Raw genomic sequence first — 233,375 nt, 5'->3', positions numbered from 1 at the left:
CACTGGGCCAAAGGGTGTCACTGCAGTCCAATTCAAACAGATCCCCACAGATCAAGGAAGTCCATCTCTAACTTAATCACATTTATTAACACTTCATCAGCCTCCTATCAGTACAGTGACAAAACTGAACACATTAACAAAGTTTTATACTAAGTTTAATACTGGCCAACAGGACACATACACATGTAAACTACAGACACAAACACAGAGCTAGAAAAGCACTCCAAGAGCGCAGACCTCCACCAAGCATATTGTGATTGTCACCAACACTTTAGTCCTACTTTAATGTTATACTCCCACTGTCTTCTACAATTTGGTGTTAGCTGCAGGTTTGTACGATCATGATGATGACCCAGTACATATTTCATATTCTAGATCTTAGTATCCAGAATATTGCCAGGATCTGGATTGTACTTTTACATCTGTCAGAAATTATGGTGACCTTGTCTTGTATTGTTTTGCAAAACAATCCAACCATTTATGGTGGAGTTATATACACATATGGTGAAAACGGCCCTATCTCACAATGATAAAGAATCCTTTAAAAAAGTCCTGGCTCCAGACAGTGATCCGGATCACCTCCAAAATTTAATCACTTCTTCCTTATCTCATTTTGAACATTTCCTGAAAATTTCATCAAGATACGTTCGTTAGTTTTTGATTTATGTTGTTCACAGACAAATAGACAAACTCTCCCAAAGCTGAAACGATCAGCTGGAGAAACAGTCAACTAAGATCTGCTGAAGTTTCAGCTTGAGGTGGTGAGTGGAGTCAAAGTTGAAAGTTTGAGGGTGTTTTTTTTAAAGTATATTCCATGTATTTAATATTTGACTTTCCATATTAATAAAGGGGTGTAGTCTCTGTTTGGTTGAGATCTTTAACATTCCCCTCAGCTCTGAGTGTTTGTGTTTTTATACCCTGCAGATTTGCTTCTATCACTCTGTTTCTGACTGATGTGAGTAATCCCACTTTCTGTAACATATTGAAACCATGCACCCCGCCTCTCCTGCCACTCACCGTGGATTTTTAATCTATTATTAATTATCGGCTTAATTGCACCATCGAGTGCTGTGATGTGATCAAAGGGCAGATCATCACCCAGGATTCATTACGCTCGGTTAAACATGGACTCATTGGAGTCTCTGTTTATCAGTGGTTTGTCTGAGGGCGGGTCTGATTAGCTTAATTTATTTATGAGGTTAGAAAGAAGAAAGACACGTCCTGTGACGGCAACCTGGAACTGTGGAGGGTGAGTTTCCAAAGGTGTCCACTAGATGGCAGCAGCTCTCTATGTGTGGAAAAGTCAACACTGTAAGAGGGAAGAGGTGAAAAGAGTGGTCAGGATCTTTATAGAAACATAAATATCACAACACAGATATAAAAACAATTAAATCAAATGGAGGATTTCTTCATTAGTTCATATTTAAAGTAAAAAAGAGCACTGTTTCTGCAGAAAACCGGTACAAGACTTGGGCTTTATTACTTAAATAAGAAAAATGTTATTCCATCTTTAACGCAAATAAGTCTGAACTATTTTTTTTCCAAACAAGGATCAACCTCTGAAAGTGTCATAATGTAAATCAAAGGGTTAAAAGATGATCATTAAAGCAGAAAGTCATCAAAAATTCAATTTGGATGCAGAAATCTGAGTTTTCACACTTTTCACTTTTATAATTATAATTGGACAAAAAAAATGTAGACAGAGAATTAGGTTTTATTAGCTCGTCCCATCCACTACATATCAGATGCTAATGTGAAAAGAAGTTAAAGCCATAAAAGAGCTTTGACGTGGCTGGTCGGATAATATATTCCTTTAAATTGCCGTGAAATAGAAGTATAAAGTAGCAGGAAAGAGAAACACTCAAGAACCACAAGTATCTCAAAATTGTTCTTAAACCCAGTCCAACTTTTAATGCTCTGGGTTCTGCTGGTCACTGTGTTCGGCTCCACTGTGGTTTGGATCAGAAACGCTCCCCTGTGGTAGAAAAGATATTACTGCCTGCTCTTTTTTTTTTCTGGATTTGGCTTTGTGTGCTGGTTGTCAGGGGTCTCAATGAGCCCAGCACTTTAAGAGTAAAGAATTAAGATAATCAGTGAACACCCTGCTGGGTTTCTTTACGTTTGATCCCAGGAGGAGCTAAATGAGAGACAGTTTCAGTAATAATGAATGGAAAATCTACAAAATCTCAGCTGGGTGAGTGTTACATGGAAAAATAATCAGGAAAGATGCACAATTGATTAAATTATATGTGATGTTTTTAGAAATTAGAAGGCGCCACATGTTGGCGAGACACTACAGGGTGATAAATGAGCCTGATCTATGTTTTCATAACTATCAACAGATGTTTGTGTAAAGTGAATGAGTACAGTATCATATTTATATACAATAAGGTCAATCCATCAGTTAGACCTCTTATCATCAGTGTTTTAAATCCTGTAAACAGAAACGGACGAGATTTTATCTTCTCCAAACTCCACTTCTTCTGATTCACTCCTTAAATATCAAAACAATCTTATATAACAGGTGTGCTCTTACTGAGAATATGTAAGCATCATCCTTCTCCCAAAACAATATATTATATATCTAACAATATGATAAATATCAATGGAGTAGTAATAGTATGCTGCCCAGATGTGATTGTGTTTTCTGTACACGTTAAAGTGAAATGCAAAAGAAGTGATGCGATACGATAAAATACAATACAATGTGAAGCAATGTGAAGTGATGACATGCAATACAGTGTGTTACAAAATGGTACTATTCATTACAATATGTTACAATATGATACAGAATGAGGAAGCATAATGCAGCTTATTGAGAAATAAGATGGTATGATGAAATACAATCTGATATGATTACATGTGCTATAACGAGATACAATAAAATACATTAACATATGACATGATACAAAAATTGAAAAGGGTATTCTGCCATTTAATATCATACCATTTTATATGATACAATATGATCTGATATTTAACAGTATAAGACGATATGACAAGATATGATATATGTTATGATATAACGTATGATGTGATACATACGATGCAATACAGTCTGACATATAATAATATAAAATAAAAATGTTACAGTAGATTTCATGATACAGTATGGTACTATGCAATATGTTGGGATATGGTAAAATTATTTTTTGTGATAGAATAATGTAAAATATATGAGATAAATACAATATGATATGATGAAATTTAATATGAAACAATGTGTTATGATACAATATCTTGATATTTTGTGATACGCTATGATACGATACAATATGTCGTGATATGATAAGATATGTAACGGGATGTTATGGTATGAAATGATGTAAAAATGATATGATATGATATGATATGATATGATATGATATGATATGATATGATATGATATATGTTGTGATATGATATGATATGATATGATATGATATGATATGATATGATATGATATGATATGATATGATTGATAAGATATGTCACGGGATGTTATGGTATGATATGATATAAAAATGATATGATATGATATGATATGATATGATATGATATGATATGATATATGTTGTGATATGATATGATATGATATGATATGATATGATATGATACGTCAAGATATGATATGATATGACATGATATGACATGATATGATATGATTTAAAAATGATATGATATGATATGATATGATATAATATAATATGTCAAGATATGATATGATATGATATGATATGATATGATATGATATGATATGATATGATAAGATATTATATGATATGATACGATATGAAACGACACAACACGATCAAATGAAATGGTATGAAATGATATGATTTGCAGTGATATATGATATGATATGATATGATGTAATATGATTTGATATACGATACGATACGATACGATACGATACGATACGATACAACACGTAATGACACAACATGATTCGATTGAACAAATTTTTGATTCAATATAATAAGATGAGATTTAATACAATGATGATACGATATGATAAATCATAAAATATGATAAGATAAAAGGGAACACAAGCAAAGTGATTGAATACGTTGTGAAACAAATATAAGGTACAAGATACAACTTTTAACAATTAGATACAGATACATATTACAAACTGTGTTTTTAGATGAGATATTATAGAGTGTTGGGTAACATGACCTGATACTTAAGATACAATTAACAATAAAATAACATACAATTCTGTACCATATTGTCTGAAGTGATAGTGTTTATGATACAGTATAAAATGATATGATTGAAATCAAACAGATTCCTTTTACAACAGTGTTGCAGCCTGCACATTTCAAGCTGCTTTAACAATATCATAAAAAATTAAAACCTTTAAAACCTTACAGTCTACAAACAAATACAAAAAGAGAGTTACATTTCTTTTAATTTATGTGTTAGCTGATAATTATTTTTTCTGGCAGTAAGAGTTGAAGCTGTTGACAATAAATGCATGACATTCAAATGATATATTTTTTCTAACTGCATCATAGAGCAAGATAAATCATCCATTTAATATTAATATTCCTGCTCATAAAAACAAAAGTGTTACCTGGAAAGAACCTGAAGCAACAGAATTAAATTAGGAGTATGACTGTGTGTGTGTTCATCTCTATGTGTGTGGGTGTGGGAGGGGGTCTGACAGAGTCCAGAGTGTCTCATGTACTCTCATGTGTTTGCCTTCACACCAGGCGTCAGGAGCCACCCATAAAAACCTCTTTCCTCTGCAACTAAACAAAAAGCCAAACAGCCGTAAAGGCTACTCTCTTTATTACCCCTTTCGTATTGATTGAGAGAAAAGCGAGCAGCCCGGTGCCAGGTCGTATAAAAGTGCAGACCCAACGGGTGAAGCAACGTAAATCCTTTAGTCCCTTGTAAATAGCTTTAATACACCCGAGGCGCCAAATCACTTGACCTGCGTTAGCCCTGCTGTTCGGGGGCTTTCTGGCTGACTGAGCAGTGTGGAGCCAGCCCTTCTCCTCCCATTCTCTGCCTGTCAGTCCAGGTAATAGTCAAGGCCTTATTAGTGACACACATGCCCTGCCTCTGCTTCAAACGCTCATGGCATTTTCTGTATTAAATCAGCTGCTTGGAGTCATTTTTTCTGAACCCCAACGTCTCATTCCCCACACGTCTTTCTGATCTTTTCCTCTCGCTGCAAGAATTCACAGCGAAGACTTCTTCTTTTTCCATGCAAGTGCTGGATCTGTGTGTTTGTGTTGTTGGCCGCATAATCTCGGAAAGCTGACGGCTTAGTGCAACTTTTGGGAAGATCCACGGCGGAGCATCAGTGAGTCATATAACTACCAGGAATTGTGAAATGGTTTGAGGTGTGAGCTGTGATCCAAGCCAGATTCCAACAAGGTATGCATTAAGTACACATATCAAGCACACACACAGTGCAACACACAGAGCACAGGTGTGTCTTTTTTAATTCCCAGCAAACAGAGCCTCCTTCAGAAAGAGTGTTTCTTTGACATGATATCTAAATCTGTCCGTGCTCTGTAATGAAAACTGTCTCTCAGCCCGAGTGTTGATTCCTGGCTGCCCTGACAGCAGACGTGCACTTGTTTGGAGCTGCAGAGCAGAAAACCAGGGAGACTGAGGGGCTGTGGACAGCTGCTGAGGGGTAAAAGTCTTCACAAAAGCTGCATTTATCCACGGTGGGCGCTGCATGAGAGCTTGACCGCTGGAAATAAAGACACAGTATGTGAGAGAATATCCAAGGAAATGCCGTCACACAGCCAGTTGTCCCTGGACGGGAGCGCACAGCTGTTAGCCACAGTGTGGACGCTGCTCTCTGCTGTGCTGCAGAATGATGTTAAACACACAAAAACACACATATCTGATCGTCCACTAACACAAGTAGTGGGTAAAAAGTAACAAATTCCTTTCTTTTGTGTCATTTGCAAAGCGTCACATGCAAGAAAACTAGTCTAAGGAAACTCTTTGAATCAGCTTTAAACTGGTTTTACATCTTAAAGAGAGTTTCTCCAACAAGCTAGCATACCTGTGGTGCTAAGTGTGTCACTTAAAGGTAGGGTCTGCAGGACCAGGTCTGCAGTGCACACCCACCGCCTCTGACTACGTTACTGGCTTAGCATCACGTTTTTACCTGGAAGAGACTCGAGAGCCGTGCACCTGACTTGGCATGTTAGCACAAGCTAATCACTGGAATTTGAAATATACTTGGTTAGCAGAAAGCTAACTCACGTCACTCTTCGGCCGAGCAGCGCTCCAAGTTCCTGAAAGCAGGTGAAAGTCGAGACAAACTTCACACTCATTTAGTTAAAAGCTTAATCTGTTTGGTGTTTTGTTTCATTTTGGTTGTTCAGTCAAGACGACTTTGTCAAAATAATCTTTATTAACTTGCACAGTTTTATTTGGCGGTATGGTTCTGGCAGGAAGAGCACACCTTCATGCCCATCACGAGCCATCATGAACTGCATAAGCAGGGAGTGCAGCAGCAAAAGAAAAACCCAGACAGAGCAGAGCAATCGATACAAATACATTGACAGGAGGATATGGGTTGTAAAATGCCATCAGAGGAAGCAGGAAGGATGCTGGGCTAGAGCTGTTTAAATAGTCTGCTCTAAATGCAATTTCCCATTAGGAAGGGGACACGGGAGTCAGCTGAGCAATCAGCTGATCTGCACTGATGATGACAGCTAAGCTGTTAGAGCTTGATGTCGTGGCCTGCCTGAACTAACGCTACGCTTGATTTTTTCTTGTTCCGGGCTACGTCCATTATCGTAGCCGCTCAAGCTAGCTTCTCCCCCTTGCTAATCAACACGCAAAGTCACTTGTGCATTGTGCGTGTTATGATTGGCTGACGTAACCCCGCTTACTCTCCGCCCAGAAACGTCCGAATACAGCCAAGACATCAACATAAAGGTAGAGGAGGGGATTGAGGTAGACACAGACACTGACACATAGGCCCAGAAGTGAGCGCTGCTCTTTACGGAAGATTAGGGCCAATAAAAAAGTTTAATATATATATATATATGTCAAAAAAAAAAAATTATAACTATTTTTGTCTGAGAAAGAAAGACAGAATTCTGAGATCAATGTCTGAATTCAGTCTTTTTTTTTTTCTTTTTTTTTTTTAGAAAAAACATAGTAATCAGAAATTTGGACATATTTTTTTAATTATTATTATTTTAATCTCAGAATTTTTTACTTTTTTCCCTCAGAACAAAAATAGATACTATAAAAAAAATGGACTTTTTTAAAATTCTGACTGAAGTCTCAAAATTCCGGGTTTTCTCAATAAATAATAGTAATCAAAAAATTTGGATGTATTTTTCATTTATTCCGACTTTTTTTCTCAGAATTCTGATATTAGTCAGAAAAATAATATTAAAAAAATGTTGGACTTTTTTTTTGGAGGTTTGATTATAATCTCAAAATTCTGTTTTTTTTTTCCTCAATGGATAATAGTAATTTAAAAAATGGATGTATTTTTCCTTTATTCTGACTTTTATCTCAGAATTCTGAGATCAAAGTCAGAAAAATAATAATTTAAAAAAAATATACGACTTTTTTTTCAGTGACCCTTGTCTTATTCTGTTGGTACGTCCACACATCTCCACTTGGAAGTTATACGTTTTTGAGGTGGAAATTTTCCACGTCAATATGACCACATGGGGGGGTCAAAGCCCCTTCACCCTCTATGGTGTCATTTTTGCATTAAAATAATAATTAAAAAAAAAAAAGCCTTGTTGTTTTATTGCCCTCCACTGGTCTGGTGGTGTATTGCAGTTACCTTTTCTTTTGTTTGTTTGTTTGTTTTTTTTTGCTTCATCATTACTGGCCTTCATTCACATAATCTACCTTGGTCTTTGGCCCTTGGTGGAAAAACAAACACTTGGCTCTATAACAACCAATTGGAGCCCTGTAGTTCCTGGTAATGTTACACCTGGAACTACAAGTTCTTGGAACCTTCTGATCCAGAAACACCCCATGTGTCTCATGGTACCAAAAGCACTCTTTAAGATAATTACTCTACTGTAAGAAATGAGGACTGTGTACTCTGCAAGACAGAAAGCAATGCATCAATGTCCGTTTATATGAAAAATGATGAAAGCAAGTGAAAAGGATCATAATAAACCCACAGTCTCAGATATTTGTGTAAGCCAGACGTGAAAAATTGAGACTTTTTCCTGCAATTAATTCAAGCTGTAAAACTGTGCTGCAGACGTCAGGTGCAGTGGAGCTCCACGGCTGTCAAGAGCACTTGAGTTTCAGTCAATGCAACACAATCCCGCGCCGTGTAGCGATGATTACACCGCCTGAAGACACTGCCAACCACTCCTCAAGCGCCTCGTACGAGTGCGTCTCGAGCTTGTCTACATGACAAGTTTCAGCATTGTTCTTGTTGCTGTTTCTGCCTCTGGAGCTGAGTGAGGAAACATAGCGGGAGGTGGGCCTGTGCATACCATTATCTCCACAAAGCACTCATTACAGGAGTATCTCCCGTATCCTCTATACCAGCAGAACATGTCACCTCACGCTCTCCCCGGCTCACTCCGAGCGCCGCAGCACTCAAACCCAACACCTCTTTGGCACCGCGCTCCACTCTAACCATGACTCACTTGAGTAAAATGCCTCAAACATCACGGCTGCCAAATTATGAAGTGAACAGAAATGTATGCCCAGGGCCCGGCCTCCTCTTCTCGTAAGCAGGAGGTGGGAGGTGGGGGGCGCGGACGAATTTGCAAACCACCTGTGAGCCCCTTTTTGTGCAAAACAAACCCACCATGTTTTGCCTGCATACATCATGAGGACATATATTTTATTTTACTGTCAACACCAGCGCGAGAGAAATGAGGTAAGAGTCTGCAGACAGACATTAAATTACAACCATAATTGCTGAGGTTCATTATGGAGGCTCTGAAAAACATGCTCCAGCTCTGATTGGTGCATAAACAGCAGCTCTGGGTAGTTATCTGGGTATAAAATCACCACATTATCTGCCCTTACATTCTGATGAGTGATCTCAGCGCATGTAAATGGGGCATACTTCTTTTATAAGGTAATTACACGTTTAGTGGCTCCATGTCTGGATTAGTGAAAGTATGAAAGCCTCCTACTCTGAGATTTATCTATATCTGCTCTGTAATTACAGCCCAGCTTGTAAAAAACACTCGATATGTCGACGATGACGTCCTTTACATCACGTTATGTTTAACCTGGGATCACTTTCCTATGGAGTCCCGAATCAAACGCAGCAGGAAGCCTGTGAGGTATTTCGTAATCGCGCTGTCATCTTGAGGTATGTCCCCGGAGTACTTTACCTGAAAACCAGTGTCACAATCAGAGCATCGCGGCAGACCGGAGCAGGGCTGAGCAGAGATGGGCCTGTCAGCAGCTGTTTCAGTCTGTTGCACAGTGTGGAAAAGCTCTGTCATGGCCTACCTAATGGTAATTGTTCGGGGCGGTGAGAGGCCACCGTCTTGTCTGCGGGCTGTTGTCTCTGGGGTTGGAGGGAAGGCGACAGAAGAGATAGGGGAGAGTTTTTTAGGGGCTGCTGTGATAAAAACAGACATCGATTTTTCTCAGAGATTTCTCTGGAATAAGTTTTTTCACTACACAAATAAAAATATGTTTCCCAAAGACGTGCATTTGTTTTGGAGGGCAGATCTTTCTAGCTCTACTCTTCTTTGTTCAAAACAACTTTTCCCAGGATGCAAAGCAACAAGGTAATGCAATTATTTATAGAGGGATTATCAGTCTACGTCATCATAAAGATGCGCGCGCATCTTGACGGCAGAAGCAGCGTTTAGCTCCATTCATTCAGACGAGTTTGAGTTTTATAAACACTAAATCCAACCTGTGATCAGCATAAAAATGTGCGGTTGTACTGTGGTCAGTTTGTAGAAACGATACTAAACAACAGAGGCAACGTCTATCAACTTTTAACCGTCACAGAGCAACCAGCGACCATGCTAACTGGTGACTCTCAGCTAGTTAGTTATCAGTGATTATTGTATGTATCAAGACATCATTCTAGTTTCATGTAACTTTTCTTGTGTTCCATTGGCAGATTTTTTTTAACTTGTTAAAAGCAATTCAGACCTCATTTTTGTTTATAAACCACTTGAAACAAGACATTTTTCTGGACTGATAAGTTTCATGTGGCTTATATTGAGTGTAACAAGTCATTTTTTACTTAAAATAAGACAAAACACTTAAGAAGATGTCAGTTTTTTTGCAGTGTGAGTTTATGGAGCTCCACAGATTGACGAAAACATTTCTTTAATGAATTAATTCATTTATTCATTTATTTATTTATTTTATCATTGTTGACAAAAGTTGGCAAGGGGTCCCATTGTATTGATTAGCCGGGGACTCAAGCCAAGACCTCTTTTAGGAGGCTCTACTAGTAAAATGACACGCTCAAATTGAAAAGAGTACATCTCTGCATCTACAGGGTCTTTCTGAATCATTTTGGCGTCACGATAAAGAGATAATTTGTTCAGAGATGTCAGTATTTTTTTTCTTTTTTTTTTCTTTTTGTTACAGAGTGATCTCAATATCCCCCAATTGGGGGACCTTAGTGTTAAAATGGTTAAGAAAGCTCTGGTACAGATAACATGAATAATCAAAGAATAATATCATCTCGTTATAGTCAGCAAAACTCAGAATAATAACCAAAAAAAGTGATAGCTTCAACTGTGTTGAAACAAAAATCATAAATCAAAAATGTAGTGAGAAAGAAGAATATCATCTGAATCCAAAGTAACTTGTTGCAACAGTTCAGACCTCATTTTTGTCTTAAAATAACTTGAAACAAGTCATTTTTCTGGACCGGTGAATGTGGCTCATGTTAAGTCTAAAAAAAAACATCAGACAAAAACACTCTATGAGATTTAAGTTTTTTTCAGTGCACTCCAAAAAAAATCCAATAAAACCTTTTCTGTACGAAAAAGGATGGGTCTTACCCCTAAAAAGTAATAACTAGAGGTCGACCAATATGGGTTTTTGGGGGGCCGATGCCGATGCCGATGCTTTCCAAATTTGGGCAGCAGATGCCGATATGCATAGCCGATTTTTCCAATTTGATATTCAGGCCGATTGTTAAATAAATATATATTTATCACATTTTTGTGAAACGCAGTAATTTCTGAACAACTACAAGAAATCTATTACAACAAGTCGTGTCCAGTCCTCTGAACATTTATTCAGCTTTCAAAACAATGAAATATTTTGTCTGAGTAAACACACAATGTAACGAGCAGCAGTAAACATTCACACTCTTCTTAAAATGTCAAAAAAGAAATTTAAACGTATTAATATAATTTGAACAAAAGTATGTAATGTATCCAAGTGGTTCCACAAGTTTGAGGTGCTCATCTTTTTTGTGCCTGATCAAAAATTGCGTCATTTTATACAATGGATCAAAAATCGGCTTTTTAAAAGAAAATACGGCCGATGGCCGATAGAGACAAATGTCCAAATATCGACCGGCCGATATATCGGTCTACCTCTAGTAATAACCCCTAACCCTAAAAAGTAATAACGGGCAAACTTTGCCGACCGTTGTTGTGTTGTCATATGACTTTCTGTCTACGTGGCATGAATGGATTTGTGTTTTCCTGGGAAAATTGAATCCAGATACTGAAAAGTAGCATTTAGAAACAACTCTGCACTGCAAAACAATGAAATCTTATCAAGCGTTTTTGTTGTTTTTTTAGTAGAAAATGTGTTATATTACTCGATATGAGCCACATTTAACTTATCAGTCCAGAAAAATGTCTTGTTTTAAGTAATTCAAAGACAAAAATAAGGTCTGAATCATAGACTCTATATGTCAGTCATCGTTAAACGTAGCGTAAAGCCTTGTTTTTAACCTCTTATAACTAATGAAAACGAAACTTGTCACCTGAATACAAGACAGCCAAATTATATCTTCAAATCACCACAACAATCAGACGTGAGAAACATTTCTACGAGCAGTATTCATTTTTATAAAGTTTGACCACAGCCCATCTGGAATGACTGGAGAGCTGGATTTTTTGACCTATAAAACAGCCAGCCACCAGGGGGAGCAGTTTTTGTGGGGACCTCACTTCAAGCCAGGCAAGATTGCGTCCTTTTTTTTTTTTTAACAGTCTATGGTTTGAATTGCTTGTAACAAGTATAAAAACTGACAATGGAAAAAGAAAACAAATGCTTGAAACTAGAAAAACGTCTTAATGCAAGTAACTTTTCTCTTGTTCCATTAGCAGATTTTTGAACTTGTTATAAGCAGACTTGTTTTTGTCTTTAAATAACTTGAAATGTGATATTTTCTGGACTGGTCTGCTGAATGTGGCTCATATTAACTCTAAAAACACATTTCTGCTGAAAATAAGACAAAAACACTTGATAAATTTCAGTTTCTTTGCAGTGTGGAGCTGATAATCTCGAATCATGGTGGATTATTTAAAGATCTCTTAGAAAACCCTCACAGGGCCTTTAGGGAAGAAACAAAGTTTCAGCGCTGATCCTCACCCTAATTATTTTCATACAGCCCCTTAAATGGCAAGAAAAGGTGAAGAAAGAGGAAAAAGTGTGAGACGGAGGGAGAGAAAGGGGGAGAAAAAGTGTCGGGAGGAGAGGGAGAGATGGCGTCTCAGTCAGACTGTCTGGCTGCGGCGGGATCTCCAGCACTCAGCGTCATATGATTCTGGGGTCAGAGGTTATCCCCACTGATGAATATCGGGCCGAAGCCTCGTCTCCCTCACAAAAGAAAGGGAGTTGTTTTCACTCCCCGAGTCTGGAAAGTTTATTTCAGGAATCCATCCTGCCAGCGCGGGACTGTAAACCTGTCTCAAGGCAGAAGAGTTACGTCCACAAATATTACACTTTTTTTTTTACAGTTTCATCGAGCTGCCAAGATGTCTAAAGATGCTTTTTCTCATTTAAAGGCTGAGAAACTAAAGTCTTCATGTGTATTACTTCGTGAAATCTCATGGATGAGCAACAGCTGAATGCTTTATTACATCCAGATCTTATTTCCTTCTTCTTTCGGGTTGTTCTGTGTTTGCACATCTTCGGAGACCTTCCCACAATCGTGCAGACTCGTGATAACGAATAATCACAGGGCATTTCAAATAACACTGTCAGATGGATTTCTACTAAAAGCTTCTGGGAGATTATAGCTGCCCAGGAGTGACAAGTGTGATATATGAGATCACACGTGAACAAATGGATTGCGTTTATGAGCCTTCAGGATCAGCCTGCCCCCCCCCCCGGATATACACAATCCTCTGACAGGTCTGATTTGAGGAATGAAAAACCACACGGACGGTCTTAACAGAGGGTCATGACGACCAAATACACGGCACTTTTAGCGGGGTGTGGCTCCATTAGAAGCTCATTAACAAACAAACAAGGAGAGTGAATCCAGAGTCAGACAGAGAGGGAAAGGGATGACATACATCGCTCCACAAATATGTTTAAACTGGTTCATTATTTGCTTACACAGACAGAGTTTAAGTCTTACTCAAGAGATTCCAAACTTAAACATTCGTCTCCACCGCAGCATCGTAACGCTAAGCAAAGATAAGCCTCATGAGATGAAACTGTCCTGACAAGTCTTTACATTATTCCAGCGAGTGGGTGGTGCTGGTGCATGGAAAAAAAAGGCAATCAATCATAATTTTGTTATGTAAACATCATATGTTATCATGCAACTGGCTTATCAGATAGAACAACACAACTTTTCATTGATGTGATGTAAAAGGTGCAGTTTTGAACATGACTTGGCGAATACTGAATATAATATTAATAAGAATGTTTAAATTAGTGTAAAGTCACCAAAATACAAAAAATAATTCTTAGTATGACACTTTGATAGCGACAAAAGGAGCGAGTCTGCTTCAATTTGGGTCGACATCTTGCACCAGTGTGTTCCTACTGAGAGCGTAAACTTGGAACTGATGTTGTTTTGCAGAAAATGAAGTACAGAGTAGTTTTTGTTCTGTGTGCAAAGGAAATGTTAGGTACGGTGGCCCTAAAGTGCAAAACACAACTTACATAACATAAATAAATACAAAAACAAATAACAAAGAACCACAAAAACAAAAAGAGATGCAAAAGCCAAGAGACTAAAAAAACTAAAAGAGAAAAAAAGCAAAACTCAAAACAGATAATGCAAAAAGAAAAAAGAAAGCAGAAAAGTAAAAAGTAAAGCAAACACAATTTAAAAAAAAAAAAAAAGAAAAAAAAGAAAAGAAAAAAAAACAGTAAAAAAAGTGAAAACTCAAAAGGGAAAAACCAAAAAATAAAAAGAAAATGTAAAAACCCACAAGGTTAGAAAACAAAACACAAAATAGAAAATGCAAAAACAGAAACAGAAAAAGGGTAAACAGAAAATCAAAATGTAATGAAAACAAAAAGGAAAACAAAAACAACTGAAGATAAAAGGAAAAACATAAAAACCATGAGAGGTTTTCCTGCAAAAAGTTAAAAAAGGGGGGAAAAAAAGGAAAGAAAAGAAAAAAATCTGAACAACAAAAGTGAAAATGCAACAATACTACAAGAGAAAACGCAAAAACTACAAAGATAAAAAAAAAAACAATAGAAAGGGGAAAATGCAAAAATATTAAAAGAGCAAACATCAAAGCAAGAAAGAGGAAAAAGCAAAACAAAAAAGGAGAAAATGCAAAAGAACAAAAGAAAAAATGCAAAAGAACTAAGAGAGCAAATTCAAAAACTAAAGAGAGAGAAAAAATACAAATGAGAAAATGCAAAAAAACTAAAAAGAGAGAAAAACAAAAGAACAAAGTAGAGGAAACAAAAGAACAAAAGAGCAAATGCAAAAGAACTGAGAGAGAAAATGCAAAAACTCAAGAGAATAAGGTAAAAACCAAAGCAATAAAAGGGAAAGTTCAGACAAAAAAAGAAAATACCACTTTTTTAAAAATCAAAATGAGAGATGGGTTTTGTCCAACCAGTGGTGATCCCTGTCAGAACAGGTACCTTCGTTTTTTCATTTTCTCTTTTGTTGTATTTTTCTCCTCAGGGCCACCATATTTGACATGTTTCTCTTGGTAAAACAGTGACAGTCTTTACTCATGTTATTCTCTAATGATTCTGATCACGTACCGCCCGTCTCATCACTCTGCGCCCCTTCAGCCTTTCATAACCAATCACTGACCCTTCTCACTGGCAGGCCTTATCTTATCCACACCATCAGCCTCAGACATGAGCTACCGAGCCACAACCAGACCGTTTCTGCTGCTTCTCCTCCCAGGAGCCCCACGCCTGAGCCCCCTCACCTGCTCCCCCCTCTCTGTCCTCTGCTATCGCTGCAGGGAAAGATAATGAGGGATATTTTCTCTAATTAGGGACAACAGAGCTATTTAAGGCCTAATCACCTGTCATACAAAGGTGGGTGAACTACACTGATGTCTGACATGTTTTTCATAACAGCTGATCTTAGCGCTGCTGTTGCATAAAGGAGCCTGGGAACATTCTGCTGTATCTGGACGTTAGAGGAGCTGTAAGTGCAGTATACACTTTAAGAGATTAGTTCAAGCACACACATTGTTTTCTTTACCATATAAATACACAACCCTGATGTAGAGACACATGGTATCAGTAAATGGAAAGTCAGGAAACTAGAATTAAAACTGAAGCTTATAAACTTTAAAGTTTTACAAATATAACAAAGCTGAAATGACCTTTAATGGCACAAGAGTTTTTAGATGTTCCTTTCTTCCATGACTGAGGATATTTTCTGACAACTTTCAGACTTGTTTGACTTAGAAATAATAATCAGTGGATTCATTATAATTGGTTAATTCAAACAAAGAAACAGCAGGTGCTGATTCAATATTTATTTGTACCTGCTTTTTCCAAAAGGTACCATCAGGTAACATTTGATGAATGGATGCTAAACAAGTATGAACTGGATAGGTAATTGATTAATTAGTTAGTGAAATAATTGTTAGGTAGGTTGGTTGGTTAATTGGTTGTTTGGTTGGTCAGTTGGTTAATTGGTTGTTTGATGTGCTGGCTGGTTGATTTGTTTGCTATAGCTGGTTGGTCTGCTGTCTGACTGGCTGGTTGGTTGGTTGGTTGGTTGGTTGGTCAGTTGGTTCGGGGTTTTGCTGGATGGTTAATTAGTTGGATGGTTGGATGGTTGATAGCTGGTTGGATGGAAGGTTAGCTGTTCTGCTGGCTTGGTGGCTGGTTGTTTTGTTTTGTTTTGTTTTGTTTTGTTTTGTTTTGTTTTGTTTTGTTTTGTTTTGTTTTTAGCTGAATGGTAGGTAGGTTGAATGGTTTTCTGATTGGTTGGTTAGTCGGTTGGTTGGTTGGTTGGTTGGTTGGCTGGTTGGTTGGTTGGTTGGTTGTCTGACTGGTTAATTGGCTGGTTGGCGGGCTAGCTTGCTGATTAGTTGATTGTTTGGTTGATTGAATAGTTGACTGGATGGCCAGTTGGTTTATTTGTGGTTGGATGATTGGTTAGCTTTCCGGTTGGTTTTTGGTCGATTGGTTGGTTAAGTGGTTGAATAGATGGTTAGTGGGTGAATGGATGGTCGGTTGGTTGATTAGTTGGTTGTTCGATTGGTTGGTTGATTAGTTAGTTATTTTGTTAGTTGACCTGTTGGTTGATTGGATGGCTGGTTGGTTGGTTGGTTCATTGAATGGATGGTTGGTTGGATAGTTTATTATATAGTTAGTCGGCAGTCTGATTGGTTAGTTGACTGGTTAATTGATTGGATGGCTGGTTGGTTTGTTTTTGGTTGGTTGATTGGTTTGTTGGCTGGTTGATTGATTGGCTAGCTGGTTGGTTAGATAAGTGGTTGAATGGATGGTTGGCAGGCTGGTTGGTTGGTTGGTTGATCAATTGTCTTTTTCCCTGTAATCTAGTCATTACCTTCTCACATAGCCAGCACTCTGACACTGATTAAGTCCACACATTGTTGCTGTTTGAAGTTACACGGTGTTTGTGTACTTCTGTTCGGTAACATTTCCTTTAAGCTCATTTTGTCAACATGTCCTGCTGAGTTCTGCAACGTTTTCAAAATTCTACTTCAAGTTATTATCTGATGCTACTGGAGAATACCATTTTAACCAGCTGTAGAAAGATGTGAAATCACAGCCAGTATCCTGGGTAATGAGAGAGGTGTTGTTTTCTAGTTTGTTTTTGGCTCAGTCTGAAATAGTCTCGTTCTGTTTTTCACAGTGTCTAATTTGGACGTATAAACAGACCAAAGCCTGCGTGTTAGAGTGACCTGTGAAGAAGAGCTGAGCTGTTTCTCTTTGTTCAGAGCTTCCTGTTACTGTCTCCTGGCTTTCATGTCTCATTACGTCCAGGCATTACAGCGGCACCAATCATTTCATCAGACTGACTAAAAAAGAAGTAAATAAACACAACCCACCACATGTTAAACTATTCCTCTAACACTGACAAACATCCAGACACAAACAACTTAATGAGTCATGACAGGAGTCAGACAAAACAGGTTCCAAATGAGCACAATGGGTCTCGAGTCTGCATGTGCAATTGTCCCTAATTATGACAATGATTCAAGCGAGCTCCACATTCCAGTGCCTCTTATGGTTTTGCTGCTATGTATCTTGGAGCCTGTGGAGCCATTAACACGATACCAATCTCACCAATGGCTCCAGTTTGGGCCTCCCATGGGCTCCTGAATGCAACCTGTCCAGCTCCAGGGAATCCAAACATGCAGCTCCCCCTCCAGACTCACACACTTTTCTCCGCTGAGGAGGTGGGCATCAGGACAAACAATCAATGCCAATGACAGATCCATGTCAGACACAGCCTCATTATGGGAACACAGCTCGGAGGAGAGATGTTGGGACATTTAAACCCTCTGACTCCACGCTGACGCTCTCCTACTGCTTGGACTCGTGTTTCTATTCTTGTCCTCATGTAACTTTTCATGTGATTGCTGCTAAGATTGCTGCAAAGATTGCTGAGTGAGCCTGCAAAGGTACATAGACACCCAACATCTTTCGAGGCCATGCATGACTGAGGGAAGCCTAAGACGCTCTTGACAGCTGCAATTTGAGAACTAAATTGCTGAAAATACTTACATAGCTGCTGTCTGATTCTGAAACCATTCTCGTCCAGACACCGTAAATGTTTACTCAGAGGATGGTTTGACACATTCAGTTCACAAAGACTACAGAAAAGTGGTCTTGGCACCTCAATTGGACAGGTCTGTCAGCTTAATGACCTGCAGGCAAGTTACAAAGACGTGAGCCGTGTTTGTGTTTCTTGTCTTCTGCTAGGCAATAAATTAAAAGTTGCGTCAATCTAGAAATCATGTTCCCCCGCAGGCGAAACAAAACCCTGCAACAAATAAATGTCAATTATCAATTGTCAATCAATAATTATTATCTGTTTCAATTTGAAGCCCAGTGACACATCAGTGAGTGATGAAATACAACGTGAATCATAGGCTAACGCTAGCTGTAGGCTATCAGAGTTATTTTTCCCTCTTGGCAGTGAAATACCATCCTTAACCAGAGTTCAGTGACTAAATGTCTGTTCAGAGCTTATTAATGAGAATGAAATGTGCAGTCTTAAATACAGGTTTAAAAAAAAACAGTGAAAACATAAGCTAAACGTGACTAGTTGGATGAGTTACCCCAAGAAAACTGCAGCCAGAGCAGATTTACATCAAATTTAATTCTTGAATTTGATGTTTAGCTTATTATGTTGCTTCACAGCCGTGCAGCAGCTCCTCTAAATGTGGTGAAAAATGTGTCCTACTTTTCCTGGCTTCTGAGGACACAATCATAGGGTGTGCTCTGTGTGTCAGTTGAAACAAAATGCTAACACAACGTTAGCTGATTGTATTCAGTTTCAGCACAGTAACAAGAGGTACAAATGTCAGATATAAATTCCAACTCGTTGATCCTTTTGATTTTTTTTGAAAATGTTGGTTCTGATTGTATTTGTTGTATAGTTAGTCTAATTTCAATTAGATTATTTTCCAAAAATTTTAAAAATATTTACAGTTCAAAATAGTATTTCAGACCAATATTGTGATTGCGAAGAAGCATGCATTATTATTTATTTTTATTTATTTATTCATTTTAATGGGGGTGTCTATCTAATGCATTTGTCCCTGAACACAATAAATAAATAATTCTACAGTTTTACTAACTCGACAAAGGATTATATTTTGTTTATTTAACCTTTATTTAACCAGGTTGGTTTCATTGAGATTAAAAACCTATTTTTCATAGGGAGACCTGGCCAAGACAGGCAGTAAAGCCAGAAAAACAGCTGATTGACTTTTGCTGGTCTTAAGGAAGAACTGCAAGTTACTATATTCCCTCCATGTCTGTGTACAAAACCCCTTTTTTAAATTGCACTCTTTGGGATTTAAAAATTGCATTCTTCTTAAAAAAATAACAAAAATAAATAAATAAATAAAAATTGCATTCTTCTAAATTGCAATGTTGGTTACAATTTGATTAATAATTCAGCTCTTTTAGCCACATTAGACAGCTAGCTACCTAGTGCTAAGCAACAGGATTGCTGCTATGTGGCACCAACGTTTGGGCAACAATGGATGTAAACAGATCCTTCTTCTCTGTTCAGTTTGGCGTTTATTGTCCACGCAAGGTCTCTGACACAGTATAAAACTAGCCATGCTAGTCTGGTAAATTAGCAATAACTCTACTATGGACATGTAACCTCATAAGAATTTTTTCTTGTTGGGCAGCATTTGGCTTAGCCATTTAAGCACCCATCTCATGTATGGAGGCAATAGTCCTTGTCTCAGTGGTCCCTGGTTAAATATCAAGACATGACTATTGCTGATTTTTTGATAAAAGCATTCCAAATTCCCACAAACCAATTTTTCATTTTTTTTATGTATGTATCCATCAACTTATTTAATTACTTATTTGATTGTTTGTTTATTTTATATATTTTATTTAATCATTTTCTTTTTTTATTAAACTTTCCATCTACATATTTATTTATTTATTTATTTATTTATTTAATGTATTTATTTTGTTGTTTATTTATTTATTTATTTATTTATTTAGTCTATCATCTACCCATTTATTTAATTAATTAACTTCTTTTACTTTATCTATATATCCTTTTATCTTTTTATCTATTTATTTATGTATTTTTTATTTTATTTTATTTTATTTTATTTTATTATGGTCTGATTTGGTTGTAAAAGAGTTACATAGTTAAATACCTTTTTACAAAAACTGCAGCCAAAAGATATTGTATCATTTTGAACCCTGTTTTTTGTTTTTTTGTTTTTTTGTTTAAACATTGTAGCCGTCATACAAATGATTAAATCCCTTGCATGCTTATCATTCTTCAATAATTCAGTGATTTTGCATTGGGGACTTTTTGAATTTGGTGGCCACAACAAGCGCTAGTCTGTGACTTTTACCTGTTAACCATCTAAGCTAAGATTCTAAACAAAAACAGCAATAAGCTGGTTACACATCCAAAAGATAGTGATGAACATTATTGTTTATTTAAAGTGTTATTTATATGCTTCTAGTGAATAAAATGTCTTGTATTTACCATATATTCCATTTTTGGTCACCCCACCCCCCCCCCCCCCCCCCCCCCCCCCCAAAAACACATATTTCATCTTTTAGCTGTTGGATTCTGACCCATGCTCAGCTGCTAAATGCTAACCGTGGTTAACTGTAACCATAAGCCTCACAGGGCCGTGCAGTTACAGTGTGCGACTGTGTTTTTTTTAGAGGTTTCCACTGAAAACAGCTGCCTGCAGGAGCCATAAACAACAATATGACAGGGTTGAGTGAGAACCAAAACAATGAAGTTGTGGGCCAGAAAACCAAAACAATGATCTAACAGCACAATAAAGCTCAGTACAGCTTTGGGGAATTTCTGAGTCTGGTGATAATTTTCTGAAGCTTTGTCACAATGAGGAACATATTTGATTTGTAGTGATGTGATCTATAATTAGGCTGAAAAAATCCAGAGATTTTTCTTATTTATGGCCTAAAGGAGCAATAAAATATGAGTTAGTGATTCATTTGACATGAAAAAGCACATTTTTCACCGTCTGTGTGGATGCTTAATGAAAGTGACTTATTTGAGAGTGTACCAGGATAACTAATATGTGAAGATCAGCGTGTAGGCCCCCCTGCATCGCACTTCTCTTTCATCTTCCTCCCCTCTTGGACGACAGCGGGGTCGGTATCACAGCAACAGGTTTGTTTGGGGCAGCCTGGGTATCAGCAGGACTTGGACTGCTCGGCTCTGTTTGGAGTAACTCGGGCTGCTGAGAAAAAATCTGAGGCATGCTAAAAACATAATATACAGGAGCCTGGCATCCCTAAGAGAGAGTCTGACTGTCTGTTCCTCTCTGCAGGTAGCCATGTTTGGAAGTGCTGACAAACACAGAAGAAAGACAGAATGCACGGGGTCCAGGACTTAGACTGGCTTCCCGCCAAAATGTCACCTCCTCCTCGTATTTGGGCTCCAACTATGGTCACAATAGTCGTAATGTTGCTTTATTGTGTGTTTGGATTCAACTTCAGCACTTTAATTAAAGCTCTGTCAGGGGGTTTTAGCTGAAACTAATACTGATACCATTACATAATCTACGACTGCAAATAAGACCATCAATAAGAGGACGGTTATTTCTACTCTGCTAACCCTCAGAGGTCTCCACCTGTTTGGGTCATTTTTAGGCACTTTGATTTAGCATTTGTTTTATTAAAGCATTTTATGTATTATCTTGCCATTATTTCTCCATTTTGACTCAAACAACGAACTAGAACAAAAAAGATGCTGATGTTACACTTTCTTATTTGACCATATTATTTATCCAACTTTTATTTTATATTGTTACATTGTTTTATTTATGTATTTAAACATGTACTTATCTTACCCTGTAGTATTTTTGAGTATTTTCTTATTTTTATTTTATTCATTTATTTATTTATTTTTATTAATTAATTGCTATATTAGTTTTAGCTCCTGTGTTTCCTCATTTTAATTCAAGACGGCGTTTTCTCAGTCCTCTAATTCTGATTCTGTTTACTGTCAGAATTTCCCTAATATCTTTGTGTGTGTATATTAAATGTTTGTTTGTTTGTTTGTTTGTTTGGGGGGGGGGGGGGGGGGGGGGGTCTTATGTTTTCACTTTATTCAATTATGCAATTTTCTGCTTTTTATTCCACTTCTTTTTATTTTATTTTATTTTATTTCATTTTATCTTGTTTAATTTTATCTTATTCTATTTTATTATTTGTAAAGTACTTTGTATTAAACATTCCTTTATGAAAAGTGTTATACAACTAAAGTTTGATTGATTGATTAATTCATAAAATCAGATTTGAAAATGTATCTATTTATTTGAGAAAAAAAGAATGCTTAACAAAGAACGATTTTGTTGCCTACAGCTTAAAAAATTGTCACACAAAGCAATAAACTACCTACCAAAATAAAAACAGCCTCCATTCACATATTTCATTAAAAATTAAAAAATTAAGTCCATAGGGGGCGCCAAAAGCAGCAAAAACTTAAGCTTTCGCAGTGCCCCAAAGGCCAAGAAAATATTTCTATGGTTTCCTGTTTCATGTGATTTTGAATTTTTTTTTAGAAAAGTAAGTTTTGTAGTTTGAAGCCACAAACTCACATCAGATGAATCTGATGTTAATGTTAAAAGTTACGATTTCAAAATTAAGCTTTAAACTTGTATTTCGACACCACTCCTATGATAATGAACCCTAACCCCATCTTTTTATCCTCCTGACAACTTTTAATCTGTTTCCAAGTTTGCGTAAGACATTTTTTTCCCATACCTTGAAGGATTTATACTGGTGGGTTAGCTAAAATTAGAAAATAATGCCACCCGTACAGTTTTAGAGGCCTCATAGAGACAACTATCTTCAAAGGTGGCGTCTGCAGGATTTTCTTTAGAAAATTAAATTCAAACTTTTACAGATATAATCCTACTCAATAATCACTTCTGGGCCTCTGTGCGTGTGTGTCAGTGTCTGTGTCTGCCTTGAACCCTCTCTTCTGCCTATATGTTAATGTTTTGGTTGTATCAGGAAGTTTCTGAGAAGTGAGTTAACGTGGTTACATCAGCCAGTCAGAGTGCTCAAGTGACTTTGCGTGATGATGATAGCAAGTGGAAGAAGCTATCCTTAGCGGCTATGCTAGTGGGTGTAGCAAGGAGCAAGACAAACAATCAAAGTAAAACAAAACACCAAACAGATGAAGCTTTTTCCTAGATAAGGGTGAAGCTTGGCTCAGCAATGCCAGTTAGCTTAATGCTAACCAGGTATGTGTCCAATACTCATGATTAGCTTGTGCTAACATGCCAAGTCAGGCACACAGCTCTCGAGTCTCTCCCACATAGAAATGCAATGCTACAAGTGGTTGCTGGGCTAGTTAGCGTGTTCACATAGTTACAGTTGGAGGCTGTTGGTGTGTGCTGCTGCTGGCACTGAGCCAAGGAGGAGCCCAGTTTGAGTTTGTTGTTGTTTGACCCTACGGTTAAGGTAAAACTGCCATGTTTAGTGTTTTTATCTGTTTGTATCAACATAACTCTTCTGAAGTAGTGGATAACTACAAGCTAGCAGCAGCAAAGCTAGCACCCGTTAGCAACTTCTGTTTCTGCCACAGAGTCTTATCCAGATTTTATGTTGCCTTATGTAATTCAAATACATCAGTTTGTTATTTCTTAAAAAGGGAATCTCTGTAGAGAAATTTGTTTTCAGAAATTATAAACTGAACTGCAAAACAAGCTAGCTAGCAACAGTTAGCTTGCAGTGTTTCTCAACATCCCGTGTCTTCTGGAAGAAATGTGGGAACCTGAAACTGGACGACTTCTTTATTCAGTGTTTCTTTTGCTTTTGAAACACAGGCAGAGTTGTTTTGAAGAGGAAGTATGTGTTTTAATTTTTTTTTCGGATTAGCTCGGCCACAGAAGACAAATCACTGAGGAACAAAATGCGAGTCTCCTCTACCGACGATTCCAACCGTTGACTTTGACGGAGCAGAATTAATGGTCACATTAAGTCCCCGTCTCCCTTTTTGTAAAGGATGTCTGTACCCAGGAGAATTTGTTTAGCCGTCACCCCAATGAGTCAGACACTAAGTCTCATAATTAAGGCCTCATTAGAGCTACACAGCTGAAATATGTTGGTTTACAGCGCAGACAGCAAACTCAGGGATCCACAAAGGGGCCATTCATAATACCTCACTCCTCCGAAGGAAAAGAGAAGGAGCAGTTGCTCTTAGCATTTGGGCAGATGTAATTGCAATCACTCAGCTTGTCTGATGCTGATAATGGGGCGATGGGAAATTCCTGTCAGAGTCGTGGCTCAGGGTGGTTTCGCAACCGCTTTGGCAGGCTGCATGTTCCACTGCAGGGCAGCGAATGCGTTACGGCATGCTCACATAGCTGTCATTAAACACATTTTGAAGAAAAAAAAAAAAAAAACACAAGACAATATAAACTCACAAGTGTAACATTTTGTCCTGCTTTTGGAGAAACGCAGAGACGAATGAAGTGTGTTAGTGATCCTCTCACCTTATACACACGCCGCTCTGTCTGAAGTATTTTCAACATATTTGTTTTCATTTGTCATTGTCAAAACACTTCTCTCCACCAGTGGTTTGTGTGAAAATCAAGCTGCTGGGAAATAAGAACACACACTAGCTGGAGCCTATAAATGCTGGGCAAAAATAAAATAAGGTAATGTTTGTTTTCAAAATTTAGGGCGTGCTTTCCTGCGAGCAGCCCACTCCTGTCTGAAATGTGTGCTACAGTGGGTGGCTGAAATAGCACGTGGGTGCAACGTTCTTGTGGTTGGTCACTGGGTACAGTATGTGACACCTGGCATCCCAGCAATGCCTCCATGAGAAGCCTCTATTATAAGGCATTCATGCAACGATGCTAACAAGCTCTTTTTACTGGCTGGACGAGCATTGGTGCAATAATGCTCGGGACGTTTTTATTACCAATTTGAGAGACCACCCAGGAGACAATAAAGAGATATTTAGAGGTTTTCTAATAATCCCCAGAGAGCCTCACTGACTGACCTGCAGTCTGCATGATGGACAACAGCTATTGGTTTTAAATTAAACTGGAAATACGTACACAGTGTCTCCTTTCAAGACGTTTCCTTGATATTTTACAGGTAGATAACTGCAGACATGAATTAACTTGGCAGGCTTCCAGGGTTTGCAAAGGTATTTGAGGTATTTTACAATCCAAATGACGCCGCAGAGAAATGTTGAGTATCCATGAACTCCGGATGATGCTTTCAAACGTAGCAGAGAAGCTAAATCACAGTGAAGGATGGAAGGAGATATTTGGGTTTATCCTCCCGTGAGCTGCTCGAGATAAGACTCAGAATGATCGAGCGTCAACATTTAATAAAAAGTTTAATTTCAATATAGAGCATAATATGTTTTTAAAAAATGCAGAAAAGGCATAAATTTATTCTTGAAATCTAGAGTTTGAAAGATGAAGTGAATCATATATTTCCTCAGACATAAATACCATATCAAAACATCAATGCTTTCCAATGTTACTGGAGTTTCAGGTATGATAAATTACAAACATCTACATAAAACAGATAAAAATACGCAAAAACAACAACAAAGATTGTAAATATAGTACTAGTATACTACAAAAATGTGTCTGAATGTCCAAAACATTGGAAATCACAGCCAAAGCCATGTTTTTAATGATGTCACTGGACATTATAGAGCTGTAAACACTGTGCTAACCACACAGCGCTAGCACTGTTCATTGTGCTAATGCTAGCTTCCTCGTATTTCTATGTATGTTGGCTTTTTTACATTAATTAAGGGCACTATAAGGAGTTTTTTTTACTGATTCTGAAATAGTGTCAACTGTTTTCAGGTCAGATTTACACCAACTAAAGTCATCTCTGCTGGTAATGTTTGGTAGCAAAGATAAAGTTAGCAAGTTTTTTATTACTTTGGATAGTTTCCTTTTGGTTTAATGTTTTGCCCTCATGTCTGATACTGGTTGATGCAGGATTAGCAAAATTTGAAGTACATTTTCCGCTGAAGTTTTGTTTTAGACAGAGAAACTCCACAACCAGAGCTTTGTAAGAGCTAATTGGTTATAAACAAGGATTGAATGCTAATGCATGTATGGTAATGGTTCAGATCAGGGGTCTAAAATTCATGGCCTGGCACAGCAATTATGGTTGTAGGGACAGGGAAAGAAATTTCAAAGTTGACCCTAAATGCAGCATAATAACCAAACATTTGGCTAATGTCCCCAAATGTTGTCAAAGCAAGAGGTCTCTTTCAAAGGCCAAAAGAAAGGTTGATGTCAGGCAAAGAGTGTTTCAGGAGAAGTGGCAGAATGATTACTTCTGTGGAGTTTAAGGGGAATTACACAGCACTCTCAGGTGTCCGGCAACAAGCATTCAGCAAGAAAAAAAATGTTTACATGTAAAATCAGCTGTTAGCAGCCTGTAGCATGTCACTGCTAACTGGTGCAAGGCCTGATGTTTCCCACAAGGTGAGGAGAAGGAGGTGAGAACAACGTGCTGGTTCTCAGGTGTGAGCTAAGAAGTGACGACATGGACCTGTCCTTCCATCCATCGTTATTGGGAACGTAAGATCTATCTCCAATAAGATGGACGAGCTAGCTGTGCTAACCCAGCAACAGAGGGAATACCAGAAGGCAGAGTAGCATCATGCTATTCACAGACATGGCTAACAGAGCTAACACCAGACACCAGGGCCACATTGGAAGAGCTTCACCTGCTGTGAGCAGACAGGATCCAGGAGACAGAGACTGAACAGACTGCTGAAGAAGCTCAGTCCTGGACCCTGTGGAGGTGGAGGCTGGTTGAACTGGACAATGATGGACAAGCTGTCAGCAAAGTTTTCTTTATGGAATTTATTGCTTTTTTTACTCATGTAACTTTTATGTACAGGAGGTCCTCAACTTAAGTTGTTTTGACTTTACGACACCAATAAATATATATATATATGTAAGAAAATAGAGAAGGTTTCGAAGTTGTTCGTAAGCTCCTACAATGGGTGTTAGTTTTTGACACAAATGAATACACAGCTACGCAGTGCTGTGTGGTCATCAGCATCATCTACTTTGTCTCGAGTCGCGTCATAGTGTAGATTGTCTGTGTTTGTGTTCCGAAATTTTCTCAGTCTCCTCACCTTTTTCGAATCATAGACACAAAAAAAAGCGGGATCTGTTTTCCCATGAATATAAAGTATAATACATGTATTTGGATAGTTATGTAGAGATCTGGGGTGTATTTAGTGTAAAAATCCGACTTGCGCAAAAATTCAGGGAAATGTCATCAGAACTTGTTTGTAAGTCAAGGACCGCCTGTATTTGTGAATTTATTCAAAGTTCCCTTTAAAAAAACTTTGGATAGGGAATCAAATAAAATATTTCACTGTTTTTTAAAGACTAAAAAGTTCAACTTTTTGTGTGTTTACATAATTCTGATACTTATAAGGACATCAGCTTTAATAGGTAAGCCTCAACCAGTCCAATTGGTCACCATTTGTGAGCCAACGAACAGTTGGTGTGGGTCAGTATTGTTGTTGTTACGTTAAATTTTATAATTTTACAGATCTCCTCATTCTGCATCCTGTTTAACGTAGCCTTTTGCTCTGACAACAAACTCAAACTTTGGCAAGAAATGCATCTTAAGATAAGCTGGAACTGACGTCTGCATCCCAAAACAATCACTACCATTTTTAACCAGAGGGGTCGCCAGAGTCTACACAACATGAAAACTCCTTACAGTGCCTTTAAAATCCTGTCTGAGGGGAGTGAATGTGAGTGACATATTTCATTACCTCCTTTCAATAGTTGTTTAACATAAATGTTAACCTCTTGGTGGCGCTAGATCAAAATGCAGATGATTTAGGATCGTGGAAATTTCTACACGATCCATTTGAGACCAGTTGAGAGAACTGCAGCTTTAGCTTACACATGTTTGACACCACATCCTGTACTCTGAGCATGTCTTCACTGTCCAGTGTACTCGCAGTCTATGTACCATATAACACATATAAAGATATATAACTACAGTTCATGATACAGAAAATATCGACAAAAAACAGCGTACATTTAACGCATAAATGTATCTTTTACATCACTGATATTTGGTTTACCCCGAAGGTCCTCCATAACCTTTGGGGTATACAGAGACAGGCATGTTCACCGCTTTGTTTTAACGGTGTGTAGCGACAGTCGTTAAAGTTCGTCAGGGAAGTGGCAGCCCACTGTGAAAAAGTTCTTCACTCTGTCCTTTTCAACAAGCAGTCAAGTCAAAGTCCTTCAAACCTCCCCGTGGTTTGGATCTGTGGTGGCGCTCATTAGCAAGTCCTCTGAAAAGTGAGAAAAAGGCAGCGGCGTGTCGCTCAGGTGACGTCGCCCAGATGACGTCACTCATCGTCACCTGTGAGGCTATACGCCGAGCAGCATGCCCATGAAATCTGAACCGTTCTGTATTGTGATGGAAGCGCCTGCTGCGTTATCCACGAATATGGAGGTGTACTGCCCGGCCTGCAGAGGGAGAAGGACAACAGTGATGCAGAAACCGGACACTTCTACATGTTTTATGTTAGTGCGTCTGTGTGATTCTTACTTGAAGCTCAAGCAGGCCTTGGACGCTGACAGTGAAAATCTTGCTGTTGCTTTCTAATCCAACAATCATCTCCAATGAGCTGTGATCATAAAGAAGAGACATTTCTGGATTAAATTGTGTTTGAAACAAGAAAAGTCTGGGTTTGAAGACTTCAGAGGGAAGATCTCGACCCAGAAATGGATGATCCACTATTGACATCTTTAAACATTGTTGAACTCTGAAAGTCTTCAATCTGATATTAGCTACATCCAAATAAAGAGAGTTCGATGCTCTCCATAAAGTGAAAACCAAAGGCAGAAGCCAGTGAAACCAAGTGGAACATCAAGACCCTGGCTCTCTACAGCTTCTTCCTGTTTCCAGTCTTTATGTGGCACCAATAAATACTGCAGAGGCGTGTTCCTACCTGTGACAAAACAACAGCCTACCACTCACTCTGGACAGGAGCTGGCCCCGTAGAGCTACAAACTGACCGCCGACTCTCACCGCTCCACCTGGCCTCAGATTCTGCCTGAAAGAGTTATGTTTCTTTTTTTTCCCAACATTTCCAATCCCCTTTCTCCTGCCCAAATACTTCTTCTATTACATCTAGAGAACTTGAGGGAAAACATGTTCTCAAAAACCGTCCTCCAAGCCAGTTTTAGGACAGGTATTACACTACTAGGTTGATTTACAGGTGATTTTCAGGAGTCTGCCAACATTCCCTGATCTGCCTCCCCCTTAAGGACAACAGGTTTACTCTGAACTTGGAAAATCTGCTTTTAACACTCTGTGTGATTGCAGTGACACCACCCAATACACTCGGACGTTCTCTGCCTGTATGTCCATTGACATACAAAGCAGAAGGTTGACGGTGTTCATGAGGTACATGCAACTCTGACACAAAGTATCACGCAAGGTTAGGCGATGGGGTCTATTTTTTTACCCTTTCCTAAGCCACATCTCAACAGAGAGAAGTCTATTCTGTGGATAAAGTTGTACAGTAGACCACAACATCAACTCAACATGAATAAAATAAAGAAGGATATCTCTATCTGTTCTAAGGCAAGCTGAGGCAGCAAATTGTGACTTTCTTGGAAAGGAATTTATGATTATCTCTAACCCTAGAACCCCCGCTGCAGTCTGACGGACTGTTGGGGTTCTCTATCTAGCATAAGCTAAGTTAGCTTAGCAGTTGTGTTTTTGGGAGACTCAAAAAGTAACAAACAGATCTTGATGAAATTTTCAGGAAATGTTCAAAATGGGATAAGGAAGAAGTTATTAAATTTTGGAGGTGATCCGGATCACCGTCTGGATCCAGGACTTTTTTAAAGGATTCTTTATCATTGTGAGATAGGGCCGTTTTCACCATATGTGTTTATAACTGCACCATAAATGGGCGGATTGCTTTGCAAAACAACAGAAGACAAGGTCACCATAATTTCTGACAGATGTTAGAGTACGATCCAGATCCTGGCAATATTCTGGATACTAAGATCTGGAATATGAAATATGTACTGGGTCATCGTCATTTTCAATACAGTCAGAAAACAAATTATCATACAAACCTGCAACTAACTCCAAACTGTAGCCGATAGTCTGCTGAAAGGGAGTATAACATTAAAGTAGGACTAAAGCATTGCTTGAAGGAGGTCTGCGCTCTCTGAGTGCTTTTCTAGTCTACTAGTGATTGTCCAAAGGGCCAACTAACATTAGCTTCTGGAGCTTAGCTTTATTAGCTTATCTGTAACTCTTGCTAAAGATGGTAAAAAGGATGTTATCATTTTCTCATGACCAATGCTGATCCTCTATCTCGCTGTCTGAGATGCTGAAGCTAACCAGAAGCTGTTTATCACGTTTGCTAACGTTAGGATCTGTACATTTTGGCTTATAAGTGAAGCTTTTTATTGACTCTCTGATCAATAACATGATAAATACATCCCTTTTGGTGACTTCTAGATGGTATGTGATATTTCTGTCTCAAGAAATCATCAAAAGCATCCTGTGAAATGTCTCCTACTGTGACACCTGCCATTGCGCCTCTTACTGAATGTTCACTGTTTGTCTGAGTGAGTGAAAGGGGCGTAACTAAGTCATAGGTCAATTGGTAGTTTTTCCAGAATAAAGACTTCCTCGTTTTGACTCTATATTATAGAGTAGTATTTATCACTACCAGCTTAGCCTGTGTTTTAGCCCATGCTCTATCACTCTCTATTTTAGCTTTCTTCTGCTCTAACGTCCTTTTGCTTTAGTGTCCGACATTACTACAAAATAAATCAAAAAATCCTTTTCACCAGAGAAAGGAAAGATCCTACTTTTTCACTGCTGAACTTTGTCAGCCAGCATAGTTTCATAAAAGGGACTTTTGGTCCTCGTGAAGTAAATGGATCCGTGTACTTTAGTGTAACCTGAGTCTGAAAATAACCAATATTGACGCTGATAATGTCATTTTAAATTGTGGAATACGATCAGGCAAATATATAAAAGTGAGAGTATTTCAGGTTCATTTTTAAAATCCTCACATGGCCTTTCAATAAGGGTTCGTGATGATTTACACTTATAGAGCTCTAAAACGGTTAAAAGTTGCTTTATAAGCCTTGCAGAAGACATCGAAACACAAGCCAGAGAACATTTTCTCCTCCTAATGATATTCAGTTTCAGTAAAAGCAGTTATTAAGTTGTGTTTTTGCACAGGACCCCAAAAAAATCCCACCTCCCCTGTGGCGTCCATTACCACACACGGGCCAGTGACAACATAACTGTGTTAACAAGTTATTCAGTAGCTCTTTAACCATGACTGTGCACACAAACGCCGGCCAGGCTTGGTGATTTCATACCTTTGTCACTCGCTGTGTGAACAGCCAGTTAGCATATTTTCCCAAACGTCAGGCTGTCTTAAAACAGCCGCTGCTCTCGGAGCGCACAGAGATGGTTTTAGCATGGCTGCAGGCTGTAACCGCACAGTGTGAGCGCTGGCTCCTGTTAAGTGGAAAATGCTACATTTTTTATGGCGAATCAATCATGTTTGTCTTCACTCCAACTGCCATCACAATGAGCCTCATTGCACATTCTCTGCATTTTCATGTGTGGGAGAGTGAGACTGGCTGGGGTTTTGGCTCCGAAAAGACAGAGCCAAGGACTCATTTGGGTTAGAAAACCCATCATAATAATATTATTTATATGCTCCCTTTATAGTACCCTGCTCGGAAGACTCTGAGAAGTCTGAGAGGAGACTTTAGGGAGCAATTCATATAAAGATTTCAGTGACTTTATGTAAATAGTAATTTTTAAAATATTCAAAAAAGAGTTCCCGACTGGATTTTTTAGGTTTTTCTGTCATGTGGATGAATACTGATACTTCATTATCTGTCTCCCACGTCCCAAACAAGGAGATTTCACTGCTGGCAGTCTGCAGGGGTCAAAGGTCAGCCTATAAAGATCAGTCAGAGGACAGGACTCTGAGGGAGACGACGTTTCCTTTAAAGAGCTGCTCTGCTTTTATTCAGGAAATGCCACACTGCACCTTTAACAGCCCGTAAATTCTGCACAAAGTTGAAGCAGCATTTAACACCAATGAAACATAACTGCTACACAACCAAAGTCAACGATTAGTTAATAGAAAGAATTTTAAGAATGTGAAGTGTGGTTATATTTGAACGAATAACTCTGGATCAGATTTATGCTTTAATCCTGATATGATCAGAGCGTGTGATAGCCGAAACAAATGCTAACCATAAAGATATAATCTAATAACGTTACAAAAAGTGAGAGTAATTTGATTGGGATTGAATTTGTGAGTTTCCAGCATATTTCACACATAATGTGTTCACATTTGTTCTGGTTTTGTCATGGTTATGGGTTTTAAAAGTGATCAAAACCAGCAGGAGACTCAGAATCCAGACGCTACTTGGCGTAAAAACACTTCATGGTACATGATACCTACGTGTATCTGTGGCAGAGCGATTCAATGCAGATCAGCACCCGGACGTTATCCCTGGCCTTGAGTTGACTCTTGCTCCTCTTCACCTCGTTGTGGTCTGTAAAGTTTCAAAAACAACGGTATAAAAATGCAGGTTCATCCCGGGTTCAGGAAAAAAAAAAACATAAAAAGTATAAGAAGTAAATCTCCTTGAAGTGGCTGCTCGTTAAAAAACCGTGGACCGTGATTGTCCAGTTCAATCTGAAAAACTGTAGCTACACACAGCAGGCCTGTCATGCTCTGTTTACATGGAGCTGGAGTAATAAAGATCCTCTGTTCATGAAGAATTTGGTATGGTGTTTCTTTTAAGTCTCTCCAAAACCAGAAAGCAGCAAAGCAAAAACAATGAGGGATAAATAACCTTTTTTTATCGTCTGTTCCATCATAATTAGCAGTTTATGTCCAGCTAACTAGCGGCCAACTGGCTGAGTTGTGACTTATATGTTGCATAAAAAATAAAATAAGCACATCAGAGTAGAGTACAGGCTGTTTAAGAGCAGGTCAGACATGCTGTCATAGTTTGGGCTAACATTAGCAGTTCAGCACAATTAGATGTCAAATGTGAGGTAGCTAGCATCATTTAAGATAGCAAAACATTTGCCAAAAAGTCTATCTGCTTCTCCTCAACCCTGTGTTTCTTTTGACATAAGACATAACTGTTTAAAAAAAGTAGTTTAAGACGTCAGGGTTTGGTCTCTTCCCTTCTTTACTCTCAATGTATTTAGCTTAGCATTTTTAGCTAAACCCTGTTTGGGGTAAATTGTTGTCAAGAAAATGATTAAGACACAGACAATAAAAAAACACAAGCTGCAAGATTAAAATGTGTTTCAAAAATTGCTATTCAGTCAATGAGCTAAGGTTAGCTTCTTTAGCTAGCTAAATAAGACTAAGGAGCATGTAGAGCTTAGCTAACACTACACATAACAAGTGTTTAATTGCAAAAAATATATATATATATATATTGGTCAATGTAATTTCATGTCTTACTGTATGTATAGGATGGTGTGTAGATGATATGTAAGTTTGTTTTACCGATGTGGACGTTAGCAGAGAATTGGTAGATCCCCGTAATTGGAGCCGTGAACCTCCCAGTAGACTGGTCCATTCCTGATCCTCTGAGGAAGGCTCCTTTCGCTGGAGGCTGAAAGCACAGAAACATTTGTTAAAAGTTTTAACAGTTTACAAAAACCTGAAGTGTTTTTTTCTCAAGTATGCTACAGGCAACAAGGACAACTGGTATGCTAAAGCACCAGGAGAAAGTTCAGTAGCTTAGGGGCCGTTCACACGACGACAGTTTTAGGGTGAAACGCAAACGTTTTGTTGTGTTTCAGCCTTGTGTTTACACGGAAACAGCGTTTCAGCCGACCTAAAATGCAAACTTTTGAAAACGGCCTCAAGAGTGGGATTTTTCTGAAACGCTGCCGACACCGTTGCCGTGTAAACAGTAAGCCGGCGTTTTCAGTGGAAACACTGACGTCACACTCCACTTCGCGCAAACGCGCACACAACAGGACAACCGTAACGATCGTCGCGGACTACCGTATTGTGTTTGTGCTGCTCAGTCTGCTGTATTTGCTGACCGTCTTTCAACAAAATGAGCATCTGTTGCTTCACTCCCCAATACACCAGATGATTGGCTCAACTTTACTTAGGTGGAGATCTACCAAAAGCTACTTCTGGACAATACAGTTATAGCACCAATTACAGGCCTGGCATGCTTACTACAGTGTTTTCAGTCCATCAGCGTTGCCGTGTAAACACAGATTTTTTACACAGTGTTTTAGCGTGTTTAGATGAAACATTGTCGTGTAAAAGGGCCTCAGAAAGGGCTGCTTTATTTCTCTTATAGATTTAGATATATTTAAATAAAAAGTAAAATGTTTTGGAAGAACATCAGAGAAACATCAGCAGCCATAATAACAACTAAAAACTTCTTTGAAATATAAAGGAAGGGGGTATGGCTAACCTCGCTGGCTAGCATGTTAGCCATAGACTGTATAAAATGTGAACATTGTCTCTGTGACCATTTCACTGTTCCTGATACTGTGAAATGAAGCCAATCTGTGGACGCAGCCATATGAGATATGACTCAGGCTTTGAGCTTCACTTTCTAACAGCTATAGGGCGGCCATCAGTGAAGTGAGCTGAGCTGTGTCTCTGATTGGACAGTATGTGCTAATTGCAAAATCAGGGTTTCAGACCCAAGCTGTTCGTGAACTATGTTTATTAGCGCTGTAAAAGTCTGTTTTTATAAGAAGGGCTGGGATGATATGCTATTCTTGGAATTTGATTCAACTACGATTTTTGGGGTGCCAATTCGATATAAATTGCGATTTTTGCAATATTTACGATATTTGCGTTTTTCAGTTTGCCTTTTTAACACCAGACCATGTGAGAAAGTTAAATGATGATGATAATGTCTACAGACTAAATCAGGTGCCATATTTTCCTGTATAATGTATATCACCAGCCAGAGGGAAACATTTCGCCCTCTGCTGGAGAAAAGTGGTAACTTTTTTCCCATCCAGTTTATAAACAAAGACTGAAATGAAGAATTTGAATTTGAAAATAATAGTGTATCGATTTTTTCTCCCAGCCCTCCATATAAGACTAATTTTTCTAATTTTTCAGATGTTGCCCCTTGGTGTTAGCTGCTGGCCTTCAACTGTGATGTGCTGAGTCTCCAAGTCTTAAAACAACAAACTGTGGGAAAGTATCTCTTTTCATGATGTTATGTTTGTTTTCTTATCATTTCCACCAGTGCTTATGTGTAAATGTGGATTTTTGTTTGTTTTGTTATGCTTTTAATCACCAATACAGCCGTCAATGTAGTTGGCTTTGTGTAGCTCCTGAGTCTAAGATGAGTTTTCTGAGGGATAGATACAGTGTATCATTTGTATTGCATCATATCCTATCCTATTGTATCTTATTATATCTCCTCAGTCATTTTGTTTAGAGAAGACCTCAGACTTTGAGTCCCCTCTTTGTCTTTTTTCAGTACCTGACTCTTCATACACAAAATATAATTTCATAAGTAATCTCATGCCCACTCTGACATTTGTGCTGTGTTAGCATGTTAAATAATTTAGCACAGCCCAATCCCCCCCTCCGGCCTCCAGTCCATCCCAACAAGGCATAGTTCTTCCACTACAGCATGCTGCTTTAAACAGTGTCTATTTCTGTCCTCTCCACACTTTATTCCAGCTCACAGACAGAGTGCCTTTTGTATGCCGCCCAGAGACTAATGTGTAGAATTGAAAAAGTAGGTATTTTTGACCGGAGAGCCAGCCTGAGTCTGAGAGTGGCAGTGCGGGCTTTGCCAGTGCCAGTTACCAGAGAGGGGATGATCCTCTTATAATACCCCCTCATGCAAACCAAGCGATGATTACCAAACACTCCCTCTTTCAAACACAGTTAAGACAGAGAAGCAAATGGGTCAGAAACAAAGCATGTAACCACGCAGAGGAGGATAAGCCAAACTTTTCTTCTTCTTCAGGCATGCACAGGCACCAAAGCTGAACCAGTTCATAAACATTTACTTGGTTTTAAACAAACATACTGTCTGAAAGTTCTGGAGCTCCACCAGCGTCTTCTTGTCGACCACTACGGGTCCCTTGAGCTTGCAGTGGAACGCCTCCTCGATTCGCCGGTAGGATGTCATCCCCTCCAGGGTGAGGAGGGCTGTCGGTAGCTGGCTGGGGCTGGCGGTTCTGTCCAGGGCTGCTGCTCTCCTCTCAGTTGCCTCTGATGGAAACAAAACCAAGCTATTACAGAGCAGAATTTGAAACATCCAGGATGGGATGAAACAAAAAAACTGTGCAACACTCATTTGAAAATATAATCCAAAGAGATGTCCTGAAAATGATCCTGTTTCTACCTTTAATCATGTCTTTAAACTCCTGAAGAAGAACTTCCTGGGTCACTTCAGCCCCAGGAGAGCCTGGAGGTCCCTGGGGGCCGGGAGGACCAGGAGGACCAGGTGGGCCCGGCTGGTGGGAGATAAATGTAAAACAGATTGTCAAGCTTCAAACTTGAATTAATTTAAAGCTTCATTGAGACTTTTATTTTGAAAAGCTGTAAGGCAAAGGGTGTGTCGGTTGGGTTTACCAGGGGTCGTTTGCGTTTGCGACACTTTCCAGGGAAGTTGCCACCAGGTCTTTTGACAAAGTCCATCCATGATCCCAGAGGATCCACTCTCTGGTTGTCAGAAACCTGCGTTAAACAGAAACAGGAGAGATTTCCTTATGAATCTTCAAAGTGATACTCCTGGATGGAACAAGTTGGGTCCTATCACAAGGTTTAGGGCAGAAATTACCCCTACAGCAGTGTTTTTGTGCAGCAGAAGCCCAGAGCGCTCACACCAAACACCCCCTCCCTGCTCCTCTGCAGGTTTCCTCTGCGCTCAGACGGGGCCATATTCTACTTGACCAAAAACACAAATAAACGGACTCCCACTGAAAAAATCTGATATCCGTCTGCATTCACGCTTTATTTAGAGAATTTTCAGCGCATTAGTTTCACACAAAAACACCACTAAATAAGGTTCTAGTTCTCATCGTGTCGTGAAATGGCGCTACCTCCGCTGCAGAGTCACAGCTGGCTACGAGCTGGCTACAGTCCCTGCGTGCGGCGTGCCAGATATAAACAAACGCAGGTAGTCTTCCAGGACTAGAACCTTATTTAGCTGTGTTTTTGTGTGAAAGTAACGCGCTGAAAATTCTCTAAATAAAGCGTGAATTCAGACCGATATCAGACTTTTTCGGTGGGAGTCCATTTATTTGTGTTTTTGGTCAAGTAAAATATGGCCCCGTCTGAGTGCAGAGGAAACCGGCAGAGGAGCAGGGAGGGGGTGTTTGGTGTGAGCGCTCTGGGCTTCTGCTGCACAAAATCACTGCTGTAGGGGTAATTTTTGCCCTAAAACTTGTGATAGGACCCAACTTGTTCCATCCCGGAGTATCACTTTAAGCTAATATGAGACATCTGGGTTGAGAAAAAATGATTATGCTGTTGTGCATTTGCTGTGAAGGGTAAAAGAGGAGCTGAAAGTCTTATTGAAATAAATAAAACAGGGTACCATCCCTTTGTTTACAGCTTTAAAGAATAAAATTTACTAGATTAATCTTAAGTTTCAAAGAATCATAACCTCTGCCTTCGAACCATCACTGGAAAATATTGTCTTAAGATACACTTAAATGGTGCCAGACACCAAAGAGGGTCACACAAGGAAAACCTCTCCCTGTGTCCCGATCAGTCCCGGGCTTACATTCCTCATGAAGTCATCGCTCCCCTCTAAAAGCTTCACCTCCTGCTTATTTCTCCATTCCCTTGTAATTCACTCAGGTGCCACGTCAGGTCTGATTTGCTCAATAGACTCGGATGAATGTAAACAAACCGCGTTGAGCGATGTCTCTTTTTTTTTTTTCAGCACATTAAAATTTCCATGAGCAGCGTGGTGAAAAATGAGTCTGCTCATGGTGGTGTGATGCAGATTCTGCGGATCGCAGACCTCAATTACTGTATTTTATAACAACATGTCAGAGAGGTCGACGCGTCCTCCCTCTGCAGAAGACATACGGGTGTTTTCCTTTATTAAATCTGCTCGCTCCAGTGATGTTTTGATGGGAAATTCAATAAACAAGGTAGAAAAATGTAAATGTAATGTGTAGACAGGAGAGGGTGTATGATTTAGGATTGTTAGTCTGTTTCCTTATCATGTGTATGCTCCATCTTCTTATCTGTACTAACATATTCATAATAAATTACCGTATAGGACGCTGTGGAGATAAGAAACGCACTCCCAGATGACCTCTGGAGGCAATATTTTTGTGCTACAACTGGCATGTTTTCATTTCGGTAAACTGAATGAAGTCCAATCACACAAAGGTTGAATCTAACCCCGCTCCAAAATGTCAAGTGCCTCCAGTTGAGATGGAAGAGGAGATAAAGACGAGCCGCAGAGGTGAGCTGCCTGAGATGGAATTTGTTTAGGTTTGGCAGCAGGACACGGATCACTTATCTGCAAAACCAACACGCGCCTTTCTTCGCCGTGGAAGCCTCGCCTCTTGTTCCGCCGCAACAAAGTGACTCCTTGTTTGTCTTTGCGTTACACTGGAATAAAAAAAGCTGTCCTTATATATTTGGGATTTCAGCAGCCTCCGTCTCTGCGAGTCTCTCCTCTCTGACAGCAGACAAAATAAACAACTTAACAGGCGCTGGGCTGGCTGCGCGTTGGATCACTCTGTGTTTTTGTTGTGATTTTGAGGCTTGGAGAGAGATAAAAGAGAGGCTGATTTGGTCAAGACAAGAGTACTTTACTGTGCTAAATACTGTTTCCATAAGACTGGGAGGTTGTGGGATAAACTGCTTTTTCCTTCGCCGTGTCAATTTTTCATAACCCATCAACATGTCAGTCCTGGGAGCTTTACAGGAAGACTTCAAAGTGCTTTAAACTGTTATTAACTCATTTGTCTGGCAAATTGAGGGCAGAGGAAAAACAGGAAGTGAGTATGACACTGATGATAAATCAATTAAAGCTAATACAAATTATTAAGAGTAAAAATTAACATGTTTTTAAGAGAATGGCCTTTTCTGTTTTGTAAAAAACATTTTTGATTGATGAAAGGAAGTGCCAGATTTCTCATTTCAGTGAGCTACAAGCAAAATGATCCTACTTGTGTTTGGCAAGTAGAGTCTGAGCTGAGATGTGTGCCACTTCAACATTTAGCTCTCTATATTTACAAAATTTAAAAACTCAATATCCAATTCAAGTTTGCACAAAGCAAAAACTCCTTTACTCTGTTTGGTCTGTGGATATCCTCGTCAACTGACCTGAGCATGACCATAGAGGAGTTTTTGCAGATGTGAATGGGACAGTGACAAATAAGGGTTGGTACCATGCTTTAAACTAATTAAAACAACATGTTAGATGATTGTTTGAATGTTTAGTTCACATTTTTGTTGGTCTCACTGTATTTTATATGACGTTTTTACCATTTTTAACCAATAAGAGAATCAGTCCCATTAAATTGTCAAATGGTGTAAACACCAAGACAAGTATTAAATATTTCACATTCCTAGATATCATGCAAGTGTTCTGGTGAAATTATTTGTTATGAAACATCATCTCAAAGTATATTCTGAATATTTAATTTAGTCTTGTCTGCATATACATGCAGAAAAGGCATTAGGACTTCTGGCCGAGAACATCTCACTCCCTTTCAATAGGAGGCGCTGTGTCTTTTTCAGGTAAGAGAAGCTGCATGTGTATCAATCTAGTTTTGGTTTACCCTAAGAGGAAGCAACTTTCTTATGACAGTGGCCAAGATGAATACATCTGCAGCTCTTTATGTTTTCATTAATGTATGTGTACATGGATGCTAGGTGTTGCAGCATTTTTTTATTTGCTGGTCGTGGACAACAAACTGGTTGTTTCTTCAGTGATTTTTTTTTTTTCTTTTTTTGCTCCTGTGTTTGTCTGGAGATCCTACATGTAACCATGGCTGCATTGTTTACATGTGAAATCAGCTGTTAGCAGCCTGTAGCATGTCAATGCTAAATGTTGCAAGGCCGGATGTCTTCCCCCAAGGTGAGGAGAAGGAGGTGAGGACGACGTGCTGGTTCTCAGGTGTGAGCTAAGTAGTGACGACATGGACCTGTCCTTCCATCCATCGTTATTGGGAACGTACGATCTATCTCCAATAAGATGGACAAGCTAGCTGTGCCAACTCAGCAACAGAGGGAATACCAGAAGGTAGAGTAGCATAATGCTATTAACAGACATGGCTAACAGAGCTAACATCAGACACCAACACCACATTGGAAGAGCTTCACCTGCTGTAAGCAGACAGGATCCAGGAGACAGAGACTGAACAGACTGCTGAAGAAGCCCAGTCCTGGACCCTGTGGAGGTGGAGGCTGGCTGACTGGACAATGACGGACAAGCTGTCAGCATCTATTTTGTATTCTTGATTGCTGCTTTGACTCCTCCTGAATTTCCCCTCAGGGATAAATAAAGTATTTTCTATTCTACTTCTATTTCTAATCTATCTATGTGCCATGGTTTTTTTTTGATGTGTTGGAGCCATAGACTGTATGTCCCTATTTATCATGGTTGTCTACTTCCTGTGTACCGAAACCTGTCGAGTCCAACTGCAGTCTAACAGCAATCACATTATCTGGGTGTGTTAACTAAGCTGTGCTCAGTCAGTTCTTGGTCTGACGAAGCTGTTCACATGCAACTTGATAGTCAGATCTTGAGCTGACTAAGCTCATAGTCTGATTTCTGAAGCTGCGTGTAAATGCACTGTTTTCTCTATATTTTTAGGGTCAGTTGGTTTACACTGTAGTAGACTACTAAAATCATATTCATGGAAACTTTTTGCAATGTTTCAGTTGTTTTATGAGAAAGACTGGTCACACCAATTGTCATTAACCAGTTTCACCAACTGACCACGTCTTTCACCTGAATAGTCTGTTCCTTGAATCTGTAGTGTGTCTTGCTGGACTGAAATTGAATTTTGAATTTTAGAAATATGAAGTCTTGAATGTTTATGTAGGTTACCATACAACCCCAAAGCAAATGTATTCACTTTCAAAATGTTGAATTCAGTTTCAGGCAGAGAGAAAAATACAACATACTGAGAATGTATAAGTTAATGGTTAAACTGAATATTGTGGTTAAAAACTGCTGATATTTATGAGCTACAAACAAAAAAAAGACCTGAATTACTTTATGTAATGTTTCACAAATATATAAAATTATTTCAAAGTTTACCTTTTTGAATTAAAATTAACTTTTTTGTTGGTGTTCTGATATTTGGGAGAGTGCAAAACTGTCAATAATCACATCAACACTCTTAGATTCTTCATAATAACGTCTATATGAGACGTCTGTCTGATTGGTCCAAAGAAATCCAGACCCTAACGTTTGTTCTTGTGTTTATAAAAGAGTCAAAGATCATCAGCTTTCATTCTCTGAGACAGAAAACAGCACAAGTTCGACCACACATGACTTATAATCACACATCTCGGCTCTTTCTTACGTCATAATAAAAAAAGACAGCAGATTACTGCCAGGAAATCAGCCACACTCTGAGCCTGTTATTCTCTTTAACACACGCCAGTGTAATTAACCCATTAAAAGTCTGCCCTGGAGGGCTCTCTGTGCTCAAGGTAGAAAGGCTGTGACCAAAGTAATTATAACCTTGATTCCTGGGCTTAAAAATAACAGCATATCTCGTATAAATAGATTTATAATCAGCCTACAGAGCTTGAAAGTCTTTCTATTGAAGATACTTTGCTATTGTTTGGCCTCACTCTCCACAGACCTGACAGCCGGGATGGCTCACACAACCTGCCAAAGAACTTTACTGATTCATTGTAAACAGGTGAGTCTCCGTCTCCACCGAGAACTTCAAAGCCTCCACACATGCAGACATGAAAACCATATAACAGGACGACGCAGAAAAAAACATCAGAGATGTTGAGTCTCCCTCTCTGCCTTAGACGATGGTGTAAAATAAACTACAGACTCTTTCACATAGCTCCGTATCAGCACAGAACAAAGTGTGAGGGGAGCAGATCCAGGTATCAGTCTGTGAGCTGATGAAGAACACCAGGGCTCAGGCTTTGATCAACGCTGATGTGTGAGTGCCTCAAAGTGGCCTCGTCTGTCAGCAGGTGTGAGCACACACTTCTCCAGCGAGCACCGACAGAGAACGTGTCAGGTATTCTGTCAAAAGGTGAGAAACTTTAAGTCCTCCAGACAGTGTTTATCCTCGCTGATGAGGCTCTAAATCATGACACACTGCAGAGGCTCCAATCTGAAGAATGGGATGCTTTGTGACCAGAGTTTGGGGAATTTATATCCTAGAAACTAAGAGAACCAACAAAACAGAGCCAAAGATGTTCCATTACAAGGAAAGCCCTGTATTCAGAGTTGTACGTCAGAAAAGTAAAACACAGTATCATCAGCAAACAAGCTTATACGTATGAAAGCAAAGGTACCTGGCTGATGGTTTGTGTTAAATTTTGGATCATGTTTGTGAGCTATTTCTAAAGGAAAACTTAAAAGATGCTTATTTTTGTCATATATGGATTGGAGGTTTAATAGTCCAACCAAAATCCAACGTCTTAGCAAAGCACAAAGACCAAAACTGGACAATAGTTAGCCGAAACCATCTGCACAGTTGCAAGACAGGAGATTTGAGGAAGTAACTACCCCCCTACCAAGAAATATCCTGATGCAAAACTGCCAATAAAAAAACAACTAAATGTAAATGTAAGTTAAAGTAGATGCTACCAAATAAGATTTTGCACAAGCCTGACTTTTTGTAAACAGTTGCTGCAAGAGCTTGGCTACCTGTTCTGCCTCATCTCCTGTCAAAGTTTTAGGTTTTAGTTGTTTTGGGGGCTTTTTCTGTCATCAATTGGAGTGGGCAGGACAGTAGACAGAGCAGGAAACAGGGCAAGAGTGGGAAGTGACATGTAGGAAAGATGCCATAAGTTGAATTTAAGCCCAGGCCACCAGCTTGAGAGCATGCAACCTGGACTGCTAGGCTGTACTGACGCTAGTGCTGCACGATTTGGGGAAAAGGTGTGATTTGCGATCAGGTGGACAATATTGCGATTGCGATTGTGCTTGCGATTTAATAAAAAAAGTTGTGTCATGATGAGTCTACAGACTTGCTTGGTTATCATGGAGAAAAATCTGAATTGCATGTGCTGACATTGGGATTGCGATTGCGATTGCGATAATCATGAAGCCCTAACTGACGCCCCATCACTTAAGGCCCACTCAGCTCGTGGGGGCAGTGTTGCTTTTACTACTCAATACAAAGCTTTAGTGAGACACAAAGAAGAAATAACAATGGCTGTTTAACTGCCTTGCCAACCATCACCTCCTATAACAAAGCCTCTTTTTTGTCTTTTATGCAAGTGACACATTTGCAATACTGCCTCCACAGCTGCGATGTTTGTATTTGAGTTTTGTTGTCATAAACTTTTAACTCTGGGCTGCTCCCCCTGGTGGATGTATTGGTTAACAGCAATGCCAAAGTAAAGGACGTATGGAAGCATGAGAGCAGTGATCGTAACATCATTTGAAAAGGAAGGATACATTTTCACATGTAAAGTGAGTATAAATGGGCTTTTAAGCCATCCCACTCCTTGGGACCCTTCTGTTGGGGTGCCAAAGTAAACCAATCTGATCCCAGAAGGTCAAGCTACAACACTGCAGACCATTGATTGGTCGAAAGAATCATCACGTACCGTGCGACAGCAGCCAACCCGTACCAAACTGTACTGATCTAAACTGGACTGCTTGATGAAAATGGAGCTTTAGCTTTTAATGGAATAGACAGACATGTAACTGATGTCCAGTATCTCATTTAGCTCTTGGCAAGAGATTAAGGTGCCAATACCATTAGGGCCTGTGTCCACTGGCAGCATATTTTTGCAGTAGCAGTGCCCACAAACAAAATTTCTTTAGCACTTCTTTACTGCTTAGCATGATTTTAATTTTCATTAAAGGATATTTTCCTTTATAACAAATGAAAGAGATTGTGTCCTGATGTTAGAAGCAGCCCCAGACCTGGTTTTTACGACCCACTGAGAGCAAGTGGTTGGACCCTCTCCTATCAATGCCAAAGCTGAGATTGTGGATTCAGCCCCATCTTCATTTTGATTGGTTAGTGAAGGAGAGGGTGTCCAGAAGCAACAAGAATCAACTGATACCAAGGGCATTATTGCTCTTAGGATGCTTGGCATTGTAGACGACTGCATTTGTTTTATAAAGAACCTACAATGCAAAAACTCAAGTAGTGGACACAGGCCTTTAATTTGCCAAAGAGTGTCTTACTATAATCAGTTTGTAGAAACTAAAACAGAGACAGAGATAAGTTATTTCTTGGTCATACGTGCACTATCTTAAATGCAAATGTGCAGATTTATTGATATATGTCAAAGTATTCCTTTGACTTCCTTTTGGGGTCTAAATAGTTTGAATCAAAGTTTGTGCCCTTCAGGGGATAGCAAGCTGAATCTAAGAGGTCAATTCAGTCAATCAGTTTTGTATTCAAATCATAAATAATGTCCCCTCAAGACCATTTTAATGAGTTTTTAGGTGATCAATGTGACAAGAAACTGGAAAAACAATGTTCCCTAACACATACCTAACACTGCTCAAGATGTTTTAAAAGTAGAAAGACTGCATCATGAAGTCTTAAGCAGTTGATGTAAAAACAAGCATTAGATGGTGAGAGTGAAGACCTAAAAATAGTGCAACTCCAGCTTTTTACTAGCCAACCTCCTCTAATGATTGTAGAACACAATAAAAGTGAGCAGAGTTTATTTTTATCAGCCGGTAACACAGTGAGTCGTGAGTTCTGGATCAATTAGTGGATCAGTTCTAATCATTTCTGAGATTTCACAGAGGCCTTATGAGGTTTTATTACCCAGAAAAGAGGGATTTGGGCCTGCATGAATAATCGTCTATGTGCACAGCTTTAAGTGTGTTTGTCATGTAGTTTGGGGAAAATTAGGTTGAATTTATTTGAAGCAATAAAAAGGGAAAATATTTCCCTGGGGCAGCATGCCACCAAAAACACAAACACAACTGTTAAAACACGTCTCTGGGGCCGCGAGCAGATACTGAAACTCTACTCCAGCTCCTGAACACTTCCATGTGCACCGCTGAACTTATCTTGTTTTCTTTAACACGTTATCTGTTTTTCTACCTGTCTCTAAACTCCGGCAACATGAAACTTTTTTCCTGCTGATAAAAAATGTTGCACAGGCAAGTTTAAGGTTTAGACAGGATGATGGAGAGCTTTCTATAATCCCTTGTTTTTACATCCAGGGACTGCTCCCTGTGCAGTCATCCATGCATGGGTGGACAGGTCTAACAGCGGGCCCCTCCCACCCCTGGAGGCAGGGATCCCTGGGTTGTGTGGGACGAGGGGATCCTGGTTACCTGCGTGCATCCCGGGTGTCGTGCACCCTCCCTGTGTTCCCCGCCGCTGCGCTTCAGAGACACACACTGCCTCCAGGATTTAACACTGCAGAGCTAAACACCGCCAGGCATGCGATGTTGTCTCTGTTCTCTTCTCACTGTGTCATTACTCAATTGGCGAGCACTGTGTGCAAAACATAATTACTCTATCACACCACGAGGACGCTGCTATTAGCTCAACAAATGTCGAAGTGGCACCATTGAAAGTGTAAATAAAACAGTGTTATTATACTGTGACAGAGTGGAACATGCTTTCATTAGGTGGCCTGAATTAAACCTCACTGTTGTCCCAACAAACATCTCCTGTACGCATTCATTACCAGCGAGAGAAAGTGGATAAATTTATGTTTACGCTTGAGGAATCACTCCTGGCGTCCTCTTGATTTGAAGAGGCAATATAAGCTGAAAGAAACCTTGAGCGTCGTGTAACATCTGTTTTGTGTACGAATTATAGCTTTGAAATTGAAGTGAGTGCTCATTTTCCCTGTGGTAGGTAAAACGAGCTGTTGAAAAGCGGCAGTGATCCTGATCCATCTCAGGTAGACGGGACTGTAGACAGGTTTGTACTGAGGTTTGACGATCCCTCTCCTGTAACATGCTTCGTTCTGTATTTTGTTACATAAGTACAGACTGTCAATTTCTCATTTTTATTTTCTTTTGATTATGCAACTGAGTGGTTTCTGAGCTGCTGGGTTTGCAGAAGTTTGTGGTGTATTGGTACACCAGTCCTACCAATATACCAGAATACAATGCAGAAATGGATATTTCACTGTGCTGCTAATTTATTTGGTATTTATTGGGACTAAATCACTTTGAAGATGCCACTCAAAGATGCAAGCAGCTGCTTCAATCTGCAAGGCATTCTGGATACAAAGAGAGTCTAGCAGCACCACTTTTCAACTCTTTCCTCCCTCATCAGGTTATAATCATGCTTTGAAATAAATTGCTGATATATCAGCAAGTAAATAAACCATATGGAGTGCTTGTTTTATCCAAAAGATTTCCCAGTTTTAGACAGCAGTTGACCAGTAGAGCAGCGGGACGCTGACAAATATAAGTTGCCAGCGGAGGACTGAACTCAACTTCTGCTTAGGTAGCAGGCATGGTAGCAATAACTAGTTAAATTAGCAAGAAAGGCTAACACATATGGGTAGAAACTTTGTGTTACAGAATGCGATTGAAGTCAGAAAACGAGTCTTAACGTTTTTCCTCTGGGGCACCCTTCTGAAAAAAGACAGCATCTTCTACTATATGACAGATGTAGACCATAGACTGAGTAATATAAGGACCTAGTCTCCATGGTGCCTCTGATACAGAGTTTTGAAGCTAACTGTCATTAACTGCATTTCCATTATACCGAGGATTGTGCAAACCGTAAATATCGCAATAAAGAAATGGTAATGGATACACCACATTTTCAAAAAACTTCTCAAATTTCGATGAAAATTTTTAATGCTCTCTTGAGGTGGTTTTTCAGAAGTTTAGATATTGAAGTTTCTCGCAAAAGTGCAATGAAAACAACTTTTTCAAAAGCATGTCATGTTGACATAACAACACACTTCACCCAACTCCTCAGACGTGTCCGCTGCCACACATATTTGGAGTGATAATGAGCACAGCGCCCGGACGGACGTTACGTTTTCCTTTACTCAAGTTGGGCACAATTCTAGTTGTAATGGAAACAACGGTAAGGTGCAATTGTTCTTCATCGAAACTTCAGAAATATTGCTTTTATTTTGCACAAAAAGTGTAATGGAAACGCAGCTATTGGAGTCATATAAGAAAATATGAACTCAAAGTAACTTTGTTCAAGTTTGGATGGAGTAAAAGAGTGGGCCTTTAGCCTCTTTATAGACAGCTACAGGGTCACCAATCAAGTCACCCATGTCCTTAATATGGGCACAACTCGCAAGTTATATTAATAAATCACCCCCGCACAGTGTGTGTCGACCATAGATTGTATAAAACATGGATGTAGGCTCAACGACATCATCAATCTGTTCCTGATACAGTGAAATGAAGCCAATCTGCGGAGGCAGCCACATTTGATATGATGCCGGCTTTGGGCTTCATGTCTAACAGCTACAGGGCACCTGTCAGTCACATGAGCTGAGCTGTGTCTCTGATTGGACAATCAAATAATCCTAATAACTTCTAAACCACAGAGTTATAAAATAATTCACCCTGAAATCAGCAAACCTAGCGTTGCAAACCCAAGCTGTTTTTGAACCAGGCTGTGAATATGCTTTTTAACACTGTAGAAGTCTGTTTTGTTTTTGTTTTTTGGTTGGTTGTGTACAAGACTTCCAGTCTTTCAGCAGCCAGCCTCAAGTGGACACTCAAAGTACTGCAGTTTTTAACCCTTTGCATGGGCTTCATTTCCCGCAGACACTAAAAACGGGAACTGCTATACATTTTTAAAATAATAATTTGATATTTTTAGACATATTTTTCTTGGTAGTTTTAAGGTGGGACAACTGAGTCTACTCTCTGATTTCAAGGGTAAGTAATGAGCACAAACCTAACGATGATTAGCTTAGCTTTGTATATGGCACTTCAAAAGATAGCACCATCTGGCCTGGTCCTGTTTGAAGATAAAACATCTATCTATCAGTAACTCTAACTTTATCCAATTATGTTATATTTTGGTTGTTTACGTTAGTTATTTTCTCCATAAAGACCAAATTTATCCCAAAAATGAGTTGCAAAAAGAACAATAAGCTCTTTAAAAAATCTGTTATTTTGGCTGTTGTATGACTTTATCAAGACCATGCAGGCGTTGCATGCCTGCTTACTTACATGTACTTTGCATGTTAACATATTTTGCAAAGGGAAGTTTTCCAAGAGCTAAAAGCTAGCAAGCTAACAGCACAAGAGCAGCAGAGGAACAATAACTTGCTAACTTGCCCTTGCTAAGCTAGACGAACTACAGACAGATACTCTCAGCAGAAAAGTGAAGTGTCTACTTTTGTTTTATATATTCTATTATATAACTTTTTTTGGCGTCTATTGCATATTCCATACGAACTCCTTCCTACATTTGTCTTCACTGAAACATTATACGTGTCAACACTCTCTAAAACACTTTTATTTGATTTTTCTCCACAAATGGCAGCAGATTATAAATCATAGAGAACACCAGGACTGTTATGTTGTCTCGTCAGCGTCAGACTTGTTTTTACTTGAAGCCACAGGCGACCAATGCTCTGTTAAGTGCAGCTATAATTCTTAAATCATGGTTTCAGGAACATGACCAGCACATGATAAGAATCAGGCGAGATTAAAGGATTTCTATAAATCTGACATCAATCTGGAGCTATTATAAATGTAACGAAATCCAAATAAAACAGTCCCTCTGTGTCTGCGAGAAGAAAAGACAACACTGGGGTTTGTTTGACTTTCAGATTTCAGACGGTACAACAAAAGAGTGTTTATTATTTGTTTCCCTTTCAGATGACTTCATTAGTTAATTAAATGTTAAATAAGCATGACCCTGAAGTCGTCCGTCATGTGAAAGCAGAGTCAGCTTACGACACCGATTAATGTTGGTTCACACCATCAGCAGAGTACAAAGGTGTGTGCCCTCCCTGTGGTTCTGTTTCCTTTGGGACCTGGTCTCGTCTCCCATGTGTGTGTTGATCCAAAAGGTCCCACACACTGCTGCATTAATCATCGCCAGGGATGAGAGAGAGGAAACAAAAACCCTCGCCTGGGGCTCAACCCAGCCATTACTCAACACGCCAGGCGTGATGTTTGACTTGACTCTCTCAATTACAGCCATCACAGATCCCTCTGCGCTCTCAGCACTGACAGATCCCTCTCATCTTCACAGCGCGCAGCAATAAGGTTTATATACGGGACGCTGAGCTGTACTGTACAGATCCCACACTCGTCTGAAACGTTACTGTGTCATAAAAACTGAAATTCCTCTCGCTGCACAACTCCACACCTCACTATTGTGATCACTTTCAAATGGAAAAAAAATCTCCTGAGGAATGCGGAGTACGACTGCGTGGTGCCAGCAGCCCACACACAGGATTGGTGAGATAGAGAGCGAATGCCATCATCAGAGCAGTTTCCACTGTTTCCACCGGGCACAAGGGAAAAACATGTAAATGTGGAGTGTAAATATTTGGCTTGTTTGAGAGCACAAATTTCTTGCCAAGACGGCTCCAACGGACGTGTTGTTTTCTGTGGGAGCTAACAGATGTGAAAGAAAAAACTGACAACCTACCCAAGAAAAGCAACTCTCTCCTTCTGTGGTTTGGTTTCTGTTTTTAAACAAGGAACCTGGAGAAGGTGGCACCTACAAACACGATCACTTCTGCACAGTGGTGTAAAGGAACAAAGTAAAAGTACTTTGTTACAGTTCTAAAGACTTTTTGGGAGGATCCACACTAACCGGCCACTTTATTGAGTAGACCTCATGGCATAGATTCTACAAGGTCCTGGAAACATTCCTCAGAGAGTTTGCTCCATATTGACATGATAACATCACACAGTTGCTGCAGATTTGTCGGCTGAACATCCATGATGAGAATCTCCCGTTCCACCACATCCCAAAGGTGCTCTATTGGATTGAGATCTGGGGACTGTGGAGGACATTTGAGTACAGGGAACTCATTGTCATGTTGAAGAAAGCAGTCTGAGATGATTCCAGCTTTATGACATGGAGCGTTATCCTGCTGGAAGTAGCCATCAGAAGATGGGTACACTGTGCTCATAAAGGGATGGACATGATCAGCAACAATACTCAGGTAGGCTGTGGACTTTAAACCATGCTCAGTTGGTACTAAGGGGCCCAAAGTGAGCCAAGAAAATATCCCCCACACCATTACACCAGCAGCAGCAGCCTGAACCGTTGATACAAGGCAGGATGGATCCATGCTTTCATGTTGTTGAGGCCAAATTCTGACCCTACCATCTGAATGTGGAGCAGAAATCCAGACTCATCAGACCAGGCAACGTTTTTCCAATCTTCTATTGTCCAGTTTTGGTGTTGCTGTGTGAATTGTAGCCTCAGTTTCCTGTTCTTAGCTGACAGGAGGGTCACCTGGTGTGTTCTTCTGCTGCTGTAGTCCATCTGCCTCAAGGTTGGACGTGTTGTGTGTTCAGAGATGCTCTTCTGAAGACCTCGGTTGTAACCAGTGGTTATTTGAGTTACTGTTGCCTTTCTATCAGCTCCAACCAGTCCGTCCATTCTCCTCTGACCTCTGGCATCAACAAGGCATTTTGTCCCACAGAACTGCTGCTCACTGGATATTTTCTCTTTTTGGGACCATTCTCTGTAAACCCTAGAGATGGTTGTGGGTTAAAATCCCAGTAGATCAGCAGTTTCTGAAATACTCAGACCAACAACCATGTCATGTTCAAAGTCCCTTAAATCAACTTTCTTCCTCATTCTGATGCTCGCTTTGAACTGCAGCAGATCGTCTTGACCATGTCTACATGACCAAATGCATTGAGTTGCTGCCATGTGATTGGCTGATTAGAAGTTTGCGTTAACAAGCAGTTGAACAGATGTTTACAACTACCAATGTCTGCATGTTACTTTAAAACAGTACATACAGACTCATATTATTATTTATTCTAATTGCATCGCACAATTTTGCTTAAGTATGCAGGTGCAGGTGTTGACAGCAACTCCTGAAAGTAACTGATAAAGTAACTTGTAATCTAACTTAGTTGCTTCTAAAATCAAGCAGTCAGTAAAGTAACTAAGTTATTTTTTAAAGCAGTAATCAGTTATTGGATTACTTTTTCAAAGTAACTGTGGCAACACTGACAGGAAGGCATGAATTAAGTGAGCCCAATCAAAAGCATTATCTTTGAATTATTTGTACGTACATTACAGGATTATCAGACCACAACTTTTACTACTACAACAACTACTGCTACTATTACTACTACTAATAATATTAATCTACTTTTACTTTGTGGAGACTGCTTACATGTCATTGTTAATTATTCCCCTATTCTACTCTACCCCCTGACATATTTTACAATCCCCAACAAAAATACACAAGAAGAGCAGCTGTCAATAGTCATTAAACGTGACGTAAAACCTTGTTTTTAACCTCTTATAACAAATTAAAACAATTTTTTTCTGAAAAAAGAGAACTTGAATACAAGGCAGCCAAATGATATCTTCAAATCACTACAAAAATTGGATGTGAGAAACATTTCTACCAGCTAAATTATTTTTTTAAAGTTTGACCACAGCCCATCTGGAATGACTGGGGAGACAGTTTTTGACCTATACTGCAGCCAGCCACCAGGGGGAGCAGTTTCCATGGCGATTTCACTTAAAGCCGAGCAAGATGACATCCATTTTTTTTTACAGTTTCTGGTTTAAGCTTACAAGCTTTATTACTATTAGTTTTCAGAGGAACAACTATTACTTGTGATACTTAAGTACATTTAATTTGTGTTACTTAAAGACTTTTACGCAAGTGTTTTTTATTTTTGTGGGTGACTTTCACTTTTACAGGAGTAGATTTCAAGTGATATATCTGTACTTTTACTCAAGTATGGCTTTCAGGTACTTTATACACCACTGCTCCTGCACATGTTGATCCTGACGCTCAGGTTTTCATCAGAGGTGACAACGCTCACTATCTGGCACAACACAGCGTCTTAGGAGTGATTATGTCATTACCCTGTGATTGTGGGAGATGAGATGAAAAGAATGTTAGAAAGAGAGGCACAGGGGGCTAATCCTCGCCGAGGTGTTCTCTTTCAGGACCCTTTCTATGGGGCTTTGTGAGGGGCTTACACGGCATGCTGCCCCAGTTTTCGGGGCCGCACCGCCCCTATCGGATGTCCCAGACACAGCGGAGTCAGACTGGGGCCTGTGAGTGACAGAATCAATGGGCTGGGAACAACATCGCCATAGGTCTTTAAATATCTGCCCACCTCACTTTCCCAGGAGTTACATCACGGCAGCCGGCCTGTAAAGGGGGAAGTTTGCGAAGACACCCGGCTCCCTGTGGGACGAGACGAAGGAGTGAAATCCCAGCGGGGTGCAGACTTCAGCCGGCTTCAGGGTTGACACAAGGTCATCCCTCATAGCCTCTGCTTTTACAGGGCGAACCAAGTCAAATAAACACCACCAGACCGCAACCACCTACAATGTGTTCTTAAAGATACAAAGGAGACCTCACCGCTTGGTGAGCAGAGGAGGGGAAAAGCAGTGAAGGCTGCTGGTCAGAGCTGCAGGCTGGTATATAGGGCAGGGAGAGTTATATGAGAATGCCAACATAATGGGTGGGCTGAAAGCAAAACAAATATCCCGTTGGAAACCCTCACAAATATGCAACACCAGCAATAAACCAATAAATAACAAAGTCAGGGGCCAACTGTTGCTCCTGGAAATGGAACTGTACCACTGGAAAGACGTTTTGCAAGACAAAAACAACACTGGTCTGCAGTTACAGATGCTAGTTCTTCTCTTTTTTCACCCAAGCTGATGGATATTCATTTTTTACTCTCATGAAACAAAGTCGAGGTATTTTCAAACCTCTCCAACTCCCCTCCGTCCTGATGTTTTCACACAGGCTGGAAAATTTTGGTGGCAGACACCCGCAGCGCGCGCTAATTGATGCATTGATCAGCCTTTGGACGTTCACATTCCTGACATACCTCCGGAAGTCATCCATTCAGTGTTTCACACATTTTTGGTCCTCCTCGCTGTCTGAGGCTTGACCTGGAAGGGCACACCTGTCCTGCCTGCCGCTGCTTTTACCTCTGCAGCAGTTCGTATGAGTGTGCTGACACGAAATGTGCACAACACATGCTTTGCTTTGTTATTTCATCTTATATTCCTGCGTCAAAGCTGAGAGTTAGAATGGGTTTTTATCAGAGTTGTATGAATGTGTTGACACAAAATGAGCTGTGATTTCTGAATAGTGAATGATTTGAGAGACTGAGCTGCCTTAAAGTTAATCTGAGCTTCCAAAAGTTCATAAATCAGCAAAAACTTCACATGAATCCTTTTTATACAAGTTGTAAAAAGGTAAAAAAGCACAATCCGGGAAAACAGCACCGAATCTGCAACCTTTACCTTTTCTATATAGGTAGCTTGAACTCAAAAAATAATATTCAGGGTTTGTGACTCTACCTTGATGCTCCCGCCGACCTCCTCGCTGTTGGACAAAGTTGCGTTTAAGGTCTCTGTGTGCTGCGGTGTGGCCTCCTTTGGCCTCTTTCTCTCCTTCTTGGCGTCCACCCCATCCAGAAGAACACACTGAGTCCAAAACACTACAGCCACCACGGCCAGAGGCCCAGCAGCACACCACATCTTCACACTGAATCAATCCCTGCAGCAGCAGCAGCAGCAGCAACCTGAATCTTCTGCAGAGGCTGAGAGACTGAGGGATGCCCACGAGGCTCAGGAAGGAGACCAGAGGAATTGCAGCTTCAGGGACTCCCTGTCCAAGAGACTGTCAGACTGACTGCTGCCGCCGTCGCTCCCCTCCTTGATGAGCTCTCAGGCAGCGCAACGTTGCAGGGGCACTGTTAACTCTAGCCAGAAAGCTAGAGGAGGCTTACTCAACTATGAAATGTGTCAAGCAGAATGGTGCAAGGGAATGACAGATCGGCGCAGATCTGACAGCAAATAAACCCATTAGTGAGATTTTTCACGCTTTCTGCTCTGTTGGGGGGTGAGGTGTAGAGGAGGGGATGAGGAGGGGTTGGGTAGGGGGGTACAGGGGGCAGAAGAAGACAGGCAGAGAGGAGGGGCGCGTCCAAAGCTGAGGGTGGGCCAGAGATGGATGGCAGTTTTCTCTTTTTGCACCCGCTGTCCCGCTGCTTCGCACGCTGAGCGCCGGTCTCCGGGGAAGTTGATGCAAGATCCACAGAAGTTCACAAGAAGATGCAGTTCAACACAATTTCCCAACAAGTCATTAAGTCCAACGCCACGTGCAGCCCTCACACGGGACACTGAGAGTGATTTGTTGAGTTGATACAGCTCCTGCTTGCCTCTCTGTCCCTCCGCTCTCAGCTGCTCTCTGCTCAGACTGAGCTCACAGGAGGGCTCACACTGGAGTTTTATCATCACCCTTTTCTCCCTCCCGCTTCCCCCTCTCCACCTCTCCTTGTTTCTCTCCTCCCTTGGCTCTATTGGCAACCTTACTCGCTAACTCTGCTCTGTTTTATCTCATAGATGAAATGCTCAAGCTCTCTGGCAGACAAATAATGTGCTATGAGTGTGTAAAGTCGTGTATCTGTCGGAGAGTTTTGAAAATTTTGGCTCAATATTATCAGACTCTTAAAAGTTTAGATTTTATTCCTGGACTTTTTGTGGGGATTTATCGCTTTGGTCAACCCTTTGTCTAAACACTGTAAAAGAAAAACACCCGAGCTGTTCTCCTGTGTGTCAGTTAATGTCTCACTTTCCTGAATGGCATATTATGGTAGCGTAAATTGAAGGTGTCAGTAAATAACACATAGCTCCTAGAACAAATTGTCTCTCTGGGTATTTATGTTTTAAGGTCACTGTTGTAAAAGGAGTTCAGCCGTCTCACTCTCTTATTAGGAATAATAACATGTCATCTCATGAGTGCCCTAAAAGAACTCCACAACTAACATTTCAGCCCCCTGTCTTGGTCGGATTCGATAAAACATGTTACACAGTGCCACCCAGAGGCGGGAGCATGCAGTGCAAATAACTCACCTGTCTGTACCTTTCCAATATGGCGCCACACTAGTGCCACCAAGGTTCCTGGTTCCTCTGATATGACAGATGAAAAACGTAGCAGGAAGTTGTGTCAGCCAAAATACATCAAGTAAACCAGAGGGAGGCAGAGCTGAGCCGGAAATGGACACGTTTTCCCTTCAAAATAAAGGTGAGAAAATGAAATTTCTGTTAAAATAACTGAAAAAGTTATGGATTAAACCAGGCATACTTTTTTAAATTTGCTGTAAGTTTGTAAGGACAACATTTTAGACGATTAAAATTTTTGACAGTATCAAACTTAAAGTATCACTTACAATTCTTTGTGTAGCTTTTTGTTTCAATTTATACTCCTAGCTATTTTGGAAAATTGTGTAATTTTTTAAGTTTGCAAACATTTACTACTTACTTATCCATTTCATGAGTAATTTAAAAAAGTTAGCCATTACTTCTACTCTTGTTTCTCAAGTGCTAGCATGGTGCAGTGTTAGCTAGGCTACTCTAAATCAACTTTACACATTATATTAAGATTTCAATTTGTAAAATTTAAAACAAGCTGCTACCTGTGTCAAGCTTTAAACCTATAGTTGTTTCTTTTAAGGTAAATTAAACCAAATGTTTGAAACTTAGCTTAGCTAGCTGCACGTTTCTCACTATTTAGTTTGGTGTGACTATGCTAACCAATACTAGTCAGTAAGCTAAAATTCTACAAATGAAATTTGACATTACTATTAATAGATATAAAGAAAATGGGGACTTACCATGCAGGAATTCGGTAGAATTACTTGTTCCGCTGTCAAATCATTCATGGAAATTAAAAAAATCGAGAGATGTGAACAAGACGCATGGAAGGTGCATCCAATGCTAGCGGTTTGAAAAGAAAAGTCATCCCACGATGAGTATAAATGTATGAAACAGCCTTATTTCGCCTGTATTAATAGGCCATATCTTTACACGCACCTATTTACAGTTTCATTGATATGTTGAGATTTTTTATATTCGTATAGCCTACTTCTTCCAAATTTATTGGTAGATATTCAATTATCTAAAAACTTTAAATTGTTTAATAAGAGTTCCTAATGCTGCTCAGGTGAGCTATGTGGTTACACTTATGTGGAAAAGTGTTGTCTCAATCCTAGATGACCCATTTGAAGTTTCCCATAAGAAAAAATACTTTGCTTTATTTTGAAAGTCTCACCCGGATGCTGTACGTGTAAGCTCCACAGGCTTTTCATTACAGTATTGAGCCAGTAACCAGTTGGACAGACATCCTGAGTGAATTAGGGTTTACTGGAACACCGTCAGGAACTTAACAGCCTGTGTTTTTAAGTCTGAGCCGTCCCACGTCTCACAGTGGGAGTGTTGTGGAGAAGCCACGTGTACAGGAACTGTAATCTGACAGCTACCCTGACTGGAGCTAAAGCAGGTCTGTCTGAATAGCAGGTCCAGCTAACAGGAGCTAGCAGCTAGCCCACTCTGGTTACAGAAGTGGTTCGAACTTCCTTGTAGTGACAACGCATCTGGCAGGTAGGTGGATTTCTGCGAGTTTTATCCTGTTTTACAGCTTATATTTCACAAAAACACTTACCTTAATCTGAAATGCTGAAATAACTTCAACCTTGCTTTCCCTCTCAGCTAGCATGTCAACGGCGATATCATCTAATGCGTTTGAAGTGATGTTTAAACTTCAGGCACGAGCTGACCGTTGAGACGCATTCAGTTACCCTCTAAACTCGTAATTCAGCACTTTAAATAGCTTTAAAGTGGATAATGCGAACATGAATAGCTTCATATGACGACGTTAGAGTTTGACAGCTCAACCATGCCGTTATAAAATTATGTAACACATCATAATTAGTTAACTCAACATTGAATTAAGTTGTTTAAATAACCATTGGCTTAGTTTTGTTTAACTAGCTGAAATTAAAAACACTTTCAGTATTCATGTACCCTGCATATTGTTTCTTAACTGCCTTATTTTGATATTTACGTCTTGTTTTCTTTATTAGATATGTTTTTTATTTTAAATTGACTCATTTTACTCGATCCTGTAGAGAAGTAGGTTATCATGAGGTCAGCATGAACGGGAATTTCCAGTGGGCGTGTGTCAATCATGGCAAATCCGATAAAACTAGAACGTATCATTCAAGCTAAGCGTTAAACTGTGGAGTCTTTCTTTTTCTACAGTTACTTAGCCTTGCAAACCAGAGCTCAGGATTTGGGACTTTTTTTTAACATGACAGGGAAGGTTTGGACAGAAAAACTGATTATCAGCAGTGGCTTTTCATCAGACAGCTTTGCAGTCAGGAATGTTGATCATCTGGACAAGGGTTTCAATTTCATGAATGGCTGAAGGAGTCATAATTAACAGGAACATGGTAAGAACTCAGCTAGGGTGTGCCACATCTAGAAGACAAAAACTAAAAATCTAAATCTGAAAACATCAAAAGATAAGATTAAAATATATAGCATTTAAATGCAGAAATGTCTGGATTTTAAAGGAAAAATGCATCACAAACTGCCCCATCCCCAGGTTAAACAGTGAGTGCAGTGGTGAGCAATATTTACAGAAGCTGTGATGATGGGAACAAGACCAGGTGCAAAACTGCAAACATAATAAAGCATACTACTGATAAAGAAAAGAAGCAAAACAAAAGCTCCTCTAACCAAAGTCTTCTTTTTCACATTTTTTACAGGCAATCATGGCTGTTTGTCACAGGAACTTCCTCTCCGTGACCCTGCTTTGCTGTATCCTACTCCACGCCATGGATGTCCACGCACGTCCAGCCAACATGTCCTCTTCTAAAGACAAAGCTCCAACCTCAAAGGATGAGAACGAGATCCTCCCCCCAGACCACCTGAACGGGGTGAAGATGGAGATGGACGGCCACCTCAACAAGGATTTCCACCAGGAGGTTTTCCTGGGTAAAGAGATGGAGGAGTTTGATGAAGACTCAGAGCCGCGGAGGAACAGGAAGAAGCTTATTGAGATTTTCACAAAGTAAGATTTTTTTTATTTTCTCATTCTAAATCTATGTCAGGACACACAGCATTCCTGAACTTCATCATTTTGTCATAGAAGCTGCTGATCAGGTTTCAGAAACCACCAACTGGTACACCAAGTTCTGGTGCAGGATTTTAATTGTAAAGCACTTGAACACTACACTAGAAGAGAGGTGTAAGTCTTTGAAAATCCTCTGCATACTTTGATTACTATGTTTATCACTTTTATGAGAAGATTATGGTGTGTTCGGTTGTGTTATCGCTTGGGTGTGCCTCAGCAAGACGCTATTACACAACACAGTAAAATACATGAAACAACGGTTATGAGACTCGTAACTGTCAGATTGTGTCAGGACAAAATCATATTGGAAGAAAATAAAGACAAGTGAAAAAACAAGCTTTTTTCCTGCATAGGATTTTGTTTACCATTTAAAGCAAAGTGTTTGTCAAAGGTCATTGTGCTTTGATTTTGTAAACAAAGATTCACAATCCAGACAGACACAGCAAAGCAAAGCAGTCAAAATGTCAGTCTTACTCTGGAGCGATTTTATCTAATTGCTGTTTTTGCAATTGATCTTTTTCAGAGTTGATTTCAACAAAGACAGGAGCGTAAGCGCTAAAGAGATGCAGCGCTGGATTATGGAGAAAACAGAGGAGCACTTCCAGGAGGCCATGGTGGAAAACAAGAACAGCTTCCGAGCTGTCGACCCAGACAAAGACGGTGAGAGGAAACACTCAAAACTTCATTGTTTGACATCCTGCAGGAGTGTTTTGCAACTTTTCAATATTTCATAATTTGTCTGTAGGTCATGTGACATGGGATGAATACAGAATCAAGTTCCTGGCCAGCAAAGGTTTCAACGAAAAGGAAATCGCTGAGAAGATAAAAAATAACGAAGACCTGAAACTGGATGAGGAAAGTAAGTACAGAGTAATTATTGGAGCAAATGCTTGAGCAGAATCACACAGAGTCTTGTGTTGATAAGTGAGTTGATTGTCTTTATGTTTGCAGCACAAGAAGTTTTAGAAAGCCTGAAGGACCGCTGGTTTCAGGCCGACAACCCTCCAGCGGATCAGCTGCTGAACGAGGAGGAGTTCCTGTCTTTCCTTCACCCTGAGCACAGCAGAGGCATGCTCAAATACATGGTCAAGGAGATTGTACGAGACTTAGGTACGTCTATCTTCCCTCTTTTGTCTTCAAAAATAACATTGAACCACCTGTTTGTAAAGGTAGCGCGCCGTAAACACAACAGACATGTCACATCCTTATACGGTGAATGGGCTTGTTGGCACTGAGACGGTTATTTACACATCCAGCGGATAGAAAGCAAATAAAGTCATGTGATGAACTGAGGCCAATGTTGGTTCTCCGCTTATCACTGTTTGCGTTTCCAACAATCCAAGAATCTGTTTCCTCAGCTGCCAAATGCTCCACCTTGTCCACAAAGCAAAGTGTGTGGTCAGTATGGGTGGGTGATATAGCCTCAAAATTATATCACAATATTTTAAGGAAATTTGTGATAACGATTTTTATGACAATATAAAACAAAAAAACAAACAACGTATTGTTAGTGGTTGCTGCTTCTGATAAACAGCATTTTTATTGCACACACAGTATAGAAGCCACTTTTCCAATCATTCACTACAACGCACAAGCTTGAAATGTAAACATAGTAAGTAGGTCAGATCAAGAGGAAATCTGACGTTTTGTTGTAGAGACAGACTAGTATGTATCTTTATAGGCCGATACCGATATTTGAAGCTGGTATTTATTTGCAGTCAAAGTGTAAATATTGGTGTCAAAATTTTGAACAATACAAACTCCAACACTTAACTTAATTCAAATACCTTTAAGCTTGTGTTTATTAAAGAGCCCCCAGGCTCAGCAGCATGTCTTATCAAGTTAAATGAAACTTTTAAAAATAAATAGCCTAAGTTTTCTACAGTAAATAAAGTTTTCCAAAATTTCAATGTAACTGCAACAACTGTAATAACTACACTGCTGATTGGCTGTTTCCCAAACCATGGCTCTGCTTGTAACCAATCAGATGGTACTGTGGGTGGGACAGTATTGGGGACTGAAAGAGAGTGGAGCGGCTGCATCAGGGCCGCAACAACACAGTTTTAAATTTGTTTCTTATCAGCCGTCTGATTAAAAAAAAGAGGCAGATGCCAATATGCTTCAAAATGGCAAAAATCGGCCCCGTAGATAATCGGTCCATCCCTATCTTGGAGGAGGAGGAAAAGTTAATCTTGCAGGCAAAAACTTCAGAATTCTATACGACACAACACATTCTTTCTATTCTATCTAGGAGAAGGCATGGACTGAAGCTGCTGAAGTTTTGGGAGGGCCACATGAGCTTAACATGCTAATTAATTACCATAAAAGTGCGTTGTCATGGGTGGGATTCCTGCAGGAACATGTGGTCTTCCTGTGATCTTGTGATCTCAGGTATTCAGCTGCCATGGGCGCCGCCCTGCGTGGTGCTCCAGAGACGCATCCAGTATGAATTGGCATATGCCCACAATTTGCTGAACTGTGTGTGAATTAGGGGTAAAGCTGATATAGGGTTCAGATGTTCGTCTCGACCACACGTCCGTCGTAGAAGCAAAAAACTCCACTGATAATAACGTATCTTTCACGTCCTCCTCCCGTGTCTTCATAGCCTGGTTGTATTCGGTGTGTTTCAGCTTTTGGTGGTGGAACATGTCTGTAGTGTTGCCACCCTTCTCGGTAATAGTTCTCCTGCACATTTTGCATTTAATGTGTTTTTCTGCGTGTCTGATCTTAGGCCAGCCAAACCACCTCCACATCACTGAGGTAGCTCCTCTTTTAGGCTCTAAATCCTCATGTGAGAACAAAGTTGATGCTGCTGTGCTACTTTCACTCTTGGCCATTATTGTTTTGTACACAGCAGGGAGCTGGTATATACTGGTTATACTGGTATTATCGTAGAGGGTATGATATGGCACACCCCTAGTGGTCAGTTTTCAGTTTTTTCATCAAACTAAATGATAATGGACAGAAAGTTACTGGGATATTCAAACATTGGCATCCTCCCTCTGTAAACAGCACAGCAGTAACTATCAGTGCAGGTTGGCTTTTTGCCCACGGGCCGCACAGTACAAAGTGCAGTCTGCGGGCTTATCTGTGGGCAACATTTAAAACAGGTTGTTAAATAAGTTCAATACAATGTCTGACAATATCAGAACTCCAACATGCTAAAGAAGAATTTCCAGGCTTTAAAATAGCCACAAACAAAATAAAAAGCTTACAGTTACGTAGGAAACAAGTTGTCCGAAACATCACTTCACAGTCTCATTAAAATAAAATGTAGTTCTTTCCGTATGTCATGTACAAATGGCAAAAGAGACACCACTAATTGACTTGTTATCCCTTTTAAACTCCGACCTCATGGACATTTTTCTTGACATTTTAAAACAAAATTTTTGACATATTTGTTGTTCTTTTCTGGTGTGGATCAAAACCATGATTCTAATTAGGACTTGAATTTTTTGTTCAGATTCAGATTCAGACAAATAATTATTTACTGATATAAAAGCATCAGTAAAAGAACTACACAAGAGTTAAAAGTTGAGATCATAAAAACTAATGATGATGATGTCACTGGGCAAGGTTAAAAGTCAGTCTGACTGAATAAATACAAGTTCCAATAAATAAATAAGACAAAAGATAAGGGATAAGCACCGCCAAGATAAAAGATCGTAAAGAAACATTTAATGATGGTAATTTTATGAATAATTTGTTAAGTAATGTCCCTGAAATATATAGGCTAATTACCTGTTTTTTTGTCTTTGTTTGCAGACCAGGATGGTGATAAGAAGCTGACGCTGTCTGAGTTCATCTCACTTCCTGTCGGCACCGTGGAGAACCAGCAGGCTCAGGACATCGACGACGACTGGGTGAAAGAGAGGAAGAAGGAGTTTGAGGAAGTCATTGATTCAAACCGTGACGGCATCGTTACCATGGATGAACTGGAGGTAAGTAAGGTTCAAGATTCAAGGTTATTATTCGCCATTTGTACAAGAGTGATTCTATGATTAGGGAAACATTTCAGGTTTTCAGAGGCACTGGTGTGACCAACTTTCTCAGTTGGTCACACCAGCACAAGATTTGGTCACACCAAACTTACTTATTTGGGGCGAGGGAGTAACTCTAGCTATGATTTTGCTAAATATTTTATTGTATATATGAAGTTTGCAACAAGCACTAGTTGACAAAACAGGTTATTTGTTTTATGTAACTTTAAGGAAGACAACGAAACATGCAGGGTTATTTTGGTTAACAAAACATTTTTGTTGAAATGAAAAATTAAAACGAGGCTTTTCATAAAACAATAACTAAAATTCTTCAGTGAATTTACTAAAATAACCTAAAATGATGGATAAAATGTCTTTAGTCTTTGTCAGTCTGTGTCAGACATAAGCTCACTTTACCGACCGAGAGTGCTGGCAGGCTGCCAACACAACAACCCTTCGATCCTTTCCATGATCTCTGTCGTCTTTTCTCGTGATGACGCCGCTCTTTCTCTCTGAACTACCACAACTCATCCTCAGTTGGAGCGTGAGCTGCCTGAACTTTTCTGACTTGCAGCGTCTCCCAATGCCTCAGTCTTCTCACATCTTCTCCTCATATCCATGCTGAGCTCTCATCATCCAAAGAGCACACCGCTCTCACCCACAGTAGTTTATGAGAAGGATTTTGATTGACAAGCTCTGCCAAAAAAATGTGGGGTTATAAATCTTCCCCTTTTTGTGTATTCATTTGATTAGTCATGGCTCTACAGTTTTGTAATGTCCTAGAATTCAGATTCTTTATTTAGGGACCTTAAGCAGATACAAGATAAAATTTGCGACTAATTTGATTAATTAATTACAAATCCTGTAATTAATTTGATTAATTTTTTTAATCGCCTGACAGAACCAGTTTTCAGTCATGTCTGACTATTAAAATCAATTAAAACTGCACTTTAAACTTTTTTTCCTCTCGTACAGGAGTACATGGACCCCATGAACGAGCACAACGCCTTGAACGAGGCCAAGCAGATGATCGCTGTCGCAGATGAAAACCAGAATCACAGCTTGGAGCTCGACGAGATCCTCAAATACAGCGAATACTTCACGGGCAGCAAGCTCATGGATTACGCCAGAAATGTTCACGAGGAGTTCTGAAGAAATAATCTCCCGCCCCCTGCATCCTACATGTGCCCCAGGGACAAGCCTGAGAGGGGAAAACCAAGTGGATAGGATGATCTAGTGTGCAATCGTGTGTTTAAAGCCTAGCCTCAACGGCCTCTTTCACTGCTGACTAAAGTTTAACTCCTCTCCTTTAGCCCCAGATTGTCTGCCTGTTCAACTCCAACATCACCTGCCTTGTGTGTGCCTCTGGATGTTTTTGGACTTTTAAATGTCAGCACTACAGCACCCCCTAAATTTTTCTTGTGTTATCTCGTGAAATGTGTGTATATGAGGAATATAATCGAGCGAAACTGTTTCTGTTGCAGTGGTGAAAGAGACTGCACACGCTAGGTGAGGTGTTTGTTCTGCAGAATGATTTTTAGCTGGTGTGTTTGTATAGTGTAAATATTGTCTCAGACCAATTCCTCCGACAGAAAGAAAAATAGTGCTGCTGAAAGGATGAACCCTCTAGTTTTGAACAGATTAACTGCTTTAAATACCACTTAGTTCCTCCAGATTCACGGGGGGATTTCTGTCATTTGTGACTTTGGATTTCAGCAAAAGTTAAATCCGTCCTTTTACTTTAAACAAACTTTGTAAAAAAAAAAAACTTAAATAGAAATAACTTTTAAAAAATCTGTTTACAATTTACTCTAATCTCTATGTAGCAGACTTTCATAACTTGGAGTACAAAACGCTTAAAGTGTAGACAGATTAATATATGATTTGTTTGTATTTTATTGAAGGAAAAGCATCGGTGTCTCTGAAATCACTAAATCTCAGCCCTTGTTGCTCTTGACTTAAAGCTCATCTTATTCACGCTCTTGTAAAATCTTGTAAAAGTGGAGAAGAATTTATTTATTTGATGAAGGTAACTTGGATCATATGAATCTTGCATCATCACCATCACAGGTTTGTGCTTATTTACATCTTTTATTCAGCTCTGCTGAAAATAAGGAAGCTAACTTTGTTGAGCTGTCTCGGTTCACATATGACGAATTTCTCACTTGTCACATTTTCCAGACAAATTTTGAATGCGCTGGTTTCATTTGTCCTATCTCAACTGTATCTTGTTAAAAAATGCATGAACCAACAGTTTTTTTTGTTGAGAGTTTCAATGACCTGTGGTGTGTTTTTGGATCCTGCTGCAGGCTTCTCTGTCCTTGCCCTGTTTGGATTGTAATATAAGATTTATGATGACAGAATGTTACACAGCTTTATATGATGTATTGCAAGAAATACTGATAAACAATAAATATTTCTTATAAATAGCAGCTGTGTTTGAGGACTTGGCTGATCAATCATCTACTCAGCAAATATTACACATGTATATTTAAAAGACCAAACAATTGATATTTTGGAGGAATAAAGCCCAAACTGTCTTAAAACTTTAAATCCGTATGATGTAAACTGTCTATTTCCGAGTTTTATAGCAAATTCATCGACAATATGTTTTTTCTGCTGTAAAAGAAAAAGGTCTCATTCAGCTTGGTGCGTACAGTGTTGTGTGTAGTCTGCAAACCATAACACAGGGGTCCGCAGTATTATTTAAAAATGATTGTCAAAGTGTGCTACATCACTGGAAAACATATCAACAAACTGGGATCTCTTGCACCAATAAAGTCACCTATTTTTCCAATACTACAGCCCAATTTAGTTTTGTGCCAAGATCAATTCTGATATAATTGTGACATGTCATTGCAAGAACAACACAGTACTTAATTTCACAGTACTAAAATATGCCAATCTATTTTACGGTAATGAGGGGGTCATTGGAAAAACGTCTCACCTGAAAGGGGTCCTTGGTTTAAAAAAGTTTGAGAACCACTGGTTTGAACCATATTAAAATTAAACCCATGATCATAATCACATTAATACTGTTTAAAACCCATAGGAACGCCCACTCCTCTTTTAATATTGCTCTTTTAATTAGAGTAACTCCTTAACCGGAAGTACCGGAAGTCATACACACACACACCAAGCCAACAACAACAACAAAAAATACTCCCTTCAGAGCACAAATAAACCTATTTAAAGCCTGGTTCAAATAACGTCTCCTATCTGAGTCACTAATTTCACTATCAGCACACATTACACAGGGGTAAATATTTTTCTAACTCGGCAGTTTAGAGGATATTAAGATCGCGAGTCCACCCAATCAGAAACAAAGCCCAGCTCACGTGACTGACGAGTGCCCAATGACTGTACTCGAAGCCCCTGCCACTTCCAATATGACCGCGAAAGTTCGTCGAAAGTACGTTTTAGAAACAAACGGGTGACGGCGGGAAGACTGCGTCCAATAATTATGGAGTCTTTGATCCTAAAAGAAGAAAATAGCAGCAATATGTTACGGTACTTCATAGGAATCTACGTGTAACGACCTATGGTAACGACCTAACGACGTTCGGATCCCAGGCCATCATTAGTGCGAGGTGTTCTCCTTACCGTAACTCCTCTACCAAATGGGCAAGGGTAAGTTTGGCATTCACGGTTTGTGACTCTTTAAGGCCACAATAACACGCACACACACAAAAAGTACTGTGTCTAACAACTGACTTGCTTTTTCAGGACATCTCTTGAGTTGGGAAAGGTTTTATGCAACATTAACACAGCTCTGAATTCTGTTTTGAGAAGATTTTATTGCATTTACAAGGATTACGGTTCATTTTGTGTCCTTTGTAATGTCGCACTTCACAATACAGCAGGATTGTAAAAACAACCATTTCACCAAACCAATGATTTTAAAAGCAGGTACATACTGAACATCAATTGATATCTTTATAAATCATCTTTGTTTCGGTTTAATTATCCACCAATCAAAGCACATTACTGTGAGTTACAACCTAAAAGGCTCTGATTTTAAACGACAGATTCTGTGTGTGTGCACGCTTTACTCCACAAACATCACCTCACAAGACAAGAGCTTTTTTTGTTGTTTTCAAAATCAATGTGTCTCTAGTACAAATTAAAGAGTACATGTTTTTAGCTTAGCTCGAGTTAATGAACCTGTCCAGAATGCTACTCCATGTCAGACACATGCAGCCTAAAGACCAAATCTGTGAAATATAAAAAAAACAGGCTAATCTCCTGAAATTACAACACCCTAATCTTCAACATACTGAACATATAAATATAATCCAAGAAAATTAAAAAAAGAATCAACATGGGAAACATCTGGAGAACACAGTGACACGTCATTATACAGTACAGTACATAGCTTACCTTCTCCATGTTTTCATAGCACGGATAAAACACACACACACACACACACACGTTACATTCAAACACAACATAATCTCAATGACCACAACATCCTAAAAGTTTCAAATAAAAGACAGTAGTACTACAAAGAAGTAAGGCGGTTGTGAAAATGTAAATGCAACTTTTAAACAATTATTTGATAGTAGTAATAATAATTAATGTGAGAAGTATAACGAAGAGCAGCAAGTTCCAGTTCACACAGTTTCGTTTTAAGTTTGAAGAAATCAACCTAACATTGCAGCTTTAAGTCTGAGAACTTAAATTACAGGACTACGCACAAAAACATCTGCAGTTCCTTCATATCCCATCAGATGTAGCTGAAACCATGTTTAAATTAAGCTGTAAGTCAGACTTTTTTTTAGTTTTAAACATGGTAGAAGTATGATTTAAAGAGATAAAGCACAGGACCGAAAAAAAAGAGGTGTGTCGATGTTAAAGTATCTCCTGTCTGCGCTGTTTGCCACTTTTAACATGCTGTAATCCAACTTAATTCAGAACAGATTAAAAGAAAACACTGCGCATGATAAAAACATAAATACATTCAGTGTAAGCGGAGGAAAAAGACCCCTCCTGTAAAGAAAGTCTGATCACAGTCAGTCGCGTTGAGCGTGTGCTCCTCTCTAGTGTCGGTCTCCTTTTGGTCGTCAGTTTGTCACAGGTAGGGGTACTGGTTGAGTTTCCGTGGGTAAGAAGCACTGGAGTGGTGGTAAGGCTGCCCCCCCAGCTGCTGCTGCTGCTGTTGGTGGTGGTTTCCGTACTGTCCTGGAGCTGACCCCCCCAGAGCCAGACCGCCGTTCTTCTGCAGCAGCGCCAGTGAGGAGTAAGCTCCTCCCGCTCGGCCGTGACGGGACGATCCGCTCTGCATCTGATCCACGGCTTGGGACACGGAGGCCAGGGCGGCTGAGGCTGGGTAGGCGTAAAGGTTTGGGGTGGAGCTGAAGAGAGGGTTCTCGTGAAGCCGGTAGGAGGAGTGGGAGGAGACGGGAGGAGGGTATGTGGGCTGACGTCTCAGGGAGCTGCTGCTTCCTGTTTGGTCGTGTGATGACGACATCACAGACTGTTGTACCTGGAACGGCAGAATATGTTTGACTTCACAGGGTCTGACCTGGGAATGGAACGGTTCACAAATTCAAATTCTTCATTTCACTCATAGTTTATAAACTGGACTGAAAAAAAGTTCCCACTTTTCTCCAGCAGAGGGCGAAATGTTTCTCTCTGACTCACGTGATGTGCATTTTATGGGAAACATTTTCTTTCCTAACCATTTAAATAACATGAGCTTAACAGAGCCCAGTGATCGTGCAAGTTACGGGACAGTTTTGCAAATCTTGCATATCCCAAACACACTTTGAGTTGAAACAGACACTGAAGCTTTACCTGGCTCAGGTTTAGAGGCTGGGACCTGCTGGATGCCGCTCGTTGATGCCGATCAGCCGTGGAGTCTCCTGAGCGGCTCGACTGCTGAGTTGAGGCCTTCTTGGACTTTCCAGAGCCACTTGTGGTTTGATCTACCCATGAAAAGTCACAGAATACGCATTAAGCTTCATAGTGAGTTTGAAAACATGATGATTTAGTTATTCTAATGAGACATCATCAGTGACTCAGTGTGGACTGAGTCTGACTCTGCCTGGAGGACCTGGAGCTGCCGGGGCTTTGTGCGTTGTGGTCTCCCCTGGCTGGCTCTTCACAGAGGGCATGATGATGGCCAGAGACTTGGTGGGCTGCGAGGTGGTCTTGGGGCTCAGGGGGCTGCTGGTGGAGGAGTCGGAGTCGTGGGAGTCGTGTACCGTAACGCAACTGATCACATTTGGCCTCTGGCTTGTTCCAGAGCTGTGGGAGAGCGTGTAAACAAACCTTTAAAACAAACTCAACATTTAACAGGAAGTGGTGAAATTTGGTAGAATCATTGTACCAGGCAGCAGGGAACTTCCTGTCGTCCTCGTCCTCTGAGTCGCTGTGGATGGTGATGATGCTCACAGCAGGACTGGGCGTGTCAGAGATGACGATGGGCTGGGATTGGTCGCCAGCGTAAGAGGAAGTGTTGTGGACGACAGTGGAGGCTGAGTGGACTGAGGACACAGGTCTGCAGGAGAAAAGAGATTTTATATCAAAAAATATACCATAAAACCAACAAAACTTGATATTTTTTATAATAATCAAGATCTTGAACAATCCTCAATCCTTGAAGTATACAACACACATTGGGGCACCAGTTTGGCTGAGGTCACATGGGTCCCAGCACAGGTTCACTACAAAAAACTGGAATTTAAACAAGTGTTTGTGTCTTATTTTGGGTACAAACTGTGGTACTACACTTGATATGAGCAACTTTCACACAACAGGTCTAGAAAAATATTTTTTAAAGATATTATAAAAAGGAGATGCCAAAATTGCACGTAGTTAGCAAAAAAGAAATCTACCAATAGGGTCAGGAAAATTTACTTGAGAAGTTTCTTCAATAAGAACAACTTAATACAAGTAACTAAACAAGTACATTTTTTACTCTTAAGAGCAGTTTTGGGGACATTTTGTCTTGTAATATCTTGAAACACTTCGATTTCAGTTTTTGCAGTGTACGCTTTGCAGCCTATCCTTTGCTCTCTGAATCTCCTCTCTGAATAAAGCTATACCAGCCAAAAAGTATAAAACTTGGTTATATAAATGAAAATATATACACAACTTAAAGATGCTGTGAGGAGGATCTGTTTTAATTGGACTGCAGCGCCACCTTCTGGCCCGGAGTCTCATACACACTGTCGTAAAGATATGACTTTTAACCAGGTGTGTTCATTTTGAAACAAATGTTCTTTGTTCAACTTTTTACCGGATACAACGCGACGAGGTCAATGACTTATCAGTACAGTTATGTAGTGCTCTTGTTTAAAACGTGACAACAAGCTAACACTGTTAGTTTGTACTGTACGTCAGTAGCAGTTGAATGTGGCGCTACTAGCAGCCTGGTACTAAGGGATGGGTACCTTTTACATTTAAAAAAATACAGTACCTTTGCCAGGGTACCTGGTATTGGTACTCAACGGAACCAATTTTGGGAATTTTTTTGTGTGTTAATGTAGTAATACATATTAATTTGTTTAATTATAAAATCTCAAAGTTTTCAATTCAACATATTTATTCTTCAGTTTATAACCTTGCAATGCTGTGTTCATGTTCAGTATGGAAAATCACCTTCTCTTCCTCTCCCTCAAAGTCACAAGGATGTGTTTAGGTACCTAAACATGGTGCCGTTTAATTTTATGTGAATCGTGGACTTTGAAAAAAAAATGGACGTCATTTTGCCCAGCACAAAAACTGCTCCCCCTGGTGGCTGGCTGCAGTATAGGTCAAAAATCTTTCTCCCCAGTCATTCCAGATGGACTGTGGTCAAACTTCAAAAAATTAATACACCTCGTAGAAATGTTTCTCACGTCCGATTGTTGTGGTGATATGAAGATATTATTTGGCTGCCTTGTATTCAGGTTCTCTTTTTTCTGAAAAGTTTAGTTGTCATTAGTTATAAGAGGTTAAAAACGAGGTTTTACGTCATGTTTAACGATGATTGACAGTGGCTGTTCTCGTGTATTTTTTCGGGGATTGTAAAATATGTCAGGAAGTAGAGTCAAGAAGACATTAGACTCTCAAAAGAAAAAAACATATTTTTATTTTTGTCACCCCGTCCACTTGCAGTCTCTACTGCGCAGACTCTGGCTGCACTACTGAGACAATGGCTGCACCTGTGACGGGGGAATTTTGGCTTCAAAACCTAGTTCAGTGGTAAAAAGCGGAGCCACGCTGTCCACTCTATGGTCGGTACCAGTAAAAGTACCTAATTCAGTACCCATCCCTACCAGTGCTACAACGTATCCGCAGGCTAACGTGACAACAAGCTAACTGTCAGTTGATACCATACCCTTTAATTCTAAGGCAACTTTATTTAATTATAATCTTTTAGCGACAGTGTGTGTGACTGGGTACCTGACTCTGCTCTCTGCATGTCGAGCCTTCGACCTCTTGCTCTGTTGAGATCTCGTGTGAGCCGCTCCTGAGTTGTGACTCTGCGAGGCGGCATGACGACCGACTCCAGACTCCTGCTGACCGGCTGCATCGTACTGGTTTCCATGGCGACCCCTGTTGAAAGGCGCAAACGGTAGAGGATGACCCGAAGCTGTGCTTCCAAACGGAGGAGGAAGAAGCTCGGTCACGCTGCAGTGAACTCACCTCCAGCCTGAGGCCTGCTGGCTGTCAGAGATGGGAGCACCCATGGGTGAGTCGGACACCACGGCCTGCCCCGGGTTATGGATGGCCATGCCGGGCATCTGCTGCCACGTGGAGGGGATGAGGATCTGCTGTGTGCCTGCAGGCCAGCCCTGCTGTATGCAAACACACACACACAGGTGGAAAAACACAATTTAGAGCCTTGGCTAAAACCTTTCACTTCCTGAGAGGACAGCATGTCGCTCTTTGACCACAGAGGAAGTTATTTTCTGTTAACAGCTACAAATTTCTCATCTCTATCCTGTGCACAGAAAACCAACAGATGTCACATTTAACACCAGATCCAGAGACATGTCCACCATCTGCACCTCGCCTCAGAGCGGCTTTTGTTTCTGCTCAGACAGAAATGTGCAGAGTGAAGCAGTAAATACCAAACTAAGACTGAGAAAACAAACTATTCAGAGAGGATGCCAAACATACACGTGATGGTGTTCCAAAGAAAGAGCACAGCCCTTATGGAAGAGACAGACAAGACAAAATCCATCAAACTGCAGCTGAAATGTGCTGCAAAAGATCTGATATCTCAGCCTTCATCCACGTTTTTTGGCTGCCATTCGTCCACGTCTGACTGCTCTCAGATTTCCCTCCGCTGCAGCGAGCCAGAGACACAATGGATCCTACCCAAGAACAGAATGTGGCGCATTTCATTTCCAGAGTTATTTCTGTGCAGAGAGAGCGGCTTTGAGAAAAGTGCTGAGAGAAGCAGTAAACACCAAACTAAGCTTGGAAAGGGACAGAAAAACATTCATTCAGGTGGTGACGCCAGCCAATGTGTCATCCGGTCCTAAGCTGTGAGAGGAAAAGAGCCCAAAAGGAAAGAGAAGGAAGAAACAAAGGTGCAAACACTGATTTTAATGCAAGAATGAAGCCTATGAAGGCGATTTGATTTGATTCCCGATACTGGGTTAACAACGCAACTGTCTCACATTTTTTTAACATAATGAGGCCCCGTTTACAGAGTAACATTTCATCTAAAAACATTAAAACAAAGAGAAAAAAAAATCAGTGTTTACACGGACGGACTGCAAACGCTGTAGTAAGCATGTCAGACCTGTGGGTGGCGCTATAACTGTCTTGTCCAGAAGCAGCTTTTGGTAGATCTACCCTGAAGTAGAGTTGAGCAGATCATCTGGTGTATTGGTGAATGCTAAGAGCAGAAGTGAAGCAACAGATGCACATTTTGTTGGAGGGCTGTTTTCAAAATTTGCGATTTAGGTCGCTTAAAACACTGTTATCGTGTAAACATACATATTTTTAAATGTATAAAAACTACAACATACATTTTTTCCTATTTTTAATAAATTAAAGAGAAATCCCCTTTTAATTCTCTGAGGTAAAACATAGCTAGAGAAATTATATCATATATCAGACGAAAAAATTACTAATAAACATTTTTAAACAAATCTCACATCAAAATAACTAAAGAATAATACAAATAAACAAAATCTCTTCAAATTAACAATCTCAGGTTTGCTTGTATTTCTAGTTTAGGATTTACATGTTTATTTGTAAGGAAAAACAGCCCTCTGCTGTTTAGATAGGGCATCACGATTTTCTTTTTTTCTCAACCAATTTGATTTTCACACATTTGTATCGATTGCTAACTGTGATGTGATGCATCTTTACATCCCTAGTCTTTGTGTATCTTCAGAGTTTAAAGCTTTAAGGCGACAAGGCGAAAGGCAAAAGCATAAAACCAGACGTGAAAATCAGCTGCTGCATCCTTTTGACATTTCTGTGCACTCACAGGAAGAAGAGAAAAATTTGATGATGATGACGATGATCATGGAAACACTCTGATCCAGTAACCTGCATAGACTTTCGCTACTACAGCCAAGTGGATCTAAAGGAGGTGCCCCTGTTACTGAGGCGTACAGGCTGCTCACCAGCAGGGTGTCCAGGGAGGCCTGAGTGGAGGCGTGAGAGTGGAGGGGAGGAGGGGTTGAGGGGTGTTAAGGCATTAAGATAAATAGAGGACACATGTGGAACCTGTAAGAAAGAGGGTGGTTAAGAGATGACACCAGAAGGAGAATAAGGAGAGCAAATATGGAGACAGATTCTGAGGGATTAAATCAAATAAACACACAAATGATAAAAATGCATCACCAAACGCATGCAAATCAACTAAATTAAATGAGCAAATTTACAGGAATTAACTGATGATTAGTCATAAAAGCCAGCTTGATTCTGGACATGAATTCACCAAAGCCTCACAGTTAACAGATCTCCTCTTTTCCCGTTTTCACTCCTTTTTACCTGCAATAAGTCCATTGTTTTTCCATTATGAATTTCATCTCTCACCATCTGTAAATTAACTCTATTTTAACACGCATATTCTTAATATTGTGCATGAGTTATGGTTTTACCCTGACATGAAGAGGCTTGCTAAAATTTAAATGTAATGTTATTTTATAACAGGTGTGTTATTGTAAATTGCTGTGGATGTGTGAATGAATGATGAATTGACTGAGCAGCACTGCACTTATGTTCATGACAAATTTCCCTCCAAGGAAAATAAAGTTTATCTTTACTTATCTTATAAATACATGGACATGTGAACTTCTTTACTATAACATGAATTAATGAAGGTTAAAAATCAAACGTTTTGGTTTGGTTTTGAAAAAAGTGTCAGAGTGAGCGCTCTGCGTTCTTCTCTACTTCTTTCTCTTTTTTTTTTTTTGTTTGGATAAAAGCGTCAGAGTGAGCGCTCTTCCCGCTGTTAGCTTATCTTTGACGTTTTTACGTTCTCAAGCTAGCAACGTAGCTAGCTTGAGAAAAACGAAGCGCAGACGCCTAATAGAGCTGAAATCACGCTGTTGTTCAAACTGTTGCTCAAAAAATTACATAGAAAGCAAAAAAAAATAATTAAACATTGAAAGATAAATAATTTATACATCACATTATTATGCTGTTCATTAATTTAGAAGCTGTATTTTACTGTTTAAGCAGGTGGAGTAAGGGGTTGTTTAGCTAGCTTAGCTCTTCATGAAAGGTCACAACCCTTTCACAGAGCCTGGGGATGAATGTTTGAGGTTATGAGATGATAAATGAGGCAGGAAAGGATCAAAACAAAGCTCTGCCACACAAACATTTGTCTTTACCTGTCACTCTATCTTAACATTTTTAAAGTCATTAAACCACAAAAAGAACAATCATTAACAATCATTGACATGGAAAAAAAAAATCAGAAGAGTTAGGAAAGGGTCCTACCTGAGTCAGCATGCTGGGCTGGATGTGAAGAGACTGGGACGATTGGTTCTGAGGAACTAAGGGGACTGAGTTTTCCATGCGGACTGGATAACCAGACGGTTTACTGGACGTTTGAAGACCTGAAAGAAGAAAGAAGGAGATTTAAAAATGCACTTTTTAAAATCATACACTTAATTATGTTAATAAATCTGCCCTCCTCACCCTGGATGGTCGGCGGGCAGACAATGAGTGTCTGCTGAAAAGGCTCAGTCTGGGTGCAGAGCTGGGTGGGTCTGGTCTGCAGAGGGACGCCCTGCTGGGTCAGACCCGGGATGTTTATGGTGGCCTGCTGGTAGAGGCCGGGCTGGTAGTTCAGGAGAGGGACGTTGCTGCTGAGGGACAGGGACTGACCTCCCGTGGATGTCATCTGAGACAGAAAGACGGACAGAGCTCAGGAAGAAAGTCATGGAGGACAAGCTCTACATGTGCAACATGTAAAAGTGATGAAGAATCACTCCTTAAACCGCGCCTCTCTCTGAAAACTTAAGACCTATCCCCCTTTCCCCCTTTCTATTTCTTTCTATACCAGTTAGAGCTGAACAAGTAATTGAATTAAAACCCTCATTGCATTGTAACTGGATTCAGTTTTTAAATCGCAAAGACTGCAGTTAAAAAAAGTTTTAAAGTGAATTTATTTCAGTGTTGAGCTCTAACTTTGTTTTTATTTATATTCCAGCACTTTACTATGTGTTTTGTTACAAATGACCAATCAGTAAGACTTTTAAACATTTGCTATGTATGGTCAAACAATGCTTCTTTTTCATTTTATTTAAAAAGTGCACTCCAGATGTTGACATATTTCAGTGGTTGAGCCAAAGATTTGGTCTGATTCACATATTTTGTGATTAATTTTGTGTGAGATTCAGAGAAGAGAGGATTCATATTTATTTTTCAGATTATTGTTCATACCAGGCCTGTTGTTCTGTAGTGCTTTGTTCCTTTCTCTGATTTTATTGAAGGCAATTAATGATAAAATTTATGGCTGTCACTTAAATGCATTAATTAGTTCAATTAATCACACTGCAGATTAATAGGTTATAAAAATTAACGTGATTAACTCATTAGCTGCCAGCCATTTTCTGAACATGTGGAATGATCTTTTAAGACCCAAATAATCTTGTTTTCTCTGACTATGTAAACACCAAAACTCCCTAAGAAGAGTGGACTCTCTTCTTTTATGTCTCTCTTCCTGTTTTTGATCCTAAAAACAGAAAAAACAATTTTTTTGGATAGCGTTCATCTAAGTTTGGGTGCTCCATCCTTTGATACACGACACATCCTCAGTTGGAGCGTGAGCTGGCAAAACTTTTCTGACGTGCAGCGTCACACTATGCCTCTGTCATCTCACATCTTCTCCTCATATCCATGCTGAGCTCTCATCCAAAGAGCGCACCACTCTCACCCACAGTAGTTTACGAGCAGGATTTTCAATGACAAGCTCCATCAGACCCCCCCCCCCCCCCCCCCCCCCCCCCCCGCAGAAAAACATAATTTACTTCTATAGACGCAGTAAACGGTTGCACAACATCAATAGCAGCCAACACGGACGTTTTAATATTGGTCAGTTGAGAAAAATGTGGATTTTCAAATCTTTTCCTTCTTTGTGTATACATTTGATTTGTCATGCTCTATAATTTCGTAATATCCTAGAATTCAGATTCTTTATTTGGGGATCTTAAGCAGATATGAGATTAAAATGTGATTAATTAGATTAATTAATTACAAATTCTACAATTAATAAGATTAATTTTTTTAATCGCCTGACAGCACTAATAATATTATGACACACTACAAGGTTTGAAGTTAAATCACTCAGTAATAGTTGTAAAAGTAAAATAAAGATACATTATTTGTATCAATTCATGCATCAGTTCTTCTACTTTCATCATAACATGTAGGCCTGGCCAACAGGAAAGTAGGGATTGGTACCGAATTAGGTACTTTTATAGGTACCCAGTACCAAGTGTCAAAAGTACCAAGTACCAATTCATGTAATCATATGGTACCATGTTTAGGTACCTAAATGCATCCTTGTGACTGCAAGGGAGTGGAAGAGTAGGTAATTTTCCAGGCCGGACATGAACACAACATTGCAATGTTGTATACTGAAGATCAAATATGTTAAAACTGGAATAAAAATACAATTTATTATCATACAAATTTTTTTTTTTTCCACATAAACACAAAAAAAGTACCGAAAATTGGTACCGTTAAGTACCGTTACAGATTGCCAGGTATCAAGTATTGGTACCATATCATTTCAAATGTGAAAGGTGCCCATCCCTACTGGAAAGGACTGTTTATATGTTGACAGTATCCTTTGTTGTGTTGGTCAAACTATAGAACAGCTTATTGCTTGTGTTTATTGAATAATGTAGAAGATAAACATCCCCTTCAAAAATTGCAATTACAATATTGTTCCAAAAAATCCCAACTAGATTTTTTTCCAAAATCGTTCATCCTAATAACAGTCATAAACAGAAATCAGGAGTGTATGTTATGATGTTAAATTCAAAAATGACATTGTGTGCATGTTGACCTACAGCTCCCACCTGGTTGTGCTGGTTGAGCTGGCTGCTGAACGTGACCGTGAGGTTGGTGGCTGCACTCGGCGTGTTGTTACTCGCGAACATGTTTTTCCCGTTCTCGAAGGCGCTGCATCTGCGTTTACAGATGTCCATATTCTGGAAGCAGGACTTCACGCTGCGACAAAATGAAGAGGAAATAATCAAACCAGAGCCCAAACCAACTCCTACCATCACTCCTCTGCAGGTGTGGTCTTACTGTGAGCTGTGAGGGAAGTGCAGCAGGTGCGTCATGGTGACAAACGGGTGGTTCAGCGTCTTCATCGGCGTGATGCGTTTGTCTGCGTCCAGCGTCAGCATCTTCTTCAGCAGGTCGATGAACTCACGCCTGTCGGCCTTCTCTGCCAGGATGTCGGTGCCCTCCAGGTTTGTCATGTTCACCTGCAGCGAGGTGAGGAGTCAGTTTGTATCACAACTTCTCCCAGAGAAAGAAGTAAAAGAGCAAGAAACAACCTGAAACCTCCTCCTCCTCCTCCTCCTCCTCCTCCTCCTCACCTGCATCATATCATCCAGACAGTTGAAGATGTACTTCCTCGCCTCCTTTGACTTGATGCCCATCTCTGCCTCATGCTCTGCAGGCGTCTGAGAAAAACAACAGCAGCAGAGCAGCAGTGAGTTTGCTGTGCTCATGTTTGTCACAGTCTGTCTCTTACAGTCAGTTTCTCTCAGAGGAGTGACTCACTTTGAGTCTCCAGAGGGGGTAACTCGAGTCAGGGCCCCTGTTGAAGAAGCGGCTGGTCTTTGTTCCTGCACTCAGCAGATACTCTGCCGGGAGGCCCTGAGTCTGGGAAATGTAACGAATCTGAGAGAGACGACAGAGAAATGTAAACAACATGAAGCAGAGTTGAAGTTAAAAAAAAAAAAAGCCCCAACTTTTCATTTTTTATTGAAATTCAAGCAGCTCAAGTCCAATAAAAAGCTTTCCTATAGGTGTACCAGGTTTTTCTGCTTCCTTCCAACCATCTCTGTGTATAACAGTAGAGCTGAACACACTGTGGTACCAGACCCTCATGGGTAGAGGTGTGAAAGAATATCAATAAGGCACTTTGACCTGTGATAAAATTTCAATATTTCAACTCTTATTACAAATATTTTTGTTAAAATAAAAATTCATATTTTAGCTTGGTTGGAAGTACACTATGTCTTCTGCACCTCCACTGAGGTAGATGGCGCCAAAGAGCTATTACGCTGTATGTTGCCTATAAACTGTATGATAATATAACCTCAAAGTATTTAAAATACTTTATTCTTAAACTTGTTTGATTTTCTTGCAATTAGCAAATTTGCTATGTCATGAGGTGTTAATCTCTCCTCGTTACCCCACGTTTACTACACGAAGCTTGACACATGATTGAGCTGAAATTCGGCCCGATCCAAAAATTGGTCTCAAGAGTGTCAAATTGGCTCAAATCTGCAGAGCCTGTCATGCAGTTTATCCCCCAAATTACATTTTTGGATACACACCCACCAGCCACTTTATTAGGTACACCTTGCTAGTACCGGGTTGGATCCCTTTTGCTTTAAGAGCTGCTTTAATTTAACATGGTATAGTTCAACAAGGTCCTGGAAACATTCCTCAAAGAGTTTGGTCCATATTGACATGATAGCATCACACAGTTGCTGCAGATTTGTCGGCTGAACATCCATGATGAGAATCTCCCGTTCCACCACATCCCAAAGGTGCTCTATTGGATTGAGATCTGGGGACTGTGGAGAACATTTGAGTACAGGGAACTCATTGTCATGTTGAAGAAAGCAGTCTGAGATGATTCCAGCTTTATGACATGGAGCGTTATCCTGCTGGAAGTAGCCATCAGAAGATGGGTACACTGTGCTCATAAAGGGATGGACATGGTCAGCAACAATACTCAGGTAGGCTGTGGACTTTAAACCATGCTCAGTTGGTACTAAGGGGCCCAAAGTGAGCCAAGAAAATCTCCCCCACACCATTACACCAGCAGCAGCAGCCTGAACCGTTGATACAAGGCAGGATGGATCCATGCTTTCATGTTGTTGAGGCCAAATTCTGACCCTACCATCTGAATGTGGAGCAGAAATCCAGACTCATCAGACCAGGCAACGTTTTTCCAATCTTCTATTGTCCAGTTTTGGTGTTGCTGTGTGAATTGTAGCCTCAGTTTCCTGTTCTTAGCTGACAGGAGGGTCACCCGGTGTGGTCTTCTGCTGCTGTAGCCCATCTGCCTCAAGGTTGGACGTGTTGTGTGTTCAGAGATGCTCTTCTGCAGACCTCGGTTGTAACCAGTGGTTATTTGAGTTACTGTTGTCTTTCTGTCAGCTCCAACCAGTCTGTCCATTCTCCTCTGACCTCCGGCATCAACAAGGCATTTTGTCCCACAGAACTGCTGCTCACTGGATATTTTCTCTTTTTGGGACCATTCTCTGTAAACCCTAGAGATGGTTGTGGGTTAAAATCCCAGTAGATCAGCAGTTACTGAAATACTCAGACCAACAACCATGCAACGTTCAAAGTCCCTTAAATCACCTTTCTTCCCCATTCTGATGCTCGCTTTGACCATGTCTACATGCCTGTATGCATTGAGTTGCTGCCATGTGATTGGCTGAATAGAAATCTGTGTTTACGAGTAGTTGGACAGGTGTGCCTAACAAAGTGGAATTGGAAAGTAAAAATCTGCAGCTGACCTGATCGTACTCAGAAGCTCCAGGATACAGAGGCCATCCCAGGAAGAGCTCAGCGATCACACAGCCCAGAGACCACATGTCGATGGCTTCACAGAAAGGAAGGCCCAGGATGATTTCTGGAGCTCTAAAAGAACATAAAATGTGAGACTTGACAAAAACGAGCCTTTAATAAACAGTTAAGGTGAACACACTCACCTGTAGTAGCGTGACTGCAGGTAGGTCGAACACACAGCTTTGGACACGTGGCTAGCAGAGCCAAAGTCGATCACTTTCACCCTGTACGGCTGCCTCAGAGGATCCACCAGCATTATGTTCTCGGGTTTCAGGTCAGCGTGGATCAGACCGAGGCTCTTCAGCTTCATCAGCGCCGTGGCGACCTGCTGGAGTATGGGTCGGATGCACTTGAGCATCAGAGGGCTGAACTTGCTGTGCTTCAGGAAGTCGTAGAGATTCTGCTCCAGCATCTCGAACACAAGGCACGTGTGGTTCTTGTGCTGGAAACACTCGTAGGAGCGCACAAAGTTGAACTCGTCGGCATTCTCGGTGCTCAGCCGGCTGAGGATGCTCACCTGAGGAGGAAGAAGAGGGAGGACGGTAACATGAAGCAGCAGCTGCTTGGCGTTTTTTTGCTTCGACACTCACCTCAATCTGACCCTGTCGAGCGTAAGACGGGTGATTCTTCAGGATTTTGATTGCCACTATCTCGTTTGTGCCTCTCTTCCAACATTTTGCGACCTGACCAAAAGTCCCCCGTCCCAGGAACTCCAGCACCTCATAGCTGTTGGACATGGAGCACAGGATCTCGTGCTGGACCAGCTGATAGTCGCCCTCGCTGTGGGAGTTGCTGCTCTTGGTGGTTGAAGTTGAGTGTGCTATGGACTGAGCTGTGGTGGTTCCTCCTCCACCAGCTGTGCGGTTGGAGACGACGGGAGCAGACAGCTCCTCCAGGATCTGGACGCTGTCGCTGCTGTCCACTTCCTCGCTCTTCCTCTTCAGGCTGTACTGTTTGTGGTAAAGGTTGCACGGCTGAGATGAGGACTCGGCATCCTTCACGCGCCTGCTGGAGGAGGAGGATGAAGACGAGGAGGAGGGGGGTCCGCGGAGGCTGCCTGTGCTGTCTGCTGCTCGTACCACCGTCTGCTCCCTGGAGCTGGCTGCAGGCGGGGGCGCCTGGTTGGAGTTGTACACCGGGTTGAAGTTGGAGTCGGAAGTGGAGGGTGCAGCTGCCTGGGAGGGACTGTGCTGGTAGTAACCGTTGTCTCCCAGCTGGTTGGAGTTGTCCCAGGCAGGGTTCTCCACTTTCAGCCTCTTTGAGCGAGAGTAGGCACTGGAGGAGACGGAGGGAGAGGAGAAGGCCTGGAGCTGAGACGACATGTCTGCGGGCAGAAATGAAAGAAAACATCAAGACCTCTTTAAATATAGAACTCAAAATGCCATGTCTGTGAATAGCATGATGCTACTCTGCCTTCTGGTATTCCCTCTGTTGCTGGGTTAGCACAGCTAGCTTGTCCATCTTATTGGAGATAGATCTTACGTTCCCAATAACGATGGATGGAAGGACAGGTCCATGTCATCACTTCTTAGCTCACACGTCCTCACCTCCTTCTCCTCACCTTGTAGGTAAACATCCGGCCTTGCACCAGTTAGCATTGACACGCTACAGGCTGCTAACAGCTGATTTCACTTGTAAACAATGCAGCTATGGTTACATGTAGGATCTCCAGACAAACACAGGAGAAAAAATAGTAAAAATATCACTGAAGACAAAACCAGTTTGGTGTCCACAACCAACAAATGAGCCATACAAAGTAATGATCCACTCCAAATGTGAAGATGACGAAAAAGAGACGAAAAAATTACAAGAAACTGACAAAGAAGAGAGAGCTGCTGTACTAGGCATCCTCAAAGGGGCGGTGCTTGCAACAACAATACTTAAGGTTAATGTTATATTTAGTAGGGCCTGATTGATATGGATTTTTTGAGGCTGAAGCTGATTCTGATATATGGCAGAATAAAAGTCAACAACCGATTAATCGGTTATTGACTTTGAAAATATATACTGAATAAAATGACTTGGTTTTTGGTCCCTTATTTCTTACCAGAACAAAGATATAAATCACAGGCAGAGCATTTTACTGCTTCACAATACTTTGTCCTTTATATTTGTTTAAGTTTACAACAGAGAGAAATTTTGAAGTACAAAAGCGTTAAAAAAAAATAAGGATTAAACCAAACAACTCATAGCAATACTTTGAGTTGTTTGGAACGCATTAAGAGTTTTCAACATTGAGTAACAAAAGAGTAATTGTGATTTTTTTTTTTTTAATGAAAGTTCACATTTTGTTTAACATCTAAGTGCATCAATACGATTTCCAGTGTACATTAGCATCAAGCTAGTGCTAGGTCATTGTTATTTCACAACTTTGTAATAAAGCTACCTGTTAGCAAGCTCTGCTCAGCCCACTCCTGTAATGTTGCCTGGCTGTCGCTCACTCCTGTTGGTGGGGGCTGGTGTCCATGTAATAGACATGTGGCACAAGGACATGAGTCTGCGTAACCCGACACTTAACAGCATTTACTGTTTTGTGAGAAATTAAAAATTTATTGTTGTTTAATCAGCAAAACTCCAGCTGATGATGATTGTTTTGAAAGGGCTAAAATTGACCAATTAAATCAGTTGGGGGCTAACAGTAAATGCAATTTCAATTGCTATGTAAATATCTGGGTTTCTAAGTGATGATTCTCCATCTTTTAAGCCTCAAGTTCAGCAACTTGCACAGAAGTTGCAGTAAGTCTTCTATTTTAGAAATAAAGAAAAAGAAAAGACTTGTTGGCTTTGATTGATTTTGTTGATGTTTCATCTCAGAGCCTTTATTCTCTAGATCAGTGTTTGGGAGGTAGTCAAAGAAAAGCAAAGTGGTGAACTCAAAGCTGTACAGGGAAAGCTATCTTTCATTTAGATTTACTTTTACCAGGATGAAATGACACCGACTCCAGTGTGCTTGGATGCTTCAAAACAAGCAGGTGGAGGATCTTGTTTTCCTGTGTGAAAATGTGGTGAAACAACCAACTTTTGTGGGAAAAAAAAAAAAAAACCAAGGAGCAAGCCCTCAAAGCTAGCAACCACGTTGCTGAACTTGTTGCTGAATCAAGAAAGGTTGCACACTGTAACAGAGTCATTATTACCACCTGCCTGCAGAGCTATTGCTAAGGGGGTGCTCAGCTCTGACGTGGTAAAAGAAGTCAAGGTATCAGCTTTGTGTTCATCTAAACAGGCCCAGGATTTGCAGTGCACAAGTGTAAGAGACTATATTGTTTTTTAGGCTAAAGACTGTTGTTTTTTAATACTTTTGGTTGGTGGTGTGCCATAGGACTTTTTCAATGTTAAAAATGTGCTGTGGCTCAAAAAAGGTTGGAAAACACTGCTCTAGATACTGTCCACTGTGGAGCTCTGGAGTTCATCACATGCTTTTTTATTTGTTAAGATGTCTGTGGTGTATTTTTGATACACTACTTAAGATCTTTTTTTTTCTTTATTCTTTTTTGTGCTAAATACAAAATATTTAAGCTAATAACTTAACTGTTTCAATATGATTTCATGGTTAAAACTGCTCAACAACACAAACCATATGATTTTTAAAAGAGGAAGCTGGAAATGCTGAACACACCGAGAAAATACCGTTTTTTTCTGCAACTTGAATTTTTGCCTAAAGCATGAAATATTTTTTTGTTATGAAATTGATTTTCTTTTAATGTATCTTTAATTAAGCACAGTTCAACATTATATCAGTGAGTACAAAGAGACGTGCATTTACACCTGCAGCCTTTTCTTCCTCATTGTGCCCTCACTCCCAGGTATCCTCATCTTTATCACACCTCAGGGTCAAGATTTGGGCTCCTGAGCCTCAAACCTGTAGCCTGACATTCTCCACCTTCCATTGATGACAGTACCTGTATCTGATGACTGAACACACCGGCGCTGATCTGACATCTAAGGCCTCTTCATCATCTCTCCTCTCCGGGCTGTGAGTGCTGCTGCAGCCGATCAGCTGAGCGTGTTGGCCGCCTGCTGCAGCTGCTGATGCTCTGGAGCTCTGGAGCTCTGGAGCTGATGCTTTGCAGCTCTGGAGCTGATGCTCTGGAGCTCGGCTGCAGGATGGATGAGGGCTCAGGGCTCAGCTAACAGCTTTCTTGCAAGCTGCGAGCGACCGGGTCATACCGGACTCCAACACGTCACATCTCGAGTCAAGCGGAGACGTGGAGCAGCGAGTCCGTGGAGGTGTCAGACAGCGGCATAGTGAGCGCTGTGGTCCAGACGGAGCTCCATCATCGTCTTCTTCTTCATCATCATCATCGTCATCATCGCAGTCTGACTGCTCGGCGTACTTCCTGTTCTCGCGACGCAACGGAGTGACGCATCGAACGCAACGGAGCGGAACGTCGAACTGTAGACCCAGACATCCCTTTAATTCATTTAATATTTTATTTAATAATCAATTATTATTGTTAATATAATTTTTTACATATGTTAATAATGTGTTTTTGCGAATTTTAATAATATTTTTTAGAAATCTCAGATTGAATATCAATAATAGAGATTTTTTAAAAAGTTAAAAAAAAAAAACAATTAAATTAAACAACCTTTAATGAGTTTGTATTTAATAATTTTTTAATATATTTTTTTAATGTATCTGTTTTTTGTTACTTTGTTTTCCTTTACTTTTTAACTTTTAACACGTTTTTTTAGTATACCATTTATATTTTTTATACAATATCTGCGCCATCAAATAAAAGGCTTAAAACAATCACATCGAATAACTTACCATAGCCTGTAATATACACATTTTTCAGAGACACATTTTTTATCTGCAGTATGTCAGAATTGTAAGACTTATTTTGATATTCTGATTATATCCCAAGAAATCAGACACTTTGAAAGAAATTCAGGTAATCTTGCCACTGGCCTAAGGCCAATAATATTTTTCACTCCCTTTTAATCGATTTTTGCTGTTCTAATGTGTAAAAATATCACCAATTTATACACTAAACCGGGACATCAGCTGATATGTAATTTAATTGTTGCCTTATCTGTTGCTTAATGACAAGAGTAATCATTCAGATTGTAAAATCTCTTAATAATAATCAAATAAAATGTTTAAAAAAATATATAAATTCAATAGAATAAAAAAGTAAATATAAAAAAATCATAAATAAAATTAAATTATAAATAAATTAAACTAAACCATAAATAAAATAAGTTGTAAATAAAATTGAACAAAATTATAGATATATTAAATTAAACCAAACATAAAATTAATGTATAAATGAAATTAAATTAAATTAATGTATGAATAAAATTGAATTATAAATAAATTAAATTATTCAAAAAATATCTGTTTTACCAAATAACAGAGGCTAAATTGTTGGACTTATTTAAAAGCTTAGTATCATGCATCTGCTGGATGCTGTTCATTTATTTAACAAAGATGTAAAACTTAATCGCATCCATTTAATATCAATGTTAAACTGTTTTATTCACATTAATTAGCATGATCTCAAACATATTTTACACACTTAACTGCATGTGCTGAGGATGTAAACATGACTTTAATAACTAACGTGTTATAGTTGTAGGTTTTCATTCTATAGTTGTAAAAACAGGTGGTTAAACCATCTTTGGCAATGCAAACAGACTGGAATTAGTCTCATATTTCCCCACCAGAGGGCCCTGTTGTTCCAACTAAACAGAGTTGTGGCTGATTACTACAAAGATGATTCAGTTCACATTTTTCAACACAGACAATGTTTATTCTCCATCCATGTTTTATCAGCATCCTCTTCATTCTGATATATTAGCATTTGATGCTTCTACAGCTTGTAAACAGTAACAGAAGCATTTCATAGTGGTACTGCAGGGGGACATTACACAACACACAGAATAACAAAGACTACAGACCAGCATAGTCAACATTTGACAAAAAAACATGAAGAAAAGTAACACTGCGACTTCAGGATGTTGGATTGTTGATGATGATATGACGCGTAGCTGAGTTCAAGTTTAATATGAAATAATATGGGAGTAAATGCATGCAATACAAACAGGGCAGTTATGCAGTTTGGATGAATTTCCTTCAATAATCAAACATAATGATACAAATGCAGCAAAAAAATTACGCTTAAAATAAAAAAGAAATGATCGTAACAAGTGCTTTATCAAAAGTTTCATCTAACATTGTACAAAAGTTTAATTTTATGTACATTTAGGAGGAAAAGACCAGCAATTCCACATTTCAAAATAAAAGCTTGATCTAAGAACAGCACATGACTAAGTTTTAAAAACATTTCCTCTATTTCTTCACTTTGTTCTACTTTGACGAGTTTATTTTCTGCAGAACAAACACAGGGATGGGTTCGTATAAAAGTGAAATATAATGTGTGGTTCAAACTCAAAGCTCGGGCTAAGTTATGATGTTTTGTTTTTAAGGTTTCAAGTTTCTGATTCCGCCCTCTTCCTGGTCGACTACCTGAAGGAGTGTCTGAAGTGCACACTCCTCCTCTTCAGCTTCTCCGGGTTGTGTGAAGCCATGTGGGAAAACTCTCGGAAGATGTCGAGGTATGTGGCGTCTCCTGGTGGAATAAAAAACAACAACAGAGGGAAACAAGGATGAAAATGAGGCACAAACTAGTGTGACATCCTATTTTAGAGAGTCAAAACATGTCTTGTGAATGAGCGCAGTGATGGAAACAGAAAGCAGAGGATCTGTGTGAATGAAAGGGCAAAAACAGGCAGAGGCACCGTGAAGCTCGACCTCTTTCAGCTCTGCAAATTCTGAGCCTTTACTTTTCTGGTGTCCATGGCAGCAGCTGAATCTAGCAGAACAACAAAAGCAGTTGAACTCTTTTGTGTCCTCTGAGAGCTCCCAGGCTTGGCTAATTAAAAAAAGAGGAATGAGCATTCCTGCTTTTCCCTGTTTCTGAGTGTGTGTGAGTGTGAGAGAAAGAAGCAAAGAGGTCAGAGAATCAAAGTTTATCTGCTTCTCACATTCAGCTAAACTTATCTTATCTCATATAAACCCAACATAAGCAAGATGATAATTAAGAACAGCACTTAATATTTATTTTGCTAGTAGCCGTAGAGCACAGCTAGCACATTCCCTAATGTGCTAATAAGTCCAACAATTTAGCTTCTGTTATTTGGTAAAACAGATTTTTTTTTTTAATTATTTAATTTATTTATAATTAAATTCTATTCATACATTAATTAAATTTAATTTTATTTATACATTAATTTTTATCTTTGGTTTAATTTAATTTATTTATAATTTTGTTTAATTTGATTTTATTTTCTATTTATTTTATTTCCTATTATTATTTTATATCATTATTACATTTACAATTATTATTTTTTATTTGTATTATTTTTTTTAATTTTTTATTATTTTTATTGTTTTTTTATTTTTTTATTTTTTTTCTTATTTTCTTGTTAATTAAACCATCCATAAACTCTCAAGCTAGAACAGCTTAATCATCTGTAAACTCTATAAAAAGCTAATGAAACTAAATAGAGCTCATTTCAGTGAGTAATTTTTTTTTTAATATTTTATGGTTTTAGCTGCTAAAAATGAGAATTTACCTCCACTTGCCAAATAATTGTGATGATTGAAACATGCTTTTGAAAGCTTATCAAAAACTTTGACACTTTAAAGGTTACATGTCAATTTTTAGGTTTTTTCTTTCAACTATTACCCAACACTTCTTCATAATTCATGGCTAAGGTAAGTTTTATTTGCCCAATACATATTCAAACTTTTTGTCTAGTGTGCATTCTTTATGTCTCCTTACTATTTGGGATAAGAGCTACTAAGTACAGAAACTAAACTTAGTCTTTGTACAGGAAGTTATCGGTTATTAGTGTTATGAATTTGCTATTAGTTATTTGTGTTATTTGTGTAATTGTACATTAGTACTTTCTTCTTTTCTTTAATGAAATGGGTGTAATGTTGTAATATCTCCAATAGATGATGTGGGCAGTGTCATTAAATGTGGCTAGAAGATGAAGTATCATTGGTCTGAAAGGCAGAAATGTAATGTTACTATATGTGTATGCAGAGTCTCTTTTAATAATTTGACTTTTAAAAAAGAGTACCATGACTGAATAAAAACAAACAAAAATTAAAACATTTAGGCCTCAAAAGAGACAGCACAGAGTGACATGGGATCCTGACCCTGGCCTTTCTGACTGTGAGACAACAAACTGTCCCATTAAGTCCCAAAACCAAATCAAAATGTGTTTCATTGGCAAACTAAAAGCGTTGCAGCCATTTTTTTTTCTTTTTGAGCTGAAGCTAAATAAACAAATCTCACTGAGGGACTTAATGGTGCTGTGGTACAATCTTAAAGACAAGATATCAGGCTGCAGGTGATCTGCTGGCAACAGCAGGTGCTGGACTTTTTTTTTTTTCTTTTACACTTCTGGAATCTCTTAAGGTGTTAGTTTGACTTTGGGAAAGTAATTTGAATTTTATAATTAAAAAAAATGTCAAAAACAAATAAATAAATGAATAATTCAAAAATTGTATTATTATTATTATTATTATTATTATTATAAAATGAATTAAATAATTCAAAATAATCTGTGAGGATCTATTTTGTCCTGTGTTTGTGTGTATGACTGTTCTTTGTCTGAAACTTTGAAAAATGTGCTGCTGCATAGCTTGGCCATGAAACCATTTTAAAAGAAAAAGATCTTGAAAAGTAAATTTTGCTGGTTAAAAAAAATAGTAACACAAGTCACAACTCTGATAAGACATCCAATCAAAATTAAGAATTTTGAGCTGGCCAATCAGAATTTAAGGGGGGCATAGTCAACCAAGCAGACTGCACCAGGCCTTGTCAGACAAACAGGGGACCTAACCCTTTAAGTGATCTTCTGTTTTGTCTTGGCTGCTGTCTGAACCAACTCAACAAACTTTAACAGATTCATCTCATATGTGACAAAAACTATCATCTAATCCAGTTAAAAATCTAACAAGCAGGAATTTTGGTCAGTCATCCATTTCTGGGATCGAGGATTGACCTCAGTGCTACTAAATTTCTGGCTTTGAAAATACTGACAAGAACAACTCCTGTCTACCTGGGGTCCCTAGTCCAGGTCTAGACTCTTTCTGGCCCAGTGCGGCTCCGAATCACTAGCCAGACTCTTCTCCTCTGTTGTTTCCAAATGATGGAATGAATTACCTAACTCTATACGATTCACAGAGTCTCTTTCTACTTTAAGAGATGTCTGAAGACTCATCTGTTCAGGGAACACTTAGATCCTTAATCTGAGCCTTCTCCTCTTTGTCCTCAGGGGTAGAATGAGTCAGTAGGTCTCAGACCAAGCTTTTAGTGGATTTTTCAGCACTAATTACGGGATGTCGTTGAAGGTTGAAGTATATTGTTGCAGCAATTGATTGTGGTTTGTTGGCTACATTATTCTACATTATTAAAAAGAAAATCCTGCACTTAATGGCATCACCTGGAGCCAAATAACTTGTTGTGTAATGTTTGCAAATTCATTAATCTTCAGGATTTTAGGGTGTAATCGCATAAAATTGCAGTTATCATATAATGTTTTACAATAAATTGAAATGTAAACTGGAAAATGCTAATCAGACAGTTGGAGCATTTTCAAAGACGTTATTCTCTTTCTTTCACACAAAGTTTTATAAAATCATGCAGCTTAACTCAGAGGTTTGTTAATGCAGTTAGACACAGAGACGGGTTGTAAAAAAGAGAGAGGGAAGGAATGAAATCAAGTAAAGAAGCAGAGAGAGAGGTTAGTTTCAGTCACATGTTCCATTTATTTTCAGTAGCATTTTAAAGACACAGGGAGGAGTTATAAACAGAAAGGATACGGAGTGTTAATAAGCACAGGCGTCATCAGAGACTCAGCGTCTCACACAATATCCAAAGAAACCAAACAGGTAACAGTCAGAGACGGAAAATACCAGAAAGATAAAAATCGCATGTTAGAAGCAGGCAGTTAAAGTGTTAATAGTTTATTTACACAACAGTCAAATTAATGACCCACACACACACACACACACACACACACACACACTGTACAACGTGTAATCCCTCAATGGCGTGATGCGAATCAGTGTTTCATTTCTCAAAAACCTGCTTCCTGTTCGGAGACGGTGCGATCACACCGAGTACTGCACAAAGTAAGAGAAGGCTGTGTTTTCAAAGTGCTGTGAATGCATCACCGAGGGGACAGGAAGAGACAGGAGAGCTGACCCTTCAAAATAAAAGTATCTCAAAACGCTCTGCAGACTAAAGTTAGGGACCGTGTGAAAATTAACTCAAAACTTTGGTTTGTATTCAACCCCTGGGGAAAGTATTTCCCATCATGCCTCGGGGACTAACAGTCTACACTTTCTGGATCACTGCGGCTCTCTGAGAGCAGCTGAAGGGTCAAACAGAGTGTGCTCGTGAGGCCGAACGTAATCCAGAGCATTAAGGGATCAATAAACACCGTTTTCAGCCGCATCCTTCATTGTCATCGAGCTTTTTGCATCAACATCGTCCAGCTAATGGAAGACTGTCCGTCTGTTTGCATCGTTAATGTCTTTTCATGCACTGGAGTCATGATTTGGCAGTAGATAAAATCGACATCACTTAAACTAAATGTCAAATACTCACATCCACCGGGAAGTAAACAGAGGCAAAACAGCCGACCATGCATTAGAGACATCATCGTGAAACGTTGACCATAAACAAACGTACAAACTGTACAAACAGCAACAGCTCAATGTGTTTTATCAAAAACGGTTAAACATGATTGTCATTATGAGTTCTGTCCGTCGTCCCCATAACGAGAATAAAATACTGTTCCTGTGTGTGAGAGTGCTCAAAATAAAGTCTAACAAAATATCTCCAGCTTAAAAAAATACACCATCTGCGTCACTGTCGAACTCAATACAAAAAATACTCTGTGCTGACGGCGGCGTCGCACTATTGCTCTGGACGTTTCCTCACAAATAAAAAACAAAATCAGCTCATTTGTTTAAAAAAAAAAAAAAAAAAAAAGGAATGTAAGTTTGATAAAAACTGGAATGATGTCACTGTCTGAGGGAAAAGTGCAAACTTTTGCTTTTGATTGCTCAGTCAAAGAGAAATGATTCGTCCTCTGTCACAGATTCACAGCCTCTCGTTGTCTGATTATCTAAGAAACACAATCTGCTCAGATTAAACGAACCCTGCATAGTTAATCCATGATGTCACTTCCTGGAATGTGCTAAAATAATTTACAGTTTTGAAGACATGCAAGTTCATGCACAAAGAGTCATTTCTGGTCATCTTTGTTGCAGTGTAGGTTTGTTTTATGAGTCTGGACAGCTAACAGCTTCAAATACTACAATACCCATGATCCTTTACTGCTGTTGTAACTCTACCCTGGTGGAGAATTCCCTGTCGCTCTAACAAAACTTGGCACAATACTTCACCAAATTCAATCATGACAAACAATTAAATATAAGATTTATATCGTCATATGAACACTTCACTTCTTTTATTTATTTTAAAATCTGACACAGCTACCTTTCTTTTTCATTTCAAAATGAAGTTTGTTTTTGTAGTTCTTTCGGCCTTGCGTTTACACGGAAACTGCGTTTCAGCCGACCTAAAACACAAACTTTTGAAAACGGCCTCCAGAGTGGAATTTTTCGGAAACGCTGCCGACACCGTTGCCGTGAAAACAGTAAGCCGGTGTTTTTAGTAGAAATGATGATGTCACACTCTGATTTGCACACACGCATACAACAGGACAACAGTACCGTTGTCACGATTGTCACAGAGTACCGTGTTTTGCTGCTGAATCTGTGACTGACTTTAACAAAATGAACATCTGTTGCTCCACTTTTGCTCTTAGTATTCCCCAATACACCAGATGATCGGCTCAACTCTACCTCGGTGGAGATCTCCGAAAAGCGGTTTTTGGACAAGACAGTTATAGCTCCACCTACAGGCCTGGCATGCTTACTACAGCGTTTTCAGTTCCTCACCGTTTTCGTGTAAACGCAGATTTTTTTTCACTGCGTTTTAGCGTTTTCAGATGAAACGTTGTGTAAATGGGGCCTTAATGCGCAAGCTGTGTCTTGTAGATTTTACATCATGACGTGTCACTTCCATGCACACTGGATCAAGTTCCCAATACACTCCCTGTGAATCACCCTGCACTGGTTTCGATCTAAAATAAAACATGTTCCCAGCTCCTTTTTCTCTGAGGAATTTCATGTTTTTCCACCAAAATCTGCATTTTGGTGTCTGAGGCTTTTACCTTTCTTTTTTTGTGTCGGTGGGCGGAGGTAAGGCGGACGCAGGTAACACAGTTGATGAACTCCTGACGTCACACGTACGTTTATATTGACTGACAGCGGACACAGGCAATAGCGATTGTCCTCTTTCAGCTTTTGGATAAAAAATCATGCTTTCAGAAAGGAGGGCAAGAGCCAATCAAATGCGAGACATCAAAAGTGATTAAAATGCTGTGAGGTCCCACACAAAGCGGGACACCTGGAGATATTTGTGGATTTTTACCTCATCTGCGATTTATTCATTTTTTGGTTTATTTATTTCTTTTGACTCTTCTTTAAGGAAAAGTGCAAATAAACAAAACTAAATTCACTGATTTCTCAAGAAGCTAGGAATCGATTACCGACCGCCGCAAGGTGCTTCCATTGTCAAAATGCGCAAGCAGCTGTAACTGTCTACAGACCACAAAGAGGTTTATAACTTAGATTTTAATAATACTTTTTGATTATACTTTTTTTTTCAGGTGTTGATGCTGTTTCAACTTTTCCCGAATAATAATTCAACCAGATCATTTTCACACTGAGCTGTTATGTTAGAAAAATGAATGTGGCACTGTTTTCTAAAATAAAGGATGCTTTATATAACTTTCCAAAGTAAAAGCATCAAATAAATGAAGCTTACTGGCTCAAACCAGCTGTTTTACAAAGCTGTACCCAGAATCCCTTGCTGATGTCGTTATCATAGGTCTCTCATTAGCTTTAGCACAGTGCTGCTGGGTTATCTCTACAAACTCATCCCTGGCAGTGATTTCCTCACTCTGCAGGAGGCTGAGCGAGTGTGGGGCTGATTTTTGGCGGCTGTTAGACGTGACATCGTTAAAGAGCGAGCTCCTGTGAGATCCTGAGCGACGGGCTGGAGTCTTAAGGCTGTGATCTGATAAAAGGACGCAGAGAAGACGTGGATCTGGTGGGGGAAAGTGAGTTGTGTTTCTAACGGCGCCCCCTGCAGGGTAACTTCTCAGTACTCTGCGATAGTGAGACAGATAAACTCCTGAATGCAGCGTTTGTACTGCTGCTCAGTCGGGCTGCTGGTTGGGTATTGACCTGGCTGTCCGAACGGTCCCTCCGACTCCCGCATCTCCTCGTTCATCCGCGCCAAACGGAGCCTGAAGAGAACAAGGAGGAGGACGTTAAAAACATGAATCAAAGCTGGGAGATAAAAACGTCTTAATGAGGATAAAAACTGAACGCACAGCGTGACGATGTCTGCGTTAGCTTGTTGGACAGCTATACTCAAAGGATCCTGTCCGTCCTCGTCCTCGTCGTTCTGCGTCGCTCCTCTCTTCAGGAACAAACACACCTGCCTGGATTTAAAAAGAAACATCTACATGTAAGTCAAATAAAACACCGGTTTATTATTCAGCAGCTTAAAAACCAGAGAGAAAACTCTGACCCCAGACTGTCACAGCTGAAATATTCATCTGAATCTGCAGCTTCACTCTGACGGAGCTCGTCCTCCTGACAGTGAAACGCCATGAGCCGTGCTCACACGTGTCACAGATCCAGCCTGGAGTTCAGAGCCGCTCTCTGACTCATGACTCACCCCGTGTGTCCCAGATATGTGGCATGATGCAGCGGGCCCCTCCCTCTCGCGTCTCTTTGGTTGACGTCAGCGGCGTTCTGCAGCAGGAACTCGCAGGCGATGAGGGAACCCTGAAACCACAGAGAGGACTCAGGAATGACTGAAAGTTGGTGCTTATCATCAGAAAACATTAGAAAAGAGTTTCTCGTACTGACAGCCCCCTGATAAACCAGTTACCTTAAACTGATTTAACTCATTCACATGAAATCTTTGGAAATCTTTGTCTTAAAATTTAAATTCAAAGCAGGTAATTGACACAAATCCGCACTTTGACATCCATCTCACAAAATGTCTCACTCTGAGACTTATTGGTCTCTGACTTCCAGTAATGCTGGTATGAGACTAAACTACAGTTAAACAGAGTGAATCATGTGAAAGCCCAATTTCTGCCAGATTAAAAATAAAAAAAAGTCAGAAGGATAAGATTGGAAAACAGATTTATGAGATAAAAAGTTAGAAATTAAGAAACAGCTTGTTTAAATTTGTTGATAACATGTTCAAAGTATGAGTAATAAAAAATGGAAATTATGAGATAAGATGTCGAAATTAAGATTTAAGTTTGAAAATATGTGATATGATGTCAAAATTATGAGATAAGATTTCGAAATTATGAGTTAAGATGTCAAAATAAAAAGATAAGAAGTCCAAAATGAGAAAAAAAATACAATTATAAGAAAAGATGTCAAAATTAAGATTGCAGTTTGAATTATGTGATATGACGTCAAAATTATGAGATAAGATTTAAAAATTATGAGATAAGATGTCAAAATTAAGATAAAAAGACTGAAAGTATGAGATAGAATGTCAAAATTGTGTAATAAAATTTCAAAATTAAGATTACAGTTTGAAATCAAGAGATATGATGTTGAAATTATGAGATAAAATTTCAAAATTAAGAGATACAATGTCAAAATAAACAGATAAGAAGTCCAAAATGAGATAAAGTGTGAAATAGTGAGATTATATGTTATAATAATGGTGAAAGTTTGAAATTATGAGATTTGATGTCAAAATTATGAGATAAAATGTCATGATATCAAGATTAAAAGTCCCAAAATTAAGTTGGAAAGTCAAAATCAAGATAAAGGAGTACAATGTTAGGGAAAAAGGTCAAGATTTCAAAATTAGGCTACAATCAGTAAAAAAAAAACTGAAATTGAGATAAGATGTCAAAATAAAAAGAATGGTTGTCGAAATTGAGATAAAAGTTTGAAATTATGAAATTCTGATTTCAAAAATATGAGATACAGTGTCAAAATTGAGATAACAGATTGAAATTTTGAGATAATATGTCAAAATGTATGATAAAGTCTCAAATTTGAGCTTAAAAGTCAAAATCAAGATAAAAGATGAAAATGTTGAATGTCCATGAAAATGAAAAAACGGTCAAGATTTCAAAATGAAGCCACAATAAGGAGAAAAAATGTAGAGTATGTGCTTAAAGTTAAAATTAAGGGATACAAAGTCCTAAATGTCAGTTCAAAAGTCAAAATCTTTAGTTGAAATTAAGTGATATGTTTTTAAAATTAAGACATGACAAGTCAGAATCATTGGTTAAAAAGAAAGAAAGAAAAAATAGATACAAATCTGAAATTTAGGGAAACAAAGGCAAAAAATATTAGTCAAAAGAGTTGCTTTTAAGAGTTATCAGATCATTTTTATCAGAAACTCAATCAGGGACAATAAAGGGTCAATATTCAGAGAACACAAACAGAACGTGTTTTAGTCAGGACCACACTAATGAAGTTATAACTTTATTTTGGTGGAACAGCTCTGTTCCTCTCTACATACTCATGTGGAACGCCAAAGCTTGAGGCGGGGAGAGCACACCTCCCCTCTTTTTTATGTGCATACATGAAGAGCCATGGCAGGCAGAGCAACAGCAAATACGACATGTATGTGACGCATGTTCCCAGAAACTGCTGGTTCCACAGACTCACCCCGATCACGGCCTGTATGAGCGGAGACTTTCCTTCATCCTCATCGTTCACTGAGTTGACGTCAGCGCCGTGGGCGAGAGCTTCAGCCATGACGGGGAGGTTTCGGGCTTTGGAGGCTTTGTAGAGAAGCACCCCGGGATGAAGGTCTCTGATGTCCTCGGGGTCTGACGTCTCTGGTTCTGCCTCCAGCTCGGCTTCTCCGCTCGAGTCCTCCGACACCTCGCACTCTGAGGGCGAGGAGGAGGAGGGCGTGAGAAACAGGAACGGAAAATAAATCACACCGTCCACCTTCCTGGAGTCAAACTCACCCTCTGTGACGCTGTTCACCACTGAGCCGAACACCAGGATGTCTGTGCTGCCGTCTGTGCTGCCCCCCAACCCGCTGTCGCTGCTCAGACCTGCCGGACCGGGAGACGCCAGGACAAGGACACGTTAGTTACTGCTGTCTCTGTCCGCCTCACTGACCCAAAACTTAAACCTTTAGACTTTAAAGCTTTTCTGGGAGCAGGTAAAGTAGTGAGTCTCTTACTTCGAGGTCCAGATCCAGTGTCGAAGTAGGAGAAGAGCGAGTCCAGCTCATCGGGACAGAAGAGGGAGTCTCGCCTGAACTTAGCAGCTGCTGCGAGGAAAGAAAAGTGGAGTTGACACGAGATAACGTCCATTTTTTACGTAGAAACAGAATAAAGTAGTATATTTGTTGCCTTCTGAGAATAAAATAATCCAACCTGCTGCTCCTCTGGGCAGAAAATCCACATATATGCAGATTATGTTGTGAGAAAACGCGACTGATTCAGAGAGTAAAAGTTGTAATCTAATCCTAAAGTTGGGCTCACTGAGCGAGGAGAACAGTCTGTCATTCCTGGCTCCATCTTTGCTCTTTTTTTTTTTCCCCCTTTGGGTTTCTCAAAAATGGAAAAGTGCTGCGGGCTGTGCATGAATTATTCAGACCTCAAACCGGGGCTGAAGAGGCTAAAAGTTTGGGGACTGACCTACATCTCAAAGTCCAAACCGTGTGAGTACCTGCAGAGAGCGTGGACGGCGACGTGCTTCCAGCGTCCTGTCGGTATCTCCGCCGTGTTTTAGGAACAGTCGTGGCGCTGTTGTGTCGCCGACATTTCTTCACGCTCCACCTCCGCTCTGACTTCCTCTCCCCGTTGATGAGGATCTCTGTGGAGCCGAGCTTCTTCAGGAACTTCTTCTCGACGTACTTCGCTTTTATCCAAGCCTCCTTCTCCTGCCTGTACGGGAACAAAAACAGCGTTAACACAGTAAATAAAACACAAAAATCACGTCTCGTTCCTACAGTCAGGGTGTCTTTATTGGACTCTTACCTGGAACTGGACGGTAGTGGTTTCTTCAGACCCTGTTCTTGGTACGAGCCTTCATAGATGTGGTTGATGACACTGTTTCCGAGCTCACACATCAACTGCGAAGCAAACACAGAAGACATACACCTGTAAAACCAAAGCTTCAGCCTCACAGAGCTTAAAGAGCTCAAACAGGGAACAGTAGCTCTGTCTCAAGCTTCATTTGACCAAGAAACAACATTTGTTGGAAAAAAAACTCTTAAAGCGCTGAAAACAACACTCGAGTCGTTTTTCTTGATGTGATGCAGAAAACTCTGAAAATGTTGAGCTCCTTAATGAGCTTTCTTCTTTGAGAATCTCTTGGTTTTTGGTGCCTAAATGCATCTTTGTGACTGTGAGGGAGTGGAAGAGAAGGAGATTTTCCATGCTGGACATGAACACAAAATTACAAGTTTATATATTGAGAAATAAAAAGAAGTTAAATTGAAAAACTTTGAGATTTTATTACTAAACAAGTTTATATAACCTCAAGAACACACACAAAAGTACTGAAAAATGGTACTGTTGAATGGCGGTACCAGTTGCCAGGAACCAGGCACTGGTACCGTATCATTTCAAATGTGAAAGGTTCCCATGCCTGAATCTGGAAACTGTAGGAACCTTTCCCATTTTGTAGCTTCCCCAGTGCAGGAACTATGAGGTACTCTAGCTCCAACAACCTTATTTAGAGGAACCTTTCCAGTTCCTGCTCCAAAAGCGATGATAATGATAATGATAAGAAGAAAAAGAAGAAGAAGAATATATAAATGAAGCACATCTAAAAATACTGGTTCACAAAGTGCCTCATTAATTGAGCAAAAAAATACTGTAAATCCCAAACAGAAAAGTCGAAGAAGTGTTGTTGCTTTAATGTTTTTAACAACCAGCATCATGATGGTGCAAATGCAGAGTCCCCAAAATATGGAGCTCTCCATAGAGAGAAAAGTTTCTCTTCAAAAAGATCCCAGAATTGCTTGGTCCAATTTTCGTAATGTGTACAAAAGTTTCTACTCAGTGTAATTTTTTTTGCATCAATTAAATCAAACAAATCTTTTGCATTTTTTTTTCTTTTTTTTTAAATTTCACTATGCCAGTATACCATCACTATTAGGGATGCATGATATATCAGTATCAATATTAGTTTCGGATGATGTTGGTCATTATTTTAACATATCGGTATTGGCTGATATTTACTCATAAGCTAATGACATTTTCAGAGCATTTTGAACGAACTTTCAAGACCAAAATAATCTTGTTTTCTCTGACCGTGTAAACATCAAAACCACCTAAAAAGAGTGGACTCTCTTCTTTTATGCCTCTCTTACTGTATTTGACCTAAAAAACAGACAAAACATACTTCTTGATCACGTTTATCCCGGGCGCTCCATCCTTTGAGGCCCTCCATGATCGTCTTTTCTCATGATCCCGCCGCTCTTTCTCTTTGAACTACCTCGACACATCAACTCAGATTGTTTGTTTGTTTTTTTTACCAATATTGATATCAGTAGATATTGGTTATTGGCCATTGCAACAATATTAATATCAGATATCGGTATCGGCCAAAACTTCCATACCGGTGCATCCGTAGTCATTATGTTAAATTGAGTTCAGTTATCTCTATGTCTTAGCATTAGCTTTTCTAAAAAATATTTATCCTTTGAAGCATTAACAGCTGCTAAAGGACTCAGCATTGCTAAGACAGACAACAACAAAAATAACATAAATAATAATTTATATGGCACTTTTGGAAAACTAGGTTATGAAATACTTTGTGAAGGCGGTATAGAGCTACATAGAGCAATATTGGGAGAAATGAATATATATATATATATATATATATATATATATATATATATATTTATATATATATATATATATATATATTTATATATATATATATATATATATACATATATATATATATATATATTTATATATATATATATACATATATATATATATATATATATATATATATATATATATATATATATATACATACATACATACATACATATATATATATATATATATATATATATATATATATATATATATATATATATACATATATATATATATATACATATATATATATATACATATATATATATATACATATATATATATATATATATATATATATATACATATATATATATATATATATATATATATATATATATATATATATATATATATATATATATATATATATATATATATATATATATGTATGTATGTATTTTGCGATATTTTCTTAAGTTTACTGCTTCACTGTGTTCAGCTGAATTCTCCCTGAAATGATAACAGACTCTCACCTTATTGCTTCTGTGAATGCTATCTATGCTAGCAAAGAGTCTTAATAATGTTGATATCTGTTAATTATTGATACTGACCTATAATATTTCCTGCAAGTGACTTTTTTACATCAGGTCAGACTTTTTAATAATGAGCTCCTGCACAGAGACTCCATCTTTTAAGTCTCTGTCCACGACCAAATAACATTACACGGGTATTTTTAAGATATGCAGTAGCTCACAAATTTGTCCTCCTACTGCATTTTACCTTTTTTTTAGGCTTGAATATTTTCCTGGTGATATGAATCAATAAAAAGTAATGTTGAGATAATAACACACATATAACGCACAGCCTTTGGGTAAGAATATTGCACAAACATGTTGTGATGATGATACTGAAACCATATGTTGTGTTGTCCTAAGGCAGCAGAATTAAAAGCTAGCCATAAACTCACAGATCATAAAAGACTGAAAACATATTTGCTTCTGTAGACATTTTCCAAACAGTTGAACTCAAGTAGGGAATAATTAATGACGGACTGTACCTTTAAAAGCTCTGGTTCCCATGAGTCCAGTGTGAGTGATCGGACTTTTGAACAGTGAACCCCGAGACTCCTGCAACGCAAACAGAAACAGTTTCAATCCTGAGAAAAAGGTTTTTACATCTTTAAAGGTGAAAGACAAAGTTTTGACTTTATTAAAACTTTAAGGTGACAGAGGTTTAAAAAAAAATAAGAGCAGATCACGTCTTTAAAAACTGTTTTCTAAATGATTCAAACACTGGAAGTTGTGTTTGGTGACCTAAAACCAGAGGAGGGGAATGAGAGCGCGAGCTAATGTCATGCTAATCAGCGAGTTCCTGAATGAAACGGTCTGGAGTCCCGGCAACTGTGATACTGTTTCTCCTCGGCTTTGAGCGGCCACGTATGATCTCATCCAGAGAGGACATGAATATTCAACAGGTGGACACACACACACACACACCAAACACGGGGGGGTGTATTGTGATTACATAAGCTGGCAGAATTGAAACTTTAAAAACACAAACAGAAAAACAGAGATGCGTTCAGGAGCCTCGGTTCAGTGATGTAACAGGACGTTACCCTGCAGCTCTGATCTGAACGATGAGCGGACGCGTTCGTCTTCATTCATCGACGTTACATCACATCCACTCCTCAATGAAACCCTTCAATGCTCGCTCAGTGTGTCCCCTTTCTCTTCTCACTTCACCTCCATCAATGAGCCTCTCAGTCAGAGCCAGGAGCAGCACACGGGGCTTTAATCCCCTCAGCGGTGTGCGGGGCCTTCAGCGGCTCAAAGCGAGGCTGGAGTCAAAGGAAACTGGCGGAAAGTAACGTCTGCGGTGCCAGAGCCGGACACAGCAGATCGTGGAAGTGTTGGAGGTTTATACAGATCATTTAAAGAGACTTTTTTTAAAACTTCACTTTATGTTTTGGCTTCATTTTCCAAAGCGATGACCAGCCTCTTTCTGTGTTTCAAATAAACCAACACTTCACTTCATTTGTCCATTTCTAACTTTATTTTTAATCTTATTTTTGGTCTAAAGTGTGAGGAAAACATCTGCAGAGGTTGCAAACTTTGGGATTTTGCTGCAGCTTCAATTTGATTCAGGCTCCTTGGTGAACTACAGACTGATATCTAAACCTCACTTTATTTAAAATAAATCTAGGGGGAGTATTTGACATTTAAAAAAGGTTTTAGGAGGAAAAACTAGTCAAAAAAACTTTCTTTCAGAGGACTTTCAAAATGTCCGAATTTGGGGAAAAGATCAGAAATAAGTCCAAATTTTGACTTTTTTTAACAAAATAATAATATTTAAGTTAAAATTCTGACTGAAAAAAGTCACAATAATCACTGATACTCAATGTGACTTTAAAGGGAGAGTCCGCAGAATTTTCCTAAAAAATAAAATGATAACTTTTACAGAAATACTCATACATAATCATCTCCTATAGGCCTTAATACATGTGTGTCAGTGTCTGTGTCTGCCCTGAACCCTCTCCTCTGCCTGGATGTTGGTCTTTCTGGATGGAGACTAAGCCTGGCTAGCTATGCCGAGCAGCTACGATAGTGGACGTTGCCCCTAAACGAGGGTGAAGCCTGGCTAGGCCTTCACTCGCTTTCACTTGCGAGTTAGCTTTCTGCTAACCAGGTATGTGTCAAACACTCGCGATTAGCTTGTGCTAACATACCAAGCAAGGTGCACGGCCCTCGAGTTTCTTCCATGAAAGACAAAAACTCGATGAACCCGGTTGTGAAGTGGTTGAATCGTCTGATTGGTCAGCCTCAGCTCTATCCAGCGTCCCTGTGTACCAAGTAGTTGCAGAGGATTGCTAACTCTGTCTTGAATGAAGACTCCCACCCTCTGCAGCGCTACAAAATCAGCTTTGTGCTGCTATTGCTGAACTGAACAAGCGGCATCCTTATTTTACACATGTATCTTTATTTAGGCACTTGTGTATTTATTCCTTTATTTCTTATATCTCTCTTAAATTTGGTTTTATCCTTAGCTCTTACAGAGCTACTGCTGCATCCCTGCTCCGGCAGGTTGCAGCAGAGACAAAAGCCTCCTGTTTTTGCTGGATGACAGAGCTGTGACAACAATTTACAAAATGCAGATCGAGCTGGACAGGAAGCTGTTCATGAAAACCACAAAAAGACAGCCAGTGGCTTTTTAAAATAAAACAAACCTTGCCAAAACCAGATCGTATGTAGCTTGACTTTGACGACAAATGGACACAATGAGCAGAGCCAGACCAGGAGTCAACAGGTTTGAGGTTTTACAGCCCAACATGACTGAAGAGAGGATCATTAATGGAGTGGTGGTGACTGGCGTGAGCTGACTGATGAGAAACCAGACTCAGAGACATTTCTGTGTCCTCTACCTGTGGATCCCCGAGCACTCAATGCACAGCAGGATGCCCAGGTTGATGGACGCCCAGCGAGGGTCGGCCTGGCCACAGTCGCAGCACTGCTCATTCCCTGGCAGACACTGGATCCTCTGCAGGATGGTCTCTCCCCGCACGGAGCGCTCCCGAGGCTCGCTGGCTGAGTCGATGCTGCTGGTGGACGGAGACGCTGTTCTGTCCAGGTGCTAGAGAACAAACCCAAAATACACAATCAAGATCATGAAATGCTCTACTTCAAGACTGTTTTTGATTCTTGTCTTATTGACTTCTTAAAATATCATGTTTTAGCAGCTTCTTATGAAACATACGAGTCTCTCACCTCTATGTAATACGTGTCTGGGCTCTCTCTGTAGGCCGAGGCGATGCTGGCCTGAACGGCCTGAATCCAGGCCTGTCTGAGTTTCTCAGAGTCAGCCTGAAGCATGCAGCTCCTGAAACACAGATAATCAAACATTTTACTTAAAACATGCTCAAACAGAATAATGAATTATGGCTGCAACAATGACTCGCTAAAATTAATAAAAATCAATAAAAATCGATTAGTAAAAGCGTCGACAACGTTTTTCCATAATCGATGCACTGTGCTGCATCATTACTGTATTAGTTTCTTTCCAGTTTGTCTTCTTCATTTTTGTCGGATTATTTAGCAGTTGGCAACTACCAGAAGTGCATTACCGCCACCTACTGGACTGGAGTGTAGATTACCTGGGATGTGGGGCTGTATGCATCACATGTAAACAGATCAGCGTGGCGGAGGAGAAGCCGAGCCGGCAGGTGAGGGAAACAAGTAAACACGCAAATAATGACAGAGCTGGAGAAGCTGTACGTCCAACAAACTCCAGAGTTTGGGAGTATTACATGCCGAGTAAAAGCACACAGCACTACATACACTCCTTTATACATTGTAAAATTCATGATATGTCTTTTAGGGCTCGTTTTGTCTTCCTCTGAAATCGTAACCATGTTTGAAAACCATGAGGTGTTCATTAAACCAACGTTAGCATTAGCGCTAGCTGCTACAGATAGTGGTAGGGCAGAGGGGGTGAACTGTTTGACCTGCAGGTGAAAAGACTGAGGACACATTTTTATTTATTTGCCTTTTTGGCCCACTAAGTTCTTAGTCTGACGACATAAAAATATATTTTCTGTTATTTTGCCCAAACTGTTGATTCTTTAAGCGACAAAACATTCATATCACTTTTTAAACTTTAAAAATGTAACATCTGGTCAGTTTAATTATGTTCAAATATGTTGTTTCTTTCTACATATATTTAAGCAAACAATAGTCATCAACTAAAATAACAATGCATGTTTAGCTTTGTGAATTTTACTATTGTGCATTTCATCCTTTTTTTTCTGATTAATTGATTAATCGATTAATCGTAACTATAATCGTCAGAGTAATTGATAACTGAAATAATCGTTAGTCGACAGTGTAATTGATGACTGACATCATCGTAAGTCAACAGAGTAATTGTTACTAAAATAATCGTTAGTCATCAGAGTAATCGATATCAAAAATAATCGTTAGTTGTTAGAGTAATCAATATCTAAAATAACTGTTAGTCATCAGAGTAATCGATATCAAAAATAATCGTTAGTTGTTAGAGTAATCAATATCTAAAATAATCATTAGTCGTCAGAGTAATCGATATCTAAAATAATTGTTAGTTGTCAGAGTTATCAATATTTGAAATAATCGTTAGACGTCAGAGTAATCGATATTTAAAATAATCATTTGTCGTCAGAGTAATAGATATCTAAAATAATCATTAGTTGTCAGAGTAATTGATTACTAAAATAATCGTTAGATGTCAGAGTAATTGATTACTAGAATAATTATAAGTTGTCAGAGTAATTGATTACTAAAATAATCATTAGTTGTCAGAGTAATTGATTACTAAAATAATTGTTAGTCGACAGAGTTATTGATTTCTGACAAAAAAGTTGTCAGAGTAATCGATTACTAAAAAAGTCATTAGTCTACAGAGTAATAGATTACTAAAATAATCGTATGTTGTCAGATTCATCAATATATGAAATAATCATTAGTCGTCAGAGTAATCAATCACATTAAATAATCATTAGTTGTCAGAGTAATTGTTTACTAGAATAATCATTAGTTGTCAGAGTAATTGATTACTTAAGAAATCGTTAGTCGTCAGAGTAATCGATTACTAAAGTGATCATTAGTTGCAGCCCTATGATGAATATCTGCATGTTTGATGCTTGGTTTAATAAAAGCATGCCACACAAAAACAGCTTAATCTGGAGGTATTAACATTTAACTAGAAGATGTTTGTTCAACAACAGAAGCATTGATCAAACTAGAGTTTAAATCAAGACTTAAAAAAGAAAAATGAGGAAATAACCCTAAAAATACTGAAACTCATGATGTGTGGGGTTGTAAAGTCTTACTTGAAGGGGGACACGACCTCGAAGCAGAACCTCCTCTCGATGTCCTCACACGGTTTAACAGAGCACAGCCGCAGGTCCTCCACCACCACCGTCAGAGAATCCTGCAAACACACAAACACACTCTCATTCCTCTGCTTATCCGGCAACACACACACACTACACACACACGACACGACAGCTGTTTCTGGTTGATAAGACGTCTCATCCTGGAAGCCTCCGAGAGGTGAAACATTAGATATTAACGACACAGCAATGCGTGACCCTGAGAGCAGAGTCGGACCCAGAACGAGCACTCATGGAGTCGGTTGGCGAAGATCCCCACAACATCAGAAAAGACGCCGCTTAAAGTGCACTTAACCTCTGAGAGCCCACTTCACCCCCCGGGACGCTGAGAGCTGCATGTATGGAGCGTGAACTTACCTTGAGCTTCTTCTGGTAGACCAGCTGACTGTTCTGTATGGAGAACCACCGTCTGCACAGAGACACGGAGAAACGGAGGAGGAGAGAAACAAAATGTGGGTTAGATAAAGTCTCCCATGATGCTTCAGGGTCAGTGCTGAGGAAAGAGGAGATCACAAAGGATAAAAGTATCGACTGGAAGAAGTTCAGATCCAGGAAACACGAAATCAAAACCACGTGAGACCAGAAGCATCTGTTAACTGTTAAAGTAACTTCTTTAAGTGATTTCTGTAAAATTTTAGTCTTTAAGTGTCTTTAAACAGACTGATGAACTCAAACCTCACCTGTCCTTCAGGTGTCTCTGTTCCCAGGTGATCAGTGATCAGTTTTCTGTAGAGTTACATGCTGCGTAAACATCAGCGAACTCTGATTCTGACCAAGGAACATGATCTCCACTAGGGGGCAATGTGGGGAAAATATGTCAGGGTGTTTTTATGACAGGATCAGGATCTGGATAAACAGTTTTAGGGTGAAATGCAAAAGTATTGTTTTTTCCCCCTGGTGGCTGGCTGCAGTATAGGTCAAAAAATCCATCTCCCCAGTCATTCCAGATGGGCTGTGGTCAAACTTCAAAAAATTAATACACCTGGTAGAAATGTTTCTCGCATCCAATTGTTGTGGTGATTTGAAGATATCATTTGGCTGTCTTGTATTCAAGTCCTCTTTTACTGAAAGTTGTGTTTTCATTAGTTATAAGAGGTAAAAATGAGGCTTTACGCAACTTTTAATGATGATTGACAGCTGAAGTTCTTGTATATTTTTTGCGGGTATTGTAAAATATGTCTGGAGGTAGACTCAATAAGTGATCGGACTCTCGAAAGAAAAAAAAAATCATTATTTTTGTCTCCCGGCTCCACTCAGATTCTCCCAGAATCCCTCATTGTCTCTACTGTACCGACTCTGGCTGCAAACTGCTACAATGGCTGCGCCTGTGGCGGGGGTATTTTGGCTTCAAAACCTAGTTCAGTGGGACGTTACTGGATGGACTTTGGTTTAGTTTTCCTGCACTTGACATAAATTGTATGAAACGTGATTCATTTTGGAGCCATAATTCATATATTGTGAGGTGAAAGCTGGGAGCCGTATGGAAATGGACCTCAGGCCTGTCTCTGCAGTTTGTTTATCAGACTGGATTAAGACTTCAAGAAGCAGTTGAAGTGAATTCTGAAGTGATATAAAATCTGTATCCTTATTTTCCAGAGGGGTATCTCTACATTAAATATTTAACTCCCACTTTATCTATACGTATATCCAACTCCAGTTTTTATATATATTTTATTGACCTGCATTATTAATGTACAGCCGCAGCTTTTAAAGTCTGACACTATGGACCGTGGAAGATGAAACTGAGACAGACTGACCCCCTTTTAGCTTGACCTCTTTTTCATTTCAGGATGTAAAGCCATGTTATGGAAGCAGGGAGCAGGAGGAGAGGAGGTTTTGTGAACTGCGTTGGTGTTTGAGAAGTATGCCAAAGATGCTATTAGCTGTTTCTGTTTCAGATCATTTCAGAAAACTCTTGCTGACAAGCTACGATACCAGAGAAGACTTCAGATTACGATGTTTTTGATACAGGTTCGGGACTTATTAGGGCTGGGACGATCTGCCTTTCTTTTAGATTTTTTTTTATTTTTTTAGTTTGCTTCTTTAAAGGGGCTGTGAGGAGTTTAAAAGTGATCTTGGAAAAGTCTCCCCTCTAGACATATGCAGAGATCTGTGATTTTCTCTGCGATTTCTGTGATTAATTTTGTAGTGATGGTTGATACAGAAGCCTAACTGTTGGACAGAAAAAAGACAGAAGAGCAGAAGAAAGATAAACAGGAGAGTGATAGAGCATGAGCTAAAGGTTAAGACAGGGGCTAATCTGTTTGTGCTAATGTTGATTCCAACCCACAGTCAGCAGTTATTCTGCAGTGGTCTGTTCAAACTTGAGAGTCTATCAATAAAATGAAGAGTGAGGTTACGTTAGCTCTGATTGGTAGATGACTGACAGGACATAACCAGGATTCACTAACGTTACACATTACAGACATGTCTTAGAGCACCGGGCTGCTAGCTGCGCTAAATATAAACAGTGACTAGACTACTTACAAACTGACAGTGTTTACTTGTTGTCAAGTTAGCCTACAGTCTGCTGTCAGCTGCTACAACGTTAGCTCAATAAACTGTAGCGCTACGTAACTGTACTGATAAGTCCCTCACCTTGACACATCGTATCTGGAAAAAGTTGTCTTGAACAGAGAAAATTTATTTTGATCTGATCTCCATTTAATTCCAAAACAAACACACACCTCACTAAAAGTAATTTATGACAGTGTGCGGAGACTCAGGGCCGCAGCTTATAAACAAAGACTAAAATGAAGGAAAAAAAAAACATTTGAACAAAAAAATCTAAGACTTATCAGATGTCTTTTTCTTCTATGTGCATTCCACTGCAAAAAAAAATGAAATTTTATCAAACTTTTTTTGTCTTATTTTAAGTAAAACTTGTCTTATTACACTTGATGTGAGCCACATTCAACTTATCAGTCCAGAAAATGTCTTGTTTCAAGTTACATAAAGACTAAAACGAGGTCTGAATTGCTTGAAGCAATTAAAAAAATCTGCCAATGGAACAAGAAAAATTTGCTTGAAACTAGAAAAACATCTCAATACGAATAACTTTTCTCTCGTCCATTGGCAGAATTTTTTTACTTGTTTCAAGCAATTCAGACCTCGTTTAGTCTTTAAATAACTTGAAACAAGACATTTTTCTGGACTAGTCAGATGAATGTGGCTCATGTTAAGTCTAAAAAGACATTTTCTACTGAAATTAAGACAAAAACACTTGATAAGATTTCAGTTTTTGCAGTGTTTTCAGAGATGAGAGAGATATTACTTGGAGAACTACTTATCGTTACATTTGCATAATAAACCCATGTATACCTCTTTTTAATGTCTTGTAGAATGAACACTAAAAGATGATGCTATTAAAACCTCAACATGAGGTAGAAACAAAGGTCACAAAGGAAAAAACAACGAATATCAACAAAATAAATAAAGAGGAACTTTTTTCTCTCCATCATCTCAAGATTCTTTAATCTGATTGGCTGAATGTGCTGTATCAGAGCCAGAAAAGGTGTTTTTGTGGTCTTATTTACCTGTTCCAGGTCTTGAAGGCGTTGCTGGCCCTCTTGAACAAGTAGCCCTCCATCACCACACCATTCGGAGCGTCTACGTTGAACTCCACCTTCGAGTCGTCATATGAAAAGTCCTGAAGAAGAGAGGAGAGACACCAGAGTCAACCCAGACCGTTCGAACAGTGGCGCTCACTCCTGCTCCTTCACAGAGAAGATACATGTGAGATGTTCCTGGAGGACTGGAGGCTGCGCTCAGCGCTCGGCGCCCGCTCCACTGTTCTGTACATCCAGCATCATCGTACAGCGTGTGCGTGTTTATAGTGCAATCATGTAGAAACAGTCACATGTTGTATGTAGAGGAGTTGCACGACATGTAACTGTGTGGGACACGGAGACATTTCATAATCAACAGATGTGAGTGTGACGCAAACTCTTACGTAACAGGAGAGTGTGATTCATGTGAAATTAGCCTCTGAGCTTCACAGGATTTACAATAAAACACCAAACACTTCAACATTTGGAGTCTGGAGGAGTTTGAGGAGCTCATGGAGGATCCTGGAAGTTCAGGGGTTTGAAACTGATTCAGTTTGTCTTAACAAAGTCGACTTTAGAGGAAATGTAATAATCAGCAGGGACAGAACATTCGATTATCCAGATTGGATTTAAACTTTGAATACAAGCCGCTCTGAGGAGAGACAAGCAGACCTTTTTTTTTATCCTGCACGCTTAAAACACAAAGATGCAACAGACACTGTATTGTTCTGAGTATCAGACAATGTGCTTCCCTTTGAAAAAGTGGGTCATCTCATATTCAGATCAATACGGTAATTGGGCAACATCTAAAAGAGAAGTAAACGGACTCTTTATTTAAACCCTGCACAAAAAGGTCAAAAATCTGTGTTTCATGGATTATTTCTTTGTTGTTATTACACTTCTTGGCAATAAATCTCATTTGTTGAAAATCTGCCAGCTCCTTAACTTTAACAACTGATTCACTTGTTTGTTTTGCTTTGTTTTGATAAAGAAATAATCCAACAAACACACATCTTCTTACTTTTTGTGCTGGAGTAACCAAACCACAGACCTTCTTTACTTCATTTACAGCTCAGAGCACAACGTTATCTACATCCTGCATGTTTGAAAAACACAACGACAAACGTCTCCCCAAGTCTCGGCCTGTTTAATTCAGGTGGTTGAATTTGAGAACAATAAGAGGAAACTTTAATCCATAGGCTGCAGATTTATCGAGAGAAACCTTATTAGACTATTTCTTTGTTGTGACAATGCTTCAGGTCAATAAGTCCTATATGTTGTGGAAAGCTGTTTTTTTCAACTTTAAATGGGACATAAATTTGTGGGTTGAGCCTAAGAAATATTTGCCAACGCCAAGAACGCCAAAGATCTTATTCTGCTGTTGACTCTGGTTTTAAGTTTATAAAAATAAAATCTTGTTTTTCCCTTTTTCGTCAGCCTCTAGTATAATGTTTACCTCACATCTATTTAAATTGCACCTCAAATGTTTGCACCATCTTCTTTTTCTTCATAACTCCAGAATTTCGTTTTTATCCTGAACAAGTTTTTTTTTCCTCAGCTGTTTATAGGTTTGTGTTTAAAATGACTCAGATTTTTAGCTTTTGTACTTTTCTTTTACAAGACTCTTTTTCTAATTGATAAACAGGCTTGAGAGAAGAAGGGCATCAGCTTACGGGGTTACTTTGTCACAATGTCAAATGTTATGTACGTATTTGTAACCTGCTATTGGATGCCTTGATTTTCCCTCAGAAACATATTTATGTACGTATGATGGGTTCCTTTCACATTTGAAATGATACGATACAGATGCAATCAGTCCCAGTACTCAATGGTACCATTTTTTTTTTGTGTTAATGTGGAAAAAATATCAATTTGTTTAAAAATAAAATGTAAAAAATTTTCAATTTAATAAATGTATTCTTTAATTTATAACCTTGCAATGCTGTGTTCATGTCCAGCATGGAAAATCACCTTCTCTCCCACTCCCTCACAGTCACAAGGATGTGTTTAGGTACCTATCTTTCTATCTATCTATCTAACTGTCCATCTATCAAGCACATCAATGAGGATGGGTACTTTTATAGGTACCACCAGAATTCTGTCTGTGGTACCGTGTACCAATTCACCTAAAATGAAATGGTACTGGTACCTAAATGCATCCTTGTGACTGTGAGGAAGTGGAAGAGTAGGCAAATTTCCACGCTGGCCATGAACACAGCACTGCAAGTTTATTTACTGAAAAACAAATGTGTTAAATTGAAAAACTTTGATTTTATTTAAATAAATTAATATTAATTACCACATAAGCACACAAAAGTACCATAAAATTGATACTGGTTAGCACTGATACCAATTGCCAGGTACTGGGCGTTGATACTGTACCAGTTCAAACGTGAAAGGAACCCATCCCTACACATGAGTGATTAAAAAAGAAAGCCAAAAACCAGAAACCTTGCAAAGAGCAAGATAATAAAAATGGATTTCTGAAATTACAAAATCAATATCTTGTAGTTTATTTGCTTGTTCAGTTTTATTATCATGGGAAACAGTCTTACTTATAATCTAACAGTTTATTCATTGGTTTAATTTGTTCATTGATGCATTGATATAGTTTATTAATGTGGAACATCATCTATATCCAGCTCTTTTCATTCACTCTCATTTATTCATCTTGTTTTTAAAGGCCCCATGTTTCTGCATTTCTCTTTAACATCTTTTACTATTTAATTAAACACTGGCTTTGTACTTGTAAATTATTTGTTATTTACTTACTAACAGTTTGCATTTTTAACGTCACTAACTTTGTATTTTTTCCTGTAGCAAAACATGTGTTTTCAGGATCAGTGTATCTCACCTCGTCTTGTTTTCTCTTAAAAGTAGATTTTTCTTCTTAGCTATAACTTGACTGTAGCAGCCATGCCAGCAAACCGTGAGACAATCTCAAATAGAGACACTTTCAGAGGCAATAAAATGCACAAACTTCACAGATTATCTGTAAAAATTCTACAAATTAAAAGAAGAAAAAGGTGAAGCAGAAACAGAAAAATGAAGGAAAGCATTCCACTGAGAGAGAAGTGTAAAATATGCATGAAGCTCTCTGTGTTCACTCTCATAACTTCACAATGAAACCATGCAGCAGTCATGAAAACATGTTATTTACAGATACACCTTCAGTGTCATGTCAAGCAGGTATTAAAAGGAGAAAAGGTGACTCCAACAAACTGTAAAATGTTAGAAACCACAGAAACAAGCTGCATTAGATGCTGAGAGACCAGGATTTGCAGAGTGACCCACCAAGCTGTGGTCCCAGCGGCACAGGATCTTCATTTTCAAACGCTTGGTTCGCTCCAGCAACATTAAAAATCCCAAAAATGAAACAAAAACGATGAGAAATCCACTTTTCAAATCCAGATCAGAGCAGACACATCCTCACTGCCTCTCAGCGCCACTTACGCGCTGCTGTGCGTAATTCCAGCACTGACATGTGTGCCACCTGCGCGCTGCCCTGAGAGCCTCCGGATTAGCACTAATTAGCATACAGCTGCCAATTCCCCACACAGGGCTCCTGTGGAGGACTACAGGACTACCCTGACTCAGTAACTGTAGCAGCTCCTGACCCTGAGTCTCAGTTTTACAGCTCCCTAAACACACGTCCCTCCTCCCTGGAGAAAGTGGGAGTTACAGCGCACTGCTGACCCCGGAGGAATCTGCTGGAAGGCTGCCCGACGTCCCTGAACAAATACTCCTCTGGGATTTATTCACCACGGCTGTAAAGCATCGATATCATCCACAACAAGCTGGAGCATCTTACCTTTTCCTGTCAGTCGTCTTGCACTGAGCTGGAGTTGCACAGGGTGGTGGTACTCTGTGTGCAATCTCTGAGGCAGCCCTCAACAAAGATCATCTATTTTTAATGAAGCAGCGTCACTCAGAGAGAAAACTGAACATGAGTGAATTATTGAAGGAGCAGAGAAACAGAGACTTCAATCCAAACGTCGCCGGGTTTGTGCAGAGCGCAGGTTGGAGTGACGCTGCTCACACACCTGCTGCAGCGTCAGGACGTACGGCAGGTCAGACGATGCTAAGCTCTGATGCTAAGCTCTGATGCTAACATCTGACACCAAATGTTTAACAGTTGGTGACTCTGATTGCTCAGTCTGCTGCTTAACTCATAACTCAGTGTAACAGATTTGTTTGTGAAGGAACAGATTTGTTACGTATTACGTACACACGTACGTACCTGATGGACATCTGCTGCTAAAGCTAATCCTCAACACACCGGGTCTCCTGCTACACAGTCACACACACCGACCAAGTCCAGTCTTTAAAACCATATCCCAACATAAAAACTGATCAATAAAGTTGAAACTAAGGATCAACTGTATTCTTTAGTTGTTTTACTTTGATACTAAGCAGAAACAGGGAGCAACAACAACCGCTCTGTCCGTCAGACAGGCTAATGCTAATGCTAACGCTAATGCTTAAATTAGCAAATGAGATTCAGTGTCCACAGGTCAACGTCTGCTCTGTTTCCTCACAGCCCAACAACAAAACTTTTCTTTCTGCTACATTTCTCACACATGCAAATGCAAAAATAAGAATTTTAGGACAAAAAGCTGTGGTATAAAGTTAGCTGTGACTTTGTGTGACCAAGCCTAACGAGAGAAGCTAATGTGTCAAAGCAGAAATGTGTCCAAAGCTATTTTAAAGGATGGGTAGTGACAAGATTTTATTGATACCAGTGCCCTTATCGATCCAATTCTTTATCAATTCATGTTGTGGATTTTCTTGGTGCAAAAAGTAGCTTTACAGGTTTTCTGTGTCAACAACATTTAATTGAGTGTATACTGTTAGTGAATAAAATGTAATTGGTCCCTGAGTCTGGATATTTATGGGCATAATTATACAAAAACAAGTAAAATTGCACACAATATGATGCTGATGGACTGTGTTGTAATTAAAGCAGGCCATCTAGTGTCTCAAAGTGGTTATAGCAATGGTTTAAGTTGTTTGGAACCTTTCCGTAGTCAAGAAGTCAGCCATGAGCCTTTCATTAGCCTGTTAGCTTTTGACATTTGAAATTCTCTGTATATATTACAAAGAGTTGATGTGATATGTGTCTGTGATGAAAGTTTAAATTCTATTGTGAAGCTGAAGTTATACCGATATATGCTAATGGCTGGCATATCAATGCGAATTCCCATATATGTTAGCATCAGGCTTGCGCTAGTTTGTTATTTTGGTAAATAAGGTGATTTGTACCATTTAGAAACATTTCTTATCGATTCTTAGCAGGAACTTTTTTGATTCCCATCCTTATACAGAAATAAGTAAAACTTGCACATCATGTGACAATGATGTACTGTTTAGTAAACATGTTATTGACTCAAGTAGGCCATCTAGTGTCTCGAAGTTGTAGTAGGATTATTTTAAGTTGTTCGGAACCTTGCCATAGTTTTTGAAGCTAGCTGTCTACACGTAACTTTTCTTCAGTTTGGAGTTTTCAGTATCATATACAAAGACTATGTGTTTCTACAAGTTGAATTCTAAGCCAAAGTTATACCGATGTATGCTAACTGCTAGCATATCAATGCAATTTCCTATATAATATACAATTAATATTATTATAAAAAATATCAATATATCAATATTATGATTATAAATATAATTTCTTATATGCAATTTTGTTGTACTTTGTTGCAATGACAAATAACATTCTATTCTATATGTTAGCATCTAGCTAGCGCTACTTTGTCTATACCAGTTTTTGGTAGATAAGGGGATTTATACCATGTTGAATGTATTGGATATGAATCCCCTGTTCTTCAGTGAAACTTGAAGCTGAAAACCCTGAATCAGAGTTTTCTTGGGAAACTGTTATCCAACGACTAAGCTAAGCTAGCTGCGGCAGACTAGTTGATGTAAGGTCCCGCAGCTCCGGTGTAACATAAAGAATCATTAAGGGAATCGTTAAGCGAAAAAGCTAACGATATCGATGGATTGAAACATTTTTATCCATTCCTTACAGGAACTAGTTTTCAATTCTCACCCAAAGAAACATTTCACCCTCTGCTGGAGAAAAGTGGAAACTTTTTTACAATCCAGCTCACAAAAAAAGCCTGAAATGAAAAATTAAAATTTGAAAAATAAAAATAAAAAATAATTTATTTATTTATTTTTTTACCAAAGAATCCTGATTTTAATATTGTTAGACAAAGAATCCCAATATTTAAATAGATCAATTTTTTTCCCAGCCCTACCAACTCCAGGCTGAGAGCTACAGCTGCATCAGAGCCAAAATAACACATTTTTCAATTATATTCTGCCGGATTAAAAAACGATGCTGGTATGCTGATATCAGTGCCAATAATAAACCATTTTACCAGCCCCAGATTTGAATGTGATATCACTACGTACGCATGATATATCAGTATCGATATCGGTATCCCCAGAAGTTGGCCTTTTTTTTACATATCAGTATCGGCAGATATTTACTCATTAGTTGCCAGCATTTTCAGAGTATCTTAAACGATCTTTCAAGACCCAAATAATCTTGTTTTCTCTGATTATGTAAACACCAAAACTACCTAAGAAGAGTGGACTCTCCCATTTTATGTTTCTCTTCCTGTTTTGATCCAAAAAACAGACAAAATGTAATTTTTTGACTGAGTTCATCTCGGGCGCTCCATCCTTTGATCCTCTCCATGGTCGTCTTTTCTCACAATTGCGCCGCTCTTTCTCTCTGAACTACCTCGACACATCCTCTCAGATTGTTTTTCTTTTTTTTTTTTTACTAATATCCATATCGGTAAATATCAGTTACCGGCCATAATAACAACAATATTAGTATTGGATATCAGTATCGGACAATATTTTCATATCAGTGCCGTGGTTGTAGGGCATCTGAAAGCTGTTCCCTTTTTAACCATTAAATGAAAAAAAAACATCCCTTTAACATACGAAGTTTTACAAATAACTGCATCAAAGAAGTCATTTAAGTTTGATTCTTTGTGGAAAAACTTGTAAATAATGTTTTATATGAAGCCTAAAATAAACAGATAAAAAACCGTGTACCGTATGAACCCTTTGTCTTTGGCTTTATGATTTGTTTATGAATAAAAAGCATCACACAACAATAACATCAGCTGTGTTTTTCCCCCCACAGCGTGGAGTAAAAATAGCCGCGGTGACGCACAGAGGCAGCAAACGTAGAGACCAGCAGGAGGAGCCGGCCGCCGCCGACAGAACTTCTCCATTAAACCTGCGGTTAAAAATGAATGTCTGCTCTTCTCCATGCTCTCCATGCTCGGAGCACTTTGACTCACTTTCTGCTCTCCTGGTTTCATCTCTTGCTCTGAGTAAAGGCCTCTCTGTGTCTCTCTGTGTGCGCTGTGTAAGTTTACACAAGGCTTATTGCACATGCTCGATGCAGCGAGGAAGAAAGCGAACAAGCGGGGAAAGATCTCGGAGACAAAGTAGGGCAGGACTACAAAACACGATCCTGCTCCTGAGAACATGTTCGATCTCATGTTTTACGTTTCAATCCTGGAAGATTTCACATGTGGAGGGAAGAAAACAACCAGGGAGGCAGAAACAGGAAAACAAATCTGCTCATTTGTTGCAGGAAAAGCATCTTTAGCGGTCAGCAGCTTCACAGTTTACTGAATCTGGGTTACTCCAATTACCTCGCTGCAAAAAATGATGTAACAGATATTTCTTCATGCAGGCCGCTCAAACCAAGTTCAGTGTTTCTAATTGTTTAGTATAAATGATTCAGGATGCACTCCAGCTCGCCCTCCAGGCTCCTGGAGTCTGGCTACAGCGTGAGGAAAACTTCAAAGGGGCTTGTTAATGCTGTGCAGCGACCAAACATGCTGTTTTTCACCTCGAGGTGGAGCTTCAGAGGAAAACAAGTAAAGAAAACTCACCTGAAGGAGCGTCTGAGAGGAGACGGAGGCATCAGGAGCATGTAGGAAGAAGAAGAAGAAGAAGAAATATTAGGAAGGTTTAGGTGAGATAATGTCACATCATCCTCCAGCAGGACAAACTCCCACCTGTCGCTCAGGATCTACATCCTGCTGCAGCTCTAACGCAGATTTAACTCCTGACTGCTACATAACATGTCCCACATGAAGCTTAGTGTCTCCCAGCTCTGACACAAACAGATCAATAACCAGCCCCACATGTGACCCGGCCCTCAGCGGAGAGCGCAGACCGCAGCGCCCGGAGGGACAGCGCTGACCGGAGCGCCCTGACAGATGGTCACTGATCCCGGGGTACGGAGGAGCCAGACTCTGGCCCCGCTGAAAAGAGGGCTTTCTGAATTATTCAACAACAACAAGATGCCAGAGAGGAGGACACCCTACATTTAGAGACTCCATTACTGGAGCAGAGAGGAGGATACACGAGCTATTCAGAGAGACGACGTGAAAAAGAAGTCAGGAAAGCCTGCGGGAATCTAAACTTAAATCTAAAAAATCAAAGTGAGATTTAAGTTGGAAACTGAAAAAGAAGTTAAAACCTTGAAATATTCTGATGCTCACTATTTTCTAAAGTCAAAATGTTGCTCTTTGTTGATTCTGAAACATTTTCATGATTTTTTTTTTATTTTTAATTTCAAAAAGTTTGCCTAGTCTCAGATTTTACAGTATTTTTTTCACAATTTTCTCTTTTTTTCTTCTATTTGTTATTTTTATTTATTTATTATTATTTTTATATATATATTGTTTTTTTTCACAATTTTTTCTATAAAAATATCTTAAAATTTGGCTCAGAATTTTCTTTTTTTTTCATTTATTTGATTTTTTTTTAGCTATAAATAATTATTTAAAATTACCGTTAATCTTAATCTTCAAAAAGCAAAGCTTACACAGGTGATATTTTTATCGTTAATAATAAATTACTTCGCTATTACAGACAAGGTGATTTGAGACTTTCTGAATTTTGTGGCTGCATTCTTTTAATGGCCAGCAGGGGGACACATGACTGGTTTTCAGAAAAAAAAGTCTCAAGCATTTACAGCTACATCGATAATCAACCCCTTTAAGTGTTTTAATTGTCCAATATTGATATCGGTAAATTTTGGTTATCGGCCAAAACAGCAATACTATTATCGGAAATCGGTGTTATCCAAAATTTTCATATCAGTGCATCCCTAAAATAAAGCCAGTGGAAATATATCTAAATAGATTATATTATTGTTACTAAAAATATATAAACCTATACAAAGATATTAACCTCAGCCCTGAAATATGGATGCTGCTGAGTAGGGATGGGTACCAAATCAGGTACTTTTATAGGTACCAACTGAATTCTGTCAAAAGTACTGGGTACCAATTTATGTAAAATCAAAATGTACCATGTTTAGGTTCCTAAATGTATCCTTGTTAGGGATGGGAACCTTTCAAATTTCAAACAATATGGTACCAATGCCCGGTACCTGGCAATCGGTATCGGTACTCAACGGTACCAATTTTCGGTACTTTTGTGTTTATGTGGTAAAAAATATCAATTTGTTTCATAATAAAATGTAAATTCTTTTTAATTTATCATATTTATTCCTGAATATATAACATTACAATGCTGTGTTCATGTCCAGCATGGAAAATTACCTACTCTTCCACTCCCTCACAGTCACAAGGAAATGTTTAGGTACTTAAACATGGTACCTTTTGATTTTACATGAATCGGTACCCCGTACTTTTGACAGAATTTGGTCGGTACCTATAAAAGTACCTAATTTGGTGCCCATCCCTAATCCTTGTGACTGTGAGAGAGTGGAAGAGTAGGCAATTTTCCATGCTGGACATGAACACAACCTAATTGATATTTTTTACCACTTAAACACAAAAAAGTACCAAAAAATTGGTACCGTTGAGTACCAGTACCCGATACAGTACCGGGCATCCGTACCGTATCGTTTCAAATGTGAAAGGTACCCATCCCTACTGCTGAGAAGCTGCTTTTCTGAGGAAAAAGTATCGATATCAGCCGTATTGGTTCTGTGTTTACTTGGTATCAGATCAATACCACACTTTTCAGTATCGCCACTCCAACTGCCACAATGGCTAAATCCCACGGGACACACAATATTGGGCAAGTCACAACAAGCAAAATCTTTAGGATTCAAACCCTGGTGATCATAAAAAGTTAAAAATATTAATAAAAAATGTATCCAACAGTATTGAGTCATTTAGGTGAGAGCTGCAGTGTCTGACCCACAAACAGACGTCAAGTTTCAATCACAACAAACTCAGTGTCCACAGTGTTAAAGCCATAAAGCATCAAAATAAAAACACACATGGACCTGACTCTAGCGTGCCTGAAAATACCTTTAAAAAATGTACCATCAGCGTTTTGTGCTGTGCTGTGAGTGCTGAGCATTTCCTGCAGACAACAGTTGGATAAAGACGTCTTAAAAACACTTAGCTGGACCTGCTCTAATGCTTAAATCGATGCCTGGACCTGGTTAGAGGGATTAATCAAACACTTCCCAGCTGCCCAGGTCTAATCCCGGCCCAGTCACAACAGATGTACGAGGATAAGTGGCAGACTGGAGCCTGGAGGTGAGACGGGAACACGATTACACCCAGAGGGGATCTCTGATAACAGCTGATATAACCATTTAACAAAACATGGATGCAGAAAATATATTTTTCATCTTTTAAAAGCTCAGCAAGTTAAATTCAGGAGCCTCTGACGTCCTGCATGTTTCTCTCAAAGTGTTTGGAGATAAAACCGGCACTCACCCTCTGCTGAATGGTTGCATGTTTGTGCTCCATCTCCCTCTTCTCCATGGCTGAATCAATCACCAGCTGATCCAGCTGATCCGGTCACACGGACAGAAAATATGAAAAACAAGTTCAGGTACATGCCAGGAGGAGAAATTACTCAAACATGTCAACAAGTATTCAGAGAGGCTGACGGCGACGTTCTCCAGAGACGGGGTAGACCTCTGATGTCAGGGTCGGGTCAGGTCAGAGCGTTTCGTCACGCAGCATCGATCCACCCGCGCTGTGACACCCCACTGACCCCGAAATCAGACGATGTGTGTGTGAAAAGAGGAGGCTTTTAATTTCAGAGTGTGCGCAGATTATAAACACGTCAGTCGCCTCGCCTGAACCCACACGCTGGATTACACAACAGCTCCTCATCGATAGTTCAAACCAGGATCAAATCGATTCAGATCGGCACAGCGCTCACCTCAGCAGCCAGCTTCTTCATGTACGGGTCGATCTCATCCAGGAGGTTGTAGCCCTGCTGGAAGAGGGAGTACTGGGCGTGCATGAAGGACAGCATCTGGACCAAACAGAGGAAAAAAAAACAGGTTTGATTTCTGAGAGGACGCAAAAACAAAAACAAAAACAGAGCGTCTGTTTGAGCTGCACGTGCGTCTGTGTGGATTCACTCACAGCGTCCAGGATCTCAAACTTCTTCTTCGCCTGGAGGACGTTGATCTGGAAAAAACAAAGATGTGGTTTCTAAAAGAGGATAAAAGTGTCAGACTTAGATTTTTCTAAAGAGAACAAATAATTTAAACCCTCCAGAAACTGGGATAGCTCCCTCTAGTGGCCATCCTGTGCATTTCTGATCGTCTAATCAGGACAACTTCACACACTGCCTCTGGCTCATCTTCCCATTGTAAACCCTAAATGACATTTTGTGCTACATTTAAGAGGTCACTCATACACGCCGCACATCTCCGACCTTTTCTGCCTCCAGACGCTTTCAATTAAGACTGAAAAGACGTCTGGGAGCGGAGAGAAAGAGGCTGGAATAGAAAGAGGACACAGGCGTGACAGCGATCGCACTGAATCAGCGTCTCTGCTCCTGCAGGCGGCTCGTGTAGGAGGAGACGACTTGTGGGCAAAACAAACGCACGCCGCACATGAAGAGAGGAGTCAGAGATGGGAAGTGTCACACGGGAGGACGAAGAGATGACGCTGCAGGCTAAGAGTCAGTCCTCCAACTGTACAAAACAGATTAATCCTTAAGGTGGGAATAAATACATGAAGCAAGAAATTTTTTTTTATTTGATTCATTTATCTATTTTAAGTTTATTATTTGGGATATTCTGGCAGAGAGACAGGAAATGATGTGGAACCAAAGGCCACAGGTTGGACCACCTGCTCTGTTTGCCCTCATTACAGCTCTACAAATAAATGTAATGTTCTTGTATTTTTTTGTTCGCCGTCTCCTCGCTCCGTTGACTGCTTCTTCTTCCTGTTTTTGACTGTGCATGCTCATGACGTACTTCTTCTGTGGTTTTCACATTTTGCTAACCTGACACTTATGGGCCAGGCCTGGCATTGCAAGCTTCAGAGGCGATCGTTTTCAGTTTTGCCTCTTTGTACGGACAGAGATATTAATGTCAATCGATCAAGGACACCAAACTGGTTTTGTCTTCAGTGATATTTTTACTATTTTTGCTCCTGTGTTGATCCTTTATGTGACCATGTCTGCATTGTTTACATGTGAATTCAGCTAATAGCAGCTTGTAGCATGTCAATGCTAACTGGTGCTAGGCCGGATGTTTACCACAAGGTGAGGAGAAGGAGGTGAGGACGACGTGCTGGTTCTCAGGTGTGAGCTAAGAAGTGACGACATGGACCTGTCCTTCCATCCATCGTTATCAGGAACGTAAGATCTATCTCCAATAAGAGCTAGCTAGCTGTGCTAACCCAGAAACAGAGGGAATACCAGAGGGCAGAGTAGCATCATGCTATTCACAGACATGGCTAACAGAGCTAACACCAGACACCAGGGCCACATTGGAGGAACTTCACCTGCTGTGAGCAGACAGGATCCAGGATTTCTCGGTTGCAAAAACAATGTTTTCTGAAAACTCTGGGACCAAGTGTAGTTTTTGAAAACCTCCAGCTTGATGGTTTCATGTGAACGCCAGGAAATTAAGTCTTTTGTTTACAACCGTCACGTCTGATTCTCTGATTAAAACGCGTCCAAAGTTTTAGGACCCACTCACCTGTAGCACGTAGTCCAGAGCCAGGTGTCTGAAGCACTTGCGCGTGATGCTGAGCGTGCCGGCGGCCTCCTCCACCTCGTGCGGTTTGTTCCTGGGAGCCTGAGCGTTCTTCACCTGTGCGATCTCCATGTCCTCTCGCACCCTGTCGAAGTGCTTCTTCGTCTCCTTAAACTTTCGAACATCCCTGAAAAGAAGAAAAAGAAGATCGTTCAAATCCAGAGTCCTCGAAAATCCACCGTGACTCCACAGGTAACCCACTTTGTCTGCACGGCTCATGATACGTCTGCGACAAAGTGTCTCAGCGGCGAAATGGTTGTACTCTTTAATATTTCAACTCTCCAAAAAGGTTTTTAAAGAGGTTACAGGGGTGAGTCTCCTCTTTAAAAGGTTGTGCACTTTGGCTTTTTGTCTACCTGTGGTGAATAATTCATGAAGCTGAACAGTCAGGTGACTCACTCTTTCACAAAGTTGTGCAACTGCTGCTTCACAGAGCGCTGGGCTTGATCGAACAGGATCTGAAAGACACGGAAACAAGAGACATTAAAGTTAATTAATCATGTGTTTGAAAAGCATTAAGATTTCTGCACATAACACCTGTATGTACCATCGTAAAGGAAGAAGAAATAGTGTGTTTTCAGAAACTGAGAGAGGCCTCCAGTTAAAAAACTATTACAGTACAAAAATCAAAAAGAAACAGATGGGAGAGGCCAGTAAACATTTTGTCCAGATATTGGCCACTTTATTAGGCACACCTGTCCAACTGCTCCTTAATGCAAATTTCTAATCAGCCAATCACATGGCAGCAACTCAATGCATTTAGTCATGTAGACATGTAGACACGGGCAAGACGATCCGCTACAGTTCAAAGCGAGCATCAGAATGGGGAAGAAAGGTGATTTAAGGGACTTTGAACGTGGCATGGTTGTTGGTCTGAGTATTTCAGAAACTGCTGATCTACTGGGATTTTAACCCACAACCATCTCTAGGGTTTACAGAGAATGGTCCCAAAAAGAGAAAATATCCAGTGAGCAGCAGTTCTGTGGGACAAAATGCCTTGTTGATGCCAGAGGTCAGAGGAGAATGGACAGACTGGTTGGAGCTGATAGAAAGGCAACAGTAACTCAAATAACCACTGGTTACAACCGAGGTCTGCAGAAGAGCATCTCTGAACACACAACACGTCCAACCTTGAGGCAGATGGGCTACAGCAGCAGAAGACCACACCGGGTGACCCTCCTGTCAGCAAAGAACAGGAAACTGAGGCTACAATTCACACAGCAACACCAAAACTGGACAATAGAAGATTGGAGAAACGTTGCCTGGTCTGATGAGTCTGGATTTCTGCTCCACATTCAGATGGTAGGGTCAGAATTTGGCCTCAACAACATGAAAGCATGGATCCATCCTGCCTTGTATCAACGGTTCAGGCTGCTGCTGGTGTAATGGTGTGGGGGATATTTTCTTGGCTCACTTTGGGCCCCTTAGTACCAACTGAGCATGGTTTGAAGTCCACAGGAAAAAAAAGACAAAAAGGAAAAAAAAGAAAAAAGGGGGACAAAAAAAATGAAAGAAAACAACGAAAAGAAAGGGGGGGAATAAAAAAAGAGAAAAAGAAGAAAGAGAAAAAACAGAAAAAAGAGAAAAAAGAAAAAAGTGGAAAAGGGAAAAAGGGAAAAAAGAAAGAAAAAGAAAAAAGAAAAAAGAAAGGAAAAGAGATAAAAGAAAAAAGAAAAAAAGAGAAAAAAGAAAAAAAAGAGAAAAAAGAAAAAAGAATAAAGAGAAAAAAGAAAAAAAAAGAGAAAAAAGAAAAAAAAGAAAAAAGAGAAAAAAGAAAAAAGAGAGAAAAGAAAAGAAAAATAAGAAAAATTGGAAAAAAGGGAAAAAAAGAACAAAAAGAAAGAAAAAGAGAAAAAAGAAAAAAAAAGAAAGAAAAAGAGAAAAAAGAAAAAAAAAAGAAAAAAGAGAGAAAAGAAAAGAAAAAAGAAAAATTGGAAAAAAGGGGAAAAAAGAAAAAAAGAGAGTAAAAGGAAAAAAGAAAAAAAAGAGAAAAAAAAGAGAAAAAAGAAGAAAAAACTGAAAAAAGAGAAAAAAGAAAAAAGTGGAAAAAGAGAAAAAGGGAAAAAAGAAAGAAAAAGAAAAAAGAAAGGAAAAGAGAAAAGAATGGAAAAGAGAAAAAAGAAAAAAAAAGAAAAAAATTCCACAGTCTACCTGAGTATTGTTGCTGACCATGTCCATCCCTTTATGAGCACAGTGTACCCATCTTCTGATGGCTACTTCCAGCAGGATAACGCTCCATGTCATAAAGCTGGAATCATCTCAGACTGCTTTCTTCAACATGACAATGAGTTCCCTGTACTCAAATGTCCTCCACAGTCCCCAGATCTCAGTCCAATAGAGCACCTTTGGGATGTGGTGGAACTGGAGATTCTCATCATGGATGTTCAGCCGACAAATCTGCAGCAACTGTGTGATGCTTTCATGTCAATATGGAGCAAACTCTCTGAGGAATGTTTCCAGGATCTTGTTGAATTTATGCCACATGGAGTCTCGATTAGAGGCCAATAAAAAACACTTTTCTGAGCTTATAAATCCATCAAACTCTGTTTTTTCTGTGTTATTCAAAATATTCTGAGGTTTCAGTTCATCAGTGTAGTAGTTTTATGTAGAGATAATGATGCTCTTGAGGATTTGGACTGATAATCTATAAAAAAAAAAAAGCAGCCGAAGAAGATCAGGAAAGATGAGAAAATAGTGGCAGAGAGCTGAAAAATGTTTATTTTTTCGAACAGACAAGACAAAAAAATAAAGTCTCTTCTTTCAACTTTGCCAAATGAAGCCCCAAAATAGAGAAATAACACATTTTTCTGCACATTTGTACTCATGCAAAGAAGAAATAATCAAATGCAGGAAGATTTTTGGAGGGAAAACAACAAAGAGCTTCTTTAAATTCTGTTTTTGGCCAACAGAGGGCGACAGAGCTCATCTTTTCCTCCACATGCAAATCATGCAAATCAGCCTGTGGAGAAATGAACGGTGCAGGAATGTCACCCTGCCTCGAACACACCCGCCTGAACACAATAACACCGCGCCTTTGGTTAGGTGTTTAACATTCGAGAACCCTCCTCCTCTGTTTCACCCTCTGAGCACATCATCTGTGATCACTGCTGCTAAATAGGTCACTCGGGCAGGGAGGGAGGGAGGAGGGAGGAAGCGAGGAGAGGAGAGGAGGGTGACACTGCAGAGGAAACACAGGGTGCACACACAAACTGTCAGAGAACCATGTGCTCTCGCCACAACTGAGCAACGGGATCGGTTAAAGCGTTTGCATCCTCATCCTGCCCGAATAATTGGATCTACGGCTGCATGAGGGGATTGGGAGATTCTGCAGGGCTGTTCAAAACTCAGCTTACGGCTGTTTTAACTCAGGGATTACTGGCACAGAATCACGATGAGTAAGACACTTTTCTTCTGACGCAGTCGTAAGCGTTGAACACTCGCCATAAAAAATAAGTATACATGACTCTGAGCTGACCAGGCCTCAGAATAAAAAACAAGCAGACAGGGAAGCGGTCAGCGTGTACTTTTAGAGCGGCGTGTTTGTCTCAATGGCGGGTTATGGCCTCATTTTACGGCTCTATAAACTCAGAGTCTGAATGAGCGTAAGACAGGATCAACAAGCCGCCCTCACTTCCTGTTTGTTTGTTATGAAACCACAGAGCTGGACCAGAGGCAGATTCATGCCAGCTGAAGCCAGACCTCTCAGAGCTCCCCCTGCTGACCGAGCCAGGCTGTGCAACAGTTTCCTGTTTAAAGTCCACCCAGTCCAGCTTTGTTTGGGCACGTGCGGTGAATCTGTTTTTCTGGCTGCAGTTTAACAACCTCCAAGAAAAGCACAAACCCCACAAACATGCAAAGACTGAAAACAGGATCCACAGCCGTAAACACACGGGTGTAAGATTAGCTCAGAACTGCCATCTTTAAATGCCATCAACAAGTCAACGGGCAAACCTCGGTGTTTGTGAGCCGCTGTGGGGAGAGCGGCCTGCGGCATTCCTGAGCTGCTTTGTGGGAAGTTGACACCCCACTTTGAAGGGACGACATGCAGCAGGTTGTTTCTCTGTGGGGTGTGAAGCAGCGTGAGCAGTTTGACTTTACAGAAACCATGAGAAAACCTGAGAAATACTGTGAAATACCTGAATGTTTTAACATTAAATAAGAAGATTCAGGGTCTCCACTGGTTCATCTGTGGTGTTTTTAATCCCCTAACCAGACAGCAGCTCCACCAACAGGTTACAGTCTACATGAGATTAGGATGAATTCACACATTTACTGTGAGATTAAACTGTAGTTTGAGTTAATTGTAGAAGTAACTTCAGAAAATGAGTGGTCAGTCCTTTGCAGTCCTGACTCACTTCTGTGGAAAGAAGCGTTTACTTTTAGCGATGTCAGCCTGCATCATTCATGGGTTTAATTTTAGCGCATCTTCATATGTACTGAATTGCTGGAATTTTTTTTTGCAAAACTTAAGGTTTTGCAAAAAAAAAAAAAAAAAAAAAAAAAAAAAAAAAAAAAAAGGAACCCAAGCATTACTTTCCCTGGTAATTGCACTTATTACATATTTTAATAAATTATTTAATTTATTTATTTATTTTTAATTAATTTTTTTATATATTTTTTATTTTTGTATTGAGATGTGTTTCATGTTGAAAGGAAAAAAAAAAAAAAAAAAAAAAAAAAGGAACCCAAGCATTACTTTCCCTGGTAATTACACTAATTACATTTTTTAATAAATTATTTAATTTATTTATTTATTTTTAATTATTTTTTTATATATTTTTTTAATTTTTGTATTGAGATGTGTTTCATGTTGAAAGGAAAAAAAAAAAAAACAGAAAAAAGGAAAAAAATCAGAAAAAAGGAAAAACTAATATATATATATATATATATATATATATATATATATATATATATATATATATATATATATATATATATATATATTTAAAAAAACAGGAATTATCAATTACTAAATTACTGAATAAATTATATGCAACTTATAACAGGTCAACCTGATTTAGAAGAAAAAGAAAAAAAACTGTGCAGCAGTCTATAAGACTTTAAAAAGCCACCTGTACCACAAATCCTGCATCCTGTACAGGCAGGGGTGAGACAAACTGAATAAATGCAGAGATGCAAATTCACACACATATATACATAGCAAAATCTAATACACAAGTATTTATGAACTAATTACATTTATGAATGTATTGCCTAAAAGTGAATCTAATAGCTGCCTTTGCTTTTGGAAGCCATGGATTGGTTGCTATAATACAGCTCTGTGTTTCTGTGCTGACTGAAAGGATGTTGTCATGCTAACTCTTTAATGCCAGCTTGAACCATAGGAGGATCCTTTTCCCAGAGGGCTCCTGTGCTGACTCAACAGACTTTCACTCCTCTTTGAATAATGACCCATATTCCTCTTTGTTTGGATTAGAAATCTTTCCTGAACCATCCCGACACTTTAATCTCACGTTTAACCGCTGCGTAAACACACACCACAGAGCTGGAATGTGAAGGACAAAGGAAACTCTGTTGGAGATTTTGAAGAGCTCAGTCAGAGGGTGAGTGATATCTGGCACATCATCAATGAGCTGATATCAGAGCAGAGGAATGAGACGGCTTTAAGATCGCTCACAATGAACTACTGTGAGATTACTAATCTCCCTCTTATTGCAGCGTGTCGGGGCACAAACTGATGTCATGAAACCGATCCAGTCATTATGTTGAGTTTTAAATAAACACCTTTAAAGCTTTTCCGTCAAATCAGAAAGGAAGATGTCGAGCTGGGGCAAGAGGAAGATTTGTTTTAAGACTGTTCAGAAAGTTTGGCAGACGTTTCAGGGAGTCTGTGGGGTGTAGATGTTGGTTTTGACCTATATATGCTCACAAAACTACATTTATCATTAGGGATGGGAATCAAAAACCAGTTCCTGTTGAGAATTGATAAATGTTTCAACCCATCAATACTTAACAATTCCCTTATTGATTCTTTACATTATGCCAGAGCTGCGGGAATTTAGGTTGAATAGTATTCCAGAGCTATCTTAGCTTAGCAGTTAGATAACGTTTCCCAAGAAAACTCTGATTCAGAATTTTCAGCTTCAAGTTTTACTGAACTCAAAAAGAAATGTACATTAATCTCTCACACCACATCACTTTTCAACAAATTCAACATGGTTTAGATCTCCTTATTTACCAAAAACGATATTGACAAAAAAGCGCTAGCTTGGTGCTAATGTATAAGGGAAATTGCACTGATATGCTAGCGGTAAGCATACATTAGTATAACTTTGGCTTCAGAATAGAATTTCAACTTCTGTGAGAAACATATCACAGTTAGTCTTTGTAAAGAAAATACTGAAAGCTCCGAATGTTAAAAAACTCACAGGCAAACTAAAGAAAAGTTACATACAGGCCCATGGCTAGCTTCATAACACTGGCAAGGTTCCAAACAGCTTAGAATAATACTGTAACCACTCCAAGGCACTAGATGGCCCACTTGAGCCAATAATATATTACAAAACAGTACATTGACATCACATAACATTACATTTTTACTAATTTTCATTTATTTATATCCAGATCCAGGGACGAGTTGTTAACCTGTTTTTATTAGGCGCCACCCAATTGTGGCTGCCTGCTTCAGCAGCTTTATCTTCTTTGTCCGTTTCTTGTTTTTTTTTTTTTATCTCTTTTACATCATTTTTGAATTTTGTGTGGATCATTACTTTGTACAGCTTGTACTGTCTTTAGTGATATTTTAACTATTTTTTTCTCCTGTGTTTGTCTGGAGATCCTACATGTAACCATGGCTGCTTTGTTTACATGTGAACTCAGTTGTTAGCAGCCTGTAGCATGCCAATGCTAACTGGTGCAAGGCCTGATGTCTTCCCACAAGGTGAGGAGAAGGAGGTGAGGACGACTTGCTGGTTCTCAGGTGTGAGCTAAGTGTCATTGAATCAATTATGTCAACTTTTAAGGAAAGTTGACATTGTTTGGGAATATCTTTGTTATGACACCTTGACATTTACAAATGCAACCTAACCCACCACTGTCTTTGGAAATGTTGTTTCTAGGCGCCGCCCCATTGTGGGTGCCTGTTGCAGCAGCTCTGTCTCCTTTGTCCGTATGTTGTCATTTTTTCATCTAAATTTCGTCATCTTTGCATTTGGTTATTTTGTTGGTTGTGGACAACAAACTTTTTGTGTCTTCAGTGATATTTTTACTATTTTTACTCCTGTGTTTGTCTGGAGATCCTACATGTAACCATGGCTGCATTTATTGAAATGAGAACTCAGCTGTTAGCAGCCTTCAGCATGTCAATGCTAACTGGTGCAAGGCCGGATGTCTTCCCACAAGGTGAGGAGAAGGAGGTGAGGACGACGTGCTGGTTCTCAGGTGTGAGCTAAGTCCAGGCCTAAGTGTCATTGAATCAATTGTGTCAACTTTTAAGGAAAGTTGACATTGTTTGGGAATATCATTGTTATGACACCTTGACATTTACAAATGCAACCTAACCCACCACTGTCTTTGGAAATGTTGTTTCTAGGCGCCGCCCCATTGTGGGTGCCTGTTGCAACAGCTCTGTCTTCTTTGTACGTTTGTTGTAATTTTTTTATCTCTATTTTGTCATCTTTGTTAGCAGCCTGTAGCATGTCAATGCTAAGTGGTGCTAGGCCTGATGTTTCCCACAAGGTGAGATGAAGGAGGAGAGGACGACCTGTCCTTCCATCCATCGTTATTGGGAACGTAAGATCTATCTCCAATAAGATGGACCAGCTAGCCGTGCTAACCCACCAACAGAGGGAATACCACAGGGCAGAGTAGCATCATGCTATTCACAGACATGGCTAACAGAGCTAACACCAGACACCAACGCCACATTGGAAGAGCTTCACCTGCTGTGAGCAGACAGGATCCAGGAGACAGAGACTGAACAGACTGCTGAAGAAGCTCAGTCCTGGACCCTGTGGAGGTGGAGACTGGCTGAACTGGACAATGATGGACAAGCTGTCAGCATCTATTTTCTTATTTCTATACACTTTCTTACTTTTGTTTTCTTGATTGCTGCTGTGACTCCTCCTGAATTTCCCCTCAGGGATAAATAAATCATTTTCTATTCTATTCTATTCTATATGAAAGAAGAAATCAGGGGTCATGAAGCACAGACACAAACTGCAGTTTTTGTCCGTCTGCGTCCCTGTCCATCTCCTACGCTCCATTTGAAGACACATTTCCACATATTTCACCTTTTCAAACAAAGGATTCAGTTACAGTCTGAGAGGAATGGGAACAACTGCAGATGCAGACAGAAGAAAAAAACTTCCTGCTTTGTTTTCCAGTTTCCAAATATAACTGAGAGACACCAGCGTTAGCATACCACAGGGGAATACAGTCATTCAGCATGCACACAGACACAGCCTCTATTATTACGCCCTTTCTTTCATTTAATATGACTGTTGTCACCTCTGGAGCAGATTCACCATTTTTCTTCTTGTATCTGTTGCATTATTTCTCTAATTTTTGTGATTTCTTTTGATAATGAAGTCCACATTCATGTTTCTAATCTTCCTATAGTCTGGATGTTTTGGGTGCATGAGGAGAGAAACATCAAAAAATCATGATGCATGCATTTAACCGTAAACGATATGTGTTTATGACCTAAATCCACGTCTCCTCTCTCCATACTGTGAGCTCCATCCGTCCTTTATGTGAACGCCGCTCTGACTTCTTTAAGACTTGGCAGCGGAGCCGTTCGTCTCTCTTTCAGCCTCCTCTCCTCATTTCTAATGGATGCTGCGAGAGTCAAACGCGAGTCAATAATTGATGGAGTATTCATATGGAGTTTCATGCCTGAATTAAACACAGAGTGTTAAAAACCTTGGCCTGATTCTGTTCGTGCTCCAGCTCGGCTTTAAGAGAGACGTGTTGTGAAATCTTTGGAAAAAGGGAAAGACTCAACTTGGCGTGTGTTTGACGTTCACACAAACACAGTCTGCTTGTTCCGCTGTGCGCTGGTACCGGACCGGCAAAGAGAGCCAGGACACCAGGAAATGGAGGGAAGCGAGCGCCAAGAGTCTTTTCTACTTTTCTACTTTTCTTGGATGTGAGCGCTCGCTTGTCTGAGTTCCCGTCCGTGTGTTCGCTCAAACACATGTGGAGCCGTCTGTGTTTGTGTTTTCAGAGCTGACTGATAGGTTGTTATTCAGAGTGATACCAGAAAGTGATTTAAGAGGAGAAGAATCCACAGATATGAGCTCGAGAGGACGGATGGAGTTCACGTTTGGCCTTCAGGGGAAACAGACTTCACTTATAGTTCAGCAGCTTCAGTTTAGCATGTGGCTAAAGTTAGCAGAGCTAGCACCACAGGTCTTCAGTCCTCCCTGCAGGTTAACGTCCACACGTCTGAGCTTTCTACACACCTCTCCAGTCGACTGGTTAGGGAAAGAGAAATTCTTTTAATTTTCCTCCTCCTGCTCCTCCTTTTTCTCCTCTCTGCTCCTCTTTCTTCTCCTCTCTGCTCCTCAGACAGAGCGCTGACTTCCTGTCTGAGCTCTGACCTGCTGGGTTCATCAAAACAAAGATTACACAACCAGAAAAAACTGAGCGATGGATCAAAACTACCAAAATAAAAGCCTGGGACCTCCATCTCCTTCCTCCCCCTGCTCCTGTTTCCTTTTCTCCTTGGATCAAAGTACCAAAATAAAAGCCACGGACCTTTATCCTCTTCTTCCTCTTTCTGCTTCTACTGCTTCTATTTCTCCTGTTTCTCCTTCACTTGCTTAACCTCCACCTTCTCCTTCTCCTCCTTCTCCTTCTGCCATTTCCTTTTCTTCTTGAATAAAATTACCAAAATAAAAGTATTGTATCTCCATCTTTTTGTCCTTCTCCTCCTTTTTCTGCTGTTTTGTTTCCCGTTTTCCTCTCATCCCTCTTCTCCCTCTCTTTTTTGTCCTTCTGCTCCTTCACCTGCTTCTCCTTCTCCCTCTTCTGCTTTCTATATCTCCTTCTTCTATTTCTACCTCTCATCCTTCTTCTTCTTCTTCTCCTGCTTCCTTTCCTCCTTCCCCTGCTTCTCCTTAACTTGCCTCCTCTTTCTCCTTCTACTGTTTCTCCTTCTCATGTTTCCTTTTCTCCTTCTATGACCTCTCCTACCGCTCCTGCATCGGATTTGCCTTTGCATACGCCTTTTGTCCTCACCTCCTTCTCCTGCTTCCTTTTCTCCTTCCCCTGCTTCTCTACCGGCTTCTTTTTCTCCTACTCCTCCTTTTATCTCTTCCTTCCACAGTGTCTCCTTCTCCCTCTCCCTCTCCTGTCCTCCTCCTTCTTCTCCAGTGTCTCCCTTAACTGCTCCCTCTTCTCCTGCTTCCTTTTCTCAGTCCCCCTGCTTCTCCCCTTTCCCCTGCAAACTGCTCCTTCTGCCTCTCCTGCTTCCTTTTTTCCTTCTTCCTTGTATCCTACTACTCCTGCTTCTCTTTCTCCTGCTTTCTTTTCACTCCTTCGCCTGCTTCTCCTCCTTCGTCTACTGTTTCTCCTTCTTCCTGTCATGCTTCCTTTTCTCTTTCTCCTGCTTCCTTTCTCCTTCTCATGCTTCCTTTTCTCTTTCTCCTGCTTCCTTTCTCCATCTCATGCTTCCTTTTCTCTTTCTCCTGCTTCCTTTCTCCTTCTCATGCTTCCTTTTCTCTTTCTCCTGCTTCCTTTCTCCTTCTCATGCTTCCTTTTCTCTTTCTCCTGCTTCCTTTCTCCCTCTAATGCTTCTTTTTCTCTTTCTCCTGCTTCGTTTCTCCTTCTCATGCTTCCTTTTCTCTTTCTCCTGCTTCCTTTCTCCTTCTCATGCTTCTTTTTCTCTTTCTCCTGCTTCCTTTCTCCTTCTCATGCTTCCTTTTCTCTTTCTCCTGCTTCCTTTCTCCTTCTCATGCTTCCTTTTCTCTTTCTCCTGCTTCCTTTCTCCCTCTAATGCTTCCTTTTCTCTTTCTCCCGCTTCCTTTCTCCTTCTCATGCTTCCTTTTCTCTTTCTCCTGCTTCCTTCTTCCCTCTAATGCTTCCTTGTCTCTTTCTCCTGCTTCCTTTCTCCTTCTCATGCTTCCTTTTCTCTTTCTCCTGCTTCCTTTCTCCTTCTCATGCTTCCTTTTCTCTTTCTCCTGCTTCCTTTCTCCTTCTCATGCTTCCTTTTCTCTTTCTCCCGCTTCCTTTCTCCTTCTCATGCTTCCTTTTCTCTTTCTCCTGCTTCCTCTCTCCCTCTAATGCTTCCTTGTCTCTTTCTCCTGCTTCCTTTCTCCTTCTCATGCTTCCTTTTCTCTTTCTCCTGCTTCCTTTCTCCTTCTCATGCTTCCTTTCTCCTTCTCATGCTTCCTTTCTCCCTCTCATGCTCCCTTATCTTTTTCTCCTACTTCCATTTCTCCTTCTTCTGCTTCCTTTTTTCTCCTTTACCTGCTTCTCCTCTTTTCGCTTCTACTGATTTTCTTCTCCCTCTCATGCCTCCTTTTTTCCTTATCCTGCTTTTTTTTCTCCCTCCCCTGCTTCCTTTTCGCCTCCTTTTTGTCTCCTACTACTCTAGCTTTGCCTTCTCCTGCTTCCTTTTTTCTCCTGCCTCTGCTTCTCCTTCTCCTCCTTCTTCTGTCTTCTTCTCCCTTTCATGCTTCCTTTTTCCGTTTCTTCTGCCTTCTATTTTCTGTCCTCCACTTCTCCTTTTTTCTCCTTTAAACTGCTCTTTCTCCCTCCCCTGCTTCCTTTTCTCCTTCTTCCTTGTCTCCTACCACTCTAGCTTCCCCTTCTCTTTCTTCCTTGTGTCCTGCTACTTCTGCTTCTCCTTTTCCTGCTTCCTTCCTTCTTCCTTCTTCTTCTTCTGTTCCTCCTTTCCCCTCTCATGCTTCCTTTTCTCTCTCTCTTGCTTCCTTATTTCCTTCCCATGCTTCCTTTTCTCCTTCTTCTGCATCTCTCACTACTCCTACTTCTCCTTTTCCTTCTTCTCCTCCTTCCTCTCCTTCTCCTGCTTCTCCTTCCCATCACATGATAATGGAGCTGGTTGTAGATGAACCTAAAGATAATCAAACCTAAGTTTCCTGCGCTGTGAGGTTTCCTGAAGGTCAGGATGAAGTCTGTGCGACCTTGAGAAGTTTCTGGTTCAGAGGATGAGGACTGCCTGACCCTCTGGTCTCACTCTTTCAGCTCTTGTTGAGGTTTTAAGGATCTTTGGATGGACGTTAGATGTGAGAGCAGATACCAGGGTTAGTGTGTGTTATTTCGTATTCCTGAGTGTGTGCGGCGGGCTGAGCAGTGGCAGCTGTACGGCGCAGCGCGCACACAGAGGGACGTCCGTCACGAGTGGCAGATATAACCATCATCATGTCTTATTCATGGCGGCGCTGCTGCGGTCCCTGAGCTACAGGAGCGCTGCTCACTCTAATGCACAGCGTGTCCTCTCTGATTTAAACACCGACATGTAAAAGATGTCAACAGAGAATGTTCTGGAGTCAGCTAAAAGTGTTTCATGGAAGTGAATCACGAGGCTCTTCATGCTGCTGCTTCAAAATTAAATCTGATCTCAGGAGATTTTCTCTCATCGCTTCAGTCTCGCACTTCTCCCCCCTCCTCCTCCTCCTCCTCCTCCTCTTCCTCTTCACATCGTCGGCGAGCTTTAACATGAATGTCACAAAGAAAACCTTTGAGAGCCAATCAAACTCATGTCCGGTCACGGTCTTGGCTCTAATGGATGGAGGGGGAAAGAGGAGGCTGCAGCTGAGCTTCCAGGAGATGAGGCCAGCTGGTCTGAGGCCAGAGAGCGCTCCCTAACGCTCGCTGACATGTGACATATTGAGGCTGACAAACAGAGAATCTGTCAGTCTGACGGACACACCAAGACGCCCTGAAACCCTGACGCTCTGAGCTGAAACAAGCAGGAAGAAACATTTCCATCCACAGAAAAATCAGTTTTGATATTTTGATCTACACGCTAACTGAGACTCATCTAATACTTAGTGGAGAAGCCTTTGTTTGCAATGACAGCTTCCAGAAGCTTCTTGTATGTTTGAACTAATGGCCCACACTGCTCAGGTGTGATTTTGGCCCATTCCTCTGCACAGATTGTCTTTAAATCTGGAATATTCTTTGGTGCAGATTGATTTTCTTTGAGAGTCAACTTTGCCGTGTGCTTTGGATGGTTGTCCTGCTGGAAGGTCCAGCCACGTCTCATCTTCATCATCCTGGTGGATGGCAGCAGATTCAGATCAAGAATTTCCCCATACATGGCTCCATTCATTGCTCCGTCAGTTATATGAAGTTTGCCAACACCATGAGATGAGAAACAACCCCATGCCATGATGCTTCCACCTCCAAACTTCACTGTTGGTGTAGTGTTTTTTGGCTGATGTGCAGAGCCATTTCTCCTCCAAACATGGTCTGTAGTATGACAGCCCAAAAGTTCAGTTTTGGTCTCATCTGACCAGACAACATTCTCCCAGTATTCTACAGGCTTGTCAAGATGTTGTTCAGCAAACTTTAAACCAGCTTCAACATGCCTTTTCTTGAGGAATGGAGTCTTGCGGGCTGAGCGTCCATAGAGGCCATGGCAGTGGAGTGCATTGCCTGTTGTTTTCTCTGTAACAATTATACCTGCTGCCTCCAAGTCTTTCTGGAGCACTTTCAGGGTGGTCCTTGGCTCGTTGAGTACTCTTCTGACTATCTTTCTGACTCCCTGGTCAGAAATCTTCAAGGAGCTCCTGTGTGTGGCCTGTTGGTGGTAAGGTGGTGCTTCTTCCACTTGTGAATAATGGTCCCAACGGTGCTGACTGGAATATTCAGGTGCTTTGATATAAGTCTGTAACCAGTTCCATTCTGATGCTGAGCAACAATCAGGTTGTGAATGTCTTCAGAGAGCTCTTTGCCTTTACCCATCATGAGGTGTGTCATATTTAACTGCTTGGTGAAAAAAACACATTTTTTTTAGGACCATCAATTTGCTCTAGCCCAGCTGATGTTGGTTTGCACTAATTGGAAGTTCAAGTAATAATTACTGACAGATTTCAGGTGGTATGGTGCATTTCCTTGCCAAAGTATACAGCCTTTCCATGGTGTGTTCAATACTTTTTTCCTGTGTTATCGTACTTAATTCACCATAATCATTATTTATGGACCTGAACGTTGTGATTTCTTTTCATGTGTGGATTATTTGAGCTAATACCAATGTCTGGTAGAAATTTAGTTTGAATTGCAGCTTTGGAAATAAATGTAATGAGAAAAAAGTTGACGCTTTCAATACTTATATCCCCCACTGTATTTGCTCCTCTTTTACCTCCGTTTTGGTCTCCACCTCCTTGTAATTGTGATATTCAGCTACTTAATAATCCACTGTTTTAATCTCATTAAAGATGTGTTAATCTAAAATTAACGACAACACTGTCAGAATTATCTGTTTGCTTAATTTAAGCTAATTTTTTATACGCAGCCCTGGTTTGATTTGACCGCCAGGCGCCCCATGTACGACAGCTTGATGCGTTGTGTTTGTTTACTACACCCAGTTTATCCACACAGGATTCAGCCTCCATCCCCCACACACACATCCTACAGTATACATACTGTACACACATACACACACACACACATCTCCTGGCCATATGTTAACACACTGTGACATGTCAAGGTTAGCACTGTCTAAAGGCTAAAGCTAATCCACGGCTGGCTGAGCGACCCCGACCATTAACCCTCCATCTGTAACCCTGACCCCTCTCTGCCTATAGACTCTGAGTGCACGTGTGTGTGAATGTGTGTGTGTGTGTGTGTGTGTGTGAGGGGACACATCTTTGTTGCAGCTTCAGAGAGGAATGCAATCGACACACATGCTCAGCACGTTACGGCTTTATTAAACACACATCGGGTCCAAGCTAATGGGCTTCAAAGGGTCTCTGAGGACCAGGATGGGGGGCAGGGGGGGCATGGGGGGCCGGGGTCTTCAAGAAGAACAGAATCTCCTCTGCTGATGCCAAACAGCTCATTCTGATTTCCACTTTTCAGTTTTCATCCTTGTTTCTGTTTCTGTCCTTTGAGCGACCTCCTCAGACGCACTGCAGCTCTGACTGACACGTCCTGCTACTTCTCCCTTTCCTGCTTCCTTGTCTCCTTCTTCCTTGTCTCCTACTGCTACTGCTTTTCTTTCTCTTCCCCTGCTTTTCCACCTTCTCCTTTGACTGCTCTTTTTCTCTTGCCTGCTTCCTTTTCTCCTTCTTCCTTGTCTCCTCCTACTCCTGCTGATCCCTTTACTCCTTCCCCCAGTTCTTCTCCTTCTCCTTTAACTGCTCTTTCTTTGTCTCCCCTTTCCTTTTCTTCCCCTACTGCTTCCTTTTCTCTCTCTCCTGCTTCCTTTTTTTCCACCTTCCTTGTCTCCTACTACTCCTGCTTCTCCTTCTCCTGCTTCCTTTTCTCCTTCACCACTTCTTCTTCTCATATGACTGCTTTTTCCCCCTCTCCTGCTTCCTTTTCTCCCTTTCCTGTTTCCTTTTCTCCCTCTCCTGTTTCCTTTTCTACCCTCCTGCTTCCCGTCCTCCCTTTTATGCTTCCTTTTTTCCACCTTCCTTGTCTCCTACTACTCCAGCTTCCTTTTCGCCTTCACCACTTCTCCTTCTCCTCCTTTAACCACTCCTTTTCTCCTTCCTCTGCTTCCTTTTCTTCTTCTACTGTTTCCTTTAATTTCTTTCCTTCTTCCATTCCTCCTTCTTCCTTGTCTCCTACCTCTCCTGCTTCTCCCCCCTTCTTCTTCTCCTCCTTCCTCATCTACTGTTTCTCCTTCTCCCTCTCCTGCTTCCTTTACGTTCTTCTACTGCTTCCTTTCTTCCCTTTCCTACTTCCTTTACTCCTTCTTCCTTGTCTTCTACTACTCCTGCTTCCTTTTCTCCTTCACCACTTCTCCTGCTTCTCCTTCAACCGCTCTTTTTCTCTCTCCTGCTTCCTTTTCTCCTTCTTCCTTGTCTCCATCTACTTCTGCTTTTCCTCCTTCCTCTTCTACTACTCCCTACTCCTACTCCCTGTCGTGCTTCCTTTTCTCCCTCTCCTGCTTCCTTTCCTCCTTCTCCTATCTCTCCTTCTACTCCTGCTTCTCTGTCACACCCTTCTTCTCCTCCTCCTTCCTCACCTTCTCCTGCTTTTCCCTCCCATCACATGATAATGGATCTCTGGTCCCTCGCTCTTTCAGACGTGCTGCGGCTCTGACTGACAGGTACGGGACTGACAGCTACACGGTGATGAACAAAAAGATGAAATCATGTGTGAGGAAGAAAACGTCCACTGGGGACGCCTTCAAACGCAGCTTGACCTCCACGTGGTTCTTGTGGGAATAACGGAGGCTCGCGAGGACAATAAATGCAGCTTAATGTTTCATCTAACGACAGGATGAAATCCCCGTCTCTCTCTCTCTGCTGTGTGAGGGGCGCGTGAGGACAGTCTGAAACTCTTACCATGTGGTAGTTGATGATTTCCTGAAGGCTTTCACCGCACTTCTCCAGGCACTCCTGGAACAAAGAGGAAATATCACAAAAGAGTTTCAGCACATTTTTCAAATCAAATACAACTTTTTTTACAACACAAAACAAAAATAAATGAAAGCCAGTTTGGCAGTTAACAAAAAACAAAATGTGAGACATATTTCACCAAGTTTCTCATGCTTTAAAGCTGATTGGAGTATCTAACAGTGATACTCCAATTTTTTGAGAAAGTGGTGTCACAGCAGGCCATCCAAAGCGTGCCGTCTCATTACCAGAGTCAGCACAATGAGACACAGAGAGCTCTGCTAAGACTTTTGTGACTTTTTGGTTAATTTTAAGTGGTCGACAGCCCTTTAACGCCCCCGCTATTGTTAAAAACTGGCTAAACGAAACAGACTTTAGGGTTGAAGCATGCTTGGGCATGGTACAGATAAATCGAGATGGATTATTGGGTTTTTCAACCACACAGTTGTTAAATCCTGGTAGAAATAAATTCCAGGAACCGCATAGTTCCTGTAGAGACCTGGTTGGATTGCGTAAATCAGGCTAGTGATGTTAGAAGTAGGGATCAGTACCGATCCAGGTATCGAGTATCGGTGGATTAGTGCCCCTCAAGCTGGATTGGTATTGGTGGGAATGGGCCGACCCATGGTGCTGATCCAGGCAAACAGCTTTCTCCCTTTTCTATTTTACCGGTGCTCTTGGATACTTAATTTGGAATGCTGAATTATCAGTCCACAAGGTAAAATATTTTACAGTTGAAAATTAATTTCTGCACATTTTGAAACTTTGTTTTTACCAAACTTCTGGTAAACATTTGAATATTTTATAATTAAATATTAACTTCAGTATTCCATCTATTTATTTTGTGCCTTTTACCTAAAACATTACCAGTCTTATCCCTCAGTAGGGCATGCAGGTTATTATCAAACATGGTATCACATCAGTATCGGTCGATACCCAAAGCCCAGGTATCAGTATCAGTATCAGAACCAGAAAAGTTGGATCAGTGCATCCCTTGTTAGGGGACAAAAAATAAAGGTAGTTGCAAAACACTACCAGACCAGTAGGGGGCAGTAAGACAACAACAAAGGCCTTAATCCTGTGTTATTTCACAGATAGTTGAAGCCATTTCAAAAAGCCTAAAATAGCTTAAATCTGTGAAACACTGGACAAATCTGTCGTGAAAAGCTTGGGGACAGAGCATCCTTCTCAAACAGCTTTAGATCACCATTAAATCCTGATCCTGATAAACTAGGATGTGTTCCTGAGAACTTCTTCTGTGTTTGAACCCCTGCTGTAAACTGGATATCCACTGACACGTTCAGCTGAAGGTCTCCAGTTTACAGGGTCACTCTTTAAACTGGAACACCGAGAGCTGACAGAGACATTCACACTAACAGGCTCTAAGAAGACCATTGGTTAGGAGGTACTAAACCAAGACCATCACAGCTGGGGGTCATCTGATTGTTGATCGAGGGAGGGGGAAATAAAGAAATAAAAACACTGTAGCTGCTCCACCAATCAGAAACAATCAGTGTGCAGGCTCCGCCCCCAAAAGTTCCCTGACATCTGGAAAGTACTACTCAGGCAGCGCTGTTTTCAAGGGTTAATTTAGTTCCTGGAACTAAATTTAGATGCTAGTTCTGGCGGTTGAAAAGAACCTTAGCTTACGAGTCGGACTTGACTTTGTGCTGTTTCTCCCTGCAGCTCAAAAATGCTGGAATATCCCTTTAAGTCTCTGCATCATCATAGTATGACTCTACTAGGTATTTCCTTTACTTTTCATCTAAAAATAGTGTCTTTAAAGTTGCATTTTACCATTTTCTTCTCCTTTTTCTTGCTCGCTATTCATGCTAATGAGACAATGTCCGTTGGATAAAGTATTAAGACAGGCCTCGGTCAAAAAGCCTGCTTAAATTTAAGACCTTAAAAAAAGTTAAAATGTTAAAAAAGGTTTAACAAAAAAGTCTTTTTCAGTTGTAGAACCTCAAATTTTAAAGATCTCTGACAAAATGAAGAATTCACAGGAAGAAATCCAACAAAACATCCCTCTGTGCCTCAGTATTATTAACAAACTCTCCCAGAACTGCTGCTGTCATTTCTTATGAGAGCAAAAAAAAGCTCATAAAATCATGAAAATACAACCATCAATTATTTCCGTCAAAGTTTGGTGCGTTTCTGTCCTTTCCTGGATTCTTTCCTCTGAACTTTGCCCGCGCAGAGGAACTTTAATTGCGGGGTTAATCCTATTCTTCTGTTTTTTACAATGGAAACTACTAAAACGAACAAGACTTTAATAAGAAACACACAATTAGTCATACGGCCGGGGCCAAGAAGGCTTTTAATAGAGCTCAGTGTCAGCAGCAGTGAAAACAGTCAGAGAGGTTTGTGCTGCGAGCAGAGCCAGAGGAAAGTTTCCAGACGTGCAGTGATGCTGGTTCACTGATCCGTTAGTCACCAGGTTTACTCACACACCCAGAAACACACCTCTGCCCACCAACTCAAGGAGGAACTCAGTGTCACCTCACATTATGACACAAAAACAGAGATTTAGGCCTCACCGAAATCATCTCGTCCTTCTTGCACTGCTGGGACAGATCCCGGATCCCGTTCACGAAGAGCTTGTTGGCGCTGATGTACGCCTTCCCCGCCTCGATCATCCCGCTGCATAGCTTCACCAGCTGTGAGGAAAGAAGGACGATGAGAGGGCGATTAATGAGGGTATCACTTTCACCACACATTAAGAGAAGCTGTTATTTTTCAATGAAGCTCCTCCGACGTCTTTACAGCGTCTAATTACAGGGTTCAGGCCGAGCAGCATGAGGGAATTCAGACACACGGCTTTAGTGCGTCTGAAAAATGAGTTTAGATAGTTTCTCTTCTTCATATGGAAGGTATGATGATATCCCTCATGCCGGTTTCACCTCCACTGTCAAGATTTCATCCCTTTCTGACCCTCTTAGAGGTACCACAGTTGATACCATGTATTATTTCCTCTGCTTGGTCACATGACCAGCTGCACGGAACTCCTAATCAGTGTGTGACATCATCACCAACTGCTGCTGATCTGCGAGAAGTGAAATCTAAAAATTTTTTACAAACAACTCCTTGTAGAGGCCACAATTTTGACCAAATCTTTCTAAAAACAAAATATTCTTGTAGTAAATTTTGTCAGTAATCCATCCATGTCATTGTTAAAGCTGTGCGACTTTTACTTTTTTGCCCAGAGGCCCAAATGCAGCAGCCTGTGTGGAGCAGTTTCTTCTGCTCCCATTCATTCTAATAGGGGGCTCTAATGAAAGGGCTTCTTTGGGGTTCAGCGACTTTAAGGGCTTGTCATTTGAAAACCAGGTCTGACATGCCAAAATCCTGCACAAAATTTGTAAAGCAGGGTCCAATCTGTCATCTCACCGATTTTCAAGCCGATACCACTTATGGTTTCAGAGGAGATCATTTTTTTAGACAGGGCAAAAATGTGGAAAAGTCTTAATTGCCGACTTCATGTGTAAGATAGGGCTTTTGGGCCCCGATGGTAACTTTTGCGTCTCAATGAGATGTACGTTTTCGACATTCTTACTGCCCATGAGAAATGATGGGATGTTGGGGGTCAAGTTTGGAGTTTTTAACATTTTCAAATTAGGGTTTTCGCGTAGAAGTGAGGATGAGAAAGTAACAAACAAATAATAATAGGGTCCTCGCACTGTAGGAGAAGACCCTAATAATGATTCCCACGGGCCAATCAGCAATCAGCATGACATGCTACAGAAACTTTAAAGTTAATGGTAGCTCTTCTGAAAACTGAATATTGTAGCTAGCATTCTCTTCGTTTCTTCCTAAAAGTTCTTAAAGGGAATTTTTTTTGATTCATTCTTACAATAATTCACCAATTATTTAAGAAAGAAGAGCTGTAAGCATTCACACGCAGATTTTTTTTCTCAACTTTCTCTTTTTTTGGTGAAAATTGAAAAGTAAAAGGCTAAACCTGTGAATATCTGACAAAAATATGCTATAAAACTCTTAAGTCTCAAAAACTGCATAGACTTACATTAAATGCCTTGTTTTACAAGGGGATTAATGAAGGTACTGTAAAATCTCACCATCGTTGCTAGGCACCGCCCTGTTGGTTGTGGCTGCCTGTTGCAGCAGCTTTGTCTTCTTTGTCTGTTTCTTGTAATTTTTTCGACACTTTTTCATCATCTTCGTATTTGGAGTGGGTCATTACTTTGTATGGCTCATTTGTTGGTCGTGGATACCAAACTGTTTTTGTCTTATTTTTACTATTTTTGCTCCTGTGTTTGTCTGGAGATCCTACATGTAACCATGACCGCATTGTTTACATGTGAAATCAGCTGTTAGCAGCCTGTAGCATGTCAATGCTAACTGGTGCAAGGCCTGATGTTTCCCACATGGTGAGGAGAAGGAGGTGAGGATGTCGTGCTGGTTCTCAGGTGTGAGCTAAGAAGTGACAACATCAACCTGTCTCCAATAAGATGGACGAGCTAGCTGTGCTAACCCAGCAACAGAGGGATTACCAGAGGGCAGAGTAGCATCATGCTATTCACAGACATGGCTAACAGAGCTAACACCAGACACCAACACCTCACTGGAAGAACTAACTGCAACTATGACGACTTCACATCATGTTTCAACCACAACAATCAAACTTATTAAAGCTTTAAAGCACAAACCACATGAAGACAGAGCTGTGTGTCCCACAGCTGGGTGTTGGTTGTCGAGTTATCACCTGTGGGAAGCTAAAGAAGTGGTCGCGTGCACAGGTGCTGCCCATATGTTAGCCCCTGATGTTAGCATCACGCTCCAGACACATGGAGATGTTTGAGAGGGTTAACGCCAACCACCACACAGATGAGTCAGCATGAGTGGGTTTTCTTTATTGGGTCACTTTGGTTTGGCCATGTAGACACAGATATACAGTGATCATGCTACATGCTGCATTTTTAGATTTTGACTTTCTCTTTCTTTTGAAGCATGATTAGAAAATGTTGCCTTTTAGGAGCTGTACCTTTCTGGAGAAATTTCTGTATTTTCCACAAGAAGTTTGTCTTCCAGCAACATTGCATATAAGAAATCATCATACACTGCAAAAAACTGAAATCTTGGAGGTCTTTTGGTCTTATTTTCAGTAGAAAATTCACCTTACTAGTCCAGAAAAATGTCTTATTTCAAGTTATTTAAAGACAAATTTTTTGGTTTATATTTTTTTGTACTTGTTACAAGCAATTCAGACCTGATTTTAGTCTTTAAACAACTTGAAACAAGACATTTTTCTGGACTGATCAGTTGAATGTGGCTCATACCAAGTGTAATAAGACAATTTTAACTTAAAATAAGACAAAAACACTTGGTAAGATTTCAGTTTCTGCGGTGTATATTTCCTCTGCCTGGAGTCTGAACCTCACCACAGGTTTCCAGCGCCGATAGCAGGGAAGTAAAAGTGTCTCTCCTGACTCTGACTAATCCTGGCTCTCCCCGTTACTCAGTGTCAGGAGGAGCAGATGGAGCAGTGACACGAGCATTACTGTCGAAGCATCTGGACACCTCATTACGAGAAACTGGATGTGATGCGGTCTAATGTTGCCACGTCACGTTCCAGCCAACCCGTGCTGAACTGTTGTCCAGGCCTGAGAAACATCCCTGACCGAGCGCCACCAGAGGAGGCTCGCAGCGTTCGCACTTTGGGATAACGCTGTGCAGAGTATTTATGACGCTGGAGGGAGAGCAGCTGAGGGAAATGAGCACGCTGTGTTTAATGTCGACTGAAACGGGATACCCTGTGACAGAAAGTGGAGAACAACATACCAACATTCCTCAGTTTTAATCCAGGGTTACTCCAGCGACAGCCTGTCCAAGTCTGCTTCCCAGAAATGAAATACAACCTGAGAGTTCCTCTAAATCATTTCAAGACCTGATAATTCAAGTCCTGGAGACTGAACGTACCGAACACGTCCAACACTGGCTGCCGGTTCTGGAAAAGGAGACTGAAGCTTCGAGCCCGGGGGTTGTGTGATACATCACACATGTGGGAAATAACGAGAGGTTACAAATAGACATCTCTGAAGATTTCATGCTGTGGGAAGCTATTTTGAGTGTTTCGATCAAGAACCACAGTCTGGTATAAGTCATAACAGGATCTCCACCATCTAAACCCCGTAATTACACTCATTAACCACAACCATCCTCACCATCCTCTCAGATATTACACTGATATAATCCCAAATCTTAGATCTACTGTTCCCTTGCACCTGGGAATGTCCCAAAATCACAACTTCTAGTACAACTCTCGTGGGAAACACAACAAATGTAAAATTTGTCAGCATATTTCTTGATATTTCTAGAATATACATGAAAACATGACTTCTTCTCTACATCGAAATGGATCGCAGAGATGTTAAAATAAATACGGTTCTGTAAAACTATTCATGTCCTGAGTAGCAATATTGTTTGAACAGAAATTTAAAAACTGATGAGCCAACCCGTCCAACGGTAAAAACATAACTTGAGTGTGAGTATGTTGCTAGTGTTAGCAGAGCTTTGCTGGCTACAAACCACTCTGATTGAGTTCTAATAAATCGTTTCAACCAAACACAGATTACACACAATTTAACTTCCATTTACTGGATCATATTACTGACAAACCACACTACACTGCGCCAGCTGTCATCTGTGCTTGTTTACATCCGGGTTGTAGAGCACTAAAGAATAATGACAGTGGCTATTAATTGGGGCAACAGCACCAATTAGTGGCTGGTAGGACACAGCATATCAGCAACTAGTTGAATCTACCAGCAGTTCTTAACATTTATTGTAAATACAGAAACATAACCTGCTGCAGCTGGGACTTCTGTTAGATTAGCTTTTAACTAGCATTTAGGTATCATGTATGAGCGGTAGTGTAAACAGCCCACATAATGTGATAATTAATGACAAAACCTGTACTTAGTAGAGCTTGTGAATGTAAAATCCTGACCTAAAATGAGCTGTTTGGAATTTGGGGGTTTGCCGACGTCAGCAATTCCCTTTTTTGACCAATCAGGAGCAAGTCTGACTTGATTGGTCCACAGCCATCACTGCCATCACTGCTCTGTTTTTGGCTGTAAACAGCCACATAGTTCCATGCGCAAACTTCCCATCTCTGAAGAAGACAAGACTAAGTGGCTAGAGTTCATTTATCAAGGAAATGTTCCAGCTACACTCAGTAAAACTGTGCATGTGTGTGCTAGTTACTTCATGGCCGACTGCTTTTCCAGCTTTGGACAGTCCAACAGAGGGCTAGCCAATAGACTGGTCCTGAATCCAGACGCATTACCAACCATCCTCCAACAAACCTGGGACCCTGGAAATGTGAGTATTTTAAATGCTGTGTGGAGCAGATGTAGGAGCTTTTCCTCAGTGTCCCCCCTGTCTCTGTGTTAGCTTCAGGATGCTAACTTTAGCTGCGGTTAGCCTGTTGTTTTAGCCTGTAATGTAACAGTAAACGAGCTTTGCTGTTTTCTAAACATTGTGCACTCGGAGCTCGTGGCGCCGCTCTCAGTGACATGGAAGAGCGGGGCGGTATCAGCGGTGGCTCATTTACATATGAAGGCCACGCCCACTAAATCAGAACGTTCTGAACAGAGGGGCTATGAGAGCCTGGAAACAATGCTGCTGTGCTTGATTTATTGTCTTTTTGGACCAAAACATGTTACTACCATTTCATGAAGACATCAATGATCCAGATTAAACTGCAGAAAAGGAGCAGAATATGGGACCTTTAAAGGGAGCCAGTCCATCATTTTCAGTGTTCCTTTTTTCTCCTTATGGTGGCTTTATTCTATAGGGTATAGCGCATCATGATGACTTTAGATGTTTCATTTGTTTGATGGGAACTTTAATACCCACAATCCATGCATGTTTTTGATGTATTACTTTGTCAGACCTCTAGGCTGTAAAATGCAAACTGTCTTCCTATACTTTATTCTTTTTTCAGGGGAAGATGTTTCATTGTTTCCTTTTATCATACAAGAACTAAGGATGCACGATATATCAGAATCGGGCAAAATTTTTATATCAGTGTGTCCCTAATAAAAACATAAACAAACCTTCCTAACTGACATTTATATTGCAGTGGAGCTGATTTAACAAGCTGTTAAGTTTCTCTGAGAAAAAAAAAACTATTTCAAGTCTTATTTCTTGGTAGAATAAACAAGCCCTAATGATTTACTCTGGTATTTGGGATTAGAAATCATAAATAATGAAATGCTGATGCTGGATTTAGTTTCACAAATACAAGTTAATACATTAAATCTTTTGTTTGTGCTCCTGTGTGGATCCAAACCTCACAAACTTCCTGCCAAACGAACATCAATGATGTCACGGGGTTAAGTACGCCAGGCTGGCACAGGGTTGTAGCCCACGGGCACGGTTTCCATTCAGTTTACACAGTGGTTAGAAAAACAGATGATACTCGACCTGATCTCACCTGACAGCTTGTAGAGAAACTTTCTGCACTCGCCAACAGATACAGAAAAGGGCTTTTATTTTGGTAAAAGACGAAGAAGAAAGAGACAAAACCCACAAATTAAAAGTCGTCGGACTATCTGAGACGTGGACGGATTGGGTTTATGCTGAGACGGGATGATTAGAAGCTGAGAGCAACTCAGTGCAACATCTGCCGCCTGCCCTCCTCTTGAAGTGGGTTTCGCTGACTTCAACATGTGGCGTGCAAAGAAAGATGATGCAGACATCCGCTTTGATGTCCAAATTTGAGGTGTGGAAAGAAGAACATGAACATTTTGGAGAGCAGCACAGGTGTCATAAGTCTTACCTTGTCCAGCTTCGCCTCAATCTCCACCACGTCATTCTCCACCTCGTCGATATTTGCCCTGAAACACAAAGAGAAAGAGGAGTTATTGATGCATGTGTGGTAACTTGTTAAAGTCGTCAGTCTTGTTGGAAAGCAGCCGCTCTGCAATCTGCTCCAGATTTCCCACGCTCTCAGAAAGCACCAGCGCACTCCATAAATCTGCAACGCGACAGATGGATTTCTGCAGAGCCAAACCTCGACATGTTTCAGCAGCAACACGGCGAGACGTTCGGGGTGTGCTTTAAGTGAGCCAGACGCCGTCCTGGGAGCGGTTCAGCTCTGTCAAAACAAAGTAACAGACCGAGTCTCTGCACGGTGAGGAGGACACGGCTGAGAAGAGGAATCCAAAACCCCCAAATCCCCCAAACGGATGTCAACACCACCGCCGCTAATGCCACACCCGAACGCACCAGGACGAGGGTGTGATTTACACCCAGAGGCTAACAGCTGCAGGATGGAGCCCCTGAGAGACCACGAACCAGCTTCTTCACAATCTGATGTCACTGAGAGCACGACCCTGTGTCTTTACTGATCAGATCACAAGAAGACAACACCGAACAAACCTAATTTCAACAACCACCAACTAAAAGCACACATTAACCACTCTGTCCACTCGATTTCAGCTGCTTATTAACCCGTTTATCTAATCAGCCAATCACATGGCAGCAACTCCAACCATCTAGGAATGTAGACATGAAGACGACAAGCTGCTGAAGTTCAAACCGAGCATCAAAATGGGGAAAAACTGTGATTTAAGAGACTTCGAATGTGCCATAATTGTTTGTCTGAGTATTTCAGAAACTGCTGATCTGGGTTTTTAACCCACAACCATCTCAAGGGTTTACAAAGAATGGTCCCAAAAAGAGAAAATATCAAAAAAGAATGGACAGACTGGTTGGAGATCATCTTCGCAAACGAGGTCTGCAGAAGAGCATCTCTGAACACAGAACACGTCCAACTTTGAAGCAGATCGGCAACAGCAGGAGAAGACCACATCAGGTGACCCTCATGTAACCCAGGAACAGGAAACTGAGCCTACAATCCACACCAACTCACCAAACCTGGACCATGGAAGACTAAAGACTGATTTATGTTGGGTGCGGCTTCGTACAGACAAATGGCGTCACTTTCGCACCTACACCCACTTGCGCAGTCGCTTTCATGTGTACAATTTCTGCCGCCGAGTGGTAAATAGCTGTGGTGTGAAATAGAGCTGAAGAATTCATCAAATTTAAAAAGACATTGCTATATAATAGAGTGCAATTTTCAAATCACAAAAGCTACAATTAAAAATAAAAAATAAAAAATTAAGAGCATTGACTTTGGTTTGTGTTTCCATACTGATGAGAGATAGAGGTAGACCGATATATCGGCCGGCTGATATATCGGGCCGATATTTGGACATTTGTCTCTATCAGCCATCGGCCGTATTTTCTTTTAAAAAGCCGATTTTTGATCCGTTGTATAAAATGATGCAATTTTTGATCAGGCACAAAAAAGATGAGCACCTCAAACTTGTGGAACCACTTGGATACATTACATACCTTTGTTCAAATTATATTAATAAGTTTAAATTTCTTTTTTGATATTTTAAGAAGAGTGTGAATGTTTACTACTGCTTGTTACATTGTGTGTTTACTCAGACAAAATATGTCATTGTTTTGAAAGCTGAATAAATGTTCAGAGGACTGGACACGACTTGTTGTAATAGATTTCTTTTAGTTGCTCAGAAATTGCTGCGTTTCACAAAAATGTGATAGATATATATTTATTTAACAATCGGCCTGAATATCAAATTGGAAAAATCGGCTATGCATATCGGCATCGGCTGCCCAAATTTGGAAAGCATCGGCCCCCAAAAAACCCATATCGGTCGACCTCTAGAGATCAGTAACATTTTTATACAATAAATGGATAAATTTATGTTCACACAGTGTTTTTTTTTCATTTTATAAAACATTGCATTCCACATGTTGACATATTTCAGTGGTTGAGCCAGAGATTTGGTCTTTTACACATTTCTGCATTTCATTTAGTGTGGGATCCATAGAGAAGAGGATTCATATTTATTTATTATTGTTATTCATTTCAATATCCGGTGTAATAGTTAAATCAAGATACGGTATTCGAATCAATTCATGCTTCAATTTATCTCATTTTATCATAACATTTAGGCCTGGCCTACAGGAAAGGGTTGTTTATATGTTGACAGTATCATTTGTTGTGTTGGTCTAGAACGGTTTATTGCTTGTGTGTTGGTCAAAAAAAATTGCAATTAGATTATTTTTACAAAATTGTTTAGCCCTAGCGTGAAATTGCGGCCACTCTCAGCAGAGAAGAGAAATTGGTTAAAATAAACTGGAAAAAAACTCTAGGACAGATTTGTTATGTTGTAAATAAAGGCAAACTAAACTCTTGTTTAGTTCTCTAGTAGACAAATGTTTGTGATTCACCGCCCCCTGCAGTTTGGGGATGGACACCAATGGACGGCGCACATGGTGTCAAAAACAGGGCCGTAGCCAGGAATTTGGAATAGGTGAGGTCCATGATGCGCACAAAAAAAACAACTTTTTACATCAAAGGCTAGCTGAATCCTCCTGTGACCAGACGCATCCCACCATCAAAGGATATACTTCCGCTTCACCTCCATGCATCATCGCCAGGCCTGTCAGTCTGTCCTTAGACATGGTAGATCTAAGCCATGCTTTAAGACTTAAGACTTTGGATGGCTGAGAATACGTCATGTGACTCGAGCTCCTCGAGTAGTCGCATCATCGTGACAGGTGCTCGGCCAACTGGTGAGCCAGGTGCTCAAAAAAAAAAAAAAAAAAGCGCCAGGCATGCTATCTGCTGTGGATAATAGTAAATAAACTGGCTTTGATCACATGATTTGAAAGGCCAAACTAGTGCCGAATTATCTAAAAGAATATATTCGATCTGTATATACAGGATCTGGATCATACTTAAACATCTGTCAGGAATTATGGTGGCCTTGTCTTGTGTTGTTTTGCAAAGCAGTCTGACCATTTATGGTGGAGTTATATACACATACGGTGAAAACAGCCCTATCTCACAATGATAAAGAATCCTTTAAAAATGTCCTTGATCGAGACAATGATCCAGATCACCTCCAAAACTTAATCACTTCTTCCTTATCCTATTTTGAACATTTCCTGAAATCTAATAATAAATCTTCAACGGATCAACGAACAGCAGTGTTTCTAACTCCATTATCTGGGGTTGGATCAGTAGGACTGGCACCCCAACAGAGAGGTACCAAAAAGTGGGACGGTACGGGTTGGTAATTTGGGGACCTGTGTGGTTTTAGTCAAAGGAAATGCCACAAAATGCGTGCCATGAACCCATTTTCTGATAGATACTCCTGGTTTCAAACTGGTTTCTTGAACATGACAATGAGCTCACTATACTCCATTGCCTCCACAGTGTTTATCAAACTGTTTCAGACCAAGACCAACCAAGACGTGATGATGTTTCTCAGATAATTCTTTGTGTTCAGGTCAAATTTCACATATTGGTTGAGAATTGTTGCATGACAAAGACAAACTAGCACTGACGTTAGCTTCCGCGCCGTCTACAATTCTCACTGCAGCTAAATTATCTTGCTGTCGCATCTCCTTCTCTTCCTCATCTGATTGTCTTCCTACTTTCCTCATCTTCAGCCAGTATAAATCTCTTTCCCCAGTCAGCATCTTTATAAAAATCACAACAAAATTTCACATCTTCAGCAGAAGTCTCTGTTCCTCTCAGGAAGGAAATGTCGGACAGTGGTCAAGAGTCTGTTTTATTTAGCTTCATTCATAAACTTATTGTAACCAGAGGATAAATTCGGCATGGTTTTATTCCTCGACAGCAACTTATATTTAGATCTACTTTTGATTTCCTCCTCGAAAACAGCCACACCAGCAGCTGTGCTCCTGCTCTCTGGTTTCCCACGTGAGGAGAAAGTGTAAAGACCCACAGCAGCTCTGTGACAAGAGTATCTGTGGCATATATCGGCCACGGCTGGCAGGATATAAAACTTGTATCTGTGCCTCATCGTCTCCTCTCTAGCCTTGGGTGAATTCGCCCGCTTGGCCGAGGGATGAAGGATTGCACGTGTTCTCTTCCTCCTCCTCTTCTTCCCCTCTCCTCTCCTCAGGATCTGAGGAAGTGTGGCAGAGGCGGGTGGGAATTCTCCGGAGAGGAAATATCCGTCTAAAGGCTAAGTCCCGTGCAAAATTAAGCACATGGTTTAAATAATCAATACCGTGTTATTCCACATGTGGACGTGTGTTGTTGTAACCTTAACTGATCTCCTGAACGGCCTTCAGCCGCGCGGACACACCTCTGGGATAATCCCCCTGTTTTCACTGCTGATGTCACTCCTGAAGCTTTTTTTATGAGGTGGTGTTGGCCAAAGCCCCAAAAATAGTCTGGAGTAGAAAAAAGTGCGAAATGGAACTGTAACATCATCAAAAACACAAAGTTTAGCCGTGGCGCTGCAGCCTCTGTTGCTCATTATCTCCTCTGCAGCCTCCGACGCCGCTCCATGAAGTGACAGCGCGGCCCAGCTGCTCCAGATGTGCACAAACTCAGCCTCGTGGGACAGCTGCTCCCTCTGAAGCTCCTCCAGGCTCTAACCCGCCACGGCCCTCGTCTCGCTGCACATGACTCCCATAATGGATGCACATGTTGCCCCGGGCCTGTCGCCACAGCAACCAACTCCTAAGTGGGCCGCAGAGGTCCCCTCCATGCGCTTCGAGCTGACCCTTATTCACACCACGGGGGGGGAGGCCGAGTGGATAATAATAACATGACTCTCAGCACGGATGCTGAGACGGGAGGTGACGTTCACGCTCTGTTGGGAGCTCATCAGGAGGTCGTTAAAGAGCAGTTCAGGCTCCTGATGCAAACAAATCTAAAGTATGAGTCTCTCTGTGTGAATCTTTGAAATCTGAAGTGAAAGTGCATTTCCTCTGACTAGGTCCCCAAAGTACTGACCTCCTGATACCACACGAATCACAACACTTGGGTCACAATAAGATAGTATCATGATGTATCACAATATGGTGATATATTGTGATACTCTACACAGTCAACTAAGAAATATTTAAATAGACTTCAGATTGTACAATCTATTGGCAACGTACTAGGTAGGGATAGACCGATTATTGGCCGGGCCGATATTTGGCATTTTGAAGCATATCGGCATCTGCCTTTTTTTTTTTATCCGACTGCCGATAAGAAACAAATTTAAAACTGCGTTGTGGCGGCTCTGATGCAGCTGCTCGCTGTCTGCGGTCACTACTCTGTCCCCAGCACCGTCCCACCCACAGTACTATCTGATTGGTTACAAGCAGAGCCATGGCTTGGGTAACAGCCAATCAGCAGTGCAGTTATTACAGTTATTTCAGTAACATTGAAATTTTGGAAAACTTTGTTCACTGTAGAAAACTTTAGCTATTTATTTTTTAAAGTTTTCATTAGACTTTATAAAACGTGCTGCTAAGGCTGGGAACTGTTTAATAAACTCATGCTTAAAGGTATTTGAATGAAGCTAAGTGTTGGAGTTTGGATTGTTTAAAATTTTGGCACCAAAATTTGCACTTTGACTGCAAATTAATATCAGCTTTAAATATCGGTTATCGGCCTTCTTTACTACAAATAATCCATATCAGCCCAGAAAACTCCATATTGGTCTATCTCTAATACGGGGTAGTAGCTCTTTGGCGCCATCTACCGCAGTGGAAGTGCAGAAGTTGTATTTTCTTCCACCTCGGCTAAAATATAAATTTTTATTTTTGCAAAAATATTGATATTAGAATAGAACAGAATAGAATAGAATAATCTTTTATTGATCCCCCATGGGGGATTTTATTTGTCACAGCAGCTCAAAGAGAAGTGCAATAAATGCAATAACACTAAAAAATATAATAATAACAAGAATATGAAATTTGAAATTTGAAGGAAGAAAGAAAAGTAGAAAATATTACTATTTACATTAGGGGTGCATCAATCACAATTTTCTGGCTGATCACTGATCTTTAAAAAGCCTGACCTGCCCATACCAATTTTTATTTTTTTTTATAACTGACAGCATATACCTTCAATGTTTTAAATCTTATTTTATTGAAAATCATTTAACGATACCTGTGAAACAATAAAATCTTTGTTTTAACATAAACAACCAATAAAGTGTCCTGAGTTTTAGGTCTCAGAGCAAAAAGCAGCAATCGGCACTGATTGATCAGTTGACGAATTGATCGGTGTATGTCTAATTTACATATTTACATATTTACATTACGGCAAATGAGTAAAAATATTAAAAGTTGAAATATTAATTTTGTACCGAAGGTCAAAGTATCATTATATATTGCCATATTGATGGGGTTTTTTACACCTCTACAACCCGTACTGTCCCCCCCTTTTTGGGACCCTTCTGCTGGAGTGTCAGACATAGCAACTCGACCCCAGAAGGTGGAGCTAGAAACACTGCAGACAGCAGCAATAAAGACCAGTCCACATTCCGACAAATTGCTGGATGTCTCTCATCGTTGCTCTTTGTTTACCGTCACATTTTTCTTCTCTGTTGGATTAATTAGCGGGATACACTGCTGTTTTGTCACGCTATTTTGTAGCTTATGCCGCTATCAGCACCAGTCTTACACGCCGCCTACCACGAAGGGGCACGGTTGGCTGTGAACACAAACAGGATCGGGCTTTACCAATCTGACCTGTACTAAACTGTACTGATCCAAAAGCGGACCGCTAGGTGGAAACTCGGCTGACAGAACATCAGCAGCTCAGTAAAATACATCAATACATCTGATCAGTAAATAACAAAATAATCCAGCTCCTCTATTTGCGCTGTGTCTGAGTTTACCAGTGTCATCGTACTCTCGCTGATGTTCACTGTGTTCTGCACTCTGGAGGTCTTTGCTGATGCTCTCCCTGCCTTGGCTTTCAATAATAATAATACTTGATTTGTCTCAGAGGGGTCCTGACTGAATTCTTAAATTCTTTATCAGATAAAATCCAGAATTTGAACTTTTTTCAAAACCCCAAATTCTTTAAATTTTCCACTTTGAATTCTGGGAAAAAGCAAGATCCCTTTTGACAAACAGAGTCTGCATTACAGTTCTCTTTTCCTGCAGGCTGTTGCAGGAAGAAACCTCTTCTCGTTCTGGACTTTAACCATCAAAAACAGACATTTCTTGAGCAAAATTAGACGATTTCTCATTGTCATGACAAATTTTGCAGCTACTAAGTCACATGTCCTCTCCTCTGGCAGGAAACCTTGCAGTTTTTTCCTGACATTTTGAGTATATTTAAAAGATTCAAGGTTAATTCTCCTTTCTTAAATTCTGGTATTCAGAGTTTGTGGTGAGTATCTGCAGCTCTGAGTGTTACATAGAGAGCAGAGTCTCCTTTTAAAGCCTGATTAAGACGTCTTAATAACAACGCACTAAGTTTATTCCCCGTCTGGGCAAACTGCGGCCCTCGCGCCTGTTTGTGTGCAGGATTAGTCTGGGATCGTTTATCTGACTGAGAACAGAGCCGTGGTGTAAAAACATAATAAACACACACAGATTTGTGCTGAGTGAGCTGCAGCTCTGCTGGTTTCTGGCCTGTGACGTGCTGACGGGGCGTCCTGGAGACGGGCTGAGGGGATGTTTACTGGACTGAGAAAAAAAAATCTCTGAGTTTCCCTTTAAGTCATGAGACTCTTTATCTCCAGGTTTCATTTGATGCTGAGATATAAAATAATCATTCTATGGTAGTTTTTTGTTCTGTGGTGGTGAGACGTGAGTTTTTGGAGGCTCTCAAGGACGTCTCAGAGAAAAAAAACTACTGCTGCAACTAAAAGTTATTTTTGATGTCGATTGATCTGTGGATTATTTTTGTATCTCGCTGATTAATCACATTTATTTTGTGTTTCAACCTAATCTGGCCTTTGAAATGGGGCTGGAAATACTGGGGCTTGCTTTGCTCTCTGAATGATCCTGCCTGACTCTCCCAGGTCTCCATGACAACATGTTAAAGGAGAGGTTATTGCAGGGTAAAGACAAATGTGAAGAAATTGATAGGAAAATAACTTAAAAATTATATCCTTAAAAAAATCCTCCATGAATAAAGCACAGATACTCCTGGAGATGTTATAGTACAGGTTTTTGTACATCTGCGTTAGAAACCGTCATTTGAAGGTGACGTCACAGAGGGGAGTCCCTCTGCTTCTGCCTCAGTTTAACATTAATAAACATGGATCAGACCGTCACTCCTGTTAATGAGGGGGAAGAAAATCTGTGTTCCTATCCATATGATGGTCCTCAGGGTTATAATTATGGGTCGGTTAGGAAAGATGGAGAGAAGGAGGAATAACGGCCGTAGGAGAGCAGTGGAGTTGTGGTGTGAGGAGAACGGAGCAGGTGTCGCGGTGAGTGAGGGCTGTTAGCGCTGTTAGCTAGTGATATGTAGCTTAACGCTGTGTTCACATCAGTGTATGTAAAGTTTGAAATCAGATACACTGACTTCAAAAATGAGTAGTATGTGTAAGAGCTGATCGTAAAGCAACGCGCTTAGAGCCGTCATGATAAAGCCCAAGACAGAGAGGTCTATCAGAGGTCTATCCACTGATCTAGAGTCAGAAAACCAAGACTTAGCTACGGTGCTCGGCTCACGTTTCCGTCAGGTTGAATCTCAGGTTGAATCTCTGACAATCCTTCTTTACGTCTGTCACCGGGATGCTGCTGAGCAGGAGTTGTCTGGCAGGTCAGCAGCCACATCAGTCTCACCTGGCTCTGGCTTCCCATCCTGAACTCCATCCATAGACTATATAAAAGAGGCTCCATCACATCAATCTTCCTGTCAAAAAATGGGCGCCACCTACGACTGCATTTTTTGTAACCGATGCAGAAATAAAGTCCCGTCTTGTCAGCTGCACAAAAGGAATCCGAGCACGAAAGCTAACTCACTGAGTCCGAAAAAGTGGACTTGATGTCCTGTTGAGCTAATATTTCTGCATCCATCCATCCAAACACATTTTAATCATCCTAATGGATGGTCAAATTGAATAATACTTTGGAAGAAACACAATAAACACGGCTTAACATGCCCGATCTCAACCTGTTAATTACATTAGCTCAAAGAGGAGTAAGGAGAGGGGGGCCCTTTTGTTACATAGAGACTGTGACTTCTTCTGTGATCAGTCTGTAAATTAAAAACAGTTTTTAAAGGAGCTGCTTGGTGTTGATAGCAGTGACTAGAGGTAGACCGATATATCGGCCATCGGCCGTATTTTCTTTTAAAAAGCCGATTTTTGATCCGTTGTATAAAATGATGCAATTTTTGATCAGGCACAAAAAAGATGAGCACCTCAAACTTGTGGAACCACTTGGATACATTACATACTTTTGTTCAAATGATATTAATAAGTTTAAATTTCTTTTTTGACATTTTAAGAAGAGTGTGAATGTTTACTACTGCTTGTTACATTGTGTGTTTACTCAGACAAAATATTTCATTGTTTTGAAAGCTGAATACATGTTCAGAGGACTGGACACGACTTGTTGTAATAGATTTCTTTTAGTTGCTCAGAAATTGCTGCGTTTCACAAAAATGTGATAAATATATATTTATTTAACAATCGGCCTGAATATCAAATTGGAAAAATCGGCTATGCATATCGGCATCGGCTGCCCAAATTTGGAAAGCATCGGCATCGGCATCGGCCCCCAAAAAACCCATATCGGTCGACCTCTAGCAGTGACACCTTTTTCCAGGAAAAAGACTATTTCAAAATCACCTAACAAGTCTTCACTGTCCTTAAATAAAAGTCGGACATGGACGCCTCAGGAGGAATCAAAGCAGAGCAGCCTGGTGGTCTGTTTTTAGGAATAGCAGGTGGGACTACTGAATCCAGGTAGTGACCCCTGAAATCCAGACCCCTCACTGCAGCCCCAGCTGGGACTCACAGACTGAAGACAGCAGCCCGCTGGGGACAGAGAATTATCCAATGAGTGATGGCGTGGTGTCTCTGCCAGCATACGAATGAGAACAGCTGTAGAGCAGACGACACGCTCACATCAAGTCATCCCAGAAATCAGCGCCCTGTTTGATATCACACTCTTTCATCTCGCCTCCGAGTCTGAGCTCAAAGACAGCTTCATCTGAGGAAGGAGTCACAGAGAGGACAGGAGGGTTTGGGTGGAGGAGGGGACGAGACGGGGCGGCACTGTCTGTCAGGGGCCCTTTGTGATGAAGCCACTTCCTGTCTGGAGAGACGGCAGCGTTCTGTAGAGGTATTGATCGCTGCAGTGTCCTGGTTAAGGCTTGAATGGCTGATAAATAAAGGGGGTGGGATCCCTGAGTGTATTCCCTGCAGCTACGCTGAGCAGCAGCTCGGTTATTCTTAGCTTTGAGGCTCCTCATTCACCCCCAGCCCGGCCCAGCCCAGCCCCCGTCTCCTCCAGACCATAACATGAGCTCATGCAGGGTCAAAGAGGCACCGCTGGCTCTGCAATGCCAAGAACTCAAAAACAATCCACCCTCAACGCTTCAGAAATACTCGCTGGTTTGCACACTGAACCATTTTCCAAACCTAGTTTTCCCAAAATCACACCAGCTTCTCAAGTTTCAGACTTTACAACATGTAAATACTTCTGATTTCTTTTATTCAACCTTAAAAAAAAGCCAAAAACATCAAGGCTTTAAACACAAGCTGTACATTTTGAAGACCAGGCCAGACATTTTCTGCTGCCAATCTTTTAATTAATTCAAAATAAATGTATTAAATAGTTTTTATTATCACTATTAAATCTAATTTATATGAAATAAAACACTTTTGATCACCTATTTTGTAAACGTAAATGAACATTTGTACTGTATCGGCCCTGTCCTGTGATTCATTGACTACAACAGCGGCTACATTTACATAAAGTCAATATTCAGAGTCCTGAGAGAGAGTTATTCGTTTTAAAGGGTATCCCGATGAAAACAGCAACGCATGAACAACATCTTAATGTACGGAGAAAATCATGACGCAATTTGTCATTTCCACTTCTTCCTGTATCCATAGCAACAGCAACAACAACAACAGCAGCAGCAGCGCGGCGGACTTCCTGTACTCAAAAGACCAAGATTTCTTGTGAACAGAACATGTGCTGAACACAAATTAATGTTCCTTAATTAATGACTGAATGTAAACATAGCCACATGTTTCCGAAGTGTAGTTACAAAAGCCTTTCAAAAATAAAAAATAAAACTAGAAACAACTATAATTTCATCCAATACTGAAGAAATGTAAAACACAAACAGAGGTTAGATAATTGGTGAGGGAGAAAAAATCGATGTATCAAAGCATCTGGATATTTTGTCGAAAGATTTTGTGATTTTTTTATCCAAAATTCCTTCATTCATAAGTCCTTCATTTTAGTCTTTGTTTATAAGCTGGGATGGAAAAAGTTTGAGATTTCAGATCCCCTGAATAAATCTTACAAAATGACTCATGTGATGTGCATTTTTGGAGAAAAAATGGCTCCTTATTCAGTCTGTAGACATCATCGTCATCATTCAACTTTTTCACATGGTCTGGAGTTAGAAAAGCAAGCTAAATCCCCAAAATAAGAAATACCAAAGAATCGCAATTTAAATAAACTGGCACCCAAAAATCTTTCAAAAAATCAAATCACATCGTCACCTAGATATGATACAAAACCATGCAAAAAGAAGTGTTTTATTCGTTTTCCACATTTCTTTGTTGAAGACCCCTGAGGTGATGAAACCTGGAAGAGTGACAGTGGAGGTGGATTGATTTAGGAAACACAGCAAAATGTGCACATAGGTGATCTGATTTTCTACCAGTCAAACAAATTACCTGGCTCAGGTCTTCTGTCGGTCCATTCTGGTTTTGGATTGGCATGTTTGTTTATTACTTCGGCAGGGGGCCTTGGGTCTCTAGGATCGCTATTTCAAGGGTCACAGGCTGAAATATTAAGGAACCCCTGGTAGGGATGGGTACCTCTATATAATATGGTACAGATGCCTGGTATCTGGTAATCGGTATCGGTACTCAATGGTACCAATTATCAGTATTTTTGTGTGTGTTTATGTGGTAATAGATATTAATTTGTTAAATCCTAAAATCTCCAGTTTTTCACTGTAACACATTTATTTCTCAGTATATAAACTTGTAATGCTGTGTTCATATCCAGCCTAAATCGCCAACTTTTCCACTCTCTCACAGTCCCAAGGAGGGTTTTAGGTACCAAAACATGGCAGCGTTTGATTTTATGTGAATCTGTACACGGTACCAAATTAGGTACTTTTATAGGTACTGACTGAATTCTGTCAAAAGTACCAGGTATCTATTCACGTAAAATTGAAAGGTACCATGTTAAGGTACCTAAAGCTGCGTTTCCACCAAGCAGTCCGGGTCGGTTCAGTACGGTTTGGGACGGTTTGGGACAGTAAAGTCTCATCCCGTTTGCGTTTCCACAGCAAACTGTGCCCTCTCGTGGTGGGCGGCGTGTAAGCCGCATGCCAGAAGCCGCAGCTGGTAAACAATAGCGCGACGCCGTAGCAGCTTACCCCGCGATTAAATCCAACAAAGAAGAAAACGCGACACAGTAAACAAAGAGCACGGATGGAAGACATGCAGCATTTCGTCCTCTCTGTGATTTTCATGTAACTCTCTGTTACAAAGAGCAATCAAGCTTCGTTTCAGAGAAGTCTGTGAGCCGCCAGGAGAAATGCAGCCGCTGTCGGGGTGAGTGAGGATTCTTTTGACCAATCAACCGTCTGCAGTGTGTTGCTCCACCTCCCGAGAGCGGATCGGTTCAGTCTGGCACCCATACGAAAGGGTCCCAAAAAAGTGGGACGGCTCGTCTCGGTTTTTTGGGATCCGTCCCGGGATGAGTCTGTGGAAATGCCGCTAAAAGCGCACCGTACCGAGACGAACCGACCCGGACTGCTTGGTGGAAACGCGGCTTTAATGCATCCTTGTGACTATGAGAGAGAGTGGAAGAGCAGGTGATTTTCCATGCTGGACATGAACACAGCATTGCAAGGTTATATAAGGAAGAATAAATATGTTAAATTGAAAAATTGAAATATTCTATTATTAAACAAATTGATATTTTTTACCACATAAGCACAAAAAAGTACCAAAAATTGGTACTGTTGAGTACCAATACCGGTTGCAAGGTACCGAGCATCGGTATCATATCGTTTTAAATATGAAAGGTACCCATAAAAGTACCTAATTCAGTATCCATCCCTGACCCCTGACCCCTGACCCCTGGACTACCAGACATGACTTTGGTGTTTTGAAGTTAATCTGCAGCCAGAGTTTAAACTTTATGAAGGGCTATAAAAACACATAAAAAACATAAAAAGCTGTTTATTTAGATCAGGAGCTTTGATGTTAACAGCAATATTGCTGATTGTTTGCTTGCTCATTTCTGTATCTGTGGAGATTCATTGATTTCAGTATCAGAGTATTCTGTGATTCTTTGTTTTTGGTCCTTTTAGAGATCCCTTAAATAATCAAAAACTCCTGTTTCTTCCATTTTTCTCCTGCTTGAAGTTTGTTCGAGGGAGTTTTATCCAGATTTAGATCAAGTTTTTGGGTTAAGAAGGTGAGGTATGTCGTACAAGCTGTAAAGCCCTATTAGGCTCGTTGAGTTTTGAGCTTTTTGACAACAAGAAAAAATCATAATTGAATTTGTTTTGTCCCACTGTAGAGAAATAATCCAGAATTTAAAGAGGCAGAGCTGAGATTGTAACTGAAGGTAAGTGGGCACGGCTCCATGTGACCCTCTCATAACGTAAACAGCCAATGACGCCATGGAGAATGTTTCCTCCTCATCCAGCTGGCACCACGTCCACATCACCACGCTGACCATCTAAGAACCACCACTCCCCGTAATCTGCTGTAACACAACCCTGATGCGTTTAAGGTGCAAAGGGAGTTCAGATGTCTGCAGTAATACCCGCCCGACATGTGCTCAAAGCCCCGACTATTGTTTCATAAGCCGGGGCTTTCACTCCCTCTTGAAAGCTTAGATGTGTTCCTCATCCTTATTAAACAGGCCTGCTTTCAGCCGCTCCATAAACAGCGCTCACATTTCCGCCGCTGTCACCGCATTAACCTCAAACCCTCTTCAACAACGCACGTCTGCACTAATGGCCTCCCAGAAGTGACAGGGCGGCTGCTGCAGTAATTACTCATTTATGCTTCGATTACAACGCCCAGCAGGCCCAACATCAGGACCGACATCAGGACCAACATCAGGTCACCGTGGAAGAGTGGGTTTGGTGTCCATCACAGGGTTAACGCTTATCTCTTAAGACAGGTGAAGGTTATAAATACAGATCATTCATACTTTAAGAGCAGCTCTAACAGATACAGAGACCCCCACGCTCTCTGGTTCAGCAGTTCAGAGAACACACACCGAAGCCTGCCTCAACCAAAGGTCTGTTATTGTACTGAAACATACATCATATCGTTCTTTACCGCGTTGTATTAAGTCATAGTAAATGGTAGGGCTGAGCGATTTTAAGAAACGATTGAATTGCGATTTTTCTGGCAGATATTGTGATTTCAATTCGATTCACGATTTTCTTCTAATCAAGCTTTGGGATATTCACCTGTAGGGCTGAACGATTTTAGGAAAAGATCTCATTTTTCTGGCAGATATTGCAATTCACGTTTTTTTAATCATCAATAGTGATGATAAATAATCTGTTTTCATCAACTTCTACTCCTAAACAGAGGCTTTGTGTTGTTGACCTGCTTACCAGCACTTTTAACATAAAGATTGTCTACAAATTTGTAAAACAGAATGTGTATAATGCTTGACACAACAGATCCTGAGTCAGTCAGGAGCGCTGCAAAAAACTGCTGCTTTGGCGATCTCAAAATTGCATTGTCTAAAATTGCGATTTCGATCTGAAAACGATAAATTGTTCAGCCCTAGTAAATGGTGTCATATCTCAATTCATCATATTGTTTTATTGTATTGTGCCGTTTCTTTCTGTATCCTATCCTACGTGCCGTACCAACCATATAGTATCAAATCTTAATGTAGAGTATTGAGTGTTGTGTCGTTTCTTAGAGTAGAGTATCAAGTTTTATCATATCCAAATGTATAATTTCATAATGTTTTGTGTCATTTAATGCCAAATCATCTGTATCAAATCAAATCTTAATGTACGTAAAAAAATATCATTTCTCACTTTATCTTAAATATTATCATAGTGTATTGTACTATATTGTGTCTGACTGTATCTTAATGTAAAATACCAGATCGTATCGTATCGTATCAAAAGTTACGATAAGATATGACATGGTTTCATATTATAGGATCATGTGTTATGTTTTACTTTACAATATCCTATCACACCATTTGCTTAGATTCAGATGATGGTATCATGTCTAGGGATGGGTACCCTTCACATATGAAACAATATGGTACAGATGCCTGGTACCTGGTGATCAGTACTGGTAAGAAACGGTACCAATTTTCTGTACTTTGTGTGTTTATGTGATAATAAATATTAATTTGTTTAATAATAAAATCTTGAAGTTTTTTCATTTGACATATTTATTTCTCAATATATAAACTTGCAATGCTGCGTTCATGTCCAGCATGGAAAACCGCCTACTCTTCCACTCCCTCACAGTCACAAGGATGCTTTTAGGTACCAAAACATGGTGCTGTTTGATTTTATGTGATTTGGTATTTGATCCTACTGGCAGAATTTGGTTGGTACCAATAAACGGACCTAATCTGGTACCCGTCCCTAATTTTGTCTGATGGCGCGGTCACACTGGTCATCCCTACTGCAGAGAACAGCCAGCAGTCACACTACTCTATATGAACCAGACTTAAGCAGGTATCACATGCGCATGGCCAGACTACACCATCGTGAAGTGTCTGTTTACATGAAGTGAGATCTCGTCAGAGTCAGCACAATGAGACACAGAGAGCGCTGCTGCAACTTTAGAGACTTTGGACTTATGGTAAGTCGTTTTCGCCCAATACAGCCCTCTAAATCCCCCTTTTTTAAATTGATTGTCAAGAGATGTGCTCATGGTGATGAACTTGTTCTCATGCAGGAAGTAAACAGTGATGAAGCCCACCTCTCCGAAGCGTGCCAAGCAGATGTGAATCGTGCTGTACTGTCTGTCTGAGGGAGCTTTCACACCTACCTTGTTTGGTTCGGACTTTCAGACTTTTCTGCCCAGTCCAAACCAAAATGGTAGGTGTGAAACCTCCCTTGGACTGTGGTCCAGACCAAACAGCCGGACCTTGGTCCAACCAAAATAGCTGGTCTCAGTCTGGACCAAGTGGCCCAGTGTGAAAGCATTATTTCAAAAGCTTCAGACCTTTGTATGGTTGACAGATAATTACGATACAAACCAGCAGCCATTGCAGCCAATGCAGCCATTGTAGCAGAGTGCAGCCAGAGTCTGCGCAGTAAAGACTGTGAGGGATTCTGGGAGAATCTGAGTGGAGCTGGGTGACAAAAATATATATTTTTTTTTTTTCAAGAGTGTAATCACTTCTTGACTCTACCTCCCAACATATTTTACAATCCCTGAAAAAAATACACGAGAACAGCAGCGGTCAATCATCGTTAAACCTCGTTTTTGACCTTGTATAACGAGGTCGATAATAAAAACAAAACTTTTCAGAACAAAGAGGACTTGAATACAAGGCAGCCAAATAATATCTACAAATCACCACAACAATCAGACGTGAGAAACATTTTTACAAGGAGTATTAATTTTTTAAAAGCTTGGCCACAGCCCATCTGGAATGACTGGGGAGATGGATTTTTTAACCTATACTGCAGCCAGCCACCAGGGGGAGCAGTTTTTGTGGAGACCTCACTTCGGGCTGAGCAAGATGACGTCCATTTTTTTACAGTCTATGTGCACATGACTTCAAACTACTGCTGTTGGTAATACAAAATCAACAAAAATCAACAAAACATAGCAAGTGGGAATGATGATCTTATTCATTGTTATCAACATTCAAGACCCAAGTATTTCAACATGTTGACGTCAGACGCCTGTCATGTCATGTCTCATTATATCGAAATATTTTATATCCTAAAAAAATGTTTTGTCATATTATATATAATCTGGAATCATATTGTTTTAAATGGTGCCACAGTTTTTACCATGTCAGTCTGTCAGTGTTTCCACTGTGGGCTGTTTGCTTCTCTAATGTGGACCATCGTTCACCATCCCCCCTCCTCTCTGTTTGCCAAATCCTCCAGTGTAGTTCAACAGCTGAGTGAAAGCAATTCACCACACCCCATCTCTACAGCAACACCATCCACCCAACCCAGACAGACCACCCACTCACCCACTCACCCACTCACCCAATCATTCAATGGACCACCAACACTCCCTAAAAAACTATTTCCTCACGGGGCCTCTGGTGTCTGATTCTCTGAGGGTCTGTGAAGGCATCGCCTGGGTTCAAGAGAGGACAGGGTCTTAAGATCTCCACGGTCACATCGGGGTTTAAAGGGTTAATCAGCTGCTTTCCATTAATTAATCAGACATAAATACAATCTCTGAGTGAGTGTGTGCGTCTCGTATTAAACCATCTAAATCTGCCAGGATGAAACCCAAACCTCTCCGTCCTGAGCGCTGACATAAATCAAAAGTGCCTCCTCTAACTGACACCTGACCTGACCGACGTCGTCCTTCAGTAAAAGCCTAAAAAAAACAGAGCAGGTCTATTCTGGCAGCAGGACATACGCGTCCTCTCCGTCACAGCCTCCCTCGTAAATCACTGAGAAGGACGAAGACGGAGCAGGACGACTATTTCTGAATGAAAAGTTACAAAAAAAAACACTCAGACATCTCAAATCTTCACAGGAGGATGCTGCCGGGTTATAACGAAGTCTATCAGAGTAATTCTGCACAGTCTCAGAAATGTGAATTAGATTAGACAGCGTGTCTGGAAATAGATGAGCGTGCAGCTTGTTCTGGTCTTTTATTTTCAGCTTCACAAAGCAGCAGACTTTAACTTCTCTATAATTCAGTCTGAGCTGTTTTTACTGAGTGTATGGTCTCTGTCACTGAGGGTCTGGATTCAAAGAGGACTTGCTCTGGTAGTGGAGTATGCGACCTCTCAGGGCTGAACTCTAAGACCATGACACACAGAGCAGGACCAGTTTCAAGAAAACCAGATGAAGCCGGGGCTTTGTTACATGTAAGTTTTTTTGTTATGATTTAGTAAATGTTTTTCTGCCAACCTGTAACCTGAAAAAGAAAACATCATTGTCTCTCCAGGACAGTACATCGAAAAGCAAAGTCCTACAGGATCCCAAGTGGGACAATACTAAAGGATTTGAGAAAGTCTCAAAAGATACAGAGTTCTCCAGACTTTCAATGGTACCAAGTTTTAAGATTTTTGTCTTGTTCTCCTGAGGCTAAAGTTCAATTTATAAGCTAAGCTAAATCAAGCTATGATGAGCTAAGCTTATCTTAGCTAAACAAAGCTAAGCTGAGCTAAGATAAGATAAGCTAAGCTAAGCTAAGCTAAGCTAAAATAAGATAAGCTAACCTAATCTAAGCTGAGCTAAATTAAGCCAAGCTAAGCTAAACTTAGCTAAGCTGAACTAAAATACCTAAGCTAAGCTAAGCTGAGCTGAGCTAAAATAAGACAAGCTAAGATATGACAAGGTAAGCTAAACGAAGCTAAGCTGAGCTAAATTAAGCCAAGCTAAGCTTAACTAAGCCACACTCAGCTAAAATAAGATAAGCTAAGCTAAGATAAGCTTAACTACGCTAAACTAAAAACCTCTAAAATGAGATAAGCTAAACTAAGCTAAGCTCAGCTAAAGTAAGATAAGCTTAGCTAAGATGAGCTAACTGAGGTTAAGCTAAGCTAAAATAAAATAAGCTAAGATAAGATAAGAAAATAAAAACTTAGCTAAGCTAAGATACACTAAAATAAACTTAGCTAAACTAAGCTGAGGTAAGCTGAGCTAAGATGAGATAAGCTAAACTAAGCTAAGCCTAGCTGAGCTAAGATAAGCCAAGGTAAGATAAACTAAACTAAGCGTAGCCAAGATAGGCTAAGATAAGATAAGCTTAACTAAGCTAAACTAAGCTGAGCTAAGATAAGACAAGGTAAGCTAAGCTAAACTAAGCTAAGGTAAGCTGAGGTAAGATAAACTAAAATAAGCTTAGCTAAGATAGGCTAAGATAAGATAAGCTTAACTAAGCTAAAGTAAGCTGAGCTAAGACAAGACAAGGTAAGCTAAGCTAAACTAAGCTAAGCTAAGACTAGAAAAGATAAGCTAAATCGAGCCAAACTAAGTTGAGATAAGCTAAGCTCAGATAAGACAAAGTAAGCTAAGCTAAACTAAGCTAAGCTAAGACTAGATAAGATAAGTTAAGCTAAGCAAAGGTAAGATAAGATAAGAAAATCTTCTATATGTATGCAATGAAAATAAAGATAATAAAAATTCTCAATACCACTTTTTCTCAGACCTAAACCAGTACTAATATTCCCTCTTGAGTACTTCCTGATACCCAATAGTGTCAACAGTAGGACTTTTGATACATGCAATTTCAATTCACAGTGACAGATCATTTTGGACAAAGGCGGCGCAGTCACTCTGCTCTTCAGTCCAGAGCAAAACACAAACAACTCTCACTGAGTTTGCGTTTTGTTTCGGATACATTAACAAAAGGGCAAAATACTACCAAGATCTATCATAGATAACATAAAGAGATAAAACTGCTAAATTCAGGCTGCTGAGTCACCTTTATAAGCTGTTTGGCTGAGAACAAACATCCATCATCCTGCTCCATCGTCTCAGTGGAAAACTGAAAGTGCGACACTCCATCTGTCAGACCAGGTGAGCCATCGAGCTTTGAGGAAACCTGTGTGACCCTGAGCTCTGTCATCTGAATGTGGACTTCATTTATCATAATTAGTTAAAGCTGAGGTGGAAGATGTGAAAAGCTGTTTTATTCTTATCCTTAAAAATTCTAAATTTGTGTTTCTTATGTTTCCTTTTGGTTATCTAGATTCAAATCTTCTCAATGTCCATGTTTTCCTTATTATGTGTGCGATAAATAAACCACCCAGGTTGTTTTTCTTTAAGTAATGTTAAAAATGTGTCGGACCACCCAACCTTCAAAGTTAAAATCTTGAATTGTTGGATTATCATACAAGCGCTGACTGGAAACCACAGGATAAGTTAGAGAGTCTAAAAACCTGACTCCTCAATCCGTTATCCTCCTCTCCTGACTCCTCCTGAACTCTCCAAAACCAACACCCCTCATGTTTTTTCTCACAGAGGGAGATATCTGGTCTGGCGGCGGATTTCACCGCTCCACCTTCAATGACCTGTCTGCCAGCTTTGGCCTGTCTGCTTCCTCCTCCTCCTCCTCTTCAGACCTGCCACACCTCCACCAGCCCTCCTCCTCCAATAACCTCAAAAAACACACATCATGTGTTTGTGTTTTATCCACTGAAGCCACAAACAGGAGCTGTGTATGGAAACATAACTCAAGAGTTTGAAAGAAAAGCTCAACAGCGGAGTTTAAAGACTGTTACCAAAGCACTGACTGATTGATGCTGGTGTTTAATATCCTTTAATATAACCAGAAATAACACGTTTGCAGCGTCTACTATATAATTATCGCCTTTTTAAAGACACTAAACTTTCTCCAGACACTTTAACTGCACAGGAAAACCAAGAATAATTCAAAAAGAGCAATAATAAAACAATAAGACATTTAATTTATGCTTTTTGTGACCATTTGTACAAAAACAGCCTTAATGTTATTCAAATTGTTAAAATGCACATTTTTTCCAAATATACTAGTTCTGGGTACCCAACCACAAAAACATCACGAGTGTCATCCGACTATCAGAAACCGTTCTGCAAACCCTTAAACGACATTATTCGGTTGTTTGCACAAGCTGACTCGTCCTCCTTGTGATGGGGAATCCGATCTTAACGTGGAAAATTTGTTGGAATGCGCCTTTAAGAAAAAACTGCTCCAGTGAAAACAAAGTGCATCTGTCTCCTCACACTGCTGGTCTCACATTGAAGCCTCTCAGACCCTTCAGATATGATCTCTGCTCCTCCGTCGAGCTGTTTCTGGACCTGGAAACAACGCGTGTGCATATTTTCAGACATTCCCATGGCTCCGTTTGATGACCAGCACTTCACAGGCCATAAAGCAGCCGGGGCAGGCAGTCCCCGAGCGGAGGATTAGATTTCTGCTCGAATCTGAGCAGATGAAACTTTTCTTCACTACGAGGTCAGAAACAGAGAGACGTCTCTCTGCAGAAACACTCAGAGCAAATCAAACGGGGCCTCGTCGGCCAAGCTGAGCTTAGCAGAAACTGCTGCCAGAGCTGTTCGCTGATGAGTCCAGGAACAAGTCAGCTTCATCTGAACATGAACTTTAGTCCACAAGGAGAAAGGAAAAGTCAAACTGTCTGCCAGAAATAAATTAAAAGACTGACACAGCTTTTAATTTCGCCAGTTAGCTTCAGTTAGCATACGACCTAACCTCACAGGCTCAACTGGACTAACTTTACTGCTCAAAATTCAATTAACAGCTCCACTAAAGTCACTTTTTATGATCACAGTTATGACATAAATTGAACAGAAGCAACCTTAAAATTCTGTTAGCTTAATGTGAGTCATGTTAGCTGTTCTCCCTCTGTCTGGTCGCTAAGCTAAAAGTAGCTAACCAAGCTTTGTTTTTATTACACAGTTGTGAAAGTTGTTATATTAGAAAGAAAGATGATACTTTAACAGAGATTTATAAAAACATTGTGATCTAAAAACATAACAAGTCAAAGACAAACAGGAGTAAGACATGCTAGCAAGATAATCAAGAAGCTAACTTTGTCATGTTGAAAAATACTTCATTGAAAGCAGTTTGAAGTAATTTTGTTCAGGCACATACATGGGCACCTATGAGTTCTTAAAAGTAGTAAAGCGAGAGCAAGTCCTCTTTGAGTCATAGTGCTCCATGAAGCATCCAGACCCTCAGTGACAGAGACCATACACTTAGTAAAAACAGCTCAGATTGAATTACAGAGCTAATTAGCCTTTAGCTCGTGCTCTATCTCTCTCCTGTTTAGCTTTCTTCTGCTCTTCTGTCCTTTTTCTATCTGACAGTCAGGCTCCAGTGTCCACCATCACTACAAAATGAATCACAGATATCAGTAGAGAAAAACACAGATCTCTGTGTTTTATCCCTTCTCTCTACTAAACTTCGTCAGCCAGCGTGGTGTTGTCATAGAGACCTAGATCAATCTGGTCCTGGACGACCTGAAATTGGAAGCTAAGAAGCAGCATTTTAAAATAACCTGTAAACAGCAATATTGGTGCTGATTATTTCATTTAAAAGTGTGGATCACGATCAGGCATATATCTAGAAAGGAGACATTTTCAAGATGACTTTCAAACTCCTCACAGCTCTTTTAAGAGTATGATACTAAATTGTAAAACAAAATCAAAAGGAAATACTTGAGGAAAAGTGCAAAAACTGCTTTAGAAATATTATTGAAAAACAGAACTTTTGGTTTGCTTACAGAAGATATTATTGATAATACAAATTTGTTATATTTAACTTTCTGCAAATTTCACAATTGTTGACATTTTTACAAACATTTGAAATGTAAAAAAAAAAAAAATCAAAATTTTGTGCCATTTTTGCAGTTAAGACAATTTAAATTTTTTTCTTTTTTAAATTTGAGTTTTTTTTAGTTACGTTTTGCAATTTTTGAAAATTCCAAAAACATTTAGATTTTTTGAAATTTTAGTTATTTTTTTACATTTTAAATTTCCTTGAAATTTTTGAAAATTTCAAAACCTTTTGCAAATTTTGACATTTTATTACACTTTTTTATTTTTATTTATTTTTATTTTTTTTGCAATTTTTGGAAATCGATGAAATTTAATTCTTATTTCTTCATATTTATTTTATTTTTTGTAATTTTCCCTTTTGTACATTTTTGCAAATTTTTGATATTTTTCTAAATTTATTAGGGGAAAAAAAGAGGTCACTTATAATTTTATAAATTAAATCAAATTAACTTCTGGTTGATGGAAGAAAATTTCTGAAAACTGTTCACTAGATTTTAACCATGTATAAAATTTTAGACACTTCATAGTCTTACTTGTGAAGATGAAGTAGATTTTGTGGCTCCAGAATTACTGCAATCAAGGTGAGCTGAGGAGAAATGTCTCTTATGAAAGTAAAGGTTGCAGACCCCTGGACTAGATCTTGCCTAACTTTAATGTACAAACAGCTTTGTCACACCTCTTCCAGACCCACAGTCGTCGTCTGCTGCCAAACCCTGACTCCCCTGACCCCGCAGTGACCCTGTAACAGTGACCCGACCCCTGAGGAGTGAGCAGCTGCCCCGATCACACAACAGACTCTGAGGGAAGAAGTATGTGAGCCTGCCAGGAGCGCGCTCTTTGTTTGCTTCAGGGCCACAGACGAACCTGTCAGAGGAAGAGAGAGGGATGCAGACCAACTGCAGCAGCTGGGGCGGCTTTTCCCGCTCTTTTTGAAAAACCCTGCTCCTTCAAAATAAAAGCCCTGATGAAGATATACGCATCATGAAGATGAGTTAAAGAGCTGGTCTGATTGTATAAAGTCTTTTAGAAGTCAGGAATAAAGCACATTGTTTCCGTTTATAACTCGTCTGGTGGGGGGATTTGTGCAGGCAAAACGTCTGGATGATCTATTTTTAGCTTCCACTCAGACAGATTGATTTAAGGGGACATGATGTTATTAGCTGAATATTAAAGCAGAGATGTGGACGGACAGACTCCGTTATTATACAACACCAAAATGCTTCTCTCCTGCTACGTCTGAGTCGAGCCTGTGACGTTTCCTCTTTCCTGCGTCAGCCTTTCCACTAATATTTCAAAGCTGTAAGTGCAGGTCAGCTGTGGAACAGACGTCTTCTGCACAATATCGCCTTTCAGTCTCCCGTCAGACGGCTGGAAAGACTTTAGCGATGAAGACGGGTTTTATGAAAGTGTCTGAAAGAAAACTCAACAAGCTGTGAGTTTAGAAGAAGAAGATATAGACTTGAAACTTTTAGAATAAGACTTGAGCGCTTCTTGTCGAGTTATCACATCTGCAGTTTGTCGATGAGCTCCCTGTCACCAAACTCTGTGAATTCACTTGAAACTCTGACGGGTAAATTGAATGTGGTTTGTTCTTTTCCACACTCTTCATGTCTCTGAACGTCTCTGGATGTCTCTGCAGCGCTGCGGTCGGAGCTCTGAGAGCTGCTGATACATCTCCAGTCTGTTCTGAACACCACAACCGCAGATTACAGAAATCTCCAGGATGACACTCGCTCCAGACGCTGAGCTAAAAATACTCTGTTCATGAACTTTCACGTGGATACAACTTTTCAACTCTCAGCCTGCAGATTCTTGAGCTCCTGTTCTTGGAAGCTGGAAAAGGAAACAATGGACAGGAATACGTCCAGCGAGGAGTGTCCCCGCCTGCGTGGCCTTAACTTGTTCTGGGGTCAGCGGTGAAGTCATCCTGGAAGTCCCATAAACAACAACTCCCACTTTGATACCATCAACAGGAAGAAACAACAATCCAGCTTTCACTCTCACCGCTAAGCTGTGAAGGATAAAACATCAGAGTGGAAGAAAAAACACGCAGTGGGTGTGATGCAACTGCTGGTAACTAGACTTGACCCGATATATCAAACAGAGAGTTTCTGTTCTGAAAAGCAGCGAAGGAACACGGCACATGTGCATAAGAGTTGAAAGGGAGCATTTGTACCAACTGTGAAAAATAATCAATTAGCGATTAAGCATGAGCCAGGTTAATGCACAAACAGTAGACCCCACTTTTACAGGTGCTGACAGCAGGATTAGCACACCTGTCAGGCTGTTTCAAAGATGGCGGATATCATGCTCACACGTTACTGTTTCAGACAGAAAACAGATATTAAGGGACCTAATGAATCCTTTTAGAAAAATATGACACTTTTTATTTTTGTCACTGTTTACTCAGAGTATGTATGTGCATTTTGAATTTAATGAAAATGGGTTTTCTAGAAAGTTCCCTGTACATATGACAGTCTACACCTGCCTTACTTTTATGTTGCTATTTATTTATTTAATCTATTTTTGCATTTATCTATGTATAAGTTTATTTGTTTAACCTATTTTGTATTTATTTATTAATTTTATTTTGTATTTATTTACTTAAATTTATTTTATGTGTTTATTTATGTATTTTTATTATTATAATTATTTTTATTTTTATTATCTTTTTTACATTTATGTATTCATTTAATTTTATTCTTTTTTTTAACTTATCCATTTATTTGTTTTTGTACTGGCAAGTAGTGCACTGCCGGGAGTGCATAGTTGGTATGAGTCTATAAGTGCATATTTAAGAATAAATGTAAATATTTGCTACAATAATCTATCAGTTGATTGCAAGTGAATATATTTGGATTATATGTACATGTATATATATGCGTGTGAGAGTCGATTATTATTGTCATTAAAATTTTTATTTGCTGAGACTGCTGGGGATTGTCACTGTTCATGCAGAGTATTTATGTGCATTTCAAATTTTTTCAAGAAAGTTTTCCAGAAAGTTCCCTAAACATATGACAGTCTACAGCTGCCCTTCTTTTATGTTGGTATTTATTTATTTATTTATTAAATTATTTATTTATTTATTTATTTTTGTTTTATTTATTTTTGTTTTATTTTTTATTTATTTTTTATCTATTTTAATTTTTTATTATTTATTTATTTATTTATTTATTATTACAAATATCATTATTATCATTATTATCATTATTATTATTATGATTATTATTATTATTATTAATTGTATCATCATTATTTTTAGTTTATTAATATTTCTGTTATAAATGATAATTATTTATTCCTATATTTTTATTCTTTTTTTTATTTAGCCATTTATTTATTTTTTTGCACTGGCATAAATATAAATATTTGCTTCAGTTATCTATTTGTTGATTTTAAATGAATATATGAGTATTGTATGTTCATGAATATATACGTGTGTGACAGATTATTGTTGTTATCATTTATATTTTCTAATTGCTGAGAATGCTGGGGATTAATTTTTGTAAAAAACTTAAAATATATATAATTTAATAGGCCAATTTCTGCATGCAGCTAATGCCACGGTCAAATGGGCTGTTTCATAATAGTACATTATGACTAACAGTCCCTTTTGTGTAATGAGTGGGCATACATATGGGCCTAGGTCCTCCAAATATCAGCCACTTGTTCAACAAACTAGCCCGTAACAGTTTCTCACACTGGTGTTTTAGAGAATCCTTATTTCAGCCTCTGCCTGACACACTTTTATTCAGCTGCTGTCTCTTTAAGGCTTCCCCCATCCCTCTGATTGGCCAGCCCTGTGGAGGTCTATCAAGGAGTGAAGCTATAGGCAGACCTTGGTGTTTGAGGCCCAGCCTTCCACCATATCATGAAACAGTTAAGAGATCCTCACAAAATTTGCACATTTTGTCTGAACATCCTGCAGTGATACTTTATCCATGTTTAAAATGTGGGAAAGCAGAATACCCCCTCTTTAACCTCAGTGTAGAGCAGAAGTGGTGGACTTGTTACGTTTGGTTTTTCTGTCTCTGGGTGAAGTTCTTGTTTTCTGTGTTAACCAATCAGAACTGAGTGGACTACACAATCGACAGATCTGGCACACAGAAGGGAAAAGGTCTATAATATCGGCTGCAATTAGGCTTTTTGACTAACCAGCTGGGTGTAGCCACCATGCATAATAAATACAATGCCAGCTCCATCCATCCCCCCATCAGCTATTTGTGGTGGTGGTGGTGGGGTTGGGGGGGATCGCGCAATTAGGCCACCACAGCCCATGGGGAAATGGCACTTCAGACCCAGAGCCAACAAAGGCTCCATGTAGAGGAAACGTGACATAGTTTAACCCTTTCAGCACAACAGCAGCAGCAGTGTTTCAACCACACCTCTGAGAGAGGCTGGGGGCTTCCTGTGCACCATCACAGGGGAAGCAGGCATGAATGGACAGTCTCAACTTGTGTGTTTGTTTTTAAAAAGGATGCAAAGGGATGTGTCGGACGCCATAACACGTATTGTCGAAGTGGGAGGGGAGAGGGATGATGTTGATGTTGCGCATGCAGCAGACAGAGCGGTCAGGATATGAGAGGTCTCAGCTGGTGATGCAGGTTTATATTAACTCAGGGTGGTCCGAGATGACTGCAACACATGGAAACATAGATATCCCAAAGACAGAACCCACACACACACAGAAGAGGTTTCAGAGGAGGCCAGCGCTGTGAGAACCGGCCTGGACAATGTCCCATTGAAGGAAGCAGCACAATAAAGCCCACAGACGCACGCCGCTCCTGGCAGCCTTTTCCGGGGTGCAGGAAAGAGCGCCAATCCTCCATTGTTACACCCTGACATTTGGTAGAAATAGCTGATTTCCCTCAGCGAAAATCCCCCCACACACAGGCGTGATGTGTCCAGCGGTGGTGGGGCTGAGCTGGGAGTCTTCCCGGCATTTTTGTGGGCTAAACATGCAGCTTGGCGTGCACTAGAAAGGCATACCAGACGTGTGAAGCATTCAGCTCCTTCCTGTCTGAAAGCTTGGGAGACGTTTGCACACAGAAACAACAGCTCCAACCACAAGCAGCTTCAACATGAATTATGCTGATACATCCCTTTTACGCCAAACAGCCTGGAAACATGAAAACCTGAAGTGGACGTCTGTTGATTTACATTTAACCCCAGAATTAAAGCAACTGCCTTGGAGATGCATCAGAGGAAACAGATTCATGCTCCAAATCTCCAAATCTCCAAATCAGCTTCTGGAGCGGACCTCGTGTTCACTAATTCATCTCAAGACTTTGGACGATCTCAGGAGTCTCCACTGATGGAGACGACTTTAAAGGTTAATATGAGCTCTTCATGACATTAAAATAAAGCAGTCTATCGATGCAGTGCCACTACAGGAACTTTCCTCTGGAACAAGGAACGTTTGGAGAGACTACAGGTGCTTTTCAACTGCAGGAACTTTCTGCTGGAACAGTGAGCGTTTTGTCACAAATGGTGCTTTCGAATATAGGAACTTTCTCAAAAAACAAGGAACTTTTGGACAAACAGGTAGTTTTTAGATTGCAGGAATCTTCTCCAGTTACCATTAACTTTATGAAAAAATAAAGGAGCTTTTCAACTGCAGGAATTCTCCCCAGGAACATAGAACTTTTGGACAAACTACAGGTGGTTTTCAACTGCAAGGACTTTTCCCCAGAAACAAGGAACTGTTTTGACAAATGAAGGTGCTATCTACTGCAGGAACTCTTCCCAGAAACAAGGAACTTATCAACAGACTACAGGTGGTTTTCAACTGCAAGGACTTTTCCCAAGCACAAGGAACTATTTGACAAAATAATGGTGATTTTCAACTGCAAGAACTTTCCAAGGTACAAGGAACTTTCAGACAAAATAACTGCAGGTGGTCTTTAACTTCAGGAACTTTTCCCAAGAACCAGGAACTTATCAAACTAACTACAGGTGGTTTTCAAACGGCAAGAACTTTTCCAGAGGAACAATAAACATTCTGACAAAAAAAAGGGCTTTTCAACTGCAGGAACTTTTCCCGGGGAACAAGGAACTTTTGGTCAAACTACAGATGGTTTCTAACAGCAAGAATTTTTCCCTTGGAACAAGGAACATTTTGACAAAATGAAGGTGCTCTTCACCTGCAGGAACTTTTCCCAAGAACGAGGAACTTTTGGACAATTTCCAGGTGTTTTTTAACAGAAAGAACTTTTCCAGAGGAACAATAAACATTCTGACAAAAAAAAGGGCTTTTCAACTGCAGGAACTTTTCCCAGGAACAAGAAACTTTTGTACAAACTACATGTGGTCTTTAACAGCAAGAACTTTTTCCCAGAAACTTGGAACTTTTTTAGAAACTCTGCTTTTCAACTGCATAAACTCCAGTTTACATTTAGCTATGGGATAACGGATCCAACTATTGAAAAGGACATGCTCAGGAGGTAGTATTTTCCAAAGGTCCAGGTAATATTGCTAGCTAGCTAAACATTTCTGATCAGTCTTGCACTTGCAGCGATTTCTTAAATCTGAAAGTACTCTGACAGAGAGTGACACGTTTTTTTTATACTGCTGGATCACAGGTGTTAGATCCTGGAGGACTAGATCCATGAATTTAAAGTCCCTGGTACTTGTTATTACATATTGTAACATAACAAACTCTAATGTTACGTAACAACATTTTTGCTTCTTGTGTCCTTTGGTAGCAAATAGTTGTTGTACTTATCACATTACCGTATTGTGATGAATTGTGTTGCACTTATTTGTAATGACTGCCATATGACTTGGTGAGTTTCACATTTTCCATACAGCAAAGCGAGTCCAGGAGAAGCTCAAAAACCTCAAAGAGGCAAAAAAAGAAGCTACTAACTGCAAGATTGGCCAAAGGAACCATTTTGTTCCTGGAGGAATAGTACCAGGAATTTAGAGTTCCTGGTACTTCCCATTGAAAATCACCTAAAGTCGCCATTGAATTGGTTCCAGTTAATCTAAGGTCAGCTGATGGCTCGACTTGGTTTCAGTAGACTTTGTGGAACTGATGGCATAAAGTCAGATCCAGATGTTAGCGCTCATTCACTCGGCCTTCTCAGTATTTTCCGTACATTTTCAGGAGCACAATGCACACATAGACGTGTCACAGTGTCAGGACAGCTGACTCAAAGACAGTCGAAGAAAACAAGGGAGGTGATGGATGGTCACTTCCTTCCCAGGTGTTTCCTCTGCTCTTACGTCACTCTCGTGCTCCCCTCCACGACCTTCGACCTCTTTCCCATCCGTCAATGAACCTGAAGGTTGATGAAATTCCTGTGTCAGCAGAAAAAGAACTGACCGGACCCTGACGCTATCATCCCGGAAGCACATATTGGAGAAAAGGACAGGGAGGACTCTGGAAAACCATGGTCGCCTGACATTTCTGTTGCGTAACCTCAGCTGGGCGCCTCAAATGTGGGAAGAATGAAAAAGACAATAACCTCCATTCTTCACTAATTTTCCTTTGTGAAACCCACAAATTATGTAAGAGAACTCCAACATCAGTACAATCGACAGTGACAAAGTGCACCAAACAATGAAGTGGAGCATGGGAGAGCTGACACATGGCGCTGAAAACAACTCCCTGGAGAAGCACGGCTACATCAGATCTGCCAGATCCTGAGCAGAGAAGAAAACAGCTAAATTATACAGTTTGGTGAGAAAGATGAAGTCTCGTCACGGCTCATTGGTCTCTTCACCGAACCACACTCTCCAGAAAGAACCACAACAAACATCCGCAGAGACAGTGAGAAAAACACGAGTGGAGGAGAAATCAGGCCGATCTGAGCCCAAAGACGATGATCCAAACCAGAGCAGCAGCCGAGCATGAGTTCATGTCATTGATGTGCCGATTACTTCAGAGTGAGTCGATCAGTCATTTCATCCATTGAAGATCACAAATAATCAGATTTTCCATCACGAATTCATCCAGATGAAAAGGGCCCAGAGTGATTTCAGAGGTGGAGAATCCACTCATGTTGCTCTTGTTGTGTTTAAGCAATGCAGTGTATTATACTGTATCTCATTATATTATGTGGTGTCTCATCCCAGATTACCATATACCCTAATAATCCACCATTGACAGATTATTTTTAATCATTTTTGTCATGTCTAGTCATAAAAACCTGAAAAAATGAGTCTGTTTCCCATTTCAAACATCATTAAAGTTAAGTGAAACACCCCTAGTTTCAACACGCTAACTCCTCACTAAGGAAAGTCACCATTGGCTGTCCCAGAAGTCACTAAAAGCCACTAAGGGGCAGGTTACTCGACAACAGTTTTAAGGTGAAACACAAAAGTTTTGTTGCGTTTCGGCCTCACGTTTACACAGAAACAGCGTTTCAGTCGACCTGAAACACAAACTTTTGAAAACGGCCCCCAGAGTGGGATTTCTCTGAAACGCTGCCAACACCGTCGCCGTGTGAACAGCAAGCCAGCATTTTTAGTTGAAGATGCCGAGTGTTACTGCTGCCACGACTGATGTTGTTGCTGTTTCAGGACACTCCAGAATTCAGAAGAGCAGGGAAATCTGTGTGATGAGTTATACAGACGGCTTGAGAGCCAGCAGTGTCCTCTAACTCAGACAAATCCTTAAGAGTGTCTGTAACCAAGTTCCACTCGTGACAGCAGTAACACTCAGCATCCGTGGGCATTGAGTCACAGCTCAGACATTTACACCACTCAGTATTTCTGACTCTATCTTGATGTCCAGTGTCTGTGGATGTTTCCTCTGTATTCCTTTCAGTCGCCATCTGTAGCAGCTCTTCTTCTGTGTGCTCCGGTTCATACAGGTATCCTTTTGGTTCCAAAGTGAATGGAACTTCATCGTCGCTGTCATAGTCACTCATTTTGAATTTCCTACGCTGCCTCACAATCCTAAGAATACAAACAAAAGAATTACGATCCTTGATCAAACTTACACGACGCTACAACCGGCGCCCGAAGCATAGCTTGTTTACATTCCCTACAGCTGAAACGAGGAGGGGGGACGGAGCGCACTAGCGCTGCGCGGAAGGACACATGACCAGTTAGTTAGGTCCGGATAAATGTTTATTTCCAAAGACTTAATACACTTAAAAAATATTTTATGTAGCATACTCTTAAACTGTGGTATTACTTTTTGATTTTAGTTCTTGTAGGCAGAGAAAATAGCCTTTGAATTTGGTACCGTCTGTCCCTGTTAGCGTCTATTTCCTCGTCACCATCGATTACAGTCTGTGTCTTACTGAGGGAGAGGAGACAACTTTCTACTGTATCTAATGTCCTTAGTGGTCACATAGAGCTCATACAACCCCACTTCAAAAAAACTGAACTATCCCTTTAAGTTTTGCCTCCAATCTCAAGCCCCAAGATTTGTTTTTTTGCATTTTCTAATGGTTTTTTGATTAACAGCTGCTAAAGACCTGTCCGAAGTTTGATGCTAAATTAACATCTATTAGTTGATTGAACGTCTTTATCTCAAACTTCTACATGAGCTTTTTTAAAGCTGCTGGAACAAATCGACTCTTCTTCTTGTAGTCAGCCATCATTTCAGTTTTTTTTACCGTTGGAGCATCTTTGAGGGTGTTTAAGGTTAAAGTCGTGACTCAGAGCTGGGTGTCATGATGGGAGAGTCTGTGACTTCCTCACACATATCATCTCCCCGGGGTCCTGCCCTTTACCCCGAGCCTGCTTTCAATATTTGTGCAGATTGACGCATTTCCTGGCCTGTCCCTGGACCCGGTTCTGGCCCGATGTCGACCAGCAGCCTGCCCCCGCACCCAGAGGAAGGCAGAGAGGACGGAAAAGGGGAAGAGAAGTATGAGGCAGGGATGGAACTAATCAAAAACAGATGGTTGTACACGTGTGATTCAGCATTTCAGAGCGGAGCTGAGACAGAGCTAAGTGCTCGTGGAGCCTGATGATTTCAACCTTTCTCTCATCCTCTCACTTTCCTCAATCGTGAAATTAATTCAAACCTCAAAGGTGGCAACAAACACACCTATTTGTGGTTAAAATCCCTTTTTCCACCAATGAAATCTTTCCGTTTTATGACCCCCGGCGAGATAAAGACATGAGGAACGCTGATGTTGACACACCTGGAAATACCGAGCCACTTCCCCCCTGAGATCACGCGTTTCCGAGCAGCCGGGTCATCAGGGGAGACGTTTCAGAGTCCCGACATTAAACAGAACAATCTGTTAGTCATAACTCTCTTTCCAGCCTTTTTTATTTGCCCTAGATTGTTTTTATTTATCCCGGAATGAGGCTAAATTGGGTCATTGTGTCTGCTGTTTGTGAGTCAACTGACAAATCACGCACAGCCCCGACCCAGCAGCCGATAGAGAGACTGGATTCTCATGGTACCCCTTTCCTGGAGGCAGATCTCCTCATGTGCAGCGCTAAAAAAAGCTCAGATTGGCCACAAGATGGGAAGGATGTGGTTGTTATCTGCTGAGGAAATTGGGTATTTTACACACTTTGAGCTAAGCTAACAGGCGGTAACATCCAGTCTTACAGGCTGATGTTAAAACAGGATATGCGTTGCGGCGTCTTTACAGTGTGGATAATCCATCTGGAACATTAGTCCGACTATTTACATTAAATGAGAATTACATCCCATTTCACAAGCATCACTGGTCACGTTGCTGCTCAGGCTTAACCCCCTCCGCTCAGGGTCAGAGAGGCCTGAGGGTTCCAGCAACCTGTTGTTATCTGGCATTTAAAGAGAGGGTACTGTGCTATTTTTCAGGCTTCGCATGTCCCTCTGATGCCCCCTGTGGTGGCTTAACATGATCGTCAACCTCTTTTTGGTGTTTTAGAAAATCTTTAATTCAGCCTTTTGTTTCGGTTGCTGTCGCTTTAAGGCTCCCCGCTCCTAAAACCCCTTTCTCTCTGATTGGCCAGTGCTTGGGAGTGGACCTCAGTGTTTGAGGCCCACCTCCTCTTCTTCTGCAAGTCTGGTGAAAATCTCATGAAGATCTTGTGGTGATCTTGTGCTACTTTTAGGGATTTCTACAACATATGAATAGAAAGTCTGAAGTAAATTATCATGTAAATTTAAAATTCATCCCTTGGATGCATTAAATGACACCTATATAAAGATTCAAGCAGACCCTTTAGTTGGACTTTTAAAAATTGCATTTGCAATAGGGGTGGGAGAAAACAATTGAAGTATAGTAGTATCAGGATTAGGGATGGGCGAGTACTGCTACCGGGTATCAGTATCTGGCCAATACCAGCCTTTTTCAAGGTATCAGTACTTGTGAAGGCTGTAGATACCAGCAGCCAATACTCTGGGCAAGAAAATCTGACGTTGAGCAAGTCCTCCACTAGTTACTGCTAATTGGTGCAGTTTAACACCACGGCATATGAGCGCTAGGTTCTGTTCAGACAGAATGAATGAACCAGGGAGAGGTAAGAGTTAAACTGTTTTATTTTGCACTTTAGTGTACTTAAAAAATACTTAAACTCTGACAGTTGTAAGTTTTATTGTGCACTTTTAATATTATTTTTTTTTATATTTATCCAAAAAAATCTAAACTCAGACATAGTTGTTTGTGTTTTATTTGGACTTAATGGCAGAGTGGCTGTGCTGTCTTTAATCAAAATAATCTGTCACTGTTAATTTAAATTTTATGTTTCAAAAGAACTAGTAGTATCGGTACTCGGTATCTGTGAGTACTCAGGAGGGAGTACTCATACTGGTATCGGTCTGAAAAAAAGTGGTATCGAACATCCCTAATCTGGATTTTTTTGTGTGACAATTTTTAAATTGTGTTATTTTTATATATATATATATATATATATATATATATATATATATATATATATATATATATACATGAGGGTTTTTTGTTTTGTTTTTTTTGTTTTTTTTTTCCAAAATTTGTTTTTAATTTTTTTTTTTTTTTTTTTTTCAAATTTTTGTCTTTGATAGGGAAAAAGTTGAAGTGTCAGATCCTCTATATAAATCCTAAAAACGGAATTAAATATGATGTGTAGCTTCGAGGAAAATATGACTCCTGTTATAGTCCGTTGACATCATCATCATGGTCTGGTGTTAAGAAAGCAAACTAAATATTGCAAAAATCAGAAATATTGAAGAATCACAATTTAAATCGAATCAACACCCAAAAAATCATGAAAGAATCGAATCAGGAGACAAGCACAACGTCCCAGCCCTGATTTACAAACCCCATCCTGTGACTGGCATGATTTGCTGGCAACTTTTTTCCCTCCTTTCCCTATAAAAAAACATGCATGCACAGGAGACCAGCACCTTATAACCTCACTAAAATGGATCACCAGCAGAAAGTGAAGGAAGTGAAACTAGAAAGAGAATTACATACTCATCTCATGTGCAACAACCTGTGAGGATGCTCGATATATCCCCCACCTCTGGTTGGAATCGATATTCTATGTTAAAAAAATTGTTTTTTTTTTCTTTTCAAATTTAAATTCTTCATTTCAGTCTTTGTTTATAAACTGGATTGGAAAAAGGTTACCACTTTTCTCCAGCAGGGGGCGTAATGTTTTTTTCTGACTCACGCGACATGCATTTTTGGGGGGAAAACATGGCTTCTGATATAGTCTGTAGACATCGTCATCATCATTATCATCATTCAACTTTTTCACATGGTCTGGTGTTAAAAAAGCAAACTAAAAATCACAATTTAAATCGAATCAGCACATCAAAAATCGTCTCAGCCTTAACAGTCTGAACATGCAGCATTGTAACATCCATGTTTAAAATATGGGAAAGCAGACTACCCCTTCTATAAACATGTCTCTCATGATTCTGGATGTTTCTGTCTTTGCTTTCCTGTGAGCAAACACACGATCAGGCCTTCTTCTTCTTCTTCTTCTTCTCTGACATATCAAGGGCAAAGTGGATTTTCTCTCCCGTACAGCACAAAGAAATCTGATATCCACAGCCAAACAGAATTGAGATCAGATGTTCCCTTTCCATTACCATAATCCAATCTGCTCGGGAAAACAAATGCTGAGTTGTGTGCGTTTTATTCAGCCGTGCTGTGAAGTTACAAAACGTAAAAGCTTCAGTTATCAGCGTTAAAATCTCCTCGGTGTGTTGCAGTGTGTGTGTGATTCTGCACTCTCTGGCCCTGAGTCTTGTTTTCATACACCCCTGCTCCACATTAGTCATTGCTGGTCTGCTTCCCCGTGTGTTGTGATAGGAATACTAATGCCAATTTACTCAACTCATCCATCATTTAAGGCTCAGGATGTTGCCATAGTGCTGATTCAATGTCTGAGGCACAGCAGGCGCAACCTGTGGCAACACCGGACGGCTGATCTGAAAGTGAGACGAGAGGAAATGAGCCCAGACCTCATTGGACTTAATAAACTCTGCACACTCTGGGTTTGGGGTCTTTCACATCACTCAGGATGTCAGAGAAAGCAGATTAGCACGGCGCTCAGGATGTAGCACCCTGCCTTTCGTGACTCTTTGTGGGAAACGTCTGAAATGAGACGAGAGGGACAGCCAGGCGTCACGCAGAGAGACCAGACATCGTCTCTGAATCCTGAAGCCTTTCGCTCAGGGATTACCCTCCGTCTACACCACTCATCAATTAACGTTCCCCAACATTTCCTTCTGTTTGCAACACACGATGTCCAGCAAGTGATGAAATTTACATCATGCGGATGGTTTGGACTTGGAGTTACACATGACAGCCCTGGTGTCGTCTCATTACACTCACTTCTGCTCCCTTGCATCATCGCTCCGTTGGCTCTAGATTGGGGACGCCTTCCCCAAATTGAAAGACCTCTGAGTTTAAATGCATCCTAAAGAGACCCGGATCTTTAAGGTCTACTTTGGAAAGATTCATTTCTGACTAAACCATAGTGCCGTTCTTGCATTGTCAGTAATACCTGCTCTGTACTTGAAGTCTTTGCTGATGCTCTCCCCACCTCAGGCTTTTACATTCCACTGAGGTGCATGGAAAGACAGGGAGTTCCCAGAATAGAGCCATTTGGTTAAATCTAACTTCATTCATTCATTTTCTATTAGTAGGAATGGGTACCTCTCACATTTGAAACAATATGGTACTGAAGCCCGGTACCTGGCAATCGGTATCGGTACTTAAAGGTACCATTTTACGGTACTTTTTTGTGTTCATGCGGTAAAAAATATCAATTTTATAAAATTTTACAACAATAAAATCTCAAATTTCTTTAATTCAACATTTTTTCTTCAAAATATCTAAAACTTGCAATGCTAGGTTCATGTCCAGCATGGAAAATTGCCTACTCTTCCAGTCCCTCACAGTCACAAGGATGGGTTCAGGTACCTAAATGGTACCTTTTGATTTTACGTGAATCGGTACCTGGTGCTTATGACAGAATTCAGTCGGTACCTACAAAAGTACCTAATTTGGTACCCATTCCTATCTTTAAGGGATGCACAATATATCGGTATCAATATAGGTATCGGCTGATATTTACTCATTAGCTGCCGGACATTTTCAGAGCATCGTAAACGATTTTTCAAGACCCAAATAATCTTGTTTTCTCTGACTATGTACACTAAAACTACCTAAGAAGAGTGGACTCTCTTCTTTTACTTCTCTCTTCCTTTTTTTGATCCAAAAAACAGACAAAACATACTTTTCTTTTTTTGTTTTATCTTGGGCACTCCATCTTCTGATTTTAACTGAGTTTAAGTGGAGTGAACTTGAGTTCAAACATGTTAATAATAATTGCCTGGTTGCGAGGAATACTGGCAAGTTTGATTAGTTAACTTGAGATACTATTTTTATTTGTGATCTTTATTGTGATCCAAAAGTTACTGTAAAGTAGCACTGTTACTTTTGTTTTATGGTGGCCCTGTCGAGTCCTGATTTGGAAGGACAGCAAGTCAGAAAATAAAGAGAGATATTGAAAAATTCAGTATGTTCAAAATTTGATCATCTCAGATTGTTTTTTGGTTATTGTTTTTTTTTTTCACCAATATTTTTAACAGTAAAAATCAGTTAACCAAAATTTTCATATCAGTGTATCCCTATTTTCTAAACCCCTTATCCTGTTCAGAGTCACAGGTGGCTGGAGCCTATCACAGCTGTATTAGGCAGGGTACACCGTGGACTGTTGGCCAGTCAATCACAGGGCTGACACAAAGGGACAGACAACCTTCAAACACACACTCACACCTTCAGACAATTAAGAGTAACCAATTATCCTGAAGCTGGGGTACCCAGGGAGAACATATGAACTCCACACAGAAACGCCCAATGGGTGGACCAGGATTTAAAAGTGGTGACCTTCTTGCTGTGAGGCGGCAGCGCTAACTGTCCCACCACCGTGCCGCCCCAAATTTAACTTGTCTGCAAATAATTTATTCAATGATGAGTGTTGACCTGACTGAGTTAGTATTTCATCGTTTTTCACATTAAAAAATCGGCACAACACATATTAACTACCAGGACAGACTTCCTGAGAAGACATTCACTACAATGTCAAACACTAAGCTGGTGATTTGTTAGGTACGTCTAACAGTAAAACAACTTGACTGTTCACATACTGCTATCCTGGAACAAATCCTTCCCTTGCTCTTGTTGGACTGTAAAACCTCAAACCTGTTCCCTTCTGGTCTGGCCCCGCTCATTATGTTGTTTTTTGGTTTATACAAGCTAATACGATTAGTTTGTCTTATTTTTAAAGTCACGGGGCATTTTTAGGTAGTACATGTGCATGACTTCCTGTCTGGGATCTGCTCTATGTGACTGACACATCACAGCTAGGGATGAACTGATCCAACTTTTCTGGTCTGATACCTGGGCTTTGGGTATTGACTGATACTAATCTGATACCAGTGTTAAATAATAACCTGCATGCCCTACTGTGGGATAAGACTGGTAATGTTTGGAGTAAAAGACAAATCAATCCTTTCCCATCGATACCCGATCCAGTTTTGAGCAGCTGTATCAGGGCCAATACCTGATACCAGGATTGGACTGGTGCATCCCTAGTCCCAGCTCCGGCAACGCACAAAAATAGTAAGCTTGCACATCTGCTGCAAACTGCCGGAGCAGGGACGCAGCCGGACCACAACACAGTGGATCCAGTGTGATGTGACTAATTGACTTGAATAGAAACTTAGCCAGACCAGAGATGCATCTGTTGTACTTTGACTGTAAAGGTAACATCTTCCTTTGTAATGCAATGCAACATTACCAGAAAGGTTTTAACAAAAACTAAACATTTCTTCTCCTAAAGCTAAGATTACGGCAACACGTTTCATCAGACTGCATCCGTTTAATACTCTTCTTTAACTCTGATCTACATGAACCTTCAGGAAGTGTTTTCTGGAGCCTGGCGAGCTCTGAGGCTCTGGCCATTAGAAAACCCTTCATCTGGTCTCGTTTGTAAAAGATGAAAGCTTTTTTTTTTTTCAGCTAATGGTGCCGAGCCGCCTCAGTAGGAGGGCAACATCTCTGTGATTAAGAAATCATATTGCTCTCTGCATCATTAGATCTGTTTGCAGCCCCTCACATCAGGATGACACCAATTTGGGACACTAAGCCTCCAGGTGTGACACCTTGCTGTCCGGGGGATTCGAGTGGGAGAATGTGGGCCAATCCCTGATTAAGACACGCTGCCGGCTGCTGTAATCCCCGTCACTTTCATTACCTGGAGCCGCGAGCGCCGTGCTGTGAGTGCTCGCGCTGTTAGTGCTCTATGAACGCCCTTAACAAGATGGTGAAAACGCCCGCAGGCCAGCGCCACCGGGTTTTCTGGGTCATTAAATCAGGAACGAGGATGGAAATTAAAATAGCAGAATAAACTCACGAGGGTGGGGGAGACGCTCGCTTGCTCGCTGGCAGAGCATGAGTTTAATACATCTGATGCATTAATGTAGAGGTCATTAAATTGATGTACAGTACAACACAGGCTTTGTTTCACGGAGGGTTTAGCCTTTATTATAACAACTGAGTGCTACGGACTCTGTAGCTAAAATATCTTACACAAAAATTCATAAAAAATTCAATATTGTCTAAAATTGGGTGGTGGAATTATCCGGGATAGTGTAAAATTTTCAAGATGTCCCAAATATTTAATGTAAGGTTATAGATTTACAAAAAAGACTCAAAAAAGGACATTTCCAACTCTTAAGTGCAACTTTATGTGATGAAAAGTATAAATTAGGCTTTTATTTTGTGCTTGGCCTACCAGTGGATGAGTGGATACTAAAAAAAGAAATACAATACTGTGAAAACGAATATAGCAAAGATGAAAAAAACTGATATGTCCCTATTTACTTTCAGTTTATTTCACTTTTAAAATACTACAGGTAAAAACACCAACTGTCTAACATTAAAAGATTTGAATTTGGGTTGTGTTGTGTTGAAAGGTAGTTTGAAACCTTCACACAATTCATTCCACGGGTATTTTTTTTGCATTTTGGATGTTTTCAACTCAAATTCTGTTATAGATTTTCCCGCCTTCAGTGAGTCACATGACCAACTGCACGGAACTCTCAATCGGTGTGTGACATCATCACCAACTGCTGCCCTTGCAGGAGTGGAACTGGCTGAAGTTCTAGAACCGTCTTTTCACAGATGCCACAGTTTTGACTAAGATTTTGACAGTGACTTAATTACTCCCGCGTCGCTCAGAGACAGTTGGGGATTTATAGTTATTATTTTTCTCAAACACTGCAAAACGGTATTTATTTCAGTGATAACTAATGTTATACTTAAAGTATTTTCCACAACAGCCAAATATGATAGAATCATTTATTACACATTATTTATAAAATTAATAAACCATGTAATTGCTTGGCAACTTATGCTGTGTTTGAGAATTACAAGGTCCAGTGAATGCATCACCTGCGATGAACGGTTCAGCAGCTAACGTTCATGTTGTTAGTTTCTCTGTTAAACATAGAGCTCTGGTAGTTTTTAATGTTGTTTCATGTTATCAGTAATCATTAATCATGTAATCAGCCATTCCTTCAGATTGAACTGCAATGCATGACGGTATATATTGCTAATATAGGGAGCATCGCTAATTCACTCCTTTTCAAAATGCATTGTAGGATACATTGGACTATACAGCGAATGACCATGCTCACTCAGATTTCAGACAACACTACAAAATGGTGTCTTCACCATATAGTGCACTATATAGTGAATAGGGAGTGATTTCAGACACAGCCTAAATCTCTGTAAAAGTCAAGTTTCTTTGATAAATTTTGTCGAGAATCTATCCATGTCATTTAAAGCTGAAATACTTTTACTTTTTTGTGTAAAGGCCTAACTACCACAGCTTGTGTGGGGATGGATCCTCCTCTCCCATTCATTCTAATAGGGGACGCTGAAAAAGCTTTTTTGGGGTTCACCAACTTTGAGGTCTTGTCACTTGAAAACCGTTTCCTAAACAACAAATTCCTTCATAGCTTTTGTAAAGCAGGTTCCACTCTGTCATCCGAGCGAATTTGGAGCTGATACCATTAATGGTCTCAGAGTAGATAACTTTTGTAGGAGGGCAAAATGTGGCCTCATTTTATTTTGAAAGTCAAATTGCCCGCTTCCTGTTTGAGATAGGTCAGGGGTGTCTATTTACAATTTGTGCATCTCAATGAGATGAACATTTTGATGTTGGTTTGATCTCTCTACGATGTTCCTACTGCCATTGAGGGCCATTTTGGTGTGCCTAGGTGGCGCTAGAGAGCACATTTTGGTATGTTGGGGGTCAATTTTGTTGTTTATTAAATTTTTTGGCCGAATCTGAGCCATGGTGAGTTTATTAAACATTTAGGGGGTCACCGTAAAAATGCACCACAATATTTGTCTGTTAAGATTTCATGAGGAAAATGTACGACTGAGATAAGCTTAATATCAGCACAAGCATTTTATTTCCAGTCTTCCACCCTCTGCCGACCAAGTCACAGTGTTGGGAGGAGCACTGAACAGAAGGACCACTGACACACATTTGAAGATGGAAGGAGGTCAGCCTGAATTAGAGCAGAAGCAACGAGACCTCACAGCCAGAAAACAGAAGAAGAAGAAGAAATCCCTTCCAGCTCCATGCAGCTGGAGGAGCAGATCTTCCAGAAACAGAAGAAACATCATCCTCCCGACGTCAGAGAGATGATTTCACCAATCGTGAACTGAGATGAACCGGATGCTCCGAGTTCAATACGACTCCTCTGAGCATTTAACGGACATCAGATTTGACCAGGCTTGGATATAAAACACGTTTGTAGTCGACCGTCTTTGGCTCTTGGTCTTTCTGAGTGAGTGTGTATAAAACATGAAGTCGTTGATGTAACCCTGCTATAAAATCCTTTCCCACAGAGAGAGAAACAGATGTTAGAAAATAAAACTCCAGAGGCAAAACAAGTCAGGTACTTTCCAGGTCATCCAAACACAACCCAAATTTCCACTCTGTAGTAAGGGTGGGACTAAATATTAATGTGGCAACACTCTCTCCTCCCTGAATGAGTTCACTCCTGCACTTCTGACTGAATCTCCACCAAACAAAGTGAAACATCACATCAGCTGCTCTGAATTCCTCCTGGTATGTGACACAGACCCCCCTCATTCACCCCGTCACCCTACTTTGTGTCACAAATCCATTCATCCATCCGTCCCCTCACAGACGCTGCAGTGAGTCCCACAGGTCAACGGCCTCGGATTCCCCGCCTGTCAGAGCTCTCTGCTCCGTGACTCAACGACAAACACATCAGCACGAAGTCCGCCCCCAGCTGTTCACATGGGAATGAGGGAAGGATCATCGAGGCTCTTTCTGCCTCGAGGCCTCTCAGACACAGAGGACGGAGTCTGTGTGGACAATGGTCATATTCTGCTGAAGGCCTGTCAGGACACATGAACACAGCAGCAAGGACGCTGAAAATCCCCCAAAACTGAGGACGGCTTTAAAGAAACATCCCCTAAAGCTCAGGTTAAGTATGGGAGAAGATCATGGGAGCTCCTGGTGTTTATCACCAGACATCCTCAGGCTTTCAGCAGATCCTGACTCACTCAAACTTCTACATAAATTTTTTCATACAACTAGGAACTGAATTGTTCATTTTTGAACACAACAAATACTCTCATGATGACAAAAACAAGCGAGGTCCCATATAGATCAAAGCTACGACTAGCATACACCAGTAGTAGCAGGCTAGCTGCGACTAATGCACCAATACAAAAGCTAGGCAACTGAGTTACATGCTAATAATGATAGGCTAACATTGTGTGATAGTTGAAACTGTCTTGTTATCAAGAAAATAACACACAAAGCAAAATGTATGACATTAACAACTCAGTCCTAGTATCACTTTCCTCTGTGTTTTAACCAGAGGAACCTGGGTCTAAATTTAGTTCTGTCAACAATGTCAACAAATCCATCTGTAGTGACATAAAACACGACCCAAACCACCACAGGCTGAATATCCTCCACGCTAACAGGCTGTCTGTCTCCCACAGTGTCATTTTCGCTGAAAGAACTTTGTTGTTGTTTCCTTGCTGCCCTCTACTGGTCTGGTGCTGTATTGCAATTACTTTTATTTTGTTTCTCCACACGTCATTTTCCTGTTTTGCATCATCTACTCAAGTCTTCGTCCTTGGGATTAGACAAACAATAGGCCACAAGAACTAGGGATGTCCCAATACAGATTTTTTTACTTCTGATCCAATCTGATTTTTTCATGGTATGTTTTTCCGAAACCAATCCGATACTGATCCGGTACCGATACCTTTCACTGATTTATTCCGTTCTCCATTGGGTGATTCTGTTGTAAATCATAAATCATTTTTGCTGTATTAAAGCGAGCCCTGTTGGTACCTGCTTGAGGAAGAGAGGTAGTCCCACACAGCGGACATGTTTGCAATGTGGTTTGATTTACAGCAGCCGTAAAGCGTGATGGTGCTGAAAACTCATGAAAACCAAATCACATACCAAATTCGATACCATCCGATCCTCCAAAAATAGCCTTATCGGGCGACGATACCGATCAGTCTATCGATTGGGATCGGATTGGGACACCCCTAACAAGAACCATTTAGTTCTGAATGTTTTAACAGGAGCTTAAAGTTCCTGGACCCTCTGGTCCAAACACAGCTTAGAAACCTGGACACATTCAGCTTCAAGTGCTAATTAATGCTGGGTAGCTACGTTTTCTGTCAGAGTTATTAATTAAAAAAAGCAGTTTTTAGCTATTCTGAATAAGGTACTTTTACAGGAACCGACGAAATTCTGTCTGGAGTACCGAGTACCAATTCACACAAAATCAAACCGTACCATCCTTGTGACTGTAAGGGACTGGAACCGTAGGTGATTTTCCATGCTGGACATGAACACAGCATTGCAAGGTTATATCTTGAGAAATAAAATGTTAAACTGAAAAACTTTGAGATTTTATTGTTAAGAAAATTAAAATTTGTTACCACATAAACGCACAAAAGTGCCGAAAATTGGTACCGTTGAGTACCAATACTGATTGTCAGGTACCCAGTATCGGTATTGTATCGTTTCAAATGTGAAAGGTATCCATCCCGAATTATAATGCTGAACTTTTGGGGGGGGTGGACCACGACGTCACAAAGAAAAGTTGTCTAGAGAGCAATAGTTAGCACTTAGCTGATGATGAGCTAAGCCTTGAGCTAAGTTATGCTAGTTTTGTATAAAGACAAAGTAAGTGATCATAAACTTGCTGGGGAAAGAGCATTAGTCAGAAAAATGTTTGTTTCAAAGCTAACAGAGTGTTTTGTAGCTACAGCAGCTCACAGTTAGCCTCCAAAGCTAACATCTCTTTATGGTGTGACACTTATGAAACTGGCAGCCTTATCTTTAGCTCGGGCTTGTTAGCATCTTCTCAAAGAGACTGAGAAACGTCAGAGTCTCAGTCACAACTGATAACAAGACACTGAACAGTGTTGAATTATGGTTTAATAAGAAAGATGTGCTAAAAATCAATGTTTCTTGGGCTTTGAGTTTAAAATTCAAACAGAGTTCAAACTGGGAGGTTCCATGAACAAAGTGTTTAAAAGTTCTCCAAATGTTCTGTATTAGAGCCACTTTAAAGATGCACACTTTAAAGGAACAGTAGAGTCCCTTGGTGTGAACCTTCAGCAAAGTGTGAGTGAGACCTCTAATTAACACGTCAGTGGGGAGAAAACAGCTCAAACGTTGCGTGTCACCAGTGTTGTGCCGGAGCAAACACAAACACACAAGTTCCTGCAGCCGTGTAACCATCACAAACCACTCGCCCAAAACAGATGTGGAGAGACGCATCACCGAGCGGCTGCAACCTCACATCAGTCCAAGTCCGAGTCTCCATAGAGACGAAACACAGACCAGTCTGTACGAGAGATCCTTAACCTGGACCTGTGAGTCACGGTGCTGCTGGGAGCTGCGTTCAGATTCAAAGAAGAGAAGATCTGCATTTTGTTTATGTCCCAGACGTGTCCTGACACGCAGAGAAGCCTGGGACATGTGAGATAACTGCAGAGCGGATTTTACGCCAAAGCCAACAGAGAAAATCTTGATTTTCCTGAGCTCTGTGTCTGTCGCTGTCCTCCAGCCATCAACCTCCAGGGTTGTTACATAACGCCACACAGCGCTGCTTTTAGCCCCACAAAGGAGCCGTCTGAATGCTCTGTGGAAACACGGTTACAGGCTTCACTGGCTGCAGGAACACAAGTTTGTTCTGCCTCTTTCAGTGTCGTTCCTGCTCATGTAAACAGCCTGGGAAGCAGATTAAAGAGACTTAAACTGAGGAGGTGGAACATTCAGACCAACTGAACATGATGCCAAAAGCTGCAGCAATGATCGAGTAAAACTTAAGTTGCTTGAAGTATAAGTTCATTACAACTGTTCTTAGAAAAAATATCTATTGTTATACTCATTTCTTAAACAGAAGAGTTGAATATTTGCTTGTTTTGTGGCATCTTTTGCAACTTTACATCAGTTTAGTTGATCGAAATCTAATTTGATCAACTCTTTAAAAATGGGTCTGATGTTAAATGTTTTGCCAATTCCATTTTTTATGTTGGATTTGCAGCTTTTTTGTGGTGATTAATCAATTAATAATTAAGTTTATTAAAACTATTTTGATCATCTATTAATATTTTCACAACTTTTTTTTTGCAAAAATGTCAAAAAAGCTTAACTCAGCTGCACTGATAAAAAACTTGGTTCTTTTTCTAAGATTAATCGATTAACTGATTAACTGATTAACCAATTAATCAAGTAATCATTTGGTGATGACAGTTAATCACTATCAGTTTAACAACCAGTTAATTGTTTAACTATTTCTTTTTTTTCCAAGAAAAACTGTCAGAGTTGCAAATTTTAGCTTCCTGAGTGTAAGATTTGCTCGCTTTGACAACACTTAATCAATTACTTGATTAATCATTTAATTGATTTTAATATCAATCACCAACTTTTTGAATCATTAATTCATTGATGCACATTTTTTAAGCAAAACAGTCAAAAAGTTCTTTTAACAGCATCCCAAAAAGAAAAATTGTTTTTTTGCAGGAATTGATCAATTTTGTAGTGATTAAACGATTAATCGATTAATCAATTAATCATTTAGTTGATTCTGAGCCGAATTTAACAGCAACTTTTTGGCAACCCATTTTCCAAGAACGAATCTTAAACACTTGTTTGTTTCAGGATCTAAAAAAAATTATATTTTCCTGCTTGTTTCACAAAGATTAGTTGATTAATCGATTAGTTGATTGATGAACTAAATTAATCGAGTGCTTTTTGGATTGTCAATTCATCATTATAGTGCTCTCTTGAGAAAAAATCTCAAACAATTGGAATTTCCAGGTTCTGGAGTAAAGAATTTGCTACTTATTTTTTAACAATTAATTGATTAATCGATTAATTGTTTAACCGTTGAAATGACTAGTTGACTGAAAAATCAATCAAGCACCAACTAGTTGAATAACCAACTTTTACACCTCTTTAGCAAACCTGTCAATTGCTTTTTCCAGCTTCTTAAAATGAAGATTTGGTATTACTTTACAGACAAGTAATCGATTAATCGTTAGGTTGATTCTTAGATTGAATCTGAATTAATCATCAACTTTTTTGACAATTACAGGATAATTTGCTTTATACAGAGACCAGAGTATTCAGAGGCTGACCACACAGAGACCTCTACATTTCTGTAATGACTCAGTCATCCTGCCCACAGATAAGAAAAGTTGTAAAATTTTGTGAGAGAAGGTCGATAACCAGGAGTTGAAATGAGGTGAAGTGGTTTGAGACAATCATCTCATTAACTGCGTGTCTCTCGAGCCTTGTTTCTCGACTTGTTGGGACAAGCGTGTCTGAAAATGAGACATTTTAAAGAACAGAACTTTAAATAATCATTTGATGGTGAAGCTGGGGAAAGAGTTTGAAAGTTTTCCTGTAAAGCTAAGGAGAAACATCTGTACTGTAAGAGGAGGAGGAGGAGGAGGAGGAGGAGGAGGCATGTTTTCATTCCACACTCACAGCTCCACTCTGATAAGACTTTTTTATCCAACTGCTCATGAAAGCATCGTCACAGAAAGGCTCTCAGAGCCGAGAATAATGACACAGATGACTCTGCACTCAGTTTGTCTCTCTGCGTCCTGCTCTTTAGCAGCGAAAACAAGGAAGGAGCTGGTTAGAGGAAATATCTCTCACTCAGCACTTTCCAACACGTCCCTGGTGTCTGCAGACGGCTGAGACAGGAAGTCTTTGATTCAGGAGCTGTGATGTTTATCCCTCAGAGTGGAGGAAAGTGAGGTTCAGATCTGTCTTAAAGCACATAAAACTCATGTAAACTCTCTTTGAGTTTTAGTGTTTGCTTATTTACATTTTCACAGAGAGATTCTGATTTAAAAATATCCTGAAAATGTAGATCAGCATTTCAAAACCAAAGTCTTTAAAAATATTTTGTTTCTTCCATAACTCAAAGATGTTCAGGGGAATAAAACTAGAAAACACAGTTACTGTGCTTAACTCAAGAGTTTTAGTTTTTTATTTCTATATTAAATAACTTTAACTTTCATATAAAAGTTGGTGAAAAGTTGTTTAACTCTATTATGTCCATTATTTTCTTAAAAACAGACCTAAATAAAGATTTTTTTAAGTATTGCCTGAAATATTTTCGTCAAATGTCACATTTTTCTGCTATTTCACCAACTCTTATTCAATATTTCAGTATAAGGACAGCGCTTGAATCAGAAAGTCAACCAAAATGTGTAAGAATGACATGTCAAAATGTAATCCTTAATTAAAATAAGTCAATATATATCACTTTAAACAAATTAAAGTTGTTAAAATGTAATGTCTTGTGGAATATGAAGACGCATTTTGCAAGTTTTGTTCATTTCCGTTGCTAGGCGCTGCCTAAGTAGCTGCCTGTTGCAGCAGCTCTCTCTTCTTTGTCAATTTCTTGTAATTTTTTCGTATCTTTTTTGTCATCTTTGTATTTGGAGTGGATCATTACTTTGTACGGCTCATTTGTTGGTCGTAGACACCAAACCTTTTGTGTCTTCAGTGATATTTTGACTATTTTTGCTTCTGTGTTTGTCTGGAGATCCTACCTGTAACCATGGCTGCATTGTTTACATGTGAACTCAGCTGTTAGCAGCCTGTAGCATGTCAATGCTAACTGGTGCTAGGCCGGATGTCTTCCCACAAGGTGAGGAAGACACTTTTTTTTTCTTTATTGCTGCTGTGACTTCAATTTCGTTGTACTTGTTACAATAACAATAAAGTTCTTTTCTATTTAAAGGTACAGTGCGTAGTATTTAGGAGTAGATTGCAGCTACTTAAAATGCATCAGTTGGAAGATGCAGAAGAAGAGCCTTCTTTTGAAAATCTACCATCAAGCTGAATCACATGCAAAGTTGTTTCATATCTGTTTATGTGGCTCTAAGTGAAATCGAGAGTGCGTGCGAACACAAATCAATAAAATATCAATAACTCAGTGTATGTATGCTGCAGAAACATGTCACAGTTGTGATGAATTGATTCATTTTTGACCCATTTCTAAGTTAGAGTGAGTTTCAGAAACATACTTTTACATTTTTATATCTTATTTTGATGTTTCATGTTGCGTTTGTGGAATTTCGTGCATTAAAGTGTTTTATCTATTTACTCAATCAAAGCTAACATGTGCGCTCAGTCCCTGCACTTCATATTTTCAGCTCCACAGGCTCTGGACTCTGTGGGAGCAGAGGACCAGGTTCAGATGTGGGTGTAGAAAATTCCTGCCTTATTTATGTAACCTTTGGTGCTCGGCGGTCAGGGGCTTTGGAGCGGGCTGTGTGTGGGGAAGCTTTCAGTTTCCTCTGATCCAACACTTACTGACACTGCCTCAACTTCAGAGCCAGGATCAGGTTTTTCACAGACGGTGGGTGAATAATTAGGTCAGTTTGAAGCAGAGTGAACAAGAAATGATCAGATATTGATGGATTTATTTATCTTAGGGGCATTTTCACCTCATTTTGACATGAAGCAGCCAGCTGATCAGTGTGAAGAAAACCCTGCCTGCAGCTTAAGTTTTACCTTATAATGAAAATCAATGCATGGTTATTATGAGGAATGTCTTTCTAAACCTCCATCCATCATCAGTCTCCATCTGTCACCTCCTCCGCATCATCTCACCATCAGAAAGCAGCTGATGAACTCTGTGTCCATGATAATGTGTGACTGAGCTCCAACTCAGACCATGTGACACCTCATACGGCTGCATTGCTCATCCTCATGCCTCCGGTAGAAACCTGACTGCCTTCAAACCCAGCAGCGACTCCAGCGCAACCGTTCAGTCTCCAAACGCAGCCAAACAGAGTGAGCACTTGAAGGGGTCGTGGATGCATTCAATGTCTGAGAGACTTTCTGTGATTTCACCCTGATACCATGCACAGATCCTCCATCCAACAGTTCAGAAACACAGAGTTTCCAGCTCTTACCTAAACCGGGGTGAATCTTTGATACAGTCTTCAAAATCCACCGTCATCTTGGGCTGGAGCGAAGTTGTCAACGCGTTTTAAAATTCGGCTTTCATGTCCCGGGTCGAGCCAAAGCTGGAATGTTCCGTTAGGGTATCCGTACACAGAGTTTCCCACACTCTCCTGCTCCTGTTGTGGATTACTCGGTCCCTCAGTCCCGCTCTGAGGATCCCGAGCTGCTTCACTCTGTACTGGACCACGTGCGGCGTTCAGGTACTCCGGCGAAGCTCGGAATTTTTAACTTCAGATTCTGAATTTCGGACTTGAAGCCTGAAATAATTTCTGTTTTTGTCAGAAATTATAGACAACATCATAAAGTCTCGGACAAAGGGTACTTAAGCATAACCATAAGACATTTTCATACAAATCTAAACTTTTTTATGTTAGTCTTATTAATTCTACTTTATTTTTTTTTTTAAGTTGTAACCTACATAAAGAAAAGTATTAGGTAAGGTTTAATAAATCTTGTCAAGGAAGTGTAGCAAAAATTGAAAGGAAATCTGATGAAATGAATGAATAAATAAATGTATAGATTAAAAAAAACTAAATAAACAAATAAATAAACAAATAAATAAAATTAATTAAATAATAATGGGCCCAACATGTCCTTGAATGTCATTTTAAATTGAGTAACTGAATGAATATGCAAGTTGTAAACAAGATGTAAAATTAAAAACCTCCCATCAAACTCTACTGTTGTTCCCAACAATAATAATGCAACTTTTTGCAAAAATCTCAATGCAATAAGAGTATGTATTAATTCTTGAAAGATATATGATTTGTTTTTAATTTATGTGTACAATATTTAACAGAAATATTACCATTTAATGTATTGTACCAAAATTAGCTTGAAGCTAGTTTACTTTGAGATAAGCTACTTGCAAAAATAGTCAAACATTTTAATGCTGAAGTACAGAAAAAGAGCATTAAAGAAGACTTTATGTATGCAAAATATCTATTGCATTGGAAAACATGCTTCAACTTAATACACAAATTTGATAAAACAAGTTGTAAAATTGTTGCAAACAATTGTAAATCACTTACATGCAGCATATTGAAAAGACATGGTTTATTTTGATAGCTTTATAATATTGGAGACTGGTGAATTTGATGTTTTAGGGCATAAAGTTAAGCAAAGTAAGCTGCAATTAGGAATGAATAGGTTACTAATGCATCAGATTGTTGACATTCATAATGGTTTACATAAAATCTGCTTATCGTTTATATATTTTGTTGTTGTTGTTGTTTTCTTTCTTTCTTTTTAATTTTTTTTTTTTTTTTTTTTAGGAAAGTATCTTACTGTTAATTTGCACACAGCTAGTCATACATTGAAAAATCCCAACTGTACCTGAACGCATCACATGCTCAGCCCTCTGCATGATAACGAGCGGAGTGCTGACGTCACAGCCCAACTCATTTGAATGATTACAGCCTGATGCTGGTTAACAGTCTCATGTTCAATCACTTTAAAGAGAAAGAAGGTTAAAATATAAATAAAATTAAAAAAACTTTATTAACCCTGGAGAAGAATAAGTTGTTGTTTTTTTCTTTCTAAATGATAATCAGGCTAAATCTCAAAATCTGTGTTTATTCAGTTCCAAAAAAAAAACAAAATAATCCAATAAGAGGAAGGTAAGTTTAAACTCTCTGTGTCTTAACTTGAACGGTGACTAAGTGTCTGCTGTTGGCACTAAGAAGCTCCTTTTAGTCATCTCCCTACATCTCTTAATCTCCCTCACACCTCTGATACAGTGAGTTGTGTTTCTGTCAGATCAGCCTGTATTACAAGCTGTGGACTACGACTGTGAAACTAATTACCCGATTCATAAACACACTTGAAGAAACTCTGATGCATTTAACACATCCCAGCGTTGTCTACTTTAGCATTCAGCTGTTAAACGCAGTGCATCCGTTTCCCCAGCCGAGCTATTATTAATTCACAGGAAATGGGAAAGCTCAGAGAAAAGAGCGCCTGCTTGGGATTTCACTGCAGGTTTTCATAGAGCGCCATTGTTCCTTCAAATCCCAGCTCTAAAAAGGCTGCAGCTCAGGCCATGAATGGAGATGATCTCATCGACTCCCAAAGGAGGCGTCTGCACCAAATTCCCCCATCAGTCACAGACTGGACTGATCTTAGAGGAACCAAACACACTTTATCAACTGTTTCAGGGGGAAGTCATGAAATCAGGTGCACCACTGCTGCAGGAGCTCAAGTTAAACATCCTTCCAGCTTTTTGACTCCCCCACTGCTTCGCTTTCCTCTCACTCTTCCTCGTAGCTTCATCCTCACTTCTTTTCCTAATCTGAGATCAAAGCCCCTCCAGCTCCTCTCTGAAGCTGCTGAGTCAGCGTTTGGCTGATCTGAAAGTGCACACTGCTGGAGAAACTTCAGAGCAAACTCTGGAGCACACAGTCTGCACAGCTCTGAATTTTAAAGCAGCAGAAGAAGAAGAAGAAGAAGAAGCAGCACTTGGTCATATCATACAGGAAGGCATCCATGCTCCCCTTCAGCGTGAATTGTAATAACTCGATGATCCCTTTAAAAGCTTGGGTAGGCAACTTTCAGAGGAACCAGCGGAGTAAGCTGGATTTTAAAGTAAGGGACGGTAAAATCTCCCAGTCCTTCCCTTAAGGCTTTACTCCAGAGAGCGATGAGAGGCTGCAGAGCTTTGTCGTCATCACTTTCCATCTTTAACATCACGTCTGTGACAGTGGTGTGCAGCCAGCCATCAGCTTTGGCTTCGTGTCTGTTTTTCTCAAAGATTCAGATCATTTTTTTGAAGGTCTGCTCCACAGTCAAAATTATTTTACTAAAGGAAATTTCACTTTATATAAGAAATTACCTTATTCTTTTAAAAAATATTCATCTTTTTTTACATATTTATTGAGAGATCAGACAGTGGATTAAGAAAGGGAAAGTCAGGAACGACAGGCAGTAAAGGTTCTGGGTTGATACTATGAAGGTTGTAGCTGCTGTACATGTCTTTTTTCCCCCTGAGCTAAACCTGCACAACAAAAATACTTCTAAACTTGACTCAAGCAAAATTAGAAAAGAAAGAAAGAAAGAAAGAAAGAAAGAAAGAAAGAAAGAAAGAAAGAAAGAAAGAAAGAAAGAAAGAAAACACACTGCACAGTAAGATAGCATAATACACAGAGACATATTTTCCTCCAAATTTACAAATCTAATGCAAATAAAGCTTATATTGAATTTGATAACATGATCTAGCTAGCTTGCTAATAAGCTAGTTACAGTTTTCTCTATCTATCTATCGATCTATCGATCTATCTATCTATCTATCTATCTATCTATCTATCTAGCTAGCTAGCTAGCTAGTGAGCTAGTAGGCTAGTAAGCCAGCTACTACATCTGAGGAGCTAGAAAGTTAGCTAGTTAGTTTTATTTGTCGCCAGTTAGTAAACAAGCTATCTATCTCTGCATCTTATTAGCTAGCTAGTTGGCTAATAATCTATCCATCCTCGTAGCCAGCATTTAAGCTAATATCCATCCATCTAAATATATTGCAAGTAAGCTAGTCATCTATCCATCTAAGTAGCTAGCAAGCTTGCTAATTTTTAATCTAACTGTCTTAAGGGCTAGATAGCTAGATTATTACTTTGTTTGCTAACAATCTATCGATCTATCTATCTATCTATCTATCTATCTATCTATCTATCTATCTATCTATCTATCTATCTATCTATCTATCTATCTATCTGGTATGGAAGTTTTTGATCCATCCGAGGAGCTAGAAAGTTAGCTAATTAGTCTTATTTATATTGAACAAGATATCTATCTATGCATCTTAGTAGCTAGCATTTGAGCTTGTATCCATCCATCCATCCATCTAAATCAATTGCAAAAAAGTTATTTTTCTAGGATAGCTAGTTGGCTAATTTTCTATCTTTTTTACATCTTCTTCTTATCCAGTGGTATTGTTTTTAAATAACTCAACAAGAATTTAGCTTAAAAGATGCTTCATTATGAGTTAGCTTTTACATCACTTTTAGGTTTGGAAGCCAAGTTAGCTTGTTTACTGTCCCTAGTTCTATGCTAGCTTGCACGTATGTAGTTTTGTGAACAGTGGTATCTGTGTCCTTTTGAGAATCCCACAAAATATTAAAGTGGCCTTTACTCAATGATGACTTCATTTTTCACTCTTTTCTTTTTCTTTTCTTCTGAATGGTGGCCAGTTGTCGATGATATTTGGAGATATCTTGAGCTGATGTAGTTGGTTACCAATTATCAGTTACATGTATTCAGTCAGACACCTCCAGTCCTGGCTGTTCCTGATCCATGACCTGGAGCTTCTGTTTCTTCTGTGGCTTCTCTAACTGCATGAATAAACCGTCTCTGCTCTGTGCGGCGAAGCTGAGTGGAAGGGAGCTGTCGACTCCCATTTCTGCTGCCACGGCAGGCCCTCCTCATGGCAGACACAAGCGCTGCAGCAGCGAGGAATCACTGGGAGAGATGTGTGGGTCTCTGGGAGGGTGACCTACTTTTGCTCCCCCTCTTTGGTCTGCTGAAGAGAGCAGCGAGTTGTGCTGCTGAGCGCACGGCTTGTAATGTTATCCCTTCTGACTGCAGGTGCAATGCTTTACAAGACACTGCCGACGAGGCGTGTGCATATGCTGCGAGATGCTGTGGATTATGCATGCATGTCCTCTCTGCACTGACTTACTTTACATGAATTCCTGAGTCTATTGTCATTAATTTCAGTTTTATCACAAGACTAATGCCTCACACTCTGTGGAGATCTGTGAAGTCTACCGAAGCTATCACTGCCAGCAGGTAACAGCTGTGTTTAAGCTGTGTAAATATAAAACAAATCAACCCCCCACATGGAGCACTGAGTAATTTAAAGTCAAGATCTGAGCTCTGCTGTGTGTTAATCATGTAACAGCGAGCCTAATGACTTCAGGAGTCACTGGTTTTATAATCTGGCCCGGCTCCTGATCCCCTGCAGCACAATGTTCCCGTCAGTGAGTGAGTGAGGCAGCGACAGGATCCCATAAAGAGGGTGAGTGTTGGGTCAAAGCCGGAGCAGCTGGAACAAAAACAAAGGAAAGTACTTTTCAGGAAGCTTGCTCCACTGCGTCAGCTTGGCTAGCATCAAATATTTAGATGCCCAAAAGCAGAGCGTCTGTGCCAGGTGTGCAGAGTTCAGCCGATGGTAAAACTGAGGGTCATGAAGAGTTACGGTGTTGTCGGCAGGAAGAGAGATGGAGACATCAACACAGAAGAGAAGAACGAAGGAGTTTGATGAATCAGCTAGCAAGTTTTTTTATACTTATTTTGATGCTATAGCCAGAAAAAAAGCTGAAGTCATTGTATAACATGGATAAGGTGAAAATCAAAGAAACCAGAAAACCAGAAGCTTGATAACGAACTGCTACAGACCGGATCGACTCTATGACGTAATTTCTCCAACTTTGAGAAAGACTGACCCAAACATTGTCGCTAATAAAAGCTAAAATATGTGCTCATTCTGTACAGGTGAGTAACTGACCAAAGCATTAACCTCTGTTCTTATGGAGCTGATGCAGAAGCTTTAAAAACTGCAGTTCCCTAAGTGACCACTTGAGGCTAGCTGCAGAAGTCCCACAAACCACATACACACCCATTCAAAAAAGCAGATGTGTCACCTGCCTCTGTGAAGTCAGCCCTTGAGCAAGCAGCCCAGGTTGGATTTCAGTGCTGACATCCAGCTCTATCCACTGTCCTGTCCTTTCAAAATAAAAGCAGACCTAGTACCGAGGCTGGTACCTGGACAACACAGACATAAGACTTTAAAACCCCAGAGCTACAAATCGTACAACAGACAATTACAAAACAAAACAGGCAGAAAATATCAACATTTTTATTTTTTCCAACCAATGTTTAAGGATTTCTCTTTTAAGAGTGAATAGTCGTCACAGTTTCTGACAAATATGTATCTATGCCTAGGTACTTCTCGGTCTCCTCTGGTTAGAGATGGATGAAGTCACATGGCTGGGCATAACTGTTTAAAGTTTTAAAAGTGAGAGAAACATCAACAAAAATTTGGTAGTTGTTAAGAATATTAAACTTTAAAAAAAAAACCCATTAAAATAATGAAAATAAAAAAACGCTGATGGATTTCTTATGTACTGAAGGGCAGAGAAAACATTTTTGAGAGTGTCTGGGAGTCTTTTATGTTATATATCAAAGATTGAGGTACAATCACAATATTTGATTGTGTGTTGCAGTTCAATGGTGTTGAAGGCTGCTATGCTTTTGTAATTTTTCTGTGAAAGGGTGTTGTGTTATGAATATGTGTTTAATGTTATGTCTTTTAAAAAAAAAAAAAAAAGAATTTTGGAAAAAAAAAAAAAAAACAATGAAAATGAAAATGAAAAGGTTTCCACTGCCTTCTTGAAAAGAGACTTGATGGGTTTTACAGTACATACTGTTCAGTGGCAGCTGCTGGTCAGTCAAGGAGGGGAAGCTCATTTTTTCCCGGCCTACATCATAAATTTGTTCATTTATTTAAACGTAATTTCTCAGTGCCAGCTTGTTAGCAGCTGGAGCTGCTACGTGAGACTACGACAGGCTGTAAGTGTGAGTGATCGGAGAAGAAGCTCCACAGCTGTAGCTGTAGCTGCTTATTGGTGAAAAGAGAGAGAATCTTTAAACTAAACACTCGTCGTTTTTCAGAAAGGTAAACTCACTGGGGATCGATAAAGCCTCCGAATCAAGATGCTCCGGTGGAGGGTTACACTTCAAGATCGCTGACTCACTCATTTCACTGACAAACAAAAAGGGATTCAGCCTCAGACAGATCATCCAATCATCATGCAGAAGCCCAGCGTCCAGGCCAGCCCACTGCCTCATAGACCCCCAGAGACGCTGAGCGTCCGATGGGGCAAAGCCCAGCGTTTATCCAATGACCGTCCACTTTCCACAGTGGAACAACCCACTCTACGCTTCCCCGCTGAAGTCAGAAGACGCTCAGCGTCCGGCTGTGTTAAAGCGCTGAGACGTTGCGGGGATGAATGAGAAGGAGGTGGAGCCAGTTACCTGTGATAGGAGCTGATTCTGAACTAAAGATGAAGGAATTCTAGCTCAGATTTTATCAATGAAATGTTCACACAGCAGAACATATCAACACTTTTTTGGGGACATTTTAGGGGAAGCTGAGCTTAGTCTTAGAGCAATCACCACTGGTACCGTTGCACATGTCCAAACTGAGAAACAATAACTCATGTGTGAAAATCTCAAATCAGTGAATACAGACTTTAGCTGTCTTGGAGGTAAGGAAAAGTCTTACATGATGAAAAACTTGTTGTTTTTGAGGACATATGAAAGTATACATTTTGTCTAATTGACAAATTATGTTTTGTCATTTAAGGCCCACCCCCAAATTGGTTTGGCCCACCCCAAATTGAAATTCTGGCTCCGGCCCTGCATCACTCAACTCCACTTCTAAACAAAATAAACTGGTGCCCCCTGCTGGTTGGCTCTTGCAGTCTTAGTGCGCCCCGTGCACTCAGGCTCACTATCATCTCATTTGTCCCTCAGTCTTTGACACAAGGTGATGACTCCTCAGGTTTTATAAGATCTGAACAAACTCTACACCTTTGAAAAGGAGCCAGTGTGCCTGGGTTTAAAGCCGCCGAGCTGTGAACAAAGAGAAGAAGAGTGGAGACTGTGGGGATTATTAACAATGCAAGTGTAACTCCTCTCCAGTGATCCTCAGATAATTGCCTGAGTAAGGGCAAAAAAACAAACAGGAGCCTGTGAGTGCTTTCCTGTGTTCGCTTGGTTTTACACACAGCGCAGCGTCTCTGCGCGGACGCTTTGTTCGTTTCAACAGTTCTCCTCTGCAAACACGTCTGCCCAACGAAGGTGAACGTTTGTTTTTCGGAGCACGTTGTTTTTTGGGGGAAAGTAGGGCAAGATGAGCTGCAGGCTGGGAAAGAGCCCGCCCACTGAATCACAATGCACACACACACACACACACACACAATAGCACTAATATGAGCTTTAACAACATGACTGTACAGAGCTGTCAGGGATCAAAGCAGAGTGATCATCGTTTAAGGATTTCTGATCTCATGCTCGGCTCTTTTTTTTCCTGCATCTCTCACAAACTCAGAATTTTGGGATGTGTGTTGCTGCGTTAATTCCTCTTTTTGGACTTCAAAGGATGCATTTAATATGAGCAGAGCAGAAACAACTGATCAGAGAGCGTCTGAATGAGGCGGCATCCTCTCGGGTACGGCTGGACGAGATCCTGAGGAGTGAATGAGGCTGGTGTTGCTAGGAGATGAGGCTGAGCGCGGCTGGAAAAAAAAAAAAAGGCGGGATGAAGAAAATCCTTCAGACGAGCTAACTCCCCATTGAAGTCTGAGTCTTTGATGCTCAGACACCACAGTTGACTCACACACTTCTTCTGGCCGCAGTCCACCCGCCTCTGATGGAGCTGCACCAGAGTGGCTGTAATCAGGGATATTACAAGGTTTAAAAGAAAAGATACGCAGCATCTCCCTTTAAATTCAAACAGGCTTCATTGGCACCAATGATCAGGAGCCTTAAAGGCAACAAGTACATCATGCCAGGCCCCCAGATTTCATTTAATGTCTCACAAAACTCCCTTTCCCTTACTGTCATCATTTTTCAGAAACTCAGCAACTGTCACAGCTGACGTCTTGAAATGAATGTTTTAATCAGGATGTGAAAATGTGAGAGTTAAAAAAAACACATCAAAGGACACAGAAGAGATTAAAGTTGTAAAATGGTGCACACAAGGTGAAACTGGTGCTAAAAATGGTTTAGAAAGCAGGATCAGAAAAATTTGGGGTTAAAGATGTTTGAAATAATCTTAAAAATAAAATCCTGATCCTGCCAGAAAAAGCTCCTGACATATTTCCCCCACATTGCCCCCTAGTGAAGAACATGGTCTTAGGTCAATTTGTTCTATCTGTCTGGGAAAACTGCAAATTTTTTTGTAAATGGAAATTTCTTTAAAAAATAATGTCCGTACTGTTGTGTTCTCAGTAATTTATTTCACTGTAAGTAGAAACTTGATCAAGAACCAAACAGGGCTTTTTAGTTTTTTCAACTATTTTTTTTTTCTTTAAGTTCTGTGAACATCTTTCTTTCATTTTTAACTGTGGTTGTAAAAAAATTAATTTGAAGGGGGGGGGGGGGGGGGGGGAGTACTTAGTTTGAACTGCAGTCTTTAAAAATCAAATTTGTAAACTGTTAAAGGTACAATGTGTAAAATCCATAGACTGTAAAAAAAAAAAAGACGCCACAAAAAATGCTCCCCCTGGTGGCTGGCTGCAGTATAGGTCAAAAATCCATCTCCCCAGTCATTCCAGATGGGCTGTGGTCAAACTTTAAAAAATTAATACACCTCATAGAAATGTTTCTCACATCTGATTGTTGTGGTGATTTGAAGATATCATTCAGCTGTCTTGTATTCAGGTCCTCTTTTTTCTGAAAAGTTTTTGTTTTCATTAGTTATGAGAGGTTAAAAACGAGGATTTACGTCATGTTTAATGATGATTGACAGCTGCTGTTCTTGTGTATTTTTTTCAGGTATTGTAAAATATGTCAGGAGGAAGAGACAAGAAGAGATTAGACTCTCAAAAGAAAAAAAAAAATCATTACTTTTGTCACTCGGCTCCACTCACTCTCCCAGAATCCCTGCGCAGACTCTGGCTGCACAACTGCTTCAACGGCTGCGCCTGTGACGGGGGAATTTTGGCTTCAAAACCGTACAATGGTAAATGGCGGAGCCACGCTGTCCACTCTATATACAGTCTATGGTAAAACTGAGAAAAATCAGCATTAAAGAGCGGTCAAATCTGGATTAAAATGCTCCATTATTCACCCTTTCCTTGGTGAAACAATGGTAGCCTTGAAGGAAAAGATGCTACTTTAATTTACGATGAAAATAATCCTCCATTTGTCAAGTTTTCCATCAGAAACCTTTTTTTGTGGCTGAATGCAAAAACATGTTGAGATTTGATGTCGCCAGTCTGTAATGATGGCACAAGGACGTTTGACTATTGTCAGTTTAACATTAAGAGATAAAATGAGGTGGGACCTTTTTGAGGTCTGAGGTCTTAAAGAGGAAACTCTGAGCTTTAAGCTAAGGGTTCTTAAAGAGAAAGGAAGAGGATGTCACGCAGCGTTAATGATTGATGATAATTATTCACATTCTTTGTTTTGTTTTTAAATGGGATTTAATGAGGGTACAAAAAAGACATTAAAAATCTTTCCTCCTTTTTCTCTTCTTATCACCAAAACACGCCTAAAAACATTCAATCAGCAGAGTTTCTGCCCCATGTTTTCAGCTGGAACACACAACTACTGACACAATGCTGCCACCATGTGGTCAAAAGAGTTCAGTGCTTCAATATCTGTCCTCTGCTGGTGTCAGACGCTCAGGCTGCACGCTTCCTCTTTTTACTTTTCTTTATCTCTGTGAAGAAAACAGGAGATTACTTTAATAACTATGAATATAAAGAGTCAAAGCTGTGAAGAAGTGAATAATCAGCTGGTTACTCACTGGCTGAAAAGCTGCTGGGGTCACCGTGAGGAAGCGGAGCCGCGTCTTCAGGTCTCGACGGCCGTAACAGATATTTAGGAACACGCTGAGAGAAAAAGAAGAGGTTTTAAGACGAACATGTGAGCTCATATTATCTACAGATACAGATGTTTTTAGTTGACGACATCTGGCTGCTCTGCACACGCTCAGTCTCACCTCTCTGTAAGGCAGCTCTGAGACTCAGCTGGAAAAGGATCCACAGAGCGCTTCAGAGACAGACAAGTGTTTATTCAACAGCAGCTCATCGAGACAGAGCTGATCACAGATGTCCTCGAGTGAAAACACAAAGCCTGATTCTCCATTAGCTGCGTTTACTGAAGCCTGCTCAGGTAAAGAGGACGGGTCACCAGAGCTGGTACTCTGAGAAAAAGCTCTACAGAGGAGAAGATGATACACGCCGTGCAGAGGAAATGAGAGCAGGAAACTAAGGTTGCCAGGCTCTGGGGGCAGCAGGTGAATTAGAGAAAGTCACATAAAACCGACGAGGAGAAGCAGCAGAAACCTCACGCTGATGGAGCTAAGACTGTAACCACAAACACCAGAGCTGCAGCAGTCATAGCAGCAGTCACAGCAGCAGTCACAGCAGCAGCGCTCAGAGTGGGACACACACCACAGCGAGGTCTTCCAGTGATTGGTTTATCTGGTACTCGATCTGTGAGCTGAATCAAACCAGAGTGTCTGTTTTCTGCTGGGGGATTCTTCAGTGACCCAAATTCCACAACAAGAAATGTCACCCACAACTTTTTTTATGTTTTCCAAAACAGTAACTAACACGCACAGCTTAGAAACCCTACACACTTTAAAATCTGAAATCTTTTCAGTCTAATCAGAATTATCGTCCTATTTTGTTTTATTTTTATTTTATCTTTTATTTATTTATTTTTCTCTTAGCTTTCCACTCTTTCATTTGCTGTTTGTTTTTAACTTAGAGGTCTGTTTGTTGACTAGGAAGGTTGTTTAGAATACAAACCTGCCTTAATAAAAAAATTAGTGCTGGGCAAGTTCACGCGTTATTTTCGCGTTAACCCGTCAATCTATTAACGCCGTTGAATATTTTATCGCACATTAGTGCATGTTGCTCACATGCTTTTATTTTGTAAATGTCTGTTGCTGACCGCGGTGGAACCGGAAGTGAAATTGGCGGAAAAACACTATGAGTAACCAAAACAAGCATGGAGAAGAGGGGCAACGCCACGGAACTTAAAGGCGCTCGCCGCTTAGTGTATCAGTCCGCGCGCACAGCGTGCCAGATATAAACAAACGCAGGTAGTCTGCCAGGACGAAGAGACACGATGAGAACTAGAGCCTTATTTAGCGGTGTTTTTGTGTGAAAGTAACGCGCTGAAAATTCTCTAAATAAAGCGTGAATGCAGACCGATATTAGATTTTTTGGTGGGAGTCCGTTTATTTGTGTTTTTGGTCAAGTAAAATATGGCCCTGTCTGAGTGCAGAGGAAACCGGCAGAGGAGCAGGGAGGGGGTGTTTGGTGCGAGCGCTCTGGGCTTCTGCTGCACAAAAACACTGCTGTAGGGGTAATTTCTGCCCTAAACCTTGTGATAGGACCCAACTTGTTCCATCCCGGAGTATCACTTTAATGCCCTGACAGTGGCAATAAGCTTTAATTTTGTATTTACATTTTGTAAATTTGATTTGCACTAAATATGTGATTTAACTATTACTGTATAACAAGTACTGATTTAGTGTTTGCATGACAGACGTTATGGCACTTTCACAATGCGATTAATTATGATTAATCAGGGAAATCATGCGATTAATTACAATTAAAAGTTTTAATCGTTGCCCAGCCCTAAAAAATATGTGAAAAAAAAAGAAAAATGTTTCTATGAAGAAAAGTCACAAACTATGAAGAGGACATTTTAGTTTTGGATCTTTAGAGGTGTGGCTGTGGGTTCTCTGTTAGACACAAAGCAAACCTGTGTGCTGCTGTTTCAAGAGGTGAAACACAAAAAGCTTTTTAGAGAAACTGGTTGAAGTAGAAAAGATCAATTTGTTGCTTTAGGAGCAAATACAGATTTGGAATTATTACTTTGGCACAACAGGAAGTGCTGTCGACTTTCTGCTTTTTACAAAGATTAACAAACGAGCACCTCCTGACAGATAAATGACGACAAATGACATGTTCCTTTTATAAGTGGAATGTTTTTGCGTTTTAATGTTAATTTACTTATTTTTTTAATTTCTCCCTTTATCAAAGCCTTTATTCATTTTTTAATGCAATTATCTTAACCCTTTTTGTTAATTTTGAAACTATCCTGATCTTATTGAAGCTTAAACTTCTTTTCAACTTTGAAACTGTTTTAATAATAAATGAATAAATAAATAAAATAAAAAAGACAATAAAAATAATAGTAAAAGAAATTTCACTGCAACTTTTATGCTTTTATCTTAATTTTTTTTATTATTATTTTGCTCTTGTATTTTATTGAAATGATTGTTTTATTTTTCATTAATTGTTTTCTTTCAATATATTTTTATTTAATAACCTTTCAATGTGTACTTATGTCTCTGCAAAGTACTTTGAATTGCTGCAGTAACAAACTTGCCTTGCATTACTCAGTGTTCATTGGTTTCTTCTTTAAAATCTTTTATTTATCTTTAATTATATTACTTTTGTCATTCACTCTGAACTGCATTTGATTTCTATGAAAGGTGATTTGAAAATATGACATGTTGATGACAAATGACAGGAAAATAACAGATCTAGGTTTGTAATAAATAATGTGAAATATTAAAATACTTTGATGACATGTGATCTATAAAACTGGCTCCTACATGATGTAATGATCTTAATAAATTTAATTTATAGATATGAAAATTGAACATCAGTATTAAACTACCAAAAGAGGGAACTCTCTGGTTTCTCCTGCACTGACCCAGCAGTTTGTAGGAGGAGGATTCGGATCGACTCTGGCTCTGCTCTGGACCCTCTGGCTGTGTCTTCGTTCGGTGGAGCTTTGAGGACGATTCACGGTGGAGGGTCTGAGACGACTGCTGGTTGACGGAGTTTCGTCTGCTTCAGTCAGGAGGTCTGTTAGTTCTCCATCGCTGATCTCCTCCTCCACCATGGAGCCGTCTGAGCAGAGACAGTTTCACAAGTAACAACATAATCTGTATCTCTACCTCTGTGCAAAACTGATACAGACTAAAGTATTATAAATTAATGAAATAATAAAAAAGATTACATAACAAACTCACTGAATTGCTTCTATACAGACACTATCACACCTGGGTCACATTATTTTGCAATTTGCTAGCTTTATCACCTCTCTTATTTCAGTTTTGCAGCCTGAAAATAAAAAATGAAAGCGCCTTACCGGTATGTTGCAAACTGACTGCACACTCTAGGCATGTCCAGTTGCCTTCAGGGACTGTAGTTAAAGGTGGTGTTAAGCAGTTCATGTGGTACCTACAGTAAAAAGCACAACAAGAGTTTTATTTTAAAGGATTTCAGTGGAAATGTGAATTAAAAAGTGCACTGATAATTACCCTGAATCACACTCTGTGCACACAAGAAGTCTGTGCCTCCGGTCACTTCGTCCACATCTCTTGCAAATAACAACATTGCTCCCCTCGTCCTCTTCTTCATCATCATCTATTCTTCGTGCCTTCACTTCGATCTACACACAAACAATTCAACAACAAAAATGTTCAAACTAATTGGGAAATAAACATTGTAAATGAATAAAAAAAGATCACCTTCTTTTGAATGACCCCTCCAGGACACCGTCTCTGGAGGATGAATGCAAAGCTGACCCGATCCACAGGGCAGGTGTTGGCTGTCTGGATTACAGAAAGGAGAAAAAACAAGTTGAAATATCATTTGTTATGAAATAATGTGATCATTTTCTTTTTCAAATTAAAATAATGGATCATTTTCTTCACAGTTTTCAGTTGCTAAATGTTACATCTGATTTTGTTTAAGCAATTGTGAGATTTAAAAATGATACTTTTTGATTTTTTAAGAACAATAATAAGCTGATAGGTGAATTAAAAACTTCTGAGGTATTAGTCTGATACTGATTATAGATCACAAGCTGCTGAGGTGGGAATAGTGAAGGTGAGATGTGTTTACCTGGGACCATTGCAGAATACACTGAAGACAGAAGACGTGTTTACAGCTCTCCAAAGAGCCCACTTCCTGTTTTTCAAATGGGCTCAGGCAGATATAACATTTATCTGACTTAGATATAAGATCTGCATCATCCTCACATGATTTGTTCATCATTAAAATGCCATTCAACACGTCCAGAACAGATGTTCAAGGGACTTTAGTGACAAAACGCAGAAATAATTTGTGTTTTAGCTTCTATTATCCCAACAGGAAGCGAGTGTGACTTCTCTGAGCAATAACTTTTAGCGCAGGTGTTAGCATTGAGAGCTACATTGCGAACTAGCTTTATCAGTGTTTAACAGTTCCGTGAACAATTTCCCGAATAAAACCAAAATTTATGTCAATTTATTCACAACGTTATGTCGTTTCTTTGTTTTAAGTCAGCTGTCACTGAAGAATTTATCATAAATGGAGCTATAACTTTCAAATGAGGAGAAACGTTTGAGTAACGTCAAAAGACGATAGCTGCTAATTCAATTTTAGCGCTACGCGAACGACTTCCGCTTAATTCCTTCAGAATAAAAGCGATGTCTCACAATTCTGACGTGATACGTCTTTGTTCACAGAAAAAAATGATCATATTGTCATGTTATCTCATTGTAACCTTTATTTGATTTATATGTTTTTATTTTGAGCCTATAGATTCATTTTATTGCTGGGCTTCTTTTTTTATTGATATTACTATACAGTCCATGACCAATACCAGGCAATATAACCAACTTCCGGTTTGTGGCTATCCGATATACTTGGGATCTTACAAAGAAAATATTCTTCATCGGTCAGAAAAAAAAAAATCAGCATGGTTAATTGCTTCAAACAATACGTCAATGTTTTTTTATTCTTTTTTTTTATTTGATTTACTTATAATAATGATCATACTCTTATTTTATATCATTGTAACTTTTATTAAATTTATATGCTTTTATTTAAACCTATAAAATTTATTTTATTGCTGGGCTTCTTCTTTTATTCATATAACTATACAGTCTATTATATGACCAATACCCGGCAATATAACTAACTTCCGGTTTGTGGCTATTCGACATACTTGGGATCTTACAAAGGAAATATTCCTCCTCGGTTTAAAAAAAAAAAACAGCATGGTAAATTACTTCAAACATTACATCAATGTTTTCTATTTTCATTTTTTTCTATTATTATTATTATTTGTTTTTTAGAAAAAAACGTCAAATATTCTTACTTAAATCTCTAAAAAAATAGTACCAGAAAACTTATTTATTTCGTTTTTTGTTTTTTTTAGATGCCCTAATCCTCTTCTTTACACATGATAAAATAAACAGGATTATGTGACATTGAGTCTGCAGTCTGAGTTCGCTCAGCTCTTACTGCTGTAGTTAATATCAAACCACAAGTAAACACTTCCATTGGGTATAATTCTAGTCTGCACGGATTATTATCTAGTATGTATAGATCTGGAAAAAAATGCACCAAAAATTGATTCAATATCTTGAGTGCTAAGACATAAATTGCATGACAATCTGTAATACAGCAGTTACACTTTCAAAAAAAGGGGGTAGGGTCAAGCTCTAGAGCCGGGATCTGACTTCCAGATCTTTTATGTTTGAATTAACTAATTTTTCTGACTGCCGTATGTATGAAAAAATAAAAGTGGATATGATTTGAAAAAATGCTAACTACCTATTCAAAATAACACACTTGAGGTTGCGCTGTTGTGAATATAAACACACGTTGGTTGTGGGTTCGAGGCCACAGACACGAGAGCACAACCTGAAGTGTGTCATTGCTTAATTTAACCTTGCTTCAAAACTGAGTCACAGTAACCTCAGATACCTAAAGCCTCAAATAAAAAGTGAATAAGATGCTGAAATTAGACTTCTGTGTTTCTCTTTGAATGAGAAACTTGAGTTTAAACAATGTCGTTTAATTTCATACCAAATAAAGCAACATATGATGCTCGATCTAATAATACTGCAGTGGGTGGGTGATATAAGCAGACTGTGCATGAGTGAGACTCATACTATGGTTTCCTGCCATCCTCCCAGCGCTGCACACCTACAGAACACCAACACAGGAAATTAAGAGGCCTGAGCAAAGAGAGGCACGGTATTTACTCACTCTGAGGAGAGGAGACAACACAGAGACAGAGGCTTTTATCTCTGGAGACTTCAACATGCAGCGCAGCTTTCTGCGTTTGAAGAGCAGACGAAGAAGAAGACGCTGAGGATCTTGGTGAGACGGCTTTGTTTTTCACTTCCTTTTAGAGTTTTAAGGACGAAACGAATATTATTTCTAAGCTTGAGCTGTAAATAAATAATACTTTTTGTTTCTCTAGCTTTTATGGGATCATTGTTGACTTTAGATGCCTAGCATTAAATCTGTAAAACCTGTCTTCTAAATTATCTTTCAAGAAATTCAATCTGATACAGTTAAAGCAACTTTTTGAGTAGTTTTTTGTGTGAAAAGCTACTTTTAAGGGTGGAAAAAACATGTGTAAAGTCAAGTAGAAGAGGAGCTACTGTATGTTTCCACTGCCGCATGAAAATGAAAGTGGAAAAACTGACTGGAAACTTTTTGTCTCGCTGCAGAAACAGAAAACAACAGCTCTTAGGAGAATCAACCTACGCTGCTTCGACTTAAATCTGTAAAGATGAACGTGACGGACATCTGCAGCCCCTCTTCAGCAGAGTACCAGTACTACTTGTTCCCAGCGGTCTACATCCTGGCTTTGATCGTGGGTCTTCCAGGAAACCTGTCCGCTTTCTTCGTCTTCGCCTTCAGGACGTCTCCCCGCACGGCCTTCAGCGTCTTCATCAGCAACCTGGCGCTGGCTGACATCGTCATCCTCCTCACTCTGCCCTTCAGGATCCACTACCACCTCAACAGGAACCACTGGGTGTTCGGGGACCTCGCTTGTCGCGTCACCGGGATCCTGCTCTTCGCCAACATCTACATGAGCATCTGCTTCATGACCTGCATCTGCGTGGATCGGTACATCGCCACGGTGCATCCTCACACGTATCTGCGGCTGAAGAGCGCCTGCTGCTCTCTGGTGGTGAGCGTGGTGCTGTGGTGTGTGGTCGGCGTAGCGATGCTGGTCTTCGTCCTCTTGGGACCTCTGAAGAGGAACTCTGGGAGCCACAGCTGCTTCGAGAACTTCGCAGAAGACGAGTGGAACGCACGTTTGGGGACGTTCAGCCTGCTGGGTCTGGTGTTTGGCTCTCTGGTGCCGTCCATCATCATCCTGGTGTGCTACCCGCTGGCTGTGAGGCGGATCTCCAGGATCAGGACCAGGACGGCGCAGAAAGCAGTGAGAGTCATTTACACCATCCTCGCCATCACGCTGCTCTGCTTCCTGCCCAACCACGTCGTGTATCTGCTGCACTTTCTGCGGCGCAGGAACGTCATCCAGAGCTGCTCGGCTAAAAACGCCATCCACGACGCCAGGCGGGTCACCATGGCTCTGGTGATCCTCAACACCTGCATGGACCCGGTGCTGTACTACGGCACCACCAGCCGCTGCAAGTGGAAGCAGAAGATGAGCTGTTTGTGGGGGAGGCTGAGGAGGCACAGAGGGGTTTACACCATCACAGTGAGGTAACATGACAGCTCTGACATCGCTTCATCACGCCAAACGTTTCTACAAAGAGGTTTATTCAAATCAGCTGTGCATCAAAACAAAACACGGACTCGTCTTTATGTTACACAGTTCGGTAAACGGTGCTTGTGAGTCTGCCTCAGTCGAGGTGAGAGTTCAAACTTTTCTGCACTTAATCAGAATCTTCAGCCTCCATGAATCCAGGTTCAACTTGAGAGTAAAGTTTCCTTCAAATGTTCAAAGTTTGGGGTCAAAGAGTTTTCAACAAAGTCCAGATGGAAGACCCTTTTTCAGGAGAGATGAAAGGAAGCTCCCCAAATCCTCATCCTGGTGAAAGAAAACAGAAACAGAGTCAGAAACGACAATGAAACATGTCTTTACTTTTGCACATTAAAATAGAAAAGCAAGGTTCACTTAAAATAAAACTATGACGCCTTATTTCCTGTGACTGTTTCTCTGTTTTTGTTTTTAAGACTGATTGCTTAGAATAACGTAAACTGTGTCGTTTCACCAACAAATAAAAGAAGGATGCCAGACACGATTACTCATCGCAAAACCACAAAACAATGTTTTTAACTCTGAGAGGAAGCAACAAACTGTGTGGGCTGGATGTGTCGAACAGTTGAGGCGTTAATAAAACAAAAAAAGGTGACTTTACGAAAAGTTTTCTGTTTATTTTGAGTGTAGAGAAATGAGTCAAGGTTTTGGATGGTTTTACACATTGGACACATTTATATATATATATATATATATATATACAAATGGTTTGTTTATAATATCAATAAAGAAAAATGTTCAAGTGAATGAGAGGCAGGAGGAGCCAGGTTTTATTTACTCTGTTGCTTGTAAAAATTTCAATTTCAAACTCATGTAAAGTTCTGCTTTTTGTTTCTTTTTGTCACACTTTGAAGAATAAAAACTTAAAATGATAAATTTACGATGTGCATTTTAAAATAAAATATTTATGCACTTGTTTTCTTGCATTTTTGTGCTTTGTACTCAGTTTTCCTGAAGGGAAAGTTATGTCCCTGGGGCATTTTCTCCTCTATTGGAAAGGAATCCAGCTCTCATCTTACAGAGTTTTAATCTTGTGACTGAAATGAATCATGTTATAAATTATGTGTGCATTTACACTTTCTGTTAAGATCACAAACCAAACCAAAGTCTATCCACTAGCGTTTCAATAACCTCCATCTGAGTTGTGCATCAGCTCCTCGTATAAAGCTAAAGGTCTGTTTTTTCTGCAGAAACTCTACAACTCTTACAGCTGACGTCTTTAAATGAATGTTTTAAGGATGAGAAAATAAAAGAGTTTAAAAAACACATAAGAGCACACAAGATGAGATTAAATTTATGAGATGAAGCAGAAAAGACAAAAAGTGGTAAATAAGAAAGAAGAAATCAGAAATACTTAGGGCTAAAAAATGTTGTTTGCAGGTCAAAATGTTCAAAAATCCAGATGCTGATCCTGCCATAAAATCATCCTGACATATTTTGCCTACATTGCCCCCTAATGGAGAACATTCTTACCCTCCCCAGGCGGAGGTTGCAGATTTGCAACAGCTAATTGCTCGTTAGCTAATTACTCCACATCCACATTTTTATGAGCCTTTTTGTCTCAGAAGTACCACTGCAGAACTTAGCTGTGCATTAGCAACAAACAGTTTCCCTCTATCCCACCACTTGGCAGCACTGTGTCACTTCCAACATGGCTGCCTCCAAAACACATTTTCAAGGCATCAATTTCATGTAAGTTTCACGACCAACCTCCATCAATTTGAAACCAAAACTGCATAAGATGAATCCTGAATATATATAGATACAGTACACGCCAATTAGTAGATTCTACCCTAGATGTGGCTTTATTACAATGTTGCAACATCCCAGAATGCATTGCATGTAAAGGTCTCTCAAAAAAGTCAGAAATAGCTCCAAATATCTCTTTTTTCTGTAACTAAAACTTAATTTGAGTCTGTAAGGGTTAACATTAGCCATGTTTACATGGACCCAAATATTCTGCTTGCATTCGTTTTATTTGCTCAAACTGAAAGAATTTAACCTTTATAAACACCTCTTTCTGAATGAAAAGTGCCAATCTGAATGGACATCTAATCGGTTTCACAGGGGTGGAATATTCCTTTCCCCAAACCGATCGTATCGTAACCGAGGTATCATGTATCCACTCAAACGGAAATTTGTCAGGGTGCGTTCTTTCAGCGCATGCTCAGATATGACGAAAGACGCCGTCAGCACAAGAGGAAAGTTTGTCTTTGATTCAAACTTTGAAGAACTCAACATAATTTCAAGACTGGACGGACGAATAACTCGCAATCCGGAGTATAACACCGTGATAAACAAAGTGTCGTCCTCCATCTTTGATAAATCTTGTGATGTTTACGTTTTTCTGCGCATGCCCCATTGACTATTCTGTTTGATTATAGCGGCGCATGTAGACCAGAGATTGGAATATTCCTTTCCATGTATGCTATTGTTTTCGGGAAAGTCATTCAGAAAGATTCATTCGGAAAAGACGAAAAACTCCTCATGTAACCATGGCTAATGTAACACTGCAGAAAACTGACCACTGTTATCAAGAGACACCTGAGGGAAAGGTGAGCTTTGACTTCATCAACATTTTCACCAAGTGGTTTATTTCAGTTCGTCTCGGTATGATACAAATTTTGTGGCGTTTCCTTTGAATAAAACTGGGACAGGTCCCTAAATTACCAATACCGTACCGTTTTTTGGTACCTTTCTGTTAGGGCGTCATCCAATCCCAGAAGGTGGAGCTAGAAACACTGCAGTCCACTGATTGGTCGAAAGAATCATCACTTCCTGTCCGACAGTGGTTTTCTATGCTTGCTTTTTTTTTTTACTGAGTTAGTTTAGTTTGTTTGTTTATTGTTTCATGGACAGTCCCCTTTAATTCACTCGACAGTAAAAAGGGGCAGCTTTTTCCCAGCTGTAGTCCCCTAACCCTAACCCTAACCCTAAGTTTTGAAATACAATTAAATGCCAAAGAAAATACATCATAAGTATGGTTATAAAATGCCAAAAACAAAAGGAAGAGATAGATAACTTATCACAAAAAATTGGAACCGACACAATGCAATACATGCGTTAAAGGCAAGACTGAGGCAACACAGGGTGTTGTCCACCGCTTGTTGGAAACGGGGCTTTAGTGGCTGATTCTTACAGAAATGACTCTAAGAAATATTAAACAAAAAGAGCATTCATAAGTTGAGATGGTTGATAAATATGTCAGTAAGAGCTGATTCTTCACAAACTCAAACGTGTCCCTTTTTGAAAACAGTTTTCAAGCTTCGTCTACCTCCATCAGACTCTCCATCAGTGTTCAGGTAAAGTGACCGTCACAGAAAAACTAAAATGTTTGTACTTTCTTCTCGACCTTTGTGGTCGTCGCCGTCCTTCCACTGCACAGCGAGCAGGTTTCCCCTCCCTCTACTTTCACCTCCTGTTGTCAAACCCACCTCATACTTTCTGCCCACATGTTTCAGTCTCTGTGTGGCCTTTCACTTCACACCCTAAAGCCTCTAGGAGAGAAGTGTTTGCTACCCTGAGGCGCTGCGGCGAGGATGGTTTTTTTTAGTTATAGACAGTTACAGATTGATCTTCTTTTGCTCTGTTACAGCAGAGAAGCTCAGATAGTTAAATGTCAACGTACCTGATAACTCCAGGACAGCAGCAGGACTTTGTTGTTGGCGTCCTCGGCGGAGGAGGAGACTTTGATGACGATGGACTCCACCATGACTGTGCCATCAGGAAGGTGCTGGATGGTGTAACCTTTTAAAACGCTGAAACAGAGGAAAAACAAAGTGTTTTGACACCTTTCACCAAACATCCTGAATGTGGCAGACGAGTGTGAACAAATGTGACGCAGGAATCTTTCACACCATCAGTTTGTTATGAAAAGAGATACTCTCCAAAATCTCTGACACACACATTAAAATAAAACAAAAAAACAAACAGAGGGAGAGTCAGATTTATTCAGGATCTGGGGGAGGAAGCTGATTGTTTGTGTGGTGATTTTTAAAACGTGACAGATTCATGAGACGCAGGATGCTCAGTGATCCTTGTCTTCGTGCTCCTCTCACCTCTTCAGGTGTGTGTAGACTCTGTGCAGTGTGTCCGTGTCACTGTGTGGGTCCTGCAGCTGCACGCGGCAGGTGAAGCGTAGCTGATGTTCGTTGAGGCCGAGCTCCTTCAGGGCCTGCTCCGAGGAAACCAGCTTCAGACTCTGGAACAGTGAAGACACAGGATCAGCATCTTTCTATCAGATTGGTTGGATTAAAGGTCCTATATTATGCAAAAATCACTTTATTAAGTCTTTTAGTGAAATTTGTGGGTCTTTGTCTTTCCTCCCAGCCCACAAAATGTGATATTTAATGACAAAACCTGTACTTAGTAGAGCTTGTGAATGTAAAATCCTGACCTGAAACGAGCTGTTTGGATTTTGGGGATTTGCCGATGTCAGCGATTCCCTTTTTTGACCAATCAGGAGCAAGTCTGATCTGATTGGCCCACCACTGCTCTGTTTTTAGCTGTAAACAGCCACATAGTTCCATGCACAAGCTTCCCATCTCAGAAGAATATAGACTAAATGTCTAGAGTTCATTTATAAAGGAAATGTGCCAGCTACACTGAGTAAAACTGCGCATGTGTGTGCTAGTCACTTCACGGCCGAATGCTTTTCCAACTTTGGACAGTCCAACAGAGGGCTAGCAAATAGACTGGTCCTGAATCCAGGCGCATTACCAACCATCCTCCAACAAACCTGGGACCCTGGAAATGTGAGTATTTTAAACGCTGTGTGCTGTGGAGCAGATGGAAGAGCTTTTCCTCAGTGTCCCCCCTGTCTCTGTGTTAGCTTCAGGATGCTAACTTTAGCTGCGGTTAGCCTGTTGTTTTAGCCTGTAATGTTACTGTAAACGAGCTTCACTGTTTTCTAAACATTGTGCACTCGGAGCTCGTGGCGCCGCTCTCAGTGACACGGAAGAGCGGGGCGGTATCAGCGGTGGCTCATTTACATATGAAGGCCACGCCCACTAAATCAGAGCGTTCTGAACAGAGGGGCTATGAGAGCCTGGAAACAATGCTGCTGTGCTTGATTTATTGGCTTTTTGGACCAAAACATGTTACTACCATTTCATGAAGACATCAATGATCCATATTAAACTGAAGAAAAGGAGCAGGATATGGGACCTTTAAAGTAAAAACATCAGTCTTGTCGAGGTGTAGTGGGACTGAACTTACGTTTTCCTTCATGATCATGGTTCCATGCATGGTGCGAGGCTTTTTGGGATCAGGGAGAGGTCCTTCAACACAAAAACAAATCAGAACATTAAAGCTGCTGTGAGCAGTTTTCTGTTTAACTTGACTTTGGCGCCCCCTGTGGACAAATGATACCATAAAACTCTCCTGTCTTATTCTGAACATCTGTAAGTCATGCTTACCAATGCTGCATACATGTGGACATTACATTTCTGCCTCTCAGACCCATGATACTTCATTTTTTAAAACTTTGACTTATTAGTCACAAAAAGTACTTCTGGTGCCGGGGAGGAGAGAGGAGACTGCGGTTTATCGTGTTGAGAAGCACACATTCAAAGTGGGAAGGGAGGTGAGCTAATCATCCACTGTACTCAGGAATTTACAGTCTTAAGATCCGACATCGTGACATTTCTCTTTGTGACAAACTAATGTCATGACATTTAGGTGACATCAGTCCGTGTGTACCAGCTGCGTAAAGAAACAGCTTCAATCAAATCAACAGAAATCCAAATGTCACGCTCTGAAACTCTGTGGGCACTAATCTCTGAAACACCTACCAGATGAAACTTCATCACTCTCTGAGCTGTGTGGGAATCAAATCTCTACAAACGTTTCGTGAAGCCTACCTCCGAGTGCCATCTCCCTCTTGAGCAGGTTGAGAGAAATGTCAACAGGGACGGAGGGGTTTGTGGTCACAGTGGCGGTTTCTCCGTTAGCTGGCATGTAGCAGTCGATGCCTGAAATGTACAAACAGAAGCTTAGAGAGGCTTCGTCCTCCACAGCATGGTCAGCCCATTTCCACCAGTGAAAAGAAATGACGAGAAAAGTCAAAATTACAAGAAAATAAAGTCATAATTATGAGATTCATGTGCTCCTGCTTGGGTTATAGTCTCTGCATCAGCTTTATTTTGAAATTTATTATTTTTTATTATTTAATTTGAAAATCCCCGGTGTTTTTAGGTAGTCCAGTCCTGTTCCTTCTTCCCTACGCTATTTTCTTTTTTTTATCTCAAAATCATTTCATTATTCTCTCATAATTATGACTTTTTATTTCATAATTCTGACCTTTCATACCATAATTTTAGCTTTTGATTTCATAATCACAACATTATTATTTGATATTTATGACTATATATCTCATCATTTCATCATCTTTTTATCTCATTATGACTTTTTACCACATTTGACTTTTAAATCTCATAACTGAGACTTTTTATCTCAAATTTTTGACTTTTTATCACATTAGAATTACTTTTTATCCCATAATTATGAGTTTTTATCTCGTAGTTTCATCTCTTCATTTCATTATGATGACATTATCCTAAATTATTACTTTTTACTTTCATGATTATGACTTTTTTATTTCATAATCTTGCCTTTTATCTCAAATATTTATCTTTTTATCCAAGAATTTTCACTTTTTATCACACAATTATGAATTTTTAATTCATCATTTTGTCTTTTGTCTCATAATTATGACTTTTATCTCATAATCATGAAATTGTTATCTTAAAATCATGACTTTTTATTTGATATTTTTTTTACTTTTTATCTCATTTCATCTTCTATTTCATCATTTATTTCATTATCTCATAATTATGACTTTTTATCCCAAAATGTCATCTTTTTATCTCATAATTATTAGTTTTTATCTCATCATTTCATCTCTTTATCTTATAATAATGACATTTTCCAAATTTATTACTTATTTATTTCATAATCTTGACTTTTTTATTTCATAATCTTGACTTTTTATCTCATAATTTCAAGTTTAGAGCCCAGAATTTTGACTTCTTATCACAGAATTTTAACTTTTTATCACATAGTTATGATTTTTTCATTCATCATTTTGTCTTTTTGTCTCATAATCATGACATTGCTATCTTATAATCATGACTTTTAATTTCATAATTTTGACTTTTTATCTCATTATTTTGCCTGTTTTATCTCATAATCATGACTTTTCATTTCATATTTTTGACCTGTTATCTGATAAAATAGACTTTTTAGTCATAAATGTCCTTTTTTTTCTTGGCTTTGTCTTTTTATCTCATAATCATGACTTCATCATCTCCTAATTTTGACTTTTTTTCCTTTTTTATGTACTGGCAGAGATGGGCCTCTATAGCAGCTCCCTGGAACGAACAAACATCATGTTTTTACAGATGCACTTACTGAACTCCTGCTCGATCTTGCCCTTCAGGAACTCCATCTTGGCGGCCTCGCCGTGCACCAGCAGCATGTTTCGAGGCTCGGCCATCCGGATGAGCTGCATGATGCCTTTAGCGTCTGCGTGGGCGCTGAAGGACATGTACTCCACCTGAAGCTTCACGTCCAGCTGTGAGAGAAACAGGAAGAGGAGTCACATCAGCGCTCTAGCTCTTCTTCAGCGACACAGACAAACAGGAAGTTAACTCTGTCTTACTGTTGCTCTGCCTTCCATCTCCAGTTTTCTCTGTCCGTTGAGGATTTTGTGCCCGATTGTTCCTTGAACACAATATCCAGGCATGATCACCTAAAAGTGACAAAAGGTGAAATAATTTCTTCTGCTAAGAACTCTGAATCTTTAAAAAGCACATTCCTCATCCATCAACTCACCATGTTCTTCTCATTGCCGGCCCATTTCTTAAAGATCTGTAACGACTGGCCGGCATGAAGCATTCCAGGAGTGGCAAACACCACCTGAGAGGACACACGGCTGTAAGTCACAGCTGTTTGAGTATTCATTAACACTCATTAGAGTCATCTTGACTCACCATAGGTCCAGGATTATCAGCGTAGGAGCGATCGAACGCCTTGATGTGCTTAAACTCAAACATGTTTCTCTGTACGAAGGTCTTACGGATCTTCTGATTGGTCCAGGTGATGAAGAGCTTGTAGTAATGATTTGCTTTCTCTGTGAGCCCCGTGGAGAAGTAGATGGGTGCTTTCAGGTTCATCCTCTCCCTGGTGGGTGAGAGGAGGTAGTTAGTGTCTCTTTCTGAAGCACCAATTAACACCAAGAAGTTCAAACACAACAGCTACTCTTGAAATTAACACGTCTGACCTCGGTGTGTACTGATTCATCTTAATTGCCCGACATGATTTGTGAACATTATTAACTCTAATTGGACCATTTATGGATATTAGCCAGGTGGAGAGTAGTTATTATCTGCCCGCAGCATCATCCTGTGCTCTTTTATTTCTGGCTTTTTCACAGTCACAAACTAAAATAAGAGATTTTTAAGGCTTTAAAAATGGGTTTTGATTTTTATGTGTTCATAAAAAATGAAGAACAGCTCTACCAAAATGTCTCCAGCAGGATGCAAAGCTCTTGTGCTCTTCCGAGGGCGAAAACTGGAATGAGGACCTGCAGGGATGAGAAGGAAATGAAGGTCAGAGCAAAGTCAGCTGAGTCAAAAAAATCAATGAAGAATGTTGCTATCTCTTTTTCGTCATCTTTGCATTTGTAGCAGGTGATTAATTTGTGTACTGGTTTTGTCTTCAGTGATATTTTTACTATTTTTGCTCCTGTGTTTGTCTCGAGATCCTACATGTAACCATGGCTGCATTGTTTACATGTGAAATCAGCTGTTATCAGCCTGTAGCATGTCAATGCTAACTGGTGCTAGGCCAAATGTTCTCCACAAGGTGAGGAGAAGGAGGTGAGGACGACGTGCTGGTTCTCAGGTGTGAGCTAAGAAGTGACGACATGGACCTGTCCTTCCATCCATCGTTATTGGGAACGTAAGATCTATCTCCAATAAGATGGACGAGCTAGCCGTGCTAACCCAGCAACAGAGGGAATACCAGAAGGCAGAGTAGCATCATGCTATTCACAGACATTAGGGATGCACCAATACCAATCCTTTCATGCACTTTTTTTGCTGCATTACCAGTCTATAGGGTGTAAAAGTTTACATGTGAATAGAATTTCTGCAAATTCTGAAGCATTGTTTTTACCAAAATAGTGCTTAACATTTGAATATTCTTTAGTTGACATATTTATATTCTTCAGTTTTTTCATCTACTCATTTTTTGCCGTTTACCCAAAACATTAGCAGTCTTTGTTAATAGTTTCCAGATAAGATTAAAGTCTCAATCAGTAGTTTCTGGTCTTTTCAGACCTAGCAGGATGTTCATTTTAAAACTTATGCACCTATCTTGAGCAAATCAGTCTAAATCAGGGTCTGCTTTAAGGTTTTGCTCCCTTTGATTCACAGGTTGTGTAAGGCATGAAGTCCTGACAGTCAAAACGTCCAAAGTCACACATCAGATCGAATGTCAACAACCCAACAGCTGGCCTAACAGAGGCTACTTCACCTCTTGTAGATTATCTGTTTGTATTTAAATCTCCACTTGAGAAGACAGACTTTAACCGACAGTAGAAATACCTTTCCTCCTCTCTCTATGCTTTCATGAACTTTCTTCAGAAAGTCCCGCTCTCTGCACCTCTTCGAGTCTCGGATGGTGGTGGCGTAAGTTGACTCTGAGATGAGGATGTCTGGGCGGCACTTATCAATCCACGCAGCTCTACGAACACAACACAGGGATGAAGAAACTGTGCAGAGAGTGGAATGAACTTTAAAAGAAGGAGAAGTGAACTCACCCCAGATGTCTGTCAGGAGTCATGTTGTAATCTCCCTGTGAGTAAATAAAAACATTATTAACTCAGAGATCTGAGCTGAGACTCTGATAAAGTGCAGACTTATTCACTCACAGTGTAGACCACAGACTCTGATCCCACTTTGATGTGCACCATGGCAGCTCCCAGGACATGGCCTGCATAGTACGCCTTGATCTCCAGCTCATCATCCACCTGCCAGCAGCACCACACAAACAGCTTGATTTGCCATCAAAAGAGACGAGCAGCTGGCGCTCAGGTGATTAAGAGACAGATACCTGGAAACAGAAACCATGACACGGGTACCGCACCTGGACAGTTTGGTGGAGGTTCAAAGGCACCACTTTCTTCATGCAGTCCTTGATCATCTGAGAGGTGAAGAAGTTTGTTTCCCCCTTTTTGTCCACCGTGATTTTGCGGAAATCTTCCAGCAAAATGGGGCAGATGGCTTTGGTAGGATGGGTCATGTAAATCGGGCCGTCGTAGCCCACCATCTCACTCATGTAGGGCAGAGCACCGCAGTGGTCCAGGTGGAAATGGCTGAGGGGTGAACAGGTGGGAGTGTGTTAAAGGACAGGATTCTTAATTCTTAAAAACTCTTAACACAAAAACTTCAAACCTGATGATCACGCAGTCCAAGAACTCTGTCAAACGCCCGTTTTGGGTTACGTAAGAAAAGTCTGGAAATCGTCTCTGCAATGAAAACACAGACTTATATTCAGCACATTCAGCATGTCTTAAAGATTTTCAATACACTATAATTCACAAGTATTCTTAAAGGTGACTCATCTTTTAATCCTGTTACCTCAGTGCACGATGGAACTGTGATCTTTTTGGAAAGCTCACCTAGCTGCTGCAGCTACTGAATCTCTTATTTGATTGAAAACGCTCCTGTGTCTAATTATCTTAAAATATAATCAAGTATTCCCAACATTTTTAATAAAGATGTTTCAAAGAAACACGTTTATCATTCTAATTTAATGTGATAACTTAAATTTCACAAGGTTTTGGTGAAAAGTGCAGTTAAAGAATGAAATGCACAATATTTACAACATAAAGTCAGTATCCACAAATAAAATAATGTATATCACATGTTAAATCTCTAAGTCTATCTCCAGATTTGGATGATTAGTAGAGTACTTTATTAACTCCTCTGCTTCACACTCCAAGCTGCTTCCCCTCCTGCACTTTCTCATTTTCCAAAGTATTTTCTTTTTTTCCTTTTCTACTGGCCAGCTGCTTTTAGTCATCCTGAGACCCTTTATTTATTATTTCCTTTTTTTTTAATTGAATTTATGTTTCTTAGGTTTATCTGTTTTTGGTATGTGTGTATTTGTGCATGTGTGTGTATGTGTGTGCACAATCATACGTGGCGTGCACACGCATTTGAGTGAGTGTTATTGTGACGGTTATGTCCCTGTTTGGTTTTGACCTGTTGGGGGTGGATGGATCGGGGAAGGGTTTAGTTTTATTGTCAAGCTACCTCACTGTTATACCACTACCTATTAATGCTTGTCAAATGTCAAAATGTGAATAAAAAGAGTTGGAAAAAGAACAATAATAATGTATTTGGAAAATAACACATTTTCCAGTTATGGTAGATTTAAGTGAGATGTCTCAAAAAGATGACAAAAATAATGATTATAAGTATAACATATCATAGGAAAGACTCTGAGACCCTACTCGTAGTGAGATTTGTGTATACTAACAGTTTTTCTTCAGAAGCATTCATATCATATCATTTATGTGTGAGAGTTTGCCTTTCTAGGGGAAAAAAATAAAATGCTTGAAGTGATAAAAGTGTGTTACTTACATCATCATTGTACCCCATGTGCATCCCACAGTCCAGCATAATGTTTTTGCCTCCGATGGAGACGAGGATGCAGCTGCGGCCGACATCCTGTCCAGCACCTTGGAGAGAGAACAGAGGAGGGGAGGAAAACTTCAGGAGTCAGTGAACGCACCACTGTGTCTGAAAGTTAGCATCCTCAGCTAACGGTGGTTACTGACAATAGTAGTGCTATTCAATGTACTGTGAGCTATTTTCAACATTAAAAACAGATAAAACATGACATATTCTACTGAATAAAACTAAACAAACAGTGATTTAAAGTATCCCAGCTATAGGCCGGTGTGTTGTTGACAGAATTAGCTTCCAGATGCTAAGTTGGTAGCATTGCTGTGTTACTCACCAAGCGGCGTAACTTTTATTTCAGGCATATTTACTTAGAGATAAATAACAGACTGCTGGTTTACTGTGGTAGTCTGACAAGTTTCAACGGTAATTTGTTGTCTACAGAGACGTATTCATTGTCCTAAGTAGTGTACATGCTGGTACTCTTTCACACCGCTGTCAAACTAAACCGGCTAAACATATAACTTCCGGTAAAGATTTCAAAATAAAATAACAATTTTAAAAAAATGCTCTACGTATCAAAAGAGTAAAATTTATATACTTGACTCTTCGATTGGAAAGCAGAAAAAGATAATGCATGCAAAAAAAATCTTAAAAATTCGGGTTAAAAAATAAAGTCTATTAATGTGAGTATTGCATCCCTGTTACATGTCCTAAATATACTGAAACAACAACAAATTCATGTCGGCTTCTCAAAGTCTCGACTAAGTTATTCATTTTTCTCAAGAAAAACTAAAACTCAAGACAATCTGTCAACAATAATAACCTGAGTTGTTTTCTGAGGTTTTACTTTAAATAACCTTTTTCAAGGACTAAAAGTTAGTTTAAAATAACTATATTTTACCTTTAAAATTGTTACACAGTGCTTAACAACAGAAGTCTGAGAACAAAATAAAGTAAAGTAGAAAGCCAGCAATCATCAATATATGAAAACCCAATCAGGGAGCACAAGACCCCAACAGCATAAACTGACATCACTTTGACCGTGTAAAAGAAAAACTAAGAAAAAGGACACAGGAACAGTAGGAAAGATAATAATAATAATAATAATAATAATAATAATAATAATAATAATAATAATGAAATTAGATAAGATTTTTTTTTTTCTGTCCTGATAAAGAGATACCATTCTTTTCTTGTGGTTTACAAATTAGAATGGTCAGTCTGAGATGAATATTATGCAAGGCTTCCATGGATTACAGCCTAAATTTATTTGTTTTTCTATAAAAAGATACCTTTAATTTATCAATCCGTCAAAAAAATGTTTCAAATTACGACGTCAAAGCCATGGTGCAACTTGTTCGTTTTAGTAGCTATTGATGACAGCTTTTATTTCGAAGGCTGTGTTTCCCGATTTCCTGTCTTAACTGCTCGAGTCTGCGCAGTAGAAGCGGATTAGAGCAGGAGTGACCAGTCGGTACATGCAGAAAGACATGCACAAAGATTAAAGTTTTGCTGCAGGTAAGATGTTCTGTCTTTGTTAGTTTATGTCATTTGATATAGTTTTGTCTTTTCTCACGCTGTCTGCCTCATGACGTCATTCATTTGTTTCCTGTCCGTCTGTTTTTATCGTCAGCACTTCCGCATCGAGACACCATGGCTGATTCTGTGACTGCAGATGATCAGAAATTCTGCTTACAGGAGGTGCTGGACACTTTCAAACTGTGTTTGTCGGAAAACAAAGAAGTTTATCTTGAGCATTACGTGGCTGGGTGGCGTGGTCTTGTGAAGTAAGTGGAAATATTTCGTCTTTTTCTGCGCATATGCAGGTGGATTATGAAGCATCTGTTGTGCTGAATTAATGAATGAAGCCACAGAGGCAAAATTCAAAATAAAAATCAGGAAAGTTTTTCAAAGATATTTAAGATTATGTTTTGTTTATGTTTTTTAAAAGGTTTTTGAACAGCTTGGGCAGCGTCTTTGGCTTCATCTCAAAGGATGCAGTCAACAAGATCAAGATCCTTGTGGGTCACCTGGAGGGAGAGAATGGTTCCCAGTATGTCACTTTCCAGCTGATGGTGAAATATGAGCTGGAGAACGAACTTGTGGACCTGACTAAGAGAGGCACCCACCCTGAGTCAGGCTGTCGTACCCTCCTGAGGCTCCACCGTGCACTCAGGTGGCTGGAGCTCTTCCTGGAGCGCCTCCGCACCAGCAGCGAGGACAGTAAGACTTCAGTCATGTGTGCAGAGTCTTACAACGAGTCTCTGGCCCAGCACCACCCCTGGGTGATCCGTAAAGCTGCAGGGATGGCGTTCTGCGTGCTCCCTGGGCGCGCTTCTTTCTTCGAAGTGATGAATGTAGGCACACCTGAGCAGGTGGTGGCCATGCTGGGGGAAGCTCTGCCTCTTATTTCTGAAGTGTACCAGATCACAGAGGAACTTTACGCTCAGAACAACATGCTCGACTTACCATAGATGGAAAGAAGAGCCGTTACTTTAACATGAGTCAATATTTACTACTGGTCTCTGCTGAATGGCTGTACAGCTGGCTGTTGATCCTGTTTGCTGGTTCAAGTGTTAAACATTCTCAGAGCAGTGTTAGATAAATAACCAAAATGTCACTGACACTAACCTGGTACTACTGCATTACAAGTGTTTAGTATGAAACTAGTGATATTTGTCATGTTGCATGTTTATATCTACTCTTATAATGCACTTTTGAATAACATTTTTAACACAAAAACACGAAGGGAGCACCAGTGAAGCCCTAATTCTCTGTTACCTGATAAAAGCTGTTCAACATTTACCATTCATAAGCTGATCAAAAGAAAATTAGTTGACGACTATTTGTAAAAATGACAAATCATTGATGTTATTTTAAAGCAAAACAACCAAGAGTTTGATTTCTTTGTCGTTTTTGGTTGTATTTAAGAAATGTTTCAATCATAATCAAATGTTTTAGAGAAAACCTTAATATAATTTGTGATGATCTCGTATTGAATTTGACAGAATGTTGCATTTTGTTACTTGGTCTCAAAAAGTATAACCTAAAGAGGAGAAACAAACTGCCGTCCAAAAGTCTTAAGAGGCGTTTTTTGAAAGACATTGCCAGCCAGATGTTAGAAAGTCTTCCAAAAAAAGTGCCAACAATCATAAAATCTGGGAAATTATAGTCAGAAGTGTCTTTGGAGAAATATTTGAGTATTTTATCTCCGTCCAAAGCTTAATGTATAGAGGGATTATTTATCAACAACGCCTGATGCGCGCGCAACTTGGGTGAATAAGCACTGCGGAATATAGTGGTTTGTCAACTGAAATGGAGAAGTTAACCACCAAAAGTACATTTTAAACTGAATGGTAAACAGCTTCCAGGTTTGTGAAATAGCAGTGAGTGGACAGAAGAGATCAGCAAGTAGACAGATGTTTTTTGGTGGAGAAATCCGTATCCAGAGAGCAATTTAAACACATAACTGTCACTCCATGCTCATGATTGCATTATCCGTGAACAATTACCATACTGTGACAGACCAGGACGTAAACGTGTGTCAATAAATCAGAAACCCTCCCAGACCAAAAAGAGCACACAGGCTGCTGAGTCCGAGACCCGGTTCATAATAAATGAACCAGAAAACTACGTCCAGAGTTAATTATTCACCCGCAGACGTCGCCGGTGTTTCAGAGTAAAGTGTGACCCTGTTAACTGGTGACTCTCGGCCGTTAATCACTGATACTGTCGATACTGTGGGCTGAGAGTCACCAGTTAGCATGGTCGCTATTAACTCCAAAACACCGGTTCCTCTGTGACGGTCAAACTTTGATAGACGTTGCCTCTGTTGTATAGTATCGTTTCTACAAACTGACCACAAAACAACCGTACACTTTTATGCTGATAAAAGGTTGAATTTAGTGTTTAAAAAACGCTAACTCGCCTGAGTGAATGGAGCTAACTTCGCTACTTCTGCCGCCAAGATGCGCGCGCATCCTTATGATGACGTAGACTGATAGTCCCCCTGTACATTAAAAAAATGATGATTAAAATTTAGTATAATTTCGATACCTTAAACTACGATAGTTTTTGAGGTGGACAGAGGTGTTCATTTCAGTGACATAGCGTCAACACAGCCTTTAATTTCAAGTATACATGGAAAAATATGCTGTTTACATGAATGTACTGTACTGTATAGACTCTGTACTACGAACACACATATAAAAGCAATTTATAACGTTGAAGCATAATAAAACAAATCCAACATGTTGATGTTTCTGTGGTTTTTAACAAAGCAGTTTGATTTTGTAGTTTTACAACCACTGAATGTTATAGAGCTGCTGTTTGCTGCTGAGAGCTATGGAAGCCCTTAAAGGTCAGGATTCAATACGTGTTATTTTATGAGTTCTCTTGAGGTCTTAACCAACTCTTCTTGAGGATACTAATGTGAGGATAATTTCCTGGCAATCTACTTGTGCTATTTTATAAAAAGCACAAAGAAACAGAAATAGACTTCACTTTACTCAGCCATGTGGGCAGAGGCAGCTAGGCAACTAGATTACCATCATCCAACTTAATATAGCAATCAACCTCTTGATTTGTTAGTTAGATCACCTGAAAATTATCATTTAATCTCAGGAGAACTTTTCTAGAGATAACAGGATGAGATATCCTATTACTCCAAGAAACAGATAAATTAAAACATCAACATACCTCAATTCTTGAGACTTGTGGGAGATCTTTTCTCCCCTTTTGCAGATCTAATTCATTTTACAGTCACATTATTATTTTGTACAAAATCACTTATGGTTTTATGAATTCTTACCTTTCCAATAACTTTTCAGTATGTTGAAAATGTTTTTTTTTTTAAATATTCTTCAGAAGTTAGGTATTTACTCTAGCCTTTTAACATTTAGTCTATATAATGCTATCCTTATAACACAATAGTAAATTATCTGTTAAAAATAAAATAAAGGGGATGAAAGTTTGTGTTTGGTTACTCTGAGGCTCCTCTCACACAGGCAGCATGAAATCAGAAATTCAGATGTTGTAGAAGAATTTTCCTAGGGGTCATGATAGTAGTTTTGGGGTCCAGAATCTCATGTTACGCCTCTGAAAACGCGGGAAAACCAGGTCTGGAGACCTCTGAACATCAGGCACAGCTGTTTAACCAGCTGCAGTACCACACTCCGAACACCAGGGGTCCCTTTTCTTCCTCTAGCAACAGCCTGTCGTCAGGGCAACCAGACTGTTATGGCAACCGCGCTGACGCTCGAGAAACTGCACTTCCTGTTAAAACTGGTAAAAAACCAAAACAAAATTTAACAAATTCAAAGTTTTACAAACGTTTAATGTTTAATACAGCTTCGTTTTAGTTTTTATTTCGAAAACAATTCGTAAAATGATCTTAACAGAAGCAAAGGAAGGTCGAAGTTAACTTTAAAATACTTCTCTTTTTCCTTTTTTTTGATCGATTCACAGAAGGAAACAAATCCCGAAAAGACTCCTCTAAGATCTTAAGGGGTGAAAGTCCGCTTTGACATGCATTTAGCACGACCTAAGTCCTCCAAAGGTCGAAGTAGACCCCCTGTAAGCAGCTCCCTGTTCCCAGATGATATGGACTACAGCACCCAGGGGCCTCCTGCGTCTCCAGACCCTCCAGCGCACCCCAGCAGACCTGACAGAAACCTCCGCTCCCAGTCTCAACCCATGATGTGGCAGACCGACCAGCTGAGCCAGGGTGAGGTCTCACAGATGCTGCAACACGCCCCAGCAGCCCCTCCACAGTCCTTAAACAAGTACAAAGTCCTGCCGTCCATCCAGAGGAGGCAGTCAGATCCGAGGAGCCTGGACAGACGCCTGTCAGAGCTCCAGCTGTGTGATGATGCCACCCTGCTGGAGGGGATTCAGGGGTCAAATCCTCCTGCTCTGAAAACCTGCAACCCTGAGAGGGAGATCCAGGGGACTCTCTGGCCAAAGCAGCCACCAGATCCAGGATCAGGTGCCAAAGAGGGTTGTTTACACCTGGCAATCCGAGCACCATGTGGCAGGAGGTTTCAGCACCACTTTGACCCCACAGACACTCTGCTCAGGGTTAAATCCACAGCCGAGCTCCAGTACGGAGTCCAGTATGGAGAGGTTTCCGTTGAGACCATGGACGTGCCCCGCAGGACCTTCACAGACATGAGGCTGACTTTGGCTCAGTGTGGCATCGTGAACAGATCAGTGCTGTTCATCGCTCAGGTGGAGAAAGTCTGAGTGAAATGTGGATTATATAAAGTCCTGCTGTACTTAGATTTTTTTTCTGACCTGGAGGATTAAATTTCACTCTGCAGAAAAATGTAAAGCTCTGAAACTCAGATTGTGTTGAGAATGAGATGAGTATTTGGGTTAAACATGCAACTGGTTTAAGCTAATTTCAGAGATATTTATGATGATTAATAACAGGTGCATTCAGATTTAACACTTTTGTCTCAAAGGTAAGACTTACAGGGTCATTTTGTAAACTTTTTCTTTTCCTTTTTTTTATTTCATTTTGGCTTTTGAAAAATTTTGATTTCTAAAAAAAAAGAAGAAAATCAACAAATTGTTACCAAAATTAAAAGGGTTTTATAAATAAAAGGCATTATTATTATTGTTATTACATTTAAATTTTTTGATTTATAAAAAAAATAAAGGATTTTTTTTTGATATAAAAACTTATTTTTGACACTTTTAAGTTAAAAAAAGGCAGAAAAATAAAATCTATTCATTGAATTTCTTTTGTTTTGCTGTTGTATTGCCGGCAGAGCCAATGCAGCACATCCTGAAAAGTTTGTAGCCTGACTAGCTTCATATACAGACCTGATCAAAATCTTAAGACCAGTTGAAAAATTGCTAGAATTTACCTTTTGCACTTTTGGATCTTAATGGGGTTTTAAGTAGAGCTACAATATGCAAAAGCAAGAAGAGGGAATGTGACAAAAAGCAGTTTGAAAAAGTAATTTATTGAAAACAACAAGTAAAGTGAAATAGGCTGTTAATCAGCTGATCAAAAGTTTAAGACCATCGCTTAAAAAATTACGAAAAACTCTCCAAACAAGAACAAAAGTTTTTCTCAGTAGGACGCAGTAATGTGTAGCTCCACCTTCAAAAATTGGTTTGGGCATGCTTGATGAGAGTGTTTCCAGGAAGCTTTTGGAAACATTGCTCCAAGTGGTGAAGATGGCTTCATGAAGGGCATCAACTTTCTGGAACTGACGGCCCAAATGTTCTCTACTGGATTTAAATCAGGGGAACATGCGATAGTCCCAAAGAGTGATGTTATTGTCCCTAAAGAACTCCTTCATCAAGCCAGCATTGTTACCAGACAGACCAGGGCCCTCAGTCATGAAGGA

At 40.0% G+C, this 233,375-nt stretch overlaps 9 protein-coding genes across 12 annotated transcripts; 4 read left to right on the top strand and 5 right to left on the bottom strand.

The window, feature by feature from the left end:
* Positions 1 to 25,440: 25,440 nt before the first annotated feature.
* On the bottom strand, positions 25,441 to 54,584 carry c1qtnf12 (C1q and TNF related 12). Its single transcript, XM_074681918.1, has 8 exons — positions 53,698 to 54,584; positions 36,677 to 36,781; positions 36,447 to 36,558; positions 36,129 to 36,313; positions 33,602 to 33,710; positions 32,534 to 32,627; positions 28,615 to 28,693; positions 25,441 to 28,532 (listed from the first exon to the last, which is right to left on the bottom strand). The coding sequence occupies exons 1-8, from the start codon at positions 53,875 to 53,877 to the stop codon at positions 28,434 to 28,436; spliced, it is 963 nt and encodes a 320-aa protein (XP_074538019.1). The 5' UTR covers positions 53,878 to 54,584; the 3' UTR covers positions 25,441 to 28,433.
* A 1,901-nt stretch (positions 54,585 to 56,485) lies between these two features.
* Positions 56,486 to 64,727, top strand: sdf4 (stromal cell derived factor 4). Its single transcript, XM_074681917.1, has 7 exons — positions 56,486 to 56,781; positions 57,951 to 58,255; positions 58,842 to 58,978; positions 59,064 to 59,177; positions 59,270 to 59,428; positions 62,084 to 62,259; positions 63,274 to 64,727. The coding sequence occupies exons 2-7, from the start codon at positions 57,957 to 57,959 to the stop codon at positions 63,448 to 63,450; spliced, it is 1,062 nt and encodes a 353-aa protein (XP_074538018.1). The 5' UTR covers positions 56,486 to 56,781; positions 57,951 to 57,956; the 3' UTR covers positions 63,451 to 64,727.
* A 1,362-nt stretch (positions 64,728 to 66,089) lies between these two features.
* On the bottom strand, positions 66,090 to 83,891 carry hipk1a (homeodomain interacting protein kinase 1a). Its single transcript, XM_074682144.1, has 16 exons — positions 83,436 to 83,891; positions 80,127 to 80,860; positions 79,680 to 80,053; positions 79,485 to 79,608; positions 77,506 to 77,625; positions 77,319 to 77,405; positions 77,023 to 77,204; positions 76,791 to 76,941; positions 74,401 to 74,605; positions 74,200 to 74,318; positions 70,933 to 71,084; positions 70,690 to 70,842; positions 68,630 to 68,800; positions 68,354 to 68,547; positions 68,095 to 68,225; positions 66,090 to 67,783 (listed from the first exon to the last, which is right to left on the bottom strand). Exons 1-16 carry the CDS (start codon positions 83,473 to 83,475, stop codon positions 67,370 to 67,372), a joined length of 3,351 nt encoding a protein of 1,116 aa, XP_074538245.1. The 5' UTR covers positions 83,476 to 83,891; the 3' UTR covers positions 66,090 to 67,369.
* Positions 83,892 to 85,241: 1,350 nt separating this feature from the next.
* LOC141799093 (arf-GAP with coiled-coil, ANK repeat and PH domain-containing protein 3-like) lies at positions 85,242 to 196,160 on the bottom strand. Of its 4 annotated transcripts, none has more exons than XM_074681184.1 (25): positions 195,937 to 196,160; positions 146,309 to 146,366; positions 140,046 to 140,165; positions 137,455 to 137,508; positions 121,406 to 121,464; positions 120,950 to 121,133; positions 119,379 to 119,423; positions 119,170 to 119,265; positions 118,716 to 118,790; positions 115,896 to 115,907; positions 107,956 to 108,068; positions 104,777 to 104,828; positions 104,357 to 104,457; positions 102,258 to 102,369; positions 101,915 to 102,123; positions 99,554 to 99,623; positions 96,694 to 96,788; positions 96,383 to 96,600; positions 95,892 to 95,978; positions 95,671 to 95,769; positions 95,363 to 95,589; positions 93,384 to 93,493; positions 93,034 to 93,144; positions 92,885 to 92,946; positions 85,242 to 86,111 (listed from the first exon to the last, which is right to left on the bottom strand). In XM_074681184.1, exons 1-25 carry the CDS (start codon positions 195,981 to 195,983, stop codon positions 86,005 to 86,007), a joined length of 2,523 nt encoding a protein of 840 aa, XP_074537285.1. In that variant the 5' UTR covers positions 195,984 to 196,160; the 3' UTR covers positions 85,242 to 86,004. The 4 variants fall into 4 exon arrangements, with proteins under 4 accessions (XP_074537285.1, XP_074537287.1, XP_074537284.1 ...); XM_074681186.1 differs by having other exon boundaries at positions 95,671 to 95,760; XM_074681183.1 differs by having other exon boundaries at positions 85,243 to 86,111; positions 95,892 to 95,981.
* An 8,014-nt stretch (positions 196,161 to 204,174) lies between these two features.
* LOC141800075 (PHD and RING finger domain-containing protein 1-like) lies at positions 204,175 to 211,172 on the bottom strand. The gene is made up of 8 exons (XM_074682538.1): positions 210,646 to 211,172; positions 210,270 to 210,353; positions 210,060 to 210,190; positions 209,888 to 209,979; positions 209,411 to 209,646; positions 206,514 to 206,598; positions 204,378 to 204,430; positions 204,175 to 204,276 (listed from the first exon to the last, which is right to left on the bottom strand). Exons 1-8 carry the CDS (start codon positions 210,796 to 210,798, stop codon positions 204,175 to 204,177), a joined length of 936 nt encoding a protein of 311 aa, XP_074538639.1. The 5' UTR covers positions 210,799 to 211,172.
* Positions 211,173 to 212,801: 1,629 nt separating this feature from the next.
* On the top strand, positions 212,802 to 214,298 carry LOC141798723 (lysophosphatidic acid receptor 6). The gene is made up of 2 exons (XM_074680527.1): positions 212,802 to 212,895; positions 213,252 to 214,298. Exon 2 carries the CDS (start codon positions 213,314 to 213,316, stop codon positions 214,262 to 214,264), a length of 951 nt encoding a protein of 316 aa, XP_074536628.1. The 5' UTR covers positions 212,802 to 212,895; positions 213,252 to 213,313; the 3' UTR covers positions 214,265 to 214,298.
* A 60-nt stretch (positions 214,299 to 214,358) lies between these two features.
* ints11 (integrator complex subunit 11) lies at positions 214,359 to 226,522 on the bottom strand. The gene is made up of 17 exons (XM_074680526.1): positions 226,349 to 226,522; positions 225,970 to 226,067; positions 224,776 to 224,849; positions 224,468 to 224,696; positions 224,253 to 224,351; positions 224,142 to 224,176; positions 223,927 to 224,065; positions 222,838 to 222,902; positions 222,310 to 222,499; positions 222,152 to 222,235; positions 221,979 to 222,068; positions 221,729 to 221,891; positions 220,180 to 220,290; positions 219,536 to 219,597; positions 218,377 to 218,519; positions 217,947 to 218,076; positions 214,359 to 214,588 (listed from the first exon to the last, which is right to left on the bottom strand). Exons 1-17 carry the CDS (start codon positions 226,374 to 226,376, stop codon positions 214,523 to 214,525), a joined length of 1,806 nt encoding a protein of 601 aa, XP_074536627.1. The 5' UTR covers positions 226,377 to 226,522; the 3' UTR covers positions 214,359 to 214,522.
* Positions 226,523 to 227,438: 916 nt separating this feature from the next.
* cptp (ceramide-1-phosphate transfer protein) lies at positions 227,439 to 229,486 on the top strand. Its single transcript, XM_074681564.1, has 3 exons — positions 227,439 to 227,532; positions 227,648 to 227,801; positions 227,966 to 229,486. Exons 2-3 carry the CDS (start codon positions 227,668 to 227,670, stop codon positions 228,486 to 228,488), a joined length of 657 nt encoding a protein of 218 aa, XP_074537665.1. The 5' UTR covers positions 227,439 to 227,532; positions 227,648 to 227,667; the 3' UTR covers positions 228,489 to 229,486.
* Positions 229,487 to 231,268: 1,782 nt separating this feature from the next.
* On the top strand, positions 231,269 to 232,257 carry ubxn10 (UBX domain protein 10). The gene is made up of 2 exons (XM_074682531.1): positions 231,269 to 231,300; positions 231,481 to 232,257. Exon 2 carries the CDS (start codon positions 231,541 to 231,543, stop codon positions 232,255 to 232,257), a length of 717 nt encoding a protein of 238 aa, XP_074538632.1. The 5' UTR covers positions 231,269 to 231,300; positions 231,481 to 231,540.
* Positions 232,258 to 233,375: the final 1,118 nt, after the last annotated feature.

The sequence above is a fragment of the Halichoeres trimaculatus genome, unplaced genomic scaffold, assembly GCF_033239565.1.
Source record: "Halichoeres trimaculatus isolate MK-OKI-2021-1 unplaced genomic scaffold, fHalTri1.1 fHalTri1_scaffold_11, whole genome shotgun sequence".
In the NCBI taxonomy this organism is placed as follows: Eukaryota; Metazoa; Chordata; class Actinopteri; order Labriformes; family Labridae; genus Halichoeres; species Halichoeres trimaculatus.
This window is presented reverse-complemented; position numbering and strand designations above follow the sequence as displayed.

Bases quoted from the DNA above. Each gene is read 5' to 3' on its own strand.
- c1qtnf12 (XM_074681918.1), bottom strand. From the start codon at position 53,877: ATGTGGTGTGCTGCTGGGCCTCTGGCCGTGGTGGCTGTAGTGTTTTGG. The intron at 36,559-36,676 runs GTAAACCCAACC...ATCTCCCACCAG, and splicing joins GCAAACGCAAACGACCCCTG to CCGGGCCCACCTGGTCCTCC. The intron at 28,533-28,614 runs GTAAGAATCACA...CTCCCTCTGCAG, and splicing joins AAGGCCTGCTTGAGCTTCAA to GCCGGGCAGTACACCTCCAT.
- sdf4 (XM_074681917.1), top strand. From the start codon at position 57,957: ATGGCTGTTTGTCACAGGAACTTCCTCTCCGTGACCCTGCTTTGCTGT. The intron at 59,178-59,269 runs GTAAGTACAGAG...TTATGTTTGCAG, and splicing joins CCTGAAACTGGATGAGGAAA to CACAAGAAGTTTTAGAAAGC. The intron at 59,429-62,083 runs GTACGTCTATCT...CTTTGTTTGCAG, and splicing joins GGAGATTGTACGAGACTTAG to ACCAGGATGGTGATAAGAAG.
- hipk1a (XM_074682144.1), bottom strand. From the start codon at position 83,475: ATGTCAGATCAGCGCCGGTGTGTTCAGTCATCAGATACAG. The intron at 74,606-76,790 runs GTGGGAGCTGTA...TTTCTGTCTCAG, and splicing joins AGCTCAACCAGCACAACCAG to ATGACATCCACGGGAGGTCA. The intron at 67,784-68,094 runs GTAAAGCTTCAG...CTGCCGTTCCAG, and splicing joins AGCCTCTAAACCTGAGCCAG to GTACAACAGTCTGTGATGTC.
- LOC141799093 (XM_074681183.1), bottom strand. From the start codon at position 195,983: ATGACGGTGGATTTTGAAGACTGTATCAAAGATTCACCCCGGTTTAG. The intron at 121,134-121,405 runs GTGAGTCACCTG...TCTTCTTTTCAG, and splicing joins TTGCACAACTTTGTGAAAGA to GGATGTTCGAAAGTTTAAGG. The intron at 96,789-99,553 runs GTACAGTCCGTC...TTTGCTTCGCAG, and splicing joins GGGAACCAGAGCTTTTAAAG to TTGATGTGTGAGCTCGGAAA.
- LOC141800075 (XM_074682538.1), bottom strand. From the start codon at position 210,798: ATGATGAACAAATCATGTGAGGATGATGCAGATCTTATATCTAAGTCA. The intron at 210,354-210,645 runs GTAAACACATCT...TCTGTAATCCAG, and splicing joins GTATTCTGCAATGGTCCCAG to ACAGCCAACACCTGCCCTGT. The intron at 210,191-210,269 runs GTGATCTTTTTT...GTTTGTGTGTAG, and splicing joins GAGGGGTCATTCAAAAGAAG to ATCGAAGTGAAGGCACGAAG.
- LOC141798723 (XM_074680527.1), top strand. From the start codon at position 213,314: ATGAACGTGACGGACATCTGCAGCCCCTCTTCAGCAGAGTACCAGTAC.
- ints11 (XM_074680526.1), bottom strand. From the start codon at position 226,376: ATGCCTGAAATAAAAGTTACGCCGCTTG. The intron at 222,903-223,926 runs GTATTTCTACTG...TCATCCCTGCAG, and splicing joins GCATAGAGAGAGGAGGAAAG to GTCCTCATTCCAGTTTTCGC. The intron at 220,291-221,728 runs GTAAGTGCATCT...TGTACATTTCAG, and splicing joins CAAGATCGAGCAGGAGTTCA to GCATCGACTGCTACATGCCA.
- cptp (XM_074681564.1), top strand. From the start codon at position 227,668: ATGGCTGATTCTGTGACTGCAGATGATCAGAAATTCTGCTTACAGGAG. The intron at 227,802-227,965 runs GTAAGTGGAAAT...GTTTTTTAAAAG, and splicing joins GGGTGGCGTGGTCTTGTGAA to GTTTTTGAACAGCTTGGGCA.
- ubxn10 (XM_074682531.1), top strand. From the start codon at position 231,541: ATGCATTTAGCACGACCTAAGTCCTCCAAAGGTCGAAGTAGACCCCCT.